This window comes from Homo sapiens, chromosome 17, assembly GCF_000001405.40.
Source record: "Homo sapiens chromosome 17, GRCh38.p14 Primary Assembly".
Classification (NCBI taxonomy): Eukaryota; Metazoa; Chordata; class Mammalia; order Primates; family Hominidae; genus Homo; species Homo sapiens.
The window spans coordinates 43,251,300-43,472,387 of record NC_000017.11 but is presented as its reverse complement, the minus strand read 5'-3'; the positions used below and the strand labels follow the sequence as shown (position 1 = coordinate 43,472,387).

The following is a 221,088-nucleotide window of genomic DNA, read 5'->3' as shown; positions in this document are numbered from 1 at the left end:
CCGGGAGGAGGAGGTTGCAGTGAACCGAGATGGCGTCACTGCACTCCAGCCTGCGCGACAGAGCGAGACTCCATCTCAAAAAAAAAAAAAAAAATTAAATTAAAAAAGGGCAACCCATTTTCCAAGTCACCTAGGCTCCAAATCTGTGATACCTCCCCTCTTATGACCTCTACATCCAATAAATAGCCCCCCAACAACCTTAGTCCCCTGCACTCTCTGCATGCCCCATATCCTTCAACCAAATCAGACCACTTGCTTATCCCCATTCCTGAATATCCCATTCTGCTTCTAGAACTATTGCAGATTCTGTACTTAACTCTACTGAAAGTCCATACCCAGTAGGCCCTTCTCTTTAAAGGCATGTCTGAGTCATCCCTCAGAAGTCCATCTCAAAGCCTTGTATGAGGTAGGTATGCAAAGCAAGTGTTTTTCAGATTGAAGAAATAAAGTGGTTTGCCCCAAGCCACGTGGCTAGTTACAAATGTTCTGCCATATGATGGAGTCTGCACATTCAGATGATAGACACTATATTTCCTCCTTTCTTTATTGGGCTTACAATGTCATAAGGATATGGACTTCTTAGGAAAAGGTAGTGATTTGAGGAATTCTAAACTACAATTTAAATAACCATCCTGCTATTTTGAGCCTTTGGCATACCATACACTATAATTTTGTCGCTGTGTCTGTGTAACACAAGATAACTGATATAAGCATTTTATATATGTTCATGGGTTAGATGTGAATCTTTATCCAAACATGCTGTAGCCTGCCTGATTCCTTATGGGCCAGGAAGGCATTTAGAATACTAAGATATATTTCCAATTGTGCTTGCTCAGATCAAATTGAGAATAATTGTGGGATCCCTGGGTGAATTTTAAACAAATCAGAGGGTAACACAGCCAATATTTGAGCCACGTAGCTGGCTCTTACAATGAAATGTCTATAGCCAACCTTGTTTGTGTGCTCATGATTTTTTTTTAAAAGATGTGTGGAGCCATTGGAGAAAGAAAGTAAAGCAGTATTTTTTGAGTACCTACTTAGGCATGTGACTAGATACTTTGACCATTATTACCACGACCCTAAAAGTAGATAGGAACTACAAGAAGATACAGGGAGGTGGAGAGACAGGCAGCAAGGCCATTTGGCCAGACCTCAAATGATGGGGCCTCAATTTTGGTTGCTTTTGAGAGGCAAATTTGAGCAGAGCTGGTTTAAGCCTTGAACTATATCCTTCAGTTCTTTCTAAGAGCCATATTGCCCTCAGTTGCCAAGGCCTGATCTAGTCTTTCACAGTACCTGTAAATGCCAGCTGGGTTTGTGATCAAGAAACTGTTACCTTGGCCACTTAAGAGACAGTGCTCAAAGCTATTATAATTTCTGCTTATGATAACTTTCTTCCTCCGGAACATAGAGAAATATGCTCTTTGGATGTCATTCAGCTATTTCCATAAATATAAAAGAAAATGATTAATTGCACATATTCTTATATATTATAAATTGCATACATAATGATATCTATTTTAATGTATTGGTTTATGATAGCTTGAAATTCCTGATTTATCTCTTTTTTTTTTTTTTTTTGAGACAAAGTCTTGCTCTGTCGCCCAGGCTGGAGTGCAGTGGCCAATCTCGGCTCACTGCAATCTCCACCTCCCGGGTTCACGCCATTCTCCTGCCTCAGCCTCCCAAGTAGCTGGGACTACAGACACCTGCCACCATGCCCAGCTAAGTTTTTGTATTTTTTTTAGTAGAGATGGGGTTTCACCATGTTAGCCAGGATGGTCTTGATCTCCTGACCTCGTGATCCGCCCGCCTCGGCCTCCCAAAGTGCTGGGATTACAGGCGTGAGCCACTGTGCCCGGCCTTATTTCTTAAATTCTTTATAATTTTCTACATTTCCCCTTTATTAGCTTTAAACATAATTTACATAAAACAGAACAATTTCACATTCAATTATGTTCTTATATACTTACAGTAGTATTTTTGGGTTTTTTTTTTTTCAGTTCTGTAATAATATTATTCAGATAAGTTTGATTTGTTTTTGTTTTTGTTTTTGCTTTTTTTTGTTGTTTTTGTTTTGTTGTTGTTGTTGTTTTTGAGATGGAGTCTCGCTCTGTCGCCCAGGCTGGAGTGCAGTGGCACGATCTCAGCTCACTGCAAGCTCCGCCTCCTGGGTCCACACCATTCTCTTGCCTCAGCCTCCCGAGTAGCTGGGACTACAGGCGCCTGCCACCACGCCCTGTTAATTTTTTGTATTTTTAGTAGAGACAGGGTTTCACTGTGTTAGCCAGGATGGTCTCGATCTCCTGACCTCGTGATCTGCCCACCTTGGCCTCCCAAAGTGCTGGGATTGCAGGCGTGAGCCACCGTGCCCGGCCTATGTTTTGTTTTGTTTTTGAGACAGGGACTCACTGTGTCACCCAGGCTGGAGTGCAGCGGCATGATCACAGCTCACTGCAGCCTTGGACTCCTGGGCTCAAGCAACCCTCCCACCTCGGTCTCCCAAAGCACTGGAATCACAAGGAAAAACCACCACACTCAGTCCCAGGATTTTTGAAACTGGAATTGAGGGAAGAAACCAGGCCTTCTTTGATAGTGAAGCTAGATCCATGAGATACGAGAGATACCAAAAGCCATGATCCCCTCTCTGGGGAAAAAGCTGGACTGAAAGAATAAAGCCAACATGTGGGGAGGGGAACAAACAAAACCAGGAGAAAGTATCCTGGAGACATTTTAGTCCTCATTCCAGTTATCCCTTATTCTAGATGCCCTACGATCCTACCACTACATTCTCCTTTTTGCCCAAGCTGAGTCAAGCCATCTTTATATAACTAGTAACTGGCAGAGCAAAGAGGCCTGGATGGGTAAGTCTGACTCCTGAGCCCATGCTGTTTTCGCTGCAGGAGACCAAGTTTCATCTAATCACTCAGATCTTATCCCTGACAACATGGGAATCAACAGCACAAAGGTACCAAACCCAGCCCTTCAACTTCACGTGACTCATACCCACTTTAGCCTCAATCTTCTACAGAATGTGGGAAGCTGGTGTCCTCACTGGTGTTGTACATTTCAAGATGACACATGCATCTAGGGGCATGGGTTCAGAAGGAAATACTACACTCCCAGCTGTGTGTCTACACCGAACTTAGATGGGGTATGGTGAATAATCAGCCGCACAAAGCCACACCCAGGCAAGCTTGTACATACTTGAAAGAGTAAGAGAATGTGGAAAATCTGAATTAAGGCAAAGGTAACAGGCCTCTACATGGTTATATTCTTTGCTGCTCCCAATATACTTTCCCATGTTGTCTTGTTTTGAGTCTTATGGCAATCCTGGAGGGACAAAGAGCAGGTATAGTATCAACTACATTTTACAGAAAAGAAAACTATGAAAAAACAGTTGCCACAGTGCCAGGGCAGAGCAGATGCTCAGTAAACTCCTTCCTCCATTCCATGCGGTTTGGATGCTCAGTGACCATATGATGCATGAACAAATGTGGCTCAGTGGCATGAAGTGACTCATCCAGTGTGACACAGCTAATAAGGGGGCAGAGGAGGCACTTAAACTTGGATTATCTCGCCCTGGGCCACACTACACAAAGCTACATCCCAAACTGTGAGCATTTCTATCCGCTTCTTGAATTCGTGGACTGCAAGTTCAGAGACCTTAATTCCCCACTGCATGAAAGAGGCTTTCTCATGCCTGCCAGCCCTGCAGAAAATTCTTCAAATAAATGCTTGCTGGCCCTTGAAATTATTAGATCTTCCAGCATTGAAATATCTTGATTCTCAAGCAAGCTGTATCAGAAACCGATGGCTCGAGCACAAAAACGCTCAAGAAAAAAAAAAAAATGAATACCACAGGAGCTAGCAAGTAATTTATGAACCAGACACGTGGCCCAGTCTCCCTTTGCTGCTCCCAGTGGTATTTGAAGCTAATTTGAGGAGGCAGCAGGACATTCCATTGCCTGAAACCCATGGAGGGGAAAACCCTGCCCTTCTATTAGTAGGCAATCCCAGCAGTAGAAAAACATGATTTCTCCTGATGAGCACATGAAGATGATTCAGGCCTGTCCTTGCTTTATTCCCTTCCCACCAAAAGAATATCAGTTCCGATATCACATGCAGAAATTAGATCAAAATGTAAGTGGGGGCGGAGGCAGTGCTGTCACTTGGGGAATCTCCCTCGGCTGAAGTTGCAGAAGCTCTCGCTGCACCCACGGGGAGACATCTGTCATTGACTTTCCTGGCACCTGACAGATGCTCCTGTTCCCTGGGCAGGCAGAATCAGCTGGGTGTGAATATCTAACTCAAATCTGTCTTGGACCATCTGAGTTCCTGGCTGGATTCCAACCAGACCCAATCCTGAGGAAATAAATAGAATAATCCTCATGGGGAGATAATTTCCTCCTTTGGACAGACTCTTCCAGGTCAACCAAGACCAGCCTGGGATCCCTGTCAGCTTTGGGAAAAATGAGAACTCAAGTGTATCCCAGGTCACAGGGTGGCTGGAGGCATTTGGTCATACAAGCAAGCAAGCAAATGAGAAAAGCAACTGAGCACCCAGTATGTGCGAGGTGCTGTGGAAGATTCAACAGTGGCGAAAAGCCTTCTTCTTTTTTTTTTTTTTTTTTTTTTTTGAGACAAGGGTCTTGCTCTGTTGCCTAGGCTGGAGTGCAGTGGCACAATCATGGCTAAGTGCAACCTCCCAGAAAAGTCTTCTTTTTTTTTTGAGACAGAGTCTTACGCTGCCACCCAAGTTGGAGTGCAGTGGTGGTTGGAGTGCACTGCAACCCTTGCCTCCTGGGCTCAAGCAATCCTCCCACTTCAGCCTCTGGAGTACCTGAGACTACAGACTACAGGTGTGCACCACCACACCTGACTAATTTTTTTTTTTTTTTTGTAAGGTCTCACTATTTTGCCCAGGCTGGTCTCGAACTCCTGGGCTCAAGTGATCCGCCCGCCTTGGCCTCCCAAAGTGCTGGGATTACAGGTGTGCACCACTGTGCCTGTCTGGGAAAAGCCTTCTTTTTATAATCTAGAGAGGAGGTAAATCACATAATGGCAATTAATTCATTTAATAGACATTCTTAGAACATCCACCAAGAACAAGTACCAGGAAAGATGAGAACATGCTGGAAAGGATTTTTTGTATCTTTTGTAGAGACAGAGCCTCACTATGTTGCCCAGGCCAGTCTCAAACTTCCGAGCTTAAGCAATCCTCCAGCCTTGGTCCCCTCAAGTGCTGGCATTACAGGCTTGAGCCACCACGCCCGGCCAGGAAAGGATTTTGAAGCAGGGCTTCTTAGGACAGCTAAACTTTGGTTGATCACTCAAACCTCAAGTGAAGACACTGGATTTTAAATCATGTCAGTCCCCCTACGTTGGTAAGCAGTCTCCAGATAATTTATTGATACTTGCCAAAATCATCAGGAGATGAACTTAGAAATCAGAAGGCCAAGTTGACCATTTATAATGAGGGCAAAGCTTTCCAGTGCTAGCAGGACTCCAGCCTAAAATTACACAGGCTCGGCCGGGCGCGGTGGCTCACACCTGTAATCCCAGCACTTTGGGAGGCTGAGGCGGGCGGATCACGAGGTCAGGAGATCAAGACCATCCTGGCTAACACGGTGAAACCCCATCTCTACTAAAAATACAAAAAATTAGCCAGGTATGGTGGCAGGCACCTGTAGTCCCAGTTACTGGGGAGGCTGAGGCAGGAGAATGGCATGAACCCGGGAGGCGGAGCTTGCAGTGAGCCGAGATCTGGCCACTGCACAGAGCGAGACTCCGTCTAAAAAAAAAAAAAAAAAATTACACAAGCTCTAGGACCACGTGTCTGTGTCATAGGGCACTATTTTAAAAGGAAAGACTTTTGTAGAACACTAGGAAAGGAGCCATTTGTAACCCTCTTGTAAAAGACTAGGACAAATGAAAATTAATTGCAAGCCCTTAAGGGTAACCGAAACCCTTACAATACAATAATACACCTTGGTGCATAAAATCATAATGGCATTCCAAAGAGTCCTGAGCACAGATATCAGCACAGCTTCTCCTGCACACTGGGACATCCAGCAGGGGCAATTGTTCCCATGTTTTCTCATCAGTCACTCATTAACATCCACTTGTCTGGCCAAGTCACTCAGGAGATGCCTGACTCCTACTAACTCAGAAAAACCTGGAACACGTGGCAAGCTCTGCAGGCAAAAGATGTTTATTGGGCTGGGCATGGTGCCTCACACCTGTAATCCCTGCACTTTAGGAGGCCGAGGTGGGCGGATCACTTGAGCTCAGGAGTTGGAGTGGCCAATATGGTGAAACCTCTGTCTCCACTAAAAATACAAAAATTAGCTGGGCATGGTGGCACATGCTTGCAGTCCCAGCTACTCAGGAGGCTGAGGCAAGAGAATCACTTGAACCCGGGAAGCAGAGATTGCAGTGAGCCGAGATGGTGCCACTGCACTCCAGCCGGGGCATTGCAGCAAGACTCCATCAAAAAAAGAAGAAGAAGGAGAAGGAGAAGAAGAAGAAGTTGTTTACTGATTGCAGGGAAGTAATCTGTTTGGTGAGTGAAAGGGGCAGTACTCAGTCCTTATTCTGATTTCCAGCTCAAATCTGAGAAGATTACAGGGCTAGAAAAAATGTGTCTGTCTTCAGAAATTCTGGGAAAATTGCAAGCAGGCAACATTTTGAAAAAGCTTTTTGAGCCAAGAACAAACTTGAGTCCACATCCCTTTTTCTGATGCCTTTTCTCTTTTTTTTTTTTTTTTTTTTGAGATGGAGTTTTGCTGTTGTTGCCCAGGCTGGAGTACAGTGGTGGGATCTCAGCTGACTGCAATCTCTGCCTCCTGGGTTCAAGCAATTCTTCTGCCTCATCCTCCAGAGTAGCTGGGATTATAGGCGCTCGCCACCACGCCTGGCTAATTTTTTGTATTTTTAGTAAAGACGGGGTTTCATCATGTTGACCAGGCTGGTCTCGAACTCCTGACCTTAGGTGATCCACCTGCCTCGGCCTCCCAAAGTGTTGGGATTACAGGTGTAAGCGACCGCACCCAGCCCCAGCACCAGGCGCTGTCTCAAGTAATCCCCTGCTGAGGCTGGCCGCTTCCTTTGCTGCTAAAAGGATTTGCCTAACCTAACTTCTTTGAGCCTCAATTGTGTCACCTGCACAGTAAGATAATAGTAGGTAGTGCTTATCTCACATGCTGCCTGAGGATTAAATGTGTTAACGCTGGTGAAGTGATTGGACAGAACTTAGCACATAACACTCAGCCAGTGTTAGAGATGACACCGCCATCACCATCATTATTTCTGGTATTTCCAACTGTCCTTTCCTCCCTCACAGCCAGTTCTTTGCCAATCCTATTTCTCAGTCACTATTTATTATTCATTTGGAAATATTTTCCATGGCTCCTGTTTTTGTCCTCTGCACATATTTTTTCCGTATATTATCCATATGTTATTTCCAAATATTACTTTAATAGCAAGAGCCTAACAAGGTCATTTTCACAACCCCCTTATCTTGCATTAGTGATCGGCGAACTGAATGTCACACAGGCTAGAGGTAATTATGACTTTATTTACAAACAGCTGACGTTGAAGAGCTGTATTTGAAAGACCAAAGTAACCAACCATCTTGGGTTGCCTAGGACTGACTGGGTTCCCAGGACACAGGATCTTCAATGCCCAAATCAGGGAAGTCTTGTGCAAACTGGGACAAGTTGGTCACCATAGGCAGAAGAGCATAATGTAGGCTCTGGAAACTGGATTCAAATTCTTTTTTTTTTTTGGGACGTGGTGGCTGAAGGAGGCAGAGCTGTGGAGGAGTCCAGTGTCCGAGCTCTGCCCCCACCCCACCTAGTCCTGCCTTCCTGGATTCAAATTCTGACTCTGCTGTTTCCTAACTGTGTAAACTTGGACAAATTACTTAACTTCCCTGAGCCTCAGTTTTCTCATTTGTAAAATGGAGATAATACAAGTACCTACACAGGATTGTTATGAGAATTAAATGAGTTAATAAATGTAAACACAGCTCAGGATATTGTCTGGGACATAGTATCTGCATGACATATGTCACCCACTATTACTGATTCAAAGTTGTGTAATATCAAAGCACAATCTGAATGTACAATAAAATCCCTGTTATTAGCTGGGTGAAGTGGCTCACACCAATAATCCCAGCTACTCTGGAGGCTGAGGTGGGAGGATTGCTTCAGGCCAAGAGTTCAAGCCTGCAGTGAGTTGTGATCATGCTACTGCACTCCAGCTTGGGTTACAGAGTGAGACCCTGTCTCTCTCTCTCTCTCTCTTTTTTTTTTTTTTTTTTTGGAGGCAGAATTTCGCTTTTATTGCCCAGGCTGGAGTGCAATAGTGTGGTCTCTGCTCATTGCAAACTCCGCCTCCTAGGTTCAAGCGATTCTCCTGCCTCAGCCTCCTGAGTAGTTGGGATTACAGGCGCCCGACACCATGCCCAGCTAATGTTTGTATTTTTAGTAGAGACTTGGTTTCACCATGTCGGTTAGGCTGGCCTCAAACTCCTGACCTCAGGTGATCCACCCACCTCAGCCTCCCAAAGTGTTGGGATTACAGGTGTGAGCCACTGTGCCCGGCTGAAACCCTGTCTCTTAAAAAAAATAAATAAATAAAATCTCTGTTGACCAGACACATTCTAACGTGTATCTTTTTTTTTTTTTTTTTTTTTGAGGTAGAGTCTTGCTCTGATGCCCAGGCTGGACTGTATTAGTGGCACGATCTCTGCTCACTGCAAGCTCCGCCTTTTGGGTTCACACCATTCTCCTGCCTCAGCCTCCCGAATAGCTGGAACTACAGGCTCCTGTCACCATGCCTGGCTTTTTTTTTTTGTATTTTTAACCAAAAATATATATTTTTTTATTTTAGTACTTCCCTTTTAACTGGAAGTACAAAAGCAGAACAAGCCAATAGTTTGTTCTCCCCAAATGTAAAGTCCAGGCTTAGTCTTAAGTGTTGCTATGGTTTTAGCCCAAATCACTTACATACATTTGCTGTCATGTATATCATTGCTGATGCTGAACATAATCACTCCGAAACAAACCCCTTGATACTGAATCAAAAAGTATCCATCCCATCATCCTTACTACACTCTTCTAGAATCATGGGCCAGGACAATGTAGAAAGATTTACAATAGGCCGGGCATGGTGGCTTATGCTTGTAATCCCAGCACTTTAGGAGGCCAAGGCGGGCAGATCACCTGAGGTCAGGAGTTCAAGACCAGCCTAACCAACATGGAGAAACCCCATCTCTACTAAAAATACAAAAAAATTAGCCAGATGTGGTGGCGCATGCCTGTAATCCCAGCTACTTGGGAGGCTGAGACGGGAGAATCTCTTGAACCCAGGAGGCAGAGGTTGTGATGAGCCGAGATCGGGCTATTGCACTCCAGCCTGGGCAACAAGAGTGAAACTCCATCTCAAAAAAAAAAAAAGAAAGAAAAAAATTTACAGTAGGCCAGGCCAGGTGGCTCACATCTATAATCCCAGTACTTTGATCGCTTGAGGCCAGGAGCTTGAGAACAACAATTTGGGCGACAAAGTTAAACCTCATCTTTACGTTTATTGTGGCACTACTCACAATAGCAAAGACTTGGAACCAAGCCAAATGTCCAACAATGATAGACTGGATTAAGAAAATGTGGCACATATACACCATGGAATACTATGCAGCCATAAAAAATGATGAGTTCATGTCCTTTGTAGGGACATGGATGAAGCTGGAAACCATCATTCTCAGCAAACTATCGCAAGGACAAAAAACCAAACACCACATGTTCTCACTCATAGGTGGGAATTGAACAATGAGAACACATGGACACAGGAAGGGGAACATCACACACTGGGGCCTGTTGTGGGGTTGGGGGAGTGGGGAGGGAGAGCATTAGGAGATATACCTAATGTAAATGACGAGTTAATGGATGCAGCACACCAATATGGCAGATGTATACATATGTAACAAACCTGCACATTGTGCACATGTACCCTAAAACTTGAAGTATAATAATAAAAAAAACCTCATCTTTACCAAAAAAAAAAAAATTCTAATTAGCCAGATATGTAGTCCCAGCTACTCAGGAGGTTGAGCTGAGAGGATCACTTGAGCTTGGGAGGTCGAAGCTGCATGCAGTAAGCCCTGATTGCACCACTGCACTCCAGCCTGGGTGACAGCAAGATGCTGTCTCAAAAAAATAAAAAATAAAAATAAATAAAAATTTACAAGAAGCATTCTAAAAAAAGAGGGTTTTTTGTTGTTGTTGTTTTTTGTTGTTGTTGTTGTTTGATGGAGTTTTGCTCTTGTTGCCCAGGCTGGAGTGCAATGGCGTCATCTCGGCTCACTGCAACCTCTGCCTCCTGAGTTCAAGAGATTCTCCTGCCTCAGCCTCCCAACTAGTTGCGATTACAGGTGCCTGCCACCACACCCAGCTAATTTTTGTATTTTTAGTACAGATGGGATTTTGCCACGTTGGCCAGGCTGGTCTCGAACTCCTGACCTCAGGTGATCCACCTGCCTCAGAGTCCCAAAGTGTTGGGATTATGGGCGTGAGCCACTGGGCCTGGTCTAAAAAAAGAGATTTTTGTTAGCCCTCCTTTAAACAGAAAAATCCATTATCTGGAACTTCGTCTATTCCCAAACATATATAAGCTTTTAAAAAAAAAAAATTTAGCCAAAGAAACCGTAAATCCATGCTGTAGTATAGAAAATGATTCTGGATTAATGGGAATAGCTCTACCACAACCCAATCTATCTGTGCATCAGCATTTTCTTCCTTTTTTCTAAAGAGGATATTCTCTTTAATCTGGACACATCTGTCTGTGACAAACATGGTCCCTGAACAGGACCATACATTCAACAAACACTGAGAATTTTTTATGTTTCAGGCACTCTTCTTGCAGGCACTGATGATAAGCATTGGAAAACAAGACAGAAATATCTCTGCTCTCATAGAGCTTTCAATCTGGCCACAAATCAATAAGTAAACAGGATGGTGTTTGATAGTATGGGGCGGAAAGGTGTGATACCTTTCCTCATCTTCTATCATAAGGGCCATGGCTGACACTCAAAACAAAAGACAGATTAACAAGAGAAAAGGATAGCAGATGAATTTAATCAAAGTTTTACATGATATGGTTGCCTTCAGAAATAATGACCAATAGACCCAGGGAAAACTATTTTGACACTTAAGATTCTATGAAGAATGGATAGCCATGTAGAAGTGATTGCACAAAAGGATATGATCTAGCCAGGAGTAGTAGCTCATGTCTGTAATCCCAGTATTCTGGGAGGCTGAGGCAGGGGGATTGCTTAAGCCCAGGAATTCAAGACCAGCCTGGGCAACATAGTGAGACTCTGGTCTCTACAAAAACAAAAAAACAAAAAAAACAATTAATTAGCTAAGCATGGTGGTGTGTGCCTGTAGTCCCAACTACTCAGGGGGCTTAGGTGGGAGGATTGCTTAAGTCCGGGAAGTTGAGGCTGTAGCGAGCCATGATTGTGTCACTGCACTCTAACCTGGGCAATAAAGTGAGACACTTTCTCAAAAAAGAAAGAAAGAAAGAAAAGAGTATGATCTAATGGCAATAGACTGAGGGAGAAAACCCAGCAAGATCCATCCATTCAGATTCTTCCTGGCCTCTCTGTGTAGCATTCCTTCCCCCTTCCCTCCCCAATTCGTATGAGACAGGACCCCTCTGGAATGAGGGTTTTCCAGGGAGAAGGAAGAGAGTGACCTTTCTAAGTTTTATGTCTTACTTTGGGAGAGAGGGGTTCTAGCTTCTATGAGCTGCCATCGGGAAGAGAAATTCTCCACTTCAGGGGAGAAAAAGGAGTGGAAGACAGGAGGGCAGGAGAAAGTCAGACAGACTTTGCCTCTGAGGCCTTCCAGTCTCCTTTAATTCAAAGCACTCAGCATGCCAAAGTGCCATATTTTGGGGGTATCACTTTCTGAGCCCTGACAATAGCAATAATGGTTATGGCTATTCATTCATTCATTCATTCATCCAACATTCATTCAAATAAGCTGTAGTGAGCATCAACAATGGGCCAGGTACTGTGCTAGATATTGGAGACACATCAATGAGCAAAGCCTGACAGAGATCCCTGCTCACTGGACCTTATTATGTTTCAGCTCCTAGAGATGACAGTTGTTGTGGGGTTGGAGGTGGGAATCCTATTTTAGAAGCAGTGGGCAGGGGATGCTTCTTTGAGAAAGGAACTTTAGCTGAAGGTGGAGCCTCTCCAAGAGCCTGGTAAGGAGAACAGCAGGTACAAAGGCCCTGAGGCAGGAAGGCAGCTTCCAGGAATAGAAAGGAGGCTAGTGGGCGGGGTGCAGTGGCTCACACCTATAATCCCAGCACTTTGGGAGGCCGAGGTGGGCAGATCACTTGAGGTCAGGAGTTTGAGACCAGCCTGGCCAACAGGTGAAACCCCGTCTCTTCTAAAAATACAAAAATTAGCCGGGTGTGGTGGCGCATGCCTATAATCCCAGCTACTCAGGAGGCTGAGGCAGGAGAATTGCTTGAACCTAGGAGGTGGAGATTGCAGTGAGCCAAGATCACGCCACTGCACTCTAGCCTGGATGACAGAGCGAGACTCCATCTCAAAAAAAAAAAAAAAAAAAAAAAAAGAGGCTAGTGGAGCTGAAGCAAAGCTTCGCGGAACTCATACTTTGTGAAAAAATTCTCAGGTCCCCCGAACTTTTTTTTTTTTTTTTTGAGACGGAGTCTCGCTGTCACCCGGGATGGAGTGCAGTGACGTGATCTTGGCTCACTGCAACCTCTGCCTCCCAGTTCAAGTGATTCTCCTGCCTCAGCCTCCCCAGTAGCTGGGACTACAGGCACCCGCCACCACACCCGGCTAATTTTTGTATTTTTAGTAGAGACGGGGTTTCACCATATTGGCCAGGCCGGTCTTAAACTCCTGACCTTGTGATCTGCCCACCTCGGCCTCCCAAAGTGCTGGTGTTATAGGCATAAGCCACTGCACCTGCCCCCTTTTATTATTTATTTATTTATTTATTTTGATACAGAGTCTCACTCTGTCACCTAGGCTGGAGTGCAGTAGGATGAGCATAGCTCACTACAGCCTTGATCTCCCGAGTGATGCTTCCTGCCTCAGCCTCCCTAGTAGCTGAGACTACAGGCACACACCACCACACCTGGATAATTTATTTTTATTTTTTTATAGAGACAAGGTCTTGCTATGTCGCTGAGGCTGGTCTTGAACTCCTGAACTCAAGCAATTCTCCTGCCTCGGCCTCCCAAAGTGCTGGGATTACAGGCATGAGCCACTGCTCCTGCCCCAGGTCCCCAAACTTTCAAACGGTAGTTGGACAGGAGGATCTAGGGCACCGGGGAGGAGGAAAGCTTTCACTTCCTTCTACTTACCTAGTTCCTGTGCCTGGGACAGGACCCTGAAAGGAACAGAACAGTTCTCTAATCCCAAACTCCCAGGGAAGTGAGAGTGCTGGTGAGGAGACACTGGTGTGCTACTGCCTGCCATGTTGGGAGCCAGTCATCCCTCTCCAAACTACAGAGGCTTCCTCTGCTGGGTGCATTACCTTTCCCTTTCTGGAGAGAGTAGAGGCACCCAGCCACGTGCTATAATAGGTATACTAAATTTTTCCAGCATCCCAACACCACCTCTCACTTCCCTGCTTTGTTAGAGCTCTGATTTTTTTTCTGCCCCCAGGTGCGGAACAATGTGTGGTAAGCTGGGTTTTGATCTGCTTTCGTTAGGTCTGTTTGTTTTCTCCACTTAGGGAATTCCTCCCACCCCCTAAGCAGCCTAGACAAACCCATTTCAAGTCTTGTGTATTTTCCACCTCTGGGTGTGAGGGCCAACAACTGGCAAAGGCATCTCCACAGGGCAGCCAGCAGCCACCCTGCAAAGGTGTAACATAATGCTTTTGGGGGTAATTTACACTGAAAGGACATGTTGAAAGTTATTCTTCATTTGCAGCTTGCTGGCATTTCACACAGTGATAAAACTCAGTGGTACTCCCAGAAAGGGGCCCCTCTAGGCCAGGTCACTGATGCCTTTTGCATCTCTCTCTCTCTCTCTCTCTCTCTGTCTCTCTCTCTCTCTGTCTGTCTGTCTGTCTCTCTCTCTCTCTCTCTCTCTCTCTCTCTCTCTCGCACACACACACACACACACACACACACACACACACACACAACTGTGAATTGCCACCTTTCCATTTACTTTAGAGGGAAAAGGGAGTTCAGAGCCACACCCCAGAGCTGGCAGGCAGAACGGGGTGGGTCAGGGCCTTCTCTTCAACATTCACTGATGTAAGAATGACCCACCCTCCCTCGCCCTAGGGCTCAGCACTTCCTCTGCTTCCCAGCCACTTCTGGGAAGGCTCTCCCTTCCCCAAGGGTGCTGAGAAACTGGCTTCTTAAAGTGCAAGAGAATGTAGGAGAAGCCCCATCTTAAATTAGGTTGGACAGCTGCCTTCTTAGAATAGCAGGTTTTCAGAAGCTAATGGGGTTATTATCTTCTGTTTCCATGAACAGCTTCGAGAGAGGCTTCTACATAGAGAAAGAGGACCCCAGTAGAGCAGGACCCCAATGCCTAGTCCTGGGAAGAGACAATGGGGTCCCCAAAAGATGGTTTAGAGAGGCTTTCCCCCGTCCTGTAATCAGCCACCCCTGCTCCCTGACTTTGATGGGTGCTATTGATTGATACTGACTGTTCCCCAGTCTTTGGTAAAGGGCAAGCCCCCCTCCTACCCTACATGTTTTCACCCTTTATGCCCTACTGGATAGAAATTTTGAAGCCACACTAGTACAAATAATAATAGCAATAGCTTGGAAGCTGATTAAGACCGTCTGCCATCCACACTCTCAACCCTAAAGTATTCTATATTTATAGAATGCTTCATAATTTATACATCCTTTTCCTCCTTAAGTTATTGATTTAACTTCATGATGAACCCATGAGAAAATAGTTCAGGGCTATTAGCCCCATTTTACTACAGAAATAAATGTAGTAAAATAAATGGAATATTCCAGAAATAAACAACTCATAATTTTTAAATTACATCCTGTTCTGAATAGCATGATGAAATCTCACACCTTCCCGCTGTGTCCTGCCTGGGACTTAAGTCACCCCTTTGTCCAGTGTATCCATGCTGTACACTGGACAATATACAGAGGAAACTGATACTCAGAGAGGGTAAGTAACTTGTCCAAGGTCATCAAGCTAATACAGGAAGTGGTGAAATAGGGATCGGATCCAAGCTTCTCAATTCCTAGTTCAAAAGGCTGAACCCTGTGTCCCCTCTGCTCCATGTAACCTCAGCTGCTCCTCCACCCACATCTCTGTGGTTGGCAAACAGAGACCACATGTGCTTAGATTGGCTGGGGGAAGAGGCAGAACCGACTTTCCCTTGTGAGGTGGTGGAGCATGCTGTCAGTGACAGCCTCATTAGGATGATTAAATCGTCCTGTGCTGGTGACAGATTGTAAGACTGGAAGCAGGTGGACAATGAACCGAGTGAGCCTCTGGGATGGCTCAACCCATGTGAACCATATATCATTAGGAGCTGGCAGAGCCCACTGGGCTCCTCAGCACCTCTGGGGACAAGACAGTCTGGGGCTCTGATGAGCCAGATGTTATGTCCTGCCATTTGCATCTAAAATTCCTCATTTCCTCGTGTGGATTGACGGAAGGGGCATAAAGGGGTGGTATAATGGGGTTGGCACTTTCAGCTCCTTTCCTAACCCCATTTAGGGCAGCCTCAGGGAGGAAGTTCCCCAAAGGTTAAATGACTTTAGGTGACAGCAGGAATACAATTGGACAACTTGGCTAAGAAGTGTTGGAGGCCTGTGGAGGGGCAATTAGGCAGAATCCATCAGGCATTCAAACAAATGAATTTATTCTACAAACATATTCTCTCGTGGGCCAAATGAAGCGTTCATGAAGACATTCACTACAGCATTTGTCCAGGTATTGAACAAATGCCTAAGAAACATTGAAGAAAGCGCAGAGGACATAACAAAGTAGCTGCCCTCACGGGCTTTCATTCAGGAGAGGGATCATTTATTCATTCATTCATTTTTTTCTTTTTTTCTAGAGACAGGGTCTCTGTTGCCCAAGCTGGAGTGCAGTTGCACAATCATAGTTCACTGCAGCCTCAAACTCCTGAGTTCAAGCGATCCTCCCACCTCAGCCTCCAAAGTAGCTGGGACTACAGGCATATGCCAGCATATCCGGCTAATTTTTTTTTTTTTTAATTTTGTATAGAGATGAGCCTCGCTTTGTTGCCCAGGCTGGTCTCGAACTCCTAGGCTCAAGCAGTTCCCCCACTTCAGCCTCCCAAAGTGCCCAAAGGTTTTGAGCCACAGCACTCTGCCTCAATAAATTTTTACTGAGCCCCTACTATGTACCAGGCTTTGTTCTAGGATAGGGTTGTCAGATAAAATACAGGTCTCTCTATTAAATTTGGATTTCAGATAAACAGCAACATTTTGTTTAGTATTACTATTCCTCAAATATCCTACCCTTTTGGGTCATAAGTATGAAACGTGTTTATACTAAGGAATTACAGTAGTCCCCTGTTATCGTGGGGGGATGCTTTCCAAGACCCCAAGTAAATGCCTGAAACTGCAGATAGTAGCAAACCCTCTATATACTATGTTTTTTTCCCCACACATACACCTATGATAAAGTTTAATTTCTAAATTAGGTACAGTAAGAGAGATTAGCAACAACAATAATAAAATAGAACAATTATGACAATAAGCCAGCATCACTACTCTTGCACTTTGGGGTCATTATTAAGTAAAATAAGGGTTATTTGAACACAAGCACTGCAATACTGAAATAGTCAATCTGATAACCTAGACAGCTACAAAAAGTGACAAACAGGCAAAGAGCATATACAGCATGGATACATTGGACAAAGGGGTGACTTAAGTCCCAGGCAGGCCACAGTGGGAAGGTGTGAGATTTCATCACACTAGTCAGAACAGCATGTAATTTAAAAATTATGAGTTGTTTATTTCTGGAATTTTCCATTTAATGTTTTCAGACTGCAGCTGACCATGTGTAACTGAAATCCCAGAAAGTGAAACTATGGATAAGGGGGTTCTACTGTGTTCCTTGTTATCTGCATTTCAAATTCAAAATTGAAATTTCAAATAAAAAAATCGAATCTCAAATTCAACACTGGGCAGCTTGTATTTTAATTTGCTCAATCTGGCAAGCCTATTCTAAGAGCATTGTTTATAGAAGGAAAGGTTAGGCAATAACCTAAGTGTCCATCAATAGGGGACCTGTGAAGTGAATTATGGTAAATCCAAACAACAGGAAATTGTTACCAAAGAAATAATGAGATAGATTTATATGATGACTTGGAATTCTTTCCAAAATGCATAGTTAGGTGAAAAGAGGAAGGTTCAAAATAGTGTACAACTTATCCCACCATCTGGTAAAGAACAATAAATATGGAGATATGTACATATATTTCATCAAAGCATAGACTTTCTGCAAGATGCTCAGAGATGGGTAGCAGTGCTTGCTTCTGCAGAAAGGGAACAAGAAAACTAGGGAATAGGCCGGGTGCGGTGGTTCACACCTGTAATCCCAGCACTTTGGGAGCCCGAGGCAGGCAGATCACCTGAGGTCAGGAGTTTGAGATCAGCCTGACAAACATGGAGAAACCCTGTCTCTACTAAAAATACAAAATTAGCTGGGCGTGGTGGCGTATGCCTGTAATCCCAGCTACTCGGGAGGCTGAGGCAGGAGAATCACTTGAACCCAGGAGGCAGAGGCTGCAGTGAGCCGAGATTGCACTATTGCACCCCAGCCTGGGCAACAAGAGCGAAACTCCGTCTCAAAAATAAATAAATAAATAAATAAATAAATAAATAAATAAATAAATAAATAAAAATAAAAATAAAGAAAAAGAAAACTAGGGAATAATAGGGAAGTATTAACCTACACCCAGGCTGGAGTGCAATGGCGCAATCTCGGCTCACTGCAGCCTCAACCTCTGGGCTCAGGTGATCCTCCCACCTCAGCTTCCCAAGTAGGGACTACAGGTGCGCACCCCCATGCCCAGCTAATTTTTGTATTTTTTGTAGAGTAGGGGGTTTTCCATGTTGCCCAGGCTGGCCTTCTGTACTTTTTGAATTTTGAAATATATCTATACTTAACTGATTTTTTTTCTTTTCTTTTTTTTTTTGTTTTTTTTGTTTTTTTTGTTTTTTTGAGACAGGGACTCTCTTGCCCAGGCTGGAGTGCAGTAGTACAATCTCAGCTCACTGCAACTTTTGCCTCCCGGGTTCAAGTGATCCTCTCACCTCAGCCTCCTGAGTAGCTGGGACTACAGGCGCACACCACCATGCCTGGCTAATTTTTGTATCTTTTTGATAGAGATGGGGTTTCACCATCTTGGACAGGCTGGTCTCGAACTCCTGAGTTCAAGTGATCTGCCCGCTGTTAGGTCTATGACTACGCCAATTGTCATGCTGAGGTCTGAGGGAAGTGGGTGGATGAGCAGAAAGAATACTCAGGAGGCCGTAGGCAGGTGAAAGATTATTTTATTCAGCAGCAACTTTCATTAACAACTTTCTCACACTATCCTCCCTGTCTCAGCTGCTTAGTACAACGGCTCTCACACGCAGCTGCACACAGCTGGCTCTCCCTTGCCTTCAGGGTTAGCGGCTTAACTCTTTCTCTCTCTGGGCACGAGCGAGCTGAGCTGTGTCCTGGCTCCCTCCTGTCCATCTCAAGATGGACAGCTTTGACTCTCTCTCTTTCTCTGGGTGTGAGCACCTGTACAGTGTCAGCAGGGCAATTATACCTTTACAGACCATAGTGGCGTAGGGCCAAGGGAGGGCTTTCCCATGTTATGGCTATATGGCTGTGATAATATGTAGAGTTATACACCTGCGAGTTATGCAGGATGTAAACATCCTACCTCGGCCTATCCTTGACCAACACACAGCCACGTTCTTTATACCCTCCTTGGCCTCCCAAAGTGCTGGGATTATAGGCGTGAGCCACTGAACCGAGCAGTAACTGATTTTTTTTTTTTTTCCCTGGGCAAAACCTTTACTGTTGTTTTCACAGAAGGCATGGGTGAAACAGAGTAAGCAGCCGAGCAGGCTGAGGATTGGATAGTTTCTTTTTTTTTTTTTTTTCTTTTTTATTTTTTTTTATTGATCATTCTTGGGTGTTTCTCGCAGAGGGGGATTTGGCAGGGTCATAGGACAATAGTGGAGGGAAGGTCAGCAGATAAACAAGTGAACAAAGGTCTCTGGTTTTCCTAGGCAGAGGACCCTGCGGCCTTCCGCAGTGTTTGTGTCCCGGGGTACTTGAGATTAGGGAGTGGTGATGACTTTTAACGAGCATGCTGCCTTCAAGCATCTGTTTAACAAAGCACATCTTGCACCGCCCTTAATCCATTTAACCCTGAGTGGACACAGCACATGTTTCAGAGAGCACAGGGTTGGGGGTAAGGTCACAGATCAACAGGATCCCAAGGCAGAATAATTTTTCTTAGTACAGAACAAAATGAGAAGTCTCCCATGTCTACCTCTTTCTACACAGACACGGCAACCATCCAACCTCTCAGTCTTTTCCCCACCTTTCCCCACTTTCCGTTCCACAAAACCGCCATTGTCATCATGGCCCGTTCTCAATGAGCTGCTGGGCACACCTCCCAGACGGGGTGGCGGCCGGGCAGAGGGGCTCCTCACTTCCCAGTAGGGGCGGCCAGGCAGAGGCGCCCCTCACCTCCCGGATGGGGAGGCTGGCCAGGCGGGGGGCTGACCCCCCCACCTCCCTCCCGGACGGGGCGGCTGGCCGGGCGGGGGGCTGACCCCCCCACCTCCCTCCCGGACGGGGCGGCTGGCCGGGCGGGGAGCTGACCCCCCCACCTCCCTCCCGGACGGGGGGGCTGGCCGGGCAGAGGGGCTCCTCACTTCCCAGTAGGGGCGGCCAGGCAGAGGCGCCCCTCACCTCCCGGACGGGGAGGCTGGCCAGGCGGGGGGCTGACCCCCCCACCTCCCTCCCGGACGGGGCGGCTGGCCGGGCGGGGGGCTGACCCCCCCACCTCCCTCCCGGACGGGGCGGCTGGCCGGGCAGAGGAGCTCCTCACTTCCCAGTAGGGGCGGCCGGGCAGAGGCGCCCCTCACCTCCCGGACGGGGCGGCTGGCCGGGCGGGGGGCTGACCCCCCCACTTCCCTCCTGGACGGGTCGGCCGGCCGGGCAGGGGGCTGACCCGCCCACCTCCCTCCTGGACGGGGCGGCTGGCTGACCCCCCCACCTCCCTCCCGGACGGGGTGGCTGCCGGGCGGAGACGCTCCTCACTTCCCAGACGGGGTGGCTGCCGGGCGGAGGGGCTCCTCACTTCTCTGACGGGGAGGCTGCCGGGTGGAGGGGCTCCTCACTTCTCAGACGGGGCGGTTGTCAGGCGGAGGGTCTCCTCACTTCTCAGACGGGGCGGCCGGGCAGAGACGCTCCTCACCTCCCAGACAGGGTCGCGGCCGGGTAGAGGCGCTCCTCACATCCCGGACGGGGTGGCGGGGCAGAGGTGCTACCCACATCTCAGACGATGGGCGGCCGGGCAGAGACGCTCCTCACTTCCTAGATGGGATGGCTGTCGGGAAGAGGCCCTCCTCACTTCCTATATGGGATGGCGGCCGGGCAGAGACGCTCCTCATTTTCCAGACTGGGCAGCCAGGCAGAGGGGCTCCTCACATCCCAGACGATGGGCGGCTAGGCAGAGACGCTCCTCACTTCCCAGACGGGGTGGCGGCCGGGCAGAGGCTGCAATCTCGGCACTTTGGGGGGCCAAGGCAGGCGGCTGGGAGGTGGAGGTTGTGCGAGCCGAGATCACGCCACTGCACTCCAGCCTTATTGCAATATCCACCTTTTTATGATGGTCTGGAACCAAAACTGTAATATCTTCAAGGTATGCCTGTATATTCTTTGCACTGTTCTACAGACTTCCTATGCGTTGAAGCATTGAAACATATCTTCACTTTGCAGATAGGGAAACATTCATTATTAACAGAGGTTTTCTGGCTATTGTCAAATCTCAGGTGAAAGCCTTTTAGCTTCTTTCATTCCTTCTCAATGAAACCAATTTGGCAGTCTCTTTCAAAGCAATGTCTTCAATTGGAAAGTACTACCTCATACATGAATGAACAACGTGTCTCCTCTTGTCATTGATAAGATGAACTTAGAATGAGCTTGAAATGCTATGGTGGTGGTGCTCTATTCTGGACTGCAGAAAAATCTGGAATGCCGTTCTCAGATGGGGCAGTTGCCAGGTGGAGGGTCTCCTCACTTCTCAGACGGGGCGGCCGGGCAGAGACGCTCCTCACCTCCCAGACGGGGTCGCGGCCGGGCCGAAGCGCTCCTCACATCCCAGACGGGGCGGCGGGGCAGAGGCGCTCCCCACATCTCAGACGATGGGTGGCCGGGCAGAGACGCTCCTCACTTCCTAGATGGGATGGTGGCCGGGAAGAGGCCGTAACTGATTTTTTTTAAGCAAACTTTTTATCTGTATGTGTTTTCAGATATCTTGGCTGGTGGGCCTGTAAGACACTGGGACAGAGTTGCCATAGCCTCCTTAAGGATTTTGGGATGGCCCCAGAAAGAACAGAATAAACTTGGCGAATCACCTAGGTTCAACATAAAGAATTGGGAATGTGGACCATGGCACACACTCAGGGCTGGTTACAGAATTTTCAGGGGCCAGTATAAAATGTATGAATCCAGCCAGGCATGGTGGCTCATGCCTGTAATCCCAGCACTTTGAGAGGCCGAGGTGGGTGGATCACTTGAGGTCAGGAGTTTGAGACCAGCCCAGCCAACATGGTGAAACCCCGTCTCTACTAAAAATACAAAAATTAGCCAGGCGTGGTGGCAGGTGCCTGTAATCCCAGCTACTTGGGAAGCTGAGGCTGGAGAATCGCTTGAACCCAGGAGGCAGAGGTTGCAGTGAGCTGAGATCGCGCCATTGCGCTCCAGCCTGGGCGACAAGAGCAAAACTCTGCCTCAAAAAAAAAAAAGGATGACTCCTTGTTTCTAAATTATTAAGACGTTTAAATGGTGACAGCAGAGCATTAAATCAAGCAGGGGGTCCTTCTAAACATGGGGCCCTGCTTAACTGCACAGGTCACACATCAATGGTGCTGGCCTTGCACACACACAGTGGCCAGTCACTCAGAAAGGGGCAGTTTTGCCACAAGACATCCCAGTCCTGCAAAGCCGAGAAAAACCCACAGCTGCTGCTAGGTTTCCTTCCACAAGCACACCTGGGAACCTAATTCTTCACAGAGCCATTTTCCACATGCACCACCACTCTGGTTATGAGTTCAGAAGAGAAACCAAAGCAATAAAATAAACATAAATCAAAGCCAACTGTGTTAATAAAATGGATCCAAAGGGTCAGTGTGGCAGGCAGGACATTAGATTTCAGACAGCTTTAGTATCTTCCCGGACAAATTACATGAACTGCTGTCAGAGGTACCCTCAAAGTTCATGCAAAATATGCCTCCTGGCTCATTTAACTCCCATTTCTCCGCCAGTAAATTATTAACGGAACAAGCTCGAACTGGCAGAGCTGTTGTCTCAACATAGGCCTGATGTCCACACAGAAAATTGCTCAATAATTTGTACTGGAAGTGACCCAGCACTAAATTCATTCCCTGAGCACTGGCACCAGGGCACCAGACTGCAGGGGGAAAGAATCCCCAAGACAGCATCCTGCTTCTGTTTGGAGTAGAGTGTAAAGTCCCCATCGAGGGGCCGAAGGTGACCCTGCAGCCTCAGAGCAGCAGCCCATAACCCAAGTGTCGGTGACTTCATAAGGCCAAGGACACAAGAGGGGCCCATAGAAGCCTCTGGCAGGTGAGAAGGAGAGACAGGGAAAAGAAAGAAAAAGACTTGATGAGAGGACAGCGCAGGATGAAGAGAGGAGGGGATGGAACAAGAAAGAGGAAAACTTCTCTCTTTGGGGAGGAATATATGGTTTGGGGCAAAATATAGGTTCTAAAGAGCAGCTTCCACCACTTCAATGCACCCATCTCAGCTTCTGGAAGTCTTTCCAGGCCTTGAGGTTCAGCTCCAATGACACCTCCTCCAGGAGGTGGAGGGTAGCTTCCCCTGATGGCCACAGAACAACGTTGCTACCCAAATAAATGATAATACAGTAGATAAGAGTGGAGAGTTTCCCTTTGCCACCTACACCCTCTCATTTCGTACCCCCAGCCCTTCCATGGGCATTATTACTGCCCTAATTTTGCTAATGAAGAAACCGAGGTACTGAGAGATTTAGTAACTTGCCCAAGGACATACAGGTGGTAAGTGCTGCAGCTGGGACCAGACAAACTGACTCCAAAGTCCTTACTTGTAACCACTTGGCTCTACATTTCCCTCTTCTACCTTATTGTGGCTCAGAGGATCGCCTGAGCCCAAGAGCTCAAGACCAGCCTGGACAACATAGTGAGACCCCGTCTCTACAAAAATTTCTGCCTGTAGTATAGACAGTAGTGTCCAAACTTCACCCCTCCTCCAGGAAACCTCTCTTGAGGATAGGGACTCTATCTTACTTATATCCCTATTCCTCCAGCAATCCACTACAACGTCCAGCACATAGTAGGTGCTCAGTAAATGTTAATTCCATACCTTTCTCTCATCAGACACATGTACAAAAAGTATTGTGTCCAAAACACAGACTAAGAGAAAATATTTACGAATCATATGTGCAACACAGGATTTGTATCCAGAATTTATAATGGGCCAGGCGCGGTGGCTCATGCCTGTAATCCCAGCACTTTGAGAGGTCGAGGAGAGTGGATCACCTGAGGTCAGGAGTTTGAGACCAGCCTGGCCAACATGGCAAAACTCCATCTCTACTAAAAATATAAAAATTAACTGGGCGTGGTGGCGGGTGCCTGTAATCCCAGCTACTCAAGAGGCTGAGGCAGGAGAATCACTTGAATCTGGGAGGCGGAGATTGCAGTGAGCCAAGATTACACCATTGTACTCCAGCCTGGGCAACAAGAGCAGAACTCTGTCTCAAAAACAAAACAAAACAAAAACAAACAAACAAAAACCAGAATTTATAATGAACTCTCATACCTAAATAAGAAAACAGATTACTGACTTTAAAAATGAGCAAAAGATGTAAACAAATACTTCACCAAAGAGAATATTAAGATGGCAGATAGGCACATGAAAAGATGTTCAACAGCCAGGCGAGGTGGCTCATGCCTGTAATGGGTCACTTTCAATACAATTACTGAGACAAGAAGATTGCTTGAGGCCAGGAGTTCGCCCAGCCTGGGCAATATGCAAGACCTCATCTCTACAAAAAAATAAAAATAATTTTTTAAAAAAGAAATAATCATCATGTACAGTCACTCAAACCTGAAATCCCAACACTTTGGGAGGCCAAGGCAGGAGGATTGCTTGACCCCGGGAGTTGGAGACCAGCCTGGGCAACATAGTGAGACCTTGTCTCTACCAAATTTTTTTTTAATTAGTTGGGCATGGTGGCACACATCTGTGGTCCCAACTACTCAGGGGGTTGAGGTGGGAGGATCACTTGAGCCTGGGAGGTCAAGGCTGCAGGGAGCCATAATTGTACCACTGCACTCCAGCCTGGGAGGCAGGGCGAGACTGTCTCAAACAAACAAACAAAAAAGAAGTATCAATCTGAATCCCATAAATATGTACAATCATTACATGTAAACTAAAAATAAAAGTATAAATAATCACCAAATGGGAGAAAAACAATGCTTGGCATATAGTAGGCATTCAATAAATATTTGTAGAATTAATAGTCCCAGTGAAGCAGCCAGTCATTCATTCTATTGCAAAATAGCTCAAATGAAAAGAAATTTATGAAATTTTTTTTTACTAATGTTAAGCTGAAATCACACCTATATAAAAAGATTTATGGGTCGGTTTCGGTGGCTCATGCCTGTAATCCCAGCACTTTGGGAGGCCAAGGCAGGCAGATCACTTGAGGTCAGGAGTTCAAGATCAGTCTGGCCAATATGGCAAAACCCTGTCTCTAATAAAAATATAAAAAGTAGCCGGGTGTGGTGGTACACATCTGTAATCCCAGCTACTTGGGGGGCTGAGGCAGGAGAATTGCTTGAACTCAGCAGGCAGAGGTTGCAGTGAGCCGAGATTGCACCACTGTACTCCAGCCTAGGCGACAGAGCAAGACTCCGTCTCAGAAAAAAAAAAAAGTATCCAAGACCAAGAAAATGAAAATATACATTCACACAAAAACTTGTACAAGAATGTTTATAGCCGCATTATTCACAATAGCCAAAAAGTGCAAACAACCCAAATGTCCATCAGCTGATGAATAGATAAATGAAATGTGGTATATCCATACAATGGAATATTATTCATCAATAAAAAGGAATGTAGTACTAATACATGCTACAACACAGATAAACCCTGAAAACAGCATGCTAAGTGAAATAAGCTTGACATAAAAGGCCACAGATTGTGTGATTTCATTTATGTGACATATCAAGAGTAGGCAAAGCCATAGAGGGAGAGAGTCTCTATGGCTCGTATTTGCCAGGGGGTGGGCGGAAGGGGAAATGGGGAGAAGCTACTGTGGATTCGGGGTATTTTGGGGAGACGAGATAAAAATGTTCTGGAATTACTGGTGATGGTGGCACAACTTTACAAATATACTAAAAACACGAAATTTTACATTTTTTTTCTTGTAAATCTAGGTCTGAACAGATAATTGTATAATTTGGTAACTTGTTTTCCTCTCTTTTTTAGAGACAAGGTCTTTCTCTGTCACCCTAGCCAGAGTGTAGTGACGTGATCATAGCTCACTGTAACCCCAAACTCTTGGGCTCAAGCAATCCTCCTGTCTCAGCCTCCTGAGCAGCTAGGATTAAAGGCACTTGCCACCATCCCCAGCTAATTTTATTTATTTATTTATTTATTTATTTATTTATTTATTTATTTATTCATTCATTCATTTATTGGTAGAGACAGGGTCTCGCTGCATTGCCCAGGCTGGTCTCAAACTCCTGGCCTCAAGTGAGCCTCCGCCTAGGCATCCCAAAACCCTGGGATTGTTTTTTTTGAGACAGAGCTTCACTCTTCTTGCCTAGGCTGAAGTGCAATGGCGAGATCTTGGCTCACCGCAACCTCCACCTCCCGGGTTCAAGCAATTATCCTGCCTCAGCCTCCTGAGCAGCTGGGATTACAGGCATGCGCCACCATGCCCGGCTAATTTTGTATTTTTAGTAGAGATGGGGTTTCACCATGTTGGTCAGGCTGGTCTGGAAATCCTGACCTCAGGTGATCTGCCCGCCTCGGCCTCCCAAAGTACTGGGGATTACAGGTGTGAGCCACCACACCCAGCCTTTTTTTTTTTTTTTGAGACAGAGTCTTGCTCTGTCACCCAGGCTGGAGAGCAGTGGCACAATCTTGGCTCACTGCAACCTCCGCCTCCTGGGTTCAAGCGATTCTCTCGCCTCAGGCTCCCGAGTAGCTGGGATTACAAGCACACACCACCATGCCCGGCTAGTTTTTGTATTTTTAGTAGAGATGATGTTTCACCATATTGGACAGTCTGGTCTTGAACACCTGACCTCAGGTGATCTACCCACCTCGGCCTCCCAAAGTGTTGAGATCATAGGCGTGAGCCACCGTGCCTGGCCTCAAAACCCTGGGATTACAGGTGGGAACCACTGCATATGGCTGAGTTGTACACTTTAAAAAAAATTTTTTTTTAAATATGGAACACTTCACAAATTACAGTGTCATCTTTGAGCAAGGGTCATGCTAATTTTCTTTGTATCATTCCAATTTTAGTATATGTGCTGCTGAAGTGAGCATTGAATTGTATAATTTAAAAGGGTAAATTTTGTGGTATACTATACTAGTTTTATGGTATACCATAAAATTGTGGGTATACTTTATAAAAATAAAATTATGGTATGTAAAATGTTACGGTATACCATAAAATTATGGTATACTTTATGGTATACCATTAAATTGTACTCAGGCAGTATGAAAAACTCAGTATAAAAAAATTCATAGACCTGTACACCAACAGAAAAAATTTTACTGCATAATTTAAAAAATAAAAAAAAAATTAAGTCCTGTGTCCGAAAGGCAGGAGCCAGGTTCTCACCTGTTGTGTGTCACCTAAGTTGCCTCATACAATAAATGCTGAGGACAGTGGTTCCCGGACGTGGGTACATGTCCAGGAACCACCTGGTTGGGGGAGGTCTTTGAAAACTTCTGATGCCTGGCAACCGCCCCCAGGCATTCAGATTTAATTGGTCTGAGGTACAACCTGGGTACTGAGATGTTTTTTTAAAGCTTCCCAGGTGATTCTAACATGCAGCAAAATTTGAGAACCACGGGCTTAGCAAAAGGTTGATGAACAACCATTCTTGGGAGCCAAAAGCTAATCCCCGCCCCACCTTACCTCACTTTCACCTCAAGGCAATCAGATCAGATCTGTCCTTGGCAAAGAGAACAGCTACAGCCAATCCTGCTGTTCACCATGCCGGACAGAAGTAAATCAGAGCATTCTCTCCAGTTCCTTAAGGGCCACTGCTCTCTCTATAAACATGTGGTTGATGAGATCAGCAATTCTGAAGCAGGATCCATTCTACAAAGCATGGTTTCTTCCGTTCTCCCCAGGTTTTCTCTCTCTTGCTGTCCCCATTTGTAGCTGGGGTTGGGAAGTGGAGGAGAGAGAAAGTCACTGAATAAATACATTCTCTGTGTTCTCAATGAACAGACATGAAAGAAAAGAAAAATGGTAAATACATTCCTAGTAGGGTGAGCCTCAGTAGGTTTCTGGATTACCCTTCCCAGAAACATTCATATTTTCAAAGAAGACCTCCTGGTAAACGAAGACATGAGTCACTAGTAAGGAAGGTTTTGAGGGACAGGGTCTCTTTCCTTTAACTTCCCAGACACATGTCTGGACTGGTCCTGATTGTTTGACCTGTCTGTTTTCTTAGAACAGAGCATGAGATCCTAGCTAGCTGCATTCCATTCACTTAACAATTTGTTGTTCGAATTTATTTATTTCAGTTACGATTAGGTTTTGTCTGTGGCATTTATCGTCTTTCTATGCCAAGCAGTCTCACACTAACTTGAAAGCCCTTTTGTATTATCTACTGTGTTTCCTACAGGTGAGTCTTTTCACCTTGTCTTAGTAATTAAGACTTCTGGTTGTAGATTACAAAAACCATCTCAAGCAAGTTTAGGCAACAATGGGAGTTCTCAATGAGATTACAGGTGGAACCAGGAAAGTTAAGCCTCAGGGAGAGCAGGAATCCAGGCATACGTGGTCTTTATCAGGGAGTAGACACCAGGGCCCCACCCCAGTCAATGGGGAAGTCAGATCTCAGAGAATAATAATCATTGAACATGAATTGAATGTCTGCTATGTGCAGGAACATATATTATTGATAACATATTCTTATGTTATCAGTATGAGTTATATTACTATTGCTCTTCCCATTTTATAAATGAGGAAACTGAGGTCCACAGAAGATAAGCAATATGTTCAAGAGCTTCCAGGCCAGGTCCGGTGGCTCACACCTGTAATCCCAGCACTTTGGGAGGCCGAGGCAGGAGGATCACCTGAGCCTCAGAGTTTTGAGTCCAGCCTGGGCAACATAGGGAGACCTTATCTCTACAAAAAATTTAAAAAGTAACCAGGTGTGGTGGTGGTGCCTGTGGTCCCAGCTATTCAAGAGGCTGAGGTAGGAGAATCACTTGAGCCCGGGAGGTAGAGTCTGCAGTGAGCTGTGACTGTGCCACTGGACTGCAGCCTGGGTGGTGGAGAAAGACTCGGTCTCAAAAAAAAAAAAAGAAGTAGGGGGTGGGGGGCAGTTCCAGTTGGCACTGGAACTCAGGCAGTATGGTTTCAGAATTGACACACTTAGCCACCAGGTGAATGGTTCCCTTAAGAGTTGTACAGTGGGCAACCTGCACACCCATACCTGGCAGCCCTGACTATGGACTAGATCAGTGTTTCTCATCAGAGACACTGAGGACATTTGGAGCTAGATAATTTTTTGTGTAGGACTATCCCATCCTTCATTTACTATATGTGAGTGGTAATAACGCTCCCAATCATTGTGACAATCAAAAGCCAATCATTGTGACAATCAAAAGTATCAACCTCTTGAAACTTAAAAAAAAAAGAAAATGAAAAAAAAAAATTTAAGTATCAACCTCAGTTGAGAATCACTAGGATAAGTAGATAGCCCCAAATGATGTCTACATCTATTTTGTGAGCTCTTGATGACCAGTAGCAATGTGACTTCTTTTCCTCTTCCCACAGTAGTTGGCCCAGACAACTGTATACATACTCCACAAATGCTGGATGTGCATTGTCATTAGAGCCTGAAAGGATCCAGAGTCCTCAGCTTGGTGCTTCCCTACCCAGGATGATAGGGATGGAAACATGAGTCATGCATGGTAGATTCACTCCAACATCCTACGGGAAGACACAACAGTTTTCTCAGTTTTTCATTTGGTCCGCTGAACAAGCCAGCATGGTAGAAGGGCAGGAATTAGTCATTCCTATTATGAAAAAAGAATGTAACAGTAAAATTGTTTTTAATTTTGGCAAAGAAAAAAGTAACTATAAGCCTATCCTCTGCACAACTACCCTGTTTTGCATGTTACCTCCTGGCCCTGTCTACATGCTCTCTCTCAGTGTGCACGGTTATAGTCAAAGGGTATACCATCTGGGGTTCTGCTATTTTCACTAAACATTTATAAATGTTTTCCTTGTTGCTACATGGTCTTCATAATGAATGATTTTTTTAATGCCTGCATAGTGTTCCATTGCACAAATCTACTTTTATTTTATTATTATTATTATTGTAGAGGCAGGGTCTCACTCTGTCGCCCAGACTGAGTGCAGTGGCACAATCATAGCTCATTGTGTTATAGGATGGGAAGCCTTGACTGAGTTGTCCAGGTTTTTGGCGTGTTGAACAAAGAATTGAACAAAATGCACAGACAAAACAATAGAAGATGAAAGCATACATTTATTGAAGTGAAAGTGCACTCCACAGAGTGGCTCAAGAACCCTGATTGTAAAGTTTCTTGGGGTTTTCATTGAATTGAAAGAGCATGGTAACACCCCTAAGCACCCTTTAGCAGCGTCTGATAGGTTACACTCTATACAAATGAAAGATTCTGCCCAGGACCAATAAGACGCAGAACTCTGCCCAGGACCAATCAGAGGCATCCCACTTGTGACCTATGAGCAAATGAAGATTTCAGAATGGACCATTTACAGAAATTCCCATTTTTGACATAAGGGAGGGGAGGTTCAGAGAGAGAGGGGCCTTTGGCCCCTCATCACTTGGTCATGGAAAGGTGGGGTTTTTCTTTCAGTCCAATTCCAAGAAGGCAGCTGTGGGTTGGCCTTAGGTTTCCTGCCTCCAGACACTATTCTCCTGCCTCAATTGCAGCCTCAAACTCCTGGCCTCAAGCCATCCTCCAGCCTCAGCCTCTCAAAATGCTGGGATTTCAGGCATGAGCCACTGGATAGGCCCTTCCCTCTCTGAACCTCCCCTCCCTTATGTCAAAAACGGGAATTTCTGTAAATGGTCCATTCTGAAACCTTCATTTGCTCATAGGTCACAGATGGGATGCCTTTGATTGGTCCTGGGCAGAGCTCTGCCTCTTATTGGTCCTGGGCAGAATCCTTCATTTGTATAGAGTGTAACCTATCCAGTAGCATGAACCACACCCAGACTACTTTAATATTAAAAATCTTGGCTGGGTGCGGTGGCTCACGCCTGTAATCCCAGCACTTTGGGAGGCCGAGGCGGGGGGATCACCTGAGGTCAGGAGTTTGAGACCAGCCTGGCCAACATGGTGAAATCCTGTCTCTACTAAAAATACAAAATTAGCCAGGTGTGGTGGTGGGCACCTGTAGTCCTAGCTAGTTGGGAGGCTGAGGCAGGAGAATTGCTGGAACTTGGGAGGCAGAGGCTGTAGTGAGCTGTGATCATGCCACTGCACTCCAGCCTGGGTGACAGAGTGAGACTCCATTTCAAAAAAAAAAAAAAAACCGTCCATGTATGTGAAATTATACTTCAAGTTGGTTTGAATTTGCATTTCTGTGATTTAGTGCATTGCCATAGTGCTATTTATTATTTCCATTCTTTGTTATATTAATAAATTGTATATAAATTTTTTTTTTTAGATGGAGTCTCGCTCTGTCACCAGGGCTGGAGTGCAGTGGTGCGATCTCGGCTCACTGCAAGCTCCACCTCCTGGGTTCACGCCAATTCTCCTGCCTCAGCCTCCCGAGTAGCTTGGACCACAGGCGCCTGCTACCAGGCCCGGTAAATTTTTTTTTGTATTTTTAGTAGAGATGGGGTTTCACTGTGTTAGCCACGATGGTCTCGATTTCCTGACCTCGTGATATGCCCGTCTCAACCTCCCAAAGTGCTGGGATTACAGGCGTGAGCCACCGCACCTGGCCGTATATAATGTTTACAATGAGAGTTATATTCATTTTACGAATAAAAACTCTGAAGATCAGAGACATTAGGTAAAGTTGCTCAAGTTGACAGAATTGACTAAACTTAGAGTAAACATTTTCTAGCCGGGCACAGTGGTGTGCACCTGCAGTCTCAGCTACTCAGGCGTCTGAGGCCAGATCATTTGAGCACAGGAGTTTGAAACCAGCCTGGGCAACATAGCAAGACCCCCATCTCAAACAACAACAACAACAACAAAAAAACCCAAAATATTTTAGGCCTGCTTAGTCCAATGCCCTTGCCATCCCACCCCATATCCTCCCCCAGCTCAGACATGCTCAGTGATGAAACGAGTGTCTGCGGTTGCAATTCCCTCCCACAAGCAAATGAGGGGCTGATCCAAAGTGCTTCTAAACTCTGTAGTTACTGCTTGCCTGGTTCCAAGCAATCAGCCCAGGTCCAAAGATAAACACAAAGGCAGCCCCAGAAAGGATCCTGGCACCTCCGGCCCCCTTCTGGCCTCTTCTGCTCTAGGTCTTGTAGAATGAATAAGAGAGTCTGAATATTTCACCTCCAGTAATTTCCTTAAGGTAGTAATTCCTAGACCTGGCTGCTTCCATGAGTCCCTTGCAAGAACTCTTCCACAGATTCTGGCCTGTGGAATCGGGATCTCCAGGGACCAGGGCTTGATGATCTATAGTTTTTAACACCCTCCAATTAATTATGAGGCTCACCTAGGTTTAGGACCCACTGCCTTAGAGTTTATGAAATCACCTAGGCAAGCTTGTCAAAATGCAGATTCCCAGCCTACCAGGGATCCGGTGTAGGGCCATGGAATCTGCATTCCAACAATCATGATGTCCACAGTCCACACAAAGGGGACCATCAAGGACCAGGAAAGAGCCTCTGCAAAAAGCAAATAAATAAATAAAATAATAATAATAAACAAAAAAATAACTCGTTGGCTTGAAAGTAGGGTAAACTTTTTTTTTTTTTTTTTTTTTTTTGAGGTGGAGTCTGGCTCTGTCGCCTAAGCTGGAGTGCAGTGGCTCAGTCTCGGCTCACTGCAAGCTCCGCCTCCTGGGTTTTCAAGCCATTCTCCTGCCTCATCCTCCCGAGTAGCTGCGACTACAGGCGCCCACCACCACGCCCAGCTAATTTTTTGTATTTTTAGTAGAGATGGGGTTTCACCGTGTTAGCCAGGATGGTCTCGATCTCCTGACCTCGTGATCTGCCCCCCTCGGCCTCCCAAAGTGCTGGGATTACAGGCGTGAGCCACCGCGCCCGGCCAATAATTTTTTCTTTTTTTTTTTAAAGAGCCTCTGCAGCCACCATTTTTCTGATTTAGTTAAAATGTAGACAAGCTTCAATTGGAAATGGCTTTTGCCAGAGGAACCAACTAGACTTTCTATAAATCCGGTTTTCTCATCCAGCTCTAAAGCATTAGCATAAAAGCAATGGAGAGAGAAGGAAAAGGAGAACCTCTGCCTCCCAAGTAGAAGGGGGGCTGCGGTGGACAGCATGGCAGGTGGTGTTTATCTGCAATCATGGGCTATTCTTCAACTCCCAAACAGCCTCTTAGCTGCAAATTGTTCATCAGCATCATCACTTAGCCATTCATCCCAGGAACTGATGGCAGCAACTTAAGTTGCCTTATTTTTCCCTTTCCCAAATTGAACTCCTAAAGAGCCAGCAGAGACTGGAAGCCACACAAAGCACCACCTCCTGTGTGACAGGACACACCCCCCATCCCTGGGGGTGGACCATCAGCCCTTGGACTTAAAACAAAGGAGTCAGGTTTGTTTTCTAAGGCAAAAATCACAAAGACATTTTTACATAAGTTCCAAAATACATTTCCCTTTACTGGAGGTCGGAAAAAGAGGATATTTAACTTCAGACTTATAGTAATCTTCCTACTTTCTCCACTGAATACTTATCTGTGAGCAGGGCTCTGGGGTCTCAGCTTGTATCCAATAACTTGACAGACAGGGTTTGCTTCTGAAGCAAGTAATTTGTTTTATCTGACTGTCCCTTGGGGCAGTTTCACAGCATGTCAAAAGCCAGCACCTTGGAGACAAAGGACACATGTATCTTTGCTTCATGATCTGCAAACACCGGTTTTGTGGTGACAAAAACCATTAAATTAAGATGCCATGGGATTAAAATTACAGTTAAAAATATTTTAAAGTATATATCGGCTGGGCACGGTGGCTCACGCCTGTAATTCCAGCACTTTGGGAGGCCAAGGAGGGCGGACCACGAGGTCAAGAGATCGAGACCATCCTGGCCAACCTGGTGAAACCCTGTCTCTACTAAAAATACAAAAATTAGCTGGGCATGGTGACGCGTGCCTGTAGTCCCAGTACTCGGGGGGCTGAGGCGAAAGAATTGCTTGAACCCGGGAGGCAGAGGTTGCAGTGAGCCAAGATCATGCCACTGCACTCCAGCCTGGCGACAAAGTGAGACTCCGTGTCAAAAAAAAAAAAAAAAAGTATATTGACAAAGTATATTGACAAAGATTAAAAGGAATTTTAATACCCAGTTTTGGCAAAGATGCAAGAAGTGGGCAGCCCTCTCCTGTACTTCCTGAAGGGCCACTGGGCAATTTGAGTCGCAAGCTCTAAAAATTAGGCAAAACCCATGGCCCATCAATACACTTTTAGAAATTTATCTTGGGGGTGGACAGGGGAGACAAAGATGCACAGATATTACTTGCAGTGATTCTCTGTAATATTAAAAAATGGAAATGAACTAAATATTCAAGGTTAAGAGAATAAAAATTGCAGAGTAGACATACAATGGGATCTTAGTGAGCTCTAAAAAAGAAACCGTGCTATAAGACAGGAGTCAGGAAACACACCCACAAGCCAAATGAATGTCCATCCTGTTTTTGTAAATAAAGTTTTATTGAAACACAGCCACACTCATTTGTTTATGTGTTGTCTATGGCTGTTTTCATGCTAGAACAACAGAGTTGCAACAAACTGTATGGCCCACAAAGCCTGAAACATTTGCTACCTAGACCTTTATAGAAAAAGCTTGCCAACTAATATTCAATATTCTTGCTATAGAAGAATATTTACTAACAAAGGCAAATGTTCATGATATATTGCTAAGTGAAGATAAAAAATCAGGGTTGGGCGCAGTGGTTCACACCTGTAATCCCAGCATTTTGGGAGGCCGAGACAGGAAGATCACTTGAGCCCAGGAGTTTTAGACCACCCCATCTCTACAAAAAATAAAAAATTAGCTGGGTGTGGTGGCCTGTGCTACTTGGGAGGCTGAGGTGGGAAGATAGCTTGAGCCCAGGAGGTGGAGGTTGCAGTGAGCCAAGATCGCACCACTGCACTCCAGCCTGGATGACAGAGCCAGACCCTGTCTCAAAAACAAACAAACAAACAAACAAACAAAAAAACAAAAAAAAAAACACAAGCCATCGCATAATGCCATTTTGTTATGCATAGAAATAAAACTGAAAGAGGCTGGGCATGGTGGCTCCTGCCTGTAATCCCAACATTGTGGGAGGCCGAGGAGGGCGGATGACCCGAGGTCAGGAGTTCAAGACCAGCCTGGCCAACATGGCGAAACCCCTCCTTTACTAAAAATATACAAATGAGTGGGGCATGGTGGTGCATGCCTGTAATCCCAGCTACTTGGGGGGCTGAGGCAGGAGAATCCTTGAACCTAGGAGGTGGAGGTTGCAGTGAGACAAGATCATGTCATTGCACTCCAGCCTGAATGACAGAGCAAGACACTATCTCAAAAATAAATAAATAAATAAATAAGGATGGGCACGGTGGCTCACGCCTGTAATCCCAGGACTTTGGGAGGCTGAAGTGGGCAGATCTCCTGAGTTCGGGAGTTCGAGACAAGCCTGACTAACATGGAGAAACCCCTTCTCTATTAAAGATACAAAATTAGCTGGGTGTGGTGGCGCATGCCTGTAATCCCAGCTACTCAGGAAGCTGAGGCAAGAGAATCACTTGAATCCGGGAGGCGGAGGTTGCAGTGAGCTGAGATGGTGCCATTGTACTCCAGCCTGGGCAACAGAGGGAAACTCTCAAAAAAACACAACAAAACAAAAAACAAAGCATTTTTTTTTTTGAGACGGAGTCTCGCTTTGTCACCCACGCTGGAGTGCAGGGGCGCGATCTCGGCTCACTGCAAGCTCCACCTCCTGGGTTCACGCAATTCTCCTGCCTCAGCCTCCAGAGTAGCTGGGACCACAGGTGCCCGCCACCACGCCCGACTAATTTTTTGTATTTTTAGTAGGGATGGGGTTTCACCGTGTTAGCCAGGATGATCTCAATCTCTTGACCTTGTGATCTGCCCACCTCGGCCTCCCAAAGTGCTGGGATTACAGGCATGAGCCACCACGCCTGGCCCAAAACAAAATATTAATAAAAATATGTAAGCACAGAACAGTGGCCCTCAATCAAGCTTCACTTTAGAATCACCTGGGGAGCTTTTATATAGATGTCAGAACCCCTGGAGGTGCAGCTCAGGAATCTGATTTTTAAAACTCACAAATGCAACACAAAAACTCCAAATGAGTCCAGGAATTTGGCTGCACATTAGAATCACCTAGGGAGTGTTTAAATATCCCAGAGTCCAATCTGGCACCAAGATTGATTAAATCAAAATGTCTATGGCTGGACCCAGGCAATGGTATTTTCTAAAGCTCACCAGGTAATCCTAACTTGTAGCCAAAGTTGAGAACCACTGAATGGAAGGAATTCAGAGGTGATAAGAGGGTAGGCTAGAGCAGCCAAGGAATGTTTCCTCAGGAGATTGGATCTGAGCCATGTCTTCAAGAATAAGCAGAAAGGAAGAAGAAAGGAATTTGAGGGTGAAGAGCAGCATAAAAAAAATTTTGGCTTCGGTGAAAGATTCATAATGAGAAATAAGGTTGGGATCATAGGGTGGGGCCAGATCTTGAGTGGCCCATAATGTCAAGTAAGGGGTTTAACGTATACCTATAAGACAGTCCCAGATCTGGTGGGGTGGCTTACGCCTGTAATCTCAGCACTTTTGGAGGCTGAGATGGGCAGATCACTTGAGGTCAGGTGTCCAAGACCAGCCTGGCCAAAATGGTGAAACCCTGTCTCTCCTAAAAATACAAAAAATTAGCTGGGCATGGTGGTGTGTGCCTGTAATCTCAGCTACTCGGAGGCTAAGGCAGGAGAATCACTTGAAACCCAGAGGTGGAGGTTGCAGTGAGCTGAGATCACGCCACTACATTTCAGCCTGGGTGACAGAGCAATACTCTGTCCCCCCCCACAAAAAAAGACAGTCAACAGAAGATTTTAAGCAAGGAAGCAACTGCTTTGAGATTTGGGGGAAGGTAAATCTGGGAGTAGATATCAAGTGCATAGGGAAAGGCTAAAGCCAAGGGGACCAGATAAAAGATTATTAAAGATTTTCTAGAGTGATTATACCTAGTAATGGAGAGGGTATAGACAGATGAACATTCTCATGTCCATCCCATGTCCATGCTCATGTCCATTATACACTCACCATGCTGGTACAGCCTTTCTGGAAGACAGAGCAGCCACAGCCATTACAGTGCCTTTGTGAGAATTGCAACAAGATACTCCTACCTCCAAACAGACACAACCCCATGCCAAGGTGCGTGGCTTGGCAAGCAAAGTTGCCGCCATCCACCTCCCCTTGACACTGACTCCTGTGTGCACTAGCCCTGCTAAAGAGCAAGTTCACAGAGTTATACAACTGCACATAATCAGCCTCTGCTATGGATCACTAAACATGGAGAATATAGGGATTGTTCTATAAAGGAACAGGCTGACCACAGAGCTATGTGTATCTCAGAAGTGCCCAAGAAACAGCGAGGGTTCTGGAAGAGCTTGGACTCAGGAAACCACATCAAGGGCAAGTATCATTAATCACCTATCCGGTAGATACTCTCCCACCTTGATTCAGAATCCTCCTTTGGTCAGACAGCAACATGACCAGCACCAGGAATGACTCAAGATCGGTCTAAGCCGATCTCGGTCATTGCTGTTCCCTTTGCCAGATATTGATCCAAGGGGATACATAACATAGTTCCAGTTAACAATGCAGAGAGTTGTTTCTGGAAGGATTTGCACCCCCCTAAAAAGAGAGAAGTATGTGAAGTGGAAGCCCTTTTGCTGCCACCAAGATCTGCTTCCCTTGTTTCCTGCTTGGAAGATTGTTGTGCAAAGATGTAATGTTGGAGTTGTGGCAGCTACTTTGCAACAATGAAGAATCTCAGAGATTCTGAGCCAAGAGGATCTCAGATATTCTGACTCAGTTTCCTGACTTTGATGAGCTGCTTAACTAATCCTGGAACAATGTAACTCCAAAGTTCACATTTTGTGAGATAGGTAAACATCTTTACAATTTAAGTCACTAGTCTTTAGATATTGTGTTACTTGCAGTTGAACACCTCTGAACATTCTGAACATTTGCCAATTAATTTGTTCAACAAGTATATAATAGCTTCTACTTAATACTAGGGATTTAAAGATGTGATAAGGTTCTAGGCTGGGCACAGTGGCTTATGCCTGTAATTCCAGCACTTTGGGAGGCCGAGGTGGGCGGATCATGAGGTCAGGAAATTCAAACCAGCCTGGCCAACATAGTGAAACCCCATCTCTACTAAAAATACAAAAATTAGCTGGATGTGGTGCTGGGCGCCTGTAGTCCCAGCTACTTGGGAGGCTGAGGTGGTAGAATCGCTTGAACCCAGGAGGTGGAGGTTGCAGTGAGCCGAGATTGCGCCACTGCACTCCAGCCTGGTGACAGATCAAGAGCAAGACTCTGTCAAAAAAAAAAAAAAAAGGTTCTAAAGGAGAATTTATATTCTAAAGGGGAAGACAGACACAGTTAAACAAACAAACTCATGGGACAAATGCTCTAACAGAGGTATGAACAAATTACTGCAGGATGATGGAAAGCCAGTTGACTTGGCCTGAGAATAAGAGGATATACAGATGGGGTTTTGTTTAGATCTTAAGTGTGAGGGATATTCATGTGAAGACATCTATGATGCTACAAGTAAGAGATCTGAATTAAACTCATAAACTTTGGCAGCAACAGTGCAGAGCTGGTAGTCAAAGTCATGGGAGATGTTAGTATCTCCCTATGTACCATTGGGAATGCTTTCAGCTGCAGGTAGCAGAAAACCCAACTCATAGCAACTCAAAAATGAGAATAGCAGGTTCAGTCCAGGATTGATTCACTTACTGGCTTAACTACCTCAAAGCTCAGGACAGCATCACTGTGACTGACTCTGTTCAACTTCTCCCCAGGCTCAGCTGCAGATGGATTCTACAGCTTCAGGCACCATGTCCTCAAATCTTGTTTAAAGGTATAAAAGGCAGCTTCTCCCCACACATTTGTTTCCTGAAATGCCTCCCATCTAAACTTCTGTTTGTGCTCCATTGGCAAGGAGTATGTCACATGTCTAATCATTTTTTTTTTTTTTTTGACGGAGTCTCAGTCTGTCAGCCAGGCTGGAGTACACTGGCAGAATTTCAGCTCACTGCAAGCATCGCCTCCCAGGTTCAAGCGATTCTCCTGCCTCAGCCTCCCGAGTAGCTGAGGACTACAGGCACGTGTCACCACACCCGGCTAATTTTTGTATTTTTAGTAGAGACAGGGTTTCACTATGTTGGCCAGGCTGGTCTCAAACACCTGACCTCATGATCCAGCCGCGACAGCCTCCCAAAGTACGGGGATTACAGGCGTGAGTCACTGTGCCCAGCCTACGTGTCCACTCTTAAATCATAGGCAAAGATAAATGATTTACCATGATTGTTTGAACCAATCATGATTCATCCTTTGGCACAGAGGAGGGGTCACCCTCCCTGAACAAGAAGAGAGAATGGCTGGGTGCGGTGTATCTTGCCTGTAGTCTCAGCACTTTGTGAAGCCAAGGCAGGCAGATAACCTGAGGTCAGGAGTTCAAGACCAGCCTGGCCAACATGGTGAAACCCTGTCTCTACTAAAAATACAAAAATTAGCCAAACATGGTGGCCTGCGCCTGTAATCCCAGCTATTCGAGAGGCTGAGGCAGGAGAATCACTTGAACCCAGGAGGCAGAGGTTGCTGTGAGCCAAGATAGCCCCAGTGTACTCCAGCCTGGGTGACAGAGCAAGACTTGTCTAAAAAAAAAAAAAAAAGGCCATGTGCAGTGGCTCACACGTGTAATCCTAGCACTTTGGGAGGCTGAGGCGGGCGGATCACCTGAGGTCGGGAGTTCGAGACCACTTTGACCAACATGGAGAAACCCGTCTCTACTAAAAATACAAAATTAGCCAAGCATGGCGGCACATACCTGTAATCCCAACTACTTGGGAGGCTGAGGCAGGAGAATAATTTGAACCTGGAAGGCAGAGGTTGCAGTGAGCCGAGATCGCGCCATTGCACTCCAGTCTGGGAATCAAGAGCAAAACTCCATCTTAAAAAAAAAAAAAGAAGAGAGAATGAGTGTTGAATTGGCAACCAACAGCATGTGTCACTCTCTGAGGGAGCAAAGAGAATAGGAAAAGAACTGAAACAGAGAACTGGGAACATGTCAACATTTTCAGGGTGGGGGAGGAAGTTGGAGATGGAGAAGAAAAGATTAGGAAAGTGAGAGAGGAAGGACTCCCAGAAGACAAGGAAAGAGATTCCAGAAGGAAAAAGTGGCCAACAGCTTCAAACATTACAGAGAGGTCAAATAGATGAGGACCATCCTGGTAAACATTAGTCTTGATGAGTAGGAGGTCAGTCTTGTCCTTGGTAAGGGTTGCCAAGAACATAAAAACATATTGAAAAGGATGTGTGGGAGGTGAAGAAGTGAAGTATGCAGGAAAAGGGGGGAAACAAAATATGCAGCCAGAGAGAGAAGACTTGGAGGGAAGAGCCATGTTGAACACAGAGCCTGCCAGAATCAGAAGTTATTGCTGGACCTGGCTGAAGCTAAGCAGGAAGACAAATCAGCTTCCTCTACTGCATATTCATCAGGGAACCTTCTCGCCAGCTTGAGAGAGCGCATTGAGACAGAAGAGCCCCTCCCACCGGGCTGCACGATTAATTCTCATCTCCCTCGGGGCTTGGCATAAAAGAAGGACTAATCATGCTCTCTCACCGTCTGGGCAATTAGTCTCTCATCAGCTGGCACAAAATGAGGGGTTTGTGACATTTTGTGACAGCACAGCCCCCATCACATCTGGGCTTTAATCTCTTGAATTAGCCAAATCAAGGGTAAGCTTGGAGATGTATTGTGATTCAAACGATAGAATAAATAACCCATTGGCCAGGCTTCACTCCAAGTCTCCCTGCCTTCATGAGTGATGTCTAATTGGAGAAGGCTAAAATGGCAAGGCCGGTGCTACAGATGCCTTGCAGGGAGACAGCAGGGTCAGGGAAGTAAGGTTACAGTAAGAATGTGCCCAGTCGGGATTCCTCCCCTGGGACCGTCCTAGAGCTTCTCTATCTGCTGTCTACCCTGGACCTTTGAGAGCAAAGGGATATATCTCAGGTTGGGCTGGGAAATTCCATGCTTAGCAGATCCTCCTTATACTTGAGAAGGACCAATATGAGAACTCTGCAATCCGACAGTCCCCCTGTGTGTCCCTCTATCCTGACACCAATCACACAGCACTGGAATCCTCCAGGACTCTCTCTGTCCCACAGATTGTTTACTGCTTGAGAGCAAGAACCTGGTTTGCCTTGTTCACTCCACTCTATGCCCAGTGCCCAGACAAGGACTTGCAGAGAGCAGTACTCAAGGAATGCTGGCCATGTGAACAAATGAGCAAATGGATAAAAGAATGAGAGAAAGCAGGGTGCAGAGAACACATTCAGGCCACAAAACACTCTTCAAAGGACATTTCTTCAGCAACTACCATGTGTTCGTGAGCAGAAACTGTGTCAGTGGGACCATGCCTTCCAGTAGGAAGGTAACTAGTTGGGCTCCTTCTCCCGGTCCCCTTTGGATGATGAAGCACCTTCACATCTGGTATTTCATGGGTTATTCACAATTACCTTGATAGGCTGGGAGAGAAGAGGAAATAAACCAAGCAAAATGTCTTTAAACAGATTCATTAGGGACCTTCCTGCCTCTGTCAGGGAAGCTATTAGGGCAGAGAATCCCCTTCCCACTTGGTGCCAGTAGAGTCCCACAACAGGGATTATATTTCCCACTTTGCAGACTAAAAACAAAACAAACTGCCGGGCGCAGTGGCTCATGCCTGTAATCCCAGCACTTTGGGAGGCTGAGGCGGGCGGATCACCTGAGGTCGGGAGTTCGAGACCAGCCTGACCAACATGGAGAAACCCCGTCTCTACTAAAAATACAAAATTAGCCAGGTGTGGTGGCACATGCCTGTAATCCCAGCTACTAGGGAGGCTGAGGCAGGAGAATCGCTTGAACCTGGGAGGCAGAGGTTGCAGTGAGCCGAGTTTGCGCCATTGCACTCCAGCCTGGGCGACAGAGCAAGACTCCATCTCAAAAAAAAAAAAAAAAAAAGTGAAAAATCTCCGTGTGTCTCTATGTGTTGAAATGTTTGTCTCAAGATTTAAAATGCTGTAATATTTAATGATGATCTATGTACCAAAACAGTTTGGAACTTTCAAATGGTGATATAAAAAGTAGATGGACAACTATGCAATTATCAGGAGTGTGTGTTGGCTAGATCAGTGCTTCTCAAACTTACGGACACTCAAAATCATTGGAGAGCTGATTAAAATACAGATTCCAGGAACCTGTCTTCCAAATGTTCTCATTCAATGGGTCTCTGGACTGGCCCAAGAATTTGTCTTTCTAACAAACTCCAGTGTTTTGGTAATGCTACTAGCCTGAGGACCCACACTGAATGACTCTGAGCTAGAAACCTTAGGGAAAATATTACAGCCTTTTTAGGCCATGAAACATTTATGAAAATTTAAACGATAATATAAGACAAAATAATAGTTACCATATCATAATTCTAGTCTTAGTAGAATTGTTTGGTGAACTAGCCTTTATAACCTTAAGCAAAATAAACTTTGAGTGTTGTAATCCTTAGTTATTTAGTCCATGAGTCTTTCAAAAAAGACTATCTGAGAATTTCCATATCTTGTGAAGTTGCACCAAAAGCAAATGTCAACATTGTCACTTCAAAATTTCAGGAAGAGAAAAAACATACACAACATTCATGACGGGTTTCATTCAATCCAATTGCAATAAAGAAAATAAAGAGGCCAGGCACAGTGACTCATGCCTGTAATCCCAGCACTTTGGGAGGCCGAGGCGGGCAGATAACGAGGTCAGATCCAGACCATGCTGGCTAACACAGGGAAACCCCATCTCTACTAAAAATACAAAAAATTAGCCGGCGTGGTGGCGGGTGCCTGTAGTCTCAGCTACTCGGGAGGCTGAGGCAGGAGAATGGCGTGAACCCGGGAGGTGGAGCTTGCAGTGAGCCGAGATTGCTCCACTGCACTCCAGCCTGGGTGACAGAGTGAGACTCCCTCTAAAAAAAAAAAGAAAAGAAAGAAGAAAATGTCAGATAAGTGAGATATCCAAAAAACGTTTTGACCCTCCATTAACCCCAGATGAAAGTGAACTTCTACTTATCAGCTGGGCATGGTGGCTCATGCCTGTAATCCCAGCACTTTAGGAGGCCAAGGCAGGCAGATCACTTGAGGTCAGGAGTTCAAGAACAGCCTGGCCAACATGGCGAAACGCAGTCTCTACAAAAAATACAAAAATTAGCCAGGCGCAGAGGCTGAGGCAGGAGAATCGCTTGAACCCAGAAGGTGAAGATTGCAGTGAGCTGAGATTGTGCCACTGCACTCCAGCCTGGGTGACAAGAGTGAGACTCCATCTCAAAAACTAATAAAATAATAATAACAATAATAATAATAATAGAAAGTGAACTTCTACTTATAACCTAAATGTGCCAAGTAGTGACCGAAGGAACAATTCAGGTGCTGAATGTGCTGAGAAAGTATTATTTCTGCATTAGGACAAGCTTTAGAGATATGACTACTAAATTTTTTAAATAATAAACTTGCAGCAGTAACTAAATCTTTAATAAAATATAAGATTTATTCTTGACTCTGAGAATTTTATTTTATTTTATTTTATTTTTTTGAGACACAGTTTCATTCTGCCACCAGAGTGCAGTGGTGAGATCTCGGCTCACTGCAACCTCCACGTCCCGGGTTCAAGTGATTCTCATGCCTCAACCTCCTCAGTAGCTGGGATTATAGGCGTGCACCATTGCACTTGGCTAATTTTTGTATTATTAGTAGAAGTGGGCTTTCACTATGTTGACCAGGCTGGTCTCGAACTCCTTACCTCAAGTGATCTGCCCACCTTGGCCTCCCAAAGTGCTGGGATTACAGGCATTAGCCACCGTGCCCAGCTGAGAATTTTATTATGTGGTAATGATATTTTTCTTCAGCCTCAGCCAAATATTGATTTAACATTTGTCCAAAACATCCCTTTGGTGTGCCCCCAATCTACTAATTATTGGGCACTGATTGTCCACCAGCCCTGGTGCTGCATGTTGGCTCAGTTAATCTTCAGGTTTTCTCTTTTTCATTTTCTCATTTTCTTTCTTTCTTTTTTTTTTTTTTTTTTTGAGACAGGATCTCTGTCACCCAGGCTGGAGTGCAGTGGTGCAATCATGGCTCACTGCAGCCTCAACCTCCTGGGTTCAAGTGTTCCTCCCATCTCAGCCTCCCAAGTAGCTAAGAATACAGGCACACACCGCCACACCCTGGCTAGTTTTTTATTTTTTGTAGAAACAGGGTCTCACTATTTTGCCAGGGAGGGTCTCAAACTCCTGGACTCAAGCAATCCTCCAGCCAAGGTGATGAGATTATTGGTATGAACCACCGCGCCTGACGAGATTAATATCCCCATTTTATAAATTATACAACTAAGGATCACAGTGATTAGTCCAAGTTCCCCCAGCTAAGGTGGGGAGTCAGAATTCATACCCAGGGCCTTGCTATGTTGCCCAGGCTGAAGTGCAGTGGCTCGAACACAACTCACTGCAGCCTTGACCTTTGTAGCTCAAGCAATCTTCCTGCCTCAGCCTTCTGAGTAGCTGGGACTACAGGCATGCACCACCACACGTGACTAATTTTTGTATTTTTATTTTTTGCAGAGACGGGGTCCCCCTATGTTGCCCAGGCTCCTGCTGATACCTTACTCTACATTCCTAGCCTCTCAGCAGCATCTGCCACACTCTCCTCAATGAGTTGCTTCCCAGCGGCACCCAGATATGCCATGTTTGCAGTTTAGGCTGTGGCAGCAATGAACAGAGCCTGCCTGAGGACCAGCAATGGCTTCCTGTCACCTGAAGGGAAAAGGAAAGGAAATGTGCATGGTTGCTGAACCTGAACCTGAATCGAGAATTCTGCTCCTTTATCAGGCAGCTAGCTGGAGCATGGCCAAGGGTTTCTGGATTCAGGTGGAGAGGCCTCTAATGAGTCCTGGCACTAATGTGTGAGCCCGGGGCTGGGAGTCACTGAACCTTATGGGGCTTCCTCCCAGTCTGTAGAATGGGGATGATTAAGGGAAGACCGCTTGGGCCAGGGATCACGGTGAGGATCACAGTGAGCAGAAGTGAGATTCTGATATTCTTTGGATACTCACACTGGGGCAGGGAGTGGGGGTGGGAAGGGAAGTACAGCATTTTTATTTCTTCCTATCCTGGGGTTATATATGACCATCCTGAGAACAAAAATAATGGGCCGGGCGTGGTGGCTCACGCCTGTAATCCCAGCACTTTGGGAGGCCGAGGTGGGTGGATCACCTGAGGTCAGGAGGTCAAGACCAGCCTGGCCAACATGGCGAAACCCTGTCTCTACTAAAAATACAAAAAATTAGGCAGATATGGTGGCGGGCGCCTATAGTCCCAGCTACTTGGGAGGCTGAGGCAGGAGAATCACTTGAACCCGGGAGGTGGAGGTTGCAGTGAGCCGAGATCGCGCCACTGCACTCTAGCCTGGGAGACAGAGAGAGACTCCATCTCAAAAAATAAAGAAAGAAAGAAAGAAGTAAATAATAAATAAATGAAAAATAGAGCCAGATTTTAATACTGGCTGTGCCACTTACTTATGCTCTGAGAGAACTTGGGTCTCAAAGCCTCAGTTTACTCAACTGTAAATTGGTAAAAACACTTATGTTCAGTGGTTTGCTAGTAAATATTTAACAACTGGCTCTCCAGAAGAAACGCAAATCCTTTCTTTGTAGTGTTCATTGGTTTCCATCATATAAATATTCCCACCATGGCAGCTTTTTTTTTTTTTTTTTTTTTTTGAGATGGGGGTCTCACCATGTTGCCCAGGCTAGTCTTGAACTCCTGGGCTCAAGTGATCCTCCCACCTCAGCCTCCTGAGTAGCTGGGATTACAGGTGCGTGCCACAGCACCCAGCTCACCATCGCAGATTTTAAGTTACCAACATGAAGTCAACCAGCTCATAAAATTCCTGAAAATTCAACATTCAGCTCTCAATATCCAAGATGGTTTGAGCTAAGTCCAGCACACCACTGCTTCTGCTTAGAGTTTAAATGAAACCGTGCGTCTAAGTGCCTTGTCTAGGGGGCTGAGGAAAGCGACTGAAGAGTGACAGATTTGAGTAGCTCTGTCCCATGAGTGTCTTCCACCTCCAGATAGCTATGAGCGTGGACCCCGCCTGGCCCTGGGAAGCTCCATTACCGCTTCTAAATTACTCTTAGCCTCTCCATATCCTGAAGTTGTCATTTCCAAGGGCCACATGCTGTGAGTAAAGACCTTGCTTTATCTCCTTTTACCCCTAAGACTGGACACATTGACCACCTTTCTAGTCATCAGTAGAGAAACTACCTTTAAACCACTAAGCTGGCCAGGTGCGGTGGCTCACGCCTGTAATCCCAGCACTTTGGGAGGCCAAGGGAGAGCTCGAGACCAGCCTGGCCAACATGGTGAAACCCCATCTCTACTGAAAATTTTTAAAAAATTAGCCAGGCGTGGTGGCATACGCCTATAGTCCCAACTACTCGGGAGGCTAAGGCAGGAGAATCGCTTGAACCCAGGAAGTGGAGGTTGCAGTGAGCCGAGATCGAGCAGAGTGAGACTCCGGCTCAAAAGTGAAACGAAACAAACAAACAAAACCGCTAAGCATTTTCTTTTCTTTTTTTTTTTTTTTTTGAGAGACCATTTCTCTTTGTCGCCTAGGCTGGAGTGCAGTGGCACCATCTGGGCTCACTGCAACCTCTGCCTCCCAGGCTCAAGCGATTCTCCTGCTTCAGCCTCCCCAGTAGCTGGGATTACAGGTGCCCGCCACCACGCCCGGCTAATTTTTGTATTTTTAGTAGAGATGGGGTTTCGCCATGTAGACCAGGCTGGTCTCAAACTCCTGACCTCAGGTAATCCTCCTGCCTCGGCTTCCCAAAATGCAGGGATTACAGGCATGAGCCACCGCGTCCAGCACTAAACCACTTAGCTTTGATCCCTTTGTGGGAAAACTCTCCCAGCCACTAAGAGGAAGCTTGCTCAAATCAGCTGTGGGGAGAGGAGAGAGAAGAAAGAGGTGAAAGGCATTAAAATCCATGTGCCAGCCTTCGTGCTGGGTGCCATACAGTGTTACCTCACTTAATTTTCACAGGATCCTCATTTTCAGATCAAACTGAGAGGCAGAGAGTTTAAATAAATGCTCTAATCCCATACACTAGGTGAGCAGGAGATCTGGAATTGACCCAAGGTGCTTCTTTCTCTATACCCACATCTAGAGGGCTGGGGGTGGGGGGAAGAGGAAGAGATAAAGGAAAAAATGATTTCTCAAGAGATTTTGTTCCAACAAAACCTATGATAATATATTCAATCCATCAGAATATATCTTGAGAGTATTTCTGAATAGGACAAAATAGTTCACAGCAAGCCAATAGTTCTTCTGGGAACATCTAAAAAAGCCAGGTAAACTGCAAAAATGATATTTATGAAAGCATCAGAGAGCTGCAGAAGTTCATAAGAGAGACTGACATTACAGGGAAGGGTTCACCTTTCCGAGATGAATGAAGATCTGCAGCTCCTTTTCCCCAGGAGCATTTTCTAACTCTAGATAAGACTCGAGATTGATAATCTGGGTTTGTCCTACACAGAAGGCATTGCTGCTAGGCAGAGAAGCCAGCAGAGCTTCTGACGGTCACACGGGGACTGGAAACACAAAATGGGATACTTGAAGGGTCTCTTTCTCTCACTCTTTCTTTCTCTCTCTCTCTCTTTTTTTTTTTCCTAAGAAATAGGGTCTCATTCTTTCACCCCAGCTGGAGTGCAGTGGCTTGATTATAGCTCAGTGCAACTTTGAAGTCCTGGGCTCAAGCGATCCTCCCACCTTAGCCTCTCGAGTGGCTGGGTCCCATAGGCATGCATCACCACACCTGGCTAATTATTTTTACTTTTTGTAGAGACAGGGTTTCGCTTTGTTGCCCAGGCTGGTCTCGAACTCCTGGGTTCAAGCGATCCTCTCACTTCAGCCTTCCAAAGTGCTAGGACTACCAGCTGGTGCCACCACAACCAGCTAATTAAAAAAAAATTTTTTTTAGAGACAGAATCTCACTATGTTGCCCAGCTGGTCTTGAACTCCTGGGCTCAAGTGATCCTCCCACCTCAGCCTCCCAAAGTGCTGGGATTACAGGCATGAACCACCAAGACCCATCCAGGGGTCTTAAATAGGTAGCCAGATTCCCTCTCATAACATCTGCTGAAGTCTGAAGCTATGCAGGGAGGAAAACTAAAGAGAGAAACTGACAAGTCTCTGAAAAGCAGAGTGGAAATTCTTATGCTTCTCTTGGTGTTGAGGACACAGTCGGCCATGCCCTCAACCGTAAGCTGAGTAGGGTCACAACCTAGGAATGGACTCAAACAGAGATGAACTGAACCTCACCAAATATGTAATACAGCCTGGACTCATAGGAGTTCCTGACTGGATTGAGGGGATTAACCACACTTTGTGTCTTGCAGAGGACTGTGTAAACTGTCTCTGGTGGAAAATAAATATTTTATGGAGCCTCAATAGTGCTTTTGTGTGTATTTTACCAACATTCAGTCAAAAATCGCAATGTGAAAAGACAAAAATATATGACTGATAAATAGAAAACATAAGATGTGGATCCACAGATGATATAGACATCAGAGTTAGACGACAAGGACTTCTAAATAATTATCATTAATATATTCAGAAAATAGAGGAAAAGATGCACATAATATGGAGAATTTCAACAGAGAATTAGAATCTAAAAAAAAATGGTTTTTTGATAACAAAAAAATCCACAAATGTACACTGAAAAATAGGGTATCTGAAATTAAGAAATCAATGGATAAGGCTGGGCGCCATGGCTCATGCCTGTAAGCCCAGCACTTTGGGAGGCTGAGGTGGGCTGATCACCTGAAGTCAGGTGTTCAAGACCAGCCTGGCCAACATGGTGAAACCCCGTCTCTACTAAAAATATAAAAATTAGCCGGGCATGGTGGCGGGTGCCTGTAATCCCAGCTACTGAGGCATGAGAATCACTTGAACCCAGGAGGCGGAGGTTGCAGTGAGCTGAGATTGTGCCACTGCACTCCAGCCTGAGAGAAAGAGCGAAACTCCATCTCAAAAAAAAAAAAGAAAAAGAAAAGAAAGAAAAAAATAAATGGATGAGTTCAACAGGTTGGCTATAGCAGAAGACAGGATAAAGTGTACTAGAATATAGGTCAATATCTCTTTTGGGAAGGAACAAGGTAATTGGAGAAAAATATTCCTAAACACCTCCCCACCCCCCACACACTGTCTTCTTCTCTCTGCCCTATAATTTACATGATTTTTTTTTTTAGGAATAGTTGCAGCAGCTATTGTTGTTATGTTTATGTTGAAATAATTTTAGGTTTACAAAAGAGTTGTAAAGATAGTAGACAGAGTGCCTGTAACACTTTACCCAGTTTCTCCTAGGTGATAAATTTTTAAAAATAGGTATTGTATTCTTCTCTCTTTTTTTTTTTTTTGAGATGGATATTTGCTCTTGTTGCCCAGGCTGGAGTGCAATGGTGCAATCTAGGCTCACTGCAACCTCCACCTCCCTGGTTCAAGCAATTCTCCTGCCTCAGCCTCTCTATTAGCTGGGATTACAGGCACCTGCCACCACGCCCAGCTAATTTTTTGTATTTTTAGTAGAGATGCGGTTTCACTACATTGGCCAGGCTGGTCTCAAACTCCTGACCTCAGGTGATCCACCCATCTCAGCCTCCCAAAGTGCTCGGATTACAAGCATGAGCCACCGCACCCAACTCAAGTATTGTATTCTTGGGCAAGTCAAATGATTCTGGGTTTTTATTTTCTCATATGTGAAAATTTTTATTTCTCATATGTGATCCAATTTTAAAATTGGATCATATTCTGTAAGATCTCTTCCAACTCTAACATTCTATGAATCTAAATCTTGGATATGTTCTAGTGGTCCCCAAAAGATGATGATTAATAGCTTTTGTGGCCGGGCGCGGTGGCTCACGCCTGTAATCCCAGCACTTTGGGAGGCCAAGGTGGGCGGATCACGAGGTCAGGAGATTGAGACCATCCTGGCTAACACGGTGAAACCCCGTCTCCACTAAAACATACAAAAAAAATTAGCCGGGCGTGGTGTGGGCGCCTGTAGTCCCAGCTACCTGGGAGGCTGAGGCAGAAGAATGGCATGAACCTGGGAGGCGGAGCTTGCAGTGGACCGAAATCGCGCCACTGCACTCCAGCCTGGGAGAGAGTGAGACTCCGTCTCAAAAAAAAAAAAAAAAAATTTTGTGTATTGAGCTATTACTATGTGTTCATCACTACATATATTAACTATCACTTAATATTCACAAAAGTGGAATTGTGAGGTGGGTTATATTATGACGTCCATTTCACAGATGGAGAAACTGTGCTACACAGAAGTTATGTGACTTGCTGAAAGTTCTATAGCTTTCTTTCTTTTTTTTTTTTTTTTTTTGAGATGGAGTCTTGCTCTGTCGCCCAGGCTGGAGTGCAGTGGCATGATCTCGGCTCACTGCAACCTCCGCCTCCTGGGTTCAAGCAATTGTCCTGCCTCAGCCTCCCAAGTAGCTGGAATTACAGGCACCTGCCACCACACCCAGCTAATTTTTGTATTTTTAGTAGAGACAGGGGTTCACCATCTTGGCCAGGTTGGTCTCGAACTCCTGACCTCGTGATCCACCTGCCTCGGCCTCCCAAAGTGCTGGGATTACTGGCATGAGCCACCGCGCCAGGCCAGTTCTACAGCTTTCTATACTGCAGACAAGGAAGTGGATTAACTCTGTTGCTCAATTTTAATGAGTATCTGGGGAAGGTAAGGAAAGAGATTAAAGAAAGGAAAGAAGAGGAGGAACTGGGGTAGTCACAGTGTGGGAGGAGGGGCCCTTATTTTAGAGTAGCAGCTTTATTTAAAGCTCCAAATCTGCCACATCTTAGCTTTGTGACTTCAGGCAATTCACTTAAATTCTCTAAACTTCAGTTTCTACATTGCCCAAATGGAAAAAATCCTATAATAATAGCTAGCACACATAGTGTCTACTATGTGCCTGGCATTGTTCTAAGCCTCTTATTCATTCATTGCACAAATATTTATTGCAAACCTCCCTGTGTCGGGCAGTGTCTTAAAAAACAAAGATCCCTCTTTATTATAGCTTTTGCTCTAATTTGGGGAGATAATAAACAGATTAAAAAATATTAACCTTATAAAAACTGTACTATTGGCCAGGCATGGTGGCTCACGCCTGTAATCCCAGCACTTTGGGAGGCCGAGGTGGGTGGATCACGGGGTCAGGAGTTTGAGACCAGCCTGGCCAACATGGTGAAACCCTGTCTCTACTAAAAATATAAAATTAGCCAGGCGTGGTGGCGGGCACCTGTAACCCCAGCTACTTGGGAGGCTAAAGCAGGAGAATTGCTCGAACCCAGGAGACGGAGTTTGCAGTGAGCCGACATGGTGCCATTGCATTCCAGCCTGGGCAACAGAGTGAGACTCTGTCTCAAAAAATAAAAACAAAAACAAAACAAAACAAAAACTGTACTATTAGTATGTCCATTTTATGTATTTACTTATTTACTTTTTTGAGACGGAGTCTCACTCTGTCACCCAGGCTGGAGTGTAGTGGCTCACTGCAACCTCTGCCCTCTGGGTTCAGGCGATTCTCTTGCCTCAGCCTCCCAGGTAGCTGGGATTACAGGTGCACACCACCATGCCAAGCTAATTTTTTGCATTAGAGACGAGGTTTCACCATGTTAACCAGGCTGGTCTTGAACCCCTGACTTCAGCTGATCTGCCTGCCTTGGCCTCCCAAATTGTTGGGATTACAGACATGGGCCACCGTGCCCAGCCAGTACCTCCATTTTGAAAATGAGAAAACTGGGCCAGGCACAGTAGCTCATGCCTGTAATCCCAGGACGTTGGGAGGCTGAGGCAGGTAGATCACGAGGTCAGGAGTTTGAGACCAGCCTGGCGAAGATGGTGAAACTCCGTCTCTATCAAAAATACAAAAACTAGGCAGGCGCAGTGACGGGCGCCTGTAATCCCAGCTACTTGGGAGGCTGAGGCAGCAGGATGGCTTGAGGCCAAAAGTTCAAGACCAGTCTGGACAATGTAGTGAGACTCCATCTCTACAAAAATAATTACTGGCCAGGCGGGTGGCTCACGCCTGTAATCCCAACACTTTGGGAGGCTGAGGCGGGTGGATCACGAGGTCAAGAGATCAAGACCATCCTGTCCAATACGGTGAAACCCCTGTCTCTACTAAAAATACAAAAAAAATTAGCTGGGTGTGGTGGTGTGTGCCTGTAGTCCTATCTACTTGGAAGGCTGAGGCAGGAGAATCGCTTGAACCCAAGAGGCAGAAGTTTTCAGTGAGCCGAGATCGCCTCACTGCACTCCAGCCTGGTGAAAGAGCAAGATTTTCTGTCTCAAACAAACAAACAAACAAACAAACAAACAAACAAACAAAAAAAAACACCACCACTATTATTAGGCCAGCGCAGTGGCTCACGCCTGTAATCCCAGCACTGTGAGGCTGAGGCGGGCGGATCACGAGGTCAGGAGGTCGAGACTATCCTGGCTAACACAGTGAAACCCCATCTGTACCGAAAATACAAAAAATTAGCCGGCCGGTGGTGGTGGGCGCCTGTAGTCCCAGCTACTCAGGAGGCTGAGGCGGGAGAATGGCGTGAACCCAGGGGGCGGAGCTTGCAGTAAGCCAAGATCGCGCCACTGCACTCCAGCCTGGGAGACAGCGAGACTCTGTCTCAAAAAAACAAAACAAAACAAAACAAAAAAACAGGCTAAGGGATTTTGCTCAAAGTCCCACAGCCAGTAGGCAACAAAAACAGATTCAAAGTCAGGCAGGTTCGGCTCCAGAAGCCACACACTGGACCTCCAGGCTGTTCTGCCTTCCAGTAACTCCCTCACAAAGTTCTCATGAGCATCAAATGAGAGAAAGTGTATCAAAGCACTTTGTAAGCCACAAAGCACTGTGCACAAGTTAGAGCTGATAATGTGGCTGGACAGGACCTGCTGAGACGGTGACTGTGCGGAAAGCCACCCTCAGTCTCCTACCCTCACCACCAAGCCCGGCGTCCCTCTCTCTGCTGCCCCTCAGCTCTGAGGTTACCCAGGATGCTCCTGATGTGAGTTTTGGGGGCTGGGAGAAGTGCAAAATAATGCATTCAGCTCCTTTCCTGGTGGCTCAGATGCCTCTCAGAGACAGCCTGGAATGCTAACTCGCTCTTCAGCCGTATTTTTATTTTGGGCTCATCATCTGGTAGGGAAGACAAGCCCTGTAGGCAGAGTGGTGACTAAGGCTGGTGATTCACACGCCCTGCCGGCCTCCTGTGTGCAGCAGCAACCCTCAGCGGGGAGACTGCAGAACGTGTCCCTGCCCGCCTGCAGTGGGGACGAGGGCTGAGAGCTGGGGAAACTAGGACTTCCCTTCAGACAGAGCAGATGGTTGCCGCTTAATGAAGACGCGCTATGGTCACACACAGCAACCCCCTCCCCACACACACACACGCGCACATGCAAGAAACAGGCTCCTGCCTCAAAAAGGGCCTTGTCAGGCCTTTAGAAGAGGGCACTTGATAGTTATTTGTTGACTGAATCAGTGGATAGATGGAAGGGTAATTAGCAGCTCATATTTGCACAGCACTTTCCAGTTTACAAAGCATTATCACATAAACGAGCTCATGTAATCCTCCCAACAGAATGGTGAGGTGAGTGTCACCACTATCCCAATTATATAGATGACAAAACTGAGGCTCAGAGAACTGATGTCAATTGTTCACAGCAGATCCAGGCATTTACTGAATGAATGAATGAGGTGGTAAGCCAGGGTCTGAAATCACATTGTCTTCTCCAAATTCCATATTCTCTACCATGGCTGCTGCTGCTGTCTTTATGAAGAGTTAAACAGAGTCTCCTCTCAGGAACTGATGTTGGAGGTAGTTGTAAGTACAAGACCGTACAGAAATCACTCCCAGAGCCCCAACATCACCTTCTTTCCATGGACGGAGTGACCTGTTCTCCTCCAAGCCTGCCAAGCCTTTCCTCTCACAACCATCCCAGCCCACTTGTAACACATCTCCTTACAAGCCCATGCCCCGTATACTGTGAGCCCCAGGAGGAGCACTGGGCCTTATTCATCTGTGTCCCCAGTGTCTGGCATCACCCAGGTACTGAATGAATGAATGAGGTATGTGGCAGATTATCTTTTCCTATGTTCTCCAAAACAAGGAAACAGCAATAGCTTGACCCCCAAGATTCTGCCCAGTGGCTTGGTATCAAGGGAATGTACTGGGCCAGTTTTGAAAATCCATAATCTCTCCCTCTCTCATTGCCTCTCTCTCTCAGAAGGCTTGCCAATGCTCAGAAGGAGGCTAAATATCAACAGGGTTATCCCAACCCCCGGAGAGCAAAAGGGGACAAGCACATCTCAGCTGCTGTGCCCCAGGCAGCCCCAAAGAGGAGCTAAATTTTCTTTCTCCCTCTAAAAGGGCCTACATAGCAATGCTTCCACCCACATCTTGGCTCTCCCACACCCCGCTTTTCTGCCTCCCTGCAGACAGCCCGCTCTGCCACACTCCCACCCAGCCCTCTGCTATCAGAGCTCTGAACACCCAAAAAGGAAAAACGATTTGTGCTGAGCGCGAAGACAGAGCCAGGGAGGAAGGGAAGGGCTGCTCGCTGCCAGCTGACGTTCTGCAGACTGAGCTGCCTGTGTCTGTGCCAAGGGTGTGGCCACCGGCGAATTCTGAGAGAGATGAGGGAAGGAGAGAGAGAAAAATGTACTGATTTCCACAGCACATCTTGAGTCCTATCTTAAACTGTACTGAATTGACTGTCCTATGAGAGAGAATGAGATCAAAGGCCCGTAGATTATAGAGAACTACCAGCCATACATTCACTCAACAAACATTTACTGGGCACACTACATGCCAGGCAAAACATGCAGCGCAAGGAATGCAGATGTGAAAGACAGCACACCTGTCCTGGAATATCTCACATTTGAGTGGGAGAGACACACAAGGAAACAGGCAACTGTAATACAGCGTAATCAGTACTAAAGAAGAGACAAGCACTGGACACAGTGAGAGGCCAGAGGAGGGGGAGCTCACTCAGACTCAGGAGCAGAGGGGCAGTCAGAGAGTCTGCCTGGAGGAGGTGACATCTAACACACTGAATCGTGAGGAATGAGGAGGAATTAGATTGGTATAAATGGGAGGAAAGGCATTCCTAGGCAGCAGAAGTAGCCTGTGAAAAGGCATGGGGATGAAAGTGCATAGGCCAGCAAGTACTGGGATTTGGTGTGGCAGAGTGAGGGGTTAAGGCTCTTGTCAGAGAAGCTAAGGATTTTGGATGTTATTTTAAAAACAGCTAGAGTATCATCAAAAGGCTTGGAGGGTGTGTGACTGATCAGATTTGCATTTTGGAAAATGAGTCTGGCAACTAAGTAAAGAATGGATTCCCAGAATATGAGATGGGGGAGAAAGGGAGCAAAAGGAAGCTAGGGAAGTAACCCAGTGAGAAATGGTGAGGACCTGAATTTAGGGCAGCTCCCATTGGAAGGAAAAGGAAAACACAGATCTGCGAGGCATTTAAGAAGTAGAATTACTGGACATGGTGACCAGCATGGGGGGCACAGGCAGGGAAAAGGAGCTGATGCCCATGTTCTGACTTGGGTGTTGAGTGGGTCAGGTGAGAGTGCCATGAGTAGAGATGGGGAATCTGGGCAGAGGAGAAGGTTTAGTGGGAAAACAGATGAGTCCTGTGTGGAGTCCCTTCAGTTGGAGGCATCTGCAGACATCTAGTGGGAGAGAGTCAGCAGCAGGGTAAAGGAAAGGTGTGGGGCAAGAGGAGAGCTGGACCAGAGAGTCAAAGTAGCTTCTGTGGTTAAAAGCACGGGTGTGGAGGAGATCGTCTAAGAAAAATGTGCACATCAAGAGTGTGTGAACTCCATCTTCCTGTCCCCAGGCATGATGGGCTGAGATAATACAAGTGAAAGTGCTTAGCCTGATACATGGGTCAGAATGGATGCTCAATAAATTTTACTTGAGAGAGAGTAGGTCAAGAATCATGAATAGGCTGGGTGCATTGGCTCATGCCTGTAGTACCAGCACCTTGGAAGACCAAGGCAGTAGGATCACTTGAGCTCAGGAGCTCAAGACCAGCCTGAGCAACATAGCAAGGCCTCATCTCTACTAAAAAACTCTTTTATTTATTTATTTGTTTATTTATTTATTGAGACAGAGTCTCGCTCTGTCGCCCAGGCTGGAGTGCAATGGTGCGATCTCTGCTCACTGCAAGCTCCGCCTCCCAGGTTCACGCCATTCTCCTGCCTCAGCCTCCCCAGCAGCTGGGACTACAGGCACATGCCGCCACGCCCGGCTAATTTTTGTATTTTTAGTAGAGATGGGGTTTCATTGTGTTAGCCAGGATGGTCTCAATCTCCTGACCTTGTGATCCGCCCACCTCGGCCTCCCAAAGTGCTGGGATTACAGGCATGAGCCACCACGCCCGGCCAAAAAAAAAAAAATTCCTTTAAATAGCTGGGCATGGTGGTGTACACCTGTAGTCCCAGTTGCTCAGGAGGCTGAGGTGAGTGGATCACTTGAGCCTGGGAGATCAAGGCTGCAGTGAGCTATAATCACACCACTGCACTCCAGCATAGGCGACATAATGAGACCCTGTCTCAAAAATAAAATTTTTAAAAATCACAAATAATCATTTAGTCTAATGTTTTGCTTCCAAACATAATTGGGAAGTCCTTCTAATGTGTGTCTTGAATCCTCCTTTCATAATTCTTGCCTTTCCAGTCCTCAAGTCCTGATCGCCTTGCTCGCTATTTGCACCAGTGGCTTACTCTCTGTCCCTGCCTCCTACACTCTCCACTGTCAGATATTTTCAAGCTGTTTTATTTTCAGACAGTCTTCGTCATTGCCATCAGCTGCCTATTTGAGGTATTCTCATCAAATATTGTATTTGTGTAGCTAAACCATAACTTTCTGTAGAGGAAAGCAATGGCACAAATAATCCAAAAATGACACATTTAAGTGACTTCTAATTGGCTTGGGAAGTTGTTTTGGTCCTTGCATCTGAATGTACGTACATTAGATATTCCAAAAATCGAATTCAGGGAAAATGGCCATAGTAGCGGGGAAATGATGCAAGAAGAACTTGCCTAGAAACTTCCTAATTGTTTCATGCCACTCTCTTCAACAAGGCACCAAGCCTTCCATGCATCCGTCATTTTCTCTACCCATCCATTCCATCTATCCATTCTCCAACCCATCCATTCATCTATCCATCCATCTCTTCATCCACCTATCCTCCAAATCCATCCAACTGTCCACCTATCCATCCATCCATCTATCTAAAAATATCTTTGAGTGCCTACTCTATGCCAGACGCTGCACTAGGTGCTGAGGAATATGAAAACAAATGGGACTTGGAACCAAGAAACTTCCAGTCTGAATGGAAAGACCCAAGATTAAAAATAACTCTACCCGATAAGTACTCTAAAAGAAGAATTAGAAAAGAGAACACAACTCTTTCTGGAAGAACCAAGGAAGGCTTCATAAAAGGGGGTCTTGAAGGAGAAGAGAGATTTGGCGATGGACAGTTTTACTTCTCACAGAGATACGGGACAGAGAAGCAATATTCACCACCCCAATGCAGGTCACTCCTGGGCATGATAATCTATCTATGGGACTTCAAACTACCACATCTCTTATGGGCTCAGTATCTTCATCAGTAGATCAGAGGGATTGTATCACTAGTTTTCAAACCATGCTCTGTTGAACCTAGGGCAACAAACTGTCCTGGTTTGCCCAGGTTCCAGATATTTCTCAGGATGCAGGACTTTCAGTGCCAAAACTAGACAAATTGAGCCAGCTGGGACTGGTATGCTGCATTGGCCACTCAGAAGAAATATAAATAAATAAAGTCAGACAAACTGGGATGAGTTGGTCAATCTAACTGAACCTTATAGCTGTCATAGGGAGGCCACCAAGGCAAGGGGTAGGAGAGGCAAGATTTAGGGAGGAGGCCAGTCCAATGGGGCTCAGAGCCCCCAGTTCCACTTTAACTGGATCAGTTGTGTCGTGTTTTACACATTGAGCTTCCAGGTTAGATGTTTGTTTGTTTGTTTTGAGATGGAATCTCACTTTGTTGCCCAGGCTGGAGTGCAGTGGTGCAATCTCAGCTCACTGCAACCTCCACCTCCCAGGTTCAAGTGATACACCTGCCTCAGCCTCCCAAGTAGCTGAGATCACACCCGGCTAACTTTTTTGTATTTTTGGTAGAGACAGGGTTTCACCATGTTGGCCATGCTGGTCTCCCACTCCTGGCCTCAAGTGATCCACCCACCTTGGCCTCCCAAAGTGCTGGCATTATAGGCGTGAGCCATTGCACCTGGCCCGTTACCCTTTTTTTTTTTTTTTTGAGATGGGATTTCGTTCTTGTTGCCCAGGCTGGAGTGCAGTGGCATGATCTTGGCTCACTGTAACTTCCACCTCCCGGGCTCAAGTGATTCTCCTGCCTCAGCCTCCACAGTAGCTGGGATTACAGGCATGCACCACCACGCCCAGCTAATTTTGTATTTTTAGTAGAGATGGGGTTTCTCCATGTTGGTCATGCTGGTCTCGAACTCCTAACCTCAGGTGATCCACCCACCTCGGCCTCCCAAAGTGCTGGGATTACAGGCGTGAGCCACCGCGCCCGGCCCCATCATTCTGATTTCTATTTTTTTTGCTTTATCTGGTAAGAGGGAGAAAGGACTATAAGATAGAAATAAACATTTTAGCTCAAAAGTCTTCCTTTCTATAGAATTTTCAGAAGCTCTAAAATAAATAAGAAAGTACTAAACATGAAACGTGGTCAAGTTTTAAAATCCATAACATCCAGACCAACCTGCAGGAAGGCAGCCTTCATTTTATACCTTTCTCACTCTCCACTTGTTCTAAAATTATATCACTGACTGTAAGTGGGGTGACAAGTTTTTTTTTTAGACGGTGTCTCGCTCTGTCGCCTGGGCTTGGAGTGCAGTGGCGTGATCTCGGCTCACTGCAAGCTCCGCCTCCCGGGTTCACACCATTCTCCTGCCTCAGCCTCCCAAGCAGCTGGGACTACAGGCGCCCGCCACCATGCCCAGCTAATTTTTTGTATTTTTAGTAGAGATGGGGTTTCACCGTGTTAGCCAGGATGGTCTCAATCTCCTAACCTCGTGATCCACCCACCTCGGCCTCCCAAAGTGCTGGGATTACAGGCGTGAGCCACCATTCCCCGGCCAAGCTGGGGGACAATTAACTAGCCTCAAGAACCTCCTCTTGCTTCAGGATGGGGCAGAGTGCTGAGAGCGGACCAGGGGAAGGAGTTGGAATCAACATCCCAGCTCCCCCTCCCACCCTAGATCCCTTTGGCGGCTCTAATTGAGGCCTGTCACAAAGAGAGAAGGCAGCTGCAAATTGCATTCATCAACAAATTACAGCCAATTAGAGCCCCAGTCCCAGCCTACTGGGGGTGACATGAGGCCAGTCAAAATCCCTTCTGATTCAGCAATGCCAAAGGTTTTGGGCTGCCAGGGTCACTTTCTGCAATCCAGACCCGGAACTTTATCCTGGGCCTGCACCCTGCCTTCCGAAAATCCCTCAGGGAAGATGGGGGCTTCCCCCAACCCTCAAGAAGTCTCCAGGGTGCTTCTCTCAGCCATCACTGAAGTTCACCTAGTGATCTAGGCCCAATCTCTGCTGCTATGCTGCTTTTTTGTTAAGTTATAGACATGTTGGTTTTATTCAAAAGAATAAAATGCTTGACAAACTGAAAAATATGGAATGCTTCATCAATTTGCGTATCATTCTTATGCAGGGGCCATACTAATCCTCTCTGTATCATTCCAATTTTAGTATATGTGTTGCTGAAGCCAGTGTGTGCTACTGCTGTGCTTTAAGCTGAGTTTTCTCCAGATTTGGTCCTTGGGGGGAACTGATTTGCTGGCACTTCAAGGGCCTGCTGAGAACTCTTTGCTTGCTGGCTTTGGGCCAGCTGAGCTCTGCCATCCTTCTGCCCATCCTGACAACATTGGGCCAAAGCTAGGGTGAGGTCAACATGAAACCTGTGGAGGTGTAATGGAAGTGTCACCTCCCAGAAGGGCAGGTATGTGGCCACCCATACCTGTCCACAGCTGCTTCTTCACTCCCCTCCCTGGAGCCAGCAGCTCTGGTTTCAACAGTGCGAGGGTGTGTGTGCGTGTTTGTGTGTGTGTTCGCATGCATGTGCATGTGCATTTGTGAGACACACCACAGGACATCTACATGCTAGGGACAGAAAGATGGGGAGGGCATGACGCTGGATTTTCTCTGTTTGATCTCGAGTGTAAAAGAGCAGCCAAATGCCCTCAAATAATGTTCTTTTTCTCCCTCTCTTGCTTTTCTCCCCAGGACTCTGGCACTTCTACAAATAGAGCTGTGCCAGAAGAAAAGGAAGTTTCAGCACTCAGTCCATCCACACCCCCCACCCCCTGAAACAATAATCTCTTCCTCTCTCCCAGCCCCTGTTTGAATTGGGGAGGGGGAGGGAAAGGAGGCGTCTTTTCTGTTCTGAAGTTTCTAAGGAAGCCAGTACAGACGCACCCTTCCCCTTCCAGGGAATGTATCCTGTGATGTTTAAGTAGGAGTCAAGCCTTGAGAATGAATTTCTCTTGAACTGTCCTTTCTCCACCACAGGAGATGGGATGGGTACACCCAATAAAGGAGAAAGAGCAAGAGAAGGGGTTAGGGTCAGATGTCCCCAAGGATATCAAAGTTTTCTGCCTAAGGGAACAGTGGGGCTCAGATGACCCATAGGCAAGGAAAGAGGTCAAGGAATGACTCAGTAGCCACAGCCTCCTGGAGCCTCTTGAAGAAACTCAAGGTTTCAACCTGATAAACATTCTCAAGACAGACAAGGCAGGATCAGAAGTAGGAATCCTGGGCAACATAGTGAGACCCTGTCTCTACAAAAAGTAATTAGTTGGGCATGGTGGTGTGCACCTGTGGTCCCAGCTGCTAGAGAGTCTGAGGTGGGAGGATCGCTTGAGCCCAAGAGTTCCAGGCTGCAGTGAGCCGTGACCATGCCACTGCACTCCAGCCTGGGCAACAGAGTGAGACGCTGTCAAAAAAAAAAAAAAAAAAAGAAAGAAAGAAAGAAGGAAAGAAAGAGGAAGAAAAAGAAACAGAAAGAGAAAGAAGGTGGGACAAGGGCAGATAAGGGTTGAGGCCAGGCTGAGAGTGAGAGTAGAAAGAGGACTGGGTTGCCAAGTGTGGATAACAATCAGGGCTGTGCTTGCTCGGGTCAGCTCACTCTTCTCTTCTCAGGCTACTCCCTGAGTGGATGCCTTGGTGCTCCACCCAGATTCCCGGTGCTGACTGTGAGTTTTGGCTGCCAATGGCTCTCCATCTCTGGACTTGCCCTTGGCCTAGAGGGCAGCCAATTAGCTGACTGACAGGGACATAAAAAACTAGCCTCCCTGACTCAGGTGGGATCCTTTCTGTCATACAGTTGTCCACCCAGAGCTTCCCACAGGATCAAGCCAAAACCAGACTCAGCTGTGAAGCACATCCTTGCTTCCCCACTCTGTGCCCCACCCTCTTTCCTTTCCTCCCTTCTCCTGAGAGTTTGCCTCACAATAAACCATGTGCCGCCCAAATCCCCATCTCAGTCTGCACATCAAGGGAACCAGATCTAAGACACTTCTTTGGGTACAAATTGCACCTTAGCTCCAGTGCCTAGGATGCTGTGTCAGCCCCTAGTCAGCCTTCAGTGCACAATAAAGATTTTTAAAAATTTTTTCGGCCGGGCGTGGTAGCTCACATGTGTAATCCCAGCACTTTGGGAGGCCGAGGTGGGCGGATAATATGAGGTCAGTAGCTCAAGACCAGCCTGGCCAACATGGTGAAACCCCGTCTCTACTAAAAATACAAAAATTAGCCAGGCCTGGTGGCGTGAGCCTGTCATCCCAGCTGCTCAGGAGGCTGAGGCAGGACAATCACTTGAACTCAGGAGGCAGAGGTTGTAGTGAGCCTGGATCGCGCCACTACACTCCAGCCTAGGCGACAGAGCAAGACTCCGTCTTGAAAAAAAAAAAAAAAATTCTAGTCTCTCACTATGAAACTACAGTAAATAATGCTAAATACTATTCATATTATATGTGGTTAATTGAAAGAAGGAGTGATTGGTTGAATTAATGCTCTGGATGGGAGATAAGTAGGTGGGGGAATTTATTGTAGGACCACCCCCCCATATACACACACACGTTAACCAGATGCCCATGGCTCATCCCAGTACATCCTGTCTACATATAGGCCACCTGCTTACATCTATGCAAAGTCAGGGACAGATAATCCAGTTTGTGGATTATCCAGACCCCCAGCTGGCATGTTCCTTCTCAATATTGCCTCCCTGAACCCTCCCTCTGCTCCAGCACTTTCCCGGGGGTAGAGGGTGGGCAGAGACAGGCAGCAGGGGAGGGCAGGATGATGAAACCTCAGTCTGTCAACACTGTTGCTGCTGCCTCAGCAGTCTGATGAAAGATTAGAAACTATTGGGTAAAATCATGTTAGGAATTTTCTATGGATTCCAGGTATCTGGGCTCATCACCAAGTAGACAATTAAGAGTTGTTTGTGTGGTGAAAACACCTTGAACAAGGCCAGGAAAGTCACCTGCTAAGTAACCAAGTTTGGATCACTGAGAATCATAGTATGATAAGATACCATCTTAAAATGATTTAAGATATGCAAAGTCCTCTCCTATTCTGAAAGCTTTCCAAGAAAAGAAGTATGTGGATCTTTCAGGTTTTTCAGTCCTTCCTATCAAGAAGGCCTTCCTATAATTTACCTTCCTTCCATACTGTTACAGTTCTGGTCTGTTTCTCTTTTTTTTTTTTTCTCTGAGACAGGGTCTCACTCTGTCACTGAAGCTGGAGTGCAGTTGCAGTGGTTTGAACACAACGACTGCAGCCTCTGCCTCCTAGGCTCAAGCAATCCTCCCTCCTTAGCCTTCTGAGTAGCTGGGACCACAGGAGCCACCATGCACAGCTAATTTTTCTTTTTGTAAAGACAGGATCTTCTTTAGTTGCCCAAGCTGGTCCTGAACTCTGAGTTCAAGCAATCCTCCCGTCTCAGCCTCCCAAAGTGCTGGGATTACAGACATGAACCACTGCGCCTGGCCCTGTTTCTCTTCTGATTTCAGACAAAAAGGAGAACAAGTGTTTCATTCTTTTACTCATAATGCTCCTTCCCCCCAAATATGTGGATGCACTATCTGTAGAAACAGAATGTGAAGCCGGGCACAGTGGCTCACGCCTGTAGTCCCAGCACTTTGGGAGGCCAAGGTGGGTGGACTCCGAGGCCAGGAGTTCAAGACCAGCCTGGCCAACATAATGAAACCCCATCTCTACTAAAAATTAGCTGGGCATGGTGGCAGGCACCTGTGATCCCAGCTGCTTGGGAGGCTGAGGCAAGAGAATCGCCTGAGCCTCGGAGGCAGAGGTTGCTGTGAGCCGACATCACGCCACTGCACTCCAGCCTGGGCGACAGAGCAAGACTCCATCTCAAAAGAAAAGAAAAGAAAAGAAAAGAAAAGAAAAGAAAAGAAAAGAAAAGAAAAGAAACAGAATGTGAAGAATGTGAGCCACATATGTAATTTTAATATTTCTGATAGCCACATTTTAATGTTAAAAAGAAACAACTGAATCTAATTTTAATCATTTTATTTAACTCATTATGTAAAAAGTATCACTTCAACATATGCATAATCAATATAAAAAGTATTAATAAGAAATTTTACATTCTTTTTTCACATGAAGGCTCTGAATCTGTTGTGTATTTTACACGTACAGCATATCTCAGTTCAGACCAGCCACACTCCCCATGTTCAATCACCATGTGTGGCTCATGGCTGCCATATTGGACACCACAGGTCTAGAGCTTGGGAGTCTCTTCTTTGACACCTGCCCTACAACCTACTCTTCTGGAGTAGGAGGTAGAGAATGTGAATCTAGATACAGCCTATCCTCAGGTGACAGTGGGAGGAGTTGAAGGACAGGAGTGGTGGACAGAGTCTGAGAGTGTCTCAGGCCAGGTAATTACAGGGAAAGGAGGAACAAAACTGTATCTATTAAACCTCAGACTCAGGCCTTTCCTCCTGAGGAGTAGGTGGAGCCAAAAAGGTGCTCCGAAGCCTACAATGCTCCAGGTCCCTCATTAATCAGAATACTTAATTCTGGCTCCAAGCTGACTTCTTTTCCTTACCTCCTCCAGGAAGCCTTCCCAGATAAATTCTCCAACCTTAACTGATAGAGACCCTGTCTCTAAAAAAATAAAAGAATTAGCTGGGCATGGTGGCACATGCCAGTAGTTCCAGCTACTTGGGAGGTTGAGATGGGAGAATCGCTTGAAACTGGGAGGTCAAGGCTGCGGTGAGCCAGGATTGTATCCCTGCGCTCCAGCCTGGGTGACAGCAAAACTCTGTCTCAAAAACAAGCAAACAAATAAAACAAAAACAAAAAAACAGATGAAGAGAGAAAGACTATTAAAGAGCTTCCCATGCCCACCTTGTACTGAGAACCATAGAAAGTGTACTAGAAAAGATCTGCTATTGCCTACTCAATCCCCTCACTTTACAGATGAGTAAACTGAGGCCAAGAGACTAGAAATGGCTCGGTCAAAGTCACAGAAGTTGGTGGCAGAGCCAAGTCTTAACCTGTATGTTGCCTTGTGGGTTACTGTTTGGGGCACTGCAAAGTCAGACTGGTGGCTCTGTTCCTCCCCCATCAGGCTAGGAGAGTTCCAGAGAGTGAGTAAGCAGTTCTGTCTTCTCTCTCCTTAAGGATAAGAGAGGCATCTGGAATGCAAAGCAATGGTAATCTTATAAAAACAAATACAATCAAAAGCACCAAACTTCACTTTCAACAAGCTTTTGAAACCCAGCTGTCCCCCCACCCTCCTCCAAAGGATTTCTCATGAGATTTAACAAATTTAATAGGAGGAGGTAGGGACTGCTAAAGAGATAAGCTCTCCCGCTTGCTCACCTCCCCACCTCCCCACCTCCCCACCTCCCCACCTCCCCACCTCCCCACTCCACTGAGGAGGGGCATAGACCCAGGATTTTCCCAGGAGCCTTAAGTCAAGCCCCAAACACTCCAGAGTGACCAAGATATCTGCTACTTCAGGCTTCTGCTTCCTTTTACAAGAGTCCTTGAGCTATAGCAGTTGGTGGGAGTCTCTACATGGGGGTGGGGTGTCTGTATGGGGGAGGTCCAGGGCTCCACTGCTGCCCAATTCATTCGGGCTGAAGTTTCCTTCTCTGTGTTCCCTTCAGAGCATACACTCTTGGTCTCAGCCTCACTTCCTCCCTAAGCCAAATCCCGGGAATCTATTTCAGGGCTTGTTTCGCCCACTCTGCCTGACGTCTGTGACAAGCTGGGTGCTAGGGAGTCCTCACCATCTGCCCACCTCCGCCACCAGCCAGGCAGTCCCAGGTGGCGCTCAATCCTTAGCCCCGGAAAGTGAGCCCAAGCTTACTCGCTATCCCTGCAAATCCTCTGCTGAGTTGCTGGTGATTTTATTCCTTACCTCCCAAAAAGCACAGGCGCCTTTACTGGCAGCTCTGGTGAAAAAAATTTTAAAAAAATAAAAAATAAATAAGGAGGCCAGGTGCAGTGGCTCGTGCCTGTAATCCCAGCACTTTGGAAGGCCGAGCCGGGCAGATCACCTGAGGTCGGGAGTTCGAGACCAGCCTGACCAACATGGAGAAACCCTGCCTCTACTAAAAATACAAAATTAGCCAGGCATGGTGGCGCATGCCTGTAATCCCAGCTACTCAGGAGGCTGAGGCAGGAGAATCACTTGAACCCAAGAGGTGGAGGTTGTAGTGAGCCGAGATCGCGCCATTGCACTCCAGCCTGGGCAACAAGAGTGAAACTCCGTCTCAAAAAAGAAAAAAAAAAAAAAAAAGCAAGAGCACTGTAATGTCTCCTCTACCATATACACACATCTTAGCTTGAAAAAGCCTTGAGATCTGGGAATAGAGGATGAGGAAGCTGGATTTAATTTCCCTCCCACCCAACCTCTACACAAACACATAAACTTTGGCAGTATCTATGACAACTTTAAATACATACACCCTTTGACACAACAATTGCAACTCTAGGAATATATCTTATGGGAAAGCTTCCCCAAGTGTACCAAAAAATATATATGCAAGGAGGACCATGGCTGTGGGCAGACTGTGTCTTCAACAAGTGATTTAATTAATTAATGATGGTACATTCATACAATGGAATCTCATGTGGTCATCAAAAAGAATGAGAAAAATCCAGATGGAAGCCTTCCCTTCTGAAGCCCCTCCTCATGAGGGCAAAGATGGCAGTGGTATAATGGAATAATGGCATGCATGGAATAATGTCCAAGATATAAATGAGAAAAGCAAAACTGTTTGCTTTATATAATTCCATATATGTTCTATAGACATACCTCTTTTGTACATGCAGAGAAAAAAATTCCCAGAAGAATATATAAAAACCTGTTCACAACGGTTAGCTCTAAAGTTGAGATTATAAAGTTTCTTCTTTTTCTTTTTTTTTTTAGACAGGACCTTACTTTGTCCCCCAGGCTAGTGTGCAGTGGTGCAATCTTAGCTCACTGCAGCCTCGACCTCCCAGGTTCAAGATATACTCCTGCCTCAGCCTCCCAAGTAGCTGAAACTACAAGCATGTGCCACCATGTCTGGATAATTTTTGTATTTTTTGTAGAGATGGGGTTTCGCTATGTTGCCCAGGCCGGTCTTGAACTCCTAAGCTCAAGGGATCTACCCGCCTCAGCCTCCCAAAGTGCTAGCATTACAGGCATGAGCCACCGTGCCCAGCCAGTTTCTTCATTTTCTTTTTCTTTTTTTAATGTTTCATTAAACAAGTTGTGAGATTAGGTTTCTTCATTTTCTAAATTTAGATTTCTTCCACATAGAGATCTATAAGATCTATTACTTTTCCAATGAGGGAGAGAAAATTTTTTTTAAAAAGAAGGAGCTGGCCGGGTGCAGTGGCTCATGCCTGTAATCCCAGTACTTTGGGAGGCCAAGGCGGGTGGATCACCTGAGGTGAGGAGTTTGAGACCAGCCTGGTCACATGGCAAAATCCCGTCTCTACTAAAAGTACAAAAAATTAGCCAGACATGGTGGCATGTGCCTGTAATCCCAGCTACTCCAGAGGCTGAGGTAGGAGGATCACTTGAACCTGGGAGACGGAGGTTGCAGTGAGCCAAGATCATACCACTGCACTCCAGCCTGGGTGACAGAGAGAGACTCCGTCTCAAAACAAAAACAAAAACAAACAAACAAAAAACTCTCAGGGCAAAGTAAAAATTTAAAAAAAAAAAAAAAAAGGCTGGGCGCGGTGGCTCACGTCTGTAATCCCAGCACTTTGGGAGGCCGAGGCGGGTGGATCACAAGGTCAGGAGATCGAGACCATCCTGGCTAACATGGTGAAACCCCGTTTCTACTAAAAATACAAAAAAATTAGCCGGGCGTGGTGGCGGGCACCTGTAGTCCCAGCTACTCAGGAGGCTGAGGCAGGAGAATGGCATGAACCCGGGAGGCGGAGCTTGCAATGAGCTGAGATCACGCCACTGCACTCCAGCCTGGGCGACAGAGCGAGACTCCATCTCAAAAAAAAAAAAAAAAAAAAAAAAAATAGGAACATGGCTGGGTGTGGTGGCTTGTATTGCTAATCCCAGTGCTTTGGAAGGCCAAGGCAGGAGGATCGCTTGAGGTCAGGGGTTCCAGACCACCCTGGCCAGGCAAGAGGGCAAGGCCCCATCTCTACAAAAATAAAAAATAAAAAGAATAGGAATATCTAACATGTTCAAAAAAATTTTTTAAGGGAACAGCGAATACCCTCTTCTGGATCATCCAGAGGAGGAGGTCTCATGCATCCACCCACAAACTCCCCAACAGATGGCCTTGGAAATGAAGTGCAGCCACACTGCCCACCCTTTCCAGCTGAATGCTGGCCTGGGTCTCCCTTGCCACCCTCACTCCCTCCCTTTCCTCTCTACCCACTGGCCCCATTCAAAACAGGCTTGTGTTAGAGAACATGCTGTCCTGTGTGCTCCTAGCACTTGGGCAGAACTCAGCACTTCCCAGGCCCTGGTGGAGGTGTCCATCTCAAGAAAGACTTGCAATGACACGTGGTCAGGATAAAGGAAGGATGGGAACTTCTGGCCAGATTTGAGGCCAGACCTCTGCTGGGCTTAGGAGATAAAGCTCTCACTCCCCAGGAAGGGGAGTGAGAGAGCGGAAAGCTGGTCCTTAATCTAATCAAGGAGAGGGAAGAGGGAGGGAGGGGGGAATCTGAGCTCTGAGATAACTGTGCTCGCTCCCTGTCTCCTACCTCCTATCCTCTGCCCTGGGAGTACAAAGACCTGGCCTGGGAGGAAGGAGCTGGGTGCACTGCTAAGTGGCCGTGTATCCGCGGGCAAGTCACTGCCCACTCTGGGCCTTAGGGACTTCTTTCCTTCCTCTGTCTTCCTTGAGCCCTTGCAGCATGGAGAGGACTGGAAAGGGCATGGGAAAGTGGGGGACCACTGCCATCTTTGCCCTCATGATGAGGAGCTCCAGGAAAGGAAGGCTTCCATCTGGATTTTATGTTCCAACCTGTGCAAGAAGGGGTGGCTGGGTGGGGAAGGACAGCTCAGAAGAAAGCCTCAACTCTGGGGTTGGGCATGGTGGCTCACGCCTGTAATCCCAGCACTTTGGGAGGCTGAGGCAGGCAAATCACTTGAAGTCAGGAGTTCAGGACCAGGCTGATCAACGTGGCGAAACCCCATCTCTACTAAAGATACAGAAATTACCCAGGCATGGTGGTGCGTGACTGTAATCCCAGCTACTTGGGAGGCTGAGACATGGGAATTACTTGAACCGGGGAGGTGGAGGTTGCAGCAAGCCAAGATCGCACCGCTGCACTCCAGCCTGGGTAACAGAGGAGGAAAAAAAAAAAAAAAAAACGGCCTCTACTCTGGAACTCTGGGTCTACAGCAGGTTTCCCTCAACTTTACAGGCAACTAGCCTCAGCCACACCACTCTTGGCCCCCAAGGAAGAGCTCCTCAGCACCCATGCCAGGGTCTCGAAGAAATCCTACTTAATAGAGAAGCCAGTACAGGGCAAATATAACCTCACTCTCCATCCTGATCACACCCTCATTCCTTGCCCTTGCCCTGAGTTCAAAATGCAGAATCTCTGGGCAGGACTGGAGAGTGAGAGGTTCTCTCTCCCTCTCTCATCCTGCAGATAGGAAGTGATCCCTTCCCTTCCAGCTCTCCAGTCCCTTTGATGAGCCAAGGCAGGAGGATTATTCCAAAGCTCCTGACTCTGACCCGGCCACAATTTGTGGCTTTCTACTCAGAATTCCCCAGTGTTCCCCTCTCCCCACTACTCTGGCAGAGCAGTTGGCTTCTCCGTCTCTCTCTGACACAAGCCCCCATCTTCCTTTAGTGCCACCAGCTGGACAGTCAGGCCAGAGGGACTGGGGAAGAGCCTGGGACATTCAAAGGCCTCCTGTGGACCATGATCCCTGACCGCCCCCAGGGCTGGGCATGGGGAAGCAGAAGATACCTGTTTTAAGCAGGTAGGGAAGGAGTGTGGTTGGAAGAGCCAGAATCAGGAGCTGACATCTTGGAGGCCCCTCTGCTAGGGATTGGGGAACACCTCTGCACCTCTTCCCCCAAATCTGGAGACCTAAGTACACCAAGTGACAAGAAATGAAAATGTATAATTGAAGATTTTAAGACAAAAGAGCAGAATTTGGGTGGGGTGGGGAGGAAAGATCTCCTGGCAGGACAGAGGGTCAGTTCTGGCCAGTTCCTTTCCAGCCTGGACTGGGGCCTCAACCTGTCCTTGGGCTATAGGACTGTGCCCCAAAAAGACTGGGAGAGGAGTCGCAGGTGTGTCTGGGGGAGGGGCAGGTAGCACATGTTCCCAGCAGAACCAGCCCAGCAGTTCTGTCAAGCAGGCCCTAGCACTGACGCACACTTGGGCACCCTTCCGGATCAATGCACACTCACCCCAATCCTGCCAGCTACAGGGATGGGGAGGGGACCAAATCTGAGCTTCTGGCAGCGCTGGGTAGGAAGAAGCAAGTTCTTTAGGAAACCTTCCCCAGAAGTGGGGGTTGCCGGCACCTTCTCTTTCTCCCCAGGTCCTTTCATCTGATTCCGGAGAAGAGGAGACAGAATTGGGGAGAAGCAGGGTGTGAACGCTGAACCTGCTCTGGGGATTGTGTGTTTGCACAAAAGGTGGCAGGGGGTGGCTGGAGGGCTCGACAACTGGAAAGAATTGTGCTTGTTTTTTTTCTTTTTTAGAGACATGGTCTCCCTATGTTGCCCAGGCTGGTCTTGAACTCCTGGGCCCAAGCCATCCTCCTGCCTCAGCCTCCCAAAGTGCTGGGATTACAGGCGTGAGCCACTGTGCCCGGCCTTGTGCTTAGTTCTTACTCACTGCTCCCACCCAGAAGATTAAGAGGATCTAAGGGTTCTGTTATCAGACATAGCTGGCCCTGGTGCTGGTGAGTAGGGGCACTCAAGCCCTTGTAATATTAGCATTTTATTCTTACAATCACCACAAATACTGGGGGCTTATGTCTTCCCCCTTCTATCTTGGAGTCTGGAGGGTGTATGTCCAGCAGTCCTCTCTGCCACCAAGCACAAACAGCTACTACTTCTGCCCCTCTCGTGAGAAGAGCTACCATTCCCAGAGCTGGAAAACTCATGGCTTAGTCACCAGGGCCAGGCTGGCTCAATCCAGCCCAGGCCTCCCTAGCACCAGCCGCTGCCATCATGCCAGTGAGCCAGTCAGCAGGATTGAGTACACAGAGGTGACTTAAGGCCAGGGAGGAATTACTTTCCACTCTCACCACATCTTACAAGGAGGAAAAAAATCAAACCAACCTAAGACTGGGGAAGTGGGGAGGATGGGAACAGAATGGCTCTTTGAGGACTTACCTATATAGACTTAGGTGTCACCAAGGTCAAGAACCTAGGAGTAGCTCAGACTAGCAAAATTTGAAGTTAAATCTGCAAGGAGCAGTTGATATAAGGGACAAGTAAGACCCAGAGGATGAGGGGAGGGGTGTTAAATCAGAGAAAAAGGAAGTGACCCCACCCAAAAAACTACAGAGATCAGGCAATAGCTTGAGGGGTTTTCCACTCCCCCCTATAATTTTCACAAGCCATCCCGTAACACACAATCTAATTTTTATAAGTGCTTGCTTTGCAAATTCAGCTTCAAGATAAATCTCCCTCCCCCTGCGCCACAACCCCATATAGAAATCTTGAATTGTCTCTGGGGCAAGATAAGGAGAGGAAAATGCCCCAGACCAAGGTAAGAGCTACAGTTATCAGTCTTTAATAACTTACAGGCAAATGCTAAAAAATAGTTAATAACAATAATACAGAGGACACACACAGCTTATAAAAAGGGTCATGGATCTACAAATGTGGGGAGGGGTTCTTGGCACTTTCACAGACACAAAAATAAAAACTATGTGACTGGTATTCCTAGAAAAGCAGCCTGGGGAGACTCCCCAGTTGGGGGACAGAGGAAGGGGAGATAGTTATTTCATCCCAAACACATTCTCCAAGTCACTTCCATCCCCCCGCCCCCAAACACATCCAATTAAAAATTTTTAGCCAGAGAAGAAAAATAAGAAACAGGGTCGAGGTAGAGTCACAGTTTACATTTACGTCTCCACAGTCCTGCAGCGCCCACTTCTCCAGAGAGGATGAGAGAGATATGCAAAGACATCCCATCTCCCATCCCCACCCCAGTGTGGCACCAAAACGGGACACCCCATGCTCCTCTCTCCTTCATTGAGGTGGACAGGTCCTGCACCCCAGTCTGACTGAGAGGTCACAGGCTGGTCCCACCCTGCTGTCCAAGTGTGCAGACCCCTACTAGGTGGGAGGAAAGGGAGGGGGGGCTTGGGTCACCGTCTCTTCTTGCCACCCCGAGCTGCCTTCTTCCTCTTGAGGATCATCTCATAGAGGCGCTCAAGGCCCTGCTGCAGGCCCAGACCGTCCACAGCGCTGCAGCCTTGCACATGAGTGAGAGTGGCGGCTGCTAGCTCTCGGACTGCCAGCCTCTTCTCCACCTCAGCAGCGCTCAGTGCCCCGGGCTGGTCCTGCTTGTTGGCCAGCACCAGCACTGGCACGCCCTGGTTGTCCGAGGCCCGGCTGATTCGGTGCAACTCCACCTTGGCTTCCTCCAGCCGCTCAGCCTCCGCAGCGTCCACCACAAACACTAGACCGTCTGTCCGGCGGGTATAAGAGCGCCACAGTGGTCGCAGCTTCTCCTGCCCCCCGACGTCCCACACTTGGAAGGTGATGCCACGCGATCCCCCGAGGGGCACCCGGATCTTCTCGGTGTTGAAGCCTTTGGTGGGGACACTCTGGACAAACTCCTTGAACTTGAGGCGGTAAAGGAGGGAGGTCTTTCCAGCAGAGTCCAGCCCAATGACCACGACATGCAGGGCTTGGAAGTGGGGCAAGAAGGAGGAGGCAGTGGGCGCCATCTCAGTCAAGTGGTTCCCCATAGTGAGCTAAGGCGCCTAGTAGAGGCAGGGAGGCCTTGAAATTGAAGGTTCCAGGGAGCACAGCTGGGTTATCTGAACCAAGAAAAGGTCATGGGAGAAAAAGGAGACGTTTAATAATACACACAAGATTTGCAACTTCTTGATCCCTTCCTAAATCACCCTCCCATCCTTCATTTTTAAAATTCCTTTCCTTTTTTTTTTTTTTTTTAAGGCATAACAGAGGTGTTCCCCCACTCCCTGGGGGGGTCGTGAGGGGGGCGATGGGACCTAGAGAGACTCCCAGGTCCTGGGCCACTCAAGTGGGGGGTGAGGGCTCGATCCATGGACAGTGGGCTTCTAGAGCCTCTTCTCAGAGCTTATGGCGCCATCCCCCAGGCAAGATCCCCGAGGGACGGGGGAAGTCGACAGTGCCCCCAAACTAAGAGCTAGGGTGCAGACGCTGAGACCGGAGATTGAGTCCGGCTCCCACCCGCCCTCCGCAGCCCCAAGCCGTTGACACGGTGCCCTTCCTTACTCCGCGACCCTCGCCCCACCGCCCCGCGACACTCTCCTGCCCGCCCGCCCTCCTCCGATGGCCGACCCCAGCTCCAGCGGCCCGGCACCGGGACCGCCTCAGCACGGTCTGCAGGGTCCGTTTACCTCTCGTGAGCCGCGCTCTCCTCGAGCCTTTCCCGGTGAAACACCGCAGCCGCCCCGCGAGACCCCCGCAGACACCCACCGCGCCTCCAACCGCTGCCTCTGCAGAGCCTGCCTAGGGTTCGGCCTTAAAAACCCGCGTGTGACGTCACAAGGCGCGGGACAATCAGCGGCGGCGGGGCGGAGCGTGGAGCTACGGGCGCTGCAGCCCCCACCATACGCGGAGGGGCGTTTGCTTAATCCGTGGCTGCTCTATTTGACCTTTTCTACCACACTCTAATATTTGGAATTAAACTTGGAATTAATGCAGAATGGAGGGTGGGAGGGGCGAAAGGAACGTGCCTGGCAACGTTTGACTCGGGAGGAAAGATATGAATACCCTAATATTCTCACTACCATCGCATCCCCCTCCACCAGGCCGAGATACCACCCCACATGGACACTCCTTCGGCCAAAGGATCTACTCGGAGAGGCTGACAAGTCTTTCTCCTTTATCTTTCATAATTCAATTGTCAAACCTAAGGTGAACCTGGAGCCCCATAAAACAGCTGCTTCATAGTGCTAAGCCCATTATCTGCAATAGCCTGTTAGGGACTGTTGTCTGCCTTTTACAGATACACAAAGCCCTGAAGGGTTAAATGACCTATTTGAGGTTACACTCAACAGTATGTTTAGGCGCAGTGGATCATACCTGTAAACTCAGCACTTTGGGAGGCTGAGGCAGGCACATCACTTAAGCTCAGGAGTTCCACCAGCCTGGACAACAGGGTGAAACCCCATCAGTAATAAAAAGACAAAAATTAGCCGGGCGTGGTGGCGGGTGCCTGTAATCCCAGCTACTCGGGAGGCTGAGGCAGGAGAATCGCTTGAACCCGGGAGGCGGAGGTTGCAGTAAGCTGAGATAGCGCCACTGCATTCCAGCCTGGGCGACAGAGCAAGACTCTGTCTCAAAACAAAGCAAACAAAAAAAAAAAACCAGTGTGTTTATTGGGCTGGGCACGGTAGCTCACGCCTGTAATACCAGCATTTTGGGAGGCCGATGTGGGCGAAGCACCTGAGGTCAGGAGTTCGAGACCAGCCTGGCCAACATGGTGAAACCCCGTCTCTACTAAAAATACAAAAATTAGCTGGGTGTGGTGGCGGGCGCCTGTAATTGCAACTATTCGGGAGGCTGAGGCAGGAGAATCACTTGAACCCGGGAGGCGGAGGTTGCAGTGAGCTGAGATCACACCATTGCACTCCAGCCTGGGCAACAGAGCAAGACTCTGTCTCAAAAAAAACAAAAACAAAACAAAACAAAACAAAAAACACTGTGTTTATTGACCTCATTCATACTGTGTGCTCTGAATGAGACAGAGAGATGGTGGAGAAATAGAGGATGTCTCGGCTGTAGAATCAGGCCTCAAAGGGCTTAAGACTTAAGACTGGCAATGACAGAATGAGACAGCACATGTATTGGGTCTTTGTAAATCATGAGATAGCACTTGTAGGATTTCAGAGAAGAGAGAGAATGTGTCAACTGGAAGCTTCTGAAAAGGTTTATAGACGTTCTTTAGCCCTATCTAGGACTGGTTAGGAGGGGCACAGGAATGAGTAGGGTCTCCCCAGCCACTGCAGCCTGCTACAGTCTGGGCAGCCCTGAAAGGAAGGAGATGTCACAAAGGGCAGTGTGACCAAAAGGACAACAGCAATTAGGTGGGGGAGAGAAGAGGGCCAATCAAAGAAGAATGAAATTGTAAATTGTAACTTTATCTATTTATTTATTTATTTATTTATTTATTTATTTTTGAGACAGAGTTTTGCTCTTGTTACCCAGGCTGGTGTCCAATGGTGCGATCTCGGCTCACTGCAACCTCCACCTCCCAGGTTCAAGCAATTCTCCTGCCTCAGCCTCCCGAGTAGCTGGGATTATAGGCATGTGCCACCACGCCCGGCTAATTTTGTACTTTTAGTACAGACAGGATTTCTCCATGTTGGTCAGGCTGGTCTCGAACTCCCGATCTCAGGTGATCCGCCCGCCTCGACCTCCCAAAGTGTTGGGATTTACAGGCGTGGATTATTTTATTTATTGTGTAATTCAGTATTAATCTTTTTAAGGGCTATGTGTGAGAGGGATTGGAAAAAGGAGAAGGGAAGTCATTGCCAGACAGCACGGCCCAGCCTTTTCCTGCCCACCCTCCTCAATCAAGTGCTGATAAATAAGCTTCCCATCTGTTTGTCACCAGTGTGCTTTGCCACCTCCTTTTTCTCCCCTCCACTACAAAACCAGCCACCTGGTTTCCCCAGCAATGCAGGGAGCCTCCCCAAATCCCTAAAGACCTTAGGAAATTAGTCTAAGATTAAGACCTTAGGAAATTAGTTTGTTACACCCCAAGTTGGAGGGTGACAGGTTGCAGCAGCAGCTAACGTACAGGAGACAGACCTGAGCATGGTGAAGTTAGGAGAGGGGAAGACGGAGCAGGCCCAGCGGTTGAGAACCACTGCACTGTTGAGTGGCCACTGCATGCCAGGCTCTGGTCTAGGAACTTTGCTTACTTTTCCTTTTTTAATACACAAGTCAAGCCCATGAAGTAAGTATGGTTAGTCTAAAAAGAAGAAACTGAAGCACAGAAAGGTTAGGTAATTTGTTGAAGGTCATCCAGCTAGAAACTGGCCAAACCTGGCTTTGAACAAATGTTACAATGGCTATGAGACTGAAAACACACAAAAACTGAAAATACACAAGTTGTCTTGTTTCTTCCACAATCTTTGAAGCTTCTTTAACATGGCTCCTATAATCTGTCTTGGGACTCACATCCAAGACAGAAATTGTCACTTATCTGATAAAGGAAATGAAACTGACAATCCTACCCCACCCTTCCGTCTTTCATGTTTGCCAGAGAAGGTGTTAATGAACAAATGGGAAGGAGAAGGTGGGGCTGGGGAGGGGTAAAAAAAGGGGCCCAGCTCGTCCAGGTAGCACTAAGCTATGGGCTTACACTAATCCCTGCAGAGAACATCTGAACATTTGTACATTAAGCAATCATTTTTTTTTGAACGATACAGAAATTAGCATGGCCCCGTGCAAGGATGACTTGCAAATTCATGAAGCATTCCCTATTTTTTCAAAATTAAAATAAAAATAATTTTTTTTTTTTTTGAGACGGAGTCTCGCTGTTTTGCCCAGGGCGGACTGCAGTGGCGCTATCTCGGCTCACTGCAAGCTCCACTTCCCGGGTTCATGCCATTCTCCTGCCTCAGCCTCCCGAGTAGCTGGAACTACAGGTGCCCGCCACCGCGCCCAGCTAATTTTTAGTATTTTTAGTAGAGACGGAGTTTCACCGTGTTAGCCAAGATGGTCTCAATCTCCTGACCTCGTGATCCGCCCGCCTCGGCCTCCCAAAGTGCCGGGATTACAGGCATGAGCCACCGCGCCCGGCCTTTTTTTTTTTTTTTTAAAGACAAGGTCTCACTCTGTCACCCAGGCTGGAGTGCAGTGGCGAGACCATAGCTTACTGCAGCCTTGAACTCTTCGGTTCAAGAGATCCTCCGCCTCAGACTCCTGAGTAGCTGGGATTACAGGTGCGTGCCACCACATGTGGCTGGAGAACTACTTTAGATTGGTGGAAGAGTGTGCAGGAGAAAGTTTCAAAGCGGCGACGCTGAGCCAAGGTTTAAGTGACACTGAGTCAGATAAGCATCATTCTTCCTCAGAGCTGTCTCCTCCACCAGACTACGTGATCAAGGGCAGCAGCTGGTTCTTATCTGTAGCTCTACCATGCCCAGCACCATGCCTGGCACACATAGGCAGTCAGAAAATCTTGTGTGAATTAATGAATGCATGATGGAATAAATGTACTCAGAGGGCTCCCTGAGTAGGAGAACCAAACCTCCACCCTTAGCGTGGGAGTTTCCCAGCCTGGGGTCCTTGGGCCCTTGGGCCCTTGGGGGTTCTGTTGATACTGGGTTGGCCAGGAATTCCTACAAACCCTGCATTTCTAGGCAGTGTCTGAGTAGTATAGAACTCTCAGGCCTTTATTGGAGAGGAGGAACTTAAAGGAGAAAAACAAGGACCAAAAATGGGGATGACACTGGAGAGACAGGTTGCCCTTAGGACATGCTGGAACACCAGACTGAGATTCAGTGCGTGAGTCCCATCCTTCCATTCCTCACTAGTAGAGTGACTTGAAAAAGTAAAAAGCCACTTCCGGCCGGGCCCAGTGGCTCGCGCCTATAATGCCAACACTTTGGGTGGCTGAGGCGGATGGATCACCTGAAGTTAGGAGTTCAAGACCAGCCTGGCCAACATGTTGAAACCTCGTCTCTACTAAAAATACAAAAAAATTAGCAGGGCGTGGTGGCGCACGCCTGTAGTCCCAGCTACTCCGGAGGCTGAAGCAGGAGAATAGCTGGAACCGGGAAGGCGGAGGTTGCAGTGAGCCGAATTGCGCCACTGCACTCCAGCCTGGGCGACAGAGCGAGACTCCGTCTCAAAAAAAAGTAACTTCCCCACCTGGGAGCCTCGGTTTCCTCATCCTGTAATGAGGGGCTTTAGATGTCTCCAGGTCGTTTCCCCATAACAGCCCATGCTCTGAAGTAAGGGAGGGTAGGAGGATGGGTGGAGCTCTTCTAGGAAGTGGCTGAGAACATCCTTGTCTCTGCAGCATCTTAACCAAGTACTTGTCTTCGTGAACAAACGAGGGAAAGAGGAGTCTGCAGGAGTAGGGGGTGGGGTGGGGGAATGGACGCCACGGAGCAGTTACCAGCTCGGCAATCACGAAGGCCCATTTTTCAAATCCCAGTTCTGTTTCCTCATGAACAAAATTGAGAAAACCCAACCTATCGCTAAGTATGAGTGTGGGGCAAAAATGTGCGAAAGGGCCCCAAAGATACCCTTCTCCCCAACCAGGAACTCTTTCCCTGGCAACCACCCCAAAATCAAGGCCTAGGGTGGAGCCAGGGGCTAGAAATAAGTAGATGCTGCCCCCTGGTGGATGTATTTGTCACCGCCTGATTGGTGAAGAAAAGCGGAGTCTTAGTGGATGAAGTTATTCAGGTTCCTTTGTCAGCTCCCGAAGTCTCCTTTCAGACAGGGCCTTTCCTACAGTTTCAGGTTGGAGGTAGAAAATACACCCTCTTCAAGTTTTTAGTGTGTGTGAGATACCAAATTAAAATGAACACTATTTGAGCAGAAACTCTAATTTTGATGACATTTTCCATGTATTTACAGAGGGTCTAATAGGTCCAGGGAACACTGAGGCAGGCAGGAGAGGGCTGCAGGGTGGGGAAGATTTTTTTTTTTTTTCCTAGAGAGGGTCTTACTCTATGACCTAGGCTGGAGTGCAATGGTGTGATCTCAGCTCACTGCAACCTCTATATCCTGGGCTTCAGTGATCCTCCCACCTCAGCCTCCTGAGTAGCTGGGACTTACAGGCTCCCACCACAATACCCAGCTAATTTTTTTTTTTTTTGAGGTGGAGTCTTGCTCTTTCGCCCAGGCTGGAGGGCATGATCTTGGCTCACTGCAACCTCCACATCCCGGGTTCAAGCGATTCTCCTGCCTCAGCCTCCCGAGTAGCTGGGATTACAGGCGTGTGCCACCATGCCCGGCTAATTTTGGTATTTTTAGTAGAGACGGGGTTTCACCACGTTGCTCAGGCTGGTCTCAAACTTGGCTCAAGCAATCTACCTGCCTCGGCCTCTCAAAGTGCTGGGATTACAGGCAAGAGCCACCGTGCTCGGCCTTGGGAAGGTTTTCAAGAGTTCAGTTGCAGCCATGGTGTAATGTCTGCAGGCTATCCATGTGGGGACAAATGTCCAGAGTCCATTTGCTCAGGAGCCTGGAGCTCAGGGGAGGCCTTAGTTGGAGGAGTGGCCTTGGGTGGTCAGTGAGAAAAGAGTCCTGAGATGGGTGGAATTCCCCAGGGAGCAATGGGGTGAGAGGAGGAAAGTGGTTCCATAACACTGTCATGAGCATCTCCACATTCAAGGCAGGGAAATGAAGTGAAAGATGGAGAAGCAGCATCTGGAGAGGTAGAAGGAAAACCATAGGACTTTAAAAGGCCACAAAGCTGCAAGTGCCTGAAGCCAAGGAAAGTAAGAACTTGAGGAAGTAAAAGGGAGTGGCCCTCAGCATCCAAGGACTGAGAGGCCAGAGGGAATTCGGACAGCCTGGGGATGGGGGTTCCCAAGAAGAATGTCTAGGGGTGGCTAGAGAAGGGGGCTGGAGATTTGGAGGAGAGTTATCTCAACAGAGGTGACAGTGCCAAGAAGGGTTCTCTCCAGAAAACGTAGAGTTGAACAAGGACTAAGCTGGCATTGGAGAACTTGCAGGAGACCAAGGGAGCCATCAGGAAAGCAACAGCAGATGGAGGTCACGTCCTTCTGTGACCTTGCAGACAGGCAGTCATAGACCACCCAGGATTAGCCCTTATTGGACACAAAAGGAAACTCACAGGCTCTTAGATATGGGTAAAAGGAGAATACCCCAGTCTCAGCAAGAATGTCAGTCTCAAAGCCAGATTTCATGGCCTGGGTGCCAGGACTTCCTGAGGAGCAGAATGAGGGCCTTGATGGTCGAAAGAGGTGTTATGGGCTCTTGGGACTTGGTGTGCGAAAGGCAATAAGCCTATAGTTCGTGGGGTGGGGGGGCTCCTCTGCCTCCCTGTGGGCTCCGGAGACCACCGAAGACCAGCTGCATCCCCCTGACTGCATCCTTTCAGCATGTGCCACCCTTGGGGAAAGCCACCTGTGAACTATATCAGGATGGTTGTTCTCATTTCCCCCAAAATTTGGAGCCCACTCTGAGGTCTGGCACAGCTCAGAGCTCTAGGGTAACCAACTCTCCCTGATCACCTGGAACTTTGCCAGTTTTAGTTCTCAAAGTCCCATATTCCAGGAAACCCCTAATCCCCTAGCAAACTGGATGGCTGGTTACTCCACTGGGAGCTCAGACCTCCTACTTGACTAGTGAGTTTTGAGGTCACAGGGACCATCCTAAGTTGTGGGACAGAGGGCCTCTGGACTCCTGCAAGAGTCTGCACTCTCCTACCTCTGTCCTGTGCCTGAGGAGTGTGATCATGAAATAGAAAGTGAAAAACATGGTGACAAGTGGAGAGAGAGGGAAGAAGAAAGAAAAAAGCTTCATATTTTACTACATTTTTTCCTTTTAATAGTGATGGTGTCTCACTATGTTGCTCAGGCTGGTCTCAACCTCCTGGGCTCAAGTGATGCTCCCGCCTCAGCCTGCCTAAGTAGCTAAGACCACAGATGCACACCACCATGCCTGGCTAATTTTTATTTATTATTACTATTTATTTTATTTATTTATTTATTTATTTTATTTTTGAGATGGAGTCTCGCTCTGTCACCCAGGCTGGAGTGCAATGGTACCACCTCGGCTCCCTGCAACCTCCACCTCCCAGGTTCAAGCGATTCTCCTGCCTCAGCCTCCCAAGCAGCTGGGACTACAGGCACGCACCACCACGCCCAGCTAATTTCTGTATTTTTAGTAGAGACAGGGTTTCACCATGTTGACCAGGATGGTCTCGATCTCTTGACTTCGTGATCCGCCCACCTCGGCCTCGGCTTCCCAAAGTGCTGGGATTACAGGCGTGAGCCACAGTGCCCAGCCTATTTTTTTTTTTTTTTTTTTTGAGACAGTTTTGCTCTTGTTGCCCAGGCTGGAGTGCAATGGCACCATCTCGCCTCACCACAACCTCCGCCTCCTTGGGTCAAGCAATTCTCCTGCCTCGGCCTCCCCAGTAGCTGGGATTACAGGCATGCGCCACCACACTTGGCTAATTTTGTATTTTTAGTAGAGATGGGGTTTCTCCACGTTGGTCAGGCTGGTCTCGAACTCCCGACCTCAGGTGCTCCGCCCACCTCAGCCTCCCAAAGTGCTGGGATTACAGGCATGAGCCACCATGCCCGGCCTATTATTAGTATTTTGTAGAGACAGGGTATCCCTGTGTTGTTCAGGCTGGTCTTGAATTGCTGGGCTCAAGTGATCTTCCCACCTTGCCCTCCCAAAGTGTTGGGATTACAGGCATGAGCCACCACCCCTGGTGTCCTCTATACTTTTTTTTTTGGTCTTTTTTTTTACAATTTTTATTTTTATTTTTAAAAATTATTTGTAGAGACGAGGTCTTGCTATATTGCCCAGGCTGGTCTCAAACTCTTGGGCTCAAGCAATCTGCCCACCTTGGCCTCCCAAAGTGCTGGAATTACAGGCATGAACCACCGTGCTTGGCCCTCATATACTTTTTTTTTTTTTTGAGACAGAGTCGCACTCTGTCACCCAGGCTGGAGGGCAGTGGCATGGTCTTGGCTCACTGCAACCTCCACCTCCGAGTTCAAGCGATTCTCCCGCCTCAGCCCCCTGAGTAGCTGGAACTACGAGTGCGTGCCATCACACCCAGCTAATTTTATTTTTAGTAGAGATGGGGTTTCACTACATTGGCCAGGCTGGTCTCTGACTCCTGACGTCGTAATCTGCCCTCCTCGGCCTTCCAAAGTGCTGGGATTACAGGCGTGAGCCACCGCGCCTGGCCTTGGCCCTTATATACTTTTATAGTTCCATTTTTTTCACTTTGAAATCTTTGGCCCACTTGGCATTTATCTTGGTGTATGGTGAGTGAACCGTGATTGTAACACTGCACTCCAGCCTGGACAACAGAGGGAAACCTTGTCTCAAAATATAGATAGATATGGCCAGGCGCGGTGGATCATGCCTGTAATCCCAGCACTTTGGGAGGCCGAGGCACGCGGATCACGAGGTTAGGAGATGGAGACCATCCTGGCTAACACGGTGAAACCCCGTCTCTACTAAAAATACAAAAAATCAGTCCGGTGTGGTGGCACGCACCTGTAGTCCCAGCTACTTGGGAGGCTGACGCAGGAGAGTCGCTTAAACACGGGAGGCGGAGGTTGCAGTGAGCTGAGATAGCGCCACTGCACTCCAGCCCGGGCGACAGTGCGAGACTCCGTCTCAGAAAAAAGAACAGATAGATAGATAGATAGATAGATAGATAGACAGACAGACAGACAGGCCAGGCGCAGTGGCTCACGCCTATAATCTCAGCACTTTGGGAGGCCGAGGTGGGTGGCTGCCATATTGCACTTCACAGGGTAATAGAATGGAGATGACAATGACTCGGTGGAGACTGGGGTAAAGTGAAATGAGGGAAACACTTGCTGAGAGGTTAAAAAAAAAAATAAGGGGGCACCAAAAGACTCAGCAATCCAGATAAATGGCTTGATTATCTTATAATCGAGATAAGATATATTGCATTGAACTATTATTTATTTTGATTACTGAAGGGTTCTGGAGGATCACCCCCTGAAATTCGAACCTAGAGGAATGACCTCACCCTAATCCTGGCCGTGGCTAATAATAACGCCCATCTCTTAGGGCTGTCGAGTGAACTAAAAGAGATAATGCACGTAGAGCCCTCGGACCCGAGGCTGGCATTGGGAAAGGCACAGTTTATATTTTTTGACCTGGTTGTTCACCAGGCAATCCCTGCCATCCGGCTTTCCATCCTGCAGGGGGAGCATGACTGACTGAGTGTCACTATCGGATCTATGATACCTTCTTGCTTTTCTGAAATCAAATAAAAGAGCCATAAACTCTCATCTCAACTGTTGTGTTAGGAAGGAGGACGGGAATGGTAAATGCTGACGCTACAGGCGGCAGTCTGTGCCTCAGAGAGAAAATTTATCCCAACCTTGCTGGGGGCCTTGACGCCCATCTTCCTCCAGAGCACCCCGACAGTCACCCCGCCCTCTGGTGTCCTCCCACCCCGAGCCCGATCTTCCCCCTTCACGCCTGCCCCGGGCCAATAGCCTCCTAACTGCGTCCTCTCTGATTGCGTGTGTCGTGCTCATTACGCCCTATCCGTCGTTTCTTCGCTCCACAAACGTTTACTGAGCGCCTTCAACTTGCCAGGCACTAATTAGACTAGCGCAGAGAAACGGGGATAAGTACTGATGAGGGTCCCAGCCCTCAGCGATCGGATTTCAGAGGGGGAGATAAAGGACTGCCCAGAAGGGTGGTGAGTGGAGTAGTTGATATAAACAACGAGGTGCGATGAAATACACAGGAGGGCTGCTAATCACATATGGGGTGGGTGCCGAGGGCCCTTAATTAAGGGAGGCTTCCTGGACGGGTGACACCCAAGCGGAGTCCTGACGACCCGCGTCAGAAGTAGTCAGGCGAGGAGGAGGGTAAAGGAATCCACGTCCCAAGCAGAGAAGCAGCTTTCCCTACACAGCACAGGACACGGTCCGCGCACAGAAGCCGCAGGAGACGCAGGCACAGGGGCTGGGGAGAATCCTTGCTGGGCCCTCGCCGTCCATGCGCCGCCTCCCTCTGCCCGGTGTCTGGTGTCAGCCTCCTGCCTGGCAGAGGAACTCCAGCCCCTGCTCCCCGAAGCTCCTCCAGGCCTTCTGCTTCCCTGACTCGGAATGGGCCCGCTGTCCAGTGGGTACAAGGCTGGTCTCCCCGCCCACTGGTGACGACGTAAAGATCCAGCTCAGCCTGGTTTCCCCTGGTGATGATATCTTGCGACTCGTCTTTCTCCAGGAAAACAGGGACCGCTCTCCGCCTACAGGTCTCTTCCACAGACCTATCTTGTTTTCACCCCCTGTCTCTTTTGGTTCAGTCTTTTCGCTCATACAAACAAGGAAGTCGCCCCTAGCCCAGCCGCGGCTCCTTAGCTGGAGGCGGGCCCGGGGGTGGAGTCAACCGCGGTGGCCACGCCTCCTGGGAAAGGGCAGGGCATGCAAATTCGAAATGAAAGCCCGGAAACCCCGGAACTAGAACTGGTGTAAGATTTCTCTTGGTTTTTGTGTTGTTGTTGTTGTTTTGTTGTTGTTTTGAGACAGAGTCTCGCTCTGTCGCCCAAGCTGGAGTGCAGTGGCGCGATCTCGGTTCACTGCAACCTCCGCCTCCCGGGTTCAAGTGATTCTACTGCCCAGCCTCCCTAGTAGCTGGGATTACAGGCGCGCGACACCACGCCTGACTAATTTTTGTTTTTTTGTTTTTGTTTTTTTTTTAGATGGAGTCTCACTCTGTCGCCCAGGCTGGAGTGTAGTAGCGCAATCTTGGCTCACTGCAACCTCGGACTCCCAGGTTCAAGAGATTCTCCTGCATCAGCCTCCCAAGTAGCTGGGACTACAGGCACGTGCCACCACGCCCGGCTAATTTTTGTATTTTTAATAGAGACGGGGTTTCTCCGTGTTATCCAGAATGGTCTCGATCTCCTGACCTCGTGATCCACCTGCCTCGGCCTCCTAAAGTGCTGGGATTACAGGCGTGAGTCACCGCGCCCGGCACGCCCGGCTAATTTTTTTGTATTTTTAGTAGAGATGGGGTTTCACCGTGTTCCCCAGGCTGGTCTCGAGCTCCTGAGTCGAGACGGGATTTCTCCGTGTTTGCCAGAATGGTCTTGATCTCCTGACCTTGTGATCCACCCGCCTCGGCCTCCCAAAGTGTTAGGATTACTGGCGTGAGCCACTGCGCCCGGCAGATTTTTCTTTTAAAACGTGGAGAATAAGAAATCAGCCCGAGTGTGTAATGGCGTCAATATTGGTGTGGACAAGACAAAGTGAATGAGGCAAGGAGCGAGGCTGGGGCTCTCACCGCGTCTTGAATGTAGATGAGAGTGGGACGGTGATGGCAGGGAGGAAGGCGACGACATCTCTTCTCGTCCTTTTGGCTAAGATCAAGTGTAGTATCTGTTCTTATCAGTTTAATATCTGATACGTCCTCTATCAGAGAACAATTATATTAGATAGATTTTTGGAGCAGGGAGATGAAATAGGAGCTTGCTCTGTCCACTCCACGCGTCGACCTGGTATTGCAGTACCTCCAGGAATGGGGCTCCCTCTCCTGGGATACAACCTGTTTGCAAGGTTAGAAAGAAAAGACTGCGCCGGGTAGTTTAGGATAGTTGGTAGGTTTTCTTACTCCTTTAAGTATCATAAGGTTCATGATTTATGGAGAGTATCCTAGGACCCAAAACAAGAATATTCATTTCCAAGTAGGGAACATGTTCGACTTTACTTGGAGGGCTTTAAATCTCAGCTTGGCTGTGGAGGGGTGATGACCTTTCAAAGGGATGGATTCCAGTGGTGTGTTGCCCAGGCTGGACTTCAACTTACTCTGTTTGTTTGTTTGTTTTTTGTTTTTGAGATGGAGTTTAGCTCTTGGTACCCAGGCTGGAGTGCAACGGCACCATCTCGGCTCACTGCAACCTCTGCCTCCCGAGTTCAGGCAATGCTCCTGCCTCAGCCTCCCGAGTATCTGGGATTACAGGCACCCGCCACCATGCCCAGCTAATTTTTGTATTTTTAGTAGAAACGGGGTTTCACCATGTTGACCAGGCTGGTCTCGAACTCCTGACCTCAGGTGATCCACCTGCCTGGGCCTCCCAGATTGCTGGGATTACAGGTGTGAGCCACTACGCCCAGCTGAACTTCCTCTTCAGCCCATGGAGTAGTTCTACTTTAAGGCAGGCACCAATGTACTGGCTACAAACTTCCTTTTTTCCCCAGGAAAAATCGAGGCACAGGTAGTTTAAGTTACCGAGGAATGCACAGGAGCAGAACTCGAGTCCAAGCATCGTGGCTCCACCCTTCATGCTTGATGCTTTTTTAGGCTCTGTTCTAGGTATGTGTATCCTTTACGGGATCAGCCACCGGCAGTTGCCTTGCAACCATGATGACAAATCTCTCCCAGCTTTTTTGGGTCTCATCCCTGTATCTATAAATTGCATCCCAGCATAAAGATCAGAATGTGTCTTTTGCTGACCCAATCTCTCACCCTTTCCAAACTCCAGAAATCTTGTCTGGCCTTGGCAAAACTACCCGCTGCTTCTTTCTCTAAAGGATATCTTCAGTCCGGGCACTGTGGCTCATGCCTGTAATCCCAGCACTTTGGGAGGCCCAGGTGGGAGGATGGCTTGAGCCCAGGAGGCCACAGTGAGGTGAGATCACGCCATTACACTCCAGCCTAGGCGGCAAAGCCAGAGCCCCATCTCGAAACAAACGAACGAACAAACAAAGCACAAAAGAAACAGCCTAGGCAAGGTAGTGAAGCCCTGTTCAGGGTGACGAATATCTGTACAACAGCTATTTCAGAGGCTGAGGCAGGAGGATCAGTTGAGTCTGGGAGGTGGATGCTCCAGTGAGCCGTGATTGCACCACTGCACTCCAGCCTTGGTGACAGAGCCAGACCCTGTCTCAAATAAATAAAAATTAAAATTAAAGGAAAGAAAGCGTGGAAGCAGAAGTGGGTCCCATTGAACTTCAAGCCTTCAAGCTACAGCTGTGGCTGGACAGGTTGAACTAGCAGGCAGGAGCAGTCACCATCTTGGCAGGGATTAATGGCCCTGAACCATCATCAGGAAGAGGGAGTAGTGCTCTTATGCAGGGAGGGCAGGTGGAATATATGTGAACTCTGGTGATCTGTTTGGGTGCCACGTGTTACTCCCAGGTCCACCTGTGACATGAATGGACAAGTGCAGGAACCCTGACTTGAGAAAGATGTGGCCTTGAGGGGTTTAGACTTTTCAGGAATGAGAGTTTGGGTCACGGTAGCCAGGGAAACCACCAGGATTAACAGAGTTGATAGCTGAGAAGGAGGGGGGATTTGGAGGGGAGAGGACAGGAGGCACTGGTTGAGTACCAGGGGCAGCCTTGTGACCAAATGCACCAAGAGGGGCTGTCGTTTGACTCACTAACTTTCTGTAGCTCTATGCAGTACAAAAGAGCAGGAGATGAAAGAATGGCAAGTAGATTGGGAGCCGGAAAATAACTGGAATGAACCCACACATTCCTGATTGACATTGACAGTAATATACAGGTACAGGCAGGCAGAGGCGTTTTCTCTTCAACTGATTTTGAAATCATTCTCTCTGTTAGAGTACACAGCTATCTGAAGGTACACAGTGACCATCAACATTTACCAAGCTTTGGGCAAATGTTAAGTGTCATTGTTGTTGGTTTAATTTGATATTGTTCTCTATTGAATAATGTGCACAACAAATTTCTGGATTTTTATTAAAAGAGCATCTCCTGTGCTACATGCAAATATACAATCTGAGAAATTCTGACCCTGGCTATTAAAGTATAAAAAGGTTTCCTTGTCTCAGAACAATGTTAGAACAGACATCAACTCACTGCTTCTAGAAGAGCAGCCACTCCTTGATTTCACAAACTCAATAAACAGTCTCAGTTGTTGTTTAGTATCATTAGGAACTATTTTGACAGAGGTTTCTAGATCATGTCACAATGACATCAGATATCAAAGAAATGTGTAACAGGTTTGGTTATATGCAATGGCTACCCTCAACCCCCCAAGTTCCTGTCCAGTCAAATTCCCTCTGACCTGCTGTCTGCATCTGCCTCTCCAGAAACAGGGCAGACACAGGATTGTCAAACGTGCTTGCTTCCATGCTCTCTCCCTAATGGTGACATGGACTCTGTTCTCAATAAGCACCTCCCACCCCGCCCAAAGGTCCCTATCACCTCTCCCTGGCTCTGGGTCCACTTCTCTGTACCTTGGACATGGGCATAACATGTTGCCCATGAGGCACAGGATGAGTAGCAGGGGCAGCCCTGTGACCAGCTGCAGCAAGAGGGAGTGCTGTTTGGCTCACGACCCTTATGCAGCTCTATGCAGTACAAAAGAGCAGGGGAGAGAAGAATGGCAAGTGGAAGGGGAGGCAGAAAATAACCAGAACAAATGCACATATATGATCGTGGCCTTGGGTTTTCATTTCCTTGTGAGGGCTCCCGTGTCATGTAAAACTTACATTGACAGCTTTTATGATAGCTTTCCTCCTGCTAATCTATGTCAGTTTGAGTCTCAGGCCCAGCAAGGACCCTAAGGAGATAAAGTTTTGCCTCCCCTACACAGTCATTGCCCACTCCCACCCTCATCTTGAGTTAACCACTGATCTACTTTATGTCTAGAGTTCCCGTTCCTGGCATTTCATATGAAAGGAATTACACAGTATGTGGTCTTTTGTGTCTGACTGATGTCTTTCTCTGAGCATAATGTTTCTGAGGTTCATCCCCATTGTGACATGTGCCATTATGTTGTACCATTATGTTTTTATTCCTGAATATCACATTTTGTTTATCCGTTCACCCACTGATGGACGTTTGAGTAGTTTTCAGTTCAAAGCTATTCGAATAATTCTGCTCTAAACATTTGCCTCTAAGTCTTTATAAGGACATACGTTGTCATTTCTCTCGGCCTGCCTGCTCATTACACATTGGTGTTCCTGTGATTCTGAAACATGTACTCTTCTCTTACACAAAGTAGTATCTCCGTGTCATCTCTCCCAGTCCATGGCTACTGGGGACCACCTGTATACCTCACCCTGATCATAGAAACAGAAGTCCAGTCTCTCTATGTTTTCAAAGGCCTCCAAGATTTTCAACTCTTTCTCTCTTTCTCTTTCTTTTTCTCTTTTTCTTTTTCTTTCTTTTTTTCTTTCTTTCTCTCTCTCCCTCTCTCTCTCTCTCCCTCTCTCTCTCTCTCTCTCTCTCCCTCTCTCTCTCTTTCTTTTTTTTTTCAAGTCTCGCTCTGTGGCCCGTGGTGGAGGGCAGTGGCATGACCATGGCTCACAACCTCGACCTCCCCAGCTCAAGTGACCCTCCACCTCAGCCTCCTGAGTAGCTGGGACTACAGGAGCATGCCACCATGCCTAGTTTCATATGTGCTTGCTTCCATCCTCTGCCCCTAATGGTGCCACGTACTCTGTTCTCAGTAAGCACCCCTGGCCCATGGGTCTTTAGACTTAGCCTTGCTCACACGGATTTGCCATCTCCCTTCAGGCCTTTCTGCCTCAACTTGCTGATTCTGTATTTTATAACCCCAGAAAGTGTTCTAAGACCCACTCAGCCACCAGCGTAGACATCTGGAGTTATAACTGTATCACTTGTTATCCAAATCCATGTGGTCCCCAAGTTTCAGATATTGGTAGTGAGAATTGAGGTCTCAAAAAACATATTTGCTTCTTCTCTCTCCCTCAGCCTCCCTCCTTCAGTCATCAAGTCCCAGAGCAGAATGCTTCCCAAACTCTGATGTGCATGTGCATTCTGGGGGAACCTTGTTAACATGCAGGTTCTGACGCAATAGGTCTGGAGCCAGTGATTCTGCACTTCTAACCCACCCCCAGATGATATCAATGGTGCTGGTTTGGGGACCACACTGTGAGCAGCAAGACTGTAGCAAGATGCTCCATTTCTACTAAATATCTTTTTTTTAAAGGGGCATATGGGCTTGGCGCAATGGCTCATGCCTGCAATCCCAGCACTTTGGGAGGCCGAGGGGGGAGGATCGCTTGAGGAGGAGTTTGAGACCACCCATGGCAACATAGGTAGACCTCATCTCTACCAAAAAAAAAAAAAAAATTAACAAAAATTAGCCAGGTGGCTGGGCGTGGTGGCTCACACTTGTAATCCCAGAATTTTGGAAGGCCAAGGCAGGTGGATCACTTGAGGTCAGGAGTTCAAGACTAGCCTGGCCAACATGGTGAAACCCTGTCTCTACTAAAAACACAAAAATTACCTGGACACGCACACCTGTAGTGCCAGCTACTTGGGAGGTTGAGGCAAGAGAATCGCTTGAACCCGAGAGGCAGAGGTTGCAGTGAGCTGAGATTGTGTCACTGCACTCCAGCCTGGGTGACAGAGCAAGACTTCGTCTCAAAAAAAATTAGCCAGTTGTGGTGATGCGCGCCTGTGGTCCCAGCTACTTGGGAGGATGAGGCAGGAGGATTGCTTGAGCCTGGGAGGTCAAGGCTGCAGTGAGCCGTGATCTCTTCACTGCATTCCAGCCAGGATGGCAAAGTGAGACTGTGTATCAAAAAAACAAAAAAACAGCCAGGTGCAGTGGCTCATGCCTGTAATCCCAGCACTTTGGGAGGCCGAGGCAGGCAGATCACATGAGGTCGGGAGTTCGAGACCAGCCTGACCAACATGGAGAAACCTCGTCTCTACTAAAAATACAAAATTAGCCAGGCGTGGTGGCACATGCCTGTAATCCCAGCTACTAGGGAGGCTGAGGCAGGAGAATCGCTTGAACTCAGGAGGCGAAGGTTGTGGTGAGCCGAGATCATGCCATTGCACTCCAGCCTGGGGAACAAGAGCGAAATTCCGCCCCCCCCCAAAAAAAAAACAGAAACAAAAAAAGGAGCCATATGGAACACTAACTTTGCTGGCTGCTGCAGCCAAACAATCTCCCTTCCCCCACCAAGGCCACACAGATTGGCACAGTTCTGTTTCTGTTGCTATAAGTGAAAGTTTTTGGTTGGTAACTGTGAAGAGGCCCAGGCGGGAGAGAAAAGAATGGTGGGGCTGGGCAGGGGGCAGGGGTGGTGGAAGGAGTCAGAGAGGAGGCAAAGGAAAATAGGGAAACAAATGGTATCTCTCTCCAAGCAGATCTCTTCAACTACCTGTGAAAACTGATGTGATGAAAAGGGGAATTTGAAGGAGCCATTCCAGAAGACAGGGCGAAAACTGAAGTGCAATCAGGGCCAAGAAAAACAGAAATAGCAGGACCTGGAGTTGCATAGGTTGAATAGTTGAATAGGCTGCTCTCCTCAGCTGGCAGGAAACCTGGCAGCCTCCTGGTGCCCAAGGACTGAAAACCTTAGAAGCACCTGGAGTTGGCAGCCTTGGCATGGTCAGGTTGGCACCTCTGGAGGTGCCCAGGCTTCCCTGGCAGCATTGTGAGCAGTGGATGGTGTTGAAGGGCAGCCAGAGGAGGAATGGAACACATGCTCCTTGCTAACCACACGGACAAGGCCACGTTCACAGGTACACAAAGGTAGGTATACAAAGGTAGGTACACAATCAATCAAAAGTTTAAAAAACAGCCATGATACCAGAAGGCTCTTTTGTTTAAAAGAAAGTTTCAGAAATAGACCTAAGTATATATGAGGCCTTTATTATATGATAAAAGTGGCATCTCAGACTGATGAAAAGGTGGGCTGCTCCATATATGATGCTGAGGCAACTGGTTAGCCATCTTAAAAAAACAAAAGTTGGATGTGTAACTGAAATCATAGACTAGAACAAGTAGGTTAGGGATGCAAATACAAAGGATCAACAATTCAAAAAGGCCAATGGGGAAAGGATCTGAGCAGTCAGCTCATAGAAAAGAAAATAGAAGATCTTAAGCATGCAAAAAGGTACACCCCCTTACTGGTGTAAGAGATTCCACCACTTTTTTTTCTTTTTCTTTTTCTTTTTTGAGACAGAGTCTGGCTGTCACCCAGGCTGGAATGCAATGGCATGATCCCAGCTCACTGTAACCTCTGCCTACTGGACTCAAGTTATCCTCCCACCTCAGCCTCACAAGTAGCTGGGATGACAAGCCTGAACCACCATGCCCAGCTAGTTTTTGTATTTTTTGTAGAGACAGGGTTTTGCCAATGTTGCCCAGGCTGATCTCGAACTTCTGTGCTCAAGTGATCTGCCTGTCTCAGCCTCCCATGTGAGCCATGGCGCCAGGCTGGAGGGCAATGGCAAGATCTCGGCTCACCACAACCTCTGCCCCCCAGGTGTTAGAAACAAGTGTTCAGTGCTGCAAAGAAAAACCACCACTTAAACAAAGAATTTCTCAGCAAGGCACATTTACTTCTGCAGAAGGGTACAGCTTGCGTCTGACTGATCCCAAGAGCACATCAAGCCGGGTAGAGCAGGGGTTTTTATCCCTAACACAGTTTCTGTTTCTGTGTCCTTTCCCCATTTGCTGGAGTTGGACAGCACAGTCTAAGCTGACCCAATTGACTAGTGCTTGAAATTGAATAAGGCCAATTAGGCAGGAAGGGAGAGGCTGTCCATTACCAACTAGGCGGGAAGGGTTGTTTACCAAGTAAGAGGTTTGCTAGTTACCCATTAAACAGAGAAACAAGTGCTCCTTCCTGATTAAGCAGGAAGGGCTGCGTATAGAGCAAGAAAGACCAAGGAAACTTTGAAGAGGAACTTACTGTTTCTGGCAATTTTCCCCCTCCTGACTTTATAGTTCTTCCTCTTCAAATTCCTCTAATATATTTTGGCTTTGTTGCTCCTCTTGGTTTCTAGAAGTAGGAGTTTATCTGAGTAGGGTGGGGGAGAATGGAGAGGGGTTTGGTAAGAGCTGTTTCTATAAGCCTTTGCACAAATCCACAAATGCAAGGTATGACACAACCTACAAGAATGAGTACACTGGTAATAATTGCAAGGGAGGTAAAGATTGAGGTCATGAGTCCCTTCCATTTCCAAACCATTTTTCCATGAGACCAGAGAAGGGGTGTTCAAGCGATTCTCCTGCCTCAGCCTCCCTAGTAGCTGGGATTATAGGCATGCGCCACCACACCTGGCTAATTTTGTATTTTTAGTAGAGACGGGGTTTCTCCATGTTGGTGTCAGGCTGGTCTCGAACTCCCGATCTCAGGTGATCCACCTGCCTCGGCCTCCCAAAGTGCTGGGATTACAGGCATGAGTCATCTGCCCAACTTGCTAAAAGATCTAATCCCAGCTACTCGGGGGGCTGAGGCAGGAGACTACCCCGAACCTTGGAGGTGGAGGTTGCAGTGCGCCAAGATTGTGCCATTGCACTCCAGCACTCTAGCCTTGGCAACAGAGCGAGTCTCCGTTTAAAAAAAATAATAATAATAATTAAAAAAAAATTTTTTTTTTTGGTAGAAACTGGGTCTTGCTCTGTTGCCTAAGCTGCTTAACCTCCATCTCAAGGTTTCCTTCTGTAGGTAACCTTTGCGAGTTTGTAATGACGAGAGCACTTAGCACACAGCCTAGGCCAAACAGTAAATGCTTCCTATTGTATTGTCCGCAGGCAACGCAGTTGCTCAGGTGCTTCGGTATCACAGCCAAGACCCCTTCGGGGGAAGCTAGTCGGATACTGGGACCCACATTCCAGACTACTGAGCCGCGGTCGCGCCCTCGGCTCCGTTTCTGCTCCCTCCACCCCACGAGGTAGGCAGTGGTGTTTCCACTTCCCAGCTGGGGAAACTGAGAGTCCGAAGGTTAAGTAGTTTGTCCCCAGTCCCCACTGACAGGGCAGGGAGAGGGGCGGGGCTGTGACTCCCAGGGCGGCAGCCCCCTCAGGGCGCGATCTCGCAGTCGCAGTCGGACTTCTCTCTGCGGCCCCGGGAAGTCCCCCCCCAGTGGGGGAGAGGGGGCTCATGGGCTCCGCTTTCGCCTCCGACCCAGCCAGACCGCTGAAGCTCCGCTCTTCACAGTAATGGCTTTCCTCAAAAGAGCTCGGACCACTCTCCTCCAACTTCCTTCCGCAGACACCTCGTGACGCCCACGCCCATTTCGCTTGGTCACTGTCTTGACCCCGGGTGGGTCCATCAGCTCATTGTAAATTAATTTTTGTATTTTTAGTAGAGACAGTGTTTCACCATGTTGGCCAGGCTGGCCTAGAACTCCTGTCCTCAGGTGATCCGCCCTCCTTGGCTTCCCAAAGTGGACAAGGACAGCAGCTCTTTTTGAAAGGAGATACAGGCCGGGTGCGGTGGCTCACGCCTGTAATCCCAGCACCTTGGGAGGCTGAAGCAGGTGGATCACCTGAGGTCAGGAGTTTGAGACCAGCCTGACCAAAATGGAGAAACCCTGTCTCTACTAAAAATACAAAATTAGCCAGGCGTGGTGGCACATGCCTGTAATCCCAGCTACTCAGGAGGCTGAGGCAGGAGAATCGCTTGAACTCAGGAGGCAGAGGTTGCGGTGAGCTGAGATCGCGCCATTGCACTCCAGCCTGGGCAACGAGAGTGAAACTCTGTCTCAAAAAAATAAAATAAAATAAAATAAAACAGAAAGAAAGAAAGGAGATACAGTATGCCCCATGAGATGCTGAAAGGGACTCACCTCTTTTGAAATTAACCTAAGCATTTAAAGCCGTGGCTCTGTTTGAAATGGAATGATTAGGAGAAAATGCATTCTTGAAGAAATAGACAGCAGTGCCGGCCAAATAAATGCTGTATGTGGAATGGACTGGGAGAAGGCCATGTCCATCTTGATGTGAGGACTTTTAATGCCTTGATCGTACTTGCCTGTATTATTCTATGTTGTCAACGTGTCCTCTAATACCAGGTCCTCCATGATAAGTTGCTCCCGATCCAGAAGTATTGCCCCAGCTGCAAAGAGCCCTGATTCTCAAATGTGGTCGTGATCATGGTTACTGATTGGTCCATAACAAGAAAGTTAAAAAAAAAAAAAAAAAAAAAAAGACATTGTCAGACTCTTTATTCTATTTGCTGAAGTGGCCTTCTTTTTATAGGACGGGGGTGGAAGGCCACCTTCGATGGGTGCATCCTCCACGATGACCTGCTAACAAAGGTGCATGGATTTCAGAGTCTGATTGGCCTACAACAGCATTTGGCTTGTGGAGACAGTGGTTCCCTGATGAAAAACTGCCATGATGTAAGGAAGAGCCTGTCAGAGCGAGGCTGGGGTGCTGCGTGTTGGGGAGGTGGAGGTGTGGCTTCCCGGGAGAAGCTCCACCCGCTGGCTGAGTCTGGCACATAAACCAGTCTGTGAGGGGATGGATGTGGGTGTAATGGGGGCAATTACAGTAGGAAGGAGCCCACGTGGAGCCTGCATTCTCTGGGACAGGGCATTACTGCATTCTCTGGGACAGGCTAAGGCCCAGATCCTACCTTCCCAGGTGGCTGGATGGGTCATAGATGTATGAACCGGTCCCCTCATTTTCTGATTGCCCTGTGCTTAACGTTTCTGTACCTTTACTGAGGCTCTTTCCTCCAACTCCAGTGCCCAGACCCCCCTTCTCCTGAACATGAATGCCTGTCCATGGAAATTCGAGTCTCTCTCTCTCACCCAGGCTGGAGTGCAGTGATGCAATCTCAACTCACTGCAACCTCTGCCTCCCAGGTTCAAGTGATTCTTGTGCCTCAGCCTCTGGAGTATCTAGGATCACAGGTGCGTGCCACCATGTCTGGCTAATGTTTTGTATTTATAGTAGAGATGGGTTTCGACATATTGGCCAGGCTGGTCTTGATCTCCTGGCCTCAAAGTGATCTACCCACCTGGGCCTCCCAAATTGCTGGGATTACAGTTGTGAGCCACCACACCCAGCCTGTCCCTGAAATTCTAATGAAATGTGCGATAAAGTTGTTTTGTTTTTCTTTTTGTTTTCCCTTCTTGGCAAAGCCTGGTGTTTCTATTTTAGTGGATTTGCCTGGCACTGAGGACTGCTATGGTGGTCTTCAGAGGCTCCTGGTATTGACTGCTTGTGAAACCGCTTTTGCAAAATTATGACTGAGACAGTGAAAGAGATCTAACTTAACCGACCCAATCTTGCTTCTAACCTCCAAATTGTCCTTATTCATTCCTGAGCATAGCCTGAACTAACTTTGGGAGAAGCTTAGTTTATATTTTATTTTATAGTTTAAAACAAAGATGTTAACAGCCCTTTCCCAAGGCAGACTTCCTTCTTGCCTGGGGACTAGGTTGCCTTTGGAGGACTAACATTAGCCACGAGATTAGAAATTATGGGCTGGGCCTCGTGGCTCACCCCTGTAATCCCAGCACTTTGGGAGGCCACGGCAGGTAGATCACCTGAGGTCAGGAGTTCAAGACCAGCCTGGCCAACGTGGTGAAACCCCATCTCTACTAAAGAATACAAAAATTAGCCGGTTATGGTGGCACATGCCTATACTGCCAGCTACTTGGGAAGCTGAGGTGGGAGGATCGCTTGAACCTGGGAGGCGGCGTGGAGGTTGCAGTGAGCCAGGATCTTGCCACTGCACTCCAGCTTGGGCGACAGAGTGAGACTCTGTCTCAAAAAAAAAAAGTTTAGAAATTATGCTTTAGGAGTCATGCAGCTGGAGGCTACAAGATTCTGACCCTCCCTAAACTGCTCCTAAGATCAGTGCTTGAGATATTTTGCAGACCCTGCACTTGATGGATCAGCTGGCACCACCCAGACTGATTAACTGGCTCATGTGATCTTGTGGTCCCCACCCAGGAACTTAATCAGCACAAGGAGACAGCTTCAACTCCCTATGATTTCATCCCTGACCAATCAGCACTCCTGGGCTCACTGGCTTCCCCCTACCCACCAAGTTGTCCTTAAAAAGTCTGCTCCCCAAATGCTCGGGTAGACTGATTTGGGTAATAATAAAACTCCGGTCTCCCACACAGCCAGCCCTGCGTGAATTACTCTTTCTTTTTTGAGATGGAGTTTCACTTTCGTTGCCCAGGCTGGAGTGCAATGGCAGGATCTTGGCTCACAGCATCCTCCGCCTCTCAGGTTCAAGCGATTCTCCTGCCTCAGCCTCCCCAATAGCTGGGATTATAGGCACGTGCCACCACGCCCGGCTAATTTTTGGTATTTTTAGTACAGACAGGGTTTCACTGTGTTGGCCAGGTTGGTCTCAAACTCCTGACCTTAGGTGATTCACCTGCCTTGGCCTCCCAAAGTGCTGGGATTACAGGTGTGAGCCACTGCACCCAGCCAAATTACTCTTTCTCTATTGCAATTCCCCTGTTCTGATGAATCAGCTCTGTTTAGGCAGCAGGCAAGGAGAACCCCCTGGGCATTATACTTGGACAGAGGTGACATCCCCCAGGTAGTGAGTGCAAAGAACTAATGCTGCAGCTGTCTTCCATGTATCTGCCACTCACTGTAGAATGACCCTGAAGTTCTGCATTTCTGCTCTGTGTGGGTCAGGCACAAGAAGCTTCATCTCTTATCCCGTGTCTGATTCCTGAAACCTTGCTCATTTTCCTGCTGTCCTCCCTATTCCCAGCCTCCTTTCTTCTTTCGCTTTATCCTCCACTAAGGACATTGATTGCTTTCCTTTCTCTGTTGGTTCTCCCCACCCCTCATTCCATTGTGCCTTGTACCCATACTGCCCACTACCTCCCTTTATTGCTGTCATCTGTCCTGGTGGCCAGTCACACTCATGCCAACACTTACTTATTCCTTGAAGGTTTTAGCTCCTGGCTCACTTTCCAACATAACTCCTGTCATCAGTTGACACCCAGTTCCCCAGTTCCTTGACCTAGGCCTTACGTACCCCAGCCACTCACTTCCCTGGTCTAAGTCTAGATCTTGTCATTGCTGATGCCATAACGCCATCCACCATCCACTTCCAGGGTCACACTCTCCAATCACCTTCTACCACCCCTCCCTCTGTTACTCTGTGGTACATGTTACTCCACTTCCCCACTGCCCATCCCCTTTCATGTTTCTTTCCTCTTTAATTCTTACACCTCTTTTTTTTTTTTTTTTTTTTTGAGAGAGTCTCAATCTGTCACCCAGGCTGCAGTGCAGTGGCACAATCCTCTCACTGCAACCTCCGCCTCTCAGATTCAAGCGATTCTCCTGCCTCAGCCTCCTGAGTAGCTGGGATTATAGGCATGCACCACCATGCCCGGCTAATTTTTGTATTTTTAGTAGAGACACAGTTTCACTATGTTGGCCAGGCTGGTCTCAAACTCCTGACCTCATGATCCGCCCGCCTCGGCCTCCCAAAGTGCTGGGATTAAGGCATAAGCCACCGTGCCTGGCCTCTTGAAGACTCTTAAGTCATTTTTGGGAATCAATGAATTAACTACAGAAGATTTCCCAGGATGATGAAATAGCAAATCATTTCAAGATGCAGAAGAAGTAAGACCGCTAAGATCCCACAATATGTCTTGGATTTTTGGAAAGAGAAAAGCAGAACCAGAAGTGGGTCTGGGATTCACAGCCAGGCCATACCCCATGTCCTGGCTAATAGGATCGACTGCTGCTACTTTAGCCAATTACGGCTTTGGCCTTCCTCTACTCTTCCCTCCTTCTTGGTGAAATTTGTTAAGATCCTCAATCATAGAATTACCCCCACTTCCTGAGAGCATCCCAGAGAAAGGACTCCTCAAACCACCTAACACATGCCCAAATCCTGTAATAAACCATCCCTGACACCCTCTTACTTATTTGCCCCACAGTTCCCCGTGGCATGCAAAACGTTCTCCCTCAAAGCTAACTCATGTCATGACAGGTGTGTTCCTGGTGGCCTTTGGCTGGATGGTGCTGACAGGTTATAAGAGGGCCTACCAATAGATCTATATGGTCATTGCAAGACATAATGAGTTTTATTCTGTTTAAAAAGGGAAGAAAACGGTAGAGCATGGTGGCTCACGCATGTAATCCCAGCACTTTGAGAGGTAGAGGTGGGCAGATCACTTGATGTCAGGCGTTTGAGGCCAGTCTGGCCAACATGGTGAAATCCTGTCTCTACTGGAAATGTTGCAGGATTCAGGAGGACGAGAGAGACCTCAGGTTGAAACTAGAATCTTTATTGAGTGCACTCAGGCCCAGCTGACTCAACGTCCAAAAGACTGGGCCCGGAACAAAGACAGCATCTGACTTTTATACATACTTCACAGAAGGTGGTGGGCTAGCTTGAAGCAAGCTTACAGTGGTGTGAAAAGCAGCAATACAGAGGCAGGACAAAGACAGGATTGCACATGACTGTTGCCAAGTAACCCAGATGTCCGTTATCTAGGTTTGTCTGGGCATGGGCTTATCCTATAACCTTCACTATGGTGCCCAGGCAGCTGTAGTTCAGGCCTACTCAGGCTTCTCATGACCTTCGTTGTACTTCTTAGATAAAACAGAATATTTGAAGTCACTGGTTACATGTAGGCGGAAACCTACCCAGGTGCTGAGGCAAGAGACTGAGGGCACAACCTGTTCCAATATAGTAAAGAAAATAGTTAGAATAAGAAAAGTTATATTAGAAGTAGGAAATAGAGCTGGATGCAGTGGCTCCCAGCACTTTGGGAGGCCAAGGTGGGCGGATCACGAGGTCAGGAGATTGAGACCATCCTGGCTAACAGGGTGAAACCCTGTCTCTACTAAAAATACAAAAACAAAAAATTAGCTAGGCATGGTGGCAGGCGCCTGTAGTCCCAGCTACTCAGGAGGCTGAGGCGAGAGAATGGTATGAATCCAGGAGGTGGAGCTTGCAGTGAGCTGAGATCACGCCACTGCACTCCAGCCTGGGCGACAGAGTGAAACTCCATGTCAAAAAAAAAAAAAAAAAGAAAAAGAAATAGGATATAGAGATGATTATATATGGATATTATCAATCATTAGTTTTTAGTATTAATCTCTGTATTATTATTATAACCGAGGAAAGACCAGCCAATACAGAGTCAGGAGCTGAAGGGACATTGTGAGAAGTGAGCAGAAGATAAGAGTGAAAGTCCTCTATCACATCCTGATAAAGGCCGCTTGAGGACACCTTGGTCTAGCGGTAGCGCCAGTGCCTGGGAAGGCACCCGTTACTTAGCGGACCGGGAAAGGGAGTTTCCCTTTCCTTGGGGGAAGTTAGAGAACACTCTGCTCCACCAGCTCTAGTGGGAGGTCTGACATTATCCAGCCCTGCTCGCAGTCATCTGGAGGACTAAACCCCTCCCTGTGGTGCTGTGCTTCAGTGGCCACGCTCCTTTCCACTTTCATGTTCTGCCTGTACACCTGGTTCCTCTTTTAAGTTCCTAGAAGATAGCAGTAGCAGAATTAGTGAAAGTATTAAAGTCTTTGATCTCTCTGATAAGTGCATAGAAAAAATGCTGACATATGTGGTCCTCTCTCTGCTTCTGCTACCACAAAGAAGACCCCCATGTGATTTGCTTGACCTTATCAATCACTTGGGATGACTCACTCTCCTTACCCTGCCCCCTTGCCTTGTATACAATAAATAGCAGCACCTTCAGGCATTCGGGGCCACTACTGGACTCCGTGCATTGATGGTAGTGGCCCCCTGGGCCCAGCTGTCTTTCCTACTATCTCTTAGTCTCGTGTCATATTTTTCTACCGTCTCTCGTCTCTGCACACGAAGAGAACAACCCGCAAGGCCCAGTAGGGCTGGACCCTACAGTTACAGAGAACAGGAATCTATAAACTCATTCCATAAAACAAAGGAAAATTTGTTTTTCTTCTCCTTATGTTGAGGGATTGCTGAGAGAGTCTCCAGAGCACATTAGATAATATTATCAAGACTTTTCCTGGGTCTGGGCTGTGCCCGTTGCTGCCTCTGGGACAAGTCGGCCTAATACATGAAAATTTATTTCTCTTTCTTTTTAATTTTATTTTTCTTTAATTTCCCACCTTAAAACCACAAAAATTAGCCGGGCATGGTGGTGCATGCCTGTAAACCCAGCCACTTGGGAGGCTGAGGTGGGAGAATCTCTTGAAACCTGGAGGCAGAGGCCGCAGTGAGTCAAGATCGTGCCACTGCATTTCAGCCTGAGCAACAGAGTGAGACTCCATCTCAAAAAAAAAAAAGCGGGGGGGAGGAGAGGGGGGGAAGAAAGAAACTTATTTATTTCATTGGAAGACCTGTAAAAGAACAAAGGTCATGAAATATCAGTATGTACATCTAGAATTGCTCCAAAAAGAAACGGAAATGAATGGGGGCTCGGGGTGGGAAGAAGAATGGATTAGTCAGCTATAACTTTGGGTCCAAGGGACCCTGGTGGTATAGTGGGGGTTAACTTTGCAATCACTGACTCAGGTGAGCCTCTTAGTGTTGAGAAGTGAAATCATCCTGTTTCCCTAATGTATAGATCTTACATTTTCCAGACAGCTGATTCTCACTTTCTTCTTCAACCTCCAAAGAACCTCAGCTGACTACCTTGCTTTCTATGTCCCCAGGGGAATAGAAACAATCAGAGGAAACTTCCGTGAGTTCCCAGGACACATCCACCCACCTCCTCCACGTGTAACCACCACCTCTACCTTCCCCTCTGGTGCTGTGGATGAGCCATCCGTGCTCCTGGCAAAGGCCCACCTGCCACTTGGGCACAGGAACCCATCCATCCCTCCTTACCTCTGGTAACTCTCCCTCTCTCTCTCCTGCATCCTTCATATTCTCTGGGTTGTATTCTCTTCCAGCCCCCACCCCCTGCCCACCTCCAGCATGTAAAAGTGCTGTTATTGTTTCCACTTTAAAACAAACCCTAAAAATAAGTAAATAAAATAAACCCTACCCTGACCCCACTTCACTCTATAGTTACCATCTCATTTCCCTTCTTTTAACAGGAAAACTCCTCCAAACACTTGTCTATATTTGTCCCTGTCATTCTCTCTCTCTCCCCCCTCTCTCTATTTTTTATTTTATTTTATTTTATTTATTTATTTATTTGAGACGGAGTCTCACTCTGTCACCCAGGCTGGAGTGCAGTGGCATAATCTTGGCTCACTGGAACCCCTACCTCTTGTGTTAAAGCAATTCTCCTGCCTCAACCACCTGAGTAGCTGGGATTACAGGCGCCCACCACCTCGCTGGGCTAATTTTTGAATTTGTAATTGAGATGGGGTTTCACCATGGTAGCCAGGCTGGTCTCAAACTCCTGACCTCAAGCGATCTGCCCACCTCCGTCTCTCAAAGTGCTGGGATTAGAGGTGTGAGCCACCACGCCCGGCCTATTTATTTTTTTGAGACAGAGTCTCCCTCTGTTGTCCAAGCTAGAGTGCAGTGATACCATCTCGGCTCACTGCCACCTCTGCCTCCCAGGTTCAAGTGACTCTCCTGCCTCAGCCTCCCTAGTAGCTGGGATTACAGCCATGCACCACCACACCTGGCTAATTTTTGTATTTTTAGTAGAGATGGGGTTTCACCACGTTGGCCAGGGTGGTCTTGAGCTCCTGACCTCAGGTGATCTGCCCACCTCAGCCTCTCAAAGTGCTGGGATTACGGGCATGAGCTGCTGTGCCCAGCCTCAATTATTTTAATCTTTGAATAACTTCGGACTTGCAGAAAAGTTAAAAGACTTACATGGAGAACTTCTCTACCCTCTTCCCCATCCCCGCAAGGTACACAGTTGGTAAAGCGAGAAGTCTGGGGTTCAGTGACACACTTCTTAACTCCCAAGTTCGTGCTCTTTCTTTTCTCTCTCTCTCTCTCTCTGTTGTCTCTCCCTCCCTCCTTCACTCCCTCTCTCTCCCCTTGATGGCCACATTTACTTTATAATTTTCTCTCTCACTCTTTCTCTGTCTCACTCTCTCTTACACAACACACACACTCATAAGAAGACACCTATATACATTTTTTTCCTGAACCATTGGTAAGTAATTTGCACACAGGATGTCCCTTCACCCCCCAGTCCACCAATACTTCGGTGTGTTTCCTAAGAACAAAGGCCTTCTGGAAGTTTCACATTAATTCCATACTGGATCTACAGTCCGAGTTCAGATTTCACCAATTGTCCCAATAAAGTCCTTTAGGTTTTTCTGGCCCAGGATCACTTGTCACTTTTGGTTGTCAGGTCTCTTTAAGTCTCCTTCAGCCTTATGTGTTGTCGACCTTTTTTTTTTGAGACAGAGTCTCACTCTGTTCCCCAGGCTGGAGTGCAGAGTGGTGCTATCTTAGCTCACTGCAACCTCTGCCTCCCGGGTTCAAGAGATTCTCCTGCCTCAGCCTCCCAAGTAGCTGGGATTACAGGCCCCTGCCACCACACCAGAGTAATTTTTGTATTTTTAGTAGAGATAGGGTTTCACCACATTGGTCAGGCTGGTCTTGAACTCCTGACCTCAAATGATCCGCTCGCCTCGGCTTCCCAAAGTGCTGAAATTACAGGCGTGAGCCACTGCGCCTGGCAGACTTTTTTTTTTTTTTGGAGACGTAGTTTCGCTTTTGTCGCCCAGGCTGAATGTGGCAGTCGCTCTGGCCAAACCCTTGGAGTCACCCTCCACTCCTTTCTCTCACCCCTCATCCCAACTGTCCGCAAAGGCCATCAGCTCTGCTTTCAAAGTACACCCAGAATCTGGCCACTCCTCAGCCCCCGCACTGCCCCCATCCTGGCCCAAGCCCTCGCGCTCTCTTTCCTGGGAGTGTGCTATGGTCTCCTCGCCGGTCTTCCGGTTTCTCGGCTCTGGCCCCCTGTGGCTTGTCTGAGCTCTCGCGTTCACAGGGAAGTAGTGGTCGCGCTCACTGGGCTACCGCCCTCCCTCTGCGCGCCCCCTCCGGGGGCAGGGAGCCCACGAGGCCCAGCCCGATCCTACCCCCTCCTGGGTCACCTCCTGGACCCCCGCTCCTCCCGCCCAGCCCCCCGCCCCGTGCCGCCCCAGCCACTCGGTCCTCCGGGCCCACCCCAGGGCGTCGGAACTGGTGGTTCCCTCGGCGGTTCCAGGCCCCTCTCCTCCTTCCCGGGCAGAAGCAGCTTCGCAGCGCCACTCACTGAGCGGAGATTACCAGGGCCCGTTTCCCAAGGCTCCGCCCAGCCCTCGAACCTGTGGGAGCGAGCGCTCCCTCGCCTCAACGAAAACTCGCCGGTCGAGACGGTTGAGAAATGGCTAGAGGGACGGAGACCTAAGTGCCTGTTTCTGTGTGGTCAACTATACAAAATATGTAATTACATGTCTATAACATATAATAAAGTAAGTCCAGACCGGGCACGGTGGCTCACGCCTGTAATCCCAGCACTTTGGGAGGCCAAGGCGGGCGGATCACGAGGTCAGGAGTTCCAGACCAGTCTGGCCAACATAGTGAAACCCAGTCTCTACTAAAAATACAAAAATTTAGCCTAATGTGCTGGTGTACGCCTGTAATCCCAGCTACTCGGGAGGCTGAGGCAGGAGAATTGCGTGAACCCGGGAAGCGGAGGCTGCAAGAGCCGAGATGGCGGCACTGCACTCCAGCCCGGGCAACAGTGCGAGAATCCGTCTTAAATAAATACATAAAGCAAGTCCAGCAAGATGATGTTAGATGGTGGTAATAGGGCCAGCCTGCGGGGAGGACGGAGCTCGGAGCCTGTGGGGCGGGGCATGCAAATATAAAATGGCTGTTTCGCTCAGGAGCTATGGGAACAAAAAGAGAAAGCGAATATCCCCCCCAAATTTGTAACAGTATTACTTATGCAATGTTACAAATTGTAACAAGGAACACTGTGTGAACTTAGGGAAGAGAGTGCTTCTTTACTTGAGGATCATTTTTCTTACCGTGACCTCAGGATGAGTGGGAGAAGGAGTGCTGTGGCCGAAAGAAAGGGCTTGTTTCTTTTTTGGCTTTTTGACTAAGATCCAATGTAGCATGTTTTTTTCAGTTGAATAACTGATTTTTTTTGGTCTGAGGACGATATATTTAAGTGGGGTTTTGGAATAGAAAGATGAAATAGGAGCTGGTTTTTTCCACTCTGCGCATCGACTTGGTATTGCCGTGTTTCCAAAGAGGGTCAAAACACGTTTTACAAAGAACAGATTTACTTACATTCGCGTTGGTTTCATTATGTGGTGTTGTGTATGTGTGTGTGTGTTTTTGTGTTGTATAAGGAAAGTATTGGTGGGTGGTATTACTTCTTTGCTTCTAACCGGATTGAGAATAAGGGAATGCGTATTGGGAAAGTACGCCGCCGAGTCCTGAAACTGGGGACAAGGGTGCTTGTTGGCATCCTGATATGCCAAGGAGGTGCATTGCTAATTTCTGGACTCCAGACAGTTAAAACGTGAAGAAAGCAGGGTGGTCATCCATAAGCCAACGCCAGAAGCGACGTTGTTTAGTCTTCCCCAATGTTGCAGTTACTTTTGCTCTCATTTTTCATATTATTGCTTCCCAACTGCTCACATTTTTTCTTTTTTGTTTTTTTTGATACCGAGTCTCACTCTGTTGCCTAGGCTGGAGTGAAGTGGCCTCATGTCGGCTCACTGCAACCTCTGCCTCTCGGATTCAAGCGATCCTCCCGCCCCAGCCTCCCGAGTAGCTGGGACTACAGGCGTTCGCTACCATGGCTGGCTAATTTTTGTATTTTTAGGAGAGAGGGAGTTTCACCATGTCGGCCAGGTTTGTCTCCTGAACTCAAGTGATCCGCCCGCCTTGGCCTCCCAAAATGCTAGGGTTACAGGCCTGAGCCACCGCGCCCGACCTTTATTTGACTTCTTAGTCAGGGAGCTGAAGCCTGGTCCCTGCGAGTAAGAAAGCCTGGTCCCTGCGAATAAGAAAGGTTTGGGTAGGAGGCCTCATCGGAGGCATCTTGCAGTTAGCCAAGAGTGGGGAGAACTTTTTTCTTGTGGTTTCCGTAGGAGCTTAACTGCAGTAGAATAAAACATCAGTTACATTTCTAAGGTCTTGACTCCAAACCTTGGCTCCTAGACAGCATTCCAGCACCCACCCAGGGCTTGAGGGAGCTCACTGCCCTAAAGGGAGGGACATAATCCTGGCTGGCTTGGCCACCTGATCCTAGAGCTCTACTGCTTTGAGGGGGCATAGGTGGTAGCAGGTAGTGGATCTAGCAGGCCTTTGAGTGAGACCTGGTGCTGTGCTGGGTTTGGGTCTGAACCAGCACAGGGTTGCTTAGGCATCTCAGCACAGAGAGAGACTCCATTTATTTAGGAGAAAGTAAGGGAAAAGAACAAGAGTCTCTGCCTGGTAATCCAGAGGATTCTTTCAGATCTCATCCAAGACCACTGTTGCGGGAAGCTGGGGACCCTGAATGGAGGGACCGGCTGAAGCCATGGCAGAAGAATATAAATTGTGAAGATTTCATGGACATTTATTAGTTCCCCAAATTAATACTTTTATAATTTCTTACGCCTGTCTTTACTGCAATCTCTGAACATAAATTGTGAAGATTTCATGGACGCTTATCACTTCCCCAGTCAATACCCTTGTGATTTCCTATGCCTGTCTTTACTTTAATCTCTTAATCCCGTCATCTTCGTAAGCTGAGGAGGATGTATGTCACCTCAGGACCCTGTGATGATTGTGTAAATTGCACAAATTGTAGAGCATGTGTATTTGAACAACATGAATTCTGGGCGCCTTGAAAAAAGAACAGGATAACAGCAATGTTCAGGGAACAAGAGAGATAACCTTAAACTCTGACCACCGGTGAGCTGGGCAGAACAGAGCCATATTTCTCTTCTTTCAAAAGCAAATGGGAAAATATTGCTGAATTCTTTTTCTCAGCAAGGAACATCCCTGAGAAAGAGAATGCGTCCCTGAGGGTAGGCCTCTAAAATGGCTGCTTCGGGGGGCGGCCATCTTTTATGGTCGAAGCTGTAGGGATGAAATAAGCCCCAGTCTCCCATAGCGCTCCCAGGCTTATTAGGACGAGGAAATTCCCGCCGAATAAATTTTGGTCAGACCAGTTGTCTGCTCTCAAACCCTGTCTCCTGATAAGATGTTATCAATGACAATGTGTGCCTGAAACTTCCTTAGCAATTTTAATTTTGCCCCAGTCCTGTGGTCCTGTGATCTTGCCCTGCCTCCATTTGCCTTGTGATATTCTATTACCTTGTGAAGCACATGATCTCTGTGACCCACACCCTGTTCGTACACTCCCTCCCCTTTTGAAAATCACTAATAAAAACTTGCTGGTTTTATGGCTCAGGGGGCATCACGGAACCTGCCAACATGTGATGTCTCCCCCAGACACCCAGCTTTAAAATTTATCTCTTTTGTACTCTGTCCCTTTATTTCTCAGACTGGCCGACACTTCAGGAAAATAGAAAAGAACTACGTAAAATATCAGGGGTGAATTTTGCCTGATAGCTGGCTGAATTTCCCCCAATAACCACCAGGGTAGTACCTCTACAAGTCTGTAAGAATCACAGCATGATTGGACTTGGGGCACACATATCCTGGAATACCCAGAAAGCCTTCCCAAGAAAGACACACAGAAACAAGCCCAGACTGTGAAAAATACAGTAAATACCTAATTCTTCCATACGCAGACAAAACAAACATCCACAAACATCAAGATCATCCAAGAAAACATGGTCTCACCAAACCACATTTGTTCAATTCCAGAGGAACTGAGACGTGACATTTCAGACAGAGAATTCAAAATAGCCATTTTGAGGAAATTTAAAGAAACTAGAGAAAACGGCCAGGCGCGGTGGCTCACACCTGTAATCCCAGCACTTTGGGAGGCCGAGACAGGCAGATCACCTGAGGTTGGGAGTTCGAGACCAGCCTGACCAACATGGAGAAACCCCGTCTCTACAAAAACTACAAAATTAGCCAAGCATGGTGGCCTGTGCCTGTAATCCCAGCTACTCCAGGAGCCTGAGGCAGGAGAATTGTTTGAATCCGGGAGGCACCGGCTATGGGGAGCCAAGATCCCCACTGCACTCCAGCCTGGGCAACAAGAGAGAAACGAAAGAAAGAAAGAGAGAAAGAGAGAGAGAGAGGGAAAGGAAAAGAGAAAAGAAAAGACAAAGAAGTTGGAAATTCACAGTTCTATCAGGTGCATTTACCAGAGATTGAAATTATTCTTGCTGGACGCAGTGGCTCACACCTGTAATCCTGGCACTTTGGGAGGCAGAGGCAGGAGGATTGCTTGGGTCCAGTGGTTCAAGACCAACCTAGGCCACATGGTGAAATTTTGCCTTTACAAAAATAAAAAAATTAGCTGGGCATGGTGGCACACACCTGTAGTCCCGGCTACTCAGTAGGCTGAGATCTGAGAATCACTTAAACCCGGAAGACAGAGGGTGCAGTAAGCCGAGATCGTGCCATTGCACTCCAGACTGGGTGACAGAGTGAGACTTTGTCTTAAAAAAAAAAAAAAGAAAAGAAAAAGAAGAAGAAAAAAAAGGACAGGAAGAAGTCAAATTATCCTCGTTTGAAGGTGATATATTTGGAAAAACCTAAAGACTCCACCAAAATTAGGTGATTAGGACTTTGCAATTTACTTGTGTCAACTTATGACAGGAGGGATCGGCCCAGGCAGACAGTATAATGAGGAACAGTTTCTGGTGGAAATACACCAGGCCGATGTACATGTGAACAAGTGAGCAGTCCCAGTTGTCCCACCTCCCATCTAGAGGACTTAAATCCTATAAATTGGGTTTAGTCTCAGCCCTAAGACTCGCTCTTGCCAGACCCCCCACCATTCTGAACAATGACAGCCAAAGGAGGTCATACCTACAAAGGTCTTTGCTGAAGGGGAGTGAAAATTCTTCCGTGTCTATCGGTGCTTCTCAACCTTGGCTATACTTCAGGACGACCGGATACCTCGGTGGAGTGAATCATCCTGAGGTCCTAGCCCCACCGTACAGCCATTAAATTAGAATATTTGGGACAGGGCCTAAGGCTGTTGTACTTCACAGCTTCCGGGGTATTTCCCTGGGACCAAAAGCACCTCTTAGAATGTCCAGTGAAGACAGTAGTCAACTTGGTCTGGAACAACGAATTTTCCCCGGAAGTAAAAGTGTTCAACTCAACGGGAGGCACTCAGTAACCAGTGTGTAAATGAGGGACTAGCAAATCCCTTGGTTTTGTCACTGATAAGAGGCCACCCAGTCCAGTGGGGAGGCTTTTGCACCCAAATTGGACTATGCGCACAGCAAGTCCGGTAGCTTCTGTGCTGTTCCCACTCTGCAGAACTAGATGGACCCCAGCCCCACCACTGACCCCAAATTTATTTTGGAAATCGAGACTGGTGACATCACACAGGGACCGAGAAGGTGTGAAAAGGTTTATAATTCACAAAATGAGGTGTTCTGGGAGATCAGAGTGGCTCCCAGGCAGGTTGGAAAATGGCTTGAGAGGGAGGAGACTGGGTTGGTGTTTTGATGGGGGTTTGGGAAAGCGCAGGATGGAGGGCTCCGGGAGCGGGCCGGTGCTGCCTGCTGGGTGCCAATGAGGGGAGCACCCGGGTTTCGTCATCAGCTTGTTATCTCCACTCATAGAATGGGAGCCTCTTGTCATCTCCACTCAGATTGTCGGGACCTATTAATACACTTGGCTCTAAGAGGAGGAGGGCCGTGGACGAACGCTAATGCCGGCAGCGCCTTGGTCGTTTAGGCTCAGGTTAAGTGCGGAACTTGCTCTATCAGTTACTGTTATTTCGCGTTACATCAGCAAAGGAGATCTTCAAACGCTGTCTGCTGACAAGGTGGAATGGGAGCTTCTTTCGTTACCTCCACGCGTTTGCATCGGATCTTCGGGGCCTGTTAGCACACTTGTGTATAAGTCAGCAGCGCGTACTTTGGAGAGTGTGGCTGCTTTAGGTTTCACTTGGTTTAGTCACATGCGGTGTGACGGTCATTGGATTAAATGTTACTGCACCCACATCAGTATCCGTATTCTGACTGGTCTCTGCTATTACTTGGCACACTCAGATGCGATATTCGGATCGTTATATTTAAGTTTAGCGCCCCTACTTTACTATCCCAAGCGGGACTGTTTTTTCATTTACGTGTCTCCATCCGAGGCAGTATAAACATCTTTCCATTCAAGTTTCCCGCATGTGTTTCACTATCCAGAGTCGGACTGCTTTTGGATTTACGTGGCTTTGTGGGATGCGGTATGAAGATCGTTGCTTTCAAGTTTGCTTTGAAGATAGTAATGTGGGGCTGGGTGCGGTACCTCATGTAATCCCAGCACTTTGGGAGGCCGAGGCGGGTGGATCACCTGAGGTCAGGATTTGGAGACCAGCCTGGCCAACATGGTGAAACCGTGTCTCTTCTAAAAAAAAAAAATAAATAAAATACAATAATACAAAAATTAGCCGGGCATGGTGGCGCGCTCCTGTAATCCCAGCTACTTGGGAGGCTGAAGCAGGAGAACCACTTGAACCTGGCAAGCGGACTTTGTGGTGAGCCGAGATCGCTCCATTGCACTCCAGCCTGGGCAACAAGAGCCAAACTCTTTTCGTGTTTATATCCTCTTTCTTTAACTCTTACAGGGGCCCCTTTCCCAAGGCTCCGCCCAGCCCTGCAACCAGTCAGAGCATGTGCTCCCCTGAGGGCTGCACCCTGGCCTCCTCGAAAACTTGCCCTTGCCGGACCAGACAGTTGAGAAATGGCTAGAGGGACGAGACCTGAGTACCTGTCTCCATGTGTGCAGCTATACAAAATATGTAATTGCCGGGCGCGGTGGCTCAAGCCTGTAATCCCAGCACTTTGGGAGGCCCAGGCGGGGGATCATGAGGTCAGGAGATCGAGACCATCCTGACTAACACGGTGAAACCCCGTCTCTACTAAAAAATACAAAAAATTAGCTGGGCGTAGTGGGGGCGCCTGTAGTCCCAGCTCCTCGGGAGGCTGAGGCAGGAGAATGGCGTGAACCCGGGAGGCGGAGCTTGCAGTGAGCCGAGATCGCGCCACCGCACTCCAGCCTGGGCGGCAGAGCGAGACTCCCTCTCAAAAAAAAGAAAAAAAAAATGTAATTAGACGTCTGTAACACATGTAATAAAGCAAGTACAGCAAGATGACTTTAGGTGATGGGCATACGGGTGTTCACCAAACAATTCTTTCAACGTATGTGTGAAAAAAAGTTTAAAGTAATGTTGGATGCCAGCTAGGTCAGGACGAGATGGGGAGGGGGAGGGGGAAGGGAGGGGGAGGGGATGCGGAGGGGAAGGGAGGCGGAGGGAGAGGGGAGGGGAAGGGGAGGGGGAGGAGGAGGAAAGAAGAGCCTCCTAGAGCTCTTCGTGTCTTTTCCGTTGTGGGTTTTTCCTCCTGAAGGGCAATGAAGCCGAAGGAGCTTTCCCAAGATTCCAGTGATTTACAGGCGCTTTTCTGTTCAGTGGTTGGCAGGCAGGGCACGGCGGGGCATGCAAATTTAAAATGGCTGCTTCTCTCGGGAGTTATGGGAGCAAAAAAGGAAAGTGAATATCCTCCAAAATAGTAACAATATTACTTACGCAGGTGTTCAGATTTGGATAAAGATACACAATCTCAACGTAGGAGAGAGAGTTATTCAGGGTGCTATCTGTCACCCTGAGGTTAGGATGTGTGGGAGAAGGAGTACAGTGGCCGATCGTTAACATTTTCGTTTTGAAAACGGTGTTGATACAGTGGAAGGCTTGTGGTGTTGCTGGCCCTTGATCGCTGGAAGGATTCCGAGGTGTAGTTTTCGAAGCGGGAGTTTTGTTCGCATTGGGCGCTTAGCGTCTGTTACTGTCGCTAACGGGAGATTGTCAACGTGTTTGCATTGGGCCATTTGCATCAGTTGGGACCGTTGTTACTGACCTCCTAGGTTGTGTGTTGCGTTTACACGCTTAAATCCGGGTTTCACGGTCTCTTAGTACTCGCGTATTTAAGCTCATCGCGCGTACCTTACTTCTACGCGTTCACGTCGGTTCGTCCGGGCCTATCAGCGCCGCTGCTTTTAAATTGGCCGTGTGCGCTTTACGTTTGCACCTTTACGTCGGATCACTGGGGTCCATCAGCGCCGTAGTTTTTGAGCTGGCCGGGCGTGCTTTCGAGCGCTTAGTTGCTTTCGGTTTCACTTGGTTGCGGCGTGACGATCATTGAGTTAAAGGTTACTGCACTCACTTCAGTCGCCATCGGTCTCCGTAATCTGACTGCCCTTTGCTATTACTTGCTTCACTCACATACGATATGCGGACGGTCCTATTTAAGTTGAGCGCCCATACTTCACTATCCCAAGTGGGACTGCTTTTTCATTTACGTGTCTCTATCCGAGGCAGTATAAACATCTTTCCATTCAAGTTTACCGCATGTGTTTCACTATCGAGAGTCGGACTGCTTTTGGATTTACGTGGCTTTGTGGGATGCGGTATGAAGATCGTTGCATTCAAGTTTACCGCCTCTACTTCACTGCAGAATCTGACTGCCGTCAGATCTGTATGACAGATTGTTGCATTCGTTTTCTGCGGGTACGTCACTATCCAGTCTACTTTTTCCATTGACGTGGCTGAGTCATATGTAGTATGACTGTCAGAGACGTTGGAACCTGAAGCGACCCCATTTTGAGTGAGGGCTAGAAAAATGAGGCCGGGACTTACGGGCCTGCATTCTCAGAAGGATATTCCTAGCTTTCAGATACTTACGGTTAAGGGAACAAATTAATGTTTACTGAAGAGACCCGAGTGTCCAGATAGCTGGATATCTGGAGAACAAAGGCGTTCCTAATTTTGCTTTAAAGGTAGTAATAGGGATTCTTGCAAAATGTAATAATTAAAGTTAATTATCACAAACCCTTGTAACAGAACACCTCTCCCCATGTGTACAAGCATTGTACCTAGGGTGGATACGTTCCTTCTCTTAGTTTCAGGAACGCCCTTCTCTGTCTGTGGAGTAGCTGTTCTTTCACCACTTTACTTTCTTAATAAACTTGCTTTTATTTTGCACCGCGGACTTGCCCTGAGTTATTTCTTGCGCGAGACCCAAGAACCCTCTCTTTGGGTCTGGATCGGGGCCCTTTTCCTGTGACGTATTTCTGGCCACCACAGATGGGACTATAGTGCTTTGGGGAAGTGTTGGGGTCCTATAACATATTTCTGGCGAATGATGGAAGGGACGATACTGAAGAAACTCCCCCAACCCAAAGGAAGTAGACTGCAGCACTGCAGTAGTCAGTAGACTGACTTTGGGTAAGTGGTGGAGTGCCCGGGTAAAGAATGGGATTGGGTTAGAGGCCCAACTTAATGGAGTTAGAGTCTTTCCTAAAAGAGAGTGGGTTAGAGGCCCCTCTTAATAAAAGGCAAGGACACTTGACCGACCTCGGGTTAGAGGCCCGACCGAGGAGGGTTAGAGGCCCCTCCCAGTAAAGCCCCTCTCGGCTAAAAAACAGGTTTGACACCGCAGGCTATGCTCTTTGTATTAGTCTGCCTCGTCCTCCTTGTCTTGGTTGCTGTCTCCGTTTCAGTGTCATTTTCAGGAGACTTCATTTAACTGGTCTTAGGGATTTTAACTGATTCTTCTCCTATGTCCCTCCCGATTTCTGTCCGTTTGCTTGTGAAACACTGGGAACCAAAAGCATTGGAGGATCCGGCTCTAAAATTGCTGATTGAGATTTGATATTTAACAGCTATGAGCAGTAAGATTCGATAGATGTGGTTGTGTTTTGTTGCTGCTGTGCTGAGTGTGATTGAGAAGCACTAGGATGGAAATCAGGGGACTTTTCTCCTTGCTGTTTTGTTTGGTTTTGCACACTAAAAAATCTCCTTTGTAGCTAAGTGCGGTGGCTCACACCTGTAATCCCAGCACTTTGGGAGGCCGAGGCAGGCAGATCACCTGAAATCAGGAGTTCGAGACCATCCTGGCCAACGTGTTGAAACCCCGTCTCTACTAAAAATACAAACATTACCCGGGTGTAGTGGCAGACATCTGTAATCCCAGCTTCTTGGGATGCTGAGTCAGGAGAATCGCTTTAATCTAGGAGTCAGAGTTTGCAGTTAGCTGAGATTGCACCACTGCACTCCAGCAGTCTTCTCAACAGAGCGAGACTCTGTCTCAAAAGAAAATAAAAAAACTTTCTTTTCTTGGATTCGGGCAAACCGTGTTTGCTTTGCTTTTCCAATCCTCACTGCTGTTATTGGTTACTCTGGTTGTTCCCATCTAAATCCTCTTCATTTATTTTGCCTTATTCGACATTTTTTTCAAAGTCCATGTTGTGGTTTATCTAAGATTCATAGCTCAGCTCACTTATGTTATTTGGATAATGTGAATCATGTTTGATGAGAGGAAAAGAAGAAAAAGATTTAGACATACTAGGTGATCCTTTAATGCAAGCCCTGCTGTGGTTCAGCAGGCATTTTTGGGTGGAGCGGAACCCCTTTCTGTCAGCTCTGAAGGTTCGTATGTGTCAGTTCTTTCTCCCTGTAGTCCACCTGAAAGTTCTTGAGAACCCTTCGTCCCTTCTCCTTACCCAGCTAGTCCCACTCTGTACCCACCATTCCCACAAAGAACTTAGCCCACCGAGTACTACTTATAGTGCAGCCTGCTATCAACCTCCAAAGGGAAATCTTTGTCCACTTAGGTGGCAAATCGGGAAGAGGGCACTGTGAGAGTACATGTTCCCTTTTCTCCGTCTGGTTTGACCCTATATATAGAGAAGGTTGGTCATTTCTCTGAAGATCCAGGAAAATTTGTAGATGAGTTTGAGAAATCAACTCTGACCTATAGTTTAACTTGGGAGGATCTGCATGTTTTGTTGTCTCTGTGTTGTACAGTGGAGGAGAAACAATGCATTTTGGGGACAGCTAGGACCCATGCAGATGAGGTATTGGCTCGCAACCCGTACCATACTATGTATCAGGCAGGAAGTATAGCAGTTCCAGATCAAGATGCAGAGTGGAATTATCAAAGGCGCAGTGAGCACTTGGGGAGGAGAGATCATATGGTCACTTGTTCGTTGGAAGGGATGAAGAAATGTATGAAAAAGCCTGTTATCTATGAACAGGTTAAGGAAGATTCTCAGGATAAAGATGAGAATCCAGGTTTGTTTCAAGGGCATTTAGTTGAAGCAATCGGGAAGTATAATATCACTGATCCTGCCTCAAAGGAGAGACAAACCCTTTTGGGAGGACATTTTATGACCCAGTCTGCCCCTGATATCCCCAGGAAACTACAAAAAGCAGCTATGGGAGCCGGGCGTGGTGGCTCAAGCCTGTAATCCCAGCACTTTGGGAGGCTGAGGGGGGTGGATCACTTGAGGTCAGGAGTTCAAGACCAGCCTGGCCAGCATGGTGAAACCCCTTCTCTACTAAAAATACAAAAATTAGCTGGGGATGGTGACAAGTGCCTGTAATCTCACCTACTTGGGCGGCTGAGGCAGGAGAATTGCTTGAACCCATGAGGTGGAAGTTGCAGTGAGCCCAGATCACGCTATTGCACTCCAGCCTGGGTGACAGAGCGAGACTGTGTCTAAAAAAAAAAAAACAAAAACACACTATGTGACTATGTGTCCCTAGACTCCTATTAAACAGCTTTTGGATATGGCATTTTTAGTTTTTAATAACGGGGACAAAGCACAGGAAGCAGAAAGAGGAGCAAGAAGGACCTCCCACAAGGTGCAGCTCTTGGCTGCAGCCTTAAGCTCACCTCCTACATAGAGTTTCTTTCCTGGCTCTTGGAGTGAAGAAGGGAAGCTGAAATGTGAGAAGCCCAGAGCTGGATGTCCAAGTCAGCGTGTTTTGGGCATGAATCAGTGTGCACACTGTAAGGAAACTGGTCATTGGAAGAGGGATTGCCCAGTCTTCCTCCAAAGGGAGCTGTTAGGTCCAGGGCCGTGACTATGACAAATGTCATGCTCAGGGTTAGGGTGCAGCCCATGATGAGGTCTGAGAGGAGTGGATGGATAGATGAATAGCTGAAAGAACATTCGGGGCGGTGTAGACAGGTGAAATGTAGTTTTATTCAGCAGCTCTCTCATCAGCAGTTCTCTCACACTAGCTCTTTTATACTGTTCGCCTTTATCTTGGCTGTCTGCTCTGACTCTGGACCCTCTCAGCAGCTAGCTCCCACTCACAGCTGCACAACTGGTCTGCAAGGCCAGCTCTAAGATCAGTAGCTTAACCTTTCTCTCTGGGCACAAGCTGAGCCATGTCCTGGCTCCCCTCTATCCACCTGTCAGACAGTCATTCTCCCTTACAGGGGTCAGTAGCTTCACTCTCTTTCTGAGCACCAGTGCCTGCACAAGAGCGATGCTGAGCCATGTTGAGTCCCCGTGCACAGTGTCAGCAGGGCAGTTATTCCTTTTACAGACAGTAGTGGTGTAGAGCCAAGTATGAGCTTACACAAACAGGTTATATAACAAGTGGAGGTGAGTGCCTGTGCAGCAGTCTCACTGAGTCATGCAGGCCTGGATATCTGCCTCGGCTATTCCTTGACCAAAGCACATCCATGTACCTTACAGCAGCCATCTGCACCCAAACCAGATGCCAAAATAACCAGGGAAGCCCAAGAGTGACGGGGCCCAAGACCTTCCGCTACACCTCCCGTCGGACAACTAGCCATATCTTCTGAGAAGCCTCAGATAACCCTTGACATGACAGGTAATAATATTAACTTCCTTCTAGAATGCTTACTCTGTTTTGACCCATTATAATGGGCCTCTGTCATCCCAAAACTCTATGGTCAAGGGGATAGACAGGCCCATAGATGCCATTTTACCTATCCTATAAGCTGCTCTTCAGGGACTTTGGTTTTCTCCTGAATGCCCCACCCTTGTTGGGAAGGGGTTTATTAACTCAGCTGCAAACAGTAGTATGTTTTGGAAATGACAAGGCAGACAGAAAATGCTTCTTCTCCTTTCCTGTGAATAAATACCAGGCTTTGTTGCTAGATGCTCCTGATACAACACTTAAAGTATGCCAGATTTTAATCCAGCTACCTACTTGCCTGAACCCACAGGCACCCCAGATCATTCTTGGATACAAGTTATGGAGCAAGTTTACTCTAGCCGTCCACATTTAAAAGATGAGCCTCTAGATAATCCCAAAGTAGAATGGTTTACAGATGGAAATAGCTTTGTGAAGGGGTGGGTTGCCCCTCCACACCTGTGGGTGTTTCTCATTAGCTGGAACGAGAGACTTGGAAAAGAAAAAGACACAGAGACAAAGTATAGAGAAAGAAATAAGGGGACCCAGGGAACCAGCGTTCAGCATATGGAGGATCCCGCCAGCCTCAGAGTTCCCTTAGTATTTATTGATCATTTTTGGGTGTTTCTCAGAGAGGGGGATGTGGCAGGGTCATAGGATAATAGTGGAGAGAAGGTCAGCAGATAAACACGTGAACAAAAGTCTCTGCATCATAGACAAGGTAAAGAATTAAGTGCTGTGCTTTAGATATGCATACACATAAACATCTCAATGCCTTACAGAGCAGTATTGTTGCCCGCATGTCCCACCTCCAGCCCTAAGGCGGTTTTCCCCTATCTCAGTAGATGGAGCATACAATCGGGTTTTATACGGAGACATTCCATTGCCCAGGGATGGGCAGGAGACAGATGCCTTCCTCTTGTCTCAACTGCAAAGAGGCATGCCTTCCTCTTATACTAATCCTCCTCAGCACAGACCCTTTACGGGTGTCGGGCTGGGGGACGGTCAGGTCTTTCCCTTCCCACGAGGCCATATTTCAGACTATCGCATGGGGAGAAACCTTGGACAATACCTGGCTTTCCTAGGCAGAGGTCCCTGCGGCCTTCTGCAGTGTTTGTGTCCCTGGGTACTTGAGATTAGGGAGTGGTGATGACTCTTAAGGAGCATGCTGCCTTCAAGCATCTGTTTAACAAAGCACATCTTGCACCGCCCTTAATCCATTCAACTCTGAGTTGACACAGCACATGTTTCAGAGAGCACGGGGTTGGGGGTAAGGTCACAGAATCTCAAGGCAGAAGAATTTTTCTTAGTACATAACAAAATGGAGTCTCCTATGTCTACTTCTTTCTACACAGACACAGTAACAATCTGATCTCTCTTGCTTTTCCCCACAATACTGATTCTAAGTATGCCTTTCTGGCACTTCATGCTCATGCTGCTATCTGGAAGGAACAGGGCCTTCCAACTGCTAAGGGATCCCTATAAAACATCACTTAGAAATTCGGAATCTATTGGATGCTGTTTTGCTGCCCAAGGAAGTAGCTCTAATCCATTGCAGAGGACATCAAAAAGGAGACTCTAGTGCGGCTAAGGGAAACTCCTTTGCAGATGCAGCTGCTAAGACAGCAGCATTAAAGGAGCTAGTTGGACCTGTCAGCATGTTAGTGCCCTCAGCCATGGTAATGACAGAACCTGGGTATACTGAAGAGGAACAAGAATGGGCTAAAGGTCAGGGTTTAATTCAAGATCCTTCTGGCTGGCTTATCAATGACAACAAGCTGTTACTACCAGGTGCTAATCAGTGGAAAATAGCTAAGTATTTGCATGACTCTCTCTACTCATCTGGAAAGAGATTCCCTGTTTTAATTAATGCCCAGGCTTTTTGTAGGAAAAGACTTACTTAAAATGGTAAAGCAGGTAACTCAGGCCTGTGACCTATGTGCCCGGAATAACCCAAATAACCAATCTTTACCTCCTCCCCTAATAAGTCCTGTTTAGCATAGGGGAATGTACCTTGTTGAAGACTGACAAATAGACTATACTCAGATGCCCCTATGTAAAGGGTTGAAATATTTATTGTTAGTCATTAACACCTTTACTTGTTGGTTCAGGCTTTTCCTACCTGGTCTGAAAAGGCAATTGAAGTTTCTAAACTCCTGTTAAAGGAAATAAGTCTTAGATTTGGTCCGCCTAAGAGTTTACAGAGCAATCATTGGCCATGTTTCACAGTGACAATTACCCAAAACGTATCTTCAGCCCTAGGAATTCAGTACCGCCTTCACTTGGCAAGGAGGCCACAGTCTTCAGGGAAAGTAGAAAGAGCTAATCAAGCTCTAAAAAGGACTCTTGCTAAACTATGCCAGGAGATATCAGAAACCTGGCTGTCTTTATTACCTATAGCCTTATTAAGTGTTTGAGTGGCTCCTAAGGGAAATCTATGGCTCACCAGTTTTGAAATTATGTATGGAAGGCCTTTCTTAACTACAGACCTCCTAATAGACATAGATACTTTCAAGCTACAGAATTATGTGATCAACTTAGAACAAATGCAAAATGCACTCCTTAAATATGGAAACCAAAGACTCCCTTCCCCCACTAAGAAAGAGACTCTTGTTACAACCCAGCCAGGAGATTGAGTCCTGTTAGAAACTTGGAACTATTCCCAGAAGATCAACTTTCCCCAAAATGGAAGGGACCCTATCAAGTTCTCCTCAGTATGCCAGCTATAGTTAAACTTCTGGGAATAAACAGCTGGGTCCACTTATCTCGAATGAAACCTGTCTCTTATGAAGTCCCGCAATCTGGTGGAACACAGACTGATCCCGTTTATCCCTGTGAGCCAAGCAGTGACCTCCGACTCCTGTTCAGAAGAAATGAAAGAGATGGGTAACCTAAAGATATGGATTGGGATTCTCCTTTTGGGTAGAAGTTGGAATCATGCAGAGATTAACTTATTTATTGAGTGGGCATAGGCTTTAGCCTCTCTACATAATCAGATAAACTGCTGGGTATGTGGACATTTTAACAGCAGCCCAAGGGGAAACATGTGCTTTGATCAAAATCGAATGTTGTGTGTATGTTTTTGACTATTCACATACTATTACCCAGGCTATGAAAGCTTTAGACACTCATATCTCTGCCATTGGCGTGCTGTCAATCGACCCTATATTGGCTTGGTTTCAACAACTGCCTAGTTCTTGGAAAGACTTCCTGTTTAGTTTACTTGGAATAATTTTACTTACTTTGCTTTGCTGCTGTGGAAAATATTGTGGTTGAGCTCTTTGTGTAGGAATGCAAGACAAGCTCACTCAATGCTTTTTTAAATTGGACACTTACTAATCTTCCAGATATCACCTTTCGTCAGAACTCAGAGTTATGAATGACATTTACCATATCAACGCTCTCTGAGCTTTTCTCTATCCCGAATGCAAGAGACTGTAATAGTTAGGCAGCAATATCATTGCCCCAATTCAGCCTGAAGAAGTTACACAAGACAGATCTTCATCTTGCTGCAACCCTTAGGATTAAGGGTCCTGTTGTAAAGGGAGTGGGGAGATATGTCCGAGGCATTTGAACCAAAGCGACTCCATTTTGAGGGAGGGCTAGGAAAATGAGGCTGGGACTTTCTGGGCTGGATTCTGAGAAAGTCAGGCATTCCTAGCCTCTAGATGTTTATGGCTAAGGGAACAAATTAATAATGTTTACTAAACAGACCCAAACGTGGCAATGTCCAGATATGTCGATATCTGGAGAACAAAGGCATTCCTAATTTTGCTTCAAAGATGATAATATCGGTTCTTGCAAAATACAGTAATTGAGAACATTAATCTTTTATCACAAACCCTTGTAGCAGAGCACATCTCCCCAAATATACAAGCATTGTACCTAGGATAGATGTGTTCCTCCTCTTACTTTTGGGAATGTCCTATTCTGTCTATGGAGTAGCTGTTTTTTCACCACTTTGCCTTCTTAAAAAACTTGCATTTACTTTGCACTGAGGGCTCATCCTGAATTCTTTCTTGTGTGAGATTCAAGAACCCTCTCTTGGGGTCTGGATTGGGGCCCCTTTCCTGTAACATGATTGCTGCATTCAAGTTTTCTGTGTGTACGTTACTATCTAGAGTCTGACTTCTTTTTGATTCACTTGGCTCACTCACATGCAGTATGAAGATTGCTGCCTTCAATGTCATGGCGTGTATGTCACTATTAGGAGTCTTACCACTTTTCAATTCACTTGGCTTAGTCAGATGCGGTATGAATATCACTGCATTCATATTCGTCACATGTACGTCACTATCCAGAGTCTAACTACATTTCAATTCACCTGGCTCAGTCAGAGGGGTATAAAGAGCCTGTCATTTAAATTTATGACATGTACTTTGCTCTCCAGAGTCTGACTAATTTTCGATTCACTTGACTCAGTTAGATGTGGTATGAAGATGATTGACTTCCAGTTACCGCATGAACATCACTCTGCTGAGTCTATTTTTTGATTCACGTGGCTCAGTAGATATGGTATGAAGATCACTGCATTCACGTTTACCACGTGTATATCACCAGAGTGTGACTTACTTTCCATTCACTTGGCTCAGTCAGTGTGGGCAGAAAGCCACCCAGGTGCCGAGGAAAGAGACTGAAGGCATAAGCTGCTCCAATATAATAAAGAAAATAGTTAGGATAAAAGAAAGTTATATTAGACATAGGATATAGAGATTATATATGGATATTATCAATTATTAGTTTTTAGTATTAATGTTTGTTATTTTAACTGAGGAAAAACCAGGCCATACAGAGTCAGGAGCTGAAGGGACACTGTGAGAGGTGACCAGAAGACAAGAGTATGAACCCTCTGTCACACCCAAATAAGGGCTCCTTGAGGGCTCCTTGGTTTAGTGGTAGTGCCAGTGCCTGGGAAGGCACCCGTTATTTAGCAGACCTTGGTCTAGCAGTAGTGCCAGTGCGTGGGAAGGCGGCACCCATTACTTAGCAGACCAGGAAAGGGAGTTTCCCTTTCCTTGGGGGAGTTAGAGAACACTCTGCTCCACCAGCTCTTGTGGGAGGTCGAACAGTAGCCAGGCCTGCCCGTAGTCATCTGGAGGCTTAAACGTCTCCCTGTGATGCTGTGCTTCAGTGGTCATGCTCCTTGTTCACTTTCACATTCCGCCTGTACACCTGGCTCCTCCTTTTAAGTTCTTAGAAGATAGCAGTAGCAGAATTAGTAAAAGTACTAACGTCTTTGATCTTTCTGATAAGTGCATAGAAAAAATGCTGACGTATGCTGTCCTCCCTCTCTGCTTTGGCTACCACAAAGGGAAAGGCTGCCTGTCACGTGGACAAGTGACTTGCTTGACCTTATCAATCACTTGGGATGACTCACTCTCCTTACCCTGCCCCTTTGCCTTGTATACAATAAATAGCAATGCATCCAGGCATTCTGGGCCACTACCGGACTCCACGCATTGGTGGTAGTGGCCCCCTGGGCCCAGCTGTCTTTCTTACTGTCTTTGTCTTGTGTCTTATTTTCCTATGATCTCTTGTCTCCACACATGAAGAGAAAACCCACAGGCCCTGTAGGGCTGGACCTTACGTCTGGCACCCAATGAGGTCTTCTCTCTCACTGTGTGAAGGTGCGCCTTGAGCGTGGAACTCAGCGAAGGACTACCAATGACAGATTCCTGAGGATTGCAGTCAATAAGCTTGGTGGTAAGCTTGGACACTCAGAGAATCCCGGGGACACCATGGGACAGGCCAGTACCAAGTGCTTGGCTTATTTGAACTTTATAAAAACTCTCCTTAAAGAAAGAGGTAGGCCGAGGCGGGCGGATCACGAGGTCAGGAGATCGAGACCATCTTGGCTAACACGGTGAAACCCCGTTTCTACTAAAAATACAAAAAATTAGCCGGGCGTGTTGGCGGGCGCCTGTAGTCCCAGCTACTTGGGAGGCTGAGGCAGGAGAATGGCGTGAACCCGGGAGGCGGAGCTTGCAGTGAGCTGAGATTGCGCCACCGCACTCCAACCTGGGAGACACAGCGAGACTCTGTCTCAAAAAAAAAAAAAAAAAAAAAAAAAAAAAAAAAAAAAAAAAAAAAAAAAAGAGGTGTAAAAGTCTCTACTGATAAGTTAATTGAACTGTTTGAGGTTGTAGAACTCCTTTACCCTTGGTTTCCTACTGAGGGAAATTTAGAACTCAAACTCTGGGACGAAATTGGCTGACAATTTAAAATTGTTCATAAAGGGGAACATATTATTCTGCCCACATTTGCTTAATCTGGGCTTTGGTTCACTCTGTCCTAGACTCCTTGCATCCTCATGAGGACAACATGGAGGCTGGTCCCTCTTTCCTCTCCTCCAAGGAGGTTGAGGAAGTCCTCAGTTCTCTTTCCCCTGAGGATACTGCACAGATTGAGGCCGTGATTCTGCAGACGGACCTCCATTCTGACATTCCTTTGGCCCCACCACCTACACCAGAGCCTACCATGCCTCCATTATCACTTTTTGATGACCTTTAAAAATGATCTTTCCCCAAACCAGCAAACTCCAACCGAAATATATCATCAACAGCTATCATGGCCAGACCCTCCTGTCTTTCCTCAGCCCTGCTGTAGGGCTCTCAACCTTCCGCCTGTTCAGCCCAGCAATGAGGCCCTCAACTCTGTCTCTGTTCAGCCCTGCTGTGGGGCTCTCAACCTTCTGCCTGTTTGGCCTGGTAATGAGGCTTCTGTGGGCAGCAAGCCACCCAAGTGCCGAGGCAAGAGACTGAGAGCACGAGCTATTCCAGTGTAATAAGATATATGTAATAACAAGAGTTATACTAGATATAAATCACAGATATGATTATATGTACATATCATTAATCATTAGTTTGTAGTAATTACTCTTTATCCCAATATTATAATAATCCTTGCACTACAATCATAACCTAGAAAAAACCAGGCCATACAGAGATAGGATCTGAGGGGACATGGTGAGAAGTGACCAGTAGACAAGAGTGTGAGCCTTCTGTTATGTCCGGACAGGGCCACCAGAGGGCTCCTTGGTCTAGCAGTAACACCAGCATCTGGGAAGACACCTGTTACCAAGTGGACCATGGTCTAGTAGTAGCATCAGTGCCAAGGAAAAGCACCCGCTACTGAGCAGACCAGGAAAGGGAGTCTCCTTTTCCCTGGGGGAGTTTAGAGAAGACTCTACTCCACCACCTCTTGTGGAGGGCCTGACATCAGTCAGGCCCACCTGCAGTTATCCAGAGGCCTAACCATCTCCCTGTGATGCTGTGCTTCAGTGGTCACACTCCTGGTCCACTTTAATGTTCCATCCTGTACACCTGGCTCTGCCTTCTAGATAGTAGGAGAATTACTGAAAGTATTAAAAGTCTCTGAAATGCAGAAATAATGGCGTAAGCTGTCTCTCCTCTCTCCACCTGGGCTGCCAAACAGGGAAGGGCCCCCTTTCCAGTGTACATGTGACCCACGTGACCTTACCTATCACTGGAGATGGCTCACACTCCTTACCCTTCCCCCTTGTCTTGTATCCAATAAATAACAGCACAGCCTGGCATTTGGAGCCATTACCGGTCTTTGTGTCTTGGTGGTAGTGGTCCCCTGGGCCCAGCTGTCTTTTCTTTTATCTCTTTGTCTTGTGTCTTTATTTCTATGATCTCTCGTCTCCGCACATGGGGAGAAAAACCCACAGACCCTGTAGGGCTGTCCCCTACATCTGGCGCCCAATGTGGGGCTCTCCCTCGCTGTGTGAAGTTGCACTTTGAGCATGGGACTCAGTGGAGGATTTTGACAAAAGATTCCTGAGGATTGCGGTTGACAAGCTTGGTGGTAAGCCTGAGCACTCAGAGTATCCTGGGGACACCATGGGACAGGCCAGTACTAAGTACTCAGCTTATTTAAATTTTATAAAAACTCTCCTTAAAGAAGGAAGGGTTAAAGTTTCTACTGATAAGTTAATTGAACTGTTTGAGGTTGTGGATCTTCTTTGCCCTTGGTTTCTGACTGAGGGAACTTTAGAACTTAAGGATTGGGATGAGATTGGCAGACAATTCAAAATTGCCCATAAAGGGGGACATTTTATTCCACCCACCATTTGGTCAATCTGGGCTTTGGTTTGCTGTCCTAGACTCCTTACAGACTCAGGAGGACAATACAGAGACTGATCCCTGTTTCCTCTCCTCTGATGAGGTTGAGGAAGTTCTCAGTTCTCTTTCCCCTGAGGATACTGCACAGATTGAGACCATAATTTTACAGGCAGACTTCCACTCTGACATTCCTTTGGTGCTACCACGTACGCCAGAGCCTACTGCACCCCAGTTATTACTTTATGATGAACTTTTAACTGACCTGAATGAACTTATTTCCCCCAACTAGCAAAACGCAGCTGAAATGTATCAGCAGCCATTGCAGCCAGACCCTCCTGCCTTTCCTCACCCTCTCAATGCTGCAGCCATGCAGATAGCAGATGAGATCAGGTGGCCTGAAAGCAGGGCTCTAAATTATGTTTCCATGCAGCTCGATAGCCCAGAGTACAGAGGCTCTGATATCTATACAGCCTGATGAGGAGGCTTTCAATTCTCGGCCCGGTAATGAGGCCCTCAGCCCTATCCCTCCACAGCCTAGTTTTCTTATGCCTGGTTCCTTTTCTGCTAATCGGATTCCCTTGGAGTCACAGGCTCCCTTGAAGCCTGGTTCTTTTTCTGCTAATCGGACTCCCTTGGAGTCACAGGCTCCCTTGAAGCCTGGTTCCTTTTCTACAAATCAGGCTCCCTTGAAGCCTCAGGCTCTCTTGAAGCGTGGTCCACAGTTGCCGTGGCAGCCTGGATTTCAGGCCCATGAAAGACCTGCTCAGCAGGTAATCTGGTCTCATCCTGGCCTTCGGGTTCTCAACTCTTCCTTCTTTCAAAATTCCAACCGTTTTTCTGCTCCTCGTCTGGTCGCTACTGCTGTTGCCAATACTACCATTGCCACTCATAAGCAACAAGTTACATACATCCCTGGAAATGACACTCCGCTTATGAGGGCTATAGTTCAGGCAAGGGAATATGGGGATCCTGGTGCCTGGTAATTTCTTGTAATTTTACACCCTCCAGTACCTGCCACCCCAGGGTCACAAAATCACCCACAGCCCATTCATCCTGCTCAGCAGGCGGCTGATCCTGCAGCTCATCAAGATCAACAGCCTGATAATCAAGCCCCTCAGCCGGACAATCAGGCTGCTCAGGGAAATAATCAGGCTCCACAACTGCCTTCCGCTGGGGCACAGCCAGTACCTGGTATTCCAGCAGTTCAGACAGTAGTTCAACCTGACCCCATACTTCTAGCTCAGGTTCAGCTACGCCCTGCTCCTTGGGAAAGTTTTTCTAAATTCCTCAAAGATTTCAAGGAATCAGTAAAACAATACAGCATCAACTCTCCTTTTGTCCGTTCCACATTAAAAGCCCTAGCAGAAGATAAATAAACGTTTGGTGCCCTATGACTGGGAGATTTTAGCAAAGTCAGTCTTATCTATTTTTTTTTATTTTTATAAGTTTTTATTTAAAAGATTCCCTTTTTAATCTGTTCCAAAGTGTTGGAAGCTGAACTATACAAGTTCCTGCCACCCATCCTTCCAGTACAGTTTTATGAGGACATACTTTTTAAATGGAAAAATAACAGGAGGACCCTCTAACTGAAACCAGGTAGGCCCAGAGTGAGCTCCTCAGGCCCCTGTGGCAGCCTGGCCAAAGCTGGCCTTTATGGAGCCAGTGCGTGGAGAAGTCTGGGGAACCGGGGCCCTCCCTCTTGTGAGGAAAGGGTTGAGCAAACTCATGTTCTCTTTAGTGAAATGGTCCAAATTCAGATCCAAAAACCTCCATTATGGCATTCCCTGGCACTCTTCTTATACTTTATACATTGAAGGCAGCTCCCTCTTTTATGGCCAGTATAAGCAGGCAAAGAAACAAAGGAATATAGATACATATATGTGTATATATATATATTTTATATAGGTAAAATATATACATATTTTATATATGTATATATACATATTTGGGGGTAGGGAAAGGAGAGGAGGGTCATGTAAACCTAAACAGTCATCACATTACCCCAAATGAGCCTGACTTTGACAAAAAGATAATAAATAACTCCTGGGGGTTAAGTGACAACATGGGTGCAGCAAGAAGGGAAAGGGCACAAATTTAACTATTAAATACACTTTGATATTTGTTTGGCAGAGTTCAGGCCAACCCCAGGCTTCTGCCCTTGCCAGACAAGTAAGCTGATGATATTCAAAGAAAAAAATAAAAATATTAAAAAAAAAAAAATTCAAGCAGAGCTCCATACCACAGTTTTCCTTCAAGTCAGTTGGCCGGCAGGCAGTTTCCCGACCACCAGGAACAGAAACTTTGGCTCCAAGGCAAATGAAACAAACAAACAAAAAAAAGTATTTCCACTTACAACATGAAAATACAGAAACTTCATCAAAGAAAGAAAACTATCAAAGAAGTCTACTTCCAGCAAAACTGAGGTAGCACTGCTTTCTCCGCATTCAATGCTTAAGTGGTTCTCAGTACAACGTGTTCTTAAAAAATGCTCACTTGACTGAAAGTCAGTCTTATCTAAATCCCAATATTTACAATTCAGGACTTGGTGGGTTGATGCTGTCCAGGAACACATTCATCTTAATCAGGGCTCCAATCCTCCTGTTAACGTTACAGCTGACCAGTTACTGGGAATGGGTCAGTGGGCTACAATTAGAAACCAAACTATAGTAAATGATGTGGTTATTGAACAACTGTGGAAATGTTGCTTAGATGCTTGGGAAAAGATTCAAGATGATGGCAAAGTATGCCCATCGTTTGCGGCAGTCAGACAGGGACAACATGAACCCTACCCAGACTTTATTGCCCATCTCCAAGACGCAGCAGAAAAAGCTATCCCTGAGCCACGGCCATTGACTTGTTGTAGAACTCATGGCTTATGAACAAGCAAATCCAGATTGTCAGGTGGCTATTCGCCCTGTTAAAGGTAAAATTCCATGGGTGTGTGTGTGTGTGTGTGTGATATACTCACCTCCTACATTAAAGCCTGTGAAGGTGTGGGAGGAACTCTGCACACAGCAATGATCATGGCACAAGCCATGGCCTCTATTCGAACGCCTGGACAATTCACTGGCCAATGCTTTATATGCGGCCAGACAGGACATGCTAAAAGAAATTGTCCCCAGTGTACATGTTGCCATTCTTTTCAACCCCACCACCACCAACAACAAAAAATTTTTCAACAACAGAAAGTCCCACCTTCTACTTTATGCCCACGATGCCAAAAGATAAATCACTGAGCTGCTCAATGCCATTCGAGATTTGATATTGATGGTAATCCTTTACAGTCGCTTAACAACCAGGGAAATGGAACGAGGGGCTGGCCCCAGGCCCCTCTAAACAATGGCGCATTCCTCAACTCCCAGCCCCTGGCATCCAGCCAGATGGGTGCCTTCCCAGTCCAATCGATTCAACCTCCACCCCAATTCCCACTTCAGCAATTTGTGCCACAGGATCTAATGGCCCAGCCCCAGCAGGAATCTCAGTACAGTGTTTGTCTCCTGCCACTGCAGGCTCAGCAGCAATAGATCTCTCTTGTACCAGAGACATTTCTCTGTTGCTTGGATAGCTGCCTATTGCTGTTCCTAGAGGTGTTTTTGGTCCCTTACTGACTGGCAGTGTCAGTTTGCTACTTGGTCATTCAAGTCTAAATTTAAAAGGTGCTCAAGTACATACTGGTGTAATTGATTCTGACTATTCAGGTGAAATTCATATTGTCATTAGCTCTGCAGTCCCTTGGAATGTGGCAGCTGGGGACGGCATTGCTCAACTTCTGATACTCCCTTACATTCCTTTAGGATCCAGTTCTTGTATGAGAAACAGAGATTTTGGTAGCACAGATTATCAAGGCAAAGTGGCTTATTGGGCCAGCAAAATTTCTGACACTCATCCTGTGTGCTCTGTGCATATTCAAGGGAGGAAGTTTGAGGGAATGATTGATACGGGTGCTGATGTTTCTATTATTGCTTTACATCAATGGCCCCAACACTGGCTAAAGGAGCATATGTCCACAGCATTAGTTGGTGTTGGTGACGCTTCAGAAGTATATGCAAGCTCCACAATTTTACATTGCATGGGCCCTGAAGGACAAATGGGAACTATCTGCCCCCTCATTACACCCATTCCTGTTAACCTGTGGGGAAAAGATCTTTTATATCAATGGGGGACATAGATTTCTTTTCCACAAGGCAGTTACAGCCAGCAAAGTAAAGACATTATGACAAAAATGGGATTTGTTCAAGATATGGGCTTGGGAAAATCAGCACAAGGCATCACCGAGCCTATTATACCTACCCATAAACCAGATTCTACAGGACTTGGTTATTCTTTTTAGAAGTGGTCACTATCAAGTCTCCAGATCCCATCCCTTTGACTTGGAAAACTCAGAAACTGGTTTGGGTAGATCAGTGGCTGCTCCCAAAAAATAAGCTGGAGGCACTTCATATTTTGGTTCTTGAACAGTTAAAATTGGGTCAAACCCTCTTTTTCTCCCTGGAATTCACCTGCCTTTGTTATCCAAAAGAGGTCTGGTAAGTGGAGAATGCTTACTGATCTTAGGGCAGCAAATGCTGTCCTTCAACCTATGGGGACATTACAGCCTGGTTTGCCCTCCCCCACTATGATTCCCAAGTATTGGCCACTTATCATCATTGACCTTAAAGATTGCTTGTTTTACATTCCTCTGGCCCCTCAGGACTTTGAAAAATTTGCTTTCACAGTTCCAACCCTTAACAACATCCCTCCTGCAGCACATTACCATTGGAAAGTCCTACCTCAAGGTATGCTTAATAACTCTACTATTTGTCAATATTATGTGGGGACCATACTAAAGCCAGTAAGAGATCAGTTTCCCCAATGTTATGTCATTCATTACATGGATGATATTCTTTGTGCAGCACCTTCACGCTCTGTATTAATATCTTGTTTCTCTGCAGTACAACAAGCAGTTGCAGCAGCTGGTTTGGTTATCGCTCCAGAAAAAATTCAGACTTCTTCCCCTTATCACTATTTAGGAATGCAGCTAGAGGACAAGGTTATTAAGCCCAAAAAAGTTCAATTCAGATGAGATTCTTTAAAAACTCTAAATGATTTCCAAAAATTACTTGGAGATATTAATTGGATTCATCCCTCCTTAGGCATTCCTACATATGCTATGTCTAATCTTTTTGCAACGTTACGGGGCAATCCTGATTTACACAGCAAAAGGTCTCTGACTCCTGAGGTGGATTCTGAATTACAACTTATAGAAAAACGCATTGAACAGTCTCAGGTTACCAGAGTGAATCCACATTTACTTTTTGAAATACTAATTTTTCCTACTGAACATTCACCAACAGGACTCATTATTCAGGGACATAATTTAATTGAATGGTGTTTTCTTCCACACAGCTCTTTACGGACACTTACTATTTACTTAGATCAAATTTCTATCTTAATTGGTCAGGCTCGTTCTCGTCTCCTTCATCTTTTGGGTACAGAGCCCAAAAAAATCATTGTTCCCCTCACCCGATTACAAGTCCAACAGGCTTTTGCAACCTGCATCTCTTGGCAAGTACATTTGGCAGGTTTCCCGGGTATAACTGATAATCACTATCCTAATGTAAAATTATTTCAGTTCCTTAAACTCCTTGGATTTTGCCTAACATTACTAGAAACACCCCATTAGCTGAAGCTGCCACTGTTTTTACTGATGCTTCCTGTAATGGCCGAGCAGCATATATGGGTCCAAGAGAACATGTTCTTAACACAGGAGCTATTTCAGCACAGTGAGCTGAGCTGTTTGGTATCATGGCTGTTCTTGAATATTTCCCTGAAGCAGTTAACATTGTTTCTGATTCGGCGTATGTAGTACATGTTGCTCACAACATTGAAACTGCCTGAATCAAATTTCTGCCTGATGACAACCTACTTTTTCTTTTCCAAAGGTTTCAGTCCATACTCAGATCAAGGTCTTCTCCTTCCTACATTACTCATATTCGGGGTCACACAACCCTCCCCAGACCTCTCTTGGCAGCAAATGCCAGAGCTGATACATTACTTGCTCCCGTTTTTACATATGCAGAAAATTTTCATACTTTAACTCATGTCAATGCTGTGGGACTCTGAAAAAAGTTCCCCCTCACATGGAAACAAGCTAAAACCATTGTATGTCACTGTCCTACTTGTCAAGTGTTAATTTTACATCCACTTTCTTCAGAAGTTAACACTAGAGGACTTTCACAGAATGCTCTCTGGCAAATGGATATGACTCATTATGCTGCTTTTGGCAAGCTGTCTTTTATACATGTAACTATTGATGCTTTTTCTCATTTTGTCTGGGCCACTTGTCAAACAGGGGGAAAGTATGGCTCATGTTAAATGACACATACTTTCATGTTTCTCGGTTATGGGCTGTCCCAAGAAACTAAAAACTGACAACAGCCCCAGCTACACTAGTGCTGCTTTTAAAAAGTTCACTCAGACATGGGCAATTACTCACACAACTGGCATCCCCTATAACTCTCAAGGACAGACCTTGGTGGAACGAGCCAATAAAACACTCAAAGAGCAACTTCGGAAACAGGACACTAAAACAGAGGGATGCTGCTACCCCTTATGCTCAGTTAGTTAAATCTGGCTGCTTTTATACTGAAATTTCTTAAACCTACTAAGAAATCAACTTTTTACAACAGCAGAACAACATTTCACTGGAAATAAATTTGATCCACAAAAAGGAATGCACGTATGGTGGAAGGATGCAAAAACTAACAAATGGGAATTAGGCACTGTCGTAACATGGGGTAGGGGTTTTGCTTGTGTTTCCCCAGGAAAAGGACAACAACCTGTGTGGGTTCCCTCCCGACAACTGAAATTGCACCATAACTCCCAAGAAGAAACACTCCCAGAAACAAAAGGCAAAGACCCCTCTGAAACCAAAGAGCAAGTATCACCGCCTGACACATAAACTTCATGACCTCGACATTGAGACAAAATCTCGCCGTGTGACCTACAACACCACTCATTTAACTCCACCAACTTGGGGTCAAATAAAGGTCTTATCCCATCAACAGAAAAATCATTAAGAGAAAAATGAATCCCCAAAACGACAGGTAATATAATTCTGGCTGCCTTTATGGTAGTCAGTGCAGTGGTGAGTATACCACCAGTTTGGGCAACTCAAAATTATACCTACTGGGCATGTGTTCTTTTCCCCCTTTAATTCAGTCTGTCTCCTGGATGGACTCCTCAGTAGAAGTTTACACTAATAATAGTGCATTCATGCCGGTCCCTAATGATGATAGGTTTCCAGCTCAACCAGAATAAGAAGGTATGCACTTTAATCTGTCAATTGGCTATAAATATCCACCACTATGCACTGGGATGTCGCCTGGCTGTTTAGTTTATTCTTACCAGAATTGGATGTGGACAGTACCGTCCTTTACAAATGATTCTTATCAAGTACATAATGTGTTCAGTAGCAATTCTTTTCAACTTCTGTTAAACTTAATCCACAAGAGGAATGGTGGGTTCTGGTCACTACTAACAGCAATAAAACAAAAGGACTGCCAGACTGCCCAAAGGAATCTACAAAGGGACCTTTTCTGGTGAATTCAATTTTATGGAATAATTGTAATGCCATTATTGGCGGGATTGCTCCAGCCAGAATACGACATGCTCAGAGTTCAATTATTTGTTACAATATTAGAGGACGGATGGCAGTCCTACAGGTTGAGAGAATGGGTGTCTCCTTACCCATTCAAATGGATGAACACAGGCATTGTTCCTTCTAGACCAAAAATGATTCATCCCATTGTTACCCCAGAACATCCTGAATTATGGAAATTAGCTGCAGCTATGACAGGAATAAGGATATGGAGTGCTACCTATCAACTCTCTCCCACTAATATCAAAACACCCACATTCAACATCACCTTGATGTCTGAACAGGTGATACGTATCAGGAGCTGTGTCAAACCCCCTTACATGCTGTTGGTTGGAAATATAATTATCATTCCCAATACACAAAATATAGAATGTGATAATTGTAAGCTGTTCATGTGCATTGATGCTACTTTTAATCCCACAACAAGTATTCTATTCGTAAGGGCTAGGGAGGGGGTATGGATACCAGTTTCTTTACATCATCCATGGGAGTCTTCCCCCTCTATACACATAGTCAATGAAGTTCTTAAAGGTATCCTGAAAAGAACAAAGTGATTTATTTTTACTGTTATTGTAGTCATTGCAGGTCTAATTGCGGTTTCTGCAACAGTGGCAACCGCTGGAGTTGAGATCCACAGTTCTGTTCAAACCACTCAATATGTTGAAGCATGGCAAAAAAACTCCTCCAGACTTTGGAATTCTCAGACTCAAATTGATCAAAAGTTAGCTAATCAAATTAATTATCTCCACCAAAGTGTAATATGGCTGGGAGATACAGTTATGAATTTGGAACACCGTATGCAATTACAATGTGATTGGAATACTTCTGATTACTGTATAACACCTTATGCTTATAATAAAGATCAGCATAGCTGGGAATCGGTCTCAAGACATTTAAAAACCTGGGATGATAACTTAACCTTGGATATTTCAAAACTTAAAGAACAAATTTTTGAGGCTTCACAGGCTCATTTATCCACTGTTCTGGGCTCAGACATTTTTGAAGGAATAGCTAAAGAATTATCTGATCTTAATCCCTTTAAATGGATCAAACCCCTCAGAGGATCATTGTTGTCACTGGCATTATTAATATTGGTATGCTTATGTTGTCTACTTTTAGTCTGCAGATCCCGCAAGGAATCCGAAGACAAGTCCAAAGTCAACGACAAGCAATGATGGCAATGGTGATCCTAGTTAATAAAAAGCGGGGAGATGTGGGTGGCAAGCCACCCAGGTGCCGAGGCAAGAGACCGAGAGCACGAGCTGTTCCAGTGTAATAAAATATATAAAATAACAAGAGTTATACTGATATAGCTCATAGATATGATTATATATAAATACCATTAATCATTAGTTTGTAGTAATTACTCTTTATTCAAATATTATAATAATCCTCACTCTACAATCATAACCTAGAAAAAGGCAGGCCATGCAGAGATAGGAGCTGAGGGGACATGGTGAGAAGTGACAAGAAGACAAGAGTGTGAGCCTTTTGTTATGCCCAGGCAGGGCCACCAGAGGGCTCCTTGGTCTAGCAGTAATGCCAGCGTCTGGGAAGATGCCCGTACCAAGCGGACCATGGTCTAGTGGTAGCGTCAGTGCCAAGGAAAAGCACCTGCTACTGAGCAGACCAGGAAAGGGAGTCTCCCTTTCCCCAGGGGAGTTTAGAGAAGACTCTACTCCACCATCTCTTATGGAGGGCCTGACATAAGTCAGGCCTGCCTGCAGTTATCCAGAGGCCTGACCGTCTCCCTGTGATGCTGTGCTTCAGTAGTCATGCTCCTGGTCTGCTTTCATGTTCCATCCTGTACACCTGGCTCTGCCTTCTAGATAGCAATAGCAGAATTACTGAAAGTATTAAAAGTCTCTGAAATGCAGAAATAATGGTGTAAGCTGTCTCTCCTCTCTCTCCGCCTCGGCTGCCAAACAGGGAAAGGCTCCCTTTCCAGTGGATGCATGACCCACGTGACCTTACCTATCATTGGAGATGGCTAACACTCCTTACCCTGCCCCCTTGTCTTGTATCCAATAAATAACAGCGCAGCCTGGAATTTGGGGCCACTACTGGTCTCCACGTCTTGGTGGTAGTGGTCCCCCAGCCCCAGCTGTCTTTTCTTTTATCTCTTTGTCTTTTGTCTTTGTTTCTATGATCTCTTGTCTCCGCACACGGGGAGAAAAACCCACAGACCCTGTAGGGCTGGCCCCTACAGGCTCTCAACTGTGTCTCTGTTCAGCCCTGCTGTAGGGCTCTCAACCTTCTGCCTGTTTGGCCTGGCAATGAGGCCCTCAACCCTATCCCTCCACAGCCTGGTTATCCATCTCTCACTTCTGCTTCTCCTTTGGTGCATCAGGCTCCCTCGAAGCCTGTCCTGCAGTTACTGCAGCAGCCTTGATTTCTCAACCCTAAAAGACCTGCCCAGCAGGTAATCGCACCTCATCCTGGCTTACAGGTTCTTGATTCTTCCTCTATTCAAAACTCGAATCTCTTTTTGGCTTCTGGTCCGGTTACCACTGCTGTTGCCACCACCATGGCTGCTCATAAGCAACAGGTTACATACATTCCTGAAAATGACACTCCTCTTATGAGAGCCATTTCTCAAGCCAGGGAGTATGGGCATCCTGAGGCCTAGCAACTTCCTCTTATTCTACATCCCCATATACCTGCCGCTCCTGTTGCTGTGGCACAGGATCAGCCACAGCCCGCTGATCCTGCTCAGCAGGTGGCTGATCACACGGCTCCCCAAGGTCCGCAGCCTGAAAATCAGGCTCCTCAGGCAAATAATCAGGCTCCTCAACCTATACCATAAATGCTTGCTGCTGTAGCGCAGCCAGCTCCAGGTATACCTGCAGTCCAGGCAGTAGTCCAACCAGATCCTTTTCATCCAGGCCAGGTCCAGTTACTCCCTGCTACACGGGAAAGTTTTTCTTTTAAATTCCTCAAAGATTTCAAAGAATCAGTGAAACAATACAGCACCATCTCCCCTTTTGTGCATTCCACATTAAAAGCTCTAGCAGAGGATAAACGTTTGGTGCCTTATGACTGGGGAATTCTAGCAAAATCAGTATTATCTGAATCCCAATATTTATAATTCAGGACTTGGTGGGTTGATGCTGTCCACGATCGAGTTCAGCTTAATCAAGGCTCTAATCCTCCTGTTAATATTACAGCTGACCAGTTATTGGGAATGGGACAATGGCCTGCAATTACAAATCAAACTATACTAAATGATGAGGTCATTCAACAGCTTCGCAAATGCTGCCTATATACTAATAGTAGTGCATTTATACCAGTCCCTAACGATGACAGGTTTCCTGCTCAACCAGAGGAAGAAGGTATGCAGTTTAATTTGTCAATTGGATATAAATACCCGCCATTGTGCATAGGAATGTCACCTGGCTGCTTAGCTTTCTCTAATCAAAATTGGATATGGACTGTACCGTCCTCTAATAATGATTCTTATCAAGTACATAATGAGTTTAGTAGTAATTCTTTTCAGATCATGACTGTTAAACTTAATCCTCATGAGGAATGGAGAGTTCCCGTCACTACCAAACATAATACAACAAAAGGACTGCTAGACTGTTCAAGTGAACCTACCAGGGAACCTTTTACAGTTGAAACTATTGTATGGAATGATTGTAATGCTCCAAAAGCAGTAGTGTTACAGGGCCTGATTACAGGTGGTTATTGACTGGGCTCCAAGAGGATATTATTGGCTAAATTTTTCCAGCCTAAATGCCAAATATTCTGAGTTCAACTATTTGATAGATTATGTAGAGGAGGGATGGCAGTCCTACAGGCTGAGGGAATGGGTGTCTCCTTACCCATTCAAATGGATGGACAAAGTGATCATTCCTCCTAGACCAAAAGTGATTCATCCTATTGTTACCCCAGAACATCCTGAATTGTGGAAATTGGCTGCTGCCATGACTGGAATTAGGATATGGAATGTAACCTATCAGATCATTCCCACTAATACCAAGACAGACGTATACAAAGTCACCTTGATGTCTGAACAGGTGATACCTAGCAGGAGCTGTGTAAAATCCCCTTATATGCTATTAGTCGGAAATATAATTATCACCCCCCAACAGCCAAACCATAGAATTTGATGATTGCAAATTGTTTACATGTATTCGTGTTACATTTCATCCCATAACAAGTATTCTCCTGGTAAGGGCTAGGGAGGGGGTAAGGATACCGTTTCTTTACACCACCCTTGGGAGTCTTCTCCCTCTATTCATATAGTCAATGAAATCCTTAAAGGAATCCTTAAGAGAACGAAGAGATTCATCTTTACTCTTATTGCAGTCATTGCAGGATTAATTGCTGTCACTGCCACAGCAATGGCAGCTGGAGTTGCTATCCACAACTCTGTTCAGACCACTCAATATGTGGAAGTGTGGCAAAAAAACAAACAAACAAACAAAAACTCCACCAGACTCTGGAATTCTCAGGCTCAAGTTGATCAAATTTGGCTAATCAAATTAATGATCTCCACCAGAGTGTGATATGGCTGGGAGATAGAGTTATGAATTTGCAACACCGTATGCAATTACAATGTGATTGGAATAATTCTGATTATTGCATAATGCCTTATGCTTATAAAAAAGATCAGCATAGCTGGGAAAAAGTCATGAGACATTCAAAGCCTGGGATGATAATCTAACTTAAGATATTTCAAAACTGAAAGAGCAAATTTTGGGGGCCTCACAGGCTCACTTAACTACCGTTCCTGGCTCTCATATTTTTGAGGAAATCACCAAAGTATTATCCGATCTTAATCTTTTTAAACGGATCAAACCCCTTAGAGGTTCACTATTGTCACTAGCATTACTGATATTGGTGTGTTTATGTTGTCTGCTTTTAGTATGCAGATGTCTTCAGGGAGTCCGATGAAAAGCCCAAAGTCAACAAGCAATGATGGCAATGATGATCCTAGTCAATAAAAAGAGGGGAGATTTGGGCAGCTGTGGACGAAGGATTACCCAGGTGCCAAGACAGGAGACTGAAGGCACAAACTGTAGCAGTATAATAAAGAAAATAGTTAGAATAAAGAATACTTACAATACAAATTAGATATAGAGATGATCATGGACAATTATCAATCAATAATGTATAAACATTATTAATCATTAGCTTTTAATATTAGTCTTTGTTGCATTACTAATATAACCTAGGAATAATTGATGGGTGTAGGATCATGTACTGAAGGGACATTGTGAGAAGTGACCTAGAAAGCAAGAGGTGAGCCCTCTGTCATGCCCACATAAGGGCCGGTTGAGGGCTCCTTGGCCAAGCAGTAATGCCAGTGCCTGGGAAGGCACCCGTTACTTAGCAGACCAAGAAAGGGAGTCTCCCTGTTCTTGGAGGAGTCAGGAAACACTCTGCTTCACCACCTCCTTGTGGGAGGCTTTATATTATCCAGGCCTGCCCTGCAGTCATCTGGAGGCCTAAACCCCTCCCCGTGGTGCTGTGCTTCAGTGGTCATGCTCCTTGTCCACTTTCATGTTCCTCCTGTACTCCTGGTTCCTCTTTGAAGTTCATAGTAGATAGTGGTAGAAGAAATAGTGAAAGTCTTAAAATCTTTGAACTTTCTTATAAGTGCCTAGAAGAAAACACTGATGTATGCTGCCTTTCCTCTCTGCTTCAGCTACCTAAAAGGGAAGGGCCCCCTGTCCCATGATCATGTGACTTGCTTGAGCTTATCAATCACTTGGACGTCTCACCCTCCTTACTCTTCCCCCTTTGTCTTGTATGTAATAAATATCAGCGAGCCCAGCCATTCCGGGCCCCTACTGGTCTCTGCGTCTTGGTGGTAATGGTCCCCTGGGCCCAGCTGTTTTCTCTTTATCTCTTTGTCTTGTGTCTTTATCTCTTATAATCTCTCATCTCCATACATGGGTAGAACACCCACTAAACCCTGTAGGGCTGGACCCTACAGGCGGCAAGCTACCCAGGTGCTGAGGCAAGAGACCGAAGGCACAAGATGTTCCAGTATAATAAAATATATAGAATAAGAATAGTTATACTAGAAATAGAATACAGATATGATCATATATGAATATTAATCATTAGTTTGTAGATTTACTCTTTATTCCAATATTATAATAATATCTGTTTTACAATTATAACCTAGAAAAAATTAGGCCATACAGAGATAGGAGCTGAAAGGACACGGTGAGAAGTGACCGGAAGACAAGAGTGTGAGCCCTCTGTCATGCCCGGACAGGGCCACTAGAGGGCTCCTTGGTCTAGCGGTAACGCCAGTGCCTGGGGAGGCACCCGTTACTTAGCAGACTGGTCTAGTGGTAGCGCCAGTGCCTGGGAAGGCACCCGTTACTTAGCAGACCAGGAAAGGGAGAGAGTTAGAGAAGACTCTGCTCCACCACCTCTTGTGGAAGATCTTTGTCAGGCCCACCCGCAGCCATGCCCACAGCCATCTGGAGGCCTAAACGTCTCCCTGTGATGCTGTGCTTCAGTGGTCACGCTCCTTGTTCATTTTCATGTTCCACTCTGTGCACCTAGCCTGGCCTTCTAGACAGCGGTAGCAGAATTAGTGAAAGTATTAAAGTCTTTGATCTTTCCGAGAAATGCATAGAAGAAATAATGACGTAAGCTGTCCCCTCTCTGTCTCCACCTCAGCTACCAAATAGGGAAGGGCCCCTGTCCAGTGGTCACGTGACTCACGTGACCTTACCTATCATTGGAGATGACCTGCACTCCTTACCCTGCCCCCTTGCCTTGTATACAATAAGTAACAGCACAGCCAGGCATTCGGGGCCACTACCGGTCTCCGCGTCTTGGTGGTAGTGTTCACCCGGGCCCAGCTGTCTTTTATTCTATCTCTTTGTTTTGTGTCTTTATTTCTATGATCTATCATCTCCACACACAAGAGAAAACCCCAAAGGCCCTGTAGGGTTGGACCCTACATCTGGCGCCCAACGAGAATTTCTCTCTCGCTGTGTGAAGTTGCACTTTGAGCGTGAAACACAGCAGAGGATTTCAATGACAGATTCCTGAGGATTGAGGTCAATAAGCTTGGTGGTAAGCTTGGGCACTCAGAGTATCCCGGGGACACCAAGGGACAGGCCTGTACTAAGTACTCAGCTTATTTAAATTTTATAAAAACTCTCCTTAAAGAAGGAGTGGTTAAAAGTATCTACTGATAAGTTAATTGAACTGTTTGATGTTGTAGATCTTCTTTGCCCTTGGTTTCCTACTGAGGGAACTTTAGAACTTAAGGATTGGGATGAGATTGGCAGACATTCAAAATTGCTCATAAAGGCGGGCATATTATTCCACCCCCAATTTGGTCAATCTGGGCTTCGGTTCGCTCTGTCCTAGACTCTTTACAGACTCAGGAGGACAACATGGAGACTGATCCCTCTTTCCTCTGAGGAGGCTGAGGAAGTGCTTAGTTCTTTTTCACCTGAGGATACTGCACAGATTGAGGCCATAGTTCTACAGATGGACCTCCACTCTGATATTCCTTTGGTGCCACCACCTACGCCAGAGCCTACCATGCCCCGGTTATCGCTTTATGATGAACTTTTAACTGATCTGAATGAATTTATTTCCCCCAACCAGCAAAATCCAGCTGAAAGATATTATCAACAGCCATCACAGCTGTACCCTCCTACCTTTCCTCAAACTCTCAACTCTCCAGCTATGCAGATAGAAAATGAGATGATGCAGCCTGAAAAAGAGGCTCTAAACTATGTTTTCATGCAGCCTGGTACAGAGGCTCCAATTTCTACACAGCCCGGTGAAGAGGCTCTCAATTCCCTGCCTGGTAATGAGGCCCTGAACCCTATCCCTGTTCAGCCCTGCTGTAGAGCTCTCAACTTCTTGCCTATTCAGCCTGGTAATGAGGCCCTCAACCCTATCTCTGTTCAGCCCCGCTGTGGGGCTCTCAACTTTCTACCAGTTCAGCCCAGTTATGAGGCCCTCAACCCTATCCATATTCAACCTATTTTTCCACCTCTCTCTTCTCGTTCTCTTTTGACAAGTCAGTCTCCCTTGAAGCCTGGACCTCTCTTGGTAAATCAGGCTCCCTTGAAGCCTGGGTCTCTTTCAGAAATCAGGCTCCTTTGAAGCCTGGGTATCTTTTGGCAAATCAGTCTCCCTCGAAGCCTGGGTCTCTTTCGGCAAATCACACTTCCTTGAAGCCTGGGTCTTTTCTGACAAATCAGGCTCCCTTGAAACCTCAGGCTCCCTTGAAGCCTGGTCCACAGTTACTGCGGCAGCCTCAGGCCCATGAAAGACCTGCCCAGCAGGTAATCTCGTCTCATCCTGGCCTACAGGTTCTCAACTCTTCCTCCATTCAAAATTCCAAACTTTTTCCTGCTTCTGGTCCAGTTGCTACTGTGGTGGCCAATACCACCATTGCCGCTCATAAGCAATGAGCTATATACATCCCTGAAAATGACACTCCTTTTATGAGGGCTATAGCTCAGACAAGAGAATATGGGGATCCCGAAGCCTGGCAATTTCCTGTAATTTTACAACCTCCAATACCCGCCGTCCCAGTGGCACAAAATCAGCCACAGCCTGCTGATCCTTCTCAGCAGGCAGCTGATCCCGCAACCCGTCAAGATCAACAGCCTGACAATCAGGCTGCTCAGGAAAATAATCAGGCTCCACAACTGCCTGCCGCTGAGACACAGCCAGTTCCTGATGTTCCAGTAGTTCAGGCAGTAGTTCAACCTGACCCTATACATCCAGGCCAGGTTCAGCTATGTCCCGCTACTTAGGAAAGTTTTTTTTTCTTTTTTTTTTTTTTTTTTTTTTGAGATGGAGTCTCGCTCTGTCTCCCAGGCATGCCCGGCTAATTTTTTTTTTTTTTTTGTATTTTTAGTAGAGACAGACTTTCACCCTGTTAGCCAGGATGGTCTCGATCTCCTGACCTTGTGATCCACCTGCCTGGGCCTCCCAAAGTGCTGGGATTACAGGAGTGAGCCACCGCACCTGGCCAAGTTTTTCTTTTAAATTCCTCAAAGATTTCAAAGAATCTGTGAAGCAGTATGGCACCAACTCCCCTTTTGTCCATTCCAAATTAAAAGCCCTAGCAGAAAATAAACACTTGGTGCCCTATGACTGGGAGATTTTAGCAGTCAGTCTTATCTAAATCTCAATATTTACAATTCAGGACTTGGTGGGTTGATGCTATCCAGGAATGCATTCGTCTTTGGGCTCTAATCCTCCTGTTAATGTTACAGCCGACCAATTACTGGGAATGGGCCAGTGGGCTGCAATTCGAAACCAAACTATACTAAATGATGAGGTTATTGAACAACTGTGGAAATGCTGCTTAGATGCTTGGGACAAGATTCAAGATGATGACAAACTATGCCCATGTTTTACAGCCGTCAGACGGGGACAACATGAACCGTATCCAGACTTTATTGTCCATCTTCAAGACGCAGCAGAAAAAGCTATCCCTGATAGCCAGGGCCAATGACTTGTTATAGAACTTATGGCTTATGAACAAGTAAATCCAGACTGTCAGGTGGCTATTTGCCCCATTAAAGGCAAAATTCCACCAGGGGGTGATGTACTCACCTCATACATTAAAGTCTGTGAAGGCGTGAGGGGAACTCTGCGTACAGCAATGGTCATGGCACAAGCCATGGTCTCTATTCGAATGCCTGGACAATTCCCTGGCAAATGCTTCCTATGCAGCCAATCGGGACATTCTAAAAGAAATTGTCCTTGGCATACAGACCGCTGTTCTTTTCAACACCAACAACCAAAATTTTTTCAACAACAAGCCCCACTTTCTACTATATGCCCACGATGCCAAAAAGGAAATCACTGGGTGGCTCAATGCCATTCAAAATTTGATATTGATGGCAATCCCTTACGGTCACTTCCAGGTAAACGGGAAGAGGGGCCAGCCCTAGGCCCCTCCAAACAATGGGGCATTCCTCAACTCCGAGCCCCTGGCGTCCAGCAAGATGAGCGCCTTGCCAGCCCAATCCATTCAACCTACATCCCAATTCCCACTTCAGCAATTTGTGCCACAGGATCTAATGGCTCTGCCCCAACACGAATCTCAGTACAATGCTTGTCCCCTGCCACCACAGGCTCAGCATCAGTAGATCTCTGTTGTACCAGAGATATTTCTCTGTTACCTGGAGAGCCACCTATTGCTGTTCCCACAGGTGTTTTTGGCCCCTTGCCGACTGGCAGTGTCGGTTTGCTATTTGATCTCTCAAGCCTAAATTTAAAAGGTGTTCAAGTACATACTGGTGTAATTGATTCTGACTATTCAGGTGAAATTCATATTGTCATTAGCTCTGCAGTCCCTTGATATACGGCAGCTGGAGACCGCATTGCTCAGCTTCTTATACTCCCTTACGTTCCTTTAGGATCCAGTTCTTGTACCAGAACTGGAGGTTTTGGTAGCACAGACTATCAGGACAAAGCAGCTTATTGAGCCAGCAAGATTTCTGACACTCGTCCTGTGTGCTCTGTGCATATTCAAGGAAGGAAGTTTGAGGGAATGATTGATACGGGCGCTGATGTCTCCATTATCGCTTTACATCAATGGCCCCGACACTGGCCAAAGGAACACGCGTCCACAGCATTAGTTGGTGTTGGTCAGGCTTCAGAAGTCTATGAAAGTTCTACAATTTTACACTGTACGGGCCCAGAAGAACAGATTGGTACTATTTGCCCCCTCATTACACCCATTCCTGTTAACCTGTGGGGAAGAGAACTTTTACAACAACGAGGGGCACAGATTTCTTTTCCACAAGGCAATTACAGCCAGCAAAGTAAAGACATTATGACAAAAATGGGATTTGTTCAAGTTATGGGCTTAGGGAAATCAGCACAAGGCATCACCGAGCCTATTATACCTACCCATAAATCAGATTTTACGGGACTTGGTTATTCTTTTTAGAAGTGGTCACTATCAAGCCTCCAAATCCCATCCCCTTGACTTGGAAAACTCAGAAACCGGTTTGGGTAAATCAGTGGCCGCTCCCTAAAAATAAGCTGGAGGCACTCCATATTTTGATCCTTGAACAGTTAAAATTGGGACACATCGAGCAATCTTTTTCTATCTGGAATTCACCTGTCTTTGTTATCCAAAAGAAATCCGGTAAGTGGAGAATGCTTACTGATCTTAGGGCAGTAAGTGCTGTCCTTCAGCCTATGGGGACATTACAACCCAGCTTGCCTTTCCCCGCTATGATTCCCAAGTATTGGCCTCTTATCATCATTGATCTTAAAGACTGCTTCTTCAACATTCCTCTGGCCCCTCAGGACTTTGAAAAATTTGCTTTCACAGTTCCAACCCTTAACAACATCGCTCCCACAGCACGTTACCATTGGAAAGTCCTACCTCAGGGAATGCTTAATAGCCTACCATTTGTCAATATTACGTGGGGAGCATATTAAAGCCAGTAAGAGATCAATTTCCCCAATTTTTTATCATTCATTACATGGATGATATTCTTTGTGCAGTGCCTTCACGTTCTGTATTAATATCTTGTTTCTCTGCAGTACGACAAGCAGTTGCAACAGCTGGTTTGGCTGTCGCTCCAGAAAAAATCCAAACTTCTTCTCCTTATCAATATTTAGGAATGCAGCTAGAAGACAAGGTTATTAAGCCCCAAAAGGTTCAACTCAGATGAGACTCTCTAAAAACGCTAAATGATTTCCAAAAAATGCTTGGAGATATTAATTGGATTTGCCCCTCCTTAGGCATTCTTACATATGCTATGTCTAATCTGTTTGCAACATTATGGGGCAATCCTGATTTATGCAACAAAAGGTCTTTGACCCCTGAGGCAGATTCTGAATTACAACTTATAGAAAAACGCATTCAACAGTCTCAGGTAACCAGGGCGAATCCATATTTACCTTTTGAAATACTAATCTTTCCTACTAAACATTCACCAACAGGACTCATTATCCAGGGACATAATTTAATTGAATAGTGCTTTCTTCCACACAGCTCTTTACGGACGCTTACCGTTTATCTAGATCAAATTTCTATCCTAATTGGTCAAGCTCTTTCTCACCTTCTTCATCTTTTGGGTACAGAGCCCCAAAAAATCATTGTTTCCCTCACCTGATTACAAGTCCAACAGGCTTTTGCAACCTGCATTGCTTGCCAAGTACATTTGGCAGGTTTCCTGGGTATAATTGACAATCATTATCCTAATGTAAAACTATTTCAGTTCCTTAAACTTACTTCTTGGATCTTACCTAACATTACTATGGATACTCCATTAGCTGAAGCTGTCACTGTTTTTACTGATGCTTCCTGTAATGACCAAGGAGCATATGCAGGGCCAAAAGAATGTGTCCTTAACTCAGGAGCTACTTCAGCACAACAAGCTGAGCTGACTGCTGTCATGGCTGTTCTTGAATATTTCCCTGAACCAGTTAACATAGTTTCTGATTTGGTGTACGCAGCAGGTGTTGCTTGCAACATTGAAACTGCCTTAAACACATTTCTGCCTGATGATAACCACTTTTTCTTTTCCAAAAGTTTCAGTCCCTACTCAGAGCAAGGTCTTCTCCCTTCTACATTACTCACGTTCGGGCTCACATGCCCTTCCCCGACCTCTCTCAGCAGCAAATGCCAGCGCTGATACATTAGTTGCTCCCATTTTTATGGACGTAGAAAATTTTCACGCTGTAACTCAAGTCAATGCTGCGGGACTCGGAAAAAAGTTCTGCTTCACATGGAAGCAAGCTAAAACCATTGTATGTCACTGTCCTACTTGCCAAGTGTTAATTTTACATCCACTTTCTTCAGGAGTTAACCCTAGAGGACTTTCACAAAATATTCTCTGGCAAATGGACGTGACTCATTATCCAGCTTTCAGCAAACTCTCTTTTATGCATGTAACTATTGACACTTTTTCTCATTTTATCTGGGCCACATGTCAAACGGGGGAAAGTACGGCTCATGTTAAACAGCACATGGTTTCATGTTTCTTGGTTATGGGATGTCCTGAGAAACTAAAAACTGACAATTTTCTGGTTACATTAGCAATGATTTTAAAAAGTTCACTCAGACATGGGGAATTACTCACACAACTGGCATTCCCTATAACTGTCAAGGACAGGCATTGGTAGAACGAGTTAATAAAATGCTGAAAGACCAACTTTGAAAACAGGACACTAAAGAGAAGAAGGATGCTCCTACCCCCATACTCAGTTAAATTTTGTTCTTTTTACACTCAATTTCTTAAACCTAGCAAGAAATCAACCTTTTACAGCAGCAGAACAACATTTCACTGGAAACAGATTTGATCCACAAAAAGGAAAGTGGGTATGGTGGAAGGATACAAAAACTGACAAATAGGAATTAGGCACTGTGGTAACATGGGGTAGGGGTTTCGCTTGTGTTTCCCCAGGAGAAGGACAACAACCCGTGTGGGTTCCCTCCCATCAACTGAGATTGCATTTTAACTCCAAGGATGAAGAACTCTCAGAAACAAAAGGCAAAGAAGCCTCAGAAATCAAAGAGCAAGTTTTGCCACCTGACACATAAATTCCATGACCTCGACATTACAACAAAATCTCACCGTGTGACCTCCAACACCAGTCATTCTACTCTACCAACATGGGGCCAGATAAAGGTCTTATCCCATCAAACAGAGAAATAACTACAAGAAAAAGGAATTCCAAAAGTGACGGGTAATATAATTCTGGCTGCCTTTATGGTGGTCAGTGCAGTGGTGAGTATACCAGGGGTTGGGGCAACTCAAAATTATACCTACTGGGCATACATTCCTTTTCCCCCTTTAATTCGGTCTGTCTCCTGGATGGACTCCTCAGTGGAAGTTTACACTAATAATAGTGTCTTCATGCCAGTCCCCAATGATGACAGGTTTCCAGCTCAACCAGAAGTAAAAGGTATGCACTTTAATTTGTCAATTGGCTACAAATATCCACCACTGTGTATTGGAATGTTGCCTGGCTGCTTAGCTTATTCTTATCAGAATTCGATGTGGACCATACAGTCCTCTAGTAATGATTCTTATCAAGTGCAGGAGCAATTCTTTTCAACTCATGAATGTTAAACTTAATCCACATGAGGAATGGAGAGTTCCTGTCACTACTAAAAGCAATAAAACAAAAGGATTGCCAGACTGCTCAAAGGAACCTACAAAGGGACATTTTCTACTAAATTCAATTTTATGGAATGATTGTAATGCTCCAAAGGCCGTAGTGTTCCAAAATCTAGCTATGGGTGCTGTTATTGACTGGGCCCCAAGAGGGTATTATTGGAGAAATTGCTCTGGCTAAAATGCCAAATGCTTGGAGTTTAATTATTTGTTAGATTATGTAAAGGACTGATGGCAATTCTACAGGTTGAGGGAATGGGTGCCCCTTATCCATTCAAATGGAGGAACACAGGAATCGTTCCTCCTAGACCAAAAATGATTCATCAAATTGTTACCCCTGAACATCCTGAATTAGGGAAATTAGCTGCAGCCATGACAGGAATAAGGATATGGAACGCTACCTATCAAATCTCTCCTACTAATACCAAGACACTCATATTCAAGATCACCTTGATGTCAGGACAGGTGATACATATCAGGAGCTGTGTCAAATCCCCTTACATGCTGCTAGTTGGAATTATAATTATTACTCCCAATACACAAACTATAGAATGTAATGATTGTAAGCTGTTCACGTGTATCGATGCTACTTTTAATCCCAGAACAAGTATTCTTTTGATAAGGGCTAGGAAGGGGGTATGGATATAATTTCTTTACATCATCCATGGAAGTCTTCCCCCTCTATACACATAGTCAGTGAACTTCTTAAGGGTATCCTCAAAAGAACCAAGAGATTCATTTTTACTCTTATTGCAGTCATTGCAGGACTAATTGCCATTACTGCAACAGCGACAACCGTTGGAGTTGCTATCCACAACTCTGTTCAAACCGCTCAATATGTGGAAGCATGGCAAAAAAAACTCCACCAAACTCTGAAATTCTCATGCTCAAGTTGATCAAAAATTGGCTAATCAAATTAATTATCTCCACCAGAGTGTAATCTGACTGGGAGATAGAGTTATGAATCTGGAACACCATATGCAATTACAGTGCGATTGGAATACTTCTGATTATTGCATAAAACCTTATGTTTATAATAAAGATCAACATAGTGGGGAAGAAGTCTCAAGACATTTAAAAGCCTGGGATGATAACTTAACCTTAGATATTTCAAAACCTAAAGAACACGTTTTTGAGGCCTCACAGGCTCATTTAACTACTGCTCCTGCCTTGGGCAGTTTTGAAGGAATAACTAAAGGATTATCTGATCTTAATCCCTTTAAATGGATCAAACCCCTCGGAGGATCATCGTTGTCATTGGCATTATTAATACTGGTATGTTTATGTTGTCTACTTTTAGTCTGCAGATGTCTCCAAGGAGGCCGAGGACAAGTCCCAAGTCAACGACAAGCAATGATGGCAATGATGATCCTAGTCAATAAAAAGTGGGGAGATGTGGGTGGTAAGCCACCGACGTCCCAAGGCAAGAGACGGAGAGCACGAGCTGTTCCAGTATAATAAAGAAAATATTTAGAATAAGAATAGTCATACTAGAAATAGAATATAGATAGGATTATATGTGATTATATGTGAATATTATTAATCAGTTTGTAGCATTACTCTTTATTCCAATATAATAATCTCTGTTCTACAATTATAACCTAGGAAAATCTAGGCCATACAGAGATAGGAGCTGAAGGAACATGGTGAGAAGTGACCAGAAGACAAGAGTGTGAGCCCTCTGTCATGCCCGGGCAGGGCCACTAGGAGGGCTCCTTGGTGAAGCGGTAACGCCAGTGTCTGGGAAGGCACCCGTTACTTAGCAGACCAGGAAAGGGACTCTGCCTTTCCCTGCGGAGTAAGAGAAGACTCTGCTCCACCACCTCTTGTGGAAGGCCTGACATTAGTCAGACCCGCCTGCAACCATGCCTGCAGGCATCCGGAGACCTAAACGTCTCCCTGTGATGCTGTGCTTCAGTGGTCCTGGTCCACTTTCATTTTCCGCTCTGTGCACATGGCCCCGCCTTCTGGATAGCAGCAGCACAATTAGTGAAAGTATTAGAGTCTTTGATCTTCCCAAGAAATGCAAAGAAGAAATAATGACGTAAGCTCTCCCCTCTCTGTCTCTGCCTCGGCTACCAAACAGGGAAGGGCCCCCTGTACAGTGGATGCATGACTCGCGTGCCCTTACCTATCATTGGCCATGACTCGCACTCCTTACCATGCCCCCTTGCCTTGTATACAATAAATAACAGCGTAGCTAGGCCTTCAGGGCCACTACCGGTCTCCGAGTTTTCGTGGTAGTGTTCCCGTGGGCCCAGCTGTGTTTTCTACTATCTCTTTGTCCGGTGTTTTTATTTCCATGATCTATTGTCTCCGCACACATACAGAAAAACCCACAGGCCCTGTAGGGCTGCACCCTACAGAAAGCCATCCAGATGCCAAGGCAAGACACTGAACGCAGAAGCTGTTCCAATATAATAAAGAAAATAGGATAAAAGAAAGTTATATCAGACATAGGATACAGAGATGATTACATATGGATATTATCAATTATTAGTTTTTAGTATTAATCTTTGTTATTATAACCGAGGAAAAAACAGGCCATACAGAGTAAGAAGTAGAGGGGACAATGTGAGAGGTAACCAGAAGACAAGAGTATGAGCCCTCTGTCATGCCCGGATAACGGCTGCTTGAGGGCTCCATGGTCTTGTGGTAGTGCCTCTTCCTCGGAAGGCACCTGTTATTTAGAACACTTTGGTCTAGCGGTAATGCCAGTGCCTGGGAAGGCCCTGGTTACTTAGCAGGCCTTGGTCTAGCGGTGGCCCCAGTGCCTGGGAAGGCACCCGTTACTTAGCAGACCCGGAAAGGGAATCTCCCTCTCTCCAGGGGAGACAGAGAACGCTCCGCTCCACCACCTCTTGTGGGAGGTCTGACATTAGCCAGGCCGGCCCGCAGTCATCCGGAGGCTCCAACGTCTGTCTCCCTGTGATGCTGTGCTTCAGTGGTCACGCTCCTTGTTCACTTTCATGTTCAGCCTGTACACCTGGCTCCTCCTTTTAAGTTCTTAGAAGACAGCAGTAGCAGAACTAGTAGGAGTACCACAGTCTTCGATCTTTCTGATAAGTGCATAGAAGAAACGCTGACGTTTGCTGTCCTCCCTCTCCACCTCGGCTACCACAAAGGGAAAGGCCCCCTGTCCAGTGGACACGTGACTCGCGTGACCTATCGATCATTGGAGATGACTGGCACTCCTTACCCTGCCCCCTTGCCTTGACTACAATAAATAGCAGCGCCTCCAGGCACTCGGGGCCACTACCTGTCTGTCTCCGCGCTTTGGTGGCAGTGGTCCCCCGGGCCCAGCTGTCTTTCTTCCTATCTCTTTGTCTTCTGTCTTTATCTCTTCGATCTCTCGTCTCCGCACACACGCGAAGAGAAAACCCACAGACCCGGTAGGGGTGGACCCTACATTATCTCAGCTACAACATAATCAGGATATTCACGTGGACTACTGAGTCTTTCGGTGCCCCCTTGCTGTTTTAGTTTTGTCCTGCGGCCGAGTGTTTCCCTCGCTTCACGCCAACACAATCTCCGCCGCCCTGTCTTGTCATCCCCATTCTACAGCCCAGCACGGTGTAGTATGGCAGCCGCTAGCCACAGGTATCTAGGGAGCCCTGGAAATGTGGTCAGTTCTAATGGAGCTGCGCTGTTAAGTGTGAAATACACATGGGATTTTGACGGCAGTGGGAGCAAAATTCTCCCAATTTTTTTTTTTTTTTTTTTTTTTTTTCAGACGGAGGTTCCGCTCTTGTTACCCAGCCTGGAGTCCAATGGCGCGATCTAGGCTCTCTGCAACCTCCGCCTCCCGGGTTCAAGCAATTCCCCTGCCTCAGCCTCCCGAGCAGCTGGGACTACAGGCATGTGCCACCACGCCCGGCTAAGTTTGTATTTTTAGTACAGATGGGGTTTCTCCACGTTGGTCAGGCTGGTCTCCAACTCCCGACCTCCGGTGATCTGCCGAGCCGCCGCCTCCCAAAGTGTTGCTTGCGATTACAGGCTTAAGCCACCGCTCACCCTGGCTTTTTTTTTTTTTTTTTTTTTTTTTTTTTTTACAGACAAACTCTTGCTCTGTCGCCCAGGCTGGAGTGCAGTGGCGCGATCTCGGCTCACTGCAGCCTCTACCTCCCGGGTTCCAGCGATTCTCCTGCCTCAGCCTCCTGGGTAGCTGGGATTACAGGCGTAGGCCACCACGCCCAGCAAATTTTTCCTATTTTTAGTAGAGACGGCGGTCTCATCCTGTTAGCCAGGATGGTCTCCATCTCCTGACCTCGTCATCCGCCCCCCTCAGCCTCCCAAAGTTCTCGGATTACAGGCTTGAGTCACCGTGCCCTGCCTTCTGTGAGGCTTTTCTTTCCAACATCTCTCTCTCTTTTTCTTGTCTTTTTCTTTTCTTTTCTTTTTTTTTTTTTGTGTCGGAGTTTTGCTCTTGATTCGCGTGTTGGAGTCGAATGGCGCGATCTCGGCTCACTGCAACCTCCACCTCCCAGGTACAAGCGATTCTCCTGCCTCAGCCTCTGGAGCAGCTGGGATTACAGGGATGCGCCACCACGCCCAGCTAATTTTGTATTTTTAGTAGAGGTGGGGTTTCGCAATGTTGGGCAGGCTGGTCTCTAACTCAGGTGATCTGCCTGCCTCGTCCTCCCAAAGTGTTGGGATTACAGGTGTGAGCCACCGTGCCGGCGATTACAGAATTTCTTTTTTTCTTTCTTTCTTTTTTTTTTTCGTGATGGAGTTTCGCTCCTGTTGCCCAGGGGAGTGCAATGGCAGGATCTCAGCTCACCCCAACCTCCGCCTCCTGGGTTCAGGCGATTCTCCTGCCTCAGCCTCCTGAGCAGCTGGGATTACAGGCATGTGCCACCACACTTGGCTAATTTTGTATTTTTAGTAGAGACCAGGTTTCTCCATGTTGATCCGGCTGGTCTCAAACTCCTGACCTCAGGTGATCCTCCTGCCTCGGCCTCCCAACATGTTGGGATTATAGGCGTGAGCCACCACGCCTGGCGGTTACAGAATTTCTAAGCAGCAAACATTCAAGAGGTGACTTTGGTGCTGTTAAAAGCATCCAGGATTTGTTGTTGTTTTTGCTATTTTTGTTTTTTTGAGATAGTCTCTGTTGCCCAGGCTGGCATGCAGTGGCAAGATCTCGGCTCACTGCAACCTCTGCCCGCAGAGAATCAAGTGATTCTCGTGCCTCAGTCTCCTGAGTAGCTGTGATTACATGTGCCTGCCACCACACCCAGCCAATTTTTGTATTTTTATTAGAGATAGGGTTTCACCATGTTTGCCAGGCTGGTCTCAAACTCCTGATGTGAATTGATCTGCCCACCTCAGTCTCCCAAAGTGGTGGGATTACAGGCATGAGCCATTGTGCCCAGTAGCATTCTGTTCTTATTTTTTTTTTTTTTTTGAGACGGAGTCTCGCTCTGTCGCCCAGGCTGGACTGACTGCAGTGGCGTGATCTCGGCTCACTGCAACCTTCACATCCTGGGTTCAAACAATTCTCCTGCCTCAGCCTCCCGAGTAGCTGGGACCACAGGCGCCCACCACCACGCCAGGCTAATTTTTGTATTTTTAGTAGAGATGGGGTTTCACCATATTGGCAGGCTTGTCTCAAACTCTTGACCTCGTGATCTGCCTGCCTAGGCCTCCCAAAGTGCTGGGATTACAGGGATGAGCCACCACATCTGGCCAGCATTCAGTTGTAAAAGTGAAACAGACCAGGAGCAGTGGCTCATGCCTGTAGTCCCAGCCCTTTGGGAGGCTGAGTTGAGCAGATCACAAGGTCAGTAGTTCAAGACCAGCCTGGCCAATATAGTGAAACCCCATCTCTACTAAAAATACAAAAATTAGCAGGGTGTTGTGGTGGGCTCCTGTAATCCCCACTACTTGGGAGGCTGAGGCAGAGAACTGCTTAAACCCAGGAGGCAGAGGTTGCAATGAGCCAAGATCACGCCACTGCACTCTGGCCTGGGTGACAGAGCAAGACTCCATTAAAAAAAAAAAAAAAAGTTAAAATGAGCATACAATTTCAAAAAATTTGCAGCCTGACAATGCGGTAGAAAAGAAAAACCCAGGCCGGGTGCAGTGCCTGATGCCCGTAATCCTAGTACTTTGAGAGGCTGAAGTGGGCAGATCATGAAGTCAAGAGATTGAGACCATCCTGGCCAACCTGGTGAAACTCGGTCTCTACTGAAAATACAAAAATTAGCTGGGCATGGTGGCACACACCTGTAGTCCCAGCTACTCGGGAGGCTGAGGCAGGAGAATCGCTTGAACCCGGGAGGCGGAGGTTGCAATGAGCCGAGATTGTGCCAGTGCACTCCAGCCTGGCAACAGATCAAGACTCCATCTCAAAAAAAAAAAAAAAAAAAAAAAAATTCAGAGGAGAAATTCAAGCTGGCCTCAGAAATTTGCATAAGTAACGAGAAGCCAAATGTTAATCATGAAGACAGTGGGGGGAAATGTCTCCAGGGTATGTCAGAGACCTTCATGTGGCAGACCCTCCCATCACAGGCTTGGAGGCCTAGTAGGAAAAAATGGTTTCATGGGCTGTGCCCAGGGCCCCCCTGCTCTGTGCAGCCTGGGGACTTGGTGCCTTGTATCCCAGCTGCTCCAGCCACAGCTAAAAGGGGCCAAGGTGCAGCTCAGGCTGTGGCTTCAGAGGGTGCAAACCCTAGGCCTTGGCAGCTTTCATGTGGTGTTGTGCCTGCGAGTGCACAGAAGTCAAGAATTGAGGCTTGGGAACCTCTGCCAAGATTTCAGAGGATGTGTAGAAATGCCTGGATGTCCAGGTAGAGGTGGGCTGCAGGGGTGGAGCCCTCATGGAGAACCACTGCTAGGGCAGTGCAAAGGGAAATTGTGGGGTGCAAGCCCTCACACAGACTCCCAACTGGGGCAGTGCCTAGTGGAGCTGCAAGAAAAGAGTCACTGTCCTCCAGACCCCAGAATGGTAGCTCCACTGACAGCTTGCACCTTGCTCCTGGAAAAGCCACAGACACTCAAGGCCTGCCTGTGAAAGCAGCTGGGAGGGGGGGCTATACCCTGCAAAGCCACAGGGGCAGAGCTGCCAAGGCCATGGGAGCCCACCTCTTGCATCAGTGTGACCTGGACATGAGACATGGAGTCAAAGGAAATCATTTTGGGGCTTTAAGATTTGACTGCTGCCAGGCATGTCGGCTCACTCCTGTAATTCCAGCACTTTGGGAGGCCAAGGTGGGAGGATCGCTTGAGTTCAGGAGTTCAAGACCAGCCTGGCCAACATGGTGAAACTCCGTCTCTACTAAAAATACAAAAAAAATTAGCCAGGCATTGTGGCATGTGCCTGTAATCCCAGCTACTCAGGAGGCTGAGGCAGAAGAATTGCTTGAACCCGGGAGGTGGAGGTTGCAGTGAGCCAAGATCATGCCACTGCACTCCAGCCTGGGTGACAGAGCAAGACTCCATCTCAAAAAAAAAAAAAAAAAAAAAAAGATTTGACTGCTCCACTGGACTTCAGACTTGCATAGGAGATCTGTAACCCCTTTGTTTTGGCCAATTTCTCCCATTTTGAACAGCTGTATTTACTCAATGCCTGTACCCTCATTGTATCTAGGAATTAACAAACTTGCTTTTTTTTTTTTCTTTTTGAGACAGAGTCTCACTCTGTCACCCAGGCTGGAGTGCAGTGCCATGATCTTGGCTCACTGCAACCTCTGCCTCCTGGGTTCAAGCGATTCTCCTGCTTCGGCCTCTCGAGTAGCTGGGATTACAGGCATGTGCCACCACGCCCGGCTAATTTTTTTGTATTTTTAGTAGAGATGGGGTTTCACTATGTTGGCCAGACTGGTCTCAAACTCCCGAACTCAGATGATCTGCCTGCCTTGGCCTCCCAAAGTGCTGGGATCACAGGCATGAGCCACCATGCCCGACCCTAACTTGCTTTTGATTGTACAGGCTGGTAGGCGGAAGGGACTTGCCTTGTCTCAGATGAGACTTTGGACTGTAGACTTTTGAGTTAATGCTGAAATAAGACTTTGGGAGACTGTTGGGAAGGCATGATAGGTTTTGAAATGTGAGGACATGAGATTTGGGAGGGGCTACAGCAAAATGATATGGTTTGGCTGTGTCCCCACCCAAGTCTCATCTTGAATTGTAGCTCCCATAATTCCCACGTGTCATGGGAGGGACCCAGTGGGAGGTAATTGAATCATGGGGCCAGGACTTTTCCATATTGTTCTCATGATAGTGAATAAGTCTCACAAGATCTGATGGTTTTATAAAGGGGAGTTCCCTTGCACAAGTTCTCTCTCACCTTCCACCATGTAAGACATGCCTTTCACCTTCCACCATGATTGTGAGGCTTCCCCAGCCACGTGGAACTGTGAGTCCATTAAACCTCTTTTTCTTTATAAATTACCCAGTCTCCGGTATGTTTTTATTAGCAGCACGAGCACAGACTAATGCAGACTTATTGGGCCCCAGGTAGCAAATGTGGGATGTCTATTTTCCCCCAGCTTGCCCAGGGTTAAGGTGAGCCCAGTCAGCTTCCACCAGTTACACTCAGTGACACAGGTGCAGTTTGTTAGAGTTGGTGCAGTTAGATTAGTTGGAGGTGGGCCCAAGGACTTTGGGGATGCGGGTTGAGGGGGTGGGGAGTGGGGTGACAGGTACCAAAGGGTAGCAGAGGGAGGGATGGTAGAGGTGATTGGAGAGTGTGACCCTCGAAGTGGATGGGGTTATGGCAATCGACAATGACATGACCTAGGGTTAGACCAGGGAAGTGAGTGGCTGGGGTAGTCAAAGCTGAGGTCAAGGAATTGGGGAACCAGGGTGTCGATTGATGACAGGAGTTATGCTGGAGAAAGTCAGTGCTCCAGGAGCTAAAAACCTTCAAGGAATAAAGTAAGTGTTGGCATGGAGTGACCAGCAGCCAGGAGAGACAACAGCAACAAGGAGAGGTAGTGGGCAGCACAGGTGCAAGGCACAATGGAGTGAGAGGTGGGGAGAGCAAACAGAAAGAGGAAAGCAATGTCTTCAGCGGGAGGATAGAGCAAACGAAGAAAGGGGGGCCGGGCACAGTGGCTCACACCTGTAATCCCAGCACTTTGGGAGGCCAGTGCGGGTGGATCACCTGAGTTTGGCAGTTTGAGACCAGCCTGACCATCATGGAGAAACCCCATCTCTACTAAAAATACAAAAAAAATTTAGCCGGGCGTGGTGGCACATGCCTGTAATCCCAGCTACTCTGGAGGCTGAGGCAGGAGAATCGCTTGAACCCAGGAGGTGGAGGTTGCAGTGAGCCGAGATCGCACCATTGCACTCCAGCCTAGGCAACAAGAGTGAAACTCAGCCTCAAAAAAAAAAAAAAAAGAAGAAGAAGAAGAAGAAGAAGAAAGGAGGCTGGGAATAGGGAGGATGGTAGGAAAATTAGCAAGGTTTCAGGAATCAGACATGGGATAAGAGACCGGAGCTTCTTGTGACTGGCGGGCATAGGGCAGAAATGCAGAACTGTGGGATCGTTCTACAGTGAGTGGCAGATACCTGGAAGGCAGCTGCAGCCTTAGGTCTTGGCTCTCACTAATTGGGTGATGTCACCTCTGTCCAAGCAGTCGATCCCAGGAGCCTCCGAAGACCACCAGAGCAGTCCTTAGTGCCAGGTGAGTCTGCTAAAATAAAAACACAACGCTTTGCCGAGAAGCGGGGTAAAAAAAAGCTTTATCGCCGGCTGCAATCGAATTTCGGGGACAGGCCGGGTGCAGTAACTCAGGCCTGTAATCCCAGCACTTTGGGAGGCCCAAACGGGTGGATCACTTTGAGGCCAGGCGTTCGAGACCAACCTGGCCAACATGGCAAAACCCCGTCTCTACTAAAAATGCAAAAAATTAGCCAGTCATGGTGGGCACGTGCCTGTAATCCCAGCTACTCAGGAGGCTGAGGCACAAGAATCACCTGAACTTGGGAGGCAGAGGTTGCAGTAAGCCCAGATCTGGCCACTGCACTCCAGCCGGGGTTGGGGGTTGTGGGGGACAGAGTGAGACTATCTTAAAAAAAAAAAAAAAAAAAAAAAAAAAAAAAAGGAAGTGGAGACTAGCCACAGACCCAAAAGAAAACGAGCAAAAATGTAAAGCCTACTTTTGGCAATTGCTCATGTGGAGAGGAATGAATGCAGTGTTCTTGAAATTATTGAAATATTAGATCCGGAAGCTGAAGTGGGAGAACCATCTGAGTCCAGGAAGTCGAGATCATAGTGAACTCTCATCCCGCCACTGCACTCCAGCCTGGATGACAAAAGTGACACTCTATAAGACAAAAAAAAAAAAAAAAAAAGGCGGGGAGGGGGCTGGTCACACATACTCTCACCTAGACAAGGATATTGACGACCAATTCTGAAGCATGATATAACGCAATAAGAACGTGAATATAACAAAGTATAACCTTTAAAACACAACGCTCACTCACCTAAAAAATCGTTCACCTTTGTTTGAAGTACTACAACCTCCCAACCCCACCGTTTTCTCCAAAAACCCCCTCAACACAGCATTCTCAGAAACAAAAAGAAAGAACGCACACACTAAGCTAGGAAAAACACACATAATTACACCTCACCACAAACAGAGATCTGGAAAAATTTGTCGAATCCAGCATCTTTGCCTTCGCCATTACCACCCTCATATCACCATATTACACCCACGGTGAGCAACGATAGGGGCAATTGACAACTTCGTTTCTCAATAGGCCTGTTGAAAACAGCAAGCCTTTGGGCATGGTTTATAGTTGGCTACGTTTTCAAGTGAATTCTCAGCTCTGTTTTTGCCCCGTGGCTGAAGCGCCATTTCTAATTTGCATGTCTCGCCCTTTCCCGCGTGGGTAGGCGTGGCTACGGCGATCTGAGTCCCCGCTGCGGTCCAGCTCTGCTCGCAGCGGCCGGCCGAAGCTGGGCTGGGGCTCCCGGTCTGGACCATCCGGGGGTCAAGACAGTGGTCAGGGGGAAATGCGCGTGGGCGTCACTAGCGGTCTGTGGAAGGGAGTTGGAGGAGAGTGGTCCGAGCTCTTTTGAGGAAAGCCATCAGGTCATCACTGTAAAGACTGGAGCGTCCCGCGGCCTGGCTGGGTCCCAAGCGAAGGCGGAGCCGACGAGGCCCCGCCGCCCCCCACCCCCTTCCCGGGGCCACAGAGAGAAGTCGGGTCGCGAGACCGCGCCGAGGGGGCTGCCGCCCTGGGAGTCACAGCCCCGTCCGCGCGCCTTGCCCTGTCGGCGGGGCACTGGGGGCAAACCACTTAACCTCCGGACTCTGTTTCCCCAGCTGGAAAGCAGAAACACCAATGCCTACCTCGTGGGGTGGAGGGAGCAGAAACGGAGCCGAGGAAGGGACCGTGGCTCGGTAGTCTGCAATGTGAGTCAGAGTTTCCCACAAGCTTCCCCAGAAGGGGTCATGACTGTGAAATGACTGAGACAATAAAATAGGAAGCATTTACTGTTTGGCTTAGGCTCTGTGTTAAGTGCTCTCCTCATTACAAACTTGCAAAAGTTACATACAGATGCAGAAGCTGAGGCAGAGAGGTTAAGCAGCTTGCCCAAGACCACAGGGAGGTAGGATTTGAACCTAGGTGCACTGGCCACAGCATCTTCCCCATCACTCCATCCACCTGTGAAGCAGAGAGCCTAGAGCCAAAAATGGATACCTAGAGAAAGATAATTTGTTCTTGTGTGTCCAGCACTCTGTGAGACAAAGCACTGAGCCTGAGACACAAGTCTTCTGTCTGCAGAGAGGCAAGAACCAAGCTGTCTGCTGCAGCAGTTGAGAAGAGCCTCGGCCCTGGCACTGTGGCTCATGCCTGTAATCCCAACACTTTGGGAGGCCGAAATGGGAGGATCACTTGAGCCCAGGAGTTCGAGACCAGCCTTGACAACAAAGTGAGAGCCCCATCTCTACAAAAAAAAAAAAAAAAAAAAAACCAGAAAATCTACCGGGCGTGGTGGAGCAGGCTTGTAGTCCCAGTGACTGGGGAGACTGAGCTTGGGGGACTACTTGAGCCCTGGGAGGACCACTTGAGCCCTGGGAAAACAGCTTGAGCCCCAGGAGGCCAAAGTGGCAATGAGCTGTGATCAGGCCACTGCACTCCACTCCAACCTGGGGGACCGACTGAGACCCTATCTCAAAAAAAAAAAAAAAAAAAAAAAAAACAAATAGCCAGGCAGGGTGGCTCACACCTGTAATCCCAGTACTTTGGGAGGCCTAGGCGGGCAGATCATCTGAGGTCAGGAGTTCGAGACTGGCCTGGCCAACATGGTGAAACCTCCTCTCTACCAAAAATACAAAAAATTAGCCAGGCGTGGTGGTGGGCACCTGTAATCCCAGCTACTTGGGGGGCTGAGGTGGGAGAATCGCTTGAACCCAGAGGCGGAGGCTGTAGTCAGCCACAATGGCACCATTGCACTCCAGCCTGGGAGACAGAGCAAGACTCCGTCTCAAAAAAAAAAAAAAAAAAAAAAAAGTCGGGCATGGTTGGTGGGTGCCTGTAATCCCAGCTAATCGGGAGGCTGAAGCAGGAGAATTGCTTGAGCCTGGGAGGTGGAGATTGCAATGAGCCAAGACCATGCCACCCACTGCACTCCAGCCTGGGCAACTGAGCGAGACGCCGTATCAAAAAAAAAAAAAAAAAAAAAAAAAAGCAAGGGAAAACAGCTTAGGCAAGTCACTCCTCTGAGGCTTATTTTTTTTCCTGTATAAAACAGGAATCTTAAAATCTAGTCTGTAGTCCTGGCGTTCTCTACCCTCATCCACACAGGGTCTCTGTTCTCTTTTACCTGGCTTTATTCTACTCGGTGGCACCTGTCACCCCACATTTTATACAATGATACGTTTATTGCATTTTAGCATAGTAGAATGTAAGCTCCAGAGCAGGAATCTTTGTCGCTTGTTCACTTTTATATGACTGGCACCCTGAACAATGCCTGGCATATAGTAGCCACTCAGTATATATTTTTTGAATGAATGAATGAATATTAAATATATTAATATTTCCTACAATAGAAAGTGATTAGTAAATCTCCTGGCTTGTGGTAAGTATCATGACCCTGCAGGGCTCACTATTTTACTGCCTCTCTGCTCATTTTCGTGTTTATCAGGCCATCTTTTGCTTGCTAATTTGGTTTCCCAGGTACTGTTTTTTGTTTTTTTATTTTAGTAGAGATGGGTTCTCTCTATGTTGCCCAGGCTGATCTCAAACTCCTGAGCTCAAGCAATCATCCTTCCTCAGCCTCCCAAAGTCCTGGGGTTACAGGCATCAGCCATCATTCCCAGTCCCCGGTATTGTTTTTGAGTACTTAGGGGAGCCAAGGGGAAACTTCCGTCTTTGCCCTGTGAAGGTTCAGTGAAAAATCACTGGCACGAGGCAGATTAACAGGAGAAAAGGCATATAATTTTGTTTTTAATGGTATACATGAGAGTCTTCAGAGCAAAGACCCAAAGATACAGAGAAAATTGTCCGTTTTAATGCTTAGGGTCAATAAAGTATGGAAGGCCATGTAGAAATATGACTGGACAAGAGGACATGCTGTAAGGAGAATACAATGAGTGGGGAAATCCCTAAGGCTCCTGTCTGTCCAGGTTTTATTTTATTTTTTTTCCCAACACAGTCTCACTCTATTGCCCAAACCGGAGTGCAGTGGCGTGATCATAGCTCACGGTAACCTCAAACTCCTGGGCTCAAGAGATCCTCCCATCTCAACCTCCTAAGTAGCTAGGACTACAGGTGTGTGCCACCACACCCAGCTAAGTTTTTTAAGTTTTTAATTTTTTGTAGAAACAGTGTCTTGCTGGCCGGGCGCAGTGGCTCACGCCTGTAATCCCAGCACTTTGGGAGGCCAAGGTGGGCGGATTACAGGGTCAGGAGATCGAGACCATCCTGGCTAACATGGTGAAACCCTGTCTCTACTAAACATACAAAAAAATTAGCCGGGCGCGGTGGTGGGCACCTGTAGTCCCAGCTACTTGGGAGGCTGAGGCAGGACAATGGCGTGAACCCAGGAGGCGGAGGTTGCAGTGAGCCAAGATCGCGCCACTGCACTCCAGCCTGGGCGACAGAGCGAGACTCCGTCTCAAAAAAAAAAAAAAAAGAAAGGAACAGTGTCTTGCTATGTTGCCTTTTGAGACTCAAAGTGGAAATTTCTTGAAGCCTTTTTCATCTCTTTGTCTTCAGCCACACTTTCCATGACGAGCTGTTGCTGTCTGTCACTTTCTCCTTTAGACTTTTGCCAGATAGAGGATCTTGAACTCCTGGCCTCAAGCGATCCTCCTGCCTCAGCCTCCCACAGTGTGGGAATTACAGGCGTGGGCCACCATGCCTGGCCTGTCCAGATCCTTGTTGGCTTCTCTGAGCATGTATTCCTTCCTTCTGCGTGTCGGGCAGGATGCTCTGTGGAATGGGGGTCTTATGACCTACAGTCAAACAAAGTAGGTCAGGTAATTTCTTTGTGGCCAGTTTTTACAGATAGGACAGAGGGAAAACCAGAGTAATATTTTTACACTTGCAGGCTGGCTTTGGAGAAAAGGGCTTCTGGTTTCCATGACCTGCCTCAGGGAAGAGGGATTTTTGTGTCTATGGCTAGCTTCAGGGGAGAATGGGACTGGGGGAGTCAGAGAAAAACTTTTTACTTCTGAGGCTGCTGCTGAGGCCTTCATTTTAGGGTATTGTTTTCTGAGCCCACTGTATGCCACTGAGTATCTACATTTTCTTTTCGGTGTTTCAACAATCCCAAATGCAGCCAGGTGCGGTGGCTTACCCTTGTAATCCCAGCACTTTGGGAGGCCAAAGTAGGAGGATCACTTGAGCCTAGGAGTTTGAGACCAGGTTGGGCAACATAGTGAGACCTCATCTCTACAAATAATAATAATAAAAATAAGGCCAGGTACAGTGGTTCACACCTATAATCCTAGCACTTTGGGAGGCCAAGGCAGGAGGACCACTTAAGCTCAGGAGTTCAAGACCAGCCTGGGCAACATAGTGAGACCTCATCTCTATTAAAAATAGTAATAATAGGCCGGGCGCGGTGGCTCACGCCTGTAATCCCAGCACTTTGGGAGGCCGAGGTGGGCGGATCACGAGGTCAGGAGATCGAGACCATCCTGGCTAACATGGTGAAACCCCGTCTCTACTAAAAATACAAAAAATTAACTGGGCGTAGTGGCGGGCGCCTGTAGTCCCAGCTACTCCGGAGGCTGAGGCAGGAGAATGGCGTGAACCCGGGAGGCGGAGCTTGCAGTGAGCTGAGATTGCGCCACTGCACTCCAGCCTGGGCGACAGAGCCAGACTCTGTCTCAAAAAAAAAAATAGTAATAATAAATAAAATAAGATAAAATAAAAGTTAGCTGGGCATGGTAGTGCATGCCTGTGGTGCCAGCAACTTGGGAGGCTGAGGCAAGAGCATCACCTGAGCCCAGGAGGTCAAGGCTGCAGCAAGATGTGACTGGACCAGCACACTCCAGGCTGGGCGACAGAAAAAAAAAAATCCCAAATGCAACATGTTATTTATCCCATTTTATACTTGATGAAATTGAGGCTGCCTAGACTGACTTCCCAAAATCCTCAGCCTTCTGCTTCCTCCTCCCAGAGTATAAAAGGGACCCCCACTTTTGGCTGGCAATTTTATATCTTTATGATCAGTGGATCTTTATTCTCATCCACCTTAGAGGAAAGTGGGTCAGGGTTTATAATCTCCATTGAACAGATGAGAAGGCTGAGTTTCAGGAAGGAAATTCGAGCTAACCAAATTTTCCAAGAGACTGACTTACCTCTGTGATACATATTGAAGAAGGTGGAAACCTGAATGCTGAGGATGGAATGTGAAGAGCCTGGCACAATGATTAAGATCACAAGAGGGCCCATGTGGAGTGGCTCATGCCTGTAATCCCAGCAGCACTTTGGGAGGCCCAGGTGGGAGGATCACTTGAGCCCAGGAGTTTGAGACCAGCCTGGGCAACACAGTGAGACCCCATCTTTTTTTTTTTTTTTTTGAGACGGAGTCTTGCTCGGTCGCCCAGGCTGGACTGCAGTGGCGCAATCTCGGCTCACTGCAACCTCCACCTCCCGGGTTCACGCCATTCTCCTGCCTCAGCCTCCTGAGTAGCTGGGACTACAGGCGCCCACCACCACACCTGGCTAATTTTTTGTATTTTTAGTAGAGACGGGGTTTCACCATGTTAGCCAGGATGGTCTCGATCTCCTGACCTCGTGATCCGCCCACCTCAGCCTCCCAAAGAGCTGGGATTATAGGTGTGAGCCACCGCGCCCAGCCAGTGAGACCCCATCTCTACAAAAAACAAAAATATTAGCCAGGTGTAGTGGCACACACCTGTAGTCCTACCTACTCAGGAGGCTGAGATGGGAGAATCGCTTGAGTCCAGGCATTTGAGGTTACAGTGAGCTGTGATCACGTTACTGCTCTCCATCCTGGACAACAGAGCGAGACGCTGTCTCAAAAAAAAAAAAAAAATCACAAGGTTATTGGATATCAGGGATCAGCTTGCTGCACTTTACCACCTCTAGGAGCGCTGGGTCATCCCCAAGATCCGATTCTCTCCTTGCAGTAGCAGGGGGCAGCAGAGAGCAGCAAAGCAGCCCTTGCCTCTCAGTTTGTTATGACCTCCCAGCAGGCCAGAGGAAACATCCATTCTGTGCTTATTTGGTTTATGAGAAAATTCAGGCCCAGAGAGGGAAAGTTCAGGGTCTTCCAGGTGATGGATGACACCAAGGCTCAAGGCCCAGGCTTCCAAGTGACCACACTCCATGATGGTGCCTGCTTTCACTTTTTTTTTTTTTTTTTTGAGACAGGATCCTGCTCTGTCCCCAGGGATCAAGCAATCCTTCTACCTCAGCCTCCTGGGAAGTGAGAAGCTGAGACTACAGGTATGCGCCACCACACCTGACTACTTTTTAAATTTTTTGTCAAGACAGGGATTTCCCTATGTTGCCCAGGCTGGTCTTGAACTCCTGCCTCAAATGATCTACCACTTTGGTCTTCCAAAGTGCTGAGATTACAGGTGTGAGCTACCACGCCTGGATGATTTCATTCATTCAGAGGGCACATTTTTGTTCCATATTTTTAGACCTCAGAAACCAGGATGCATCTTACATCCAGTGCCAGGAAAAAGCACTACAGCTGTTTAAATGTCAGCATCTTTTTTTTTTTTCTCCTTTCTTCCTTTCTTTCTGAGGGGTACATAAAATAATGGTGCCTCTCACAATCCATGACATCCTAAACGTCATGAAATACTACAATAAAAGCCTCTGTTTATCTCTGTTTATTAAACCCTGTGCTTGACAATGGATTACTCTTTTTTTTTTTCTTTGAGACAAAGACTTGCTCTGTCGCCCAAGCTGGACTGTAGTGGCGCCATCTCCCTCGGCTCACTGCAACCTCCACTTCTGGGATTCAAGCAATTCTCCTACCTCAGCCTCCTGAGTAGCTGGGATTACAGGCAGCAGCCACCATACCCAGCTAATTTTTGTATTTTTAGTAGAGACGGGGTTTCGCCATATTGGCCAGGCTGGTCTTGAACTCCTGACCTCAGGTGATCTGCCTGCCTCGGCGTCTCAAAGTGCTGGGATTACAGGTGTTAGCTAATGTACCTGGCCGGATTACTTCTTTTAATATACCAATACCTCCAGGATGGAGGTATTATTACCCCATTTTGCTGGTGAGTGAACTGATAATAGAGGTAGAGCAATTGATCATATCTGTACAATTAATAATGGAGATGATTTTTTTTGTTTTTTGTTTTTGAGACAGAGTTTTGCTCTTGTTGCCCAGACTGGAGTGCAATGGCGCAATCTCAGCTCACCGCAACCTCCACCTCTTGGGTTCAAGCGATTCTCCTGCCTCAGCCTCTCGAGTAGCTGGGATTGCAGGCATGTGCCACCACGCCCGGCTAATTTTGTATTTTTAGTAGAGATGGGGTTTCTCCATATTGATCAGGCTGGTCTCGAACTCCCGACCTCAGGTGATCCGCCCGCCTCGGCCTCCCAAAGTGCTGGGATTACAGGCATGAGCCACTACGCCTGGCCTTATTTTTTTTTTTTTAAGACTGAGTCACACTCTATTGCTCAGGCTACAGTGCAGTGGCATGATCTCAGCTCACTGCAACCTCTGCCTCCTGGTTTCAAGCAATTCTCCTGCCTCAGCCTCCAGAGTAGCTGGGATTACAAGCGCCTGCCACCATGCCCAGCTAATTTTTTTTTGTAACTTTAGTAGACAGCATTTCACCATATTGGCCAGGATGGTCCCAAACTCCTGACCTTAAGTGATTCACCTGCCTCGGCCTCCCAAAGTGCTAGGATTACAGGCATGAGCCACCATGACCGGCTGATTTTTTCTTGTTTTTTTTTTTTGTTTTGTTTTGTTTTTTTCTGAGACAGAGTCTTGCTCTGTTGCCCAGGCTGGAGTGCAGCGTGCAATATCGGCTCACTGCAACATCTGCTTCCCAGGTTCAAGCGATTCTCCTGCCTCAGCCTCCTGAGTAGCTGGGATTACAGGCGCTGGCCACCATGCCAAGCTCATTTTTTAATTATTAGTAGAGATGGGGTTTCACCATGTTGGACAGGCTGGTCCCGAACTCCTGACCTCAAGTGATCTGCCCGCCTTGGCCTCCCAAAGTGCTGGGATTACAGGCGTAGGCTACCGTGCCCGGCCTTGCAGCTGATATTTCACAGGACTTATCTGCTTGTGCTTCTGTGTGTGTGTGTGTGTGTGTGTGTGTGTGTGTGTGTGTGTGTGTGTGTGTGTGTTTGAGATGGAGTTTTGCTCTTTCGCCCAGGCTGGAGTGCAGTGGCGCCATCTCGGCCGACCACAACCTCTGCCTCCCACATTCAAGCGATTCTCCTGCCTCAGCCTCTTGAGTAGCTGGGATTACAGGCGCCCGCCAGCACGCCCAGCTAATTTTTTTGTATTTTTAGTAGAGACGGGGGGTTTCAGTAGAGACGGGGTTTTTCAGTAGAGACGGGGGGTTTTTAGTAGAGACGGGGGGTTTAGTAGAGACGGGGTTTCACTATGTTGGCCTGGCTGGTCTTGATCTCTTGACCTTAGGTGATCCACCTGCCTTGGCCTCCCAAAGTGCTGGAATTACAGGCGTGAGCCACCATGCCCGGCCCTGCTTGTGCTTCTAACCACACTTTGCTTCTTCCAAAACAGAAGATTCTGGGTCTTGAATAACAACAAACTTGCTTTATTTTTTGTAGAGATGGGGGTTGGGAAATGGTGGGGTGGGCATGCCAGTTGATATGTCGTGTCTATGTTGCCCAGGCTAGTCTGGAACTCCTGGGCTCCAACAATCTTCCCACCTTCACCTCCAAAAGTGCTGGGATTACACGCATGAGCCAATGTCCCAGCCTACAGGCTTTATTTGTTTGTTTGTTTGTTTGTTTGACAGAGTCTTGCTCTGTCACCCAGGTTGGAGTACAGTGGTGCAATCTTGGCTCACAGCAACCTCCACCTCCTGGGTTCAAGCGATTCTCCTGCCTCAGCCTCCCAAGTAGCTGGGATTACAGGCGGCCGCCACCATGCCCGGCTAATTTTTTTTTTTTTTTTTTTCTGAGATGGAGTCTTGCTCTGTCACCTAGGCTGGAGTGCAGTGGCGCTATCTCGGCTCACTGCAACCTCCGCCTCCCAGGTTCAAGCAATTCTTCTGCTTCAGCCTCCTGAGTAGCTGGGACTACAGGCATGTGCCACCACACTCGGCTAATTTTTTGTATTTTTAGCAGAAACGGGGTTTCACCATGTTAGCCAGGATGGTCTTGATCTCCTGACCTCATGATCTGCCCACCTTGGCCTCCCAGTGTGCTGGGATTACCACCTCGCCCAGCCACTTTGGGTGATCTTAAATGCACAGTCCCAGGCCAGGCGTGGTGGCTCGCGCCTGTAATCCCAGCACTTTGGGAGGCCGAGGCGGGCGGATCACTTGCAGGACTTGCTTGAACCAGGGTGGCGGAGGTTGCGGTGAGCCAAGATCATGCCATTGCACTCCAGCCTGGGCAACAAGAGTGAAACTCCGTCTCAAAAAACAAAAAATACAATAAAAATAAAATTTAAAAATTAAAAAATTAAATGCACAGTCTCTATCCCCAAAAGCCTTCCTGGGCTTCAGAGAATAATCCTCTCACCTGTTCACTCCACCTACTGAGGACACAGTCCTTGGAAGGGTCAGGTAGGATAATAATACCAACCTGTAGCTAAACAATTTTATACTTTATCTTTTATTTCCCATCCATTATTCTATTTGATCCTTATACCAGCTATGTGAAAGAAGGTAACAAGTTATCACTTATTCTTCAGGCAAGGAAACTGAGGTCCAGACAGATTAGGGAGGGTCTCCAGGATTATAGGAAGAGGTGGGGTGAGGCCCCAGGTGGGGGTGGGGACAGACAGAGCCCACTGCTCCCACCACCTCTGTCTCTTCCCACTCAGACCCCTCTGCCTATAACTGGAACCACCTCACAATGTGGTTACTGCCAGGGCAACTGGGCAGGCCCCGCCTGCTTTGTTGAGGGAGGGAGGCATTTTTCCCAAGGCTCCCAGGGAACATCTGCAAAGTACCTTTCTCTCCTGGGTCCTGATCAGATAGAAGACCTTCCCACCTTAGCTTTGAGTCTCAGTGGGCCCCATGGACAATTCAGCAGTAAAGTCTTTTCTCTCTGGCTTCTTTCCCCCACTCTTCCTCAGAGGCTTTTTAGTACAGATGGGGTTTCTCCATGTTGGTCAGGCTGGTCTCCAACTCCCAACCTCTGGTGATCCGCCTGCCTGCCGCCTCCCAAAGTGCTGGGATTACAGGTGTGAGCCACTGGCCCAAGCTTTTTTTTTTTTTTTTTTTTTTGAGACGGAGTCTCACTCTGTCGCTGAGGCTGGAGTGCAGTGGCGCATCTCGGCTCACTGCAAGCTCCACCTCCTGGGTTCGCGCCATTCTTCTGCCTCAGCCTCCCAAGTAGCTGAGACGACAGGCACCTGCCACCACGTCTGGCTAATTTTTTTGTACTTTTAGTAGAGACGGGGATTCACCGTGTTAGCCAGGATGGTCTCGATCTCCTGACCTCATGATCTGCCCGCCTCAGCCTCCCAAAGTGCTGGGATTACAGGCATGAGCCACCGCGCCCATGCTTTTTTTTTTTTTTTTTTTTCAGAGACAAAGTCTTGCTCTGTCACCCAGGCTGGAGTGCAGTGGCGCGATCTCGGCTCACTGCAGCCTCTGCCTCCCGGGTTCCAGTGATTCTCCTGCCTCAGCCTCCTTGGGTAGCTGGGATTACAGGTGTTCGCCACCACGCCCAGCTAATTTTTGTATTTTTAAGGAGGTCTCGCCAAGTTGGCCAGGCTGGTCTCGAACTCCTGACTTCAGGTGATCTGCCCGCCTCGGCCTCCCAAAGCGCTGGGATTACAGGCGTGAGCCACTGCGCTGGGCACTTTAATTCTGTCTTTACTTTCTGAGATAGTCTCGCTCGGACGCTCAGGTTGGACTGCAATGGCGTGATCTCAGCTCGCTGAAACTTCCACCTCCCGGATTCAAGCGATTCTCCCGTCTCAGCCTCCCGAGTAGCTGGGATTATTGACGCGCAGCACCACGCCCGGCTAATTTTTGTGGTTTTTGTATCTTCTGTCTTCTGCTCTTTAGTACCGCATAGAGCCACAGAAGACTAGTGAGTCGAACAAACGGCCCCTCTTGCAGCAGTTGTTGATCACAGGGCTGCCCCCGGTACTCATCCTGTGTCTCTCGTCCAAATCCCCGCTCCTCCCCAGCTATCACCTCTGCCGATGCTGGTGGTTTCCCTGGGTACCGGGAACCAAACTCTCATTCCCCAGGAACCTAAGTCAGGGTTCCTGCACATTCACAGTTATGGGTGGCCCTGGGAGTAACACCTGGCACCCAAACAGATCACCAGAGTCCACACATAGTCCACCTGCCCTCCCTGCATAAGATCAGCTCTTCTTCCTCCCGATGATAGATCAGGGTCAATGATCCCTGCCAAGATGGCGACTGCTCCAGCCTGCTGGTCCAACCTGTCCAGCCACAGCTGTAGCTTGAAGGCTTGAAGTTCAATGGGACCCTCTCCTGCTTTCTACAAACTGGTTCCTTTATTTTTATTTATTTGGGACGGGGTCTGGCTCTGTCACCCAGGCTGGAGTGCAGTGGTGCAATCACTGCTCACTGCAGCATCCACCTCCCAGCATCCATCCACCCTCCTGCCTCAGCCTCTGGAATAGCTGGGGTACAGATAGGCCGCAGCCCGAACAGGGTTTCACTAGGTTGCCTAGGCTCTTTCTTTTTGTTTGCTTGAACCCAGGAGGCAGAGGCCACTGTGCCCAGCCACTTGGGGTGATCTTAAATGCACAGTCCCAGGCTGGGCGTGGTGGCTCACACCTGTAATCCCAGCACTTTGGGAGGCTGAGGCGGGCGGATCACCTGAGGTCTGGAGTTTGAGATCAGCCTGACCAACGTGGAGAAACCCTGTCTCTACTAAAAATACAAAAATTATCCGGGCATGGTGGTGCATGCCTGTAATCCTAGCTACTTGGGAGGCTGAGGTAGGAGAATCTCTTGAACCTGGGAGGCGGAGGTTGCAGTGAGCCGAGATTGCGCCATTGCACTCCAGCCTGGGCAACAAGAGTGAAACTCCATCTCAAAAAATAAAAAATAAAATGAAAATAAAATTAAGAGGTAGACGCTAGGCTTGAGTCCAGAATTAGAAATCTCCAGAGCTAGGGTGTTTTCTAAGAAGCCCCTTTGCGTTCTGGGGGCTCAGACCTCAGTGAGGCTTAGTAGGATTTTGTATTTTCTTTCATTCTGACTCAGCACAGACATTTATGGGGGAGATGGAGAGAGGAGAGATTAAGGAGAAAAAGGTAATTCCGGAGACCTAAGTGGGGAGAGATGAGCAGAGGAAGGGTCAGATGATGATGCTGGAACCCTCTGAGGAAGAATGGGGGAAAGAAGCCAGAGAGAAAAGACTTTACTGCTGAATTGTCCATGGGGCCCATTGAGACTCAAAGCTAAGGTGGGAAGGTCTTCTATCTGATCAGGACCCAGGAGAGAAAGGTACTTTGCAGATGTTCCCTGGGAGCCTTGGGAAAAATGCCTCCCTCTCTCAACAAAGCAGGCGGGGCCTGCCCAGTTGCCCTGGCAGTAACCACATTGTGAGGTGGTTCCAGTTATAGGCAGAGGGGTCTGAGTGGGAAGAGACAGAGGTGGTGGGAGCAGTGGGCTCTGCCTGTCCCCACCCCCACCTGGGGCCTCATACCATCCCACTATCATGGGTAGTGCCTACCACTGGGAGGCCCGGCGCCGGCAGATGGCTTTGGACCGAAGGAGATGGCTGATGGCCCAGCAGCAGCAGGAGCTGCAGCAGAAAGAACAGGTGCATGGGATAGGCTGGGTTCTTCAGGGTCCTCTCTGGAGCAGGAAGGGAATGGAGAATGGAGAGAGATCCCTAGGAAGCTGCCTACTATTTGGTGAATGCTGTTTGCTGGGGGTAGGAGGAAAGCAAGGTCATTTGGCGTTCTCTCAGATAGACTGTGTCTGTGTTGGGGGGACCACTATCAGCTGACTCAATTTCCCTCTTGTAATAGTCTAGGGGAAGGCAAGGGTACTAGGCCTGGGAGGTTTAAAGATGTTCTGTCCAATAGGGTAACCCCCAGCCTGTATGCTATATTGAGCCTTGGAGTGTGACTGAGGAACCAAATTTTTTTTTTTTTTTTTGAGATGGAGTTTTGCTCTTGTTGCCCAGGCTGGAGTGCAATGGTGCAATCTTGGCTCACCACAACCTCTGCCTCCCGGGTTCAAGTGATTCTCCTGCCTCAGCCTCCCGAGTAGCTGGTATTACAGGCATGCGCCACCACGCCCAGATAATTTTGTATTTTTAGTAGAGACACGGTTTCTCCATGTTGGTGAGGCTGGTCTCAAACTCCCGACCTCAGGTGATCCACCCAACTCAGCCTCCCAAAGTGCTGGGATTGCAGGCATGAGCCATGATGCCCGGTCAGTGTTATATAAATTTAATTTAGTTTTTAAAAATGTTATTTTGGCCGGGCATGGTGGCTCACACCTGTAATCCAGCACTTTGGGAGGCCAAGGTGGGTGGATCAGTTGAGGTCAGGAGTTCAAGACCAGCCTGGCCAACATGGCGAAACCTGGTCTCTACTAAAAGTACAAAAAGTAGCTAGGCATGGTGGCGCTTGCCTGGAATTCCAGCTACCTGGGGAGACTGAGGCATGAGAATCACTTGAATCAGTGAGGTGGAGGTTGCAGTGAGCCAAGATAGTGCCACTGCACTCTGACCTGAGTGATAGAGTGAGACTCTTGTCTCAAAAAAAAATTAAAAACTTTATTTGATTTTATTATTGTAATACAGACAGGGTCTCACTATGTTGCCCTGGCTGGTCTGGAACTCCTGGACTCAAGCAATCCTCCCACCTAAGTCTCCCAAAATGTTGACAAGTGTGAACCACCATGCCTGGCCTTTAATTAATTAATTCACTTATTTATTTTATTTTATTTTTTTGAGATGGAGTCTTGCTCCAGTCTTGCTCCCAGCCGGGCACAGTGGCTCACACTCTGTCTCTCCTGGAGAGAGGGAGATTCCCTTTCCGGGTCTGCTAAGTAACGGGTGCCTTCCCAGGCACTGGGGCCACCGCTAGACCAAGGCCTGCTAAGTAACCAGGGCCTTCCCAGGCACTGGCATTACCGCTAGGCCAAGGAGCCCTCCAGCGGCCCTTCTCTGGGCGTGAATGAGGGCTCACACTCTCGTCTTCTGGTCACCTCTCACTGTGGCCCTTCAGCTCCTAACTCTGTGTGGCCTGGTTTCCCCCAAGGTAATCATAATAGAACAGAGATCATTATGGTAATAGAACAAAGAGTGATGCTACAAACTAATGATTAATAATAGTCAGATATAATAAAATAAAGGTTTTCCCAGGTAATGCGCAGTAGAGCCCTCAGCCCTCCGCTGAAGTAGCGTAGGAGAGGAAGGGAGAGGTAAATGCTGAGCCCGCAGGCGGCAGTCTGTGCCTCGGAGAGAAACTTTATCCCAACCTTGCTGGGGGCCTTGACGCCCACCTTGCCCCAAGAGCACCCCGGCAGCCACCCCTGCCCTCTGGGGTCCTGCCACCCCGAGCCCGACCTTCCCCCTTTTCCCCCGCGCCGGGCCAATAGCCTCCTAACTGCGTCGTGCTCATCACCTTTGCGTCGTTTCTTCGCTCCACAAACGTTTACTGAGCGCCTTCCACACGCCAGGCGCCAGACTCGCGCGGGGAAACAGGGATAAGCACTGAGGAGGGGTCCCAGCCCTCAGCGATGGGATTTCAGAGCGGGAGATAAAGGGTTGCCCAGAAGGGTGGTGAGTGGAATGGCTGATATAAACAACGGGGGCGCGATGAAATACACAGGAGGGCTGCTAGTCACATATGGGGCGGGTGCCGAGGGCCCTTGACTAAGGGAGGCTTCCTGCACGGGTGACACCCAAGCGGAGTCCTGACGACCTGCGTCAGAAGTAGCCGGGCGAGGAGGAGGGGAAAGGAATCCACGTCCCGAGCAGAGAGGCAGCGTTCCCTACACAGCACAGGACACGGTCCGCGCACAGAAGCCGCAGGAGACGCAGGCACAGGGGCTGGGGAGAATCCTTGCTGGGCCCTCGCCGCCTCCCTCTGCCGGGTGTCTGGTGCCAGCCTCCTGCCTGGCAGAGGAACTCCAGCCCCTGCTCCCGGAAGCCCCTCCAGGCCTTCGGCTTCCCTGACTGGGCATGGGCCCCTCGTCCCCTCGTCCCCTCGGGTACGGGGCCGGTCTCCCCGCCCGCGGGCGGCGAAGTAAAGGCCCAGCGCAGCCCGCGCTCCTGCCCTGGGGCCTCGTCTTTCTCCAGGAAAACGTGGACCGCTCTCCGCCGACAGGTCTCTTCCACAGACCCCTGTCGCCTTCGCCCCCGGTCTCTTCCGGTTCTGTCTTTTCGCTGGCTCGATACGAACAAGGAAGTCGCCCCCAGCGGAGCCCCGGCTCCCCCAGGCAGAGGCGGCCCCGGGGGCGGAGTCAACGGCGGAGGCCACGCCCTCTGTGAAAGGGCGGGGCATGCAAATTCGAAATGAAAGCCCGGGAACGCCGGAAGAAGCACGGGTGTAAGATTTCCCTTTTCAAAGGCGGAGAATAAGAAATCAGCCCGAGAGTGTAAGGGCGTCAATAGCGCTGTGGACGAGACAGAGGGAATGGGGCAAGGAGCGAGGCTGGGGCTCTCACCGCGACTTGAATGTGGATGAGAGTGGGACGGTGACGGCGGGCGCGAAGGCGAGCGCATCGCTTCTCGGCCTTTTGGCTAAGATCAAGTGTAGTATCTGTTCTTATCAGTTTAATATCTGATACGTCCTCTATCCGAGGACAATATATTAAATGGATTTTTGGAGCAGGGAGATGGAATAGGAGCTTGCTCCGTCCACTCCACGCATCGACCTGGTATTGCAGTACCTCCAGGAACGGTGCACCCCCTCCGGGGATACAACGTGTTTCCTAAAAGTAGAGGGAGGTAAGAGACGGTAGCACCTGCGGGGCGGCTTGCACGCCGAGTGCCTGTGACGCGCCGGCTTGACTTAACTGCTTCCCTGAAGTACCTTGAGGTTCCTGATGTGCGGGCGGTAGACGGTAGGCTTATGCGGCACGCTTTCGTTTCCACCGTGGCTACTGCGCTTTGGGAAGGCCACGACCTCCTCCTTTGGGGAGGTCCTTAGGATCTCAGCTTGGCAGTCGAGTGGGTGGCGACCTTTTAAAGGAATGGGACCCACCCGGAGTTCTTCTTTCTCCTGTCTCTCTCTCTCTCTCTCTCTCTCTCTCTCTCTTTCTCTCTCTCTCTCTCTGTCTCTCCGTCTCTCTGTGTCTGTCTCTGTCTCTCTGTCTCTCTCTCTGTCTCTCTCTCTCTCTCTCTCTCTCTCTCTCTCTCCTCTCTCTGTCTCTCTCTCTCTTTCCCTCTCTCTCTCTCTTCCCCCCCCCCCGCCTCTCCCTCGCTCTTTTGGTTTCCCCCACCCCCTCCCAAGTTCTGGGGTACATGTGCAGGACGTGCAGGTTTGGAACATAGGTACACGTGTGCCACGGTGCTTTGCTGCACCTATCCACCAGTCGTCTAGGTTTGAAGCCCCGCATGCGTTGGCTATTTGTCCTAATGCTCTCTCTCCCCTTGCCCCCCACGCCCCCGTCAGGGCCCGGCGTGTGATGTTCCCCTCCCCGTGTCCCATGTGTTCTCGCTGTTCAACTCCCACTTCGGAGCGAGAACATGCGGTGTTTGGTTTTCGCTTCCTGTGTGGTTCTGCTGGGAATGAGGCCTTCCAGCTTCATCCACGTCCCGCAGAGCTGAGCGTCCGACGAAGACTATCTCAGAAAATAAAGACAGAATGAAAGAGCCCGGCGCGTGGCTTACGCCTGTAATCCCAGCGCTTTGGGAGGCCGAGGCGGGCGGATCGCCTGAGGTCAGGAGCTCGAGACCAGCCTGGCCGACATGGCGAAACCCCCTAAAAATACAAAAATTAGCCGGGCGTGGTGGCCTGCGCCTGTAATCCCAGCTACCCAGGAGGCTGAGGCAGGAGAATCGCTGGAACCCGGGAGGTAGAGGCTGCAGTGAGCCGAGATCGCGCCACTGCACTCCAGCCTGGGCGACAGAGCGAGAGTTTGTCTGGAAAAAAAAAAAAAAAAGCCAGGGTGAGCGGTGGCTCAAGCCTGTAATCGCAAGCAACACTTTGGGAGGCGGCAGCTGGGCAGATCACCGGAGGTCGGGAGTTGGAGACCAGCCTGAGCAACGTGGAGAAACCCCATCTGTACTAAAAATACAAAGTTAGCCGGGCGTGGTGGCACATGCCTGTAGTCCCAGCTGCTCGGGAGGCTGAGGCAGGGGAATCGCTTGAACCCGGGAGGCGGAGGTTGCAGAGAGCCTAGATCGCGCCATTGGACTCCAGGCTGGGTAACAAGAGCGGAACCTCCGTCTGAAAAAAAAAAAAAAAAAAAAAAATTGGGAGAATTTTGCTCCCACTGCCGTCAAAATCCCACGTGTATTTCACACTTACAGCACAGCTCCATTAGAACTGACCACATTTCCAGGGCTCCCTAGATACCTGTGGCTAGCGGCTGCCATACTACACCGTGCTGGGCTGTAGAATGGGGATGACAAGACAGGGCGGCGGAGATTGTGTTGGCGTGAAGCGAGGGAAACACTCGGCCGCAGGACAAAACTAAAACAGCAAGGGGGCACCGAAAGACTCAGTAGTCCACGTGAATATCCTGATTATGTTGTAGCTGAGATAATGTAGGGTCCACCCCTACCGGGTCTGTGGGTTTTCTCTTCGCGTGTGTGCGGAGACGAGAGATCGAAGAGATAAAGACAGAAGACAAAGAGATAGGAAGAAAGACAGCTGGGCCCGGGGGACCACTGCCACCAAAGCGCGGAGACAGACAGGTAGTGGCCCCGAGTGCCTGGAGGCGCTGCTATTTATTGTAGTCAAGGCAAGGGGGCAGGGTAAGGAGTGCCAGTCATCTCCAATGATCGATAGGTCACGCGAGTCACGTGTGCACTGGACAGGGGGCCTTTCCCTTTGTGGTAGCCGAGGTGGAGAGGGAGGTAAGGAAGGAGAAAGGGAAAGGTAAATGCTGAGCCCGCAGGCGGCAGTCTGTGCCTCGGAAAGGAACTTTATCCCAACCTTGCTGGGGGCCTTGACGCCCACCTTGCCCCAAGAGCACCCCGGCAGCCACCCCTGCCCTCTGGGGTCCTGCCACCCCGAGCCCGACCTTCCCCCTTTTCCCCCGCGCCGGGCCAATAGCCTCCTAACTGCGTCGTGCTCATCACCTTTGCGTCGTTTCTTCGCTCCACAAACGTTTACTGAGCGCCTTCCACACGCCAGGCGCCAGACTCGCGCGGGGAAACAGGGATAAGCACTGAGGAGGGGTCCCAGCCCTCAGCGATGGGATTTCAGAGCGGGAGATAAAGGGTTGCCCAGAAGGGTGGTGAGTGGAATGGCTGATATAAACAACGGGGGCGCGATGAAATACACAGGAGGGCTGCTAGTCACATATGGGGCGGGTGCCGAGGGCCCTTGACTAAGGGAGGCTTCCTGCACGGGTGACACCCAAGCGGAGTCCTGACGACCTGCGTCAGAAGTAGCCGGGCGAGGAGGAGGGGAAAGGAATCCACGTCCCGAGCAGAGAGGCAGCGTTCCCTACACAGCACAGGACACGGTCCGCGCACAGAAGCCGCAGGAGACGCAGGCACAGGGGCTGGGGAGAATCCTTGCTGGCCCTCGCCGCCTCCCTCTGCCGGGTGTCTGGTGCCAGCCTCCTGCCTGGCAGAGGAACTCCAGCCCCTGCTCCCGGAAGCCCCTCCACGTGCGGCTTCCCTGACTGGGCATGGGCCCCTCGTCCCTCGTCCCTCGGGTACGGGGCCGGGTCTGCCGCGGGCGGCGAAGTAAAGGCCCCAGCAGCCCGCGCTCCTCGCCTGGGGCCTCGTCTTTCTCCAGGAAAACGTGGACCGCTCTCCGCCGACAGGTCTCTTCCACAGACCCCTGTCGCCTTCGCCCCCGGTCTCTTCCGGTTCTGTCTTTTCGCTGGCTCGATACGAACAAGGAAGTCGCCCCCAGCGAGCCCCGGCTCCCCCAGGCAGAGGCGCGCCCGGGGGCGGAGTCAACGCGGAGCCACGCCCTCTGTGAAAGGGCGGGGCATGCAAATTCGAAATGAAAGCCCGGGAACGCCGGAAGAAGCACGGGTGTAAGATTTCCCTTTTCAAAGGCGGAGAATAAGAAATCAGCCCGAGAGTGTAAGGGCGTCAATAGCGCTGTGGACGAGACAGAGGGAATGGGGCAAGGAGCGAGGCTGGGGCTCTCACCGCGACTTGAATGTGGATGAGAGTGGGACGGTGACGGCGGGCGCGAAGGCGAGCGCATCGCTTCTCGGCCTTTTGGCTAAGATCAAGTGTAGTATCTGTTCTTATCAGTTTAATATCTGATACGTCCTCTATCCGAGGACAATATATTAAATGGATTTTTGGAGCAGGGAGATGGAATAGGAGCTTGCTCCGTCCACTCCACGCATCGACCTGGTATTGCAGTACCTCCAGGAACGGTGCACCCCCTCCGGGGATACAACGTGTTTCCTAAAAGTAGAGGGAGGTAAGAGACGGTAGCACCTGCGGGGCGGCTTGCACGCCGAGTGCCTGTGACGCGCCGGCTTGACTTAACTGCTTCCCTGAAGTACCTTGAGGTTCCTGATGTGCGGGCGGTAGACGGTAGGCTTATGCGGCACGCTTTCGTTTCCACCGTGGCTACTGCGCTTTGGGAAGGCCACGACCTCCTCCTTTGGGGAGGTCCTTAGGATCTCAGCTTGGCAGTCGAGTGGGTGGCGACCTTTTAAAGGAATGGGACCCACCCGGAGTTCTTCTTTCTCCTGTCTCTCTCTCTCTCTCTCTCTTTCTCTCTCTCTCTCTCTCTGTCTCTCCGTCTCTTGTGTCTGTCTCTGTCTCTCTGTCTCTCTCTCTGTCTCTCTCTCTCTCTCTCCTCTCTCTGTCTCTCTCTCTCTTTCCCTCTCTCTCTCTCTTTCCCCCCCCCGCCTCTCCCTCGCTCTTTTGGTTTCCCCCACCCCCTCCCAAGTTCTGGGGTACATGTGCAGGACGTGCAGGTTTGGAACATAGGTACACGTGTGCCACGGTGCTTTGCTGCACCTATCCACCAGTCGTCTAGGTTTGAAGCCCCGCATGCGTTGGCTATTTGTCCTAATGCTCTCTCTCCCCTTGCCCCCCACGCCCCGTCAGGGCCCGGCGTGTGATGTTCCCCTCCCTGTGTCCCATGTGTTCTCGCTGTTCAACTCCCACTTAGGAGCGAGAACATGCGGTGTTTGGTTTTCGCTTCCTGTGTCAGTTTGCTGAGAATGAGGCCTTCCAGCTTCATCCACGTTCCCGCAGAGGTCATGAACTCATCCTTTTTTATGGCTGCGTAGTAATTCCATGCTGTATACGTGCCACACTTTCTTTATCCAGCCTATCATTCATGGGCATTCGAGTTGGTTCCAAGTCTTTGCTATTGTAAATAGTGCTGCAGTAAACATACGTGTCCACGTGTCTTCCTAGTAGGAACTTCTTCCTCTTCAGCCCGCTGAGTAGCTGGCACTTTAAGGCAGGTGCCAACGCACCGGCAGCAAGCTTCCTTTTTTGCCCGGGAAAAACTGAGGTGCAGGTAGTATAAGCCATTGATCACGGAACGCACAGGAGCAGAGCTCGAGTCCAAGCATCGTGGCTCCACCCGTCATGCTGGATGCATCTTTAGGCTCCGCTCTAGGTATGTGTATCCTTTACGGGATCAGCCACCGGCAGTTGCCTTGCGAGCACGATGACAAACCTCTGCCGGCTCTTTTGGGTCTCATCCCTGTACCTATACGTTGCATCCCAACATAAAGACCGGAATGTTCCTTTCGCTGACCCAGTCTCTCACCCTTTCCAAACTCCAGAAATCTTGTCTGTCCTCGGAAGAACTCCCCCTGCTTCTTTCTCTAAAGGCTGTCTTCAGGCCGGGCACAGTGGGAGGATCGCTTGAGCCCAGAAGGCCGCAGTGAGGTGAGATCGCGCCATTGCACTGCAGCCCCCGGCGGCAGAGCCGGAGCCCCGTCTCGAAACAAACAAACAAAAACCAACCAACCAACCAACCAACCAACAAACAAACACAGACAAAGAAAGAAAGAGCCCAGGCAACCTAGTGAAAACCTGTTCGGGCTGGGGCGTACCTGTACCCCAGCTGTTCCGGAGGCTGAGGCAGGAGGATGGGTGGACGCTGGGAGGTGGATGCTGCAGTGAGCAGTGATTGCACCACTGCACTCCAGCCTGGGTGACAGAGCCAGACCCCGTCCCAAATAAATAAACATAAAAATAAAGGAACCAGTTTGTAGAAAGCGGGAGAGGGTCCCATTGAACTTCAAGCCTTCGAGCAACAGCTGTGGCTGGACAGGTTGGACCAGCAGGCTGGAGCAGTCGCCATCTTGGCAGGGATCATTGACCCTGATCTATCGTCGGGAGGAGGAAGAGCTGATCTTACGCAGGGAGGGCAGGTGGACTATGTGTGGACTCTGGTGACCTGTTTGGGTGCCAGGTGTTACTCCCAGGGCCACCCGTAACTGTGAATGTGCAGGAACCCTGACTTGAGAAGGGCCTGGCACGGGGGGCTTAGGCTCGGGGAATGAGAGTTTGGTTCCGGTACCCAGGGAAACCACCAGCATCGGCAGAGGTGATAGCTGAGGAGGAGCGGGGATTTGGACGAGAGACACAGGATGAGTACCCGGGGGGCAGCCCCGTGATCAACAACTGCTGCAAGAGGGGCCGTTTGTTCGACTCGCTAGTCTTCTGCGGCTCTATGCGGTACTAAAGAGCAGAAGACAGAAGATACAAAAACCACAAAAAGTAGCCCGGGCGTGGTGCTGCCCGTCAATAATCCCAGCTACTCGGGAGGCTGAGACAGGAGAATCGCTTGAACCCGGGAGGCGGAAGTTTCAGCGAGCCGAGATCACGCCGTTGCAGTCCAACCTGAGCGTCCGAGCGAGACTCTATCTCAGAAAATAAAGACAGAATGAAAGAGCCCGGCGCGGTGGCTTACGCCTGTAATCCCAGCGCTTTGGGAGGCCGAGGCGGGCGGATCGCCTGAGGTCAGGAGCTCGAGACCAGCCTGGCCGACATGGCGAAACCCCCTAAAAATACAAAAATTAGCCGGGCGTGGTGGCCTGCGCCTGTAATCCCAGCTACCCAGGAGGCTGAGGCAGGAGAATCGCTGGAACCCGGGAGGTAGAGGCTGCAGTGAGCCGAGATCGCGCCACTGCACTCCAGCCTGGGCGACAGAGCGAGAGTTTGTCTGGAAAAAAAAAAAAAAAAAGCCAGGGTGAGCGGTGGCTCAAGCCTGTAATCGCAAGCAACACTTTGGGAGGCGGCAGCTGGGCAGATCACCGGAGGTCGGGAGTTGGAGACCAGCCTGAGCAACGTGGAGAAACCCCATCTGTACTAAAAATACAAAGTTAGCCGGGCGTGGTGGCACATGCCTGTAGTCCCAGCTGCTCGGGAGGCTGAGGCAGGGGAATCGCTTGAACCCGGGAGGCGGAGGTTGCAGAGAGCCTAGATCGCGCCATTGGACTCCAGGCTGGGTAACAAGAGCGGAACCTCCGTCTGAAAAAAAAAAAAAAAAAAAAAAATTGGGAGAATTTTGCTCCCACTGCCGTCAAAATCCCACGTGTATTTCACACTTACAGCACAGCTCCATTAGAACTGACCACATTTCCAGGGCTCCCTAGATACCTGTGGCTAGCGGCTGCCATACTACACCGTGCTGGGCTGTAGAATGGGGATGACAAGACAGGGCGGCGGAGATTGTGTTGGCGTGAAGCGAGGGAAACACTCGGCCGCAGGACAAAACTAAAACAGCAAGGGGGCACCGAAAGACTCAGTAGTCCACGTGAATATCCTGATTATGTTGTAGCTGAGATAATGTAGGGTCCACCCCTACCGGGTCTGTGGGTTTTCTCTTCGCGTGTGTGCGGAGACGAGAGATCGAAGAGATAAAGACAGAAGACAAAGAGATAGGAAGAAAGGCAGCTGGGCCCGGGGGACCACTGCCACCAAAGCGCGGAGACAGACAGGTAGTGGCCCCGAGTGCCTGGAGGCGCTGCTATTTATTGTAGTCAAGGCAAGGGGGCAGGGTAAGGAGTGCCAGTCATCTCCAATGATCGATAGGTCACGCGAGTCACGTGTCCACTGGACAGGGGGCCTTTCCCTTTGTGGTAGCCGAGGTGGAGAGGGAGGACAGCAAACGTCAGCGTTTCTTCTATGCACTTATCAGAAAGATCGAAGACTGTGGTACTCCTACTAGTTCTGCTACTGCTGTCTTCTAAGAACTTAAAAGGAGGAGCCAGGTGTACAGGCTGAACATGAAAGTGAACAAGGAGCGTGACCACTGAAGCACAGCATCACAGGGAGACAGACGTTGGAGCCTCCGGATGACTGCGGGCCGGCCTGGCTAATGTCAGACCTCCCACAAGAGGTGGTGGAGCGGAGCGTTCTCTGTCTCCCCTGGAGAGAGGGAGATTCCCTTTCCGGGTCTGCTAAGTAACGGGTGCCTTCCCAGGCACTGGGGCCACCGCTAGACCAAGGCCTGCTAAGTAACCAGGGCCTTCCCAGGCACTGGCATTACCGCTAGGCCAAGGAGCCCTCCAGCGGCCCTTCTCTGGGCGTGAATGAGGGCTCACACTCTCGTCTTCTGGTCACCTCTCACTGTGGCCCTTCAGCTCCTAACTCTGTGTGGCCTGGTTTCCCCCAAGGTAATCATAATAGAACAGAGATCATTATGGTAATAGAACAAAGAGTGATGCTACAAACTAATGATTAATAATAGTCAGATATAATCCTATCCGTTTCCTATCTCTAGTAAAACTTTTCTTATTCTAATTATTTTCTTCGCTGTACTGGAACAGCTTGTGCCTTCAGGCTCTTGCCTGGGCACCTGGGTGGCTTGCGGCCCACAAGATAAGATACATTGCGTTGAACTATAATTTATGTTGATTGCTGAATGATTTAGGGCGGGGGGGTGGGCACCCCCTGAAATTCTGCCCTGGAGGAGTGGCCTCACCCTAACCCTGGCCATGGCTAATAATAAGGCCCACCTCTTAGGGCCGTGGAGTGAAATAAGTTTTCCAGGTAATGCGCAGTAGAGCCCTCAGCCCTCCGCTGAAGTTGCGTTAGGAAGGAGGAAGGGAGAGGTAAATGCTGAGCCCGCAGCGGCAGTCTGTGCCTCGGAGAGAAACTTTATCCCAACCTTGCTGGGGGCCTTGACGCCCACCTTGCCCCAAGAGCACCCGGCAGCCACCCCTGCCTCTGGGGTCCTGCCACCCCGAGCCCGACCTTCCCCTTTTCCCCGCGCCGGCCAATAGCCTCCTAACTGGCGTCGTGCTCATCACCTTTGCGTCGTTTCTTCGCTCCACAAACGTTTACTGAGCGCCTTCCACACGCCAGGCGCCAGACTCGCGCGGGGAAACAGGGATAAGCACTGAGGAGGGGTCCAGCCCTCAGCGATGGGATTTCAGAGCGGGAGATAAAGGGTTGCCCAGAAGGTGGTGAGTGGAATGGCTGATATAAACAACGGGGGCGCGATGAAATACACAGGAGGGCTGCTAGTCACATATGGGGCGGGTGCGAGGGCCCTTGACTAAGGGAGGCTTCCCTGCACGGGTGACACAAAGCGGAGTCCTGACGACCTGCGTCAGAAGTAGCCGGGCGAGGAGGAGGGGAAAGGAATCCACGTCCCGAGCAGAGAGGCAGCGTTCCCTACACAGCACAGGACACGGTCCGAGCACAGAAACCGCAGGAGACGCAAGCACAGGGGCTGGGGAGAATTCCTTATGAGCCCTCGCCGCCTCCCTCTGCCGGGTGTCTGGTGCCAGCATCCTGCCTGGCAGAGGAACTCCAGCCCCTGCTCCCGGAAGCCCCTCCAGACCTTAGGCTTCCCTGACTGGGCATGGGCCCCTCGTCCCCTCGTCCCCTCGGGTACGGGGCCGGTCTCCCCGCCCGCGGGCGGCGAAGTAAAGGCCCAGCGCAGCCCGCGCTCCTGCCCTGGGCCTCGTCTTTCTCCAGGAAAACGTGGACCGCTCTCCGCCGACAGGTCTCTTCCACAGACCCCTGTCGCCTTCGCCCCCGGTCTCTTCCGGTTCTGTCTTTTCGCTGGCTCGATACGAACAAGGAAGTCGCCCCCAGCGGAGCCCCGGCTCCCCCAGGCAGAGGCGGCCCCGGGGGCGGAGTCAACGGCGGAGGCCACGCCCTCTGTGAAAGGGCGGGGCATGCAAATTCGAAATGAAAGCCCGGGAACGCCGGAAGAAGCACGGGTGTAAGATTTCCCTTTTCAAAGGCGGAGAATAAGAAATCAGCCCGAGAGTGTAAGGGCGTCAATAGCGCTGTGGACGAGACAGAGGGAATGGGGCAAGGAGCGAGGCTGGGGCTCTCACCGCGACTTGAATGTGGATGAGAGTGGGACGGTGACGGCGGGCGCGAAGGCGAGCGCATCGCTTCTCGGCCTTTTGGCTAAGATCAAGTGTAGTATCTGTTCTTATCAGTTTAATATCTGATACGTCCTCTATCCGAGGACAATATATTAAATGGATTTTTGGAGCAGGGAGATGGAATAGGAGCTTGCTCCGTCCACTCCACGCATCGACCTGGTATTGCAGTACTTCCAGGAACGGTGCACCCCCTCCGGGGATACAACGTGTTTCCTAAAAGTAGAGGGAGGTAAGAGACGGTAGCACCTGCGGGGCGGCTTGCACGCCGAGTGCCTGTGACGCGCCGGCTTGACTTAACTGCTTCCCTGAAGTACCTTGAGGTTCCTGATGTGCGGGCGGTAGACGGTAGGCTTATGCGGCACGCTTTCGTTTCCACCGTGGCTACTGCGCTTTGGGAAGGCCACGACCTCCTCCTTTGGGGAGGTCCTTAGGATCTCAGCTTGGCAGTCGAGTGGGTGGCGACCTTTTAAAGGAATGGGACCCACCCGGAGTTCTTCTTTCTCCTGTCTCTCTCTCTCTCTCTCTCTTTCTCTCTCTCTCTCTCTCTGTCTCTCCGTCTCTCTGTGTCTGTCTCTGTCTCTCTGTCTCTCTCTCTGTCTCTCTCTCTCTCTCTCCTCTCTCTGTCTCTCTCTCTCTTTCCCTCTCTCTCTCTCTTCCCCCCCCCCGCCTCTCCCTCGCTCTTTTGGTTTCCCCCACCCCCTCCCAAGTTCTGGGGTACATGTGCAGGACGTGCAGGTTTGGAACATAGGTACACGTGTGCCACGGTGCTTTGCTGCACCTATCCACCAGTCGTCTAGGTTTGAAGCCCCGCATGCGTTGGCTATTTGTCCTAATGCTCTCTCTCCCCTTGCCCCCCACGCCCCGTCAGGGCCCGGCGTGTGATGTTCCCCTCCCTGTGTCCCATGTGTTCTCGCTGTTCAACTCCCACTTAGGAGCGAGAACATGCGGTGTTTGGTTTTCGCTTCCTGTGTCAGTTTGCTGAGAATGAGGCCTTCCAGCTTCATCCACGTTCCCGCAGAGGTCATGAACTCATCCTTTTTTATGGCTGCGTAGTAATTCCATGCTGTATACGTGCCACACTTTCTTTATCCAGCCTATCATTCATGGGCATTCGAGTTGGTTCCAAGTCTTTGCTATTGTAAATAGTGCTGCAGTAAACATACGTGTCCACGTGTCTTCCTAGTAGGAACTTCTTCCTCTTCAGCCCGCTGAGTAGCTGGCACTTTAAGGCAGGTGCCAACGCACCGGCAGCAAGCTTCCTTTTTTGCCCGGGAAAAACTGAGGTGCAGGTAGTATAAGCCATTGATCACGGAACGCACAGGAGCAGAGCTCGAGTCCAAGCATCGTGGCTCCACCCGTCATGCTGGATGCATCTTTAGGCTCCGCTCTAGGTATGTGTATCCTTTACGGGATCAGCCACCGGCAGTTGCCTTGCGAGCACGATGACAAACCTCTGCCGGCTCTTTTGGGTCTCATCCCTGTATCTATACGTTGCATCCCAACATAAAGACCGGAATGTTCCTTTCGCTGACCCAGTCTCTCACCCTTTCCAAACTCCAGAAATCTTGTCTGTCCTCGGAAGAACTCCCCCTGCTTCTTTCTCTAAAGGCTGTCTTCAGGCCGGGCACAGTGGGAGGATCGCTTGAGCCCAGAAGGCCGCAGTGAGGTGAGATCGCGCCATTGCACTGCAGCCCCCGGCGGCAGAGCCGGAGCCCCGTCTCGAAACAAACAAACAAAAACCAACCAACCAACCAACCAACCAACAAACAAACACAGACAAAGAAAGAAAGAGCCCAGGCAACCTAGTGAAAACCTGTTCGGGCTGGGGCGTACCTGTACCCCAGCTGTTCCGGAGGCTGAGGCCAGGAGGATGGGTGGACGCTGGGAGGTGGATGCTGCAGTGAGCAGTGATTGCACCACTGCACTCCAGCCTGGGTGACAGAGCCAGACCCCGTCCCAAATAAATAAACATAAAAATAAAGGAACCAGTTTGTAGAAAGCGGGAGAGGGTCCCATTGAACTTCAAGCCTTCGAGCAACAGCTGTGGCTGGACAGGTTGGACCAGCAGGCTGGAGCAGTCGCCATCTTGGCAGGGATCATTGACCCTGATCTATCGTCGGGAGGAGGAAGAGCTGATCTTACGCAGGGAGGGCAGGTGGACTATGTGTGGACTCTGGTGACCTGTTTGGGTGCCAGGTGTTACTCCCAGGGCCACCCGTAACTGTGAATGTGCAGGAACCCTGACTTGAGAAGGGCCTGGCCACGGGGGGCTTAGGCCCCTGGGGAATGAGAGTTTGGTTCCCGGTACCCAGGGAAACCACCAGCATCGGCAGAGGTGATAGCTGAGGAGGAGCGGGGATTTGGACGAGAGACACAGGATGAGTACCGGGGGGCAGCCCCGTGATCAACAACTGCTGCAAGAGGGGCCGTTTGTTCGACTCGCTAGTCTTCTGCGGCTCTATGCGGTACTAAAGAGCAGAAGACAGAAGATACAAAAACCACAAAAAGTAGCCGGGGCGTGGTGCTGCCCGTCAATAATCCCAGCTACTCGGGAGGCTGAGACAGGAGAATCGCTTGAACCCGGGAGGGCGGAAGTTTCAGCGAGCCGAGATCACGCCGTTGCAGTCCAACCTGAGCGTCCGAGCGAGACTCTATCTCAGAAAATAAAGACAGAATGAAAGAGCCCGGCGCGGTGGCTTACGCCTGTAATCCCAGCGCTTTGGGAGGCCGAGGCGGGCGGATCGCCTGAGGTCAGGAGCTCGAGACCAGCCTGGCCGACATGGCGAAACCCCCTAAAAATACAAAAATTAGCCGGGCGTGGTGGCCTGCGCCTGTAATCCCAGCTACCCAGGAGGCTGAGGCAGGAGAATCGCTGGAACCCGGGAGGTAGAGGCTGCAGTGAGCCGAGATCGCGCCACTGCACTCCAGCCTGGGCGACAGAGCGAGAGTTTGTCTGGAAAAAAAAAAAAAAAAGCCAGGGTGAGCGGTGGCTCAAGCCTGTAATCGCAAGCAACACTTTGGGAGGCGGCAGCTGGGCAGATCACCGGAGGTCGGGAGTTGGAGACCAGCCTGAGCAACGTGGAGAAACCCCATCTGTACTAAAAATACAAAGTTAGCCGGGCGTGGTGGCACATGCCTGTAGTCCCAGCTGCTCGGGAGGCTGAGGCAGGGGAATCGCTTGAACCCGGGAGGCGGAGGTTGCAGAGAGCCTAGATCGCGCCATTGGACTCCAGGCTGGGTAACAAGAGCGGAACCTCCGTCTGAAAAAAAAAAAAAAAAAAAAAAAAAATTGGGAGAATTTTGCTCCCACTGCCGTCAAAATCCCATGTGTATTTCACACTTAACAGCGCAGCTCCATTAGAACTGACCACATTTCCAGGGCTCCCTAGATACCTGTGGCTAGCGGCTGCCATACTACACCGTGCTGGGCTGTAGAATGGGGATGACAAGACAGGGCGGCGGAGATTGTGTTGGCGTGAAGCGAGGGAAACACTCGGCCGCAGGACAAAACTAAAACAGCAAGGGGGCACCGAAAGACTCAGTAGTCCACGTGAATATCCTGATTATGTTGTAGCTGAGATAATGTAGGGTCCACCCCTACCGGGTCTGTGGGTTTTCTCTTCGCGTGTGTGCGGAGACGAGAGATCGAAGAGATAAAGACAGAAGACAAAGAGATAGGAAGAAAGACAGCTGGGCCCGGGGGACCACTGCCACCAAAGCGCGGAGACAGACAGGTAGTGGCCCCGAGTGCCTGGAGGCGCTGCTATTTATTGTAGTCAAGGCAAGGGGGCAGGGTAAGGAGTGCCAGTCATCTCCAATGATCGATAGGTCACGCGAGTCACGTGTCCACTGGACAGGGGGCCTTTCCCTTTGTGGTAGCCGAGGTGGAGAGGGAGGACAGCAAACGTCAGCGTTTCTTCTATGCACTTATCAGAAAGATCGAAGACTGTGGTACTCCTACTAGTTCTGCTACTGCTGTCTTCTAAGAACTTAAAAGGAGGAGCCAGGTGTACAGGCTGAACATGAAAGTGAACAAGGAGCGTGACCACTGAAGCACAGCATCACAGGGAGACAGACGTTGGAGCCTCCGGATGACTGCGGGCCGGCCTGGCTAATGTCAGACCTCCCACAAGAGGTGGTGGAGCGGAGCGTTCTCTGTCTCCCCTGGAGAGAGGGAGATTCCCTTTCCGGGTCTGCTAAGTAACGGGTGCCTTCCCAGGCACTGGGGCCACCGCTAGACCAAGGCCTGCTAAGTAACCAGGGCCTTCCCAGGCACTGGCATTACCGCTAGGCCAAGGAGCCCTCCAGCGGCCCTTCTCTGGGCGTGAATGAGGGCTCACACTCTCGTCTTCTGGTCACCTCTCACTGTGGCCCTTCAGCTCCTAACTCTGTGTGGCCTGGTTTCCCCCAAGGTAATCATAATAGAACAGAGATCATTATGGTAATAGAACAAAGAGTGATGCTACAAACTAATGATTAATAATAGTCAGATATAATCCTATCCGTTTCCTATCTCTAGTAAAACTTTTCTTATTCTAATTATTTTCTTCGCTGTACTGGAACAGCTTGTGCCTTCAGGCTCTTGCCTGGGCACCTGGGTGGCTTGCGGCCCACAAGATAAGATACATTGCGTTGAACTATAATTTATGTTGATTGCTGAATGATTTAGGGCGGGGGGGTGGGCACCCCCTGAAATTCTGCCCTGGAGGAGTGGCCTCACCCTAACCCTGGCCGTGGCTAATAATAAGGCCCACCTCTTAGGGCCGTGGAGTGAAATAAGTTTTCCAGGTAATGCGCAGTAGAGCCCTCAGCCCTCCGCTGAAGTTGCGTTAGGAAGGAGGAAGGGAGAGGTAAATGCTGAGCCCGCAGGCGGCAGTCTGTGCCTCGGAGAGAAACTTTATCCCAACCTTGCTGGGGGCCTTGACGCCCACCTTGCCCCAAGAGCACCCCGGCAGCCACCCCTGCCCTCTGGGGTCCTGCCACCCCGAGCCCGACCTTCCCCCTTTTCCCCCGCGCCGGGCCAATAGCCTCCTAACTGCGTCGTGCTCATCACCTTTGCGTCGTTTCTTCGCTCCACAAACGTTTACTGAGCGCCTTCCACACGCCAGGCGCCAGACTCGCGCGGGGAAACAGGGATAAGCACTGAGGAGGGGTCCCAGCCCTCAGCGATGGGATTTCAGAGCGGGAGATAAAGGGTTGCCCAGAAGGGTGGTGAGTGGAATGGCTGATATAAACAACGGGGGCGCGATGAAATACACAGGAGGGCTGCTAGTCACATATGGGGCAGGTGCCGAGGGCCCTTGACTAAGGGAGGCTTCCTGCACGGGTGACACCCAAGCGGAGTCCTGACGACCTGCGTCAGAAGTAGCCGGGCGAGGAGGAGGGGAAAGGAATCCACGTCCCGAGCAGAGAGGCAGCGTTCCCTACACAGCACAGGACACGGTCCGCGCACAGAAGCCGCAGGAGACGCAGGCACAGGGGCTGGGGAGAATCCTTGCTGGGCCCTCGCCGCCTCCCTCTGCCGGGTGTCTGGTGCCAGCCTCCTGCCTGGCAGAGGAACTCCAGCCCCTGCTCCCGGAAGCCCCTCCAGGCCTTCGGCTTCCCTGACTGGGCATGGGCCCCTCGTCCCCTCGTCCCCTCGGGTACGGGGCCGGTCTCCCCGCCCGCGGGCGGCGAAGTAAAGGCCCAGCGCAGCCCGCGCTCCTGCCCTGGGGCCTCGTCTTTCTCCAGGAAAACGTGGACCGCTCTCCGCCGACAGGTCTCTTCCACAGACCCCTGTCGCCTTCGCCCCCGGTCTCTTCCGGTTCTGTCTTTTCGCTGGCTCGATACGAACAAGGAAGTCGCCCCCAGCGGAGCCCCGGCTCCCCCAGGCAGAGGCGGCCCCGGGGGCGGAGTCAACGGCGGAGGCCACGCCCTCTGTGAAAGGGCGGGGCATGCAAATTCGAAATGAAAGCCCGGGAACGCCGGAAGAAGCACGGGTGTAAGATTTCCCTTTTCAAAGGCGGAGAATAAGAAATCAGCCCGAGAGTGTAAGGGCGTCAATAGCGCTGTGGACGAGACAGAGGGAATGGGGCAAGGAGCGAGGCTGGGGCTCTCACCGCGACTTGAATGTGGATGAGAGTGGGACGGTGACGGCGGGCGCGAAGGCGAGCGCATCGCTTCTCGGCCTTTTGGCTAAGATCAAGTGTAGTATCTGTTCTTATCAGTTTAATATCTGATACGTCCTCTATCCGAGGACAATATATTAAATGGATTTTTGGAGCAGGGAGATGGAATAGGAGCTTGCTCCGTCCACTCCACGCATCGACCTGGTATTGCAGTACCTCCAGGAACGGTGCACCCCCTCCGGGGATACAACGTGTTTCCTAAAAGTAGAGGGAGGTAAGAGACGGTAGCACCTGCGGGGCGGCTTGCACGCCGAGTGCCTGTGACGCGCCGGCTTGACTTAACTGCTTCCCTGAAGTACCTTGAGGTTCCTGATGTGCGGGCGGTAGACGGTAGGCTTATGCGGCACGCTTTCGTTTCCACCGTGGCTACTGCGCTTTGGGAAGGCCACGACCTCCTCCTTTGGGGAGGTCCTTAGGATCTCAGCTTGGCAGTCGAGTGGGTGGCGACCTTTTAAAGGAATGGGACCCACCCGGAGTTCTTCTTTCTCCTGTCTCTCTCTCTCTCTCTCTCTCTTTCTCTCTCTCTCTCTCTGTCTCTCCGTCTCTCTGTGTCTGTCTCTGTCTCTCTGTCTCTCTCTCTGTCTCTCTCTCTCTCTCTCTCTCTCTCTCTCCTCTCTCTGTCTCTCTCTCTCTTTCCCTCTCTCTCTCTCTTCCCCCCCCCCGCCTCTCCCTCGCTCTTTTGGTTTCCCCCACCCCCTCCCAAGTTCTGGGGTACATGTGCAGGACGTGCAGGTTTGGAACATAGGTACACGTGTGCCACGGTGCTTTGCTGCACCTATCCACCAGTCGTCTAGGTTTGAAGCCCCGCATGCGTTGGCTATTTGTCCTAATGCTCTCTCTCCCCTTGCCCCCCACGCCCCGTCAGGGCCCGGCGTGTGATGTTCCCCTCCCTGTGTCCCATGTGTTCTCGCTGTTCAACTCCCACTTAGGAGCGAGAACATGCGGTGTTTGGTTTTCGCTTCCTGTGTCAGTTTGCTGAGAATGAGGCCTTCCAGCTTCATCCACGTTCCCGCAGAGGTCATGAACTCATCCTTTTTTATGGCTGCGTAGTAATTCCATGCTGTATACGTGCCACACTTTCTTTATCCAGCCTATCATTCATGGGCATTCGAGTTGGTTCCAAGTCTTTGCTATTGTAAATAGTGCTGCAGTAAACATACGTGTCCACGTGTCTTCCTAGTAGGAACTTCTTCCTCTTCAGCCCGCTGAGTAGCTGGCACTTTAAGGCAGGTGCCAACGCACCGGCAGCAAGCTTCCTTTTTTGCCCGGGAAAAACTGAGGTGCAGGTAGTATAAGCCATTGATCACGGAACGCACAGGAGCAGAGCTCGAGTCCAAGCATCGTGGCTCCACCCGTCATGCTGGATGCATCTTTAGGCTCCGCTCTAGGTATGTGTATCCTTTACGGGATCAGCCACCGGCAGTTGCCTTGCGAGCACGATGACAAACCTCTGCCGGCTCTTTTGGGTCTCATCCCTGTATCTATACGTTGCATCCCAACATAAAGACCGGAATGTTCCTTTCGCTGACCCAGTCTCTCACCCTTTCCAAACTCCAGAAATCTTGTCTGTCCTCGGAAGAACTCCCCCTGCTTCTTTCTCTAAAGGCTGTCTTCAGGCCGGGCACAGTGGGAGGATCGCTTGAGCCCAGAAGGCCGCAGTGAGGTGAGATCGCGCCATTGCACTGCAGCCCCCGGCGGCAGAGCCGGAGCCCCGTCTCGAAACAAACAAACAAAAACCAACCAACCAACCAACCAACCAACAAACAAACACAGACAAAGAAAGAAAGAGCCCAGGCAACCTAGTGAAAACCTGTTCGGGCTGGGGCATACCTGTACCCCAGCTGTTCCGGAGGCTGAGGCCAGGAGGATGGGTGGACGCTGGGAGGTGGATGCTGCAGTGAGCAGTGATTGCACCACTGCACTCCAGCCTGGGTGACAGAGCCAGACCCCGTCCCAAATAAATAAACATAAAAATAAAGGAACCAGTTTGTAGAAAGCGGGAGAGGGTCCCATTGAACTTCAAGCCTTCGAGCAACAGCTGTGGCTGGACAGGTTGGACCAGCAGGCTGGAGCAGTCGCCATCTTGGCAGGGATCATTGACCCTGATCTATCGTCGGGAGGAGGAAGAGCTGATCTTACGCAGGGAGGGCAGGTGGACTATGTGTGGACTCTGGTGACCTGTTTGGGTGCCAGGTGTTACTCCCAGGGCCACCCGTAACTGTGAATGTGCAGGAACCCTGACTTGAGAAGGGCCTGGCCACGGGGGGCTTAGGCCCCTGGGGAATGAGAGTTTGGTTCCCGGTACCCAGGGAAACCACCAGCATCGGCAGAGGTGATAGCTGAGGAGGAGCGGGGATTTGGACGAGAGACACAGGATGAGTACCGGGGGGCAGCCCCGTGATCAACAACTGCTGCAAGAGGGGCCGTTTGTTCGACTCGCTAGTCTTCTGCGGCTCTATGCGGTACTAAAGAGCAGAAGACAGAAGATACAAAAACCACAAAAAGTAGCCGGGCGTGGTGCTGCCCGTCAATAATCCCAGCTACTCGGGAGGCTGAGACAGGAGAATCGCTTGAACCCGGGAGGCGGAAGTTTCAGCGAGCCGAGATCACGCCGTTGCAGTCCAACCTGAGCGTCCGAGCGAGACTCTATCTCAGAAAATAAAGACAGAATGAAAGAGCCCGGCGCGGTGGCTTACGCCTGTAATCCCAGCGCTTTGGGAGGCCGAGGCGGGCGGATCGCCTGAGGTCAGGAGCTCGAGACCAGCCTGGCCGACATGGCGAAACCCCCTAAAAATACAAAAATTAGCCGGGCGTGGTGGCCTGCGCCTGTAATCCCAGCTACCCAGGAGGCTGAGGCAGGAGAATCGCTGGAACCCGGGAGGTAGAGGCTGCAGTGAGCCGAGATCGCGCCACTGCACTCCAGCCTGGGCGACAGAGCGAGAGTTTGTCTGGAAAAAAAAAAAAAAAAAGCCAGGGTGAGCGGTGGCTCAAGCCTGTAATCGCAAGCAACACTTTGGGAGGCGGCAGCTGGGCAGATCACCGGAGGTCGGGAGTTGGAGACCAGCCTGAGCAACGTGGAGAAACCCCATCTGTACTAAAAATACAAAGTTAGCCGGGCGTGGTGGCACATGCCTGTAGTCCCAGCTGCTCGGGAGGCTGAGGCAGGGGAATCGCTTGAACCCGGGAGGCGGAGGTTGCAGAGAGCCTAGATCGCGCCATTGGACTCCAGGCTGGGTAACAAGAGCGGAACCTCCGTCTGAAAAAAAAAAAAAAAAAAAAAAAATTGGGAGAATTTTGCTCCCACTGCCGTCAAAATCCCACGTGTATTTCACACTTACAGCACAGCTCCATTAGAACTGACCACATTTCCAGGGCTCCCTAGATACCTGTGGCTAGCGGCTGCCATACTACACCGTGCTGGGCTGTAGAATGGGGATGACAAGACAGGGCGGCGGAGATTGTGTTGGCGTGAAGCGAGGGAAACACTCGGCCGCAGGACAAAACTAAAACAGCAAGGGGGCACCGAAAGACTCAGTAGTCCACGTGAATATCCTGATTATGTTGTAGCTGAGATAATGTAGGGTCCACCCCTACCGGGTCTGTGGGTTTTCTCTTCGCGTGTGTGCGGAGACGAGAGATCGAAGAGATAAAGACAGAAGACAAAGAGATAGGAAGAAAGACAGCTGGGCCCGGGGGACCACTGCCACCAAAGCGCGGAGACAGACAGGTAGTGGCCCCGAGTGCCTGGAGGCGCTGCTATTTATTGTAGTCAAGGCAAGGGGGCAGGGTAAGGAGTGCCAGTCATCTCCAATGATCGATAGGTCACGCGAGTCACGTGTCCACTGGACAGGGGGCCTTTCCCTTTGTGGTAGCCGAGGTGGAGAGGGAGGACAGCAAACGTCAGCGTTTCTTCTATGCACTTATCAGAAAGATCGAAAGACTGTGGTACTCCTACTAGTTCTGCTACTGCTGTCTTCTAAGAACTTAAAAGGAGGAGCCAGGTGTACAGGCTGAACATGAAAGTGAACAAGGAGCGTGACCACTGAAGCACAGCATCACAGGGAGACAGACGTTGGAGCCTCCGGATGACTGCGGGCCGGCCTGGCTAATGTCAGACCTCCCACAAGAGGTGGTGGAGCGGAGCGTTCTCTGTCTCCCCTGGAGAGAGGGAGATTCCCTTTCCGGGTCTGCTAAGTAACGGGTGCCTTCCCAGGCACTGGGGCCACCGCTAGACCAAGGCCTGCTAAGTAACCAGGGCCTTCCCAGGCACTGGCATTACCGCTAGGCCAAGGAGCCCTCCAGCGGCCCTTCTCTGGGCGTGAATGAGGGCTCACACTCTCGTCTTCTGGTCACCTCTCACTGTGGCCCTTCAGCTCCTAACTCTGTGTGGCCTGGTTTCCCCCAAGGTAATCATAATAGAACAGAGATCATTATGGTAATAGAACAAAGAGTGATGCTACAAACTAATGATTAATAATAGTCAGATATAATCCTATCCGTTTCCTATCTCTAGTAAAACTTTTCTTATTCTAATTATTTTCTTCGCTGTACTGGAACAGCTTGTGCCTTCAGGCTCTTGCCTGGGCACCTGGGTGGCTTGCGGCCCACAAGATAAGATACATTGCGTTGAACTATAATTTATGTTGATTGCTGAATGATTTAGGGCGGGGGGTTGGGCACCCCCTGAAATTCTGCCCTGGAGGAGTGGCCTCACCCTAACCCTGGCCGTGGCTAATAATAAGGCCCACCTCTTAGGGCCGTGGAGTGAAATAAGTTTTCCAGGTAATGCGCAGTAGAGCCCTCAGCCCTCCGCTGAAGTTGCGTTAGGAAGGAGGAAGGGAGAGGTAAATGCTGAGCCCGCAGGCGGCAGTCTGTGCCTCGGAGAGAAACTTTATCCCAACCTTGCTGGGGGCCTTGACGCCCACCTTGCCCCAAGAGCACCCCGGCAGCCACCCCTGCCCTCTGGGGTCCTGCCACCCCGAGCCCGACCTTCCCCCTTTTCCCCCGCGCCGGGCCAATAGCCTCCTAACTGCGTCGTGCTCATCACCTTTGCGTCGTTTCTTCGCTCCACAAACGTTTACTGAGCGCCTTCCACACGCCAGGCGCCAGACTCGCGCGGGGAAACAGGGATAAGCACTGAGGAGGGGTCCCAGCCCTCAGCGATGGGATTTCAGAGCGGGAGATAAAGGGTTGCCCAGAAGGGTGGTGAGTGGAATGGCTGATATAAACAACGGGGGCGCGATGAAATACACAGGAGGGCTGCTAGTCACATATGGGGCGGGTGCCGAGGGCCCTTGACTAAGGGAGGCTTCCTGCACGGGTGACACCCAAGCGGAGTCCTGACGACCTGCGTCAGAAGTAGCCGGGCGAGGAGGAGGGGAAAGGAATCCACGTCCCGAGCAGAGAGGCAGCGTTCCCTACACAGCACAGGACACGGTCCGCGCACAGAAGCCGCAGGAGACGCAGGCACAGGGGCTGGGGAGAATCCTTGCTGGGCCCTCGCCGCCTCCCTCTGCCGGGTGTCTGGTGCCAGCCTCCTGCCTGGCAGAGGAACTCCAGCCCCTGCTCCCGGAAGCCCCTCCAGGCCTTCGGCTTCCCTGACTGGGCATGGGCCCCTCGTCCCCTCGTCCCCTCGGGTACGGGGCCGGTCTCCCCGCCCGCGGGCGGCGAAGTAAAGGCCCAGCGCAGCCCGCGCTCCTGCCCTGGGGCCTCGTCTTTCTCCAGGAAAACGTGGACCGCTCTCCGCCGACAGGTCTCTTCCACAGACCCCTGTCGCCTTCGCCCCCGGTCTCTTCCGGTTCTGTCTTTTCGCTGGCTCGATACGAACAAGGAAGTCGCCCCCAGCGGAGCCCCGGCTCCCCCAGGCAGAGGCGGCCCCGGGGGCGGAGTCAACGGCGGAGGCCACGCCCTCTGTGAAAGGGCGGGGCATGCAAATTCGAAATGAAAGCCCGGGAACGCCGGAAGAAGCACGGGTGTAAGATTTCCCTTTTCAAAGGCGGAGAATAAGAAATCAGCCCGAGAGTGTAAGGGCGTCAATAGCGCTGTGGACGAGACAGAGGGAATGGGGCAAGGAGCGAGGCTGGGGCTCTCACCGCGACTTGAATGTGGATGAGAGTGGGACGGTGACGGCGGGCGCGAAGGCGAGCGCATCGCTTCTCGGCCTTTTGGCTAAGATCAAGTGTAGTATCTGTTCTTATCAGTTTAATATCTGATACGTCCTCTATCCGAGGACAATATATTAAATGGATTTTTGGAGCAGGGAGATGGAATAGGAGCTTGCTCCGTCCACTCCACGCATCGACCTGGTATTGCAGTACCTCCAGGAACGGTGCACCCCCTCCGGGGATACAACGTGTTTCCTAAAAGTAGAGGGAGGTAAGAGACGGTAGCACCTGCGGGGCGGCTTGCACGCCGAGTGCCTGTGACGCGCCGGCTTGACTTAACTGCTTCCCTGAAGTACCTTGAGGTTCCTGATGTGCGGGCGGTAGACGGTAGGCTTATGCGGCACGCTTTCGTTTCCACCGTGGCTACTGCGCTTTGGGAAGGCCACGACCTCCTCCTTTGGGGAGGTCCTTAGGATCTCAGCTTGGCAGTCGAGTGGGTGGCGACCTTTTAAAGGAATGGGACCCACCCGGAGTTCTTCTTTCTCCTGTCTCTCTCTCTCTCTCTCTCTCTCTCTGTCTCTCCGTCTCTCTGTGTCTGTCTCTGTCTCTCTGTCTCTCTCTCTGTCTCTCTCTCTCTCTCTCTCTCTCTCTCTCTCTCTCCTCTCTCCTGTCTCTCTCTCTCTTTCCCTCTCTCCCTCTCTTTCCCCCCCCCCCGCCTCTCCCTCGCTCTTTTGGTTTCCCCCACCCCCTCCCAAGTTCTGGGGTACATGTGCAGGACGTGCAGGTTTGGAACATAGGTACACGTGTGCCACGGTGCTTTGCTGCACCTATCCACCAGTCGTCTAGGTTTGAAGCCCCGCATGCGTTGGCTATTTGTCCTAATGCTCTCTCTCCCCTTGCCCCCCACGCCCCGTCAGGGCCCGGCGTGTGATGTTCCCCTCCCTGTGTCCCATGTGTTCTCGCTGTTCAACTCCCACTTAGGAGCGAGAACATGCGGTGTTTGGTTTTCGCTTCCTGTGTCAGTTTGCTGAGAATGAGGCCTTTTCAGCGAGCCGAGATCACGCCGTTGCAGTCCAACCTGAGCGGCCGAGCGAGACTCGATCTCAGAAAATAAAGACAGAATGAAAGAGCCCGGCGCGGTGGCTTACGCCTGTAATCCCAGCGCTTTGGGAGGCCGAGGCGGGCGGATCGCCTGAGGTCAGGAGCTCGAGACCAGCCTGGCCGACATGGCGAAACCCCCTAAAAATACAAAAATTAGCCGGGCGTGGTGGCCTGCGCCTGTAATCCCAGCTACCCAGGAGGCTGAGGCAGGAGAATCGCTGGAACCCGGGAGGTAGAGGCTGCAGTGAGCCGAGATCGCGCCACTGCACTCCCAGCCTGGGCGACAGAGCGAGAGTTTGTTTGGAAAAAAAAAAAAAAAAAAGCCAGGGTGAGCGGTGGCTCAAGCCTGTAATCGCAAGCAACACTTTGGGAGGCGGCAGCTGGGCAGATCACCGGAGGTCGGGAGTTGGAGACCAGCCTGAGCAACGTGGAGAAACCCCATCTGTACTAAAAATACAAAGTTAGCCGGGCGTGGTGGCACATGCCTGTAGTCCCAGCTGCTCGGGAGGCTGAGGCAGGGGAATCGCTTGAACCCGGGAGGCGGAGGTTGCAGAGAGCCTAGATCGCGCCATTGGACTCCAGGCTGGGTAACAAGAGCGGAACCTCCGTCTGAAAAAAAAAAAAAAAAAAAAAAAAATTGGGAGAATTTTGCTCCCACTGCCGTCAAAATCCCATGTGTATTTCACACTTAACAGCGCAGCTCCATTAGAACTGACCACATTTCCAGGGCTCCCTAGATACCTGTGGCTAGCGGCTGCCATACTACACCGTGCTGGGCTGTAGAATGGGGATGACAAGACAGGGCGGCGGAGATTGTGTTGGCGTGAAGCGAGGGAAACACTCGGCCGCAGGACAAAACTAAAACAGCAAGGGGGCACCGAAAGACTCAGTAGTCCACGTGAATATCCTGATTATGTTGTAGCTGAGATAATGTAGGGTCCACCCCTACCGGGTCTGTGGGTTTTCTCTTCGCGTGTGTGCGGAGACGAGAGATCGAAGAGATAAAGACAGAAGACAAAGAGATAGGAAGAAAGACAGCTGGGCCCGGGGGACCACTGCCACCAAAGCGCGGAGACAGACAGGTAGTGGCCCCGAGTGCCTGGAGGCGCTGCTATTTATTGTAGTCAAGGCAAGGGGGCAGGGTAAGGAGTGCCAGTCATCTCCAATGATCGATAGGTCACGCGAGTCACGTGTCCACTGGACAGGGGGCCTTTCCCTTTGTGGTAGCCGAGGTGGAGAGGGAGGACAGCAAACGTCATTATATAATTTAATTTAGTTTTTACAATGTTATTTTGGCCGGGCATGGTGGTTAAAGTTAATCCAGCACTTTGGGAGGCCAAGGTGGGTGGATCAGAGGAGGTCAGGAGTTCAAGACCAGCCTGGCCAACATGGCGAAACCTGGTCTCTACTAAAAGTACAAAAAGTAGCTAGGCATGGTGGCGCTTGCCTGGAATTCCAGCTACCTGGGGAGACTGAGGCATGAGAATCACTTGAATCAGTGAGGTGGAGGTTGCAGTGAGCCAAGATAGTGCCACTGCACTCTGACCTGAGTGATAGAGTGAGACTCTTGTCTCAAAAAAAAATTAAAAACTTTATTTGATTTTATTATTGTAATACAGACAGGGTCTCACTATGTTGCCCTGGCTGGTCTGGAACTCCTGGACTCAAGCAATCCTCCCACCTAAGTCTCCCAAAATGTTGACAAGTGTGAACCACCATGCCTGGCCTTTAATTAATTAATTCACTTATTTATTTTATTTTATTTTTTTGAGATGGAGTCTTGCTCCAGTCTTGCTCCCAGCCGGGCACAGTGGCTCACACTCTGTCTCTCCTGGAGAGAGGGAGATTCCCTTTCCGGGTCTGCTAAGTAACGGGTGCCTTCCCAGGCACTGGGGCCACCGCTAGACCAAGGCCTGCTAAGTAACCAGGGCCTTCCCAGGCACTGGCATTACCGCTAGGCCAAGGAGCCCTCCAGCGGCCCTTCTCTGGGCGTGAATGAGGGCTCACACTCTCGTCTTCTGGTCACCTCTCACTGTGGCCCTTCAGCTCCTAACTCTGTGTGGCCTGGTTTCCCCCAAGGTAATCATAATAGAACAGAGATCATTATGGTAATAGAACAAAGAGTGATGCTACAAACTAATGATTAATAATAGTCAGATATAATCCTATCCGTTTCCTATCTCTAGTAAAACTTTTCTTATTCTAATTATTTTCTTCGCTGTACTGGAACAGCTTGTGCCTTCAGGCTCTTGCCTGGGCACCTGGGTGGCTTGCGGCCCACAAGATAAGATACATTGCGTTGAACTATAATTTATGTTGATTGCTGAATGATTTAGGGCGGGGGGGTGGGCACCCCCTGAAATTCTGCCCTGGAGGAGTGGCCTCACCCTAACCCTGGCCATGGCTAATAATAAGGCCCACCTCTTAGGGCCGTGGAGTGAAATAAGTTTTCCAGGTAATGCGCAGTAGAGCCCTCAGCCCTCCGCTGAAGTTGCGTTAGGAAGGAGGAAGGGAGAGGTAAATGCTGAGCCCGCAGGCGGCAGTCTGTGCCTCGGAGAGAAACTTTATCCCAACCTTGCTGGGGGCCTTGACGCCCACCTTGCCCCAAGAGCACCCCGGCAGCCACCCCTGCCCTCTGGGGTCCTGCCACCCCGAGCCCGACCTTCCCCCTTTTCCCCCGCGCCGGGCCAATAGCCTCCTAACTGCGTCGTGCTCATCACCTTTGCGTCGTTTCTTCGCTCCACAAACGTTTACTGAGCGCCTTCCACACGCCAGGCGCCAGACTCGCGCGGGGAAACAGGGATAAGCACTGAGGAGGGGTCCCAGCCCTCAGCGATGGGATTTCAGAGCGGGAGATAAAGGGTTGCCCAGAAGGGTGGTGAGTGGAATGGCTGATATAAACAACGGGGGCGCGATGAAATACACAGGAGGGCTGCTAGTCACATATGGGGCGGGTGCCGAGGGCCCTTGACTAAGGGAGGCTTCCTGCACGGGTGACACCCAAGCGGAGTCCTGACGACCTGCGTCAGAAGTAGCCGGGCGAGGAGGAGGGGAAAGGAATCCACGTCCCGAGCAGAGAGGCAGCGTTCCCTACACAGCACAGGACACGGTCCGCGCACAGAAGCCGCAGGAGACGCAGGCACAGGGGCTGGGGAGAATCCTTGCTGGGCCCTCGCCGCCTCCCTCTGCCGGGTGTCTGGTGCCAGCCTCCTGCCTGGCAGAGGAACTCCAGCCCCTGCTCCCGGAAGCCCCTCCAGGCCTTCGGCTTCCCTGACTGGGCATGGGCCCCTCGTCCCCTCGTCCCCTCGGGTACGGGGCCGGTCTCCCCGCCCGCGGGCGGCGAAGTAAAGGCCCAGCGCAGCCCGCGCTCCTGCCCTGGGGCCTCGTCTTTCTCCAGGAAAACGTGGACCGCTCTCCGCCGACAGGTCTCTTCCACAGACCCCTGTCGCCTTCGCCCCCGGTCTCTTCCGGTTCTGTCTTTTCGCTGGCTCGATACGAACAAGGAAGTCGCCCCCAGCGGAGCCCCGGCTCCCCCAGGCAGAGGCGGCCCCGGGGGCGGAGTCAACGGCGGAGGCCACGCCCTCTGTGAAAGGGCGGGGCATGCAAATTCGAAATGAAAGCCCGGGAACGCCGGAAGAAGCACGGGTGTAGATTTCCCTTTTCAAGGCGGAGAATAAGAAATCAGCCCGAGAGTGTAAGGGCGTCAATAGCGCTGTGGACGAGACAGAGGGAATGGGGCAAGGAGCGAGGCTGGGGCTCTCACCGCGACTTGAATGTGGATGAGAGTGGGACGGTGACGGCGGGCGCGAAGGCGAGCGCATCGCTTTCTCGGCCTTTTGGCTAAGATCAAGTGTAGTATCTGTTCTTATCAGTTTAATATCTGATACGTCCTCTATCCGAGGACAATATATTAAATGGATTTTTGGAGCAGGGAGATGGAATAGGAGCTTGCTCCGTCCACTCCACGCATCGACCTGGTATTGCAGTACCTCCAGGAACGGTGCACCCCCTCCGGGGATACAACGTGTTTCCTAAAAGTAGAGGGAGGTAAGAGACGGTAGCACCTGCGGGGCGGCTTGCACGCCGAGTGCCTGTGACGCGCCGGCTTGACTTAACTGCTTCCCTGAAGTACCTTGAGGTTCCTGATGTGCGGGCGGTAGACGGTAGGCTTATGCGGCACGCTTTCGTTTCCACCGTGGCTACTGCGCTTTGGGAAGGCCACGACCTCCTCCTTTGGGGAGGTCCTTAGGATCTCAGCTTGGCAGTCGAGTGGGTGGCGACCTTTTAAAGGAATGGGACCCACCCGGAGTTCTTCTTTCTCCTGTCTCTCTCTCTCTCTCTCTCTCTCTCTGTCTCTCCGTCTCTCTGTGTCTGTCTCTGTCTCTCTGTCTCTCTCTCTCTCTCTCTCTCTCCTCTCTCCTGTCTCTCTCTCTCTTTCCCTCTCTCCCTCTCTTTCCCCCCCCCCGCCTCTCCCTCGCTCTTTTGGTTTCCCCCACCCCCTCCCAAGTTCTGGGGTACATGTGCAGGACGTGCAGGTTTGGAACATAGGTACACGTGTGCCACGGTGCTTTGCTGCACCTATCCACCAGTCGTCTAGGTTTGAAGCCCCGCATGCGTTGGCTATTTGTCCTAATGCTCTCTCTCCCCTTGCCCCCCACGCCCCGTCAGGGCCCGGCGTGTGATGTTCCCCTCCCTGTGTCCCATGTGTTCTCGCTGTTCAACTCCCACTTAGGAGCGAGAACATGCGGTGTTTGGTTTTCGCTTCCTGTGTCAGTTTGCTGAGAATGAGGCCTTCCAGCTTCATCCACGTTCCCGCAGAGGTCATGAACTCATCCTTTTTTATGGCTGCGTAGTAATTCCATGCTGTATACGTGCCACACTTTCTTTATCCAGCCTATCATTCATGGGCATTCGAGTTGGTTCCAAGTCTTTGCTATTGTAAATAGTGCTGCAGTAAACATACGTGTCCACGTGTCTTCCTAGTAGGAACTTCTTCCTCTTCAGCCCGCTGAGTAGCTGGCACTTTAAGGCAGGTGCCAACGCACCGGCAGCAAGCTTCCTTTTTTTGCCCGGGAAAAACTGAGGTGCAGGTAGTATAAGCCATTGATCACGGAACGCACAGGAGCCAAAGCTCGAGTCCCAAGCATCGTGGGCTCCACCCCGTCATGCTGGATGCATCTTTAGGCTCCGCTCAAGGCATGTGTATCCTTTACGGGGATCAGCCACCGGCAGTTGCACTTGCGAGCACGATGACAAAACCCTCTGCCGGGCTCTTTGGGGGCGGAGTCAACGGCGGAGGCCCACCGCCCTCTGTGAAAGGGCGGGGGCATGCAAATTCGAAAATGAAAGCCCCGGGAACGCCGGAAGAAGCACGGGTGTAAGATTTCCCTTTTCAAAAGGCGGAGAATAAGAAATCAGCCCGAGAGTGTAAGGGCGTCAATAGCGCTGTGGACGAGACAGAGGGAATGGGGCAAGGAGCGAGGCTGGGGCTCTCACCGCGACTTGAATGTGGATGAGAGTGGGACGGTGACGGCGGGCGCGAAGGCGAGCGCATCGCTTCTCGGCCTTTTGGCTAAGATCAAGTGTAGTATCTGTTCTTATCAGTTTAATATCTGATACGTCCTCTATCCGAGGACAATATATTAAATGGATTTTTGGAGCAGGGAGATGGAATAGGAGCTTGCTCCGTCCACTCCACGCATCGACCTGGTATTGCAGTACCTCCAGGAACGGTGCACCCCCTCCGGGGATACAACGTGTTTCCTAAAAGTAGAGGGAGGTAAGAGACGGTAGCACCTGCGGGGCGGCTTGCACGCCGAGTGCCTGTGACGCGCCGGCTTGACTTAACTGCTTCCCTGAAGTACCTTGAGGTTCCTGATGTGCGGGCGGTAGACGGTAGGCTTATGCGGCACGCTTTCGTTTCCACCGTGGCTACTGCGCTTTGGGAAGGCCATGACCTCCTCCTTTGGGGAGGTCCTTAGGATCTCAGCTTGGCAGTCGAGTGGGTGGCGACCTTTTAAAGGAATGGGACCCACCCGGAGTTCTTCTTTCTCCTGTCTCTCTCTCTCTCTCTCTCTCTCTCTCTCTCTTTCTCTCTCTCTCTCTCTGTCTCTCCGTCTCTCTGTGTCTGTCTCTGTCTCTCTGTCTCTCTCTCTGTCTCTCTCTCTCTCTCTCTCTCTCTCTCTCTCTCCTCTCTCTGTCTCTCTCTCTCTTTCCCTCTCTCTCTCTCTTCCCCCCCCCCCGCCTCTCCCTCGCTCTTTTGGTTTCCCCCACCCCCTCCCAAGTTCTGGGGTACATGTGCAGGACGTGCAGGTTTGGAACATAGGTACACGTGTGCCACGGTGCTTTGCTGCACCTATCCACCAGTCGTCTAGGTTTGAAGCCCCGCATGCGTTGGCTATTTGTCCTAATGCTCTCTCTCCCCTTGCCCCCCACGCCCCGTCAGGGCCCGGCGTGTGATGTTCCCCTCCCTGTGTCCCATGTGTTCTCGCTGTTCAACTCCCACTAAGAGCGAGAACATGCGGTGTTTGGTTTTTCCCTTCCTGTGTCAGTTTGCTGAGAATGAGGCCTTCCAGCCTTCATCCACGTTCCCGCAGAGGTCATGAACTCATCCCTTTTTTTATGGGCTGCTTAGTTTTTCCATGATGTATACCTGCCACTCTTTCTTTATCCAGCCTATCATTCATGGGCATTCCAGTGGGGACCCAGACTTTGCTATTGAAAATAATGCTGCAGTGACAAACCTGTCCACGTGTCTTCCTAAGAGGAACTACTTCCTCTTCAGCCCGCTGAGTAGCTGGCACTTTAAGGCAGGTGCCAACGCACCGGCAGCAAGCTTCCTTTTTTGCCCGGGAAAAACTGAGGTGCAGGTAGTATAAGCCATTGATCACGGAACGCACAGGAGCAGAGCTCGAGTCCAAGCATCGTGGCTCCACCCGTCATGCTGGATGCATTTTTAGGCTCCGCTCTAGGTATGTGTATCCTTTACGGGATCAGCCACCGGTAGTTGCCTTGCGCGCACGATGACAAACCTCTGTCGGCTCTTTTGGGTATAATACCTGTATCTATACGCTGTATACTAACATAAGAAAAAAAAAAAAAAAAGCCAGGGTGAGCGGTGGCTCAAGCCTGTAATCGAAAGCAACACTTTGGGAGGCGGCAGCTGGGCAGATCACCGGAGGTCGGGAGTTGGAGACCAGCCTGAGCAACGTGGAGAAACCCCATCTGTACTAAAAAATACAAAGTTAGCCGGGCGTGGTGGCACATGCCTGTAGTCCCAGCTGCTCGGGAGGCTGAGGCAGGGGAATCGCTTGAACCCGGGAGGCGGAGGTTGCAGAGAGCCTAGATCGCGCCCATTGGACTCCAGGCTGGGTAACAAGAGCGGAACCTCCGTCTGAAAAAAAAAAAAAAAAAAAAAAAATTGGGAGAATTTTGCTCCCACTGCCGTCAAAATCCCACGTGTATTTCACACTTACAGCACAGCTCCATTAGAACTGACCACATTTCCAGGGCTCCCTAGATACCTGTGGCTAGCGGCTGCCATACTACACCGTGCTGGGCTGTAGAATGGGGATGACAAGACAGGGCGGCGGAGATTGTGTTGGCGTGAAGCGAGGGAAACACTCGGCCGCAGGACAAAACTAAAACAGCAAGGGGGCACCGAAAGACTCAGTAGTCCACGTGAATATCCTGATTATGTTGTAGCTGAGATAATGTAGGGTCCACCCCTACCGGGTCTGTGGGTTTTCTCTTCGCGTGTGTGCGGAGACGAGAGATCGAAGAGATAAAGACAGAAGACAAAGAGATAGGAAGAAAGACAGCTGGGCCCGGGGGACCACTGCCACCAAAGCGCGGAGACAGACAGGTAGTGGCCCCGAGTGCCTGGAGGCGCTGCTATTTATTGTAGTCAAGGCAAGGGGGCAGGGTAAGGAGTGCCAGTCATCTCCAATGATCGATAGGTCACGCGAGTCACGTGTCCACTGGACAGGGGGCCTTTCCCTTTGTGGTAGCCGAGGTGGAGAGGGAGGACAGCAAACGTCAGCGTTTCTTCTATGCACTTATCAGAAAGATCGAAGACTGTGGTACTCCTACTAGTTCTGCTACTGCTGTCTTCTAAGAACTTAAAAGGAGGAGCCAGGTGTACAGGCTGAACATGAAAGTGAACAAGGAGCGTGACCACTGAAGCACAGCATCACACTGAACCTTAAATTGGAGCCTCCGGATGACTGCGGGCCGGCCTGGCTAATGTCAGACCTCCCCACAAGAGTGTTGAGCCGAGCGTTCTTCTGTCTCCCCTGGAGAGAGGGGAGATTTCCTTTCCCGGGTCTGCTAAGTAACGGGTGCCTTCCCAGGCACTGGGGCCACCGCTAGACCAAGGCCTGCTAAGTAAACCAGGGCCCTTCCCAGGCACTGGCATTACCGCTAGGCCAAGGAGCCCTCCAGCGGCCCTTCTCTGGGCGTGAATGAGGGCTCACACTCTCGTCTTCTGGTCACCTCTCACTGTGGCCCTTCAGCTCCTAACTCTGTGTGGCCTGGTTTCCCCCAAGGTAATCATAATAGAACAGAGATCATTATGGTAATAGAACAAAGAGTGATGCTACAAACTAATGATTAATAATAGTCAGATATAATCCTATCCGTTTCCTATCTCTAGTAAAACTTTTCTTATTCTAATTATTTTCTTCGCTGTACTGGAACAGCTTGTGCCTTCAGGCTCTTGCCTGGGCACCTGGGTGGCTTGCGGCCCACAAGATAAGATACATTGCGTTGAACTATAATTTATGTTGATTGCTGAATGATTTAGGGCGGGGGGGTGGGCACCCCCTGAAATTCTGCCCTGGAGGAGTGGCCTCACCCTAACCCTGGCCGTGGCTAATAATAAGGCCCACCTCTTAGGGCCGTGGAGTGAAATAAGTTTTCCAGGTAATGCGCAGTAGAGCCCTCAGCCCTCCGCTGAAGTTGCGTTAGGAAGGAGGAAGGGAGAGGTAAATGCTGAGCCCGCAGGCGGCAGTCTGTGCCTCGGAGAGAAACTTTATCCCAACCTTGCTGGGGGCCTTGACGCCCACCTTGCCCCAAGAGCACCCCGGCAGCCACCCCTGCCCTCTGGGGTCCTGCCACCCCGAGCCCGACCTTCCCCCTTTTCCCCCGCGCCGGGCCAATAGCCTCCTAACTGCGTCGTGCTCATCACCTTTGCGTCGTTTCTTCGCTCCACAAACGTTTACTGAGCGCCTTCCACACGCCAGGCGCCAGACTCGCGCGGGGAAACAGGGATAAGCACTGAGGAGGGGTCCCAGCCCTCAGCGATGGGATTTCAGAGCGGGAGATAAAGGGTTGCCCAGAAGGGTGGTGAGTGGAATGGCTGATATAAACAACGGGGGCGCGATGAAATACACAGGAGGGCTGCTAGTCACATATGGGGCGGGTGCCGAGGGCCCTTGACTAAGGGAGGCTTCCTGCACGGGTGACACCCAAGCGGAGTCCTGACGACCTGCGTCAGAAGTAGCCGGGCGAGGAGGAGGGGAAAGGAATCCACGTCCCGAGCAGAGAGGCAGCGTTCCCTACACAGCACAGGACACGGTCCGCGCACAGAAGCCGCAGGAGACGCAGGCACAGGGGCTGGGGAGAATCCTTGCTGGGCCCTCGCCGCCTCCCTCTGCCGGGTGTCTGGTGCCAGCCTCCTGCCTGGCAGAGGAACTCCAGCCCCTGCTCCCGGAAGCCCCTCCAGGCCTTCGGCTTCCCTGACTGGGCATGGGCCCCTCGTCCCCTCGTCCCCTCGGGTACGGGGCCGGTCTCTCCGACAGCGGGTGGCGATGTAAAGGTCCAGCGCAGCCCGCGCTCCTGCATTGGGGCTTGGTCTTTCTTCAGGAAAACGGGGTCCGCTCTCTGTCGACAGTTATCTTCCACAGAACCCGGTCGCATTCGCGCCCGGTCTCTTCCGGGTCTGTTTTTTCGGGGGCTCGATTCGAACAAGGAAGTCGCCCCCAGCGGAGCCCCGGCTCCCCCAGGCAGAGGCGGCCCCGGGGGCGGAGTCAACGGCGGAGGCCACGCCCTCTGTGAAAGGGCGGGGCATGCAAATTCGAAATGAAAGCCCGGGAACGCCGGAAGAAGCACGGGTGTAAGATTTCCCTTTTCAAAGGCGGAGAATAAGAAATCAGCCCGAGAGTGTAAGGGCGTCAATAGCGCTGTGGACGAGACAGAGGGAATGGGGCAAGGAGCGAGGCTGGGGCTCTCACCGCGACTTGAATGTGGATGAGAGTGGGACGGTGACGGCGGGCGCGAAGGCGAGCGCATCGCTTCTCGGCCTTTTGGCTAAGATCAAGTGTAGTATCTGTTCTTATCAGTTTAATATCTGATACGTCCTCTATCCGAGGACAATATATTAAATGGATTTTTGGAGCAGGGAGATGGAATAGGAGCTTGCTCCGTCCACTCCACGCATCGACCTGGTATTGCAGTACCTCCAGGAACGGTGCACCCCCTCCGGGGATACAACGTGTTTCCTAAAAGTAGAGGGAGGTAAGAGACGGTAGCACCTGCGGGGCGGCTTGCACGCCGAGTGCCTGTGACGCGCCGGCTTGACTTAACTGCTTCCCTGAAGTACCTTGAGGTTCCTGATGTGTGGGCGGTAGACGGTAGGCTTATGCGGCACGCTTTCGTTTCCACCGTGGCTACTGCGCTTTGGGAAGGCCATGACCTCCTCCTTTGGGGAGGTCCTTAGGATCTCAGCTTGGCAGTCGAGTGGGTGGCGACCTTTTAAAGGAATGGGACCCACCCGGAGTTCTTCTTTCTCCTGTCTCTCTCTCTCTCTCTCTCTCTCTCTCTCTCTTTCTCTCTCTCTCTCTCTGTCTCTCCGTCTCTCTGTGTCTGTCTCTGTCTCTCTGTCTCTCTCTCTGTCTCTCTCTCTCTCTCTCTCTCTCTCTCTCTCTCCTCTCTCTGTCTCTCTCTCTCTTTCCCTCTCTCTCTCTCTTCCCCCCCCCCGCCTCTCCCTCGCTCTTTTGGTTTCCCCCACCCCCTCCCAAGTTCTGGGGTACATGTGCAGGACGTGCAGGTTTGGAACATAGGTACACGTGTGCCACGGTGCTTTGCTGCACCTATCCACCAGTCGTCTAGGTTTGAAGCCCCGCATGCGTTGGCTATTTGTCCTAATGCTCTCTCTCCCCTTGCCCCCCACGCCCCGTCAGGGCCCGGCGTGTGATGTTCCCCTCCCTGTGTCCCATGTGTTCTCGCTGTTCAACTCCCACTTAGGAGCGAGAACATGCGGTGTTTGGTTTTCGCTTCCTGTGTCAGTTTGCTGAGAATGAGGCCTTCCAGCTTCATCCACGTTCCCGCAGAGGTCATGAACTCATCCTTTTTTATGGCTGCGTAGTAATTCCATGCTGTATACGTGCCACACTTTCTTTATCCAGCCTATCATTCATGGGCATTCGAGTTGGTTCCAAGTCTTTGCTATTGTAAATAGTGCTGCAGTAAACATACGTGTCCACGTGTCTTCCTAGTAGGAACTTCTTCCTCTTCAGCCCGCTGAGTAGCTGGCACTTTAAGGCAGGTGCCAACGCACCGGCAGCAAGCTTCCTTTTTTGCCCGGGAAAAACTGAGGTGCAGGTAGTATAAGCCATTGATCACGGAACGCACAGGAGCAGAGCTCGAGTCCAAGCATCGTGGCTCCACCCGTCATGCTGGATGCATCTTTAGGCTCCGCTCTAGGTATGTGTATCCTTTACGGGATCAGCCACCGGCAGTTGCCTTGCGAGCACGATGACAAACCTCTGCCGGCTCTTTTGGGTCTCATCCCTGTATCTATACGTTGCATCCCAACATAAAGACCGGAATGTTCCTTTCGCTGACCCAGTCTCTCACCCTTTCCAAACTCCAGAAATCTTGTCTGTCCTCGGAAGAACTCCCCCTGCTTCTTTCTCTAAAGGCTGTCTTCAGGCCGGGCACAGTGGGAGGATCGCTTGAGCCCAGAAGGCCGCAGTGAGGTGAGATCGCGCCATTGCACTGCAGCCCCCGGCGGCAGAGCCGGAGCCCCGTCTCGAAACAAACAAACAAAAACCAACCAACCAACCAACCAACCAACAAACAAACACAGACAAAGAAAGAAAGAGCCCAGGCAACCTAGTGAAAACCTGTTCGGGCTGGGGCGTACCTGTACCCCAGCTGTTCCGGAGGCTGAGGCCAGGAGGATGGGTGGACGCTGGGAGGTGGATGCTGCAGTGAGCAGTGATTGCACCACTGCACTCCAGCCTGGGTGACAGAGCCAGACCCCGTCCCAAATAAATAAACATAAAAATAAAGGAACCAGTTTGTAGAAAGCGGGGAGAGGGTCCCATTGAACTTCAAGCCTTCGAGCAACAGCTGTGGCTGGACAGGTTTGGACCAGCAGGCTGGAGCAGTCGCCATCTTGGCAGGGATCATTGACCCTGATCTATCGTCGGGAGGAGGAAGAGCTGATCTTACGCAGGGAGGGCAGGTGGACTATGTGTGGACTCTGGTGACCTGTTTGGGTGCCAGGTGTTACTCCCAGGGCCACCCGTAACTGTGAATGTGCAGGAACCCTGACTTGAGAAGGGCCTGGCCACGGGGGGCTTAGGCCCCTGGGGAATGAGAGTTTGGTTCCCGGTACCCAGGGAAACCACCAGCATCGGCAGAGGTGATAGCTGAGGAGGAGCGGGGATTTGGACGAGAGACACAGGATGAGTACCGGGGGGCAGCCCCGTGATCAACAACTGCTGCAAGAGGGGCCGTTTGTTCGACTCGCTAGTCTTCTGCGGCTCTATGCGGTACTAAAGAGCAGAAGACAGAAGATACAAAAACCACAAAAAGTAGCCGGGCGTGGTGCTGCCCGTCAATAATCCCAGCTACTCGGGAGGCTGAGACAGGAGAATCGCTTGAACCCGGGAGGCGGAAGTTTCAGCGAGCCGAGATCACGCCGTTGCAGTCCAACCTGAGCGTCCGAGCGAGACTCTATCTCAGAAAATAAAGACAGAATGAAAGAGCCCGGCGCGGCTGTACGCCTGTAATCCCAGCGCTTTGGGAGGCCGAGGCGGCGGATCGCCTGAGGTCAGGAGCTCGAGACCAGCCTGGCCGACATGGCGAAACCCCCTAAAAATACAAAAATTAGCCGGGCGTGGTGCGCTGCGCCTGTAATCCCAGCTACCCAGGAGGCTGAGGCAGGAGAATCGCTGGAACCCGGGAGGTAGAGGCTGCAGTGAGCCGAGAATGCGCCACTGCACTCCAGCCTGGGCGACAGAGCGAGAGTTTGTCTGGAAAAAAAAAAAAAAAAAGCCAGGGTGAGCGGTGCTCAAGCCTGTAATCGCAAGCAACACTTTGGGAGGCGGCAGCTGGGCAGATCTCTCCCAAGAAGGGAGTTGGAGACCAGCCTGAGCAACGGGGGGGGAGGGGAGGGAGGTACTAAAAATACAAAAATTAGCCGGGCGTGGTGGCCTGCGCCTGTAATCCCAGCTACCCAGGAGGCTGAGGCAGGAGAATCGCTGGAACCCGGGAGGTAGAGGCTGCAGTGAGCCGAGATCGCGCCACTGCACTCCAGCCTGGGCGACAGAGCGAGAGTTTGTCTGGAAAAAAAAAAAAAAAAGCCAGGGTGAGCGGTGGCTCAAGCCTGTAATCGCAAGCAACACTTTGGGAGGCGGCAGCTGGGCAGATCACCGGAGGTCGGGAGTTGGAGACCAGCCTGAGCAACGTGGAGAAACCCCATCTGTACTAAAAATACAAAGTTAGCCGGGCGTGGTGGCACATGCCTGTAGTCCCAGCTGCTCGGGAGGCTGAGGCAGGGGAATCGCTTGAACCCGGGAGGCGGAGGTTGCAGAGAGCCTAGATCGCGCCATTGGACTCCAGGCTGGGTAACAAGAGCGGAACCTCCGTCTGAAAAAAAAAAAAAAAAAAAAAAATTGGGAGAATTTTGCTCCCACTGCCGTCAAAATCCCACGTGTATTTCACACTTACAGCACAGCTCCATTAGAACTGACCACATTTCCAGGGCTCCCTAGATACCTGTGGCTAGCGGCTGCCATACTACACCGTGCTGGGCTGTAGAATGGGGATGACAAGACAGGGCGGCGGAGATTGTGTTGGCGTGAAGCGAGGGAAACACTCGGCCGCAGGACAAAACTAAAACAGCAAGGGGGCACCGAAAGACTCAGTAGTCCACGTGAATATCCTGATTATGTTGTAGCTGAGATAATGTAGGGTCCACCCCTACCGGGTCTGTGGGTTTTCTCTTCGCGTGTGTGCGGAGACGAGAGATCGAAGAGATAAAGACAGAAGACAAAGAGATAGGAAGAAAGACAGCTGGGCCCGGGGGACCACTGCCACCAAAGCGCGGAGACAGACAGGTAGTGGCCCCGAGTGCCTGGAGGCGCTGCTATTTATTGTAGTCAAGGCAAGGGGGCAGGGTAAGGAGTGCCAGTCATCTCCAATGATCGATAGGTCACGCGAGTCACGTGTCCACTGGACAGGGGGCCTTTCCCTTTGTGGTAGCCGAGGTGGAGAGGGAGGACAGCAAACGTCAGCGTTTCTTCTATGCACTTATCAGAAAGATCGAAGACTGTGTACTCCTACTAGTTCTGCTACTGCTGTCTTCTAAGAACTTAAAAGGAGGAGCCAGGTGTACAGGCTGAACATGAAAGTGAACAAGGAGCGTGACCACTGAAGCACAGCATCACAGGGAGACAGACGTTGGAGCCTCCGGATGACTGCGGGCCGGCCTGGCTAATGTCAGACCTCCCACAAGAGGTGGTGGAGCGGAGCGTTCTCTGTCTCCCCTGGAGAGAGGGAGATTCCCTTTCCGGGTCTGCTAAGTAACGGTGCTTCCCAGCACTGGGGCCACCGCTAGACCAAGGCCTGCTAAGTAACCAGGCGCTTCCCAGGCACTGGCATTACCGCTAGGCCAAGGAGCCCTCCAGCGGCCCTTCTCTGGGCGTGAATGAGGGCTCACACTCTCGTCTTCTGGTCACCTCTCACTGTGGCCCTTCAGCTCCTAACTCTGTGTGGCCTGGTTTCCCCCAAGGTAATCATAATAGAACAGAGATCATTATGGTAATAGAACAAAGAGTGATGCTACAAACTAATGATTAATAATAGTCAGATATAATCCTATCCGTTTCCTATCTCTAGTAAAACTTTTCTTATTCTAATTATTTTCTTCGCTGTACTGGAACAGCTTGTCCTTCAGCTCTTGCCTGGGCACCTGGGTGGCTTGCGGCCCACAAGATAAGATACATTGCGTTGAACTATAATTTATGTTGATTGCTGAATGATTTAGGGCGCGGGTTGGCACCCCCTGAAATTCTGCCCTGGAGGAGTGCCTCACCCTAACCCTGGCATGGCTAATAATAAGGCCCACCTCTTAGGGCCGTGGAGTGAAATAAGTTTTCCAGGTAATGCGCAGTAGAGCCCTCAGCCCTCCGCTGAAGTTGCGTTAGGAAGGAGGAAGGGAGAGGTAAATGCTGAGCCCAGGCGGCAGTCTGTGCCTCGGAGAGAAACTTTATCCCAACCTTGCTGGGGCCTTGACGCCCACCTTGCCCCAAGAGCACCCCTGCAGCCACCCCATGCCTCTGGGGTCCTGCCACCCCGAGCCCGACCTTCCCCTTTTTCCCCCGCGCCGGGCCAATAGCCTCCTAACTGCGTCGTGCTCATCACCTTTGCGTCGTTTCTTCGCTCCACAAACGTTTACTGAGCGCCTTCCACAGGGGGCCTGGCCACGGGGGGGCTTTAGGCCCCTGGGGAATGAGAGTTTTGGTTCCCGGTACCCAGGGAAACCACCAGCATCGGCAGAGGTGATAGCTGAGGAGGAGCGGGGATTTGGACGAGAGACACAGGATGAGTACCGGGGGGCAGCCCCGTGATCAACAACTGCTGCAAGAGGGGCCGTTTGTTCGACTCGCTAGTCTTCTGCGGCTCTATGCGGTACTAAAGAGCAGAAGACAGAAGATACAAAAACCACAAAAAGTAGCCGGGCGTGGTGCTGCCCGTCAATAATCCCAGCTACTCGGGAGGCTGAGACAGGAGAATCGCTTGAACCCGGGAGGCGGAAGTTTCAGCGAGCCGAGATCACGCCGTTGCAGTCCAACCTGAGCGTCCGAGCGAGACTCTATCTCAGAAAATAAAGACAGAATGAAAGAGCCCGGCGCGGTGGCTTACGCCTGTAATCCCAGCGCTTTGGGAGGCCGAGGCGGGCGGATCGCCTGAGGTCAGGAGCTCGAGACCAGCCTGGCCGACATGGCGAAACCCCCTAAAAATACAAAAATTAGCCGGGCGTGGTGGCCTGCGCCTGTAATCCCAGCTACCCAGGAGGCTGAGGCAGGAGAATCGCTGGAACCCGGGAGGTAGAGGCTGCAGTGAGCCGAGATCGCGCCACTGCACTCCAGCCTGGGCGACAGAGCGAGAGTTTGTCTGGAAAAAAAAAAAAAAAAAGCCAGGGTGAGCGGTGGCTCAAGCCTGTAATCGAAAGCAACACTTTGGGAGGCGGCAGCTGGGCAGATCACCGGAGGTCGGGAGTTGGAGACCAGCCTGAGCAACGTGGAGAAACCCCATCTGTACTAAAAATACAAAGTTAGCCGGGCGTGGTGGCACATGCCTGTAGTCCCAGCTGCTCGGGAGGCTGAGGCAGGGGAATCGCTTGAACCCGGGAGGCGGAGGTTGCAGAGAGCCTAGATCGCGCCATTGGACTCCAGGCTGGGTAACAAGAGCGGAACCTCCGTCTGAAAAAAAAAAAAAAAAAAAAAAAATTGGGAGAATTTTGCTCCCACTGCCGTCAAAATCCCACGTGTATTTCACACTTACAGCACAGCTCCATTAGAACTGACCACATTTCCAGGGCTCCCTAGATACCTGTGGCTAGCGGCTGCCATACTACACCGTGCTGGGCTGTAGAATGGGGATGACAAGACAGGGCGGCGGAGATTGTGTTGGCGTGAAGCGAGGGAAACACTCGGCCGCAGGACAAAACTAAAACAGCAAGGGGGCACCGAAAGACTCAGTAGTCCACGTGAATATCCTGATTATGTTGTAGCTGAGATAATGTAGGGTCCACCCTACCGGGTCTGTGGGTTTTCTCTTCGCGTGTGTGCGGAGACGAGAGATCGAAGAGATAAAGACAGAAGACAAAGAGATAGGAAGAAAGACAGCTGGGCCCGGGGGACCACTGCCACCAAAGCGCGGAGACAGACAGGTAGTGCCCCGAGTGCCTGGAGGGCTGCTATTTATTGTAGTCAAGGCAAGGGGGCAGGTAAGGTATGCCAGTCATCTCCAATGATCGTGCTGCCCGTCAATAATCCCAGCTACTCGGGAGGCTGAGACAGGAGAATCGCTTGAACCCGGGAGGCGGAAGTTTCAGCGAGCCGAGATCACGCCGTTGCAGTCCAACCTGAGCGTCCGAGCGAGACTCTATCTCAGAAAATAAAGACAGAATGAAAGAGCCCGGCGCGGTGGCTTACGCCTGTAATCCCAGCGCTTTGGGAGGCCGAGGCGGGCGGATCGCCTGAGGTCAGGAGCTCGAGACCAGCCTGGCCGACATGGCGAAACCCCCTAAAAATACAAAAATTAGCCGGGCGTGGTGGCCTGCGCCTGTAATCCCAGCTACCCAGGAGGCTGAGGCAGGAGAATCGCTGGAACCCGGGAGGTAGAGGCTGCAGTGAGCCGAGATCGCGCCACTGCACTCCAGCCTGGGCGACAGAGCGAGAGTTTGTCTGGAAAAAAAAAAAAAAAAAGCCAGGGTGAGCGGTGGCTCAAGCCTGTAATCGCAAGCAACACTTTGGGAGGCGGCAGCTGGGCAGATCACCGGAGGTCGGGAGTTGGAGACCAGCCTGAGCAACGTGGAGAAACCCCATCTGTACTAAAAATACAAAGTTAGCCGGGCGTGGTGGCACATGCCTGTAGTCCCAGCTGCTCGGGAGGCTGAGGCAGGGGAATCGCTTGAACCCGGGAGGCGGAGGTTGCAGAGAGCCTAGATCGCGCCACTGGACTCCAGGCTGGGTAACAAGAGCGGAACCTCCGTCTGGAAAAAAAAAAAAAAAAGCCAGGGTGAGCGGTGGCTCAAGCCTGTAATCGCAAGCAACACTTTGGGAGGCGGCAGCTGGGCAGATCACCGGAGGTCGGGAGTTGGAGACCAGCCTGAGCAACGTGGAGAAACCCCATCTGTACTAAAAATACAAAGTTAGCCGGGCGTGGTGGCACATGCCTGTAGTCCCAGCTGCTCGGGAGGCTGAGGCAGGGGAATCGCTTGAACCCGGGAGGCGGAGGTTGCAGAGAGCCTAGATCGCGCCATTGGACTCCAGGCTGGGTAACAAGAGCGGAACCTCCGTCTGAAAAAAAAAAAAAAAAAAAAAAATTGGGAGAATTTTGCTCCCACTGCCGTCAAAATCCCACGTGTATTTCACACTTACAGCACAGCTCCATTAGAACTGACCACATTTCCAGGGCTCCCTAGATACCTGTGGCTAGCGGCTGCCATACTACACCGTGCTGGGCTGTAGAATGGGGATGACAAGACAGGGCGGCGGAGATTGTGTTGGCGTGAAGCGAGGGAAACACTCGGCCGCAGGACAAAACTAAAACAGCAAGGGGGCACCGAAAGACTCAGTAGTCCACGTGAATATCCTGATTATGTTGTAGCTGAGATAATGTAGGGTCCACCCCTACCGGGTCTGTGGGTTTTCTCTTCGCGTGTGTGCGGAGACGAGAGATCGAAGAGATAAAGACAGAAGACAAAGAGATAGGAAGAAAGACAGCTGGGCCCGGGGGACCACTGCCACCAAAGCGCGGAGACAGACAGGTAGTGGCCCCGAGTGCCTGGAGGCGCTGCTATTTATTGTAGTCAAGGCAAGGGGGCAGGGTAAGGAGTGCCAGTCATCTCCAATGATCGATAGGTCACGCGAGTCACGTGTCCACTGGACAGGGGGCCTTTCCCTTTGTGGTAGCCGAGGTGGAGAGGGAGGACAGCAAACGTCAGCGTTTCTTCTATGCACTTATCAGAAAGATCGAAGACTGTGGTACTCCTACTAGTTCTGCTACTGCTGTCTTCTAAGAACTTAAAAGGAGGAGCCAGGTGTACAGGCTGAACATGAAAGTGAACAAGGAGCGTGACCACTGAAGCACAGCATCACAGGGAGACAGACGTTGGAGCCTCCGGATGACTGCGGGCCGGCCTGGCTAATGTCAGACCTCCCACAAGAGGTGGTGGAGCGGAGCGTTCTCTGTCTCCCCTGGAGAGAGGGAGATTCCCTTTCCGGGTCTGCTAAGTAACGGGTGCCTTCCCAGGCACTGGGGCCACGCTAGACCAAGGCCTGCTAAGTAACCAGGGCCTTCCCAGGCACTGGCATTACCGCTAGGCCAAGGAGCCCTCCAGCGGCCCTTCTCTGGGCGTGAATGAGGGCTCACACTCTCGTCTTCTGGTCACCTCTCACTGTGGCCCTTCAGCTCCTAACTCTGTGTGGCCTGGTTTCCCCCAAGGTAATCATAATAGAACAGAGATCATTATGGTAATAGAACAAAGAGTGATGCTACAAACTAATGATTAATAATAGTCAGATATAATCCTATCCGTTTTCCTATCTCTAGTAAAACTTTTCTTATTCTAATTATTTTCTTCGCTGTACTGGAACAGCTTGTGCCTTCAGGTCTTGCTGGGCACCTGGGTGGCTTGCGGCCACAAGATAAGATACATTGCGTTGAACTATAATTTATGTTGATTGCTGAATGATTTAGGGCGGGGGGGTGGCACCCCTGAAATTCTGCCCTGGAGGAGTGGCCTCACCCTAACCCTGGCCGTGGTAATAATAAGGCCACCTCTTAGGGCGTGGAGTGAAATAAGTTTTCCAGGTAATGCGCAGTAGAGCCCTCAGCCCTCCGCTGAAGTTGCGTTGGAAGGAGGAAGGGAGAGGTAAATGCTGAGCCCGCAGGGCCAGATCTGTGCCTCGGAGAAAACTTTATCCCACCTTGCTGGGGGGTCTTATGCGGCTCTATGCGGTAGTAAAGAGCAGAAGACAGAAGATACAAAAACCACAAAAAGTAGCCGGGCGTGGTGCTGCCCGTCAATAATCCCAGCTACTCGGGAGGCTGAGACAGGAGAATCGCTTGAACCCGGGAGGCGGAAGTTTCAGCGAGCCGAGATCACGCCGTTGCAGTCCAACCTGAGCGTCCGAGCGAGACTCTATCTCAGAAAATAAAGACAGAATGAAAGAGCCCGGCGCGGTGGCTTACGCCTGTAATCCCAGCGCTTTGGGAGGCCGAGGCGGGCGGATCGCCTGAGGTCAGGAGCTCGAGACCAGCCTGGCCGACATGGCGAAACCCCCTAAAAATACAAAAATTAGCCGGGCGTGGTGGCCTGCGCCTGTAATCCCAGCTACCCAGGAGGCTGAGGCAGGAGAATCGCTGGAACCCGGGAGGTAGAGGCTGCAGTGAGCCGAGATCGCGCCACTGCACTCCAGCCTGGGCGACAGAGCGAGAGTTTGTCTGGAAAAAAAAAAAAAAAAAGCCAGGGTGAGCGGTGGCTCAAGCCTGTAATCGCAAGCAACACTTTGGGAGGCGGCAGCTGGGCAGATCACCGGAGGTCGGGAGTTGGAGACCAGCCTGAGCAACGTGGAGAAACCCCATCTGTACTAAAAATACAAAGTTAGCCGGGCGTGGTGGCACATGCCTGTAGTCCCAGCTGCTCGGGAGGCTGAGGCAGGGGAATCGCTTGAACCCGGGAGGCGGAGGTTGCAGAGAGCCTAGATCGCGCCACTGGACTCCAGGCTGGGTAACAAGAGCGGAACCTCCGTCTGAAAAAAAAAAAAAAAAAAAAAAATTGGGAGAATTTTGCTCCCACTGCCGTCAAAATCCCACGTGTATTTCACACTTACAGCACAGCTCCATTAGAACTGACCACATTTCCAGGGCTCCCTAGATACCTGTGGCTAGCGGCTGCCATACTACACCGTGCTGGGCTGTAGAATGGGGATGACAAGACAGGGCGGCGGAGATTGTGTTGGCGTGAAGCGAGGGAAACACTCGGCCGCAGGACAAAACTAAAACAGCAAGGGGGCACCGAAAGACTCAGTAGTCCACGTGAATATCCTGATTATGTTGTAGCTGAGATAATGTAGGGTCCACCCCTACCGGGTCTGTGGGTTTTCTCTTCGCGTGTGTGCGGAGACGAGAGATCGAAGAGATAAAGACAGAAGACAAAGAGATAGGAAGAAAGACAGCTGGGCCCGGGGGACCACTGCCACCAAAGCGCGGAGACAGACAGGTAGTGGCCCCGAGTGCCTGGAGGCGCTGCTATTTATTGTAGTCAAGGCAAGGGGGCAGGGTAAGGAGTGCCAGTCATCTCCAATGATCGATAGGTCACGCGAGTCACGTGTGCACTGGACAGGGGGCCTTTCCCTTTGTGGTAGCCGAGGTGGAGAGGGAGGACAGCAAACGTCAGCGCAAGCTGAAACAACTTATCAGAAAGATCGAAGACTGTGGTACTCCTACTAGTATGCTACTCGTACCTGTACCCCAGCTGTTCCGGAGCTGAGGCCAGGAGGATGGGTGGACGCTGGGAGGTGGATGCTGCTGTGAGCAGTGATTGCACCACTGCACTCCAGCCTGGGTGACAGAGCCAGACCCCGTCCCAAATAAATAAACATAAAAATAAAGGAACCAGTTTGTAGAAAGCGGGAGAGGGTCCCATTGAACTTCAAGCCTTCGAGCAACAGCTGTGGCTGGACAGGTTGGACCAGCAGGCTGGAGCAGTCGCCATCTTGGCAGGGATCATTGACCCTGATCTATCGTCGGGAGGAGGAAGAGCTGATCTTACGCAGGGAGGGCAGGTGGACTATGTGTGGACTCTGGTGACCTGTTTGGGTGCCAGGTGTTACTCCCAGGGCCACCCGTAACTGTGAATGTGCAGGAACCCTGACTTGAGAAGGGCCTGGCCACGGGGGGGCTTAGGGCCCCTGGGGAATGAGAGTTTGGTTCCCGGTACCCAGGGAAACCACCAGCATCGGCAGAGGTGATAGCTGAGGAGGAGCGGGGATTTGGACGAGAGACACAGGATGAGTACCGGGGGGCAGCCCCGTGATCAACAACTGCTGCAAGAGGGGCCGTTTGTTCGACTCGCTAGTCTTCTGCGGCTCTATGCGGTACTAAAGAGCAGAAGACAGAAGATACAAAAACCACAAAAAGTAGCCGGGCGTGGTGCTGCCCGTCAATAATCCCAGCTACTCGGGAGGCTGAGACAGGAGAATCGCTTGAACCCGGGAGGCGGAAGTTTCAGCGAGCCGAGATCACGCCGTTGCAGTCCAACCTGAGCGTCCGAGCGAGACTCTATCTCAGAAAATAAAGACAGAATGAAAGAGCCCGGCGCGGTGGCTTACGCCTGTAATCCCAGCGCTTTGGGAGGCCGAGGCGGGCGGATCGCCTGAGGTCAGGAGCTCGAGACCAGCCTGGCCGACATGGCGAAACCCCCTAAAAATACAAAAATTAGCCGGGCGTGGTGGCCTGCGCCTGTAATCCCAGCTACCCAGGAGGCTGAGGCAGGAGAATCGCTGGAACCCGGGAGGTAGAGGCTGCAGTGAGCCGAGATCGCGCCACTGCACTCCAGCCTGGGCGACAGAGCGAGAGTTTGTCTGGAAAAAAAAAAAAAAAAGCCAGGGTGAGCGGTGGCTCAAGCCTGTAATCGCAAGCAACACTTTGGGAGGCGGCAGCTGGGCAGATCACCGGAGGTCGGGAGTTGGAGACCAGCCTGAGCAACGTGGAGAAACCCCATCTGTACTAAAAATACAAAGTTAGCCGGGCGTGGTGGCACATGCCTGTAGTCCCAGCTGCTCGGGAGGCTGAGGCAGGGGAATCGCTTGAACCCGGGAGGCGGAGGTTGCAGAGAGCCTAGATCGCGCCATTGGACTCCAGGCTGGGTAACAAGAGCGGAACCTCCGTCTGAAAAAAAAAAAAAAAAAAAAAAAAAATTGGGAGAATTTTGCTCCCACTGCCGTCAAAATCCCACGTGTATTTCACACTTACAGCACAGCTCCATTAGAACTGACCACATTTCCAGGGCTCCCTAGATACCTGTGGCTAGCGGCTGCCATACTACACCGTGCTGGGCTGTAGAATGGGGATGACAAGACAGGGCGGCGGAGATTGTGTTGGCGTGAAGCGAGGGAAACACTCGGCCGCAGGACAAAACTAAAACAGCAAGGGGGCACCGAAAGACTCAGTAGTCCACGTGAATATCCTGATTATGTTGTAGCTGAGATAATGTAGGGTCCACCCCTACCGGGTCTGTGGGTTTTCTCTTCGCGTGTGTGCGGAGACGAGAGATCGAAGAGATAAAGACAGAAGACAAAGAGATAGGAAGAAAGACAGCTGGGCCCGGGGGACCACTGCCACCAAAGCGCGGAGACAGACAGGTAGTGGCCCCGAGTGCCTGGAGGCGCTGCTATTTATTGTAGTCAAGGCAAGGGGGCAGGGTAAGGAGTGCCAGTCATCTCCAATGATCGATAGGTCACGCGAGTCACGTGTGCACTGGACAGGGGGCCTTTCCCTTTGTGGTAGCCGAGGTGGAGAGGGAGGACAGCAAACGTCAGCGTTTCTTCTATGCACTTATCAGAAAGATCGAAGACTGTGGTACTCCTACTAGTTCTGCTACTGCTGTCTTCTAAGAACTTAAAAGGAGGAGCCAGGTGTACAGGCTGAACATGAAAGTGAACAAGGAGCGTGACCACTGAAGCACAGCATCACAGGGAGACAGACGTTGGAGCCTCCGGATGACTGCGGGCCGGCCTGGCTAATGTCAGACCTCCCACAAGAGGTGGTGGAGCGGAGCGTTCTCTGTCTCCCCTGGAGAGAGGGAGATTCCCTTTCCGGGTCTGCTAAGTAACGGGTGCCTTCCCAGGCACTGGGGCCACCGCTAGACCAAGGCCTGCTAAGTAACCAGGGCCTTCCCAGGCACTGGCATTACCGCTAGGCCAAGGAGCCCTCCAGCGGCCCTTCTCTGGGCGTGAATGAGGGCTCACACTCTCGTCTTCTGGTCACCTCTCACTGTGGCCCTTCAGCTCCTAACTCTGTGTGGCCTGGTTTCCCCCAAGGTAATCATAATAGAACAGAGATCATTATGGTAATAGAACAAAGAGTGATGCTACAAACTAATGATTAATAATAGTCAGATATAATCCTATCCGTTTCCTATCTCTAGTAAAACTTTTCTTATTCTAATTATTTTCTTCGCTGTACTGGAACAGCTTGTGCCTTCAGGCTCTTGCCTGGGCACCTGGGTGGCTTGCGGCCCACAAGATAAGATACATTGCGTTGAACTATAATTTATGTTGATTGCTGAATGATTTAGGGCGGGGGGGTGGGCACCCCCTGAAATTCTGCCCTGGAGGAGTGGCCTCACCCTAACCCTGGCCGTGGCTAATAATAAGGCCCACCTCTTAGGGCCGTGGAGTGAAATAAGTTTTCCAGGTAATGCGCAGTAGAGCCCCTCAGCCCTCCGCTGAAGTTGCGTTAGGGAAGGACGGGAGAGGTAAATGCTGAGCCCGCAGGCGCCAGTCTGTGCTCGGAAAGAACTTTATCCAGCTTGCTGGGGGTTCCCCCGTCCCCTCGGGTACGGGGCCCGGTTACTTACCCGGGCGGCGAAGTAAAAGGCCCACGCAGCCCGCGCTCCTGCCTGGGGCCTCGTCTTTCTCCAGGAAAACGTGGACCGCTCTCCGCCGACAGGTCTCTTCCACAGACCCCTGTCGCCTTCGCCCCCGGTCTCTTCCGGTTCTGTCTTTTCGCTGGCTCGATACGAACAAGGAAGTCGCCCCCAGCGGAGCCCCGGCTCCCCCAGGCAGAGGCGGCCCCGGGGGCGGAGTCAACGGCGGAGGCCACGCCCTCTGTGAAAGGGCGGGGCATGCAAATTCGAAATGAAAGCCCGGGAACGCCGGAAGAAGCACGGGTGTAAGATTTCCCTTTTCAAAGGCGGAGAATAAGAAATCAGCCCGAGAGTGTAAGGGCGTCAATAGCGCTGTGGACGAGACAGAGGGAATGGGGCAAGGAGCGAGGCTGGGGCTCTCACCGCGACTTGAATGTGGATGAGAGTGGGACGGTGACGGCGGGCGCGAAGGCGAGCGCATCGCTTCTCGGCCTTTTGGCTAAGATCAAGTGTAGTATCTGTTCTTATCAGTTTAATATCTGATACGTCCTCTATCCGAGGACAATATATTAAATGGATTTTTGGAGCAGGGAGATGGAATAGGAGCTTGCTCCGTCCACTCCACGCATCGACCTGGTATTGCAGTACCTCCAGGAACGGTGCACCCCCTCCGGGGATACAACGTGTTTCCTAAAAGTAGAGGGAGGTAAGAGACGGTAGCACCTGCGGGGCGGCTTGCACGCCGAGTGCCTGTGACGCGCCGGCTTGACTTAACTGCTTCCCTGAAGTACCGTGAGGTTCCTGATGTGCGGGCGGTAGACGGTAGGCTTATGTGGCACGCTTTCGTTTCCACCGTGGCTACTGCGCTTTGGGAAGGCCACGACCTCCTCCTTTGGGGAGGTCCTTAGGATCTCAGCTTGGCAGTCGAGTGGGTGGCGACCTTTTAAAGGAATGGGACCCACCCGGAGTTCTTCTTTCTCCTGTCTCTCTCTCTCTCTCTCTCTTTCTCTCTCTCTCTCTCTGTCTCTCCGTCTCTCTGTGTCTGTCTCTGTCTCTCTGTCTCTCTCTCTGTCTCTCTCTCTCTCTCTCTCTCTCTCACTCTCTCTCTCCTCTCTCTGTCTCTCTCTCTCTTTCCCTCTCTCTCTCTCTTTCCCCCCCCCGCCTCTCCCTCGCTCTTTTGGTTTCCCCCACCCCCTCCC

The 221,088-nt window shown here is 49.1% G+C and overlaps 1 protein-coding gene, 4 long non-coding RNA genes, 11 other non-coding genes and 4 pseudogenes across 18 annotated transcripts, besides 32 other annotated features; 13 read left to right on the top strand and 7 right to left on the bottom strand.

The window, feature by feature from the left end:
* Positions 18,046 to 18,545: an enhancer, noted in NCBI's record as "H3K27ac hESC enhancer chr17:41531211-41531710 (GRCh37/hg19 assembly coordinates)". NCBI's record gives its function as "activates a minimal SCP1, AML or CMV promoter by ChIP-STARR-seq in naive H9 embryonic stem cells {active_cell/tissue: H9 hESC(naive)}" and the evidence as "EXISTENCE:reporter gene assay evidence [ECO:0000049][PMID:30033119]".
* Positions 19,127 to 19,901: an enhancer, noted in NCBI's record as "NANOG-H3K27ac hESC enhancer chr17:41529855-41530629 (GRCh37/hg19 assembly coordinates)". NCBI's record gives its function as "activates a minimal SCP1, AML or CMV promoter by ChIP-STARR-seq in primed H9 embryonic stem cells {active_cell/tissue: H9 hESC(primed)}" and the evidence as "EXISTENCE:reporter gene assay evidence [ECO:0000049][PMID:30033119]".
* Positions 21,191 to 27,681, bottom strand: MIR2117HG (MIR2117 host gene). The gene is made up of 2 exons (NR_146952.1): positions 27,480 to 27,681; positions 21,191 to 21,491 (listed from the first exon to the last, which is right to left on the bottom strand). It is a non-coding gene; the product is annotated as an MIR2117 host gene (long non-coding RNA).
* RNU6-406P (RNA, U6 small nuclear 406, pseudogene) lies at positions 26,775 to 26,881 on the bottom strand (annotated as a pseudogene).
* Positions 27,503 to 27,582, bottom strand: MIR2117 (microRNA 2117). Its single transcript, NR_031751.1, has one exon. It is a non-coding gene; the product is annotated as a microRNA 2117 (primary transcript).
* Positions 32,958 to 33,722: an enhancer, noted in NCBI's record as "NANOG-H3K4me1 hESC enhancer chr17:41516034-41516798 (GRCh37/hg19 assembly coordinates)". NCBI's record gives its function as "activates a minimal SCP1, AML or CMV promoter by ChIP-STARR-seq in naive H9 embryonic stem cells {active_cell/tissue: H9 hESC(naive)}" and the evidence as "EXISTENCE:reporter gene assay evidence [ECO:0000049][PMID:30033119]".
* Positions 52,992 to 53,803: an enhancer, noted in NCBI's record as "H3K27ac-H3K4me1 hESC enhancer chr17:41495953-41496764 (GRCh37/hg19 assembly coordinates)". NCBI's record gives its function as "activates a minimal SCP1, AML or CMV promoter by ChIP-STARR-seq in naive H9 embryonic stem cells {active_cell/tissue: H9 hESC(naive)}" and the evidence as "EXISTENCE:reporter gene assay evidence [ECO:0000049][PMID:30033119]".
* RNU6-470P (RNA, U6 small nuclear 470, pseudogene) lies at positions 59,858 to 59,961 on the bottom strand (annotated as a pseudogene).
* Positions 65,516 to 66,016: an enhancer, noted in NCBI's record as "H3K4me1 hESC enhancer chr17:41483740-41484240 (GRCh37/hg19 assembly coordinates)". NCBI's record gives its function as "activates a minimal SCP1, AML or CMV promoter by ChIP-STARR-seq in naive and primed H9 embryonic stem cells {active_cell/tissue: H9 hESC(naive and primed)}" and the evidence as "EXISTENCE:reporter gene assay evidence [ECO:0000049][PMID:30033119]".
* ARL4D (ARF like GTPase 4D) lies at positions 71,251 to 73,395 on the bottom strand. 2 transcript variants are annotated; one of them, NM_001661.4, is made up of 2 exons: positions 73,295 to 73,395; positions 71,251 to 72,727 (listed from the first exon to the last, which is right to left on the bottom strand). In NM_001661.4, exon 2 carries the CDS (start codon positions 72,653 to 72,655, stop codon positions 72,050 to 72,052), a length of 606 nt encoding a protein of 201 aa, NP_001652.2. In that variant the 5' UTR covers positions 72,656 to 72,727; positions 73,295 to 73,395; the 3' UTR covers positions 71,251 to 72,049. The 2 variants fall into 2 exon arrangements, with proteins under 2 accessions (NP_001652.2, XP_011523084.1); XM_011524782.3 differs by lacking the exon at positions 73,295 to 73,395 and adding an exon at positions 73,236 to 73,292.
* Positions 72,768 to 73,271: an enhancer, noted in NCBI's record as "H3K27ac-H3K4me1 hESC enhancer chr17:41476485-41476988 (GRCh37/hg19 assembly coordinates)". NCBI's record gives its function as "activates a minimal SCP1, AML or CMV promoter by ChIP-STARR-seq in naive H9 embryonic stem cells {active_cell/tissue: H9 hESC(naive)}" and the evidence as "EXISTENCE:reporter gene assay evidence [ECO:0000049][PMID:30033119]".
* Positions 76,297 to 76,395, top strand: RNU6-1137P (RNA, U6 small nuclear 1137, pseudogene; annotated as a pseudogene).
* Positions 82,610 to 83,363: an enhancer, noted in NCBI's record as "H3K27ac-H3K4me1 hESC enhancer chr17:41466393-41467146 (GRCh37/hg19 assembly coordinates)". NCBI's record gives its function as "activates a minimal SCP1, AML or CMV promoter by ChIP-STARR-seq in primed H9 embryonic stem cells {active_cell/tissue: H9 hESC(primed)}" and the evidence as "EXISTENCE:reporter gene assay evidence [ECO:0000049][PMID:30033119]".
* Positions 83,364 to 84,117: an enhancer, noted in NCBI's record as "H3K27ac-H3K4me1 hESC enhancer chr17:41465639-41466392 (GRCh37/hg19 assembly coordinates)". NCBI's record gives its function as "activates a minimal SCP1, AML or CMV promoter by ChIP-STARR-seq in naive and primed H9 embryonic stem cells {active_cell/tissue: H9 hESC(naive and primed)}" and the evidence as "EXISTENCE:reporter gene assay evidence [ECO:0000049][PMID:30033119]".
* Positions 83,473 to 83,767: a silencer, noted in NCBI's record as "tiled region #1953; K562 Repressive non-DNase unmatched - State 25:Art". NCBI's record gives its function as "represses a minimal TATA promoter and a strong SV40 promoter by Sharpr-MPRA in K562 cells {active_cell/tissue: K562}" and the evidence as "EXISTENCE:reporter gene assay evidence [ECO:0000049][PMID:27701403]".
* On the top strand, positions 83,490 to 102,543 carry LINC00910 (long intergenic non-protein coding RNA 910). 2 transcript variants are annotated; one of them, NR_027412.1, is made up of 6 exons: positions 83,490 to 84,099; positions 90,728 to 91,115; positions 93,126 to 93,265; positions 94,575 to 94,717; positions 100,962 to 101,141; positions 101,349 to 102,543. It is a non-coding gene; the product is annotated as a long intergenic non-protein coding RNA 910 (long non-coding RNA). The 2 variants fall into 2 exon arrangements; NR_027413.2 differs by lacking the exons at positions 100,962 to 101,141; positions 101,349 to 102,543 and having other exon boundaries at positions 94,575 to 96,460.
* Positions 83,681 to 83,910: an enhancer, noted in NCBI's record as "active region_12242". NCBI's record gives its function as "activates an Ori minimal core promoter by ATAC-STARR-seq in GM12878 lymphoblastoid cells {active_cell/tissue: GM12878}" and the evidence as "EXISTENCE:reporter gene assay evidence [ECO:0000049][PMID:35858748]".
* Positions 84,408 to 84,923: an enhancer, noted in NCBI's record as "NANOG-H3K27ac-H3K4me1 hESC enhancer chr17:41464833-41465348 (GRCh37/hg19 assembly coordinates)". NCBI's record gives its function as "activates a minimal SCP1, AML or CMV promoter by ChIP-STARR-seq in naive and primed H9 embryonic stem cells {active_cell/tissue: H9 hESC(naive and primed)}" and the evidence as "EXISTENCE:reporter gene assay evidence [ECO:0000049][PMID:30033119]".
* Positions 84,924 to 85,439: an enhancer, noted in NCBI's record as "NANOG-H3K27ac-H3K4me1 hESC enhancer chr17:41464317-41464832 (GRCh37/hg19 assembly coordinates)". NCBI's record gives its function as "activates a minimal SCP1, AML or CMV promoter by ChIP-STARR-seq in naive and primed H9 embryonic stem cells {active_cell/tissue: H9 hESC(naive and primed)}" and the evidence as "EXISTENCE:reporter gene assay evidence [ECO:0000049][PMID:30033119]".
* Positions 84,971 to 85,159, top strand: RNU2-4P (RNA, U2 small nuclear 4, pseudogene; annotated as a pseudogene).
* On the bottom strand, positions 91,220 to 92,638 carry LOC124904007 (uncharacterized). The gene is made up of 2 exons (XR_007065762.1): positions 92,281 to 92,638; positions 91,220 to 91,316 (listed from the first exon to the last, which is right to left on the bottom strand). It is a non-coding gene; the product is annotated as an uncharacterized LOC124904007 (long non-coding RNA).
* LOC105371785 (uncharacterized) lies at positions 98,579 to 103,752 on the bottom strand. Its single transcript, XR_007065761.1, has 2 exons — positions 103,399 to 103,752; positions 98,579 to 99,802 (listed from the first exon to the last, which is right to left on the bottom strand). It is a non-coding gene; the product is annotated as an uncharacterized LOC105371785 (long non-coding RNA).
* Positions 103,201 to 103,360: a silencer, noted in NCBI's record as "silent region_8555". NCBI's record gives its function as "represses an Ori minimal core promoter by ATAC-STARR-seq in GM12878 lymphoblastoid cells {active_cell/tissue: GM12878}" and the evidence as "EXISTENCE:reporter gene assay evidence [ECO:0000049][PMID:35858748]".
* Positions 103,201 to 104,093: a biological region, named in NCBI's record as "H3K27ac-H3K4me1 hESC enhancer GRCh37_chr17:41445663-41446502".
* Positions 103,254 to 104,093: an enhancer, noted in NCBI's record as "H3K27ac-H3K4me1 hESC enhancer chr17:41445663-41446502 (GRCh37/hg19 assembly coordinates)". NCBI's record gives its function as "activates a minimal SCP1, AML or CMV promoter by ChIP-STARR-seq in primed H9 embryonic stem cells {active_cell/tissue: H9 hESC(primed)}" and the evidence as "EXISTENCE:reporter gene assay evidence [ECO:0000049][PMID:30033119]".
* Positions 103,911 to 103,970: a silencer, noted in NCBI's record as "silent region_8554". NCBI's record gives its function as "represses an Ori minimal core promoter by ATAC-STARR-seq in GM12878 lymphoblastoid cells {active_cell/tissue: GM12878}" and the evidence as "EXISTENCE:reporter gene assay evidence [ECO:0000049][PMID:35858748]".
* LOC124904147 (U2 spliceosomal RNA) lies at positions 104,301 to 104,489 on the top strand. Its single transcript, XR_007066020.1, has one exon. It is a non-coding gene; the product is annotated as a U2 spliceosomal RNA (small nuclear RNA).
* Positions 104,493 to 104,787: a silencer, noted in NCBI's record as "tiled region #625; K562 Repressive non-DNase unmatched - State 5:Enh, and HepG2 Repressive non-DNase unmatched - State 1:Tss". NCBI's record gives its function as "represses a minimal TATA promoter and a strong SV40 promoter by Sharpr-MPRA in K562 cells, with weaker repression in HepG2 cells {active_cell/tissue: HepG2 | K562}" and the evidence as "EXISTENCE:reporter gene assay evidence [ECO:0000049][PMID:27701403]".
* Positions 110,565 to 110,664: a silencer, noted in NCBI's record as "silent region_8553". NCBI's record gives its function as "represses an Ori minimal core promoter by ATAC-STARR-seq in GM12878 lymphoblastoid cells {active_cell/tissue: GM12878}" and the evidence as "EXISTENCE:reporter gene assay evidence [ECO:0000049][PMID:35858748]".
* Positions 111,115 to 111,174: a silencer, noted in NCBI's record as "silent region_8552". NCBI's record gives its function as "represses an Ori minimal core promoter by ATAC-STARR-seq in GM12878 lymphoblastoid cells {active_cell/tissue: GM12878}" and the evidence as "EXISTENCE:reporter gene assay evidence [ECO:0000049][PMID:35858748]".
* Positions 111,425 to 111,604: an enhancer, noted in NCBI's record as "active region_12241". NCBI's record gives its function as "activates an Ori minimal core promoter by ATAC-STARR-seq in GM12878 lymphoblastoid cells {active_cell/tissue: GM12878}" and the evidence as "EXISTENCE:reporter gene assay evidence [ECO:0000049][PMID:35858748]".
* Positions 111,650 to 112,345: an enhancer, noted in NCBI's record as "NANOG-H3K27ac hESC enhancer chr17:41437411-41438106 (GRCh37/hg19 assembly coordinates)". NCBI's record gives its function as "activates a minimal SCP1, AML or CMV promoter by ChIP-STARR-seq in naive H9 embryonic stem cells {active_cell/tissue: H9 hESC(naive)}" and the evidence as "EXISTENCE:reporter gene assay evidence [ECO:0000049][PMID:30033119]".
* Positions 120,075 to 121,274: an enhancer, noted in NCBI's record as "BRD4-independent group 4 enhancer chr17:41428482-41429681 (GRCh37/hg19 assembly coordinates)". NCBI's record gives its function as "activates an origin of replication core promoter dependent on BRD2, P300/CBP, MED14 and CDK7 cofactors, and independent of BRD4, by STARR-seq in HCT116 cells {active_cell/tissue: HCT116}" and the evidence as "EXISTENCE:reporter gene assay evidence [ECO:0000049][PMID:35650434]".
* Positions 120,075 to 121,487: a biological region, named in NCBI's record as "BRD4-independent group 4 enhancer GRCh37_chr17:41428482-41429681".
* Positions 121,193 to 121,487: an enhancer, noted in NCBI's record as "tiled region #4809; HepG2 Activating non-DNase unmatched - State 18:Pol2, and K562 Activating DNase matched - State 6:EnhF". NCBI's record gives its function as "activates a minimal TATA promoter and a strong SV40 promoter by Sharpr-MPRA in HepG2 and K562 cells {active_cell/tissue: HepG2 | K562}" and the evidence as "EXISTENCE:reporter gene assay evidence [ECO:0000049][PMID:27701403]".
* Positions 133,280 to 133,329: a silencer, noted in NCBI's record as "silent region_8551". NCBI's record gives its function as "represses an Ori minimal core promoter by ATAC-STARR-seq in GM12878 lymphoblastoid cells {active_cell/tissue: GM12878}" and the evidence as "EXISTENCE:reporter gene assay evidence [ECO:0000049][PMID:35858748]".
* Positions 147,799 to 147,988: an enhancer, noted in NCBI's record as "active region_12240". NCBI's record gives its function as "activates an Ori minimal core promoter by ATAC-STARR-seq in GM12878 lymphoblastoid cells {active_cell/tissue: GM12878}" and the evidence as "EXISTENCE:reporter gene assay evidence [ECO:0000049][PMID:35858748]".
* Positions 148,732 to 149,239: an enhancer, noted in NCBI's record as "OCT4-H3K27ac-H3K4me1 hESC enhancer chr17:41400517-41401024 (GRCh37/hg19 assembly coordinates)". NCBI's record gives its function as "activates a minimal SCP1, AML or CMV promoter by ChIP-STARR-seq in naive and primed H9 embryonic stem cells {active_cell/tissue: H9 hESC(naive and primed)}" and the evidence as "EXISTENCE:reporter gene assay evidence [ECO:0000049][PMID:30033119]".
* Positions 149,240 to 149,743: an enhancer, noted in NCBI's record as "H3K27ac-H3K4me1 hESC enhancer chr17:41400009-41400516 (GRCh37/hg19 assembly coordinates)". NCBI's record gives its function as "activates a minimal SCP1, AML or CMV promoter by ChIP-STARR-seq in naive H9 embryonic stem cells {active_cell/tissue: H9 hESC(naive)}" and the evidence as "EXISTENCE:reporter gene assay evidence [ECO:0000049][PMID:30033119]".
* Positions 149,744 to 150,250: an enhancer, noted in NCBI's record as "H3K4me1 hESC enhancer chr17:41399501-41400008 (GRCh37/hg19 assembly coordinates)". NCBI's record gives its function as "activates a minimal SCP1, AML or CMV promoter by ChIP-STARR-seq in naive H9 embryonic stem cells {active_cell/tissue: H9 hESC(naive)}" and the evidence as "EXISTENCE:reporter gene assay evidence [ECO:0000049][PMID:30033119]".
* Positions 155,713 to 156,345: an enhancer, noted in NCBI's record as "NANOG-H3K27ac-H3K4me1 hESC enhancer chr17:41393399-41394036 (GRCh37/hg19 assembly coordinates)". NCBI's record gives its function as "activates a minimal SCP1, AML or CMV promoter by ChIP-STARR-seq in naive H9 embryonic stem cells {active_cell/tissue: H9 hESC(naive)}" and the evidence as "EXISTENCE:reporter gene assay evidence [ECO:0000049][PMID:30033119]".
* Positions 156,346 to 156,983: an enhancer, noted in NCBI's record as "NANOG-H3K27ac-H3K4me1 hESC enhancer chr17:41392761-41393398 (GRCh37/hg19 assembly coordinates)". NCBI's record gives its function as "activates a minimal SCP1, AML or CMV promoter by ChIP-STARR-seq in naive H9 embryonic stem cells {active_cell/tissue: H9 hESC(naive)}" and the evidence as "EXISTENCE:reporter gene assay evidence [ECO:0000049][PMID:30033119]".
* Positions 166,988 to 167,651: an enhancer, noted in NCBI's record as "H3K27ac-H3K4me1 hESC enhancer chr17:41382086-41382759 (GRCh37/hg19 assembly coordinates)". NCBI's record gives its function as "activates a minimal SCP1, AML or CMV promoter by ChIP-STARR-seq in naive H9 embryonic stem cells {active_cell/tissue: H9 hESC(naive)}" and the evidence as "EXISTENCE:reporter gene assay evidence [ECO:0000049][PMID:30033119]".
* Positions 172,157 to 172,347, top strand: LOC124904144 (U2 spliceosomal RNA). The gene has a single exon (XR_007066017.1). It is a non-coding gene; the product is annotated as a U2 spliceosomal RNA (small nuclear RNA).
* Positions 172,348 to 175,772: 3,425 nt separating this feature from the next.
* On the top strand, positions 175,773 to 175,963 carry LOC124904143 (U2 spliceosomal RNA). The gene has a single exon (XR_007066016.1). It is a non-coding gene; the product is annotated as a U2 spliceosomal RNA (small nuclear RNA).
* A 5,943-nt stretch (positions 175,964 to 181,906) lies between these two features.
* Positions 181,907 to 182,097, top strand: LOC124904145 (U2 spliceosomal RNA). Its single transcript, XR_007066018.1, has one exon. It is a non-coding gene; the product is annotated as a U2 spliceosomal RNA (small nuclear RNA).
* A 5,961-nt stretch (positions 182,098 to 188,058) lies between these two features.
* On the top strand, positions 188,059 to 188,249 carry LOC124904142 (U2 spliceosomal RNA). Its single transcript, XR_007066015.1, has one exon. It is a non-coding gene; the product is annotated as a U2 spliceosomal RNA (small nuclear RNA).
* Positions 188,250 to 194,219: 5,970 nt separating this feature from the next.
* LOC124904141 (U2 spliceosomal RNA) lies at positions 194,220 to 194,410 on the top strand. Its single transcript, XR_007066014.1, has one exon. It is a non-coding gene; the product is annotated as a U2 spliceosomal RNA (small nuclear RNA).
* A 4,685-nt stretch (positions 194,411 to 199,095) lies between these two features.
* LOC124904146 (U2 spliceosomal RNA) lies at positions 199,096 to 199,287 on the top strand. Its single transcript, XR_007066019.1, has one exon. It is a non-coding gene; the product is annotated as a U2 spliceosomal RNA (small nuclear RNA).
* Positions 199,288 to 200,828: 1,541 nt separating this feature from the next.
* LOC124904140 (U2 spliceosomal RNA) lies at positions 200,829 to 201,019 on the top strand. Its single transcript, XR_007066013.1, has one exon. It is a non-coding gene; the product is annotated as a U2 spliceosomal RNA (small nuclear RNA).
* Positions 201,020 to 205,564: 4,545 nt separating this feature from the next.
* Positions 205,565 to 205,755, top strand: LOC124904139 (U2 spliceosomal RNA). The gene has a single exon (XR_007066012.1). It is a non-coding gene; the product is annotated as a U2 spliceosomal RNA (small nuclear RNA).
* Positions 205,756 to 220,368: 14,613 nt separating this feature from the next.
* LOC124904138 (U2 spliceosomal RNA) lies at positions 220,369 to 220,559 on the top strand. The gene has a single exon (XR_007066011.1). It is a non-coding gene; the product is annotated as a U2 spliceosomal RNA (small nuclear RNA).
* The last annotated feature ends 529 nt before the right edge of the window (positions 220,560 to 221,088 follow it).

Coding starts and splice junctions, on each gene's coding strand:
- ARL4D (NM_001661.4), bottom strand. CDS start 72,655: ATGGGGAACCACTTGACTGAGATGGCGCCCACTGCCTCCTCCTTCTTG.